At 42.6% G+C, this 286,444-nt stretch overlaps 10 protein-coding genes across 18 annotated transcripts; 3 read left to right on the top strand and 7 right to left on the bottom strand.

The window, feature by feature from the left end:
* Positions 1-1,841: 1,841 nt before the first annotated feature.
* SON (SON DNA and RNA binding protein) lies at positions 1,842-38,637 on the bottom strand (the record flags this gene model as incomplete). The annotated part of the gene is made up of 12 exons (XM_084288719.1): positions 1,842-3,665; positions 4,143-4,258; positions 4,341-4,409; positions 8,586-8,733; positions 16,324-16,440; positions 16,868-16,978; positions 21,338-21,526; positions 22,599-22,739; positions 23,398-23,558; positions 25,164-35,270; positions 37,723-37,889; positions 38,549-38,637. 12 exons carry the CDS (start codon positions 38,635-38,637, stop codon positions 3,507-3,509), a joined length of 11,574 nt encoding a protein of 3,857 aa, XP_084144845.1. The 3' UTR covers positions 1,842-3,506.
* A 3,134-nt stretch (positions 38,638-41,771) lies between these two features.
* On the top strand, positions 41,772-79,857 carry GART (phosphoribosylglycinamide formyltransferase, phosphoribosylglycinamide synthetase, phosphoribosylaminoimidazole synthetase). Of its 3 annotated transcripts, none has more exons than XM_084284924.1 (23): positions 41,779-41,843; positions 45,064-45,175; positions 50,255-50,403; positions 54,536-54,631; positions 55,350-55,524; positions 56,184-56,295; positions 57,551-57,619; positions 59,548-59,673; positions 60,617-60,704; positions 61,061-61,146; positions 61,727-61,895; positions 62,498-62,729; positions 64,915-65,009; positions 65,644-65,753; positions 66,348-66,546; positions 69,595-69,843; positions 70,182-70,334; positions 71,384-71,587; positions 71,915-72,046; positions 72,674-72,804; positions 74,225-74,366; positions 77,164-77,279; positions 78,437-79,857. In XM_084284924.1, the coding sequence occupies exons 2-23, from the start codon at positions 45,171-45,173 to the stop codon at positions 78,617-78,619; spliced, it is 3,021 nt and encodes a 1,006-aa protein (XP_084141050.1). In that variant the 5' UTR covers positions 41,779-41,843; positions 45,064-45,170; the 3' UTR covers positions 78,620-79,857. The 3 variants fall into 3 exon arrangements, with proteins under 3 accessions (XP_084141051.1, XP_084141050.1, XP_084141052.1); XM_084284926.1 differs by having other exon boundaries at positions 66,348-66,465; XM_084284925.1 differs by lacking the exon at positions 45,064-45,175 and having other exon boundaries at positions 41,772-41,843.
* A 2,585-nt stretch (positions 79,858-82,442) lies between these two features.
* On the bottom strand, positions 82,443-103,020 carry LOC311208604 (trifunctional purine biosynthetic protein adenosine-3-like; the record flags this gene model as incomplete). Its single annotated transcript, XM_084285438.1, has 21 exons — positions 82,443-82,715; positions 83,009-83,124; positions 84,195-84,336; positions 85,856-85,986; positions 86,325-86,468; positions 87,217-87,423; positions 88,736-88,888; positions 89,177-89,428; positions 90,000-90,198; positions 92,225-92,334; positions 93,053-93,147; positions 93,278-93,509; positions 94,849-95,017; positions 95,519-95,604; positions 97,003-97,090; positions 97,864-97,989; positions 98,818-98,877; positions 99,411-99,522; positions 101,153-101,327; positions 101,987-102,082; positions 102,876-103,020. 21 exons carry the CDS (start codon positions 103,018-103,020, stop codon positions 82,443-82,445), a joined length of 3,111 nt encoding a protein of 1,036 aa, XP_084141564.1.
* Positions 103,021-106,985: 3,965 nt separating this feature from the next.
* On the top strand, positions 106,986-110,623 carry DNAJC28 (DnaJ heat shock protein family (Hsp40) member C28). 3 transcript variants are annotated; one of them, XM_084306597.1, is made up of 3 exons: positions 106,986-107,057; positions 107,549-107,735; positions 109,184-110,623. In XM_084306597.1, exon 3 carries the CDS (start codon positions 109,237-109,239, stop codon positions 110,356-110,358), a length of 1,122 nt encoding a protein of 373 aa, XP_084162723.1. In that variant the 5' UTR covers positions 106,986-107,057; positions 107,549-107,735; positions 109,184-109,236; the 3' UTR covers positions 110,359-110,623. The 3 variants fall into 3 exon arrangements, with proteins under 3 accessions (XP_084162723.1, XP_084162722.1, XP_084162721.1); XM_084306596.1 differs by having other exon boundaries at positions 106,998-107,067; XM_084306595.1 differs by having other exon boundaries at positions 107,019-107,159.
* Positions 110,624-112,645: 2,022 nt separating this feature from the next.
* On the top strand, positions 112,646-124,453 carry TMEM50B (transmembrane protein 50B). Of its 3 annotated transcripts, none has more exons than XM_084306104.1 (7): positions 112,646-112,721; positions 116,718-116,893; positions 117,538-117,650; positions 118,632-118,699; positions 119,854-119,946; positions 120,608-120,665; positions 122,759-124,453. In XM_084306104.1, the coding sequence occupies exons 2-7, from the start codon at positions 116,795-116,797 to the stop codon at positions 122,802-122,804; spliced, it is 477 nt and encodes a 158-aa protein (XP_084162230.1). In that variant the 5' UTR covers positions 112,646-112,721; positions 116,718-116,794; the 3' UTR covers positions 122,805-124,453. The 3 variants fall into 3 exon arrangements, with proteins under 3 accessions (XP_084162230.1, XP_084162231.1, XP_084162232.1); XM_084306105.1 differs by lacking the exon at positions 112,646-112,721 and adding an exon at positions 112,933-113,186; XM_084306106.1 differs by lacking the exon at positions 112,646-112,721 and adding an exon at positions 114,290-114,309.
* Positions 124,454-125,745: 1,292 nt separating this feature from the next.
* IFNGR2 (interferon gamma receptor 2) lies at positions 125,746-137,442 on the bottom strand. Its single transcript, XM_084306103.1, has 7 exons — positions 137,206-137,442; positions 133,884-134,010; positions 133,260-133,435; positions 131,316-131,461; positions 129,786-129,939; positions 128,841-128,995; positions 125,746-126,684 (listed from the first exon to the last, which is right to left on the bottom strand). Exons 1-7 carry the CDS (start codon positions 137,288-137,290, stop codon positions 126,511-126,513), a joined length of 1,017 nt encoding a protein of 338 aa, XP_084162229.1. The 5' UTR covers positions 137,291-137,442; the 3' UTR covers positions 125,746-126,510.
* A 14,674-nt stretch (positions 137,443-152,116) lies between these two features.
* Positions 152,117-174,473, bottom strand: IFNAR1 (interferon alpha and beta receptor subunit 1). Its single transcript, XM_084287402.1, has 11 exons — positions 174,380-174,473; positions 166,439-166,559; positions 164,771-164,961; positions 164,017-164,171; positions 162,948-163,089; positions 161,871-161,985; positions 160,848-161,050; positions 159,517-159,671; positions 158,574-158,727; positions 156,256-156,410; positions 152,117-153,610 (listed from the first exon to the last, which is right to left on the bottom strand). Exons 1-11 carry the CDS (start codon positions 174,462-174,464, stop codon positions 153,386-153,388), a joined length of 1,701 nt encoding a protein of 566 aa, XP_084143528.1. The 5' UTR covers positions 174,465-174,473; the 3' UTR covers positions 152,117-153,385.
* Positions 174,474-185,644: 11,171 nt separating this feature from the next.
* Positions 185,645-195,986, bottom strand: IL10RB (interleukin 10 receptor subunit beta). Of its 2 annotated transcripts, none has more exons than XM_084306262.1 (7): positions 195,899-195,986; positions 194,275-194,398; positions 192,837-193,006; positions 190,812-190,978; positions 189,324-189,474; positions 188,577-188,734; positions 185,645-186,347 (listed from the first exon to the last, which is right to left on the bottom strand). In XM_084306262.1, exons 1-7 carry the CDS (start codon positions 195,912-195,914, stop codon positions 186,135-186,137), a joined length of 999 nt encoding a protein of 332 aa, XP_084162388.1. In that variant the 5' UTR covers positions 195,915-195,986; the 3' UTR covers positions 185,645-186,134. The 2 variants fall into 2 exon arrangements, with proteins under 2 accessions (XP_084162388.1, XP_084162387.1); XM_084306261.1 differs by lacking the exon at positions 195,899-195,986 and adding an exon at positions 195,504-195,629.
* Positions 195,987-196,973: 987 nt separating this feature from the next.
* On the bottom strand, positions 196,974-210,123 carry IFNAR2 (interferon alpha and beta receptor subunit 2). Of its 2 annotated transcripts, XM_084291767.1 has the most exons (10): positions 209,892-210,123; positions 209,559-209,706; positions 207,800-207,895; positions 204,653-204,700; positions 204,193-204,322; positions 203,856-204,016; positions 201,809-201,981; positions 200,388-200,550; positions 199,834-199,952; positions 196,974-198,105 (listed from the first exon to the last, which is right to left on the bottom strand). In XM_084291767.1, the coding sequence occupies exons 3-10, from the start codon at positions 207,840-207,842 to the stop codon at positions 197,422-197,424; spliced, it is 1,521 nt and encodes a 506-aa protein (XP_084147893.1). In that variant the 5' UTR covers positions 207,843-207,895; positions 209,559-209,706; positions 209,892-210,123; the 3' UTR covers positions 196,974-197,421. The 2 variants fall into 2 exon arrangements, with proteins under 2 accessions (XP_084147893.1, XP_084147894.1); XM_084291768.1 differs by lacking the exons at positions 209,559-209,706; positions 209,892-210,123 and adding an exon at positions 205,950-205,993 and having other exon boundaries at positions 207,800-207,824.
* Positions 210,124-280,083: 69,960 nt separating this feature from the next.
* On the bottom strand, positions 280,084-281,354 carry OLIG2 (oligodendrocyte transcription factor 2; the record flags this gene model as incomplete). Its single annotated transcript, XM_084302630.1, has 2 exons — positions 281,285-281,354; positions 280,084-281,017 (listed from the first exon to the last, which is right to left on the bottom strand). Exon 2 carries the CDS (start codon positions 280,978-280,980, stop codon positions 280,084-280,086), a length of 897 nt encoding a protein of 298 aa, XP_084158756.1. The 5' UTR covers positions 280,981-281,017; positions 281,285-281,354.
* Between the last annotated feature and the right edge of the window lie 5,090 nt (positions 281,355-286,444).

Consider the following 286,444-nt stretch of genomic DNA (forward strand, 5'->3'; position numbering starts at 1 on the left):
ACAAGTCAGTGAACATAATACAGTAAAACCCTGCTGTAGCTGCCTTTATGGGAAAACACTTGTAGTTACTCAAGCTGGTAACGATTTCAGTATTGCAGACTTCAGATTATCTGCTTCTAGGAAACGCTACAGTTACTGGTAATTGCAGTTGGTATTTTCACATCCAGCATGTCAGACTTCCGGAGATAAACTAACTGCAATTAATAGCTGGCAGTTATTAAATTCTACTCATTCCAGTATGAATTTGGGTTTGTTAAATAACAATCACATTCTAGGCTCTCAGAGAGAGAAATGTCGAAACATTTGCTAGTGGATACTTTTACCACTTGCTTTGCACCATTACCTGAAACTGTGGCTCCTCCTTGTAATGCAAACTCCATTGGTTCTAAGTCAGCTCTGCCTCCAATCTCAGAAGCACGGTGCTGTTGCTTGTAACTCTGTGGTTAAGTGTGCTGCCCTTGACATGTGCTTGGCTCCCTTTTATTTTTCCTGTAAGAGCTACAGTGTAACACTGCCCAGGCTGCTGTTCTTCCACTCCAAGTGTGTATTTTCAGTACATATCAGCATTATTCCAACACTGTTTTTTTAATTACTATTTAACCTGTCCAAATGGGCAAATTTTCATTACAAGTGTGACTTGTTTGAGAGATCAAGGCTGCAGCAGTTGACGAAGACTTTAGACAGTTTTTGCTCATCAAGAGACACTTTCAAATTTCCCAAGGCATAGGACCTTCTCCTTCCTACCTCTCCAGCCCAACCTATTTAAAATTAGTAGACTGCCAAGAATTTGTTCTGGTGGAAGCTCGCTACAAGTTCTCAGGCACCTGTTTCAAAATGCTCCTCACCCCAAGAAGGTCAGAAGCACTTTCAGTGAGATCACTCCTCAGGCAAGTTCCGCACCAAGAGGAAATCCAACAGGCAAACACTTCATGTCATCCCCTAGCAGGAGTCACAGGCTAGTCACCCTTGAGACAGCCAAAGCACTGCATAAATAAACAGGTCCCGAGAGAGTGTTTCCTAGTTGGTCTTTTTAATATACGACTACTTGTCTATTCCTGCATGCGAAGGACACTCAAAGCAAATTTACAAATTTAAGAGAAGCACATCTCTGCACTAGCTTTAAATTCATATATCATTCTAAACAGGAACGGAACTAAAACAGAAACCTCAAAGTCAAGAAGTATCGTAATTAAGGTACTACACACCTTAATTTCTTTTAAAGTCTTCCTGAAAAATCAAAGGTTAAATCTACATACAGTACCATGTCTTTAAGGCATGAAATCCAGAATTTGCCTAAACAGTTACTTTTTAAATGCTGTCTTCTATGGGACTGAATTCATCTGCTCCTCGTTGCTGTAAGATAACACGTATGTCTACATTGTACATGGAGAACACAGACCAAAAAAGAACAGAATTAACGAGTACAAGAGGTTATGTTCCAGGTTTGATACTGAACAGCTGTGAAACCAGTGCTTACAAGGACACCGTAAACCGAAGAGAACGACCAACATCGCTGATGTTCCAGCTGTATCAAAGCAGACATTTAACCAAAAGCCTTTTTAGAAGCTGCCTCCCACATCCTGAGTTAATTGCTTGGAGCCAGACATCAAAGAGCCAGACTTAGCTACGATGGCTACAACGCCCAGTTCTCCCACAGCAGGCCTTCCCGTTGCTGTACCATCCCTTTCAGCTTTTTAACACGCACCTTACAACTAGTTCAAGCAAATGAGGCAAGGAGATCTTCAAACAATTTTACACAGAGACTGAAGGTGAGAAGCCAAAGGGAAAAAAACTTTAATTAGAGACAACTACGTCCACAAAAAACTTAGGCATTTCTAGAGTGCTTTGATAGACTAATAAGGAGTTTTATTTCTTGGGTGCGTGGTAGAGAACCCAGTACCTCTTCTCTGCTGTATGCAAAATGAGACATTGGTACTTGTTCATTTAGGGCAAAGAAAGAGACCTCATTCAGTAACAGTTGAGAGAATACACACAAATAACTTACTTTGTGGAAGAAGAGCTACTAGTAATTCTTCACCTCCAAGATCCTACTGCCATCGCAAAGGTCATTCATTCACTTTAGGCCTGAGCACAGTCTTACTGCGTACAAATATATTTTGTTCCTGTCCCCGTTGAAGCTCTGGTCAGTAGATGTAATACACAAAGACCTCAAAGACTTTTCGGAAGTAAGCACCTGCACCACTACAATCCATACAGAAGTCCTGGCAGTCTGCTCCTAACACAGACACATCTGGCAAAACGTGTACAATGCCCTTGCCAATTCAAAGTGCACATAGCTAAAGAACTAATACTTCTTAAATTAAGAGGGGAAAAAAAATAAAAGGAGAAGCCTTCTACCTCCTTTCCCTTATCAAACTGCCAAAACTCTGGATCAGGTTGTCTCCTTGAGGGCAGAGTACCGTTACGGAAAATGTCAGCCCAAGGACGTAATTTGGTAAGAGTCTAAAGCAACTGAACATGACTAAAGAGATTCCGCAGCCCTAACAGCTGCCGCTACTCCTCGTAAAGGGCAATTTTATACTGTGCGTTTCTTCACAAAGCTCTTTTGGCATCGATTTTAATTACTGTTTACTGACCAGTGATTAAGATTATGAACTTGTGCTGCTTTATTGACCAAGTTGGGTACAACAATTTAAGCATCATTCTATCCCCTCCCTCCCCCCAATCCAGTTGTAGATTTGTTAGACTTTAAAATTCACATTAACCACAAATCCATACAATCAACATCAGGCAGTGTGTTAATTTTGTTTGGAATAGACAACTCCGTTATCTCCCTTCTCAGAACATGCAGGGAGAGTCGCTTTGAAATCGCCAAGTCTCATCGGTTTCCATTGCTGGACTTTCTGCCATCCCTTTTTTCAGCAAGTCTTTTGCCTAATCACGTGTGTCCTAGAGTATGGGCTGCATGGCCAGTTGCAGTGCACCACTGAGTTGAACCCCCAACCAAAACTCCAAGAGAAGCCGCAGCGTTAATTAACACTGTACAACAGGGCTACCACTGCTTGCGTTCTCACAGGGGTAACAGTACTGGCCCAGTATCTGTCCAGCAGTACACGCCAGCCTTGACTAGACTAAGGTAAGCTGCGTGGCCTTTTACCAGCTGTAGGCAAAAGTGCGAGAGTAGCTTTACCGAGACCAGGGAAAACTGCAGCATCGTACAAAACAGTATGAAAGTGTTAACATTCCATATTGAAGAGAAATTGCATGAGTTTTAAAACAAGGGTTTAGATTACTGATGCCTCCAGAGTCTGTCGTCTGATTTAGTCATTTAAGAAATAATTACATCACTAATGTAAACAATATAAACATACCAAAAACTAAGTATGATTTAAATACATTTTGATGGTACAAAAGAAAAACCTGAAGGTGTCTGTACAAGTTTTTACAACGTGGGAATTGCCAATGTATTTACAACATGACAGGGCAAATACCATTTTTGTGCAGAGTAAAATTATCTGAAATAATGTCAATATAAAAAACAATATCTAGCGGTGTGAGGCACTCCTAAACATGGTGGTATTAACCATGCTTTCCTTTGGTACAAGTCCCATCGCTTGGAGAGCCGCAGTTGCTGCTGTGGCTTTAGCATGCTTCTTATTAAGGCTGGCAAAAGTAGGCCTATATTCATTTCCATTGACTCTCACCTGTTTGAGAGAGAGGGAAAAGAGATGTGTTAGCAAGAGCCTCTTTGTTTCCCTTTCAGGGGCAGACAGAATTCCTTTTTAGTCTGTGAGCGTAATCATTTCCAAATGGTAATTATTAATAGAAGATAATCACATGAGAAAACAAAGACCACATTCTAAGATCAGACAGAAATAACTAAGCCTTGCTCACTATCTAAAACATCAAGACTTAAAACAACATCTGCAAATAAGAAGCGAGACTGTGACTCCACACAAGTGAATCATTTCACTAACAAGTGGAACGAGATCAGAGTTTCTCGATGGATTTACACTTTTACGTGCTTAAGAGATCTGACTTGGCCTTTACAGAAACTGGACTGAAAGTTTAGCACTGAGACATTGCCCAGCACGCACCAGCCTGGAATACACAAATACAAAGAAATTTAATACCACCTTTTAATAGAGTAACGAACAGCAAGCAAGGATATTCAAACGTACCTTGAAGATGAAGTGTTTGCGATGATCAGGCCCACTATCATCCACCAACACAAACTCAGGTGGTGACCATCTTCTTTTGTTACAGATCTCCATCAATGCAGAAACTGGATGTTTACCTTAAGGATAAAATAATGTGAAATTGCAGTGCTGCTACCAGAGCAATCATTTTGAATGAGTTTTTCAAGATAAGATTCTCACCTGAAAGATCCTTCATCACAATGTAATGTCCAGATCTCTTTTGTGCCTTCTCTCCCACAGCAACAAGCCCTAGAAAAAACATGATCAAGTTTATATTTATGATTCTCACCTTACAGTTTCTGTATTCTCCTAAGGAAAGCATTAACACACAGCAGTGGAGACAAAAACATGGTGACATCGTACGACTGTCTTCCCAGAAGTCTTTCAAACTTCCCTTTCATCCAGCACTTTCTTTTTATCTCCATACTACAGACAACGTCCTTCTCAAGTGCTCCCGTAAGATTCTTAGCAAGCCAACTAGCAGAAACTTTTGAGCAGTCTTAAGCAAGTCAGGAAACATCTGGTTTTCTGCACCCTCTTTGGAGAAACACTGAATGAGAGAAACTTCAAACCATTTTCTCATTCAGTATTTTTACCACTGTTGTGCAACCCAAAAGCCATCCACTACCTTAACAGTTTGCCCTTAACATGCCAAGCATGTGAAGTACATCAATTGACCAGTATCAACTGTACTTAGTATGTCCTTTTACTGTATCAAATAATAGCATCCTTATAACATGTGCTCTCTTTATTTAAGAGTATTCAAATTTATTTATTTTTTAATGGACAAGTTCAGAGCCCAGTTAGTGATTTCAATTGCATCTGAACATAAAATAGCAGAAAAGCATGCAACTGGGCCCAAAGGTAATAAACAGAGCACAAGTTTCAGTGGAAGCCACTGTGAAACGTAACAGCAGAACACTTTCCTTTTCAAAATCTTCAAGAGTAAAGGATAAAATATAACAATCGTCAAAAATGTACCAAATATCAATAACCACACCATACTCATGAAAAGACTCACGTTTCCTTCAATTCAGTTTGCCCTTACCTTAAGTAGCTGCAAATGAACAAAGTATCTGCCTGGTGGTTCAGAATTTCTCTGACTTCAATCCTTCAACGGTACTTTGTTTCTTACCTCAATTTTTGTTTCTGTTCCTTGCTTTGGTGAATAAAGACAGGGAGATACTGCATTTGTTTCCAGTTTCCTCCTGTTCCTTCAGCTTATTTTTGTTGGCTTTTTGTTTTTGCTTTAAAAGAAAATTCTCCCCTCCTTACTAGATTTTCATCCTAATATTCATGCAGCTCTTAAATATGGACTTTTCAAGTAGCATTAAATCCCCATAGATATCAAAATGAAAATTGTATTTTTTTTTGTTGTTTTTCATTAAAGAAGTTTATATCCAAAATAACCAAAGAGTTCCTCCGAACAAACAATTCTTACATCACTCGTGCATTAATACTGTGTCTCCCTCACTCCAAGTCCCTGGCACTCATCTTCCACATCTTGTCCCTGGCTGCTCAAGAGGGATTCTCAGAAAAGCTGCGACAGACTTTGATTAGCTCTGCTTTTCACTCAGAACTGGTGGAGCAAGTGTCTTTGTACAGAGACCAACAGCAGTGTTCAAGAAGGTTTTTAATTTCAATTCTACCAGAGGACCACAGATCTGAACCACTATCCAAGAAAGCAGGGTCTAATGGAAACCTATGACACAGGCAGACAACTTTTTGGTTCATGTCTTAGTGAAGCTTACTGAACATCTCTTCTGTAAACTGCTTGTTCCTGTATTTAGAAGTAGTATTTTATTTTGTGAATAAGTTCTAAAAATGTGAAGGTTTCTGTGTTTTTGTTTTCTTTTGGTTGTGTTTTTTTTCTTAATGACTGACAGACCCCATTTTAAGACCTCAGCCTGATTTTCAGTGATATACACGTGCTGAACGTTTTTTCTCTAAGCCTTCACTTCAACGGTCTTTAAACCTCCACAAAGAACTTAAGAAAATTTGACTTTTTTATACGTTTAAGCATTCAAGAACACTTGCGTATGAAGAAGCTTTTCAGCTACGTTTCTTGAATGTATCACCACTGCTCAATTCCTTCCTTGTAATGCATGAAGCATTGCTTCTTCATAATGCAAGTTGTCACCTTATAAATATATTTCTTAATTTTGAGCCAGGCGTATTCTTTATCAACACAGAACAGATTTTTGTGAGAATAACAGAAGACTCAGTATGATAATAACCAAATATAAAAAATAGGTAAAAATAAAGCAAAACCCATCCATCACTAAGCTTATCAGTATTTAAAGATGAATCCATCAAGTGCTAGGAGTTGATGTCTTTTAGCTCCACCTAATTTCTTCCTCATGTAATTGAGAAATAAGCTGTATGAAGGAGAGACAGCAAACTATCTGTGACAGCATGCCCAGCTCAAAGAGGACCTTATCCTGGCTTTGAACTTTGGGCTTGATCCTTGAAATTTCAATTTAAAATTCTGCAAGTGTTAAGGAAATTTGTATCTGAAACCACGTGGAAGATCCTGGGGCACACTTTTAGAACCAGAAATTTGAGCTGTAATGAAAGTGTGCATCCCAAGAATTATTTTATCAGTAGAAGGGTTCACAGGGTGCGCAGCAATAGCTTCCTCTTTCCTACGATGTGAGAAGAAGCAAGCAATATAACGTACAGAGCCAACTCTTCCCTCCTCACCACAAAAAGCCACCACTATGTAACGCAGGCTGCTTAAGAACAATCCTCAAATTTCTGGTTTCAATTTCTTCCCTCTGACTGATAAATAATCAAGCTAAATTGAAGGAACTCTTACCAGCGGTGAGAACTCTACAACACAGCATCTACAAAGACCACAGTAAATGAGTAACATGAACAAAGAGAACATTTTTCGAAGAATTTCCTGACAGTAACTGTCACCAGAGTATCTTTTTTTTTTTCCCCCTTTAAATGGAAAAGTTGCACAGAAGACAAACAACTGAAAAGCAAGTTTTATCATTGTTCATGTTAAACCAAGATGTCTGTATTATTGTGTTCTGTATTTTGAGACTGTTGCACTTCTCTGGTTGTGAAACCGTACTACGCTACTAGGTCTTCAGAATTCAGAAAGCAATGGATCTTTTCCTAGCTTGGGCAAGATTTCTCATGTTCTCCCTTAATATTCAAATTGTATAAATTAACACTTTAATGAGTTTGATCAACTGAGCAGTACTGAACTGTCTCTGTACTTAGAACTAACAGCATCTCTGCAAACAAGCTTCATATTTCCAGTTACATGCTTTGCTTTCTTCTTTAATTATGAGCATTGACAGAAGTTAGAAATAATTTTATAATTAAAAATATTTTATGCTTTAATTTTAGATGTTATCTATATAACATAATAAAAATCCCCACTCTGGGGTGCAATTTGTTTTTTTATTTTATTTTTAATATTGAAGAGGCTAGCAAATAAGAATGCTTTCCTGCAGTCAGTGCTAAGTTGTTTACTTTGATAACATGCATATTAGAATAATTAAATGATAAATCTTAACTGCTACAATTCTGTATCTTTTTACGTACAATGTTCAAAATTTGAATAGGTATTTCAGATGGAAAGTTTTCATCAACATCTCCTCTGAACACTGAAGTCTTGCTGGATATGCTGGCAAGATGGTCAACTGTATAAATCATGCTGCCACTTTAGGCAGCCTGTAAGTAAAAAGTTTGTTCTCTTGAATCAAATGAGACCAGTGCAACAGTTTTCTACCTGCGGCCACGGACTTTATGAAGAGGAAAGGATGCTAAGACAACATTTGAAAGCAAGCAGGGAAACATCACTGCAGTTGAGGAGACGTGGCTGTCACAGGATCAGGCTAGGAAATGGAGAAGCAGGTATATCAGATGGCTAAGAAAGCAAACCATCCATTTGGAAGACCTAAAAATCAGCGTGACGCTCCATTCACGTCAGGACTTCAGCTGAAAGGCAGCTGTAACTCAGCTCTGCAGCTCCCAGCTCTGTCCTTCACCACAATTTAAAGTTAAGCAGTCCTTACATCCTGCCCCATTCCTGCTTCAGCCACTTTCTCCAGACCAACCGCAGTGGTTTTTCCACAACTCATTTCTCTGTCTTGCCTTTTCCAAACATTAAACTGAGGCATATCCCTCGTTTAAGAGCTAAGAAACCCTTTTTAAAGTAGAAGGTGATAGTCAGGGGAAGCTGGACGAAGAAGAACACTTCTGGAAGTGTTCCCAGGCTTAAGGACAGGACCTATAAAATTAATCCAGGCCTTGAAACACTAGCATCAAGATCACCTACATCACCCTTTTCATTTTCTCCGTGGAAGTGAACCTAGAAAAAGCTTACTACTTCAAAAATTACTTTGCCTATCTTCAAAATATGCGTAAGAAGTTTATACTGCCATACAACATTTAAGAAGTGCTTACCTTTTCGATCGGTCTTAAAATCAACCATAATAGGTTCAACACTGCCTTCTTTGTTTTTTCCAAGCCCTTCTCCTTCTCTCCAGCCCATTTTTCTCATCAGTTGAGCTCCCATTCCTCCAGTTACAGGGGCTGCTCTTAAGAACTGATCCTATCCAGAAAAAGAAAAGTAAAACAAATCCTAAAGTTAGGACTGGGATTTTAAAACTTAAGTGGGAGCTTCCAAAAATGTTCCTAACAACCTTTCACAGACTCAATTCAGAAAAATACACCTTAGCTTTATTACAGCCGTATAAACCAGAATTCACGCAGACACACAATACACAAATCAATATTGCCAAAAAAGAACAACTTAAGAAAATCCTAGCACAATCCAAAAGTGGCAAGTGACCCATTTCCGACGTACGAACTTAACAAAATGATAACCGTTCAGTTTTAAACACACTACTCTGGTTCCAATGCGTCTCTTCGCATCTCGTGAATGGAGGCAGTGTTAACTGTTTAACTGGCAACAGTTGTGCCAAGTGTACCTATTTATTGAACAAAATACAAGCACATTTAGTAATGACATTCAAATCGTGTTTACGCGTACTTTAAACATAAAAAGTTTCCCCATTTTATTACACGGCAGTTGCACATTCAAGTTCTACACTGAAAATCCACATGAAACAGATACAGGCTTTTCTTTTCTCTCTTTTTTTAAAGGAACAAAAGGCGCTTAGCCACACAGTTTAGCAGCAGTAGTCGTCACATTCTTTCAAATCATCATTAACACAATAGCTGTTAACTGTCGAAAGCTTATAAACAGAAATTTTAAAAATCTGTTTTGATGTAAAGAACTTTAAAAACTCCTTAAATGTTTACGTACCTAGGCCTCGATGGCCGCAGTGTTGTGAATAGTAGGGCTGGCATTGACCGTGGCAAGAAGGCAGCTACAAGGATTTGACCCTGAAACAAGTTTCCATATAGAGGGGTGAAAGTTCACAGGTTATTCTGTGAACTATCATCTCTCTTCTGCCCCACCCACTGACCCAAGTAAGTAAGTCAATCATTTCCATCACGGCAAAAAATTGCTTGTCTTAAAATATACAAGTTTACACACTGGCACTGATAAGTCCATCAGTTATTTCTCATAGTAGGTTAGAGGATACAATGCCTAGTAGTTTTGTAGAAATTTTACTTACTATCAAAGCAAATTAGTAGAACCTTTTTTTGTTGTTGTTGTTTTTCTCCTCCTGAATTTTGAGTTGTGCTTGCAAAAGTAAGCATTTCCGAGATTTGGACAAAGACTGACAAGAGTTCCTTGGTTCCAATTTGGAAGTAAATAAAACCAGAAGTCTTACTTTTGCAGAGACCAAGGATCACGGATTTTTAAGGGGATTAACTTTTCAACATTTGCAACTGATGCACGCCAATAACGCATGTGTGTAATCCCCGCTATTCATGGTGTTAAGAAGATTAAAAAAAAAAATCCTGAAGGTTGTGGTAAGACTTCTCCAAATATTTACCTATTAACCAGTGAAGGAAATACCTATCAGTCATGCAACTGGATGCTGCATTTACTCACAGGGCGCTCTGATGGAAGAGCAGAGAGGTTAAACCCACCTCTCCAGTTTCACTTTTGTTTGGACTGGTGCAGATCATGCAGTGTGTGTGTGCAGAGACAATCACTTCCTCCATACAGACTGCCTCGATCTAGACACCTAGAATGGCTTTTACTTACTTCCATTTTCATTCTCCCCTCTCTTTTCCAGGAACCTCTCATAAGAAAAGGGCAACCATGCCGAGAATGATACAAACCCCAGTCAATGTCACCCTGGGTTCCGATTCCTCTTTTGTACCTGCTTTGCAATGATAGAATTTTCAATGTAAGCATCTGTTTCATTATCACCAGCGTGTATTCAGTTCACAAGTGAAAGAGTGACATTTCTTGACGAGGTCATTTGACTGTGACACAGCTTTCTAAGCACACCTGCAAACGTACCAGTTTGAGGGTCGGGGTAATGTATAAAGAAAAAGGGAAAAAATTGAGGCAGCGATATTCCAGGTTGAAAATTAACGCCCTGAGCTCCGATACAATAATTAACAGAATAAATTCCAGATATTGGAAATAAGGAGGTTTAAATTCCAAAATGCAGTTTATTAAAGAAAAAAAATCAAAATAAAAAGGCAAAACCACATCTGTTTTAGTATATGGATTCACAATCCTATGTGATAACTTGGGTAGTTTGTGCTTTTTCTTTTTAAATATTGTGCTGATTTTTTAACATGCACAGCATAAGCAAGACAACAAGGACTTAGAAATGATTAAGTTTTGTTTCATTACAGAACAGTTGTACTTGGGCATCACACTAAAATGCTAAACCAAGTAAGCCTAGCACCAATACGAAGAGAGCTGGAAGATGCCTACTTTGATTCAGATTATTAATGAAGCAAAGAAGGACGGCAGTAGGGAAAAATATTCTTCAAAAAAAATTTTAAGTAAGAAAACAAATACAAAACACTAATGTTGCCTGTAAAATTATGTTCTATGTGCCTCTTTTCTTTCTTGTAATTCAATACAAACAAATGTACTCCATGCTTTAACGGAGTATAAGTAAAAATTAGTGCTATGCTTCTAATGATATTTAAAAATTTTAAATATTAGAAATGATAACAAGAGTAAGGAAGCAAGATATAAGCATCTTTTCAGTTTTAAAAATGGTAAAAGGCTTCTTCTGTCCCACAAAGTGCTTAACAGCCAGGTACCCCTGCAGATCTGGTCCGTATCAAATTGAATAGTATTGAATACAACTAACCTCCGGTTTCTAAGTACTTGGTTTCTGTTGTCAGAATGAATTATTTAGAAAATAACTATAATATTTCTTTCTTTAATCCCAAATTGAGTAAAGCAGCACAAAAATTTGATGCCATCTTTCCTCTTGATCTCTGAATTCCATGAAGTCAGCCAATTAAAGCACATTTCCATTCTGCCAGCAGATGGAGACAACTAACATGCCAAATTCTCCTGTCACTAACTTTTCTTTAAAAAGCAGGCTACACAGTAAAACCTGATCAGTTAGGAGCTGTTTTTTTTTGTTTGTTTGTTGGTTTTTTTTTTTGTTTGTTTGTTTTTGTTTTGTTTTGTTTTGTTTTTTCCCCAGTAATTTTAACTAAAAATTATTCCCCTTTTTTAAGGCACTTTAGGGCAACAAATTAGGAGAGAAGGGGAGAAATCAGCATCACTAATCAAAAATAAACTACAAAATAAACTACAAATGCCAAAATTAGCATGTATGGGGCTTTAACAAAAAAAAATAAATCACACTTGAAAGATCATTTTGCTGCTTTTTGCTTAAAGACAATGTGAACTACACAGTCACCATTCTTTTACTGCAACAGCTATCTTTAGGGAAAAAAAAGATAATATACGGGATTAAATAAAACTATAAAATAGCAGCTGCAGTTTCCAAAATATTATTTGAGAGGTCTTGAAGCACATTATCAACGGACGTTCTTTGAAAATACCTGTTCCTTCTCACAAAGCTGATGTGGCATTAAAGCCCAGGTTCTGTCAGAAGGCAGGTTTCTTTCTTTTGAGCAATGATTTATTAAGCAAAGCACAACAAAGCCTTAAAGGCCAGCAGTTAGTTCCAGCTGTAGCTCAACGGGCTGTCTCCAGATTACTTTAAGAATGATTTCCAAGAACTTATGAGTGAAGTATTTTTGGTGAAACTTGCAAAGCAACCGAGTTTTCCATTATACAACCTGAGGCACTTTTAGCTGAAGCCACATTCTTTCCCCAGTACGAGAGGGGGAGCATCTTTCCAAAGGATCCCATCAAATGCCTTACAAAAACTACGCTCACAATCAGCTTCAGGATTTCTGTTCACAGCTTTTGCAGACAATCAATCGAAACCAAGCTGAGGATAGTTGAAAAAAAACATCTTGAGGACTGAGCAGAAGCCAGCCCGGTATAACCAATCAATATAACATGGCTGGTTTGCCTTGACACCTGGCTTTCATTTCCAAATAAAGCTCCTTGTGTGACACATACGGCAGTAAGAATACCGGTATTTTCATAGGTTGCCTTGCTAAAAGGTCAGCTTGGCAAGAGACATACCAGTCCTTGTGCAAGTAATAATCACAAGACTTACTTTTACCTCTATCATTAGCGTTTTATTCAGCTACTATGGCTAGATTGTGAAGAATGGAAGAAAAGATCCAATTTTTCAGAACTTATTGCACAAAAAACAGCATTTTAGAGGCCACTGTAAAATTGCTTGTCATGCTTTAGCACAACGAAATGAAACAAACCCCAAGCATTACTCTGTGCATGTAAAACGTTGCAAAAACCTTGTTTTGGAGAGCAAGTTCAGGCCATTGAATTAAGATGGTAAATCCAGAATCAAGTGGTGACTGTGCTAAAAGTCTGATTAAGCAGACCTCAAGAGAATTCGCTTGGAAAAAAATTTGACTGCTTCCACTGATTTGACATTTATTCAATCAATACTGTGTATTTGTGAGAAGAAATAAAAAAAGAAGCAACCTCCAGAACGAGTCCTATTTGTGAACTGATTACACCAGTGATGATAAACTGAAACAAACCACTTTTCAGAAGAAAAAGATATTATTGTTCGTAATTGTTGTAACCATAAAGAAGCCTAACAACATTATCATTCCTCTACGAATACTGCTCAGAACCCTACGCATAAACATCATGAATTAGTGTATTACTTTAAAAAAACACACCTTACTCCTAATTGGTATGTCACTCATTCAAATGTGTCACGGAACTGTTTCAGTAGCTAAGTCCCTCAAAACTTGGTTGAGATAAAACTGAAATTCCGAACATATTTTGGTGTGAGTACATATTACCTCTCCAGAGTCATTTTTAACGTTTAAAAAACAAAAAATGGCAAGCTGAAATCCAGGAAATGCAAAGTGACAAAAGCATTTATCACACAAGTTCTCTAAGTACCTTAGATCTTCTCCCCTCCTGGCACTGCTGTTCTGTTTCGTTACAGCTACCTGGATTGGTCATTACCTCTGTCGAGCACAACGTGTGTACTTGTCAGATGTTCTGTTTACCGATGTTCTCTTCACCTGATCACCAAATACCTAGCTGACACTGCCTCTGTTTCTGCTAACCAGTACACATCCACAAGTCCTCTTATGGCACGTGCTCTCTTATGGAAATCTCCTATGAAATCCTAATCGCCTGGAGTAAACTCCATCTTTAGTCAGAAAATTGCAGTAATTTACACATGCCACATATCCCAAAAAGTCCCATAGCCCTACTAGTAGATGAAAATTACAAATATATCTTTTAATGTCAAAAATATGTCCTTTCGTTTTGTCCTAAGAAAAGAAAAGTAAGTACAATTCTGATTTCAAGCACTGCATCGCGTAATTAACAGGAACTATGTTACAACTTCATGTGCCTAAATAAAACGTAACCTGTACTTTGCATTTCATGGTCGGTTCGTATTCGTGTCACTGAGAAAGATAACATGCATTCAGAACTCATTATCCCTAATTCTTTTTTTTTTTTCCCTCCTGTGAAGTCATATGGATACGACTCCACATTAAGTTCATCAAACCTGAGTTTTGGGAAGGCTTTCATGGGCCCCACCGTTCCTAAAACCAGGAAGACACTCGGTTAGCCCTAACGCATTTTGCAGAGGGCGCATGACTGTAACTACTTGTCATCCTATGAGTCTGGTGGCAATGTGTGTGCGAACATGAACCTGGAAAGAGCAGAAGAAGTCAAGCTGAGGAATGCCGAGCAGGAAAGAGGACTGCGTCCTTCTTATTATCTTCATAGAATGGGTTGGGTTGGAAGGGACCTCAAAGACCATCCGGTTCCAACCCCCTGCCATGGGCAGGGACACCTCCCACCAGACCAGGTTGCCCAAAGCCCCATCCAGCCTGGCCTCGAACACCTCCAGGGATGGGGCATCCACAGCTTCTCTGGGCAACCTGTGCCAGTGCCTCACCACCCTCTGAGTGAAATGATCTTCACCCAACAACTCTTCTTCTTTACAGTAGCAGCCTCCATTCTGACAAACTACACGACGCTTGCCAAGGAGGATGCCTACCGTAAACCACTACATTTTTACAGCTATGGGAAAGACGTAAGAGCTTCTGCCAACTCACTCTTATTTCTAGGTTCAACAAAACATTCCAATAAGCTTCTGCTCCTCACAGCAGTTATGCCCACAAGCCAGACACCAGACTCTTCTCTCATTTTCTCCTTATAAAGCTTTCTTTCAGTCGCACGACAGAGTACAGTTAAAAGACCAAGAAAAAACACATGACTTCTCCACTTAATTTTCCTTAGCGGACATTCCTGTTACTCCAAGGCACAGAAGACCACCAGCACAGAACCTCAGGGAAGGAAAAAGGGGATGAGAAGGAGGCTTGGGAAAGAGATGATCTGAGATGTTTCCTCTCCTTTGCCTTGGGATTCCACTCAAGGTATGCAGAAAGGCAGAACTCTCAGGAAGCTTGCTGATCTCTTTCGCAAGCCTCTTGGAGAAAAAGCTCTCCTCTCCTCACCAATACACCTCCCTGCTGAGTGTGCTTTACATTTCTAAGTTCCTCTGCCAGGGACAATTATTGTAATCACAGCTGTTCTGTCACAATCTCACAAGTTGATAATTTTTAAAATAAAGACTATTATCTACACTTGGTATTCATACCAAGAGCCCAAGATTCTCATCTAGCAAGTTGGACCTCTGTGTTGCCTGGCTCTCTGTATTGCTTGGCTATACAAAGTGGAAAAACAAGTTAGTGAATCTTGACGAAAATATTTCTATTTTTAGGCTGCCATAATTCTAGACTTCTGTGTTCACAGTTTACACCAAGTTTTGTGGAAAATTCTAGCTATGCCTCAAGTCTAACCTACCAGTTTTGAGGTTTGCCTTAACACCAAATTCTGGAAGGATAAACAGATCCAGCATATACTCAACTACATTGCTTGTGAAAATAACCACCGTAACTCATTATTCTTTTTCATCTGAAATACAGATATTGCTTGAATTCCTCAGTTCTACTTCTTGACAGAGAACCAGTTCAGCATTCGTTTTCAAAGATGAAGCATGACTTATTAAACTTATAAAACGCATGTATGTATGACGCATCACACCCCCAAAATAAGCCAGCAGTACTCTGTAGGAAGAGGTAACTATTGCACTGGAGGATAACGTTGAACTTATGAACCCAACTGCAACTCCTGTTTTAATACTCCCAATTTTTGACTCCCAGAAAACACTGGTGATACAAACAGAGGCAAAGCAGTCATCAGACAGAACCAAGCCAAACAGAATGGCCGTTTGGGACTTGGCTTGCTGAAGGTGATGCCAAAGTATCAATGACTTCAATGACATCAGGATCAAACCTTGCCTGATCTGCTTCAATCCCGTAAAAGTAGTGATGGACCTACCACTGCAGCCATACCAGTATCGTGAATGTCATTTCAGTGTAAGTATGTATGAACTGACTCAAGTATCAGACGCACATCTTACTGCGGTACTCTAGACGTTCGACTGAAATGTCATGATCAATGTCTTAACGCACAACAAAATGAACACAGCAGCAGCAAGTAGCTAAATCGATCAAAGACAAAGATTTAACTCAGTCTCTTGTAGTTGACACATGCATTACCATAGGTTTTTAAAGCACATTTCTGGCATGTTCCGATACTTTCGCTGATATTTAATATGTGATATTTAGACAAGTATGTCTGCATAACTTCTACCTTTCTAATCCATGCTTGGGGACCACTGTTGGTTAGCTCATCCGAAGACAGTATCTGTGCTCCTGTACTTCCCGTGAACTGGCCAGGTATGGAGTTTGATTGAGCCCAGGCATCAATCTACAAAACAAAAATCAATGTAAGACCAAAACAAAGACTTTGCACATTTTGTCACAACCATTTCCTATTGCTTCTCAATAGCTTTCATATGATTCTTCACTTGTGTTTAGTAGTATGTTCATTAACACTCATTTCTATGCAGAGACTTCAAAAAACTATCTTTTTATATTAACTCTAAAACCTGAACTCTGAGTCTAGTAAGTTTGTGGTTCAATATTAGCACTATAAAAGGCAAATTAAATACTTTTTTTTTTTTTTTAAGTATGTGCCCATAAGCTGAGCTTCCAAAAAATGTACCGAAGCTGTATATACATGTATGTACAAATAGGAAATGCAAGTGGTACGAAGAATAAACATTTACACTTTTTAACTCGATCAAAAATTTACACTTTTTAACTTGATTAGCTGATGAAAAAGTGCAACATACCTGTTCCTGTGCACGATTTAGCATGCACATGGCCTCTAAATCGAACGTGTTTTCATTAAGCCTTTTCTGAGCCAGTGCTCGATCATTCATGGCTGTAGTTATGTCCACACCCTAGGAAGAAAAAGACGTTTTTTAAAAATACGTCAAAAAATAGTAATATCCCATCTGATCTGGAAAAAGCTGTTGCAGAACAAATATCACAAGTACTACAGAGTTGTTTTACGCATCAAAGTTTTGGTTTGGCATATAAATAGGCAACGTTAAGAAAAAAAAATCCTGGGGCTACTTCTTATGTACATACGCTGAGTTTTCCTAAACAAATAGAAAATCTGAAGTTAAACTGTAACACCCTGATAATTTAGTATGATCTGCCCATAAAAAAATATCTGAAGATTTATTTAAAAATCTCTAAAGATTTATTTTCAGAGATCTGTTTTGGTCCCTGAAAGTTCTGTTTTTTAATACTTGGGTGTTAGAGTTCAATGGAATCTTATTAACCAACAGAATTAAACATAATTTTACCAAAAACAAAAAATAGGCAAAGGCCTTCATATAGAGCTGTTTACATGAGTACCCTATTAAGTCACACTAAAACTTCAAGCTATACTACAGCAAGAATCCCATGCATTCCATGAACTTGGCTTTAGTGCTTAATAAACAGCATTAAAAAAAAAAAAAACTGCATAGAAGTGAAACCAGACTCGTAGTTCACAATACTGACTGTTTTGGAAAGGATTATTTATATCTGTGCTGCTAAACCAGAATAAAATTTAATGAAAAAAATCAAACAACCTCCCACATAACCAAAATCATCTGGGTAAAAATATGGAGCAAAGAAGCTCAATTAAAACCTCTGCTCTGTGTGCACAGCAGCCAAGAAAAAAAAAAAAAAAACAAAAAAAAACACAACATTTGGGTATGTTAGAACATAGATTATGGCTGGTATACAGCTCTTATGTAAGTACCTGTGCTTCAAATGCTATCTCCTTTATGGATTGAAGGGATAAAAGCAACAATACCCAGAGACACGTGAAACTTAGTTGAACACATGCATGTGAAGGAGACTGAAAGTGTTGGAACTTTTTAAATCATGGAAGAAACCGAATAATCAAAACAGCAAATGGCACAGAGACAAAAATTAGGTGTTTTGTATTTGTTTTTTGTTGTTGTTGTTGTTGTTTGGTTTTGGTATTTTGTATTAGAACAGACTTATCTAGTATTAGTCAGCATCTCACAACCTCAGCCTCTCGCATTATACTAGAATAAAGGGCCAGTGGAAAAAAACGAAACCAATTTAAAACTGACTCTGCTGAAAGAAGAATACAGCTAACCCAGAAAATCCCTGCCACAAGAGACACATCAAGAATTTAGTAAATCCTGAAATAACAGTAACAGGCAGACAAAAAAAAGTCTACAATCACATGCAACATAGCAATCATTTTTGTATTCTGGCTATTAAATCTTAGTTTAAGATGGGGGAAGGTGATTTTTTGTTGTTGTTGTTGTTTTTTTACAGCTCAGGTCAAAAAGTATTTCCTCCATGAGTATCATTCCCTATCATGTTGCTAAAGCATCTGGCATTGACCAAGACAGACTCAAAATCCCATAAAGTCCAAAGAGTCTATGCAACTGACTTCAATGTTTATGTATTGTCCCAGATGACAAAAACACAGACTATAAACAAGGCATAAGAAGAATTAAAAGATTTTCTATCAATCACTCAACACGATACTTATGTCTGCAAAAGAACATTTGTTTGCAATATACACTGTCTTGTATTAACAAGTTCCCCCTTATACAGTTCAAATAATTCTTTAAAGTTTTGTTTGTGAAACTGGTTCAGGAGATAAATGAAAGTTATTCTACTCACCAAAAGCTTCAATCCAGCAATACACATAGGCATGCAAGTAGTCCACTGAAATCACATTGGGACCACTCACATACTTAAACATACATGTGTACTTTAGTGCTTTACCGGACTGGGGCCTATTAGTAGATACCCTGGTTAGTTAGAATTCCCATACACTTTCCCCACATGGTCAGTCACCATTTTGGAGACCAGCATGGCTTTGTATTATGTCAAGACACGCGATGGCAGCTTTGGATCTTGGAAAAAAAAAATCTCTGCTTGAAGTATGAAAAGTTGTTATTATTTAGTCAAGTAAAACAGTTTCAAGTTCAGCATGCTATTCTCTGTCAGAGTTTTGCCTTTCCAATCCTGAGTTTTCGTAACATTTTCCCCACACACACAAATACTGAATTCAAGCAGGAAGAAGCTGACAACAAAGACGAGCATTTTGTGACACACTTTGTTAGTCCACTGATACACTAAATGCATTTCCTGCATTTTAGATCAAGAGGGCTTCTCTGCATAATAGTCACCACTGTATATTCCAAACTTAAATCCAACATTTTATCTCTTTACTTTCAAGCTTTCAAACATAACTTGTTCCTTCTACGTTTCCCTGGCATCTACACGCATGCCGATACTTCAGATTAATAGAGGCTTGACTTTTTTCCTCCATCTTGTACCACCACAAACAACTGTTTTAATGAAGTTTTAGGGTGTTAATGTAATCTGTAATATTTTAGCAGGGCCGTCTTAGGCTGCGTACAACCGTAACTAATCCTGTGACTTGAACAAAAAGATAATAAAACCAATTATATGTTCGTTTTTAGTATCAACACAGACTTGAATCAGAATTGTGACAAGCACATACCAAAATTAGCAAGCAAGCAATACGAATGGAGGTAAATTGTATGTCAAACCTCCTGAAGATCGAAGCACGCTCCCTCACTACCCTTACTCCAGCAGCAAGGGAGCTTATCTGGCTTATTATGCTCAACAGAAGCAATCTCATCCACAAAGAGTCCCGTAACGTTTTTAAAAAAAGTAAGTCATAACATTAAGCAGAGAAGCACTCTGTTACCTTTCAAACTCCCTGGAGAAACGTACAGGGATCCTGCTCTTACAAGAATTTTCCTATAGTTCAAGATTAAGGACTGCCAAACACAATGGAATGGGTATGTTCTGCTGTCAGCTACTGACCCTCGAAATCACCCTTAACACAAACCACGTTAAGGTAAATGCAAATGAAAATATTTATTTACAAAATATATAAACAGACAAAATGGTTACAAGCATTTATAAGGATACACGTGACAGAAAGGTAAGCTATGTTGAATATATTTACTCCAATGCCATTTTTAAAGGCTTCTTATACATCATCAATACACAAACCATCAGTGCTTGTCTAGCCCCATTTGTCAAATGCCTCCTGTCTTTGGCAACCTGAATGTGGACATCTACACAGCTTGCCTGAACCAAGCTTATCATTAATTACTTGAAGACTTTTTACCACCTGGTAAAAACATGGCCAAGTATTAGCTTAAAACATTCCTACCCTATGGGCTTTTTTTAAAAAAAATACATACACTTGTAACTGGGAACAATATTCTGTACAAACATTTCAGAGCATTTGGCTCAGTAGTGGTTCTTGACACAGACCAGACAGCAGTTAATATCTACACTGAGACAACAGCGAATTTCAGTGCCTGACCCTCAAACTCCGTCTTTGAGGTGTACAATAAAAGTGTCTGTTGAATGTGTTAAATTCACAGATTTTGGTGCTGTGAAAAACACAGAAGAAAATACCAACTGTGCTTTGGGAAGTGAATTGTACAATCTTAGAAAATTATTGAAAAACAAAATGCACCAAGGTGAAAAATGATTTAATCAGAAATCAAAAGCAAGGCTTTCTTACTTATTTGCTTTGAAAGGCATGAGAGAACAAGTCTTTAGATGCAATAAAGTGACATCAACTTGGAAAAAAAAGAAATATCTTAAATAATTTACTTAATTACAAAAACCCCAACAAAATATCCTTTTGAAGACATCTCAAGGGGAAAAACATATTTTTTTTTCAGTTTATTATACATACAATTAAATTTTCCTTTAGAAGGCCATATGGAAGACAACTGTATAAGAAAACGTGACTATAAAGTTGAAAAAACGAGTAGATACATCCAATGAAACAGCAGTTTTAAAAACTACTTTCAGATCTATTTTTAATGGATTACATTCCGATTCAATGTTATTGCTCTAACATTGGTAGGACGATTTTACTTCTTACTCCTTTTATTAAAATCTCAACTTTGGGTAACAACCCTTCCGAGAAACTGGGTAAGAAACTTGCTTTTCAATCTTCAAGCAAAAGTTTCAATTCTATTGAGACAACAAAGTTGCTACTTGACAAAAGCACACAGTATGGGTACAGGATGCTTTCATCATTGCTCAAACGAACACGGTGAGCAAACTTGGAGACTGCAGCAGTTCAGCTAATTAGCTTATTAGAGTGCCAGATACTACCTATGCGCACGTTTTTTTTTCGCAGGCTGCAGTTTGGCACCAGACTGACCAGGTAATGGTTTCTTTTTTCTTAAAGTATACGCTTTCCTTCCCTTCCTTACCTCAATGGATGGTTTGGGGAAAACATCATCCTTGCTATCTTCTTTGCCTTTTTCAACTGGAACCCATTCTCCATAGACACTATCTGCTTCTTTTTTCCTATGCTGAGACCCAGATGAAACAGGAAATTCCTTCGACAGGCTGACCTGATTTTTTGGTTGTGGTGGTGGTGCTGGTTTTATGCTGGGAGTCTTAAAAAAAAAAAAAAAAAAGTTGGAAAAAGTTAGAACCTGAACAAACATAACACTTGCAACATGTCTTTGAGAAATAGCATACTGCATACACACTTGGTATTAGTACTTAGTTTTCACAAAACAGTCATCCTGCTTACTGATATCAAACTCAAAGCAAATTCTGGGAAGAAAAAAAAAGCATCTGCAATACCCAGATGATGATAAAAAGCTCTACATTATTATCTATACAGAAAGTAGTTTTCAACCTTTTCAGTTTCTAGTGTTTTTTAATAGCAACACGGGTATCTAAGCAAAATAAGCCTATGAGGCTGTTTTCCTTAGAAGGTTTCGCTAGTATCTTAATAGGCCACACAAAGCTCTGATAGGTTCCTCTGGCAAGAGGCAAACAGAGCCCACGCAAGCTGATAACGCTGGGTAAACTCCCACTATCAAAGGAACATGGATATGAACAGTAATTAAGCCGAGAACAAAGAAACAATGGCAAAAGGATGATGCTAAATGGGTCAAAGCTACGGAGAATAGGTACAGCAGCCCATGACCACTAAACAATCCTCTTCAGAGCCTAAATGGAACCCCAAGATTTCCTGAGTTTCATAGTACCGCTACTAATGGCATGATATAAAGCATAAATTTATTTCTACCACACATTTTACGTAAATATGTATCACTACTTATATTGCATACATCATAAAATGTATATATTTATACATATAAACATACATTTGCATTATTATTTTTATATTTTCACTTAGCATATTAATACTTTCACGGTACTTTATACTCTGAAAAATCAGGGCGAACTTTCATGGCCACAAAAAATCCTAAACATGCAGCTGAAAAATATACCTAGACATATTCTAACCCGTGCTTCAAAGCATATGAATGCCAGATGCATACGCAGAAGTCCCTCATTCTTTCCAACATGCTCATGTCCTGAAAATGTCACCACAAACTCTGACAAAGTCAAAAGCAGCCCTCAAAGAGCATCAGTCAAAAGGAAGGGCTTTAACAGGACATTCACACCCCCTCAACAACAAACAACATCATTGCAAATCACAGAAGTACTCACACTTAAATTGAAAAAAATAGGTTTGGGTTCATTGAGCTTAAATGGGTGATTATAGAAAGGACGTTCTTCCTCCTCTTCATCAGAAACATGAGGCTTATTCACTATCACATCATCTGTGCTTTGAGCAATCTTCTTGCATTTCTGGGAAAAAGAAAAAAAAAAAAAAGTCAGGGGAAATAACGTTTGTGAATAAGCCTGGACCTTTTAACAGAAATGGTCAACACTTTTACAAATAATATTTTGCTTCTCTAAAATAGGAGGTATAATCTGAGAAAATCCTGTAGGAATGTTATCAATATATGTACTTTGACTTCTTAAACACATTATCAAATACATACCTAAGTTTGCTAGACACTCATGCAGCAAACAGCATAGACAAACTGTTAAATCCAATCTGAAGAAAACTGTAAAACTAGCTAGTTTCAGAATGTGTGCCAAGGGCTGCAAGGTTGTCTGGCATCCCACAACTGAATAGGACTTAACTGTATAAAAAATTGCCTATAAACTCATTAAACTACTACACAGAAAAACCTAGGAATTAATAGTTACTAATACTGCCTCAATTCCGCTAGTAGTGCAGAAACCTAGCCAGAAGCAACAGCTCTAAAAGATCACAGATTTCTTCTGAAATATTTTGAGGTTGGCCAGGTGCACAACACATCCCCACATTATATTCAACAGCACTTTGACCTGGTAATACGTAACCACTATAGGCATACTGCAGCCCAGAGCAGTTTACCTAGCAGTCACAAAAAATAGCTTGCTTATTTTCAAGTTCAGCATTGTTGTTCTCACTTACCTCAGTGAGTTCCTTCAGTGTATCTCTTGACGACTTCTGACTGGCTTTGTCGTCCTTCTTTTGAGATAACATAGGCATCAGGCTTGGTGGTAAAGGAACACCAGACTTTGCACACATGGCAGCTGCATTAGCTTTGGCTATTTCCAGTAGCTGGGCCTTGTCTAAAAAAAAAATAATTTTTAAAAAAACAAGATTTTTTAAAAATCCTGATATTTTAGTAATAAATAAGCATTTCTAGCAAACTAAACAAAGTCTAAACAAAGAAAGTTAACCCCTCTGTGCATCAGAGAAACAGGGAATGAAAATAAAGTATATCTTGTTTGATCTGCCAGCTTGCAAATAAGTAAGTTGCCACTACCTCTGCAAACAAAGTTTAACAAAAATCCTGAAAGGGTAACATTCCTTTACTACTTAAGCAATAGAAATATATATGGGCTTGCTGCATAATCAGAGCATCAAGGTAGACTCTAAGGACACTTTATACAAAATGATGTTCTGTTCTAATACTTCTCTGGGGCATTCATGGTAACTTTTTTGAGACAGGAATAAAAAAATCCTACGTTCCACAAATGGAGCTTACTATACAAGAGCTCATCTCAAAATGAGATGTTTCTTTATGAAACTTATGATTTAAAGGAACTACAAGGCATCTCTTCCTCCAGTCGTAGAGAAGTGATGTAGGTTCGTTAGGATTTTTTCTTATTTTCAAGTCAGCTGTGTTTGGCAGTATTTTCAGAAGCAAGCTTAAGTTCCACTTCTCATTACATTTTGAACATTAACCTACCAAAACTCCAGCAGGAATAACTAACATGCATGCAACCACAGCAAGGAACACAGTCCATAGCCACATCAAAAAGCAAAGCATGGTTTCTCACACCATGTGAGAAACAAAGTTTAGGGCCATAAACCTGGTGCTTAGTGTGTTACTCGTTTCTATGTAGTGCAAGAAAAAGAACTGAAAAAAATCTTGGTCCAACATTGATCTCCATACTGTAAGACCTGCACCAATTGGTATCACACCCTAGCAGTCTGAGGCCTTGCTTGCAAATAAACCTCAACCTACAAAACCCCAGGGAACAGCCACTATTGACACAGCCTGAACTTAGTTCAGCCTGAACCTGAACTAAGCAAGCTAGAAACTAGCCAATTACATCAATATCAAGAAAAAAATTGCATTTCCAAGCCCATAAAAACGTGCAGCATAGCCCATCAATCCTCCATATCACGCATTTGGTTGACAGTTCAACAACCTCCCTCTTACTATAGCAATGCTTTTGAATATCAGATACAAAAGTGGAAAAGAGACAAGAAAGAGTAAAAGAAACACAAAAACAAGTTACAGCCAACAACAGAGCTAACTCCCCAGCTGGCATTTACTTTTGCATGTTCTTTCATTCCCAGTTTGCTCTCAAGAAAACTAGAAATTCTTAACTTTCTTAGAGACTACTTGGCCTTTACCAATAGTTGCAATGAACAGTGTTCCTCAAGACTGCGGCAGACTACCTTTGCATAAAAGCCTTGAAGTATATTTATATATATAAACTTTATACATGTATCGTTGCTTTAAATGCACTTGCATCCAAATGGGAAGTGCAGATTCAGGTTCAACATGAACGTTTTCTCAAAGTTACTGCTTAAATATAATGCACAAAATGACCTCGATAAATTCCTTATGAATGCTACAGAGATGTGTTAAAATATGACTGTGTAAACAAGCAAAGTACTGTCTAATTATGAAACCACTAAAAATAAACGTTATCACTTACCTAAGTCCGTAAGACGTTTAGGTGACCTGCTTGAAAATCTTTCTGATGACCTGGACCTACGGCGATCAGGTGATCTGCTGTAACCCCTTCTTCTCCCTGAAGACCTGGATCGTCGCAGTCGAATTGGTGACCTACTGGAACTCCGTCTCCTTCCTCTTGACCTCGATCGCCTTTGACGGATAGGTGTTCGACTCCTGCTCCGTAATCTGAGGGATATCCTACGATCCCTTGAATCTGATCTTCTCCTTCTTCTATCAGCAGATCTTGATCTATTTCTCTGAGATCTTTTGCGTCTGTCTCTAGATAAAGAACGCCGCCTTCTTGATGCTGACCTTGACCTACTCCTCCTTCTGTGCCTTGAACGCGACAACGAGCTAGATCTAGAGCGACGATTAGATTTTGATCTTGATGTTCTTCGCCGCGTTACAGACCTGGAGCGATTCCGTCTAGAGCGAGAGTCTGTATCGTATCTCTGGGATCTGCGCTGGGAAGACCTGGAGCGTCTGCTTCTGGATCTCCGTGAGGACTCTTTGTCTGCTGCTTTTTCAACAGATTTGGACAGACTCCTCTGCCGAGCAGTGGACCTGGAGCGTCTACGCCTAGATCTTCGTGAGGACTCTTTGTCTGCTGGTTTTTCAACAGATGTTGACCGACTCAGTGGCCGAGCAGTGGACCTGGAGCGTCTACGCCTGGATCGCCGTGATGATTCTTTGTCTGCTGCTTTTTCAACAGAAGTGGATCTACTTTTCTGGCGAGCAGCAGACCTGGAGCGTCTATGCCTAGACCTCCGTGAAGACTCTTTGTCTGCCGCTTTTTCAACAGATACAGATCGGCTCATTTGGCGAGTAGGAGAGCGCCTGCTCCTAGATCTTCGTGAAGACTCTTTGTCAGATATTTTTTCAACAGATTCAGACCTAGATTTCTCACGTTCAGAAGACTCAGAACGCCTGCCTTCAGACATAAAGGAGGAGTCCTGTCCCTCTGACTTCTCAAGAGGCATAGACTCCTGGTGTTTGTCTTCAGCTGCCAAAGACGACTCCATATCCTCACCTTCTTCACCAGCGGTAGACTCCTGGTCATCTGATGACGTGGAGTCTCTTCGTTCGGCTGCCAAGGAAGGCTCTGCATCATCTGCTTCTTCAGCAGTGGTAGACCTTGATTCACGTCCATCAGGGGATGTGGAACGTCTGTGTTCAGCTGTCAAGGAAGGCTCTGCATCATCTGCTTCTTCACCAGTGGTAGACCTTGAATCATGCTCATCTGAGGATGTGGAGTCTCTTCGTTCAGCTGCCAAGGAGGGTTCCGCATCCTCTACATCTTCACCAGTGGTAGATCTTGATTCATGTTCATCTGAGGATGTGGAGTGTCTACGCTCAGCTGTCAAGGAGGGCTCCCGGTCCTCTGCTTCTTCACCAGTGGTTGATCTTGACTCACGCCCATCAGGAGACACAGAACGTCTATGGTCACCTCCCGAAGAGGGCTCCAAATCCTCTGCTTCTTCCCCAGCGGTAGACCGTGACTCATGCTCATCCGAGGACACGGAGTCTCTACGTTCAGCTGTCAAGGAGGTCTCCCGATCTTCTCCTTCTTCAGCTGTGGTGGACCTCGACTCACGCTCATCAGAAGACGTGGAGTCTCTTCGTTCACCTGTCAAGGAGGGTTCCACGTCCTCTGCTTCTTCCCCAGCTGTAGACCTTGACTCGTGCTCATCAGAAGAAACAGAGGATCTGCGTTCTGTTGTCAATGGTTGTTCCGAATACTCTGCTTCTTCACCACCGCTAGACCTTGACTCATGCTCATCGGGGGATGTGGAGCGCCTACGTTCAGGTGTCAAAGAGGCCTCTCGATCTTCCATTTCCTCATCTATGAGGGATTTCTGGTCGTGGCCCTCAGGGGACACAGATCTCCTATGTTCAAAAGTCAAAGAGGACTCTAGAGCCTCTTCCTCCATGGGAGACTTCGGCTCATGGCTGTCATGATATGGGGATGCGGAATGTCTACATTCAGATGTTGAGGAGGGCTCGAGATCCCCTGTTTCTTCACCAGGCACAGATTTCACACTGTAGCCGTCAGGGGACAGGGAGCGTCCTCTTTCAGGCAGTATAGGCATTTCATCATCCATCTTTTCAACGGGGACAGATTTCAAGTCACTAACATCTGGGGACATGGAAGCTCTATCACTTAGCATTGAAGGTTCAAGTCCACCCGCTTTCTCAGTGGTGAGGGATCTCAACCTCTGGCCATCAGGGGATGCTGCGTGTTCTCTTTCAGGTGTTAGAGAAAAGTCCTGCACCTCTTCTTTTTGAACAGAGGTGAATCTTACCTCCTGGCTCTCAAAAGACAAAGTATGGTCATTTTCAGATGTTAAAGAAGAATCCCTATCCTCTGTTTTCTCAGCCTGAGTCAATCTTTGTTCATATCTTTCAGGGAACAGAGCATGATCATTTTCATATGTCAGAGAAGGTTCTTTATCCTCTGCTTTCTCAGGACTGGAATGCGGCTCCTGAGCTTCAGGAGACATGGTACATTCACCTTCAGACAGAGACAACTCCTGCACCTCTGTTTTTCCAACAACAGTAGATTGCAACTCCTGGCTATCAGAGGACATTGAACTTTCACTTTCAGATGTTTCAGAGTGTTCCCCCATTTCTTCTTTTTCAACATGGCTGGATCTTGAATCACGGCCTTCAGGAGATACGTCGTATTCATTTTCAGACAGCACAGAACAATCCTGCATTTCTGTTTTTTCAACAGCAGATGACAACTCCTGCCTTTCAGGGGATGCAACATATTCACTACCTGGTATTAGGGAAGCCTCCTGCACCACTGCTTTTTCAGCAAGGGTAGACTGTACTCCCTGGCCTTCAGGGAACGTGGGATATTCACTGTCAGATGTCAGAGAAGGTTCTTGCAGCTCTTTTTGAGCAGGGCTGGCAGCCATCTCACGGTGCTCAGGGGACAGAGCATATTCACTATCAGACAGCAGAGAATGCTCCTGCACCACTGGTTTTTCAGCAAGGGAAGACCGCAGTTGCTGATCTTCAGAGTACAAAGCATATTGATTGTCAGGTACTGCAGAAGGCTCCTGGACCTCCACCTTCTCAGGAGAGCTAGACCTCAATTCCTGGTGGTCCCAGGATACAGCACATTCATTTTCATGTGTCAAAGCAGGCTCTTGCACTTCAGTCTTTTCAAAAGCGTGCGACAGCAATTCCTGGCTCTCCACAGACACTGAACATCTTTCTTTAGCCAGATACAGTTCCCGCACCTCTGATTTTTCAGCAGGGGTTGATGTCAACTCTGGGCCATGCAGGCCCACTCTGTACTCAATTCCAGGTATCTGTGAAGCATCCTCTACCTCAGCTTTCTTGAAAGGGGTGTGTGTTAACTCATGAACACCAGAGGAAACAGAGTATCTACTTTCCAGTATCAGAGATGGCTCCTGCACCTGGGTTTCTTTAACAGAGGCAGATCTCAATGTGTGTCCATCAGAGGATGTAACGTACTTCAGTTCAGAGGGCAAAGATGACGTCTGTGCTTCTGCTTCTTCAGTTTGGGCAGCTCTCAAGTCATGACTATCGGGCAATGTGAAAAGCCCACCTTCAGATGTATGAGAAGGCACTGTGGCCTCCAGTTTTTCAGTAGGTGTGCTTACTGATCCCAAAGCATCAGTGGACTTTACGAATCCACTTTCCAGTGGAAAAGAAGGCTTCTGCGTCTCCAGTCTTTCAGCTGCAGTGCATGTCAGTTCACAGCCTTCAGGGGAAATAAAACACCCACGTGCAGGAGCCACTGACAGTTCTGAACCTTCTGTTTTCTCAAAGTAACTGTATTTTGACTCATGGCCATCATGACACACAGCAATTTCGCTTTTAGACATCACCAATGATTCTGTAACCTCAGTTTTTCCAGCAGACAGGTATCGTGATTCACTTACTTCAGAAGACCCAAAACAGCCAACTCCAAGTACTTGTGAAGATGCTGGACCATCTAAAATTTTCTCAGCAAATGAACTGGACTCACAAGCTTCAGAAGACTGGCAGCTTTGTCCTACAGTTGTCAAGACAACTTCCCGCATTTTTGCAGAAGATGAAGTTGAAATGCAGTCAGCTGTGATCTCAACAGGACCACACTCAGATGTCAGGGAAGCATCTGGAGCCCTTACTCTTCCATCAGGTGCCTCGAAGGATCCACTTTCAGACGTCAACGGAAGCTCCTCAGGTTGTGCAGCAAAGCTGGATGCTGATTCATGTCTGTGAGGAGTCTCCAAAGACCCGTTATCAGAAGCCAGAGAAGGCTGCCGCATCTGGTCCTTTGCGATTGGCAAGGAGGCTGACTCATGGGCATCAGGGAACTCAGAGCACTGAACAGTTTCAGGTGCTAAAAAAGGTCTTTGAACTTCTGTTTCAAAAGACGGTGACCTTGACTCAGTGCTGTCAGCCAACTGGGAAGATCCACTTTGAGGTACTTGCAAAAACTTCTGAAGCTCTGCTTTTTCAGCAGGGATGTGTCCCAATTCACGATCGCCAGGCACATCAGGAAGTACACTTCCAGACATCACAGATGACCCCTGAACCTCGATTTTTTTAGAGGACTCGCAATCATCAGAAGGTAAAGAGCATCCACTTTCAAGTGTCGGAAGAGGCTCTGGACCCTCTATTTCTTTGAGGGATGTAGATCTTGACTCATCTTCATGGGACATGGAAAGCTGAAATTCTGTTAAAGTTGTCGCTGTATTTTCAACAGATGAGGACGTTGATTTGGATGCTGAGGAAGCGAGTTCAGGTGGTGATGACGACTCCGGAGCTGCTGCTTTTTCAGTTAGCACGGATCCTAAGTCAGAGCCATAAGGTGCGGCTGATCCATTTTCAAGTCTTACAGAAAGCTCCGAAGACTCTGCGTTCTCAGCAGATGCGGATCTCATCTCCTGGTCATCTGGGGTTTTGGAGCTACCATGTTCGGACACCGCAGAAGGCTGCAAATCGGCTGTTTTTTCAGCAGAGGACAAGCTTGTCTCAAGACTATCAGAAGTTTTGGAGTATCTACTTTCTAACGATGGTGGCAGCTCTGGGCCATTTACTCCTTCAAGAGACAAAGCTGACACGGGACCATTAGAAGATTTGGAGTTGCCTTCACTTGTGAAAGGTTCAGGACCATGTACGTTGTCAAGACACGTGTTTGACTCTTGATGTTCAGAAGACTCTGCATGCTTGCTACTGCTCTTTGCTGACGATAACTTACTCTCTCTTTTTTCTACAGATTTGGATGTTGACTTCACGCTGTCAGAAGATTTGGAACGCTTTCGTTTGGATTTCTTTGAAGATTCTTTGCGCTTTTTTTCTACAGACCTAGACCTAGACTTGTAACGTTCAGAAGATTTTGAGCGACGACGCTTGGATTTTCGTGAGGACTCTTTCTTTTTTTCCACTGATTTGGATCTAGACTTGTAACGGTCAGAGGACTTGGAGCGCTGACGTTTAGATTTCCGTGACGACTGCTTTCGATCTCTTTTTTCTGCTGACCTGGATCTAGACTTGTAGCGGTCAGAAGACTTGGAGCGCTGACGTTTAGATCTTCTTACAGACGTCTTCCGACCCCTCTTCTCAACAGACCGAGACCTTGATTTTGAACGATCAGAGGAACCAGACCCTCTATGCCTGAACCTCCACGAGTACTCTTTGCCCCCTCTTTTTTCTGAAGACCTGGATCTAGATTTAGAACGGTCTGAGGACCTGGAACGCCTGCGCCGGGATCGCCAGGATGACAACCTGCTCCCTCTCTTTTCTACCGATGGTGATTTAGACCTGTAGCGGTCAGAAGACCGGGACCGTCTGCGGCCGGACCTTCGGGTCTTTTCCAGCGACCTGGACTTAGACCTGTAGCGGTCAGAAGACCTAGAACGTCTGCGGCCAGACCTTCGGGTCTTTTCCAGCGACCTGGACTTAGACCTGTAGCGGTCAGATGACCTGGAACGCCTGCGCCCGGACCTTCGGGTCTTTTCCACTGACCTGGACTTAGACCTATAGTGGTCAGAAGACCTGGAACGTCTGCGCCTGGACCTTCGGGAAGACAGCCTGCTCCCTCTCTTGTCCACTGACCTGGACTTAGACCTGTAGCGGTCAGAAGACCTGGAACGTCTGCGTCTGGATCTTCTGGAAGACAATCTGCTCCCTCTCTTTTCCACGGATCTGGATTTAGACCTGTAGTTGTCAGATGACCTGGAACGTCTGTGCCCAGATCTTCGGGTCTTTTCCAGGGACCTGGACTTAGACCTGTAGCGGTCAGACGACCTGGAACGTCTGCGCCTGGACCTCCGGGAAGACAATCTTCTCTCTCTCTTCTCCACAGACCGGGATCTAGATTTGGAATGCTTTTTTCTGGAATCTGAATAGTTTCTGCTCCTAGAACGCGCTCTTTTAGAGGTCAAACGCCTGGAAGTAGAACGCGACCTTGATTTTTTCTTCCGCTTCCTAGACCTGGACTGGGACTTGGAGCGACTCCTTTTTTGCTTCTTTGCATCATGTTTACTTTTTTCACTGCTTCTATGGCTGCTTTTCTCAACTTTCTGAAGCCTCATCAGGGTCTCCCTCATTCGTGCTGCCACATCAGGCTGCACATCAGATGTTTCTGAATCTCTCGCTTCCGATGCCTCTTCTGCTGCCGCTTCTTTGTCAGTCTCAGCTGGCAGAATTACTTCCGACTGACCTGCCTCTGCCCCAAGCACTGGAACTTCTGGAACAGTCTCAGGTACTGGAGCTGCTTCCAAATCCTTTGTGTCTGCCTCTGACCCTGCAACTGCTTCTGCATCTTTCAGCTCTACAACAGTCTCAGGAACAGGAGTTGCTTCCAAATCTTTTGTTTCTGCTACACAAGCCGGAGCTGCTTCCAACTGTCTTGTGTCCATGGATTCGGGAGTCCCTGCTGAATGTGAAGAACTAAAAGCTGTTTCTGAAGCTGACACAGATTCTGGAGTAATCTCTTGACCACTTACTGCTACAAAAGGTTCAGATGCTAGACTTTGCTCTGCATCTTTCTTCTCAACAAGCCTGTCATATTCCTGAGCCTGATGAGGAACTCTCGCATCCTCCATTTGTTGACACTGCCCCACTTCTGAATATTGTGCTTCTGCAGCCACTCCACATTCCAGCGTTGTTTCCAGATCTTTTGCATCCACGGTTATTGGAACTGCTTCAGAAGATTTCATTTCAGTAGCACTCAATGCTTCTGGAGCCTCTTCTGCAGCAGGTCTGGCTTCAAAAACTGCTTGCAGATGTTCCTGCTTTTCAGTGTGCAAGAATTCTGGAATAGCTTCTGAATGTTGTTTTGTTACAGTCAATGTTTCTGAAGCATCCTCTAAGATATTCATCACTGCAGCTTTTTGTGAAGTTTCCAGATCTTGGACATCCATGTGTACCTCAGGCTCTCTGACTGTTTCAGAACCTTCCACTTCTGCTGTTGTAGATTCTTTCATCCTTTCCAACAACCTCACTTCTCCAGCTTCTGATGCTGGCTCCAAATATTTTGCTGTCATTCCTTTCTCAGTTTCTGAAGCTTCTTCCACATCAATCATAGGTGATGCCTCAAGTTTTTTTGTGCCTGTCCTCCTTGTTGCAATTACATATTCTACAGTAGGTCCCTGAGTTCTCCCATCTGTTGAAATCATAGATTCTGAAGTTTCTTTCAAGTTTCTCAACTCTGTCACTGCTTCTGATGCCATACTTATTTCTGCTCTTGGCAAAGGCTCTAATACTGCTTCTGAATCACCTCTCTGCTCCTGCAAAGGTCCTGGAGTAGTTTTGGAATACTCTGCTGCTTTGATAGCCTTGTATTCTACCACTGTTTCAATTTCGCTTGGCTTTTGTCCAGTCCCATATTCTACAGTTGCTCCCAATTCTTGCATGTGTACAGGTTTCAAATTTGTTTCCGAAGTACTCATCGCTACTCTTTGCACAGGTTCTAGTACTACTTCTTTGCTCATTTTTGCTTTGTTTATATCTTCCACCTCAGGTATCAAATTTGTTCCCCGGTCTTGCATTAATGTCCTTGTTTCAGATCCCACAGCCATTTCCAGATTTTTCATCTGTATTAAGCCTGAAGTTTTGGAACTTGCTTCTGCACCTTTTACCTCTGCAACTGCCTCAACTTGTGTCAAGCTGCCCAAACCTCTTGCTTGTGTAATGGCAGAACTTGTAGCTCCTTCAGAGTCCTTCATCTCCCCTACAGCCACATGCATCATTTCTGTAACTGGTTCCTTTCTTACATGTGCAATCACTGATTCGGAAGTCCTCTCTGACCTTCCTTCTACAGCCAGACATCCTGAATTTGCTTCTAAGACTGTGCTGCCAGTTTTGGCTTCAGAATACACACTTCCTCCTAAGCCCCTTGCCCCTACAAGGGCCCCAGGCTGCACGACTGCTTCCAAAGTTTTCATCTTTGCTCTGCCCGCAGACTCCGGATCTCCTAAATCTTCTGAAGCTTTTGTAATTCCTATTTGCAAAGAGGGTGAAGTTGCTCCTAAAGTTTTTGATTCTACCACAGTCATTGGTCTTAAGACTCCTGCCGGACCTCTCATTTCTTCTTTCTGCAAAGACAGGGGAGTTGCTTCCAAACCTCTCATGTTTGATTCACTCTCAGAAGTTTTTGAAGTGTAAGTATTTTCCAGTTGCAGAGTAGCTTGACTTGTTTCTTTTGTTCTTGTCCCTGTCACAACTTCCATGGTTGCTCGTGGACCTTGAAAACCCTCCACCATCTGGATTTCTGGAACTGTTCGGGGAATGAGAGTCTGCACAGCGGCTACGGGTTCTGAAGTTGCTTGCAAACCTTTTGTCTCTGCAACCACATGCGCATCTGTCAAGCCTCTTGTTTCTGTGACGACTTTAGCTTGTAAGAACGCTGCTGCGGAATCAGGAGTTCCTTCACCTGCTGCTAGGAGCATTTTGGCACTTTTCATTTCCATCTGGGTCTTAAGAGAATGTTGCAAAGCTGCATCTGGGTCTGTTTTACTTTTCCTATCTCCCATCATACCTACAGGTTCCACAGCTGCTGCCAAGACACTCGAACTTTCCATGGAGCTGCACTGTGCCACTCTCAAGTTATCAGATAAAACTGGAGGATTCAGGACTGGTTCCAGAGTTCTACTTACACCCCCTAATGCAGTTGCTCCTGTAACTTTCACTTCTTCCATGGCCACAGACATGTGAGCTGCCTTCACAGTATCGAGATCTGCAGATTTAGGAATTGTTGTCACATCACTTGTCAAAGACACAGATCCTGAAGTCGTTTCCAGCTCTTTCACTCCTCCCTGTGCCATAGATTTTAGAGATGCTTCCGAATATTCCAGCACCTCCATGGCCTCAGATTCCAAAGCTTTCACTTCCCCAGGGCCTTGAGGTCTCAAAGCACTCTCTGTACCTTTTAGTGCTTCTGTCATCTCTGAAGGTAGAACTGCTTTCTGAAGTTCATATTTGTTGGCAACTCCAGATGGGATGCTAGACGAAGCATTGCTTCCAGTAACGAAAAAGTCACCCTTTTCATTCACATTAACAGCTACAGGATAAATATTTCCATAGGACTGTTTAATTTGTTCTTCTCTAGTGCAAATTTGAGCTTGAGTCATACTAGCATTTTGTTGGCTGCCTTCTAAATTAAACTGAGGATCTGTTGCACACAAAGTCCCCTTCTCACTTCCAAGATTTTCTGTAGATGGCTGAGAATCAGTTCTCAAATGGGAAACAAGTCCTAAAGCTTGTCTATCAAGCCCCTCATTTGCTTTTAAGCACAGTTCTTCTGGCTGCATCTGGACAGCCAGAGTTGCATCTCCAAGTCCTCCATGCTGTACAGCCAATGTGGAGCTTGATTTCTCTGGCACTGAGTGAGCAGCAGGCTGTACGTCTGCATGCTCTCCATGACGTGCACTCAACTTTGACTCCTTTGGCTGCTTTTTATGCTTTTTCTCTTTCTTCCTTTTCTTCTTCTTTTTCTTCTTCTTCTTGCTTTTGTGTTTTTTGTTCTTTTTTGATTTTTTCCTAGGAATTTCATCTTCACCTTCAGCAGTAGAGCTTCTTTTTGTAGACTGAGTACTACTGTTCACAGTATTTTTGTCTACATCTAGAAAAGAAAATATTTTCCTTGTAAATATTATTGAAACTACATTTAAAAAATCTTTTCAGGCTAGTAATCAAGTACATGGAAAAAAGGTACAAAAAAAAATTAAACTTAACACCCATGCCTTCTTCACTAAAGTACCACGCACAACTGGCATACACTCCCTCTTCTGCACTCTTACCTTTCATCTCAGTAATCACTGTAAGTGAAAATAAGTAATTCTGCTTTCAAACAGCTTAATTGTTTCTGGTCAGCAACACGCTCCTGCTGGGAACAGGACGCTTTCCAAGAAGTAGTTGGATAAATTTCCACCTACATACAACTCGGTGGTGCATTCTCCCAGGAGGCCGAAGACTTGTTTTGTGTTTTTAAAACTACATCAAGGTATAGATGGAAGTGAAAAACTCATTTTCCAGACAAATGATCTAAGTGGTGGCACGTTTAGCATACAAAATATGGCCAGCCCATTACCTTCTAGTATGCTTTGAAAAGTTTTACCACCGCAGCTCTTGAGCGAGCCCAATACTATGAGCCTGTTAGAATTGATCTAAGCATATTCACTAATTAAGTTCCTCGCTGACTGATCAAGTTCTTCAAGTGTCTCTGGGGAAGCAGCATCTACTTTCCTGATTCCAAAGGGGCTTTAAGACTTTGCAGGAGACTAGATGCTCAGACTGGACTGCAGTTACTGTGAGATGCTGCCAATATGCAAGCACCTAATGAAGTTTTTGCTTCAAACAGGAAACTAATAAATTTGGGTGACTGCAGAGGCAGCCAGCCGCTGATATGGAAATAAAGAGGAAAACTGGATTTCTATCACCTTTTATTTCTACACTTCATTTCCTTATGAATTTAAGCTGTGTTAGGTTCTTACCCTTCTTTGCATCTAGTCCCACGTTTTCATGAGAAAAAAAACTTTTCTTCTAGAGGTAAATTGCTGCAGCCTTTGTTAAATATGAGATATATATTAAAATCTGCATGTTATCTTAAGTGGTTACACTTATACTGGCCAGCGCAGCAATATGGGTTCTCCAATTATAATCTGGCTGTGACCACAAAGCATACTCTTTGAAGTAAACAATACAAAATCATTCAAAAACTGTGGGCAATTGTAGTATCGTTCACAGAGCAATAACATCCTATAAACACATCTCAGGCAGCTTTAAGAGCTCACATATTCCTACATAATATTTTTAACAAAAAATAGCACTTCCACCAACATTGCTGAAAGAGTTGCAAACAAAGTCAAATGAACTTTTCTGCATAGCAGTTTCAAATAATCCCTGTTGACTAACAGTAACGTTAACTCCTTTTACACATCAACAGTGCGAATGTTTGCCATAGGTTAAGTTTATCAACTTCTAGATTAACATTTCTCACATATTTACTACCATGTTAACTTGCCTCATTCTTTTACAGCAGAACAACAAAAATAGAAACAAACCAGATGCCAGCCTGAAGCGCTACTTGTATGGCATACCTGTAAAAGACTGTTGGAAATGCTCAAGGAAAACAAGCCGAAACACAAACAGAAAGCAGCAATGCCAAAACGTTGCAAATAACATCTTTGAAATATAAAATTTCTGTCAAAGTTTTCAATACTGCCTCTTAAAAAAAAAAAAAAATCCATCTGGAACTATACTTACCAAGAACATAGCAGCCACCTATAATCTAAATTTGAAAAATTAGAAGCCGAGTAATGACACCCTTCCATCTCAGTGACTGTCCCCATTTGGAAATTTTAGAGAAAAGACTAGTCCCATGAGAAGAGATACTCAAATTCAACTTTTTGGAAGAATAAATAAATTACTTTTATTGATGCTGTGAGATGGCTATGTAAAAATGCATTAACCTCTGGAAGACTGCAATCTAAGTAACTACGTTTTTAAGGTAAGTACATTATTAATTTCAAAACGACAGAGCATCTCACTCCGACAGAACAGTTAGTTATACAGTTCTGAATTTTAATAGATGATTTTGAGAAAAAATCTTATAAACCACACCAAAATAACACAACAGTCCTTCTATCCATATCAGTACCAGCTTTCTTAATAAGAACTGAATACCAAGACCCTGAAGCAGGTATATAAAGAATAAAGCACAAAACACTTCAGATGTATCAACAAATATTTTTTTTCTATGCAGATAGATATTATCTATACATTATATCATTATTGTAATGGACAGAGAAGATTTTTTCCCATATTAAATAATGATTTTATGTATTAACCAACGTCATTTTTTCAATTATGTCTTTCTCTGTCCATTTGTAGTTGTAAGTCACAGAAGACAAAAAAATACTTAATGAACGTTACAATAAGCACAACTTGTCAGATGAAGCTCAGTGGATTAATATGGAAAAGTATGTTTTTGCCTCTGTAAAAATGACTTGATGTTAAGAACTACGACAGCCTTCTTAAACAAGAACGTATTTGCCAAATGCGTTTTCATTTACCTGATTTGCACTGCAGTTCTGTATCAAGGGCTCCAGAGAGCACTTCCTCTATTTTCTGCACTATCTGATCATTCTGACGACTCCCAGCACCAGCAACAGTGTCATCTGAAGGGTTGGCTTGCTCAGCTGGGACTGTGTCACCATTGGGCTGGCCTTCTACCTTTCCACTAACCAAAAAAAATATCAACATAATACAAGCAATTTTGAGCCTTTTTGGACTTTTAATTCATGCGCGCTTATTACACTCAGCCCTTCAACGTAACATTTTAGCCTCCTGAAGAAGCCACGCTGTCAGCAAAACGCCGACTTTTCGGTTAACTTTCGCTTCATTGCGACAGAACGCCTCGTGCCAACTGAATACAAGGCAGCAAAAAAATACGACCAACGTATTGGTTGTATATCAAACGACCCAGCCCCCGGGGAGTTTAGGTATGAAGTGGAAAAGGGCTCCTCAACTCCCCACACAACCTCCTCTAGCAGATTTTTGTTTGCTTGGTGAGATAAGGCTGAAAAAAAATAAAAAATAAAATAAAATAAAATAAAAAATATATATATATAAAAAAAAATAGGTGAAGTTAAACGCAAGGAGAGGAGCGTTACGGGCCAGATGGGTGCTCGCCCTTTCCCCTCCTGCCCCCTGACGGCGAGGACAACGCTGGGAAGCCGTAAAGCCAAACCGGGTGCGCGTTCACCGGGGGACAACGCGCGCTCCCGCCTCCCCCCCCCCCCCCCCCCCGCCATGTTGAGGCGAAAACGGGCCCCGGGCCTCCCCCCTCCGGGCCTGAGGCGGCGCTAGGCCCGTGCCGCCCGGTGAGTGTCTCGTTACCCGCCGTGCTGCTGCTGCTGCTCCTCCTGCATCTCGCGGAACTTGTTAACCACGAAGGAGCGAAAGATCTGCTCGATGTTGGTCGCCATGACAGCCCCCCCCCCCTCACCCCCTCCCTCCTCCTCCTTCCTGCCCAGCCGCGAGGGCTCCTCCGCGCTCCCAGCAGCCACCGCGGCACAGGCCCGCGAGCCGCCCCGCGCGGCGGACGCCGCCTCCCCATTGGCTACGCGCTCCCCCCCCCCCCCACAACGCCGTGACGCAGCGCGCGCCGCTCTAGCGCTGCGCAACCATCGAGCCGCGGCCCCGGCCGCCTTCCGGGAAGGGGGGGGGGGAGGTGCGGGGGGGGCCGTCTCGTGTCTCGGCGGCGCCCGCCGCCCCCTCCCCCCCGCCGCCATGTTGTGTGCTCCCCTCCCCCCTCCCCCCTCCCCCCTTCACGGCGCCCTCCCGCGCCACCGGGACCCCCCCCTCCCTCCAGCGGGAGCACGCGCTGGGCCCCCCCCATCCCCTCCCGCAACCGCCGTAACGGCCCCAACCGCCAAACGCCAACGGCCCTGAAGGAGCGGGCAGCGCCTTCCCGCCCCCCCCCCCTCGCGTCGCGATGGCGGCCGAGCCGGGGGGCTGTGGGTGAGGGGGGGCGGCACTCACCTCGCCGGCGGCCCGAGCGGCTGCGGCTGCGGCGGGGCCATGGTGGGCTGAGGCGTGCGGCCGTGCGCGCCGCCGGGCTGCGGGCCCGCGGGGGTGGGCGGGAGCGATGCCATTGGTCTCCATGGAGCGGGGCCAAGCCCCTGCGCCGCCGCCGCCGCCGCCGGTGCCGCCGCCCCGTGGGTAGAGCGCAAGGCGGCAGCGCCGAGCTGAGGGCGGGGATGAGGGGGGCGTGGGGCGGGAGGGAGGGGACGGGGGGAGTGGGGGGGGGGGGGAGCTGGCCTCGCTGCGCCTCACGCCGGCTCCGCGGAGGGGGAGTTGGAACAAAGGAGGAGCGGGGAAGGGAGAAGGGAGAAGGGAGAAGGGGTGCCTGAGGCGCTGCCCGCACCGCCCTGCCGCCAGGGGGTTGGCTGCGGCGCTTCCCAGGCCGGCCGCCCTGCCCGCTGCCCCCCGAGCTGCTCTCCGCTATGTGCGCAGCCGAATCGCCCCGTGTAACGCAGCCGGCCCAAAACGCTCCCGGGTCCGCAAGCGCTGAAGGCTCCCAACTCCAAAAGGCCGCCTCTCCCCACATGGGCTTTCTTCCGCTGTCGTGAAGTAGTAACTTAGGGGCTTGATAACAGGGTTTTGCTTACCTGGAATGAAATAAAATTAAAATAAGATAAAATAAATATAAAATAAAATAAAATAAATACAAAAAAAAAATACAAAATAGATACAAAACAAAATAAAATACCTCAAAACCCATGCGTGGCTGTCAAATTGTCCCTACAATCTTTACCTGCGACATCAATGTGGTTCAATATCCACTTACAAACCCTTATAATAGCTCTACTGTTTCTTACAGCGTGTTGCTCAGAGGTGGTCGGCCCTAATCTCAACTTTGTTCAAGTAGCATTTTTGATCTTTGCATCGGTTTGCTTACTTTTATAACAGTTGATTTATTATAATACGAAGCAGTTGTATTGAAGAGGCGCTTTTCCAAGCAACAGCACCTTTCGTGCCGTGCCAACGTTTATATATTTTAGATACTACTTTAGAATACAGTATTTTAAATTTCTGGTATTAATATATCTGGTATTTAATAAGGTAAACAGTGAAAATATTTCACTTTACGTTTAGATTCCCATCATGTAAATGGTCCTGTCCAGACCAGGCATTATTTTAGCCCAACTCAAGCAGAGATGTTCTACATAGGAATAGTGCTGTTAGCGTTGTTATCTTGCCATAACAACACAGTTCTAAATATTTTCAGCACAATGTAACTCTAACTCGCTCCTTCCAAGCAATGCTGCCTGGTGTAATTTAGCCTATATTAGCGGCTTCTGACAGAAAAGCAGGGATCACAGGCAGGGATCACACCTCTCATGTGGGCTCAGAGGAATCCACACCATGAAGCTGCTCTCAGGAAAGGGACCCTTCTAAACTCAGTTAATTCATTCAAAGAAGCTTAACTACACTGAAAACCCTACCAGTGTAGGCCTCCATCCCTACAGGAAAACCATGAAGAAAGGTACAAAAAAGCCAGGGAACATTTTTATTGCATGTATCTTTATTGCATGTACCTTTCACTCTGGTTCTCTAAAAGTTAACACAAAGTACTAACTGCAAAAGCCATTATTGGCAGAAATGAGGATCCACAGCTCCATGGGAGTTACTATTCCTGCTCTCCCTTCCAAGATGTTTGTTCAAAAATAAATAAATAAATAATCAATCTTAGTTATACACCTTTATTCAATTAGGTGCCAAGTCATCTTCAGATGAATTAAGTTAACTATTTTACTTTGATCTTGTCAAGACCAGAGTGATGGCTTGTGACACATTTGTTGTTCAATCTGAGAACATGTTATTATGGGCACTGCTCATTTTAGAGTACTTATTCATGCAACCGTTCCTTTTAAAAAAAAAAAAATAAGGGCAAAGGTGCACTTAAATATGCAAACAATATTTATTAAACGAGTATTTCATAAGCTAATTTAAATGAACAGTGAGGATTTCACACAAATTCTTGGGGAAAGGGGAGGAACAAACATAAGGATCAAATTTGGTTTTGTTACAGGCAGTATTGTTGCACAATTTTTAATGCTAAATTGAACTAAATGTTGCCCAATGATCTTTGGTTTCATGAAGCAGCAACTTTAACAAAATAGACTGAAGGGTTGCTCGTATCCAGTACTTGAAGTTATAAGAGCACGTTCCAGCTCAGAGGATATAAAACCAAAATCAATCTTCGCGAAGTATCATTCAGCTAACTTACTAAACTATCTCCTGGGCACTCTGGTGCCACGCTATTTTCTAAATAAAACCCTAAGCACAATAATTGTTTAGAGGCACGGTTTTTCAGCTGGATCTATCGCCTGCCCGGCCCAGCTCAGCACATCCCCCGGGCAGCAACCCACTCAAGCCAAAAGTGGCAGCAAAGCCACAGCAACCCCACGATGAAGGTACTCCTAGATCGGAACAATTTACACGTAAAACCCCATTCCTGGGGCTCCAAGCCACAGCTTTTACTTGCCTTCCTCTCAGCAACCCCCCCGCCCCGGGCCACCCCACCCCCCCCCGCCATTTCGTGCGGCGCCTTGGGTACTGAAGTTTGGGGCGGAGCGGCGGAGGATGCCTTCCTCTTTCCTACAGTATCCCTGAAGGAATGCCAAATGTAAGTTTTTCCTCTTTCTGCAGAAGGCCGTCCTCTGGGGGTCACGCGTGTCGCTTGCTCCCAGTGCCGCCGCCGGCGGTGTTGGCCCCCCCGCAGCCCGGCTGAGGGGGGGTGGCGGAGAGCTGCGCGCTGCCCACGCGGTGAAATGGCGGAGCCCGGCTCCCTCCATCAACCACCAGCGGCCGCGTTGTAGCCCGGGCTTTTTTATTTATTTATTTATTTATTTACTTAAGCTGCGTAAACTCACTTCCTAAATTGGGAATTCACCTGCCTAAATTCACTTCTAGGGTGCTCGAGCTGTAACGTTTCTAAACGTGCTGCGATTTTAAGTGTTTTAAGGGCGCACGTGGCTGCTGTTCGTAGGTTTTTCCCGGCTCTGTTTGGCTTTGCGAAAGTGGCGAAATATTTGCTTTGAAGTAAATAATAAACTTCAAGCTTCTCTCGTTTTGGACTTTGGATGGCTTTGATTCTTTCTCTGCTGTTTGCAGAGCTGGGAGCTCACCAACTTTAATATTGGCTTTTAATTTTTTTTGTAATATCTTTAGTGGAAACTTGGCATTAACGCTCATGTTGGTCTGTTCTCCCACGTGCCTGGTGACGTTGTGCCAGGGGAGGTTTAGGTTGGATATTAGGAAGAATTTCTTTACCGAAAGGGTTGTGAGGCATTGGAATGGGCTGCCCAGGGAAGTGGTGGAGTCACCATCCCTGGAGGTGTTTAAAAGACGTTTAGATGTAGAGCTTAGGGATATGGTTTAGTGGAGGACTTGTTAGTGTTAGGTCAGAGGTTGGACTCAGTGATCTTGGAGGTCTCTTCCAACCTAGATGATTCTGACTTATTCTACTGTTTGTAAGTGAAATAGTAACACACAATGCATACTCTTTATTTCCAGGGTTCCTTCTGGCTATTAGCCAATGGATGCTGAAAGACATCGAGCACTCACAGCTCTTTGAATAGTCTGAATTGCCAGAAGTTAGTACTTGGGCTGGGGAATAACACTGTAAGCTTTTTCTTTTTAACAGTGAGATTTATGGTGATCTTTTGCCTAAAAAACACGGAATCCAGCTGTGCGGAGGATAACACCTATCTCTCACAGTCCCAGTGTGGGCCATGGAAGATCTGAGGCTTATTCTTGGTTCTCATGTGGGCAATAAGCATGGTCCTCTAGTTTCTGCAGGACTGAGAAACATAGATAACGATGACTTGTTTGTTTGTTTGTTTTTGTAAAGCTATCAGTTGCACTGCACAATGTTCCCAAGCGAGAGCCAGAAGTTAGTTGTAAATGAAAAACCACGAGCAAAAGAAACTTGTTTAAACTCAAAGCTATAATTAAAAATCAATTGCCACCTGATTCTAGAGGCCTCTGAACTCTATAAGTAGCACTTTATGGTATTGAAACCTGAGGAAATTAAAAATTACAGATCTATGGCAGCATCACTTTCGTTGAATAAGAGCCTCAGGCCACCCTAATCTAAGCTTGCAGCTCCACCATCATGTTTTGGCCATTCTGCCAGTTTAGGCACCATGCCAATTTGTTTCTGTACCTTGCATTGCATCAGCAGAACTGCCTGCATGCTCGGCATGGTGAATTTACTAAAGAAACATATCTATAGAAAAAAATAATAAAAAAAAAAACATGGTTCATCTTCCAACCCTGGTCTGATTCCCCAGTCTGACTCCCCTTGTGACTTGTAAGCAGGCTAGTGTAAGAAGTGGAAACGAGCAGTTAGGTGAGAAGATAAATTGTGGAGCAGTGTTTGCAACCAACCATGTTTTGGTTTCTTGAACAATCAAGGTGGTCTGAGAGTGCTGTTCCAGGACAGCTGGGCTGATTACCAGTCTGTGCAACAAAAAGGAGCTCTTTTCATCTGCTTCTGCTGCTCTGTGGTGATCACTTCATCTCTCAATGAGTTAGTTTAGCTGACTAAACTGGCATAAAATTATTTCCTTTTTGTTATTATTACTTTATTGAGTTGGTTATCGTTGTAGTGTTAGTTTTCCAGCATTATTTACTGGCTTCGTGATCCAACTGACTGCACACATTTGGCACTGGAGTGGGAGAGGGAACGAGAGGCTGGAGGTGGAGAAGAGAGTTGGACCAATGGCAGGCTGTACCAGCAAAGACCAGCGTAAGCCAGTTGTGAAACACCAGTGAGTGAACCTGTAGCCTGCACATTTCAAACTCTGTTTTCTTGTCCAAGCTTGAACATGGTCCAGAAGTTGGCAAAGGTTCTCTGAGATGGCCGACTGGGAGCTCTCATTGTGTGCACTGAGATCTTTGTGCACTCATGGCATTCACCTCATGTGTATCAAGATCTTTGTGCATTTGTGATGTGCAGTGTACTCTACTTTCTTATTAACAAAAGGCTTAGGCTGCTGGTTAATGTTAGTTCAGAAAGCAGGAAAGCCATGTTTAGCCTGAGAGGATTTAGGACCATGCTACCTGGCTGCTGGCCAGTTCAGGAACTGAGTAAAGGATGGCGGGTACATGGGGCGCAGTACAGCAGCAGCCCAGCTGTTGAAGCTGGGAGGAGGAACACCTAGGCTTTGGTTTATGCTCAAAGATATTCTTTCAATATTTTATCCTGTTATCATTCTATGAAAAAAAATGCATAAATTGTCCTGACTGCTAGGGCTGGAACCTAATACTGAACTCAGCAGAGCGGCAGCTGAAGTGCAGAACCTTTCAATTTTGTGTTATTCCTGTGTCCCACGGGTCTTTATTTCTTCTTGTTCTCTTGCCTAGCTTCAAGAGAAAGAGTGAACTTTCTCCTTTAGCACAAAGCTAAGTGGTAAGAGTTTTTTTCCAAGGCACTGGGAGGTGTGGGTTTGAGCCTGCTTAGTGATGCTAGGCTTGGATTCTCTGTATTTCCAGTAAGTGCTATCACTGCCAGGCCATGTTATAGCCAAAGCTCCAGGGAGGGTAGGAGTTAAGATGCTCTGGGCTTGGACCATATATTTAGTATAAAGAAAAGGTTTCCACAATCCCAGTGTAGCAAAGCTAAGGTATTGCAGCTTTTAAATAGGCAGTGGCTAAGGTTAAATGGTAGTCATGCAGTGATGCAATAGATAGCTGTTGCCTAAAAGGTGAGTCTTGCATTTATCCTGTCCTGCCTAGGCATGTTGTCCCATCCCTTCGTTTTTAGCGCCTCTGGTACTTGGCTGATTGCACTGTTAGTCAGTTCAGCCAGCAAAAATCTGTTTTGTTGTTTTGTTGCTCAGGTTAGTTTTGTGAAAGAACAGTTAATGGACTATGCTCAGGTGAGCATCAGCAGCAGTACAAGGAAAAGGAAAGCACATCTGGGTTCAAGACATCCCTTCCAGTGACAATGAGGTATCCTTATGGGTCCAGCTGTCTCATGAAATGCCACCCTCCGTGTTGGCTCTAGCCTAGCATTGCTCTGCATGCCAACCTTAATCTGGTGTTCTGTGATTTGCAGGTTTCCAAATACAAAGCCTGAGGCAAAGCTCCTGAGCCCATATTCATTTCACATACTTAAGTGACTTATTTTTCTCCCTGAGAGTCTTTTGTATCCAGACACCCTGAATCATTTCTCTAACAGTTACCTAATTATTACTGATTCAGAAAAACAATCCCATTGATTTCAGAGTAATCATGCATGTGAGTATTAATGCATGTGTAAACTTCTGCAGCAGTGTAAACCCCCTGGAGCAGCAGATACGTTTTTGTGAAGTGCTGGGACACTTTGGATGCTGCATGGTGCAAAATTTTAGATACACCTAAATGTTAATATTGTTACTTCATCCTCAGTTCCTATTTTGTTGGAACTAGGACTTTAAAAAGTATCTTTTAAGATTACATTTTTTTCTGACACCTTTCTTTTTCCACAAGTTTTCAAGATCTCACTTACTTGTTTACCACAGCAAAACGCTCTATACCCAGCTCTATCAGCCAAGGCACGGAGAAACCCAGCAGCGTTGGAGCTTAATTTACAGACACTGTCTGAAGCAGTAACCTGCCCCCAGTAATGCCCTTTAATTAATGTTTGTGCTATGTTGCATCCATGTTATTTTAGCTACACCTTTTCACTGCTTACAATTAGTTAGGGGTGAGGCAATGAGGCAATGATGGCTTATTCCAGACTCCACCTAGCTGAGATAAATATTTAGGTAACTTGCACCATGCACTTATGACGTGAAATTGAAACCTGGGCAGTAATAGCTTAAGGAGTTGATGTTTTCTTACACTTACAGAGTTATCTTTGTAAGCTTTGCATTAACACAGCCAGGGAGCTCCGTTTAACCCCCAAGGCTGCACACCAGATCTGTTCCAGGCTCATGCCCCTTCCCCATTAACAGCTCCTGAATTTGTAGCCTCGTTTCACTTCTGCCTGTATCTGAAAGCTCACTGTGCCTTTTGAAGGAGCCAGGTCGGAGAAAGCTGTCAGACATTGTTTTTGCCTTGCTCACTTTGTTTTCTTTGCTCCACAGGCCCTGACCTAGTGGAGGAGTTGCCCAGCTTCTTAATGAGCCTCAGCTTTGTGGAGGATAAAGGTCTCTAGGCTGATGCTCTTCCCTGCTGACTAGCTGCTGGCAACCTCAGGGATAGGCTCTGGAAATCAACTTGTCTTCACTGTATCCTCCTGTCCTCTCCTGTTGGGTACATGGAGTGATTAGCTTGCTTCTGCTTTCCTGTCTTATTTAGCCTAAGGACTTGGTAATGGACCTTTAACTGAAATACCATCTGTCTTTATTTTAAGACTTCTTTTATAGACAAACATATCTTCCTTCTTTACAAAAGCAGACAATGGTTGCTTAAGGTAATTATGTACCACTTTTTGGAATCTTTTTGGCTTCTGCCTCTTTATGAGAGGATTTAAGGATTTCACATACTTCCTCCATAAAAATTGTGCGGTAATCCTCACAGAAGAAATCAACTGCTTTGTGAGTGGCCTTTGGTTGTTTGACAATAAATAGTTGACTCCTGGATTAGTGCCAAAATTAAAAAGAAATGTTGCCTCTTGCAATTTTCATTTCGAATGCAAGATACTGCTGGGTGGCAGAGGGTCTACACCGCATCTTTTTAGTCAGTGTGAAAAAGAAAGGCTGTCACCACTACATTTGAGCCTTATAAGCTGGAATTGCCACCAGAAGAAGTTCTTGTCAAGCTACATCCCTACATACAAGTTGCTGTGATGATGTTTAAGGGATGCACAAACTAGTTGAGTTTCTGAAATCAAAACAAATGGTTAAACCACATTTTTTTCTGCCATATTGTTATAGAATGGTTAAATTTTATTTGAACATATGATACAGGGCTTGTTCTATTTAACTGTTCCCGTATAACATTTTATGCCATACTTTATTCATTTTGTTAACTAAACATGATACTTCTGGGGAAAAAAAAGTTGATTTGCTAAAATGATGAGTTACTTTAGCTGGTAACAGCATCACTGGGTCTTGAAGCCTATCCTTCAACTATTTTTACGCAGTAAGCTTGATGGAGCATGAATGTGCATCTTGCACCGTCTTTTTCAATACTGTTGACATGCATGGGACTATGCTAAGCATCTTTTTTTTTAAATGATCAGTGGATGTTTTGATCTAATTATTGAAAATTTTTCAACTGCAAGAAATAATTTGGGTGAGACAGAATTTATTGCGCCTGTTTAGGAGTGAAAGGATGGGCTGCTTCTGCTCTGCAAACTTTTTGCTCCTCATCTCTCGGCCGTTTGTGTGTGAGTTTCTGTTCTCCCCCCAGCTGACATGGCTGAACTTTCCTGTTCATTGGCTACCTGCACAATGTCGTCAGTGGGGCGGTAGTGTTGGGACGGGGGCACTACATTTTAAAACCAAAGGTTGCTTTTCTCCTTTCTCTTTGCACATCTGAACCCTCGAGCATTACTTTCCTCAAACCAACAGCACATAGGATAGAGTAAGTATGATCTCTGTTCCAGTTTGGATCTCTGCATTCACTTCTGATATACTTGTCAAAAAATGCAGTAATATGTATTTTTCAATTTATTATTGATAAAACTTGCCTTATTATTATTTAATGATGACTGTCTGTGGAAACGTGCTTGCTGGATTTAGTTAAGTGTAGGATATACCTATCTGCTACATGGTAAATGTTTACTCTTTTACAGAGCACTCTTTTGACCTAGGTTACTGTCTTTATCTAACACGTCCCTTCACTGTAGCCAGCCCCATACTCATTTTTTTTCCCTTGGGTTGTAATATCATACAGGTTTACCATACCTTCACACCCCAAATGTGTAGCATAGCTGATATTTTTACCCCAGTGTATTTTTCTTATTGTATGGGATCCATGAGGTTTATAATTAAAATGCCCCTACAGCTTTGCAGTCTGTGTATCTTGTCAAACATGGTTCAACAGAAAGCTATTGATCTCTTCCCACCTGAACCTACAATTAAATTTTAACTCCAGTATGTTTAGTTCATAGCGAACAACTCAGCATCCATCATCTGTCTCTTGTCCTTCTCTTTGTGTTTCTTTTTTCTTTATTTTGCCTAAAAGTATCATTCTCTGAACAAATCATGCCTTTGTTAACAGGTTAAAATACATTATCAAGGGGTTACCATCTAAAATGCGTGGGGGCTCTCCTTCTCTGAAGTAGGTTACAGAGGACTTGGATTTACAAACCAGGCTCCGTGTATGCCTTGCATGGTGCCCTCCAAGCAGAAGCATCTCCTGCAGAGTCCAGGCTCCCAGGACAGCTGGCTTTCTCTGGGGTCCCCAGAGCCATCTGGGCAGCTCTTGGGCAGGGGCCAGCAGCTTTATCCAAGTAGCAGCTGGCATCGGGGAGAGGCACATGCCCTGCCTTATCAGTTGGCTGAAAACCCGCTGTCTGTCGTGCCTCTGGTATGGCCGCTTTTCCCTTAGAAATCTGGTTTGGGTGGGTTTTATCCTCCCTGGCACTTAGGATGTATTCTGTGCTGGGATCCCTGCACACACTGGCAAGCGCTGGTCAAGGACCGGCTGCTCGACTGAAGAGGCCCAAGCAGCGACCAGGAGTTGTGCTACGTGTGCAGGGAGGCCGGGCACTGCGTTTAGCTAAAACTCTTATCTCGGCTGTGTCCCTGCCCCCGATGACTGCGAGGTGATTTGCACAGACCTCTTTGCTGGCCATGCCAAGTCCTTGAAACAAATCATGCCCATTTCCACGCAAAACTGCTTTTGTGTATCCTCATCACTTAAAATGCATGAAACTGCTCTAATATTTTCTTATTGAAAGCAATGAATGCTCCACTTGGGCACAGGACAGCTGCCCATCTATAGCTTTGCTCGCCCTCTGCTTCACTGAATAGCTTCACAAGGGACTGCTTGTCTTCTGTGAGTAAAACTCACCTTAAACAGTGCACCTGTGTACACAATTTATGTGTAGTTGGACTAATGTCACTAATGGACTACAGCTTATTCTTTGGATAGCTCAGGAGGTTAGCCTTTGCCTGTCCAGGACCTCCAAAGAAAGACATACGTACTTATTTTGTCTCTTTATTTACCATTTTCTGAATTCCAATGTTCTTCTCCAGAGTAAGTGAAGTCTTCTGTTCTGTAAAATTGTCGAGATGGCAATTTTCAGGTGACTTACACCCGTAAGTATGTAGAAAATACACACAGAAATAAGCACATCTTAAAAAGCAAAGGCCAACATTCAGCGCTCCTCAAAGACAGAATTGTAATGTCCACGTCAATGCGCTATATGGAAGCTGTGTTTGCACATGCACGTGATGACATCAGGAGGGTGAAACAGAGCATTCATTTCATTTTGGAGCAATTTGTCCTCAAACTATTGAAAAATCTAGGCTTTGCCTTGTAAAACCCTGACCAGCCTAAGGCTCCTTCAGTCCCAAGGGAATGTGCATTAAGACTCTGCTTCCCCGTTCTGTTACAAGTTGTTTTCCCTATCTCATTGCTCTTAACCTTAACTTCTAACAAAGTATTTAGACATTTTTTCTGATATTACTACCCAAAAGTCTCAAGTTGTCCCATTCAGCTCCCTAACGTTGCAAACAGCATTAAAACAATTAGTTCATCAGAGGGACTTTGCAGGCTTGGATTTGCCAGGAACGTGTGTAAGTTACAAATCACAGCCTGGTGGGTCATAAAGGTTTTTCTGTATCACAGGCTTCAGTACAGCTCAGAACAGTTGCCAGTCTGATCAAAGGAAAAACAGGATTGCCCTGTGGGTTGCTTCAGTGTTTGACATTTATTTTCTATCACACCTTATTAAGTCAGTTATCCATTTCCATGCACTTTTTTTTTTTCTTTAAACCAACAAAACCGTCATAGAAACATCATTGCCTGAAACAAAGTGGCATTCACCTCTGCTGAGAGCTGCCTTCCACCCTGCAGTTAAATCTGTGAAGCTCTCGCTTTCCTAACCTGGCTCTACTAATTCTGTGTTGCTTGTGTTCTGGTTTTGTGCAGGCTCATGGCTGATCGGGTGCTTGTCATCGGCAGTGGAGGGAGAGAGCATGCGCTGGCCTGGAAGCTGGCCCAGTCCCCACATGTAAAACAAGTGTTTGTTGCTCCAGGAAACGCAGGAACAGCTGACAATGGAAAAATTTCCAATTCAGGTAAAAAGAAAAATTACCAGGTTAAAATACGATAGCTGAACAAATAAATTGTTCCATTAATTGATCTAAAATCTGTTGGAGTGAAAGGCTTATAATAATTATTATTATTATTTGAAGCTTTGGATGCATGTGAAATCATACAGACGCAGTTAAGAAAAAAATATCTGAGCAAAGCCTTGTGCAACTACCACTCATTGAATTTTATCTCAGGTTTGTTAGTTAATTCATTGGACTTGGGTGGTAGAGAATACGGCTGAAACTCCTGCAAGTTCTTGCTTCCTGCCTAGCAGGAATGGGTAATGTTTTATCTTGGTGTGCAGTGCAGTTCAGCAGCTGTTTCAGCTGTGAACAGCTGTGCTTGCAGCAAATGCTGGCACTTCTAGGAGAGTGGCAGAGCAGACTGCTTTGGGTAGGAACCACTGCTTCATTCTCAGAAGTCCCATGGAAGCCGTACGATGCCTACAACCTTTCATAAGAAAACTTTCTCACCTAAAACAGTCAACCATAGAAAAACGTTCATTCCTTTGTCTTACTGATTCAAAGAAGTTAGGATTATTTTTGAACACTTCTGTTAGTACTGACTGCCTGTTTCAAGCTTCTCGCCTAAATGTGGTGAGCTCTGACAGATTGGCTCTAACTGAAACTGTTCATATTAATTAGTTTTCAAAACCCAGCTTAAGGTTTTTCAGATTGAGCATCCAAAAGTACATGCTGTGTTTAAACTGCACTGTTCTAAGGTGTTTGCCTGGAGGCACACAGTGAATCAGTACAAAAGCAGGGGTAATAACTCCGAAATGTCTGTCTTGTGTCCATTATATGCCAGATCCTGAAGTACTTCAAGCAACCAACTTAACTTTCTACTTGGTATGTGATAACATACAGAACTAAAATTAACATATTATACGTGTGAGCAAGAATTATATGCCTCCATTTTCTGCATTTATATGTACGAGTAAAATCTTTTTTTATTACGATTTCATGTGGAAACATGAATCCCGTCATTTTCTTGTACAGCAGATAATTACCAGACTTAATTCTGTTGGAATGCTTAATTACAGGAAGTTTAAATAACTTTGTTCATAATTTCTTTGAATATGCACAGTATCATAGGCAGCTTTTTTGTCCTGTTTGATCTCGGGGAGAGAGTCCAAGAAAGAGCATGACAGGAAAGTCATGTTCTTATATTTCCTTCTCATCCCAGAAGGTCAAACAGAAATCTTTATACTCATAATAAATTGAGTCAGTGCCAGCCTTTATGGCCTGCAGAATATTAATTTCAATATTCTTTTTTTTCAAATGATGTCTTTTTAAGAACTGCTGTGCTTTCCTCTCACCTTGTTATTGCATAAAATGCACTGCACCCTCAACAATATAAAATATTTGAGCATGTGTTCAAACCACCTCCTTTTAGTGCTTAAGCCACCTCCATGAAAGCAACCACATGTACTCAATCTCTTTTTTTCCAGACAGTGGCCTCACATGTGCTTTAGGAGAGAAATCCTCAGCCAGCTGGGAGGCAGAAAGAATCTAGAATTTGTGTTACAAAAACAGGTTGACTGTTTTTATTTATTTTGCAATTAAAAGGAAATAATTTGTTTTATCTACTCAGGCATTTGAGTCCTAGCACTGGGGCCTAGATTTTTACTGGGTGGAGAAAATGGAAAACAGATTTTCAGAAGTATGTAAGCCCTATTATGTTGTCTAAGCCTGGGCAGCAATGCCTGTGAAACTGTTACCATTATTTCTGTTTTTTTTGTGTCATCAAGATTTGGCTCTGAAAGTTCATCCTCCCCTATGGTTCATGAAATTTCCTTTAATCAGCATTGAAGTTCTGGTTCTCAGATGATTTCTGAAACATGTAAAGGTGAACTTAAAACTATAAATAAACTTTAATTATTAAAAACTTGCTCCTGTTGAAGCTACAAAAGTTTTCATGGTTAATTTCAGTCAGTAATCCTTTCTGACATTATAGATTATATTTAGCCACTCAACCTAAATCTGTTATATATTTGATTTATATTTAATTAGCAGGACAAATTTAGTGCCAGAAGAGTATAGAATAGCTCGCTGAATCCTGAGATACACATATGCATGTCTGCAAATGGACTTGAGCATCCTGACACCTCCTTCTACTGCACATTAGGTCTCCACCTAACAAATATTCTTAACTTTAAGCCCTGGCTTTGCAAATGTTGGTCCGAGTTCCTTCTGTTTGGTTTGAAATGCATGTCTAGCTGTCATTTTGAGAAGTAAAACAGTGCTACAAAGCTGTTCTGTTTCAGTCTACACCATGAGGAAAATGGCGTTTGGGGTTAGAGTTAAAATTACGTGCTAACAATGTGACTTACTCCATTCTGTTTGTTACAAGGACATTTCCACATAATGTATATCTTGTGCTGTGCTCACTGCACATATCTCTAGTAGATAAGGCCTGAGGCTCGTCAATTTTGAATGGAAATCACAGTTATCTTATTGGCTCTTCCCTTTCCCTGCTCCATTTCACGTGATTTGATGTCACAGGGAACAGGGATTGTCCGTCTGCAGTTGCCCACCAGAACTCCCATTGTCTTCCTCTGGGATCTGCTGTTCTTGAACTGCTTTCACAACACCCTCATGAGACTGAAAGACAATATTGACCTTTATGTTAATCAACACTTTAAAGCCAAGTGTGCTATGCTTTTGGTCTTGCTCTCTTGTGAGCTAGAAGTCAGTTGGCAGAAATTGCACACAGATATCAAAGGCCTTTGCTTTTTCTTACTTAGGCTGGTGTAACAAAGTAAATGAACTGTTGAATGGTTATCAGGAAAGTAATTTTTATCAATCTGTTCAATCTGTTTCACCCAAACAGGATAAATCTGTAATCAAAATGCAAATTTCAGATACTGCTTTTATGCCTTCTCCTCTGGAAAAGGGGAATTTACTCGTGCAGGGTGGCAGAAGCTAAGTAGGTACCAACACAGAATTATGTGGATGTGTCTAACAGAAGATGCTTTACAACTGCCTCTGCCTTCTCTGTCCGCTTCGCTGGAAACTAACTGGACGGGGACATAGCTCCTCTCATGCTTGCTGATATGGTCACTAGCATGACTTCACAAGCAAAACTGAGCAAAGTATTCCAGCTCCAAGGAAGATGTGCACTTTATTCTGTTTGTAGATTTGTACTCTGACGTGTTAGACTCCTCCCCATGAAGGCAGCCAGTCCACGCTGGGCTCTGCTTGCAGCATGTTCGCTCTCCGAGTTCACATTCCAGTCCCCTGCAGACCTTGGCTTTATTTATTCTTGATAAAAGCAGTGGAATTGCATTGCCTTTGCGTAAATCTTTTATCATGAGACTTGACATTACTGTCTTTCTTGTGAGCTTTTTCTTTTGTTTACACAGTCTTTGATACTGCAAGTATCATCACATTCGGTGCTTCTTTACAGAAACATAACTGTCCTAGAAACCTTACCCTTAAATCCTTACCCATAATTACAGTACCTTCCCATACTAAGTTCAGCTTAATGTAAGAAAAAGCACTCAGATTTCGTTTTGTTTCAGTAAGGTCACGGTTTAGTGTGACAGGTTTTAGCTGGCACTACAGAAAGACAGAAAAAGAACGCATTTGCAATGCTACCACCAGTGACTTGTTTCTGTCCCCTACGCCATCCTGGCATGAACATGTGCAAAGCTTCGTGGTCAGTCTAATCCAGGAAGAGACTGGCTGAACTATAGATAGATTGAGTTTTTTTTCTGGTGAGTTGTTTTTAACTTGGTTGTTTAGTGATGCTTCTTTTTCTGGTAAACAGGATGTTTTTGAGATGAGAATGGTTTACTGTATGATGGTGTAGGGGATCCTGAAACTTTTTCTCACCTTCATGAGCAACGTTATGTTTACAGTGCATGTCAAACTACAGCCTTTGCTTGGGGTCTTGGCGTTGTATTTTGTTACAGGGTGCATTCATATTTTTTGAAGATATATGCACCTGTAAGTCAGTTTATTTATATATTTGTGCATGCCTCTGTTCCATATTTACATTGACTTCCCATTCAAGAATGTGTGACTTATGAAAACTCTACTTTAGTGTTTAATGTGATAAAGAAGTGCCAAGAGTAACAAATGAAGTCTTACCACCCTTTGGTATCTTTGACAGCTGTTTCAATCAGCAATCATGCTGCACTTGCCCAGTTCTGCAGAGATCAGGAGATCAGGCTGGTTGTGGTTGGTCCAGAGGTTCCTCTTGCTGCTGGTAAGAGAAAGAAAACTAAAAATCATAGCTTTCTTATTTTAGAAAGAAAAGTAAATTTTAGTCCCCATCTTTTTCCTACCACTCAACAGTGTGGACACTCAACTGAGTGTCTTCAGTAAAAACACAAACAGATTACCTGTAGCAGTTTCCCTGAAATTCAGGGCTGTGCCATGACAAAAATGAAATTCAAAGAGTATTTTGTGAACAGTGTAATAGTTAAAATATCATTCACAGTTCTATTTCTTTCTAAGTTGTTGGATTTAATAAAAGAGGTATGAAAGTGTTTCTATAAAAGAATGTTGTCTAAGGATTTTGTTTTCCTATGGAATTTGCTTTTTTTTGGAAATAATAATCATTTGGGACTAGGTTTAAAAAAAAAAAACAAAAAACAACCTTCTAAACGTGTTGATAATTTGTTTTATGTTTTTACATGATCAAGAATTATCTGCATAAAAGTCTAATGTTAACTATTTGGCCAAAAGCTGTAATAAAACAAGGGAGGCTTATCATATCCTACCAAGTGCAAAGATCTCAGCCCCAAATATTGCAGGGTTACTTGCTCCTGGTTAGAGTGAAAAATACATCTAGGGCCAATCTGGTAAAATAGGCATGGCTTATCACTCCTATGTATTTGTTCCAACAAATTAGTAACTGGGACTGCATGACTACAAATCATCTGGTGATTTGAAAAAAAAATAATATGTGTTGTTATTTTCAGGAATCGTTGATGACTTGACAGCAGCTCAAGTGAGATGTTTTGGTCCAACAGCAAAGGCAGCTCAGCTGGAGTCCAGTAAGAGCTTTGCCAAAGCCTTCTTGGACCGTCATGAGATCCCAACCGCAAGATGGAAGTCTTTTACTGATCCAAAAGCAGCATGTAGCTTCATTAACAGGTAAAGCTACCTTCATAATTGATTTTTTGTGTTTTTTTTTAAAGCCATATACAGTGTGCTAGATATCCTAAACAATCAAATGATTACTAATGTGTCAATATTCTTAGCTGTAGTACAATATCCATAATGGTTTTAAAGGATAATCTGACATGACACTACTCTTTTAATGAAAACTAAGTTCAGTGTTCAGTTTACAGGAAAATGTGGTAGAAGTTTTTATTTTTTTTCAGATTGTCTGTTATGGAAACCCACCTTACAGTCTGATAGTCGTAGCATGGTCAGTCTTCTTTGTTCTTTTCTCCACAAGTATGGATTCTGCACTGGGAGCTTACTCAGCAAATAATGATCTAATTATCAGAATACTATCCAGTTTACCCAACATTGATACAATATTAAATTATTAGAAGAACAGCAGCCTTTTGGGTACACTAGTGAAATTCAACGGTGTGAAAAAAAAGAGGAAGCAGAAAGCTTCAGCGGACGTAGCATATCAAGAGAAGTCTAGATTTTATGTGTGTGTTACTCAATAACATAAAACTGTTGCCAGGAAAACTGATGAGTATTTTGATTTTTCAACTACTGGCATGTTCAGAATATTTACAAAATATGGTTGGAATATAGGGTGTTTACTTTTGGATCTCTCTTCTCTATCTTTAAAGTGCGAACTTCCCAGCTTTAGTTGTAAAAGCTAGTGGCCTGGCAGCTGGCAAAGGAGTAATTGTAGCTTCAAACAAGGAAGAAGCCTGCAAAGCTGTTAATGAAATCATGCAGGTGAGTGGAAATGTCATGCACTGATTAGAAGAGTTCTTACACAAAATGAGTTGTTAACCATGTCAAAGTGTCAGAAAAGCTCTTTTTTAATTCTATATAATAGGAATTTGACTAACAGAAGTCAAATATTTTAACCATTATTTGGACAGCTTTGAAGCTGTATCATATTATTGCTTGAGGCAGAGCACTCTTTCTCAGCATAGTTTATGTAGACTAAAACAAAATCCTTCCTACTGAAGACCTGCACTTATTTCAGCATGGTTTTCATTTTTTTTTGTTTGCTGCTTTTGAACCTCTGCTATAATGAAACGGGTACTGCAGTGCTCTAATATTAACACTGTGATTAAGCTGTATGTTGACAGGCAACATCAGCTTTAGGATTCCAGTCACACGGCACTTAAATGTGTAGTAAAATTCCAGTGGAATTATTTCAAATTAAGCATATATTTAGGTAAGATAGTCAACAAGTATATTAGGACCATCAAAATCTGAAGAGAACCAAGATGAAGCAGTTCCATCTGAACGGTTAGGAGCATAGAGCTGGAAAATAAGTTACACAGGTCAGGTCCTCAACTGGTGCCTGCAGCACAGCCTCTTACAATACAGCAATGCTGTGCTGATTTGTAGGAGATGTTATATGTCATACGTGTTGTATTTCAAGGGTCCGAAAATGGTCTACACTCATAATTTGTTGTGCATGTATGGTTATTGGACAAATCATAACATGTGGTCACCTCGTTCTGTCTTGAGCAAAAAAAAAAACAAACACAAAACTTTATCATGTGTTAAAGAGTCTTACAGACATATAAAATTTTCTTGTCAGTGTGCTGTTGTGGTTCTTAATTTAGTAAACATACAGTCAGTTCAAACTTTGCACTGGAATGTGAAAATATTGCCCCCGCCCCACACTTCAGTGCATTCTATATAATTTTACTATCTTATAAAGTAAAAGGTCAGATTACAGACTTGATGGTCATTGCTATAAGCCCTCAGTATCACAGGTGCAAACCTCAGCAGGTAGAGCACAAGGAATTACTCAGAAAGCCTAAGTATCACCTGCAATTTTTAAACATTCAAGATAGAATTTGCATTTGTTAAAAGATAATAAAAAGGAGGAACAATTATATTATTGTTGCTACTGACTTATCCAGGATGGAGAATGTATCTTTCCTGATGTATTTGCTTTTCTTGTTGCATTTTAACTATTATAAAATGACTGAAACACAGAACTGAAGAGATTCTCTTTTTAATATAGGATAAGGCTTTTGGCACAGCTGGGGAAACGGTTGTTGTTGAAGAACTTCTTGAAGGAGAAGAAGTTTCTGTAAGTGTGTTTCTCACTATAACCTTTAGATTATACTTTTTTCAAGTTATTTAGGAAACAACATGTAAGTACCGATAGGAGGGATGCATAAGATTTTATTACTTAAATTAGAAGCAGTTACCTGTTCATAAATGTAGTTTTATTAATTAAAGGCAGATGTGTTAAGAACCAAACTTCCTGCAGTCTGTTAAAATAATTCATATTATAAATAAAAATAGCTCAGGCAGTAATCAGTTGTTCCCCCATGGGGAAAAAATAAAAACATAAAAATTTTGAAAGTAACTGAGCATGCACATCTGTGTTATGATTTCCCTGGCATCAAAGACAGCGTAAGATCTCCTCCTTATTCCTACCACTTCACTACTATTTGTTGTTGATTCAGTTATACCAGTTACCTGTTCATGGAGCTATAAACTAACAACCTTTTTTTAAAGAGATCAACAACAACTTGCATATTTTCTGTGGTCTGGTTTATAGTCCAGTCCCATTTGAATCAATACAAGTAACAGGGTGGTGAAGCGTAGAGCAGGAGAAGGAAGAATGGTTGGGAGTAAGGGAGAATGGAGACTTTCAGCTCCACTAATAAAGGGGATATATTGAACTATATCATGAGGGATCAGTGACCTCCTTTGGAGCACAGGAAGAAGCAACTCAAGACAGGTGCAGGCAGGATACTCTTTAAGCAGTTTCATTGCCAGAGACACTGCAATGTGGAAGTGCACCCGGGGACAAAGGACCTGGAAACAAGGCTGTTGAATGTTTTGACAACGCTGATTTACTTTGCAGATGTAGAGAGAACATTTCCTTCATGATACAGCTCCTTCATTAAAAAATAAAATAAAATAAATCTGATTTAATTAGCAGAGTGTAAAGGAGAATTAGAGCCTAGGTTTTGAGGTGGCATGGGAACTTGACACTGGCATCGCCCGAAGTAGAACAGCCAAGTACCAGCTCAGGTTCCCGAGTCCCGGAGCTGCAATTGACTTGTACTGGATATTGTGAACATTCATCTTGGAGGTGGTGGTATTTATAAAGCAAGCGATCATCTCTAACTGTTTCTAGTCTTTGCATAATCAGGTTTCCCGTCCGATATGAAAAAATTAGACTTGCAACTTTTGGTCATCCTTATTCCTTCTTGGTTGGCTTGACCTCATTAGCAGATAAGGGGGTAAGGGTTTATCCAGATCTCCATTCTCTGGTGAAAAATGTGTGGTCCTTAGAATACCTGCAGATTTACAGTAATATAATACAATAAAAAAAGCATGCAATTTAAAGTTTTGTTTTGTTTTGCTTTTTCCTGAGTTGACTGATAGCAATAAAGTACTATTTGCCTTGCCCGTCAAAATAATTCACATTCCACAAATGACCGTAGCTTTTTATATATTCACAGTCTGACATTTTAAGGTTTTGAAGAGGAATCCTGGGTTGTCTTTTAATTAGCATTATAAAATGTTAAATATAAAAGTTGGACTAGATGATCTTAGAGGTTAGACTGGACTAGATTATCTTAAAGGTCTTTTCCAACCTGAATGATTCTGTTTTTATGAGTACTGCTATCAGTAATCCAAACAGTGAGCATCAATTATAAAAGATGTTAGCAGATATGTTATTATGAAGATACTGAGCCTAAATAGTGTGGTATGTAAGTAATTTACAAATAATGTAAAAGCAAATGGAGTTTTGTCAATTAGGAAAAGGAATTTTTGAAAGGGATGTAATATTTTCTTTCCAGAGCAGGGAAAAGGAGAGGGAGGGAGGAAGTAACTTCACTGTGAGTTTTTTTTTTTTTTTTTCAGCCTTTTCAGTATTTTTAGTACTCTTAAATGTCCATTTTTGTAACACTAAAAATAAAACAGATTTGCACTTTTTTGCACTTTAGGAAATTGTAATCATATACTTGTGTTTTAATTATTTTCCTTGTTTTCTAGTGCTTATGTTTCACAGATGGCGTCACAATTGCTCCCATGCCCCCAGCCCAGGACCACAAGAGATTAATGGATGGAGATGAAGGCCCTAACACTGGGGGAATGGGAGCTTATTCTCCAGCACCTCAGGTAAAAAATGTGAAAACATCTTGTTGTAACCATAGTACAGCTCTAATACTGAAAATATCTGTGAATTTTCAATTCTATCATGACTAACAGGATGTGGAGAGAGTGGGATCTTGTGGATGGAAAGTGTTGCCTAAAACGAACGTAGACAGTTAAAGCCTGTAACTTGATAAATTTGTTCCTCTAAAGAGAAGGATATTTCTACTGAATCACTTCTAATTATGAAGATGGAAGTTTTGTTATTTTTGTAACCTTGTTTGTTGTTTGTTTGTTTTTTTTAAGTTGGGATCAATAATCTTGAAGGCCTTTTCCAACCTAAATAATTTTATGATTCTAAGTGTAACAGAATAAACATCATTAGAACTACATGTTTAACCACATTTTTATTTTGCTCTGGGATAAGCTAATGATGAATCTTTGCTGTAGCTCAAGTTAGTTTTGTTTCTGTTCTGCAAACAGTCTATTTGTAAAAGGATTTAATTTGCTTTCTGTTCACCTATGTCATGGCCATTCCTTTTTCTTTTTTATTAAAGAAAAATCCTCTGTTCCTCTGTAAAGCTACTAATTTTGTTTCATTGAACAAAATGCAATCAGTGACCCCAGTATTTTCCAACAGTGATTTGTCTTCGGGAGCCCCTATCTGAATGCCAGTACGTCTGTGCAAATGGTTTGTTCTAGTGAAGCCAGTGGGACTAATTAATTGCACATGCAGATCTAGGTCTAGAGCCACATGTCTGAAGAAATGTAACCTGTTGTATTAATGCTGTAGTATTTATTCTGTGGAGAAAGGAAAAAAGTACTAGCTTTCCCTTGTTTGAAGCATGTGTTGGAATGTGCAGCAGCCCATTGAAGTGTTCTGCTTGACTCTCCAAAATGCTAGCCATAACAGTAGGAAAATCATGCATTCCCTTTTTACAAAGACTGTTTTCTAATCCTGTTTTATTAGATTTCTAAAGATATACTGCTGAAAATAAGAGATACCATTCTTCAGAAAACTGTTGATGGCATGAGGAAAGAAGGTGTCCCCTATTTTGGTATGCATAAAAGTTTGTTTGTTTTTTTTTAATTTTAAAGAGAAAGTTTTGTTTTGTCCTCTTTATGGGCCTAACTCACACTGTAGGTGAGGGAAGATAGCTTTGATTTATTTGAAAACTGTTTGGCATTAGTGGCTTGATTTAAAGTCCATTGAAAACAATTGATATCTTTTCATTAATGGTTGGTAATTGTCAAATGAGAAAGAGCAGAAAGAACAACAGTTGAAAAGAAGTGTTAACATTCTAGCTTTAAATGAACACTGAATGTGTTTTCCTGTTTAGCACTGCCATGAGTAGATTAAAAACAAATGACCTATGCAGTTGCTCAGATAGAGTTTTGTATATTTTTATTCTAGGTGTGCTTTATGCTGGGTTAATGCTTACCAAAGATGGACCTAAAGTTCTAGAGTTTAACTGCAGATTCGGTGACCCAGAATGTCAGGTGAGCATCGGTAAATGACAATTTATCAGTAGGGGAGAGTATTCTGATGCCATCTACCATTATTCTTAACTAACTTTCAGACGAATAATCTGCCAGTTGCTCTGAGACTTAAAATATTTGGTTTGTTTATTCGAGACAGAAAGTCTGTTATGAGCTTGTTCTATTCCAGATTTCAACACATTATATATACTCAAATGTGGGTGTTGCAAGGGTAAGCTTGAGTGGAACTCAGTGCTTTCCTATCTTTTCCAGAATGGAATGGGATTTTTTTTTTTTAACTTGAAGAAGCAAACACATCCTTTCCCCACTCCCTGACTCTTAATTTCTGTTCTTCAGAACGCAGTAAGGTTTTTAGGCCTCTGCCATTAGGAGAAAAGGTAGTTCTTTTACTCATAGAAACTATGTTTAAGGAAGAGAATTAAAGGTACATATGTGATGCACAACTTGTACATATGTGTGAAAATACCACAAAAAATAGTATTTTCATTTACTGATGCAGTATTATTTTGAAAAGCTCAGGGAAGAAAATGTAAAAATGTTACATTGTTTTCTTCAATTTCCTAAATCTCTATTTTTGTAGGTAATTCTTCCACTGTTGAAAAGTGATTTGTATGAAGTTATGCAAGCAGTTATCAATAAAAAGTTGTCTAGTTCCATGCCAGTTTGGTTTGAAGACAGTGCGGCTGTGACCGTGGTGATGGCTAGTGAAGGATATCCAGGAACCTATCCCAAGGGTTTGGAAATAACAGGTAAATACAGCAGGAGAAAGTGCAGAAGTCTGATTCCTCTCCTGTCCTCTCTCCAGCCTTTCATTTTGCCTGATGAAGGTGAATCAGTATAACCCAGATTCACAGAAACTTACGATCCTGTGATTATGGGTCAGGTCAGCAAGAGACAACTGAATTTTCACACATCAAAGATTATTGGTAACACAGCCATAGCATTTAGAAATCTCCACACTGTATTGTTAAGTTTTATAGCATTTCTTTAATATGTTTTACTGTTAAGTGCTTCTGGGGCGATTACTGATTCTTACAAGGTGTTGATACTGATACGTTTTGTAGTCTCTGTGTCAGTGAAGTATAAAATCTATCTGCAATTAAATGCTGTATGCAGATGTTTCAGCTAAATACCTTTTTCTGTCTCTGAGCATAGAAGCAGCAGACTCATCTATCAACAAAACATATTTTTTAAAAAAATATTCTTATTTCTCAGAATAATCACACTGAATTTGTTTGTGGTTTCTAGGCAGTCAGTAAGTGCTGAAAATTGATGTGTTTGTAATGTAATAGAGAAATGTTCTAATCAACTCATTTTCTTCTGCATTTATTTTATTAAACAACAAACACAGGACTTTCCAAGGCTAAAGAACTAGGACTGGAGGTGTTCCATGCAGGCACGGCCCTGAAGGATGGCAAAGTGGTGACCAGTGGAGGAAGAGTTCTTACAGTAACTGCTGTTAAAGAAGATCTAATGACAGCACTGCAAGAAGCCAACAAGGGAGTAGCAGCCATAAATTTCAAGGGTGCCATTTATAGGAAGGACATTGGTTATCGGGCTATAGCTTTCCTGAGTCAATCCAGGTAGATATCTGAAATACTTGAAATGGAAATAACTGATGTAAAAGGGACTTAAAGACATCACTAGTTTACATTAATAAGCTGATGTTGATTATGCGTAACTCTAGACAAGTTTTAACTGGCATCCCTGTGAGCAGTCTAAGCAGGACCAGCCAAGGAAGGAACAGGCTTTTTGTTAACTCTTTGATCCACACACTTAATTTCCCAAGTTGGGATTAAGCTGCAGTGGCGAGCACAAGTAACTTGTGCTGTCTGTGCTATGTCTGCTTTATGAAAGGTGAACTTCTGTTTCTTAGACCCTGAACCATAGCTTTTGCTCTAAATTTGTTGTTGAAAAGTCTAACGTTAGTATCATGAAATGGATGCATGAACGAAGTTTGAGCTATTTTACTGGTTCATTTTAGAGTCTCTAGGAACAGTAATACGGTCTTGAATCACCTACTTATTGAGATACGCATAATACTATAATAGCCTGCAAAAAAACAGGTAGAATGTATCATTCTTTTTTATTATTATTCTTTTTATTTTCACAGTATTTGGTTTAACGGTCTTGAGAGAGCATATTTTTTTAAAGCAGCATGTCCTACTGTGCCTCTGATGTTACTGAGAATTTCTTGCAAAATTTTTGACTCATTTTTACCTAATATAAAGCCTATCTGCCTGTTTATTCTCCAGTTAGCTCAAAACGTAACTTTTGATAGTAGCTTATTTTGTAGTCTTTGAAGCATACCAGTAAGTTTTTAATTTTTGCTAACAGTGTATACTGATTAGTTTATTGTAAAATTATAATCAATAAATTTACTAAATGAACAAGGGTGTTCCTACCTGGTCTTCTTTTTCAAGTACTGTGCATCTCTTGAGAAATTTATGTGAAGATAAGTAATTGGTATTTGTATTGACATTGTGTGAGAAGAGGATACTTTAATTAATAGTTCTCTAAAGCACTGAGTTCTTGGGCCAGGGCCACATTCAGGAAGGTTGATGGTTGGCCCTGTAAAGCTGGGGACGCCTTCTCTTGGCAGTTTGGCAGGACTAATGCAGTCCTATGCATTTCTCTCTGTGGAAATATCCAAAATATTTATTTAAGAAAAAAAAAAAAAAAAAAAACTCTCCTTTTAAACAATCAAAGTAAATACCATGCTTTTAAAAATAAGGTGAAATTATGTCAAGTATTGATTATTTTCAGACTGAAAGGGGCTGGCTCTGGTCACTTGTTATTGCAGGGTAAGATTTTTTGGAGTCTTATTCACACGCTGAACTGCTGCTGCTTGTAATTATTTTCCTCTTGCAAATTTTCGAGCAGTGATATAATGTGTGTGCAGCTACCTTTGTATTTCCTTGATAGCACAGCTCTTGTTTCATCGTACCTGTAATTAAAAGTCATTAATCTTGTGATCTCCAAAACAAAAAGGTCACTCTGTGAACAGGGGAACAGACAAATTGCATGAAAAAAAAAAAAAATTGGTTTTCTGGTGGTATCATTCAAGGTTATAAGGGGAGACAACTTTAAGCTGCAGTTGTTAAACTCTCAAAGTGTCACAGAGGAATATTGACTTACTTTGCTTTTGAAAAGCTATCTGAGGTGTTCTGATTTAGCACTGTTTTTTTGTATACATTTTGTTGTGACCATAGGAACAACACTACTGATGTGTCAGCATCCAGCCCAGGGATTCAAACCCTACAAAACCTGATCCATTTACATTGTTGTTGCTTTTTTTTTTTTTTTTTTTTTTTTTTTTTTTTTTTTTTTAAATCATTGCATATTACTGGATATCATATGGTATTTTTGCTCTGATACTGTCTTCAGTATACGTGGAAATATTTGAATACTGCTTACAGCAAACAATCTGTGGTGCAAATCCATGAAATTTTGTATCTTTGGTACGATACTCCCTGTCTTCAGGTATATGTGTGAGGTCAGGTTCCAAACAGGAAAAAGATTAACCTTTGAGTCATTGAGACTGCCTGACACGAATACTGCAATACTTAGAAATTATTTTATATGATCAAAGTTAATGTGCGTGTAGGAGAACATAGATGATACTTGAAAAACTTCATTGACAGCAGAATAAGATTCCGAATGGTTAATCTCCTTAGTGAAGCAATGGTATAAAGAAGTAATTAATATTTTAAAATGTGTTTGTGCATTTAGAAATCGATTGCCATAACAATTTTAACAATCTTTCAGAGGCCTGACTTACAAAAACAGTGGGGTAGACATCGCAGCAGGGAATACTTTGGTTCAGAAAATTAAACCCCTAGCTGCAGCCACGTCAAGGTCAGGTAAGAATTGTATCCTTTATTCCTGTTTCAGTCAGTTCATAGCAAAGAGCTTTATGAAAGAAAAATAGACATACACACACATGCAACAAGACGTTTCTTAGCAGTCATAGTATTTCCAGTCATATTTGTCTCTCTCTTAGTATTTAATCAAGCTGAATTTTAAGATGACCACACTTACCATATTCTAACCAATCTTAGCAACAAGGACTGTAAGCAGTAGTAACGACGAGAAAGGGGAATTCCATTGGGAAAATGCCTAGTTATCCTCTCCTAGAAAGCAGCAGGCTTCAAACTGTTCCCACAATTCCTTTTCTGTTTTTCAGAAAAATGCTAAATGCAAGGGCGATGTATATCAGTCTCAGTAATTATTGAATGTTCAGTTACAAAGTTTTGGATTTTTAGCTTTAAATAATAATGAAGTTAAAAACCAACAACAACAACAAAGCAAACTTAAGAGGATTAGGAGCTTCTGTGTCTCTGTGAAGAGGCTGTAAATGTCAGAGGAAAGTCTCCTGGTGACAACTCAAAGTCATGTTGAGAGATTACAGAGAGAATTAGCTAATGTGCTGGAGATCCTGGAGAAACCCATGAAAGTAAAAGTTTAGTATTTTCTCCTATTTCTTCTGTCTGGCAGGCTGCAATGCAGAGCTTGGAGGATTTGCTGGCCTCTTTGATTTGAAAGCAGCTGGTTACAAAGATCCTATCCTGGTATCTGGAACCGATGGTGTTGGCACAAAACTCAAGGTAATGTGAAAATCCATGTAAAGCAAGGAAAACAGTACAAAGGGGAAACTGCTTAATCACACCACTGTCCACGTTTTATCATAAAATATGAGTTATGTTTAGAAATACTTATTTGTATTTCTAAAAAGGGAATGAAAAATGCAATTGCCCTCCTACACGTAAAATAATTTAATATACGTATAACTTCCAGCATGTAAATAGCCTTATTTGAACAGATGCTTAAAATAGCTCATTTTTAGTATTAAGTGCATAGCCAGTACACCATTTCACTGAGGAAGAACCTCCATCCTCAAAAAGGTTACTCATGGGGAAAACATTCAATTATACGGTTGCTGTGGAGTAAATGCAAACTGCAATGAAACCCTTTCCAGTTCAGTCTCCTTCCGTGAAGTTTGTTTTGTACTTCCCGACTGATAAAGTAACAACTCCTAAAATAAAATTTTAGGAGAGGCTCATGGAAAGGATAATATCTGGAGCTGCTCCTCAGAAAGCCTCTAGAGGAACCGCATGCTTTTGATCCCCTTCCATTGCAGACTCTGCTTGTGTTTCAGTTTCTGTAAGCTAACAAACAGGTTCTCTCGCTGTGTTTTGCAGATTGCACAAGTGTGTAAGAAACATGACACTATAGGTCAAGACCTGGTTGCTATGTGTGTCAATGACATCCTGGCTCAAGGCGCAGAGCCCCTCTTCTTCCTTGACTATTTTGCCTGCGGTAAACTTGACGTTGAAGTGGCTCAGGGGGTCATTGCAGGAATAGCTGAAGCATGCAAAAAGGCAGGATGTGCTCTTTTGGGTATGAACACGCTTTTTCTTTAAAGGGTGTGAAAGGCCGTATGCAATCTCTTTATAATTGCTTTAATGTGGTTGTTTTCTGGCTTTATTAAAGAATCTCAGAGGTGTAGAAAAAAAAGGTTCACATGTCCCTGCTTTCAGAGAACATGATCTCTGCCCACTGGAAGGAGACGGTACTTTACAAATGTTGCCTTAGCTCAGGAAGTTGCATATAAATTTTCTTATTCCCATCTTTTCATTTAACTTTGCAACTATAACTGCTACCTAAAAAACCTAAGAACTAGTATTAAATGTCTTTTAATACTTCATGTTTTTCAAGTAGATTTTGAAAACATGCCAACTAGGTTTCTGGGTTTTTTATCCTTTATCCTAAAGGAAATCCTAAAGTTTTCCTTGAAACGAGATTTGTATGTGTTGCTGTGAATGCACATGTCCCTGTGTGTGTACACATTATCCTTTGAAACTCTTGGCTGATTTTAACCAAATCTGTCAGGAAGGGTAGAGATCTCCCAGGCATGTAATGTCCACAAGCCTCATAAAACTTGAAAACCAGAAAAATACCCTTATCGATGAAGGAAAAGCTTCAGTTGGAGCTCAGTTCTTAAGACACAGAAGTTCAGAAATAAGTAAATAAACCAGGTTTCATTAGTTACAGTAGTAGCAAAACTACTTGTCTGTTGCAGACATACTGAAGATTTATATTTGAAGCTCTTAAGACTCAAATTTGAGCATTTCCCTTTTCAGCCCTACAATAAAAGCACACAGTACGTTTTACTAACAAATTATATATGTATTCTGTTATACAGTAATCTAGTAATCTGTGAAAATAATACAAGATTTCAATTCATAAAAAAATAACAACTTTAAAACTGTTCAACTCTAAAAATATTTGTAGGTCAGTGAAAAAGACATTGTTTTGTTTACACCTTTAGTTTATAAAAGGAATACAGCGCAGGGTTAAATTTTAATGCAATGAAATTTTTAATCCCCAAAATATGTTTCCTTGTATAGTTTTCCCTTTTATAAAAAAACTACTTGGAGAATTATCCTAATTTTTCAAAAAAGGCTTTTGATTTGAGAATAAAAGTAACAGGTCAAGTTATCTTACTTTATGTACCACTTGATAACTGGTAATAATGTAACTGTCCCTTTTTTTTTGTTTTTGGCTCCTTTAAAAAAGTTGGCAACAAAAGTGTGTTCTGAGATTATCTTATTTTAAAGGAGTTTACATGCTTCGAACAAGGGGCTATTTATGTTCTGTTTTATATTTTTTTCTGCATGAGCTGTTTGCCAGTTTTATGTTTGTCTTAGTAGTCTCTCAGTTTATCAAATATAATCAATCCATTCATACTTCAGCATAAGTACATGTTAGGTGAAATCTTACGATGAAATTACTTACTGAAATTTGAAGATTTTACTTCCAGTTGGAAGACTTTAAAACTAGAAAGGGTGTTGTTCATTTGTAAATTAATACCATAAAATAATACCTCCAAAATTGTAAATGGGTTGGTGAATATCCTTTTTGTGCTAACATAAAAATAAGTAGGAAATCATAAAGAAAACAGTCGTTATTTGCTTCCCAAAATTTATGGCACTCTCAGAAGGAAGGGACAGAGTGGATGCAGTAACTGAATCCAAAGCAGAAACACTTTTCTGTGGCCTCGATCATTAAAATAAATTTCAGTTTGGGCTCCAGCTTAACACATTCATTTTAGTGTGCACACACCGAGCATGTCGATGTACAGTATCACCTCATAAAAGTCTTGTGTATAACGTTCCTGAATTCTTACCTTGTATTTCTGCACTAGCTGAATATTCAGCTCAAACACCTTAAGCTCATCACACCGCTAAATAGTGCAGTACTGAAGGACATATCTAAAAGTTTGGTTTTGCACAAATGTTATTAAATATGGTTTTAAACAAATATATCTAAGCAAGTGAAACTTCTCAGCATGTACTTTGATTTTAAAGTTGGTTTTAGCAGTGTAGAGTAGAAACCTGGAAAAGGTTCCAGAGAATCTAGCACTGAGCAGCAGTCAAACATTGAGCAGCCCTTTCAGTAAAGAAACTTCTCCTAATATCCAGCCTGAACCTTCCCTGGTGCAACTTGAGGTCATTTCCCGTCGCCTTATCACCAGGTGCTTGGGAGTATGAGGTAGTAGTGTGAAGATGGCTGTTCAGAGAACTTCGGAGTGAGCAGTGAATGCTCATTTCATGTATTAAACACAGCAATTTTGTCTTGTTAGACTGAATGAGATGTGACAGGCAGAACAGTGAAGACCAATAGCTTATACCTGAAGGGCACTAATGGAGCCAGTGTTGGTGCATGTAGAGAGAGGGAATGCTGTCTGAGCATTGTTACGCATTTTTATGCAAGCTTGGAAAATTACCTTTTCAAACTGCATTCTGAATGAGGTCAGCCAGACAAAACATGGCTTTCAGGACAAAACACAATGGTGTTCTCATAATCGGGATGAGTAGAATGACCTACACATTTTTTTCAGTGACATGGATAGCTAGGAAAGGCTCGCTGTTAGGGGTGTTCTCCCAAAAGAGTCTATAAACCTCAGATGTTTAGAGCCGTGGTGATAATGGTGTCCAGGTTGTGGGCAGGAGTGGCAGACAGAAGAGTAATATATGCAAAATCTTTGTGGAGGCAAGTGAAACTAATAGCTATATCACACCTTTGAGGTTCTTTAATGAGTTTCTTGTATCTTGTAAGTCTTTAATGGAGAATGTTAAACCTGGCAGAAATTTGGAGATAAGAAGCACTAGCCCACTAACCATGTGCTTTGATTTTAAAATGTGAATGCACGGCAATGTGATACTTTTCCTCAGAGTGAGGGAGGAAAGGCTCTTTCCCAGTTTGCTTGCTCAATTAGAAGGCCTGTGATAAATGTGTGTTTTTAATTACTTTTAATGTTTGTCTAACTAAAAAAATCTCCATCCGTTAATGCCTTATGAGTTTAAAACTTTAAAAAAAATGCATGTGCACTGGTCCAAGTGTTTTCCAATAGCCCCTTCACTTTTTTTTTTTTCATTCTCACAGGAGGAGAAACCGCTGAAATGCCAGGCATGTACCCCCCTGGAGAGTACGACCTAGCAGGCTTTGCCGTCGGTGCAGTAGAGCGAGGGCAGATGCTGCCCCAGCTGGAGAGAATTGCTGATGGGGACATGGTTATTGGAGTGGCTTCTTCTGGGGTTCACAGCAACGGGTACAGCCTTGTAAGGAAGATTGTTGAAAAGTCATCATTAGACTTCTCCTCTCCAGTTGGCGTCTCTGGTGATCAGACATTAGGTACTGTTTGTAACGCAGTTTCTTTGCTTGTACTTCTGAACAGGCAAATGCACACTATTGCTTTGCCTGTGCCTTTGCTTATAACTTTGCTAAAGCACTGGAAAAATTACTCGATTCTCAAAGATTTTCTCATCTTTTTTTTTTTTTCCACATATGCAGGAAAGAAATGAAGGGTGGGAGAGAAATAACTAATTGTATGCTAAAAGTGGTAGACATGGTGTAATGTAATGCTCACTACTATCCATCAAATTATTACTTCCAGTTTTCCACAATTTCATACTGATTAACATTTCTTTCTGCGCTTTAACTCGTCTTATTTCATCTTCTTTCATCTACAGGAGATCTCTTGTTAACCCCAACTAAGATCTACAGCAAGACTTTGCTGCCTGTCCTTCGCTCAGGCCACGTGAAAGCCTATGCCCACATCACTGGAGGAGGCTTGCTGGAAAACATCCCCCGAGTTCTGCCAGAGTCCTGTGGTGTCGTTTTAGGTGAGATAAAAAGAAAAGCTGTAGAAATATTTGCGTGTTAATACGGATCAATGTGGAAGCCTGTGTGCACGGGACTGTATCGACTGACTTGCACTGTCTAGAAATCAGTTTGCTTTCTCTTTGTTGTTATAGCCAGTCAAAACATGTTGTAGTCTTAGGACTTCTGTCTACTGAATTCGCTTCCTTGGATTGGCTTTCTTAAGGGCTCTATCCATACTTTAACAACTAAAACAAGTTTAAAAGCAACACAAAGTGAATTGTCACCATTTTCAATAATCTGCAAAATTACTGATAATTAAATGACATTCATGAAGCTTTGGATTGGCATTCAGGTATGGTTACTGGCTCAGGTGGATCTCCTGCTATTCAGCAGACTTAAATTAATCCTCACCACAGTCTCATCAGGTATGCTAGAAAGAGAAGCAAAGTATGAAAAGGTAAATGACTTATTATAGGTTATGCAGTGTTCAGGTGGGTTGTAGAATAAAATAAGGGAACTACAGTTGAGTTCTGTAGCCCAGAACTGTACATAAATCATCCTTCCACTTGTCACTAAATATAACATGAAGAAAGAAACCTACTGTCTTTGGAGTTCCATTACAGTAGCTAATCCAAAGCATTTCATGTGATGCTGTAAATCACCTTTACCTTGTTGGATCTGGAGAAGTGTGAGGCTTTTGCACCAGTTTTATGGCTGTTGTTCTTGTACGATAGTTTTTCTAGAAGCAGGGCTGTCACGTGGAGAAGAGGATTTTCCAAGTACTGCTTTGAGCATATTTTTAATTACTCATTAATGGTTTGCAGTGGAGCGATGTGATTAATTTCCTCCCTGAGTGACACTTTTTGCTATTCCGAAGCCTTACTCAGTAAGGAAGGAAAAAACATCCCGTTTCCCTGCATGAAAGCTGATATCACTCAAGCTAATGCTGTTGTGGGACTTAGTCTGCGCTTTACATCTGGATTTTGCCTTTCAGTACTCTAAATAATTTTAGTTTTTTGTACATAGGTAGTGGCTTCCTCTCTTCATTTGTATTTTCAAATCTCTTCAGATGCTCTTAGCTGGAAGATTCCTGAAATATTTTGTTGGCTCCATAAAGAAGGGAACCTCTCTGAGGAGGAAATGACTCGGACGTTTAATTGTGGGATCGGTGCCGTCTTGATCGTTCAGAAGGAGATGGCTCAGCAGGTCCTCAAGGACATCCAGAAACACGAGACAGCCTGGCTGATTGGAAGGGTTGTCTCCCTGCAAAAAGGTTACTAGATTTTTATTTTCCTTGAAAAAAAAATGAAGAACTAAATTACTTAGCTGGTGCATCTCCATGGAATTTCACTGAGATTCCATTCACTGAACTATTAATTGGGACCTCTCTGGCTTTAGTGCATGGGATATTAAAATGACAGTCCTCATGACTTCTGTCTTGGTCTATAGAACACGTGCTTAGCACTGTCAGATGTCACCAGCACTATAAATAAATACTGAGAAGTAAAGCAGTGCCACTAGTCTCTTTTCACTAGTACTTTTCTCCTCTCTGTTACTCCCTTTATTTATCTTTTTTTTTTTTTTCTTTCTGTGTGTTCAGGCTCTGCCCATGTTAAAGTCCACAATCTGCTTGAAGCCTTGCGAGCAAATAGGTCGCTGTCTGTGCACAGCCATATCCAAGGCAAAATCCAAACAAACAAAGTGAAGGTTGCTGTCCTTATCTCTGGAACAGGTGAGAGTTTATATTCTTTACTGCAGGGTAAAACAGACTATTGAAAAAGGAACTTCAACTCAGAATCAAAATCTCTTGAAGTCCTTGCAAGTCTCCACAGCAACTTTGCTAGGCTTCTGACAGGCTTTTAGTGCTCAGTCCCAGGCAGAATAGATTTTGCCCTAGGAGTATTTTCAATCAGAAATAGAATGATCTTTACCCTCTGCTGAAAACTGGCTATAAATTGCACGTATTCATTTTATCTACAAATTCCTGCATGTTTTAGGTTCAAACAACCAGTGCGTGTTGCACTATAGGGGCAGCACCTTTAATTTACACACAGATCAGTGTCCTGTTGCCCCCTAGTCACTTCCAGGGTTTCCAGCATTCTCACTTGGCAAGAAATAAACCATCATTCCAATTCCAGAAACTACAGTTTACATACTCAATTGCTAGTAAAAGCCCTGTAGACTCCAGGTGTCAAATTCATTTCCCAGTAAGGTCAACAAATAAAGGATTATTGTTAACTTCAGTATCTTTTGGATTGGGTCTCGCCCACACTGCTGCTTATTTAAAACCCCTGCTAGCTGTTAACTGTATTTATTCCCCAGGAATGGTTTGATATTCATTAATTATTTTTTCACTCAGGCACAAACCTGGAAGCCCTCATAAACAGCACAAAGAAGCCCACCAGTTTTGCACAAATAGTTCTTGTTGTTTCTAACAAAGCTGGTGTGGAAGGGTTAAGGAAAGCTGAAAGAGCTGGTATTCCTACAAAGGTAAGTATTTCTCATCTTTTTAAAATTAACCTTTGTTAGCTCTGACTACAGTAGAAGGGCACTGTGAAATAATTACTTTAACTGAGTAAGAGACGATTTCAAAAGTCTTAGTGCTTTATTTTCTGTTCTGTCATGAATTTCGTGCCCTTGGGCATATGACCTAACATGGGAAGCAAATTACTTCCTATTTTCTATTTCCTATTTGCTAGTAATCCTGATGGTGTTGGGCATGGTCATTGTCTTAAACCAGTGCAAATCTTCTACAGTCGAAACTTTGCCATTTATTTAAGTGTAGTGCATTTTCACTAAAGTAACAAGGTATTTTATCCAAACTTATATTTAGAATTAGATGCTAAACAGGCATGGTAGCTCACTGGAATGAAATTAAGAGGTCAGACTCAATGAGACCTTCCACTGACTCCCTTGGCATTGCTCCAGGCTCTTCAGGGCTCATTCAGAGCACACTGGGTTTCCTTTAAAGTTACTGGATCCATTGCTGCATGGCTTTGCCCTTTCTGTGGCCATGTGCATTAAGGATGTTAATCGATACTGTTCTGACTTAGCATTTTACAGTCACTTTACACTGATAACTGCAGGTGATATGGAAGATGTGGCCCCAAGGCACGCTTTACTGTTAACTGGAATCGTAGCAGGATCTGGTTGTTAGCACTGCTGTCTCCTGTTTGGGAGTACAAACAGATCACAAGTAAAGTATGTCTGTGATAGGCAGGTGAAGGACACACATATAATGAGGGGAAGAATATACTGGAGGGATGATGATCTCAGTGGTTAAGACGGAAAGTGAGTGGCAGAACAGAGGCACTGAGGTGTATAAGCTTTGCCACTTCTTACCTCGTAGCTTGTAGCAGAGTTCAGACCAGTGTTGATCTGGGCTCTATTTCTAGTGCCCCCTGCCACGTTTTCAGCTAGCCAGTTCTGCTTTTTCAAAACCACTTCGTGATATTTAAATGTGCTGACATGGTAAATCTTGGAGGGATTAACGGGTTACTTTTATTTAAAAGACAACAAATGCTTTAAGCTAAGTAGTACTTAAAACTAAGTTCTTAAAACTAATCATGTTTTAAGTTGAAATCATTCTAAGACTTTAGATTGTCTTAATGACCTATATTTGTAGTTTGTTCAACTGTGTCCAAATACTGGGCCTACAACCGTGGGCCTAGTAAAATAAAACTGTTTTTCTGCTCCGTACTAATAGGAATAAAGACTGGTTATTTGCCTGTTAGCTGTATGCGTTTTTCAAGTGCTCTTCTTGCTGTGTATGTGCACCCAACTGTAGCCATGTGTGGAGATCTACTTGTTTTTTGCTTATTGCTCCAGAGCACCATTTCATTCTGTTCTTAGGGCTTTTAGATTACATTAACCCCGGGCCCGTGTTTGTTCCCCTTTTGGGTTGTCACAGGTTATCGACCACAAACTGTACGAAAGTCGCACTGCATTTGACAGTGCAGTTGACAAAGTCCTGGAAGAATTCTCAGTTGAGCTGATCTGCCTTGCTGGGTTTATGCGAATACTGTCAGGTCCTTTTGTCAAGAAATGGGAAGGTAAGCACAGCATGTTTCTATATGCATTACAAATATTAACTTTATATATTATCCTCAGGAAAAAAAGAAAATGGAAAATACAGAAAGGGCCAATATTAATTCTGGGTTTGCAGGAAACTAGTCTTTTCCCATCTGGTAAGGAAAGGGTTGAAAGAAAGCCCCACAGAGGCTTGAGGAAGCCAAGTGCAAAAGCATCTCCTTGTGGTCTTTGATTTATTAGAAAATCTTTGTAAAGTAAGGCAGTAAAACTTCAGACCTCTGCAAACACGAGGCGTTCAGCCAAGCTGTTGCCTAAGCAGTAAGGGGTGGTGAGTGTTCAGCCGTCCTCTGACAGATGGGTATCTTTGGCTGCAGGTTAACCTGCAGAGCTAGGCAGCGATGTGCAGTCCCTGGTAATGAGCTCTTACCAACTTGGTGAGACATCCCGGGAGCTGTGTAAGTCTGGGGGCAGCTCTTGTTTGAGGTGTTCCCAGTGCCTCCGTTCTGGCCATCTTTTACGATCTTGCCAGTTCTTTGTTAAAGGCTGATAACACCTCTGTCAGTGGTCAGTCTCCCTCCCTGAGCTGTTACGTTCCTTTTCTTATCTCTTTGTTCCTTCTGAATCACACAGGGGCAGCTGCCTCTCTCACTCTCTGCTCTACGTTCATATGGTGACTTTTGTGTTACTCTGGGTGTGTCTATAGCACAGACCTTTTACACCTGAGCTACTCGTCAAACCCCTCTTTAAAATCAGTAGAGCAAAGGAGGCGTTCCTAGGAGGCAATTCATTTTGTGCTAAAGCTGTCGACTAACCTAAGTCAGATGAATTTTGTTTCTCTTCATTACGGGGTCCAGAAGACCTAGCAGTAAATGTCTGCGTTGTACACAGCTGCAGTTAGGAGAGAGAAATCCCTCACTAGATGAGATGTATGGTGACAGGGCACTTCCAGCTCTGATGATTGCCCTGTGCAGTGTGGGACTTGTATTACGCTTAGGACTAACCTGAGAGCAAAAGTTAAGACCCTTCAAGTACAGGATGTCTGCACTGGTTAGTTCATTTTTTTAAATATCCAGCACTGAACTGAGGTTGAAAACAGACACCTTCCTGAGCTCTGACCAAGAGTATCCATCAGGTAGGGCCTAGATATGAGCTCAGACACTCAGTTCAGCTTATGTCTGTGCCAGTTAACAGCAGTCTGTGTACAATTCAGAGCTTGCCCTGCCTATGCAGTGGCTCATCTAAGTTGTCTGGAACCAATCGATTCTTGTTGCTGCTGGAAAGCTGTTGCCTTTCCTTTCTCCAGCAGTTACAAGGACACAGACCTAAAGTTAGTTGTGAAACTCCTCTTGGTGCTTAGTGGCCCTGGAATGTTAGCTGTGAATTCTGACAGAAAGGGCAGATGTAAAGGAGTAAACAAACAGAAAACTGCTTTCCTACAGAGCAGGTTCTGATGGTACTGTAAGGAGAAACGGAGGAAACTCTGACAAAAGTGGAGAGAGTTATTTGCAGCTCACAGTCCTCAGTACTTTTTTGCTCAAGCAGGGAGATGCTGATGCATAAAACTGCATATTTCTGAGGTACAAAGCCAGATCAGTCAATACATTTGCCTCTAAGTTTTGCAGGTCAAAACCTGCGTGAGTTCTTGCAGTGGGAGTGCAGGTTTTGTATTGCACTGCCCGAAATGGCCTTCACTTCACATTACAGAATCATCCGAGTCTATTTCAGTACGCCGCTGCCTCCGCCAGCATGTGTCAGCTCAGCCTTCCTGCGTGGCATTTAGGAGGTGCTCAGTGAATCCTGATGACACGCAGCCCTCCTGAGCAGGAGGCATGGACAGGCAGCGGGGGCGCAGCACACTGCGCTATAAATAGCCCTGGTGGTCATTTTCTTTTTAATCTTGCGAGGGGTTGTACTGAAGCTAAGAGAAGATGCAGCGCTGCTAAGCACCTTTTGCCTGCCCTCTGGTCCGGCATTGGCAGGACAAGTTGTTATAGGCATATTAGGAGCAGGCAGGGAAAGCGTGCCAGAAGAAAGAAAGCGTTCTGGTGGTTTAACTGGGGCTTTGCTCTAGCAGTGAGACCCTGAGGTCATGGATAGCCACCGTCTCCTGCCGTACAGCTAGGCGGGAGCTAAGGCTGATGCTTTCTCTTTTCAGGAAAACTGAAAATCATTTTCAGGGCTCTGACAACAGCCCCACCTGGCTGAGCATTAAAGGTTACATTACCCATTTCGGGCTCTCCTGGCCAACTTTCCGCATGGAAAGTAGAAGTGGTAGACAGGTGCTTGTCCAAAGGGCACAGCGAAGGACTCCTCTTTGAGCAGCTGTTGTCTTTCATTAAACCTAAACAGGTGTGGGGGAAAAGGCCGGGCTAAAGACTCTTTGCCTCGTCACAGGAGGCTGTTACATCATTTGAACCCACGCCAAGTTTCTTGGGGGTATTGAGTTTGTAAGAAAGAGGATTGGGCTTGTGAGGAAAGAAGAGAAGAACAAGATGTAGAGGGAAAGGACAGTGTTTTGTTTTGTTAAAAAAAAAAAAATAAAAATATTAATTATTCACTGGAGAAGTATGTTTCAGCCATGGAGTTAATTGTACCTGATTGCTGTGTCTGATTTATTGAAAGGGCAAGGCATTCTGACATGCTTTGAGCTGGTTACCTGTCAGTAACATCAAAAATAGCACGTGCTATTTTTTATCAGTTAATGCTTAGAAAAATCTTTTTCACAGTGTACGTTGTTCCTCTGTTGATTATTGATACTTTGAACACTCTGATAAGTCTGAATGCTAAAAGGCAATGACCTCACTTACTCCTTTCTAGGAAAAATATTGAACATCCACCCATCCCTGCTGCCTTCTTTCAAGGGAGCAAATGCCCACAAATTGGTGTTAGAAGCTGGCGTCCGAGTCACAGGCTGTACAGTACACTTCGTAGCTGTAAGTACTTCCTTCCTCCACGCTTCATAATTCACAGGTCTTAAGATTTCTATCTCGGAGCTTGTTTAGAAAACCCTTACAGCATCACACTTGATTACCTTTTCTCCTTTGTTCATTCATGCTGTTATTAGGCAATGTAGTGCTTTAGTTTGTTGTCCCTGGAGAAGGAACTGGAGCTGAATACAGGAGTTAAAGCTTTACCTAAGTTAACTTCATTAAGTATTTCACTGCTGCCATTCCATCAGCTGCAGTGGGGTTACTAGTTCATATAATGCCTTGACTAACCCTAAGTTAGTACACAACATCATCTTCTTAGATTTTGTCATACAACCTTCCTTATTTGTTGCTTTCAAGAAAAAAAGAACAACGCAAATGGCACGGGAAGTCTAGATTTGTTAAGAAGTAATCCCATGTTTGAGTGAACAGATTAAAACTTCACAATTTATTTAAGTCCAAAACTATGAGAACAAAATCCCAAAGTTCTCTCAACAGGAAAGATGTACATGTTTATCAGTTTAGGGAGGTTTTTTCCATCTTTTTGAATTCTCAGGGTTGACAGTAACTATTCTCTGGTCCTCTAACGCATTCTTCAGATTATCCTTTGCTTTTCCACTGCTCCTGAAATCTGTTTTCCCATTTGCTTTCCCTTGGAAGATGAAAAACTGTTTTTTCCAGTCAGAAAAAATGCATTCCTTTCTGCAAAACATGACCGTTGCTTTCTGTGTGGCAACGTCCGGAGAAACAATAACTGAACAGCAGGGATCTGCCTCGTTAACATGCACAAGAAAGATCTGCTGGGTCCTCTAGTCCAGCTCTGTGCCAAAGCTGGCTAATTCACTTTTCTGAATTGAAATGTCGTAATTTTGTCCAATTTAGCCTATCATGTCCTCAGTTAACATGGCTTTTGTTTTCTGCAGCAGAAACGTTACTCAGCACCTCTTTTTCTTTGAAACCTATGCTTCTGATAGTTCCTCACAGGCCAGCGCGTGTGTGTCAGCATCTTTTCTGCATTCCTCACGTTAGCCTATTTTCACGTTTCCTGTAATAACGTAATGATAAACAGATCCCTGAGACAGCTGGATCGTGTTAATTGCTACACATCCATGCCCCTCTCTCTCCTCCTCCAACCATACAGACTCTGTCTGTTGCTTTTGCAGGAGGAGGTTGATGCTGGAGCAATCATTTTCCAGGAGGCAGTTCCTGTTAAGGTCGGTGACACAGTGGAGACCCTGTCTGAACGGGTGAAGGAGGCTGAGCACCGAGCCTTCCCAGCTGCCCTGCAGCTTGTTGCCAGCGGGGCTGTACAGGTGGGGGACGCTGGCAAGATCTGCTGGAAGTAAGAGCAGCAAGTCCATGGAGCTCCTTGGGTGGTACAGCTGAGGTGCATTAATTGATCAAAACAGAGGTCACAGTCTAATAACCTGCATTTACTTCACAAAGTGTTTTCTGCAAAGGATTTACCATTTCATGCGCTCAGTCAAGTGGCTAAAGATTCAAAGTAAAATCCAGAGAAAGCCACAAATGGTTATGTTACGACAGGGGGCTGTTCTCAGTAGTTCCAGCTGCAGCTCTATTACGTGCTTCCTATTTACGGTCACTTCCTTGGTCAACATTTCAGTTATCAATCACTTTCTTCACAAAAAAAAATAAATAAATATATATTTCTTGGTTAGAAACACCTAAACATCTGATCTGAGATTGACTTAAACATCACTTTCTCTCCAAACAGACCATACAGACTGTAACAGGGGATTCTCTTGTCACGTGTTGTAACGTGTCTGTAAGGATAAGTAACGGCAGGTGGTAAATTGGAAGTGATGGCCATAGGCAAAGACTCAACTCATAAAAATATATAGCCAAAATATATAGCCAAAACAAGAAAAATTGGCCTTACCCTTCCTGCAGATAACAAAGTGCACTTTTTTTTCCCATCTGGTTTCTGTTTCAATGTTGGTAGATTCTGCCTGGCCTAGATTCTGGATGTATCCAATAACTCCAAATACCAAACCTGCCGTCAGTCAGATCCTAGTAGAATTAAACTTCTGCTGACCACTTGCCTTCAGGGATTTCTATATGAATCCACACAGTCCACACATAAATTCTCCTCAGAGATTTGTTCAGAACCAAAAGGGTAAAGATTTTTTTTTTTTCCTGAACGAGCAGAAAGGGAATTAGGTACCAGATAAAAATGTTTTCTTTCTTGGCTAGTGAGACATTCTTCAATTCTGCTGAAGTTAAGTGCCTGTATTCTGGGAACAGTATTTTCACCTAGAATAATACTGATACAAACCCAGGAAATGTTACAACTCTGAAAACACCTGGTTTTCTTTTAACGTGTTGTTATAGCTGTGAAAACATGTCAGTGTATTTACAGAAATAATCATTTTTGTCCCATACAAACCAAGTCAAGTATCTGCAGCCAATTATGTGTATTTTAGAACTACCCCTTACTACAGAAAAAAATGGTTTCTGTTCTGTGCACTGATGTCCTTATGGTAATCTCAATTTGGATTTGAAATAAAGTCTAATAAAATTAAAGACTTAAATGTATCAAAATCTTTCCTTGGATTTCCTTTTCCAAGGGTGTAAGCTGAAGGAGTTTGTGAAAGAGAATCTACCTATGTCTGCAGTGCAACGACTGCAGATCAGTTTCTGAGGTAACAGACATGCAATCCTGCAAAAGTGAGTTATAATTCCGGAGCATGGTGACCTTACTGTTTCTGTGGCCAGATGGTCTGCGATGAAGAAGCGTGCTGACAAAATATTCCTGTCATCTTCTGTCACTGAGGATAAAGCTCAAGCGAATACAGTGGAAAATTACATGGTCAAATTTTAACGTACTTGTAAAAGGCAAAGAATAAAAGCTAAATCTTCATCACAGCATATTTTTCCGTACAAACCTACCTTTGCAGAAGAAAGTCGTCCCCACAGGCCAACTGTCTGCCAAGGCTTGCCGTCCGCTCTGACTCGAGGAGGTTGTCTAAGAGGCAGGGAGTGTCCAGCTCTGCCTGGGGTGAAGTCTGCACAAGTTCAGTACTAGCCATGACACAGCACATCTCTTAGAAGTCAAAAAGAAATCGTTCCCAAATGAATTCACACATTGATGTTACTTGTTCCACCAGTGGTGAAACCACAACTCGTGCAGCATTGATAAAAACTGCTTGATCCATGACAGGAGGGCCAAAAGCAGAGAACAAGGCAACCTCAAATCCAATACCCCAATCCATCACAGACATCTTGAGCAAGACTCTGGTCTTTTGCTGTCTAAGAACGCTGACAAATGGGATTTAAGCACCGATCTGCAGTTCTGCAAACCCATAAAAGGAAATTTAGTTGTGAACTGGCCCTTAGACTGCTAAAAAAAAAAAAAAGTCTGTAAAAAGAATAGATGAACGACCACACCCAGTCCCCGAGGGATGCCTTGAACACAGAGGAAGTTGTTCGATACTGCGGTGATAGCCTGGAGAACTGTGAGGGCACAATAGCAGGCATCCTATTCTCTTTTAACAGTTTATTAGTTAGGTTTGAAACATCAGTCATGCTTGGTATGCAAGCCAAATAGTATACAACATTAAGTGAATATACAACATCGAGTTACAACACGGTTGTAACAGACCAGGAGCAAAATAAGCAGCGTGTTTATCATAAATATTAACTATAAATACCAACCATTTGTTAATTTCTCCTTGTTACAGCTCTTCCTATTCCTCCTAGATCATGAAAATACACGTTCCTTGCTCCCGCTGTTGGAGCGCAAAAGCCAAATACAGATTTCTGTGCAGAAACTGCAGAGCTTGCAGGCAAGAAGCTGAATTCCCCTTCCTCCCCCTTCCCTCCTGCACTGAAACAGCGCTAGCTACACATTAAATAAGTAAATACTTTGGATGCTTTAAATGGAGCTGACTCATGCTCTCAAACAGCCTGACATGGCCGAGAGCCAGTTGTGCAGTATGTCCCTTACTCGTACAGTACAAGCAATTCCAAAAGAACATTTTTTTGTTTGTTTTTCACTGCATCTGATGGCCGTTAGTGATCCCTCCCCTGGAAGTTCAGCTCTGGCTACTTCTTTTCTATTTTTTTTCATGTAATTTCTTAGCTAGATTTCTTCCTCTCATTTACGTTACTTTGCATGCAAGTCATTATCCTGGCAGAGAGCTATAAAGCTTCCCACAGAAAAAGGTTTTATTTAACAGCAGTGATTCTTTGGGCCAAGCCAATCATGAAGTCAGCAGAAAGAAAAACTCAAGATTTTCCTGCCATGGCAAGTCAAGCTGAGGGTATCCTGCGGGTTTCACAGATGGAGGAAGAAAAATGTCTGAAAGCTGGTAACTATTTCTAGTCCCTCTGACCAATTTTCTGCCCCTCAAGATCTGAAAGTTTTAATATGAAATTCTGGGAATGTGTGTCTGCTCCCCCTTTCGAGGAACAGGGCAAAGTGCCTAGAGTTACATTCGGTGTGCACTGTTATTTTGTAGTGACAAATAATCCATGAAGGGCAGCTTGTTTCATTTTGCTTTGCCTTCAGAAAAGTCCCCTGCCTTGCTGGCGGTCAGCTCTTCTGCTGGCAGCTCACTAGATATCTCTGTTTGTTAAGAGGGCCCACAAAGGGGTTTTCCTTCGACACTCATTTCCCTGCCCACTTTGGCCTGCTTAAAGGCACAACACCAGCTCAAAGAGCCGGTAGCAGCAGTTTTGAAATTTGTCCATCCCCAGGAGTTAAAAAAAAAAAAAAAAAAGAGGGCTGGATTACTGAGGGTCACATGCTCAGCCCCAACACATCCAGCCTCCTCCATCCAAGGAGCTGGTCACCATGCTGTGGTTCCTTCATGAAGCTCTTCATGCTCCTCAACGCGATGGAGCCAACAAAAATTAAGCCCTCAGAAGAATTCCTTCCCCTCTGAAGCACTAGCCCACTTCCACAGCTCAAGCCCTCTCTTTGCACAGCAGATGAAAACCAGCAAAGAAATTTGAGATCTGAAATGAGTTTGGCTCCCACCGCCAGTTTTACAAAGGGCATAACTAAAGTGGCAAGCTAAGGGGAAAGAGATCGGGGCTCAGAATGGAAACTCACAGCAGCGCTACGCCTGCAGGCCAGGCCAAGCACGTCCAGGGAAGGAAGGAGGAAGGACAGGTGAGCCGAGAGCAAGCCGCCCATCAGCCTGCCTACACCACCTCATTTTCCTCTGGCTCCAGCACCACAGGAGAGGAGGCACAGTCACTCTTCTCCCCTTGAAGGCCCAGACTTTGTCCCTCTTGTTTCCAGCAGGTTTTACCGTCAGCTCCCAGCTGCACCGCTCCGCTGGCCACCAGCTGCAGGGCGATGGGGAAGGCCCGGCACTCGGCTTCCTGAACCCTCGCCGACAGCGTCTCCTCGGTGTCATCTGCCCTCACGGATACCGGCTCCTGGTGGATCACTGCTTTGGGGCAGGACTCCTCCTGCAACAGAGATTGAGGTCTTTTAGGAGAGGCTGGTGTCCGTGAGGGTACGGAAGATGTAAACAGGGCAAAAAAAGTCTCGCGAGATACCTCAGTAAGGCAGAGGGTCTCCCCAAACACACAGAGTAAAGCTGCCTTTCCAAATGCAAAACAACCCCCACACGTTGTACCTGGTAACGTTCCCAAGATCTGTGCACATTCTTGTTACCTCATCCTGCTGCTGCCTTCAGAAAGGGGAAAAAAGGCAAATTCCCTTTCACAACTTCCTCACTGTTAGGCAAGAGGACACTTACCAGGACAAAATGCACCGTGCAGCCCGTGACTTTGAACCCGGTTTGCAGGGATTGCTGATAGACATTTCCACCCTTGATTGCTGGGAAAAGCGATGGGGAAGCATTCAGAATTTTCCCTAGACATTGGTGTGAGAGGAGAAAAGAAAAAAATCAATTTGCAAGGAATTTCCTTCAAGTTGGATATGATCATCAGTACAAACCAGCAGTCAGGATGCAACAGGACATGTTCACATTTAAAAGCAAAAATGGATGTGGTTTTATGATCTCTTAAGAAATCTGGGGAAGTGCTGCTGTGATCTGAGGAAACACTACTCTTCCAGGAACACAAGAGATGGTGGGCAGGCTTTCCCAGGCAAGCATGTTTCAGCCGAGGCTGAGGACCTCATTTGCTGTTGCAGCTATGGCCAGAGAGAGTCACGAGTCTCTGCCCTCTCAGGTGACCAGCCCTCATGCTGCAGACGAGGTGCTTGGAAGCAGAGGGCTTCACACTGCAGCCTCACGCTGAGCCCCTGCACAGACGGAGGTCATTCTCACTGGAAACATGATTCCCTAAGAAGCCTGTCCACGTGCAACCTGCACGGTCAGTAATGTCTGAGCAAGGCCTCAGGAGCCAGTACGTGGTGCCAAGAGGAGGAGACAGGAGCACGCATTCCCTCCTCTGCTGGCCTGCATGTAAAGAAAACTCTGCCCCAGAGCAGAGCAGAGCCATCCTCACCGAGGGAGCTGCAGCAGCTGTGTCCAGCGCGCTGCACAGCAGTGCTAGGTGCAGCCCTGGGAGGGGGACACATTAAGAAATCACCTCCCCTCGCAGCTTTCTGTGAAACAACTGCAGGGAGCAAGTTCTCACAACTCCCCAGCTAACTCCTGGACAGACGACACAGAACCAAACTTCTGCCTGCACCACAGGCACTTCTCCTTCCCAGTAGGAAGGCAGACAGACCAACTCTGTAACACTGCTTTTGCCTCCTCTGTTACTTCTTGTGCCAGCACAGGGCACTTCGCTGTTAGTGCACAGAGTTGCTGGCTGGAAGGAATACAAATGATAGCCCTGCTGATTTACATCCAGTCCTCAGTGTCAGCAAGGCTGAGAGAGCTTTAACTGTAAGAGGAAGAAATGTGTCTGTAATGCTAGTACAACTAAGCATCTGTATTTTAGTTTCTCTTTTACAGAGCTGTAGTTTCTTACCTTTCCATTTCCTGAGGAAAGGACTGGACAGAATTCTCATAAATCCTGAGAGACATATCAGTTCGACAGCAAATTCTTCAAGAACTTGGTCAATTGTGCTGTCAAATTCGGAGCGACTCCCGTATAACTTATGATCAATCACCTGAAGCATTAAAATACATCAAAAGCTGTATCAAGGAAATAACTTCATGTGAATGAGAGTAGCTACTTGAGCAGCAAAGACAAAGCAGAACTGATTAATTCCAGAACACTCAAAGACTTAAAGAGTTATGAGCTTGCACATTATTCAGGATATCTGATTTTCCTGTTCATATCAACATTCCTGGGAACACCCCAATCACTTGTTAGTTAACACAGGTTGTTTCTCACAAAGTGCTTTCTACTACACGTAGAAAATCTGCACAAAGAGAAATAAAGAGTGAAAAAAGAAATTTGGGTAATATGGAGTAGAAGGAAATAAGGGTGAAGGAATAAGGAAATAAGGGGGAATCTTCAAAAGATATTGATCTCCGGAACGTCAGCATCATCACCAGTCAGTCTGTGGGTGCTTACTGAAAATCATGAATTTATCTAGAAAGACAACAAACCGACTGGACATCCCATGTAACGGGAGGAGTTAAGTCTTGTTTTAGTCCTACTCAGCCCCTTCTCCCTGATTCCCCACGTACGTGTTGATTCCTGACTGCTCACAAAGACATTCAAATAAGGGGCTGCAGAACCATCTTACTGTTATCTTTGAAAATATGAATGAATTTAACATAATGTAATTTTTTTTTTTTTTGCCAGTCTTTACACTGCCAGAAAAAGAAAAAAAAAAAAAGGGAATAAAAAAACAGTAACATGGATCCAATTCAGCTGTTAAGGAAGCTTGCTGAAAACTTCTTAATACATGAAGAGTCTCTAACAGCATTTATTCCCATCTGTGCATAGCTGTACACATACAATAACTTCTCTAAAACATTAAACATTAGAAAGAGGAGTTCCTGGTGGGCTGCATTTGAAATTGCAAATCATTCAGTGTTTTCAAAAGCCACCTTCTCTGCTTTGCCAAATACGATGGCATGCTGTTATTCTCTTTCTGTATCTCTGCTTTATGAAACAAACCAGTGAAAGTTTCCGTAACACTTTACTGACCAAAAGTAGAAGAGACTTGGATGGTGCTGCTGAAAGTGACCGAGCACACAGGATGGTCTTTCTATCAAGGGATGAGCCGAGGAGGCAACATGCTTCTGTGTTTTGCAGAGCCTGAAATCTTACTGACTTCTCTTAGAGCTGTAAGTTGCTTGGGCTACAATTTCAGACTGAAATTATCAAAGCATTTGCAAGAGTAAAACGTAAGCATACTAATTTCAGTGAGATCTAACACATCTCTAAATGTAGGCACGTGCTTATTTTAAGTCCCTTCCTAACTCTGGACTGTAACGCTCACTGAAGAGACAGGAGAGACACTCACAGCCTCCAGCGAGCACTGTGTTAGGCCCGTACAGCTTCCAGCCCTGTCTCTGCTGATACTTTTGACAGTTCTGTGCTACATCCACTCATTCACACAGAAGATCTAAACAGATGTGAAACACGAATTCTCACCAAGCATTACGTTACAGACCTACAGATGCAGTTAGTGTGAGCTGGTGCTAGAAGGGAAAGGAAACGGGTGCCTTTACCCTGGTGGGAATCCCAGCACGGGCTGCATTTCGTAGTTCCTCCACACCGGACTTGTTGGAGATGACGAGCACAACTTGAGCACAACTGCCTGGTTCTTTTGCATAGTTGATGAGAGCAGCAAGATTTGTGCCTCAAATGCAAAGAGAGCAAATATTTACAAAATAGATGAGCATCTACATCACTGAGAAGTGACTCTTAGCCCTATTTAATAAAAATATTTGTGTCAAGGACTGCACAAATGGAAGAGGAGAAAGCAATTTATGCAGTAAGAAAGCTCATTTGTTAAGCAGTACAAAACACCTGCTTGACTTTCAGTCAAAGCATAACCCTACTTTTAGAAGACTCCATAGAAAAAAAAAAAAAAAAAACAACAAACAACAAGTCAAGGCAGATGCATTTACATCAGGGCTGAATTCAGCCTCTCCTTTGTATGAGCATTTCTCTGTGTGATGATAAACGAAAGCTCACCTGTTCCAGAGACGAGAACAGCTACTTTAACTTTTTTCCTTCTGGGCTGGTGTTGACTCTCTACAACAGCATTATTCAGCAGGTGCTGGGGGCTGCTGAGCTGCAGAGCTTCAAGAAGATTCTTGACTTTGATGTGAGAACCGCCTCCAGATATGTGAGGAAAACAAAAGTACAATACTTCAGATCTTACTTTCCCATCTAAATGTATTTGGTATAGCTCATTAGTCATAAGTTTCAATTGACAAAACCTATCAGCAATGAACTTATGCTAACACTGACTGAAGTTAGTGTTAGTCACTTGCAGAAGGAAGACTTACTACCATGTGTGACTGCACACAGCTGTGGCCTATCCTCGGCCTTTATGTGGGATCCATGTGAGTTGGGAAGGGGCTGGAAAGGAGGTGTGTTGATTACCATGATTGTGATAAAATATAGTTGACTAAATAATGTTAAAGTCCTTACAGACAGCCATCAGAGGGATTTCCTCAAGCCTCAACCAGGTATCTAGGTAAGGCACCATTCAAGTAATGTCACTCTGAAAACAAGTCATTCACTTCTCATGGTATTTAATAGTGAAATCTAGATGTGAAGGCACCAAGTGGCCTCAAGCCTAGCAAAATGACAGGAGATAGATGTGAACTACCCAAAACTTGCAACAGAACAGTTCCTACAGAGCTGAGCACAACTTGTACCTCCCAGGAGATGCTCAGCGCTTCACAGAATCGCATTTACACAACTCTCCCTCTATCAAGTTAAAAATAAGTAGTGCACACCTAGGTGGAAACGTCTCTGAACGAGGATACAGGTGAATCTTTCAGTCAAAGCATGCTATTTAATTTTTGTGTCATTTCCACTAAGACACCTGCTAACAAGGTGTCTTACACCTGCTAACCTGTGTGACAAGGGGCAACAACTTCCCCGATCAGCCAAGCTTCCTCATGTCTCTGTACATCCTTGAGAACATGCTGGGCCAGCTCCTTCTGCACAACCAAGACTGCCCCGATCCCACAATTAAATGTCCAAGCCATCTCCTCCTCAGACAGGTTTCCCTCTTTGTAAAGCCAGCAGAAGATTTCAGGAATCTTCCAACTAAGTGCATCTGAAAAAGAAGATTGAAAATCGGGTATGGTCAGCACAAATGTTTGCTACCCATCTGCTGTTGCACACAATGGTATATTGTGAGAGCTGATAGACATATATTCCTGATATTTTAAGATCTTTTAGATATTTTAAGCTATTTTAGATATTTTAAGTGCCTGATAAGGACACTGATCCAACTTCCAGTCATGCTTATGGGTGCTGCTTAGGCAGAGGTTTCTTGACACCATTTGTGCAAGAAAAGGGATCTCTAGGCTTTCTGAGAACATGTAGGAAATGACGGCGCATTAAAACATACCCATCCTTGATCAGCCAGATCAAATGACTTACATCTCTTCTGTAAGAGATATAGGAGCCACGGAACAAAACATCTGGCTTTTTTGGGCTATATAAGCAGTTCCTAGTCTTCTGTTTCAAAGAAACGACGACTGGTATAAGCGTGCATACTTCTGTGTGTTAGCAGGCAGACTGGAACAAGGCTGATTAGTAGGAAGCATGGATGGGCTTTCACAGTGACCCTACTCATGCAGGCATGTCCTTAGCTTCTCTGTAGAAAGTCTGATGGTATAGACTCACCACTTTGGCTTCACTTTAGAAAACAGTCCCCTCGGATTGTTATCTTGTCCATGGTTCTAGCCACTCATAAGCAAGCTGGGCACCACTTTAGTAAGCTGAGTTTATTTCTCTTCTTTCTAATTTCATTCTAGAGAAGTACAAACTCCTTCCTTCTCCCCTTCCTATCACCTTAATATTTTTGGACTCTCATCAATATGTGTGGTTGTTGTTTTAATTTTGGTTTGGTGCTGTTGTTTTAACTTCCTAATACTCTTCCCAATTTTGGCTTCAATAGAAGAAGTTTTAACTTAGATGTCAAATTCTAATCTGTTGTGAAGAAGTTACTGCTGACCACAAAATTGCAGTAAGTGTTTGTCTCTGTCTGTGTACGCACTGTGGAGTAAGTCATGCAAATTAGTTATCTCAACAAGCTTCACTGTTTGGTTGAAATTATTAGTATAGAGAGAGATTTTGCAGAGCACACAATTTTCTCAAATCCCTGTTGTTCTAGACATAAGCTGCCTTCAAACTCTCCTTTAATTCCCCACTCCAACAAGAGGGTGGTGCTCATCAGTTGATGCCTACTCGAAATAGGAATGTTTTTGGCCATCTGTTTGGGAAGGTTGACTTTGGGTTGTTCAGCCTCCAGCTTTGTATACACAAAACATGTCTGAGGGTCTCTATAACTGAAGCTGAAAAGTCAAGTCTATGCTGTATATAAATTTTGTCAACCAGAAACAGTCATCTTTGATATTTACCCAGGACAACACTGACATGTTCTGGCAGGACTCTGGAGATGCCTTCCAGCAACCCTTCCTCAGCAATAAAGGCAAAAGCCTTCACGTGCCCCGAGCGAAGAACAGGCAGCAAAGACGGACTGTACAGTTTTGCTGGGGTCAACAATACATCTCCTGCAAACAAAAGTGTCAGTTCAATCAGATTGTTAAAAAATATATTAGGCATTTAGTGAGAATGCTTCTCTGAACAGGTTCCCTTCTGATCTTTGTGGCACACAGCCTTGGGAAATAGCAAACAGCACTGGTCCACTCTTCTAAAACTAGGGAAGCAAGAAATACATCTACCCCAAAGACTGCATAACCCTAATCCATCCTGAAATAAACAACTCGTGGCAGCACCTAGTTATGGAAATGTCTGGACGCAATTCATTTGGAGGTTTGCTTTTGAGAAAGATGTTGTACCTAGAGTCTTGTCACCACAGCTGCCAGGCGCTGGGGAGGAGTAGTGTAAAGAGGACATTAAGAGTATCTTCCTTATGATGCTAAAGCCACGGCCGTGGATCCCAGAAGAGGCCAGTCCAATGAACACATCCTCCTCATCAGCTCTCTGCAGCCCCAAAAGCATCTGCCCTCGCTCCACTGCACCAACCACAAAGCCAGCCAGGTCATACTCTCCAGAAGAATACATGCCAGTCACCTCAGCCATCTCCCTGCCTAAGTGGGGAGAAAAAAGCAGTCAGCTCTACTTGTAAACATGTTTTATTGATAACTTTAAATCTGTGGCATCTCCTAAAATAGACAATGTATCCAGGACAGTTCTAGAGACATACAGCCTAAGCAGCACATTCAGATGCATTTTAAAAATCCTTCTCAGTTTCTTAGCTCATGGCTTCAACAAAACAAAGCTTTATGGACTTACTGAAAGAAGAAGGCATTCTTGTATTTCATGCTTCTTATTTGATACGTTATGATGGAATATCAGAGAGGGAATGAAAACATGTAGCACTTCAAGAATGTAAGGCATGGGCAATTTTCCTCTCCTTTATACAAGGATAAAAAAGGGAGAGACAGGATCCAAATGCACAAATAGCAAAGATCATCCTTCTGTGCTGACCCATTTTAGAAATGAGAAAGAGTTTGTGCCCAAATGCTTGCCTTTTTATTTTCCCCCAAACAGAAACCAACTGTTCGAAGATCACTTAATTGTTCTGCCTACAAATTCTATTCACTAATAATAATTTTAACGTCAGGACCTTCAAATATCAAAGAAGAAGTGTGTTCATACCTAGGAAAGCACACCCTGCATTTCTGCATGCTTCAGCTATTCCTTCTTTGATCGTTTGAGTCACATCGACATCAAGTTTGCCACAGGCAAAATAGGTGAGGAAGAAGAGGGGCTCTGCTCCTTGAGCCAGGATGTCATTGACACACACAGCAACCAGGTCCTGCCCTATGGTGTCATGTCTCTTACACGCTTGTGCAACCTGCAAAACATGGGAGGGAGCAGCAGTGGTGACAACAGAGACGCAGAACTCAGACGTCAATCAGACAAATAAGCAGATATCCTTCTTCTTTACCCTGATAAGAATCACAACAGAAAACACCATGGAAGATACCTTCAAGAAAAATCAAGATCAAGAGAAACCATCTCATTTTCTCAAAGAGAAAAAAAAAATCCCCCCCCCCCTTTTTTTTTTTTTTAAGATTAATTCAAATTCTAACTTCAGCTACCCATAAATTGACATTTGGGGTTGTTTGTTTGCTTGCTTTTTGGAAAGCTATGTCAAATCCAGAATAAGGGGTGTCTGAAAGCAGTTACCAATTCCTGGGACATCCAACCTACAGAACAGCCTAGCAATTTCTGAAAAGAAGACCAGGTTGCTTAAACATTATTGTGTGTTTTGCTTCACTTTTGCCTACTAATTTCACTGGGCTACACAGCCAAACTGAAAGAATGTCATTAAGCAGTTTGCTTGTTCTTCTCCAAGCCCACAAGGAATGAGATTCTCCTCTCCCACCCTCCACAAGGAGTCTTTTCATCCCAGCTGTCTCATATCACAGACAACAACAAGGGCCTGGTCTATAGGTAGGTCTTCCAGAAAGGAACATCCTGTTTCCTTCAGGAAGGCTATTATTGGGTTTAAAATAAATAAATTATCAAGTTATTTGCACCCTACGAGTAATTCAGACATGATGGCTCCTACAAAGTAGTGCCATTTACACTATTTTAATATAAACAGAAGTTTCTGCACCACTAGGGATACACCAGAGCAGTTCTATTTGCACCAGCTACTGATGTAGAGGTGCTGTTCCAACTCACACAGTGCAATTTAGCTTTGTTAGTTACCACTTCAGGGTCTGAAACAGGACAAAGACTGCATATGTATGGATAAAGTTTCAAGGTAACTACCTTTTACTAACAAAGCTTTATCATTTTAGTTATACCAGTGCAGAAAAGCCCAGCCCTGAAGGACAGGCAATGGCAAAATGCAGATGAATGCTATCACTGGCTTCAAAGTGATAACACAGCAACACCCACGCAAAATTGGAGTTTGATTTACAAGCCTGACTTCTTTCACCCTCTGGTTGACTTAGAGGTGCTGTGGAAACCAGTCAGCTCACATCCTTTGTTGCATTATAACAACTCCTTTTCCCTGATCCAGTAACAATTCGTAGAGGCATTGGACAACTTGTTTTGGACAACTGAGGGTCTCAGAACAGTCTGGGAATGTCTCTCTGCCACGCTTATGGGCAAATACCCAGAAGAGCCAGCAGCAATTGCTTTTTCATGCTCAGAGGTGTTCAGCAATGTATGACTGCAAAAGGCTGCCTGGTTTATGCTCGGCCTCCTGCTGGTGCAGGAAGTCACACCACATCATCTCATTACTAAAGGTATAAACACCTACCTGAAAAAAATAACTTGCTTTAGCTGTGAAAGGCAGCTTCAGACCTCCACTCCTCTGATGGCTGAAAGCTGCCTTCTGATTCCCTATGTAAATATATTCCTGGTTCAACTGACACTGTGTTTTGGTATAATTAGCAGCATTTAGCTACTGGCTTCTCTCTCCCTTTTATGTTTATCTCCTCTATCCTTCTTTTCCTCCAGCACCCTGACAGAGGTAATAATGCTGCCTCTCTGCATACAATTTATTAAGCTCAGCTTGACAGTAATAATTTCAGTGTTTTTCTGTACCAGTTTCTCCCTGAATTGATCTTTATCAATGCCAATGGATCCTTTAATTTATAGCGGAAATTCTGGTTCTTAGTTCTTCAAGTGCATGGCTATATGTTCTGTTTTATTATCATTTCATCACAAAATATACAGATTCTCCAGATTCCCAGTGACACATGCCTTGCTCGAGTGATCACCTAAGAAGTCCAACTGACCACTGCAGTGGACTTGGGATGTACTTAAAAGGCTCAGAAGGGTGTAAATGATACAATGTCCTGTGGTGTTTAAACAGTCTTGGGAGATAACATGAGCTTTGCTGCAGTCAAGTTGCAAGTTACCTGCAGTTTAGATCCAAGGCCTTTAGTTTGAGATACCAAGATGGGATCATCATAACCAGATGCCTTTAAGTCGAAGAAACCAGTAAAGCTTCTTATTTCTGAATGACTGCCTGTGAAATAGAAATATGTAAAGGATCGTTGTAAAGTAAATAAAAAGACCCAACATACTCACCAAGAGAATATTGCAAATTACGGTTTCTTGGACAAGACAGCACTGTGTCCACTGACAAAACATGCACAGCTTTGTGAAGCAGGGACCCTGAAATCATATCTTTCATGGTGCTGTAAACAGATGGTTATTATTCTGTGTTTGTGACCTATGGATTGTGCATTAAAAAAAAGGATAAAAAATACTGAACTTTTAACAGTGCACTTTTTTCTTCATGTGGCTCCTTTTTCAAAGGGAAAAAAAATCAACAAATTGTTTTCCTCAACAGTCACTATTAAGAGTAAAGGACAAATAACAAGTGCAGGGATTGTTAGCCACATCCTAACAGCTGTTTGGATATTGTACTCATGTGTACATCTGGTGGGATAAGTTCTGCCCAGTGATGTACAAAACTATTCCATTAATCCAGGAGTTATTCTGTTCACTAGACCACCCTTGAAAAAGTGCACTCATTCCCATGTTAAGCCCACTATCTTTTAATTAAGACATAAGGAGGGATGAGGAAGAAATGAGAGTTTTCTTTCTTCATGGTGAGCCCAGCCCACTTTCTCTAACTCAGTTTCAATGCCAAGAGAAGATTTGTTCAACTTCTGGGATAAAAAATAAAAAAAGTTCTGGTTTCACTACTGAGGAAATTCAAAGATTGTTCCTGATCTTACCTGATCTGGTACCACTTACAATTGATCTTTTTGGCTGATGAAACAAAACATCATTGGTTACGGCTTTCACACATCTCTCTTTGTATATCAGACCCCTGCGGGGAGGAAACGACATGCTAGCAGCAATAGCGACATTTTCCTAGACCATCACTGATCACACAAACGATAACATCAGACAGAGCTTTGGACTGGCATCTATTTCTGCTCGTGCCTTTGCTTACATACAGAGACTGTTTGAGAAGCCGTATACCCCGGTGGCCAATGTCCTTCCTGTAAGTGGCACCCTTGAAACGAATGGCTGCTACTCCCCTGTTGGCTTCTCCCAGTGCCTTCATCAGATCCTCCTTAACAGCGGTAATGGAGAGGACTCTGCCGCCACTTGTAACCACTCTGCCATCCTTCAGCGTTGTGCCAGCGTGGAACACCTGCAGCCCTAACTCTTTGGCTTGAAGCAGCCCTGCAAAAGCAAAAGGAACTCTGAGTATTTTTAACCGCGTACCATGTTGGTAAAGCAGTGAAGATTGAAGTCCTTTCTTCAGTCAAGGGAGAAGAACGATGAAGCTTCCCACTTCACCTTTCCTCTGAGAAACAGCATTACCAGTCATTCCCTTCTGAGCCAGCCAGTAAGGACAGGGAACACACAGGAACAAAAATAAGGGATCCAGGTGCTATGGGAGAACATTCAACTACCTTCTGCCATGGCAAAACTGTGCTGAATATTGTAATTGCTGAGCTTTTCATGAAATGCATGAAATCATCCCACAATACACAATGATTGACTGCTTGGACTCCCTCTTCTCCCTGATATTAAACCATTCATGTTAGTGTTACCTTAGCACTCCCCCAGCCATTCTGCTGTGCCTACTCCACATAATTCCCTACCATACTTGGAATCTACTCTACAATCACTTGCAGGTGGCTGTCTGAGGGCTAAAACAAATGATTTATTTTGTTCTTTTAATGTGTTTCCATGCATTTTCCTCTCAGAGGGAAGCAAATTCCTTAGGGATTTTTGAGAGGATCATATTTTAAGAAGATAAGGGAAGAGGAGGAACTGCTGCCATCCCCTGGAAAAAGCAAAACAAAACACAGTTTTCCCCTTGCTATCAGCTAGATAGATTTTATAAATGAGTAAAAGGAACCATTTCACTTGCTGGAGGTACAGGGTGTTGCATCACCACAGCACTGCCCTGACAAGGTCAAAGCTGAGCCCCAGCTGGCCTTGCCGCAATGGAAACCTAACTCCTTCTCGTCGTGTCTTAAGGAATACTCCAGAATAAAGTGTTTGTTAGTTAAGCCATTAAAATGTGGGATTCAATGTGAAAAACAGAAAGGTGTGAATAAAGCCCCCACAACTCCAGGGCTTGGAGTACGATAATAAAATAATGGATTAAATTTCCTTGCTTTGACCATCTTTTTTTTTTTTTTTTTTTTTTGTGATCAACAAGCAGGGTGGTCACACTATCTCACATGGATGTACCATGGTTGTCCCAGAAAGATTTAACACCCTATCACCTTCTTATCGCAGCAGCCAGCTACAGACTGAGCTTTACAGAATGATGCCGTTTTAAACATTGAGGCCCTGTGCTACTTTGGACAGGAAGCATTTCAGCTAAACAATCTTACTGAAGAGTTATTTCTTCCACAAGGACAAGGAGTGATTGATGAAGGCAGATTCTGCAGAGTGTGAGGGGTGGGATGAAGGAAAGCAGTTCAGCTCTCTGGGAGAAGAAGTAAATGCAAGCTTTCTGAAGTGCTAGGCTGAAAGTAAATAGTGAACAAGCTTCTCAAGTTACCTGTTACTTCCATGCCTTTGTCATAGTCTCCTGGGTATCCTGGACTTGCCATGACCACACACACAGCTGTACTGTTTTCTGACCAGGCTGGCATGAAGCTGCAGAGTTTGCCATCAATTGTTGCTTGAATCACTTCATACAAATCATTTTTAAGCAGTGGAAGGATTACCTGCATAAAAATTTTCATGGTGATGGAAGTTCATTCTTATTTTGCTGGCTTACTGAGAATCACCTTAGGGAAAATTCAATTAACAGAATAAAACCTGTAGCTGCCAAACTGAAAATACTGGATTTCCCTATATCTCTAGATTTGGAACCCATTGGTGAGCACTAATTTGTAACATCTCTTTGCAACAGGCAGAAATTTGTAACATGATGTGAGATGATGGCACATGAATTTAGGCCCCTCCCAGTATGCTTCTACCCAGAAAAATAAAATTGAAGGAACAGCTCTTTAACTTAAATTCTTTAACTAGTAATTCACAGAAGCTGCCTAGATAAAATTTTAAATTACTTCATACATCACCTAAGACATTCTCTTTCTGATCTGCATGTTGAGGGAAGGAAGACATAAATCCAAATATTTTATGCATATTTCCCGAGAGGTAAGATATAACAGCCAGAGGCAAAAGAATGAAGCATATGTAAGCTTCCAGTATCTGTCACTCACCTGGCACTGAGGGTCACCAAACTGACATTTAAAGTTTAAAATTTTCACACCATCTTTGGTAAGCATTAACCCCGTCTGCAGCACACCTGCTCAGAAAAAAACACAATCAGGAAAATGAATTTAAATGTTCATTTTTCAAGAATTCTTTGAAATGCAACATACTGTTTATTTCTGCTAACTGTAAGAAATTAGGAGCAGGGATTCAGCAAGCAGTTTGACACAAGTCATAATAAATCCACAGTAAGCAGCAAAGCAGCTAGCAGCAATGTGATGAATATTGCATCACATTTTAGACTGAATACAATGGAAAGCAACCTCTCTGCATCAGAAAGGCAAGTTCTGCCTTCTGCTGCAGCCCTCTAATTGCAGGCATTCAGAGATCAGATGGAACTGACAGGATGAAAAAAAAAGCAAACAGTTCCCATAAAAGACCATTATGTAGACCTTGCAATTTTCTTACCATTGAGTGCGTTACTGTAATGCATAAATATAGAATGTAACTCTGTGTTCAGGCAAAAATGCCAAACCAAAATTCATAAGCACTGCTAATAAACAAAAACAAATGAATATTTACTGAAGTTGATACTCTGTGATTTCTATTGCAACACGCACATGAACATGGTGATCTAAAGTGGGCCTTTCATTGTCTAACTGGAAAACCAATCTCTAGAGAATAACAAGTGTTAAACATTAAACCCCACAAAGCATCAGGTCCTCCACCATCATCCTGAAAATGCTCAACATCCACTCATTTCTTACTGCAGCACTGTAAAATCGTACTGAGCATTACAAAAATGTTACCAAATAGCAGAGAATACATTGCGTCTCTCAAGACTGGGACACAACTCTTCGCACATGTGTTGATAGTCTTCCCTACCAAGAAATTGTTGTCATAAAGCGACAGCTGTGAGCATCTCCTTCCTTTTCTCAAAACATTCTTAAGACAAAGATAACTCACATTGCTGTATCCAGAAGTGAGCAGTATGACTGAACTTAAGTACATCTAATACCTCAACCTACAAAGAATCTGGTTGCAACTGTTTTAAAAACTGTTCTAATTTAATAAAAATACAGTATGTTTTATAGCTCAGTATTACTCAGATTGAGTGATTTCTAGCTAATGAGATTAATTTATTTTTAAAAGTAACAGTCATAGCAATCAAATGCAAGGGCCCACATAGTTTGCAAGCTTCCCACATTCTGACTGATGTTTTTGTTTTATAGCTAATAAGAAATACGTCTGTTAGTCTGCACTGAACAAAAAAAAAAAAAAGCAGGCATGAGAAATCTCCTGAAATGTCATCTGAAGAAAAGAAGAAAGTTCTTCTCTCCAAAGGACGAGCTACAAAACAAATCAATGAGGCTTAATACTGCGTGAAAAATTAACTTGTTTGCTTGTTTGTTTTTGACAAAATTGTTTGGGAATCCAAAAGCAATCCCCAATAATGAAACTAATCTTGATTTTCAGTTGAATGCTTACTCACCTACGTATGCTGCTCCTTCTTGCCTCATACTATCAACAACATGTTGAAGGATAGCATCGTTGATTTTCTCTAGAAGAACTTCTGGAACCTGATGATCAACATCAAACTGATTGAGACAGTGATGACACTTGCTGGACTAGCTCCTAGGACTTGGAAGGGCTGGGGTAAGTGAATGCCTCAGCTATGTTTCCCACAGTCCCACCCTCATCCAGTATGCTCCTTTCATTAGGGTGTTGCTGCCTAAAGGACAGATACACTGATGCTCTGTCTCCTGGGATTTTTTGTTTCTTTCTTTAAAGGGACAAGTTTAAGAAGGTTTGAGACACTGAAAACCTGGGCTGTATGCAGTAAGATTGTTTCTGTACTTCCAGAAAAACACACTAATAGTACACTCGAGCAGCATATATACAACAATGTAGTCAGCTTTAAGAATTAACAAAAATAAACCCATGGTTATGTTCAAGACAAAGACTCCAGGCAAGCAGGAAATTTTGCAGGGACATTTCAAGCGATGCTAATTGGAGCAGAGAAACACAAAGTTTATAAGCAATGGAAAAGGTAAATGCCAAATTTAGAAAGAAGGAAAAGGTAAACACCAAGTTTAGAGAGAAGGAAAAAATAAACACCAAGTTTAGGAATAATAGGAAAAGGTAAAAAAGAGTATTCCTCAGAACACTAGCTCACGAAATCCTAAAGAGCAGCTACTAAAGGTTGAGCCCTGTGTTACTCCTACACAAGCACAGCAACAATCAATTCCAGAAGAAATTCATCATATGCAACAGAAACAAAATTGGGCTCTAAAGGTGTATTAACCACAGGTGTGTGATCAGCCTTACTGCAGGCTGAGGAGGACGGCTATACCTGAGGAACCGGGCAGTAGGCTCCCATCCCTCCAGTGTTTGGGCCCTGGTCGCCATCCAATAATCGTTTGTGGGCCTGGGCTGGAGGCATTGAGGCAACAGTGACACCATCCGTGAAGCACAGGCACTGTTAAGAGAGGCACAGGGCACAGCAAACAGTGACAACATCCTGTCCTAAGGGAAGTTAACACTACTGGTCACAGAGATAAATTTGGGAATCTGCCAGGAATAGGTAGGAATCAAAGCTAAAAAGCAATGGGATCCATTTATTCTGCTCCAAGCTTACTAAGCTCTCTTATTTTCAAATGATCAGGAGAAATGATGGCCTTCATAAAAATTCCTTTCTGATGAACTAGATCTCGACCTATCAGGCAAGACTTAGACATATGCCTGCCTTAAGACACATAAATAGCCGTCCTCGGCTTGACAGAATTACTCCTATTTTGAGTATGTTTGAAGTTAAACATCTGTGCTTGCAAATCTGGGGCCTGAATGTGTGTGAGGCATTCTCAGCGCAGAACACAAATAATTTGTTTTCAGTTTTCGCCTGGCACATAATATACATGCTTAGGTTTTCTCCTGACTCTGAGAAATAACCCACAGTAAGAAAAGTGCTAAAGTCGACCCTAAGTATTAGCACAACATTAATAATGTAACAAGAATGGCCAAGACAAAGTTCATACAAACATGTTTTAGGTCACCTTAGGAAAAAAAGATCAATTTCCACCTAAAAAGATCGTCACAGTTGCAGGTTTATGGCTAATGTAAAAGAAAATTCCACTGACAGATTAGAATGATGTAAAATTACTTACCTTCCATAATTATTTATGTTAGTGTCAAATAAAACAAACAAGCCTACACAACTATTTGAAACAGTATGTTTTTGTGTTTATGCATAAAGCACAGCAATAAGGACAAGGAATAAAAGCACATAACCACGCCACTGATCACATACAGAAAGTTCTTCCCCTTGAAGAAGTTCTTCAATGACAACCACCTCTCCAAACATCCTGTCCTGCACAAAAACAAACAAAGAAAAAGTTGTCAGTCAGTAAACACAGCATCTACTGGCTACATCATCTATTTTCTGTTAACAGAAAAGACAATGGATATGAAAAATGCCAGCTTGGTTGAATTCTTGTATGCTGAGAAAAGCTAACAGAATCTCATTTGGAGGTAATTAAGAGACATTTAAATGCACCTTTTATCAGGCCCCAGGAGCCAAAGGAAAGTGGAAAACTTGGAGGGGCAGGAAGGTGGGACATAGTGTGGGAACGAGAGTCCAGTCACAAGCTCCCCAGAGCCCTGTTCAGTCCCCCCTGTCTGAGGGCAAACGTGAGAAACCCCTCAGGTACCCATAAGGGTGAGGAACAGGGGGAAAAGTCCCACAGTGATCAAATCTCACAGACATGCAGACTGAAAGCTTGCAGCCAACCCTAATTTCCAACCCTAATGCAGAAGCTGGATGGATTCAACCTGGGAGGTTCACCCTGTTCTTAGTGAACTAGGTGAATGATATTCCCACTGTTTAAGTAAAGATTTCTCCACCTGCATAATCTCTTGGACAGCTCTGCAGGCTTCCTCCTTGCTGGCTGCAATAGTCACTTCTTTTCTAGCCGCAGGGCCTCTCGCCCGTACAACTCGTGCAGGAAAGTCTGTGCTTTAAATAAAAGAAAAAGATTCAGTCATCCCTACTGCATCCAGTGAAAGGCACATTTTTAAGCTCAATTCTCCCTACATCCTTCCATTTTTCTAAATGGAATTTAGAGGAATTGAGGAATAATGCATCAGAAAAGCACATTTCCTGCTAGTCCATCCTGTCACGGATGTGAATGGGCTCTTATATCCCTCAGCACAGGACTGAGGACTGGAAATCCATGTGTTCTGTTGGTTCTGACACCAACTCAGTGTATACACTTGAACAAGTCACTTAACTTTAACACCTTGCAGTTTCTTCCTCTTTTCCCTAAATTGGGTTACTATTTGATTCCTGTCATAGGGCTGGAAAGATGAACTCACTGATGATTTATAGGCTCACAACACCACATTATAGTACATAAATCTACAAACCACTATGGAAGTTCTGATTAGGGTTGTAAGGTTAAGGCTGAGCTAGATCTTGCACATAAAGGATACATTAGCCCTAGTGGATTAACGCTGTATCCACAGAATTGGTTTGCTACTCTTAAAATAAATCTGGAGGAAAGGATAAAAATAAAAAGAAAAAAAAAGAAAAAGTATAACATATTTTAACTACACTTTATCTCTTCACCTCTCTCCAGGTTGTGGACAGTGAAATGACACTTCTGAAGAGCTGATTCATCACACTAGTCTATTTTCTGAAACATCTCATTCCTCTTTTCCACATTGTGATTTATATTTGGATAAATCACAAACCCAGATTTTTACAAGCAGCCAACGTAGGTTCACACAGAGCTCCTTTATTCCACAGCTCAATATGCTGACCTGAGATACAGTTTTTGTTTTTAAAGTCTTAGGCATACTTACAAACATACAAGTTGTTGTTCTGTTTTTCTGCATGACCATAATACAGACAATGCTGTTACAGCATTGAACAAAGTCAGTAAAAAGTTTTTTTGTTTTGTTTTGTTTTTGTTTTGTTTTTAATATACCACATGTAATATACAACAGCAAAGACAAGGAGTTTGTGAAACCAACACACGGACCAACGTGGGCCTCTGTAGCTGAACACAGCAGCTGCTGTGACACTGGACCTAAACAGCCACAGTGTGAAGTTATTCTCCCACAGGATGCCCTATGACTTCAGAGGCATTACTGCTCAAAGCGCTCGCAGAGATAACCAGTTGCATTTCCCTTACATGTAGAGAGAGATGTTGTGTGTCCCTGAAGAAATAGGAATATTGTCTTTAAGTTAGGAGTATTTGGCCAGCCCCTCCCAAATCACTCTATAGAGATGTAGCTGTTTTCTGTCTGTGTAGAAATGATTCCTGCCCTTACACAAAAATAGATTTAAACCATTTTCTCTGCCACATTCCTTTGTTTTAAATGGCTAAAGAGCATCCTGAAGAAGCCGATTAAAGGGAAGAAGACCTGTGATCTGTGAAGAGAAAAATCAACCTCTTAAAGTATCCTGCACCTTTGTCATCTGTCTTTTATCACAAAACTGATTCAAAAGTATTCAGTAGCTACTTGAAAAGCTTGACAGTTGAAAATAAAACACTAACTCACTAGTTCTAGGTAATTATCATGGGTGAAGACTAAGTGCACAGATAACTTGATAAAGGAGTTTCCAATATCCAAATATTTACCTAATAATAAACCTACAAGCTTCCTGGGGATTGGTAAAGGCTTTCCATCTTGCTGTTGGGATCCCATGTCGATCCAGAAACGCTTTGGCAAAGCTGGTGTTGGCTGCTAGCTGGGCTGCTTTTGCAGATGGTCCAAAACACCTAACTCCAGCTGCTCGCAAGTCATCGACAATCCCTAATTATCAAAAATAGCAAAAGAAGAAGAATAGCAAGTTGTGTCTTTGGAAACATCATTCTGACAAAATGAACGCTACATAGACGCTGCAGTAGTCTGTTAACACATTTCAATGTCTCAAACAGCAAATTAATCCTTAAAATAAGGTTCTGAATATCCAATGATCGTCTTCATTGTTTAGTTTTAAGAGGTCTTTAGCTCTTTTTATTAATGAGCCCAGTCACAGTTACCAACCCATGGCTACAGTTAGGACTGTTTGGTACTTCTGTTCACTATTTTAGACATGGAGATCTTACTGTACTACATTATAATAAATGTCAGTGGTGGCTTGGGCACTGTCGCATACAGCAGCAATGTTAGGACCATTGCAAGAAAACTCTTTATATAGCCAAAAGCAGAGGAAGACAAGAATACTTGTAACCATCACTGATTTGTGATCCTGCATGATTTCCCCTGCTGATTTCTAACATAAAAAGCAGCATACAGCTATCCAGCAAAATATTGCCAGGTGCCTTTAACCTACATCTACAAGATACTCCAAAATTTCTTCCACTTCAGTTCAATGAAGTCAGTCTGTGTATTATGATCCTAAGGAGATCGGTTTAAAGCAAGATGCAAGGAGCTGATTTTTATTGCCAAGATAATTTATTCCAGCTTACCAGCTGCCAAAAGAGCTTCTTGTCCAACTAACACAAGTCCAATATTATGATCTTTGCAGAACTGGGTAACAATAGTGTGATTGCTCACTAATACAGCTGAAAAGGAAAAGGATGTATAATTAAGCTATCCATACAAAGCCTAAATAAGAGATGGAAAGTGAGAGTATCAATGTTCCATCTCCCTTAGAGGTATGATTAAAATACTAAAAGAGACCACAGGCCATGAATGGCAAAGTAACACAAATCGTATAATAATAATAGAGTCCAGAATGAAAAGTGAACATTTCCAATTTGCACTGTTGTTTTTAATACACATTCGCTAACTTATTAACTGCATTCAGTATAAACTTTTAAAAGTTGCTTATCATAACAGACTAAAATATTTAAAAAATAAAACCTTCACTGCATAAGGAAACTCAGCCTTAAGATCTGAGCAAAGATCTAATAAATGCCAGTGAACAATAGAACTAAATTTAGCCAAGCAGCCTAGGCAGACACCAAAGCAGTTCCTATCCAGCAGGTAGTATCTCTGAGACTTCTGTTCCACTGCTAAGTTTGAATTAAATTGGTCGATGAATTCAATCATAATAGTAGGAGGAAAGAGATGAGGTACAGAAATACACAGGCTCGCACAAGCCTTGCTATTTTAAGAAGCTAGGCTAAAAATAGACACAACGTGATGCTTCATTAGGCAGTTCTAGTATCCAGAAACAAAACAAAACAAAACAAACAAAAAAAGGCGCCTTAAATAATTTGTAGTACCAGTAAAGGAAAAGAATAACTGTTATCTTCTATTGATTGAATATAAACGCGGTCAGTTTTGTTTCAATTTCCACACCTGTACTACTGATTGCGTGGCACAGTATTTGATTTTTCCCTCCCTTTTTACCTGAATTGGAAATTTTTCCATTGTCAGCTGTTCCTGCATTTCCTGGAGCAACAAACACTTGTTTTACATGTGGGGACTGGGCCAGCTTCCAGGCCAGCGCATGCTCTCTCCCTCCACTGCCGATGACAAGCACCCGATCAGCCATGAGCCTGTGCAAACCCAAAGTCATCAGGTATAGAGTTACCTGTTTATTTCATAAACCCATGTAAAAATAAGCAAAAAATGTATTAAAAAGATGGTAAGTAATATCAATCCACTTTGTATCAGAAAGGTATCTATAAGACATCAGAACAGAGTGACCGCACCAGTAGCATCACTGGATGGCTGTAGCATTCATATTTTGGTTTAAATAGTGACCACAATGAAATCACTGAGAGTTCTTCCACTTGTTTCAGCATAGTCAACATTTCCTCTGTTAAGTAGTCAGGCTGAAATAATCTTGTCATGACCTGGTCTCATCATGTCCTTCACACGACCACACAGGACAGAACAGAAAGCTTCATACACATGCTCTAGGTAACTTACCAGGTATTTCAAACTGAACACCCTGGTCAATCCAGGAACTTTCATGAGTGTAGTAAACATGTTCAGTAATAAACAGCAAAGACAGTTTTCAGAACAGATTTTATACTTTGACAATTGCTAAGAGGGTAACTTGAGCAGAACAGCATGCCCAATAAAAGAACAACTGCTAATTTCACTACCACACTGACATTTAAATCAGTTCCTCTGTAATATTTCTAGGCAAATTAGTTTTGATTTATTTCCGAAATATTATCATACCCACCACAGTTCACATCTGCAAACTTAATTTTTCTGCATGTGCTGAGTGTAGACAAATGTCAGAAAGAAAAACAATCTCAGCACCTGACCTTTAGGGAAGATGCTATTGGCATAAACCAGTCCTTACCCAGGAAATTGATAATAAATTGAAGTCACCATAAAACAACAGCTTTGCAGGCAATGTCATCAGTCTTTTCCCAGGAAATCATGACCATTGGTTTGAGTTCATTAAATAGCTTCCAAAGGCAAACAGAAGCTGTGTGCCACTGAGGTATAATATTTCAGAAAAGATGTTCACCGAACTGTGTGCAATACATCAACAACCATGTTCCTAGTTCCCGAGACAGTATTAAGATGCCCTAACCTAACATCAACAAAATGAAAATTAACTTTAGATATTTTCATAGTTATTAAATTGTCCAAGTACAATATAAGTTCTTCAGGTACCCTGTCCCAGGGAATTATCGACTGCTGGGGATTATCTAAGAGACTGTTAATCTTGTTTTTGGCAGAAAATCTAAGTTTTAGGTATTGCATTCTATGCATGTAAACACAGAGCATATCCTTAATACTCTATCAATTACCAGACCCACGTCCTTGCAACAGACTTTTCTTTTTTTTTCCCCTTAATACTGGGTAACTGCACAATATGTCAGCCTTTGTCTGTTGTTACTGCTTGACAAATAATTCTGGAGTCACAAGGAAGGTGCCGTGAGCTTAAAAGAAAAGGGTTACAACCTCTGTATCTATAACAAAGACATCAACATGATCTCTACAAAGTATCACTGGACATTATGGTTATTAGTAAAAAGCAAAGTGTCTTTAAAAGCAAAACTATTTTTCCTTACATATAATTTCACAATTCACCAAAGTTTTATTCGGCAGAATAAACTCAAATTCCTAACTAGAAACACAGTGAAACCAAGCAGTGCCTCTTATCCTGTGGGGAAAATGTACATTTCCATTTCACATCATAGTGAAGACATGAAAAATGTTTTTTTTGCAAAACAACTTGAATGCATGCTGGATGAAAAGAAAGCCGGTAAGACAGACACTCCTAGAAGAAAGGTTGTGGAGAGGGATGTCTCACTTGAATCATCTACCCTTACCGTATCAGACCCTGCAGTTTGTTCACACAAAAGGCTGAGGAGTCCTCCAGATGGATTTGAGTTCTTCTTTCTGCTCCTGCTTCAGGTCCAAATGACTTTTGACTCCTAAAGCCAGGGAGAGGCTGAAAGAAGCAGACAGACCTGCATGCTGCCCCGTCCCCCCTTATGCTGTCTGACAGTAGCCTGGCTGAATCGCCTTAATGCCACCTGCTCTTCGAAACAGACCTCCCCAAAGACTTCAGCAGTGTGGACTATTCTCCTCTCTTTCCATTTTTCTTTAGCTAATGACAAAAACAACTCCTCCCCACCAATCAGTCCTACAATGTTAATAGCATTCAACCCTTAAAAAAATGGTTACAACATGATATCAAAAAGCTGAGATCATTGCTCAGTTCCCATGTTGTTAATAGCAATACTATGTCCTCTAAGAAGTGATAAAATCTCAAAGACAACTTGTAAAAATAAAACATAGCTTTCATTGTCTACAGTTAAACAGAAATATTGCAGTTAAAAGCAGTGCACAACTCCCACAGATCTATTCTCTGCAATAACTTATATCATCAGATTTATATGTAAAGGTTATTTTAATATTTACCACATACTTGAATTGTTTTCCCCTTAATTACTACCCATTTTACCTTCAGAAGAAATTTAATAGAAGCATCATCAAAGGTAATATTTTATTCTCTGCCAATTTCTATGCCATTCTCTTCAACATCCTAATCCTTTCACAGTAGTATCTGAAGTCATTCAGTTAACACTTGACAAGCTTGCAATGCCACCACTCATTACTGAAAACAAAATCAAAGTATGCCAACATAACACTAACCAGTATCTTTGTGGCTTCAAGTCAGGTAAAGAGAAATAAAAAATGCATCAACAGAGAAACAAGCCATTTCTTTCACACCCCTAGACCAGATTTAAAAGCAAATCCACAACATTTGTTTAAAAATTCCATGCAATTTATGACTTGTGTACTGTTGGACAGATGCTGTACTTGAGCCTTCTGGTTTGTGGAGAGATGCATGCTACAGAAATCTTAAGCATCACGTAGCAAGTATTTGTAGACTTCCTTCCTCAGGTTTGCAGACTGTTTTACATGTTCTGTCTGTGACTAAACAGCAAGATGCCACGACTAGAGTCTTATTTCTTGTAAGATGAAAGAGGGATAAAATGTATTTCTCATTTGCAAGTTTTCGAAATTTGTTTTTATAAGACAGGATGTATGATGTGTTAAGTCAGAAACAGAATTCTTGCAGCCCTGAAACACCTCTCTCAAGAAAATTATCTAAACTTGTACTTGTTCCAGCTGGTCAATTTATGATACAATTATTTGTTCAAGTAATTTTCTTAGGTGGTGAACTGGATATGCAGCTGAGAAAGAAAACACACATGGAAACTTCTAATTTCAAAATCTGACTTTTAAAGAAAGCAAATTTGAAATAAAAAATGTAGAAAACTGATTTCTAACGAAAATAAAAGATAACCTCTCTGAAATAATGTGTTTCAGTGTTATTTATTCACCAAGATGGCATAGTGGCAAAGCTGTAAGAGGAAAAACAGAATATAATGCTGGAAGCTGTAAAATTAAGCAGACCACTCAATACTTTATTCTCTTCAAGCGTCAGTGACACCCCTTCACTGGCTGGATATGCGGTGTGCTCAACCATGTCCCATCAAGCACCACTAATTAAACACACAAGTTTATTTAATTATATACATATATATATATATATTGTTTTAATAATAGATGCTAGTGCTCAGAAAGAGGAAATAAAATTTGCCTTCTGCCTACTGGACCTTTACTACGTGCACCTGGATCCTCCCTTCCAGCCTATGGACCTCAATGGTTGTAGGACCTGGGGTTTTGCTAGTTGAAGCCCCACTAGCTGCCAAGTAAGAGGTAGCAACAAACCCACCAGACACCACAGCCCCTCCAGCCTCACAGCTGGCCGCACACAGCCTTTTCGGGCTGTGAACATCCCAAACACCAAACTGCGTTACAGGATGGAGTGTGCGCACTGTGGAAAACCATTCATTTACCAGGGGGGAAGGCTGTTTCACAAGCCTGGGAGAGAAAGCCTCGACAGAGACACTCTCTATAAAATTATAGGGATTCACTCAGGAGAACTAAGGCTGAAAAGGGGCTGAGACCTACAGGAGTTTGTGTAACACAACCCCACAAAAACCAAATCGGCAGCTCGGGGCGCGAGGCCGCCATTTTGTGGCTTTCGCACTGCGCATGGCGCCGCCAGGCAGCCGGCCGGCGGCCCTCGGGCTCCCCTCGCCGGTGAGCTCTGGTGAGGGCAGGCGGCCGGGGACACGTCCTTGGGCGAAGGGCAGAGGGGCTGCCGTCCCCTGGGCTTCCTCGGTGGTGCTTTGAAGCCCTCGGGTGCGCGGTGCTGTGAGGGGAGAAGCGGGGGAATGGCGGGCGGGGGGGTGAGACGGGACGCGCTGCGCTGTGGGGAGCCTCCGCCCGCCCGACACCGGGTGGAGGGGGGGGGTGGGGAAAGGAGCGGGGAAGGGGATAAGCCTCTGGGGGAAAAGGGAAAAAGGCTTTTGGGGAAAAGGGGGGCTGCTTTTGGGGCTCTGCTGTCAGTAGGGTGTGTGTGGAGAGAGCGGGATTTGGGCCCCCTGGGGGGGGGACCTTGTCCTTGTCACCCTGCCCAGCCCCGTGGGTCGCAGCACGGTTGCATCAGCTGGGGAATGAAAATCACCCCCTGGCCCTGTAACGGCGCAAGGAGAGAGCCGTGGTGCTAAATGGGGTGATCTCGTTGGCAGGGCGAAGGTGCTGGTGGTGAAGGTTCTGGAAGCGAAGCCCCCTCCTCCAGGCCCGTGCTGCTGTAGGACAGATCGGACGGTACGGCGGGTGCTTTGCCGGAGCGCTGGACGTGAAGCGACATCTGTGGTATTTTACCTCGTTCCTGTGCAAAGTGCACCCCGAGTTTAGGAGAGCGATGCTGCTTAGGTGTGTTTATAATGAGTACCGTCTGAATCAAAACAGTTCTGCTCATATGTTAAGGTCTTACTCGATCCTTTACAGCACTACTTGGTAATGGCCCATGACCCAAGATGTGTTTCCAGTTTCAATAGTTTTTTAAGCACAACTGGGGTAAAGTCAAATTACTGGATTTATGAGAAATGACGCTTCCAATCACTTTGAATTTCAAGTGTGTATTCACTGACATTCCATTTAAGTAGTAGGTATGTGGATTTTATGGCCGTATAGAACAATGATGATCTTTGCCAACCACCTACACAGAGAGAAAACAGTGTCATATATACCATGTTATGTCAGTAATATCCATTATAAAAACCAGGAGCTGATAATTTCATTCCTTACCTGTATCAAAACCAATTGGAAACATTCAAAGTAGATCCAGTCTTTCATCCAGTCCCACACTGATCTCCTTTCCCTTCCCTTTCCAGAAGGATTAGTGCAGAAAGGCAGTTTGTTGTACATAGAACACACAAACATTATTCATTACTTTAACTCAAGTTAACCTTGGTTTAATCCAATTTCCTCTTTGGAAAGGAAGTTACCAAATAATCTGTTGCAACCAGTAGTGAATCTGTAAAAGGAGACTCTTTAGCACAGTCAGCATATGTGGCCTTTGTCTTTGAACTTTTCATCAGTGAAGAGTAGTTAGCTGATTTCTGTAGGGTGTATCTTTCTACTTTTGATATTTTTTTTTATATGAAGACATACTGTCGTTTGCCAAAGGTGTTCTTTTGCTGTTTCCCAAAATTACTCAGAAGCACTGGTATTCCTGACAGAACGAGACATTGCCTGCTACTGATGTCTTCCAAGTTCCAGATACATAACCTTACGCAGCACAAAATAAGGAGGTTGGCTGCTAAGATGTGTGAGCCCTACTGGGATACAGTAGTTTATCTGAACATGGCTTTGGTTATTACTATAAAAAAAAAAAAAGCCAAGGGGGTAGTTTAATGAAATCTTTAAGAATGCACCCGATAGTAGATCATGGGGCATTATTATATGTGAAGAGAGTTCAGATGACAACTGGACGAAGCTGTGTAGAGGAAGGGGGAGATACTTGCTTCAGCAGAGTTACTGCTCAGCAAAGCACATTTCCAGTTTATGTTGCACTGAGTTTACAGGAAGGCAATAGAGCTTTGACCTTTTGGGAAGTAAGCAGTACAAAACAAACCTATGCTGCCAGGAGGAAGCTGTATTGTGCATTAATTTTCATTTACATTGTAATACTATTTCTGTAGTAATCAACAAGAAATTCAGAATTCTGTGTTAGTCTGCAAAAGAAAGTACATTGTAGACTGTTGTGAAATTTTGTAGGGATTTCTTTAATGTAACAAGTTAAAGATAAGAGTTTAACAAATGATGTAAGTTCTTTTAAAAGGCATATTTATTACAATTTTTAAAAAATGTGTTTATAGGTCACTGTTTATAATGTAGCTGCATCTGAAGAGCTAGGAAGTGGCTCTGTGTCATGCTGGCTAACACCACAGGGCATCATTTAACGTCACATCAAGCAATGATTCCAAGACTCCTGAAGCCCTTTCCCTATATGTGTGGCAGTCGAATGCTGTCTGGTTACAAACCGAAAAGCAATGTCAAGGACTCGTACAAAATTCTTGAGCTTGAGGAAGGATGCTCCCTTGATGATATCAGAAATTCGTATCGAAATCTTGCCAAAAAATACCATCCAGACAGCGGTTCCAGCACGGCAGATCCGGAAGCATTTATTAAAGTAGAAGACGCCTACAGAGTTGTGCTCAGCGATGTGGCAAACAAAAAGAAATCAAAGGAGAATAAGGAAGAGGAGGAGGAGGACCAGTTCAAAACAAAAGCACCGCAGCACAGACACTACCTGAGTTTTGAAGGCGTTGGTTTTGGAACACCAAGCCAAAGAGAAAAGCAGTACATGCAGTTTCGAGTGGACCGTGCTACCGAGCAGGTGTTGGAATACCGAAAGCAGAAACTTGAAAGCCAGTACGTCGCCACTGACCTCATGAGAGCCAAGGATGTGAGAGAGAGCAAGAAGGTGAAGATAACCCAGGCAGTTGAGCGGTTGGTTGAGGACCTCATCCAGGAATCGATGGCAAAAGGAGACTTCGACAACCTCAGCGGGAAAGGAAAACCTCTGCAGAAGTTTTCAGACTGTCCGCATATCGATCCTATGACTCACAACCTGAACAGAATCCTGATAGACAACGGGTACCAGCCAGAGTGGATCCTGATGCAGAAAGAAATACGGGAAACTATCGAGCAATTAAGGAAGGGTCTAGTGGCATCTCGAAGTAAGCTCGGGGAGCCGATGACGCCGTACAGGCAGAAGCAGTGGAATCGCATTTGTGAGCAATTTATGGAGGATATCAGGAAACTGAACAAGAGAATTGACAGCTTCAATTTAGTCGTTCCTATTCTGAGCAGGCAAATGGTGCACTTCAGTGCAGACAAAGAAATCCTTCGAGCACAAAAGACTTACGAAGCTTTGATGGAAAACAAAGAAGCTCCTGATTCAGACACAAAGGAAGAGGAACAGGAAAATGTTAAAAGGTTTGGGTGGAAGTCTTCTCTATTTAAGTGGTTAAACCTTACATTGAAATAAGGTAATATTAACTCATCTGTCTTGTCAAGATTCTGGATGCACTTTATCACTAAAACTTGTAGCCTTAGAGAAATTTCAGATACACTGAAAATGTAAAATCCGCCTGTCTACCTGGCTATCATTACACCAGTTAAAAGGAATTGGGCTGTCTGATGTTCAGTTGAGGGTGTTTAATGGATTTCTTTGTGACTACTGTTAAGGAACAAATAAACTCAGTTATCCTTCAGCTGATTTTACTTCTGATTAAATCAAAATCAATGCTCAACTTTTCGACTGTGGAATATAATTACTTTACAGTACTGTTATTGCTTCATAAAGTGAAACTAAGGCATAACAAAACACGTTAAGGACAAAGTAGAAGTAAAACTTACTGTTCCCTGTAGTTTGGCCTTTATCCTTCCTTACGTAAATGCTCACAGCTGATACATTGTTGACAGGTTTCATGTGTGTTTTTTTTTTTTCCTAATACATTAATTTCTTTAAGGTTACATTAAATGAGGATGGAGGGGGGGGTCTGGATGTAGATTTGGACTGTTCATTGTGCTGAAGTCTATTTTTGTATCTGGCTTTTAGCATACAAGGAAGTTTCAGTATCCTAGCAAATAAGGAAGAGTGGCCAAAACTATACTCAGCCACAAGGCTTCTTGGAATTGAGACGGGAATATTAATTTTTAAACATAATTGCTTGCACCATTTAAATATTTAAAATCTCACAGAATAAATAATGGTGGCATCAAAGAATTTATTGTGAAATGTTGCTGTCCTATTAAAGTTTTGGGGCAGCGGCTTGGAGGGTGTCAAAGTCTCCACAGTGACTGGTATTTATTTATGTTTAGTAACCTCTCTGCTCCCCACCTGGTCTGATTTTCCCGGAGGACTTTGCCCTTGAGAAGCTGTCACTGGATGTACAGGTATCTGTGTGGGCCCCTTTCTCCACTCCTGCCCCCGTGACTCAGACCGTCGCTGTCTCCACCTGCACAGTTGTGCTGTGCCTGTTGGTCGGGTGGGAAGGTGTCCCATGGGCGCTGGCACGCCACGGAGGGGAAATTTCCCTCAGAAGTTAAAGCTAGATAGTGATCACAACCACCACCCTTTGGCAGATGTCTCGGCACCAACGGAGTCTGGATTCATGCGTTTGCGTTTGGGTGGGTGACGCTGCGTGTGCTCCTTCTGGTCGTTGTGCTCTGCCTCTTCTAGGTGAGGTCCTCGTGTGCAGGCAGAACATTATTTGGTGGTAGAATGGATCAGTTGAAGTGTAATTACTAATAAATACACTTGCATATAATTTACTGGTAAATGCTCTTGCAGTGTTTTAGAAAGTAGGATTAATCTCGGCTTCCTTTAAGGTATATTTTCATAGGAATTCAGGTGGCAAAAGCAAAAAGTGCAGGCATCTGTTGTGTTAAAAGATCAGATTTTGATTCTCGTTATGTTCTACGGGAATGAGAACTGAATTGCTGTTTAAACTAATCTAGTGACAGATTAAGAAGAGTTAATTGCAAATCGAATTCATTGCATGAGTGTAAATGGAAACCCTGTTCCAATAAATCCAGCTCTGATGGAATCCGGTTTGGCTCACGATGGAGATGAGTATCAGCAGTTTAAATATTTAAGTTGCCATAATGGATGAGTCAGCGTGCTGGGTGATTTTTATGCTCCTTTTACAGCTCCTCGCTTTTAAATGGAGTGGATGCGACCTGACTCTCAGTGCTTTCAGTCAGCCTCGTGCTGCTGTCGGGAAAAATTGCCAGGCACAAAATCTTCTTCATCACTGCTTAGTGATTAAAAAGCATAGATTAAAACACTCCTCTAATTTTAATTTTTATTGGTCCCGGACGAGGGAAGGGGGGTATTTTTGCAGGGGGCTGTTTTTTCCCCGTTGCTCTGAGGTGACCGAGATGCTACGAGCCGCGTGTGGGGGGTGCTTCTGGAACAAGTGCCGCCTGCAGACCAGAAAGCCCCACGACGGCGGCCTTCAAAACTCATTTTTCTGCCTGACGCCGGATTGTTAACTTGAATTTGAGGTCTTAGCGCTGAGTTCAGAAGGAAATAAAGTGAATAAACTGCCGATTTCGGACACAAACGCGGTCTCCTCCCGGGCGGCACCGCGCTGCTCGCCCTGAGGCACGGCGCTGAGGCGAGGGGGGAGGGGCCGCCCCCCGCCCGCCGCTCAGCCCCGCCCCCTCCGCTCTCCCGCGTGGGCCGCGGCACCGCCCAATGGCCGCCTCCCCTTCCTCAGCCCGCCCCCGGCGGCGCGCGGCGCCGGCTTCCCATTGGCTGGCGGCCGCGTCGCTCAGCGCCTTCCCCTCGCGCTCCCGCCCCGCCTCCGGCAGCGGGCGGAAGAGCCCGGCGCGGCGCGGCGGGTACGTGCGGCCGTTGGGCGGGGGGGGGGGCGGCTGTGAGGGGCCGGGGGCGGCCGGAGCCCTCCTGAGGGGGCCGCGGGCTCGCAGCGCGCCCCGCCGGCCCTCTGAGGGGCTGGGCGGCCGGTACCGGCCGTACCGGAGCGCCCTGAGGGGAAACTGAAAGCGAAACTGCGCGGGGCTGCCCGGGGGGTGCCTGTGGGAGGCCGGGGGGCGGCCACAGGGTGCTCGGCCTGCCCCGGCCCTGCCCCGGGGCTGCGCTGTCCCCTCAGGGAGCGCGAGGCCCCGCGCTGTGGCACCGGGGGGCTCCTGGGCCCTGCTGTGCCGTGAGGCAGCCTCCTCGGGGCTCGCTTTCTGTGTTTCTTTCTGCGCTCCCCTGCCGCTGTGCTAACGTTTTGTCCAACGCCGTTGGCTGAGCGCGTTTCAGAGAGCGGCTGGTTCAACTTTCCGGGCTCAACTTCGCCTGTGGTATGTTGTCGCTCTGCTTCGTTCGCCTAAATAGCGTGCTGCTACTCCTAACTCTACTGCTACAACCTACCAAGCGTTGTTTCTATGGTTTATAACCGCCCTTGTCACGTTTCACTCACCAGCTCGTTCTTGCCAGTGTTCTCCTTGTGTTTCTGTTTATTGGACCTGAGAAATGCTTCTTGAGAGCCTGTCTGCCCGCAAGAGGGAAAGGGGAGGAGACAGATCATAGGAAGGGCACCAAAGGACAGCTAATGCAAGGGGCTCGCTTGTTTTCTTGCTGTGAAGTACGTGGAGGTAAAAGTTTAAACCCAGAGAGTGAGTTTTGTACCTTTACTCAGGTAAAAAAAGTCCAGCCCCTGTCTTTGAGAACTTGAAACCATCCTTCTGAAAATTCGTCAGGGTTCTGTCCATACAGAAGGGTATATTTGGGTTAAACCTTGTGTCTGTGCCACATTCACCTGTCATCTTCAGCCTTGCTGCTGTGATTTTGGTGGAGACTCAGCTTCACAGTGCCGCGGGCCTTTTGTGGCTGAGGTGCAGCTTATAGTTTCCTTCCTTCCTTCCTTCCCTGCTGCTGGTGTTGAGAAGCGTACACCGCAGACCGAGCTGTGTAGCAGCTCGCTGTTTGCTCAGCCACTTGTGAGCGGGTGGCCAACCTGTCGCACTGGGGCTGGCTCCGCACTCCCAGTCCCTTCCAGCACGTCTGCAGTGCTCTTTGCTTCCCCCTTGCCTCCGCCATGGGGAAGTTGTTGGCTGGACCTTGGGCTGGTTGAGTTGCCCCAGCACCCTGCTTCCTGACATCTGTTGTTCCGAGAAGCCCGCAGCCCTTACTCATCGTTCCCTCCGTCGGGTGCACGGTCGGTCAGGGATGGCCACGTCCTCTTGCAGAGTGCCCACGCTGCTGCACGAGGCTGGCATTCAGTAACTCAGGAAGAGGTGGCGTTATCACCAGCCGTGTATCTGCAAAGTCTGTACGCAGAGAATAGAATCGTAGGGAGCTATCTGAGAGAAATGCTTAATTATATTTACAGTTAAGTGGGGCTCTCTTGAATTACTAATATGAAAGACTCCGTTGCAGGATTGTGGACAGCATCAGTTAATGTTTAGATCGTACTATAAAAAGGTCAGTGGCGTTACCTCTTCTGCTCCCCATTGCTGCTGGCTGTACTCCTGCAGAAAGCTTTCTCTGTGAAATCGCAGCTTGTTTCTAGCACTAGACACGTGTAGAAATCATTCTGGGGTTTGTCTGTATCCTGTTGCAGGTTCTCCGTGCCGTGTATCTCCATGCTTGCCATTCCAGTGAAACAGGAAAATTGTGTAGTCGCTTACACATCTTTGCTGTGGAAAGGCTGCCAGCAGATAGTGTTTATCTCATCTAGTCACGCTATCTCGGGTGCTTCCCTTCTGAGCACAGTGAAAAGATTAAAGCAAAGTGCAGGTTTGGGAGCTGGTGTCAAGCACCAAAAATACAACATTGATAAAATAAGATGCTTTGGCAGAAGGCTGTCCTTAGAAAGTATTAAAAAAATAAATAATAATAATAATAATAAAAAAGAACCCTTTGTACTAGTCTCCCTAGCTCCACTAATTTTGTCGCTAATGCAGTTCTGAAAAGTCCATTTAATACCCAAGACAATTAGGTGTTGAGGAAGGTGTTGTCTCAGGCTTTTGAAGTGAGCAAAACGCCTCTGTTTTGTCCCCCAGTGTTTAAAAACCCTTAACATCGTTGCACAAACCTGCCTTTATGATTATCTGTGAAGTTTATCATCGCTGACTTTGTAAAGCTGAAGGGGTCTTAGGATAGATGCTAGCTGTATTTTCCGTGCGCAGGAGGATGGTTTCATGGTTTTAGCTGACAAAACAAACTCGCTAACCCCTTTAAGTCACAGAAGGCAATGATTGGTTTTGTTTCGTGTCAGCCTTTTCATCTGGAACATTTTGGTAGCGGTAAAAAGATTTTTTTCCTGCAGCTCTGTGAGAACGATCCAGGAAAAAACTGGGGGAAAATACGGCTTTGCTCACTCCGAAAGTGACAGAAAGTGTAATGACAAGCAAGACAACACCGTTGTTAGTGCTTGTATCTGTTCAGTGGAGGAAAGAACAGTGTGGCGCATTTGCCTAGGTGTTGTGGGCAGCCAGACCGCAGGGTGAGATCCGTGCAGCCCGCAGCGATGGGAGCCGTGAGCTGTACCCCACTGTGGGTGACCGACTGTGGGAGGAAGAGAGGATTACTGCGGGATGAGCTGGGGATTACTGCACAGCGAGGTAACGCTTCCTGGGACTGGCGAGGAACAAACGGAGTGAGTAGGGAACCCTTCGGAGAGGAGAAAAGAAGTTAGGGCTGTGGCAACAGTTGTAAATCTGTGTTAGGACAGCACGGCAATTCTGTGTGACAGCTGCAGAAAGAACAGGAATTTGAGAATTGCTAGGGGAAAGGGTGATCTAGGAGAATAACTGTAGGGTTGGGCCCAGGTATTTGACAGGTGTAAGGTAACTTTGGGACTGGTTGATTATAATGCTTCAAGGTAGCATCATAACCGTGGATGGATTTCTGGAAGTAGGTTCAGGGGGACAGACAAATTTTATATTTATTCATAGGAGGTGCCCTTTGTTTGTAGGATGGGCAAACTTAAACGTGGCTGTGAGCCACTGCTGAGCAGAAAACAGTAAATATTGCAGCTTCTGACACTCAGACTACATCCATTAACCGTCTCAGTGTGAGAACAGCGGTAGGGTAGCACAGAACCTGTTACAGCTGCTGTCTCACCACATCGTTTGAGGACGTCATCGTTTCAGTGGTTGCCTTATAACACTGCTCAACTTTGCTTTCTGTGTGTAAGTCTGACCGTGTTTATAATTCGGTGTGACTGATCCTCGTCTGCAAAGCACGATGTTCTTTGCTCTTAGTATTTAGTGGATTCACTGAGCTGATTTCTTTTCCCCTGTGGTAGAAAGGCACTGTATTATCTTTCTCGTTTGGAGACTGGGAGTATGTATCTTATCCAGCATTCCTTAGGCAGGCTCAAAGACCAAGTTTTGTTCTGCATATGAAGTCCTCTTGTGTGCATCTTACTCTGTTCTAACTTCCAACGCAGGAGAGGGTTACGGTTTAAGGGTGAAACTTAGATTGAAATATTTGCTTTTTTTGCACCTGCTTTTTTACTTGCTTTTGTTTTTGTGTTTCTATACATTTAAATAAACAGCATATTCCACTGAATTTCTCCTCTGTTTCAGACAGGATGCTTTGTGTGTGCAATGCTTACGTGTCTGGCTTGTGCAATGCTTAAGTGTTTGGCTTGTGTGCAGATTTTATTTTGTAATTCTGTTTGTGGGGTAGGTTGCTTCATTAAATGTAGCTCAATAAAGCACCCATAGAACATATGCAATATTTAATTCCTTCCAAAAACAAAACAAACAAAAAACAAACAAACAAAACAAAAGCAAACCTATTTTGAAGATGCTTCTGACAGTTTGTCAAACATCTCAAGATTTTGCTATTTAGCCTTAACTACATTGTTGGCTGTGTTTCAGGTACTTAGGACGCGGCTGTTGATGGAAGAATTCATGTAGAAGTCCAAGCTAAGCAAGGCAATCTAATCTTTGAGGACATGGCAGGGTTCTTAGATAATTTCCGGTGGCCAGAATGTGAGTGTATCGACTGGAGTGAAAGAAGAAACGCCGTTGCTTCAATAGTTGCAGGTGTATTGGTAAGTTATGAGCGCGTGGGTACTTGCCCCTCCTTGACGGATCATAAATGGGTTAAGAAATTTGGAAATATGGTACACAGTTGCATATTGTTTGTTTGTTTGTTTGTTTCAAATTTTGTGAAGTTTCACTTTTAACTGTACCCTAATGCGATATATTTCTTGGATGGTTTTTGATTAAGTGTAATTGTTAGCCAGCTTTTTTATGGATCACGCAAATTTGCATTTGTCTGACAGCAATAGACCAGTTCTGCTACCTCTCCTTCAAAAAAAGATTGAAGTTCCTAGCATGTTTTTGGCATAACTAGATATGTTTGAATACTTAAAAGATATAAAGTATGGATAAGGTATGTTTAGAATCTCGATTCTTGTTCTTAAGGAAGTACAGGGCATTTAGCCGTACACTGAGATGTAATTTGAATAGAAAACATGACAGATTTTCAAATGCTTCTGTGAGAATATCCTTGATAAGGTATATGCAGAACTTGCTTGTCAGATTTAGAGTCTGATGTGAAGCTAGTAACTTTCTAGAGCTGTGTATATGTGGTAAGGGAAAACTAAACCAGTAGTATGCCTGTACATTTGACATGTTTTGCCTGTCAGTCTCTACCCTTCTGGCCTCATAATACTGGTTATTTTATTTTAAGTTTTTCACAGGTTGGTGGATAATGATAGATGCTGCAGTAGTGTACCCTAAGCCAGAACAAATGAACCACGCGTTCCATACCTGTGGGGTGTTTTCAACACTAGCTTTTTTCATGTAAGTGTTTATAAAGGAAGTTCTTTATTTATAAAATAAATATGAGCTGTTAAACGCAGGTTTTACTAGCCCACGTGCGTATGGTAACACCAGCAATCTCTTGGTTATGAATTACTTATGAGTAATCTTGTACCTTTTTGCATGGCAGTGTTACAGCCTTTTTTTTTTTTTTTTTTTTTTTTTTTTTAAATCTGTGGCCTTTGTGTCTGTTTGTTCATTGTTCCTTCTGTTCCCCCCGCCTGTTTAAGGTAAATTACTTTTCTTATGTGCTCTGGCTGAATGTAAGAAAGCTGACCTTCCTTTACGCAAGTGGGTTCCTAGGTCAAAGTTCAGGTGTTTCTGCCCAATTGCATACCTGAATGTAAAACATTTGCATTTTTCCCTGCTTTTAATCAATTTCTACAGCTGTCTCTGTGGCCCAAAACTTCTTCAAATGGGCGAGGGCAGTGGTATTATTGTTATGAAGATGTAAATGTGGCAAGCTTGAGGGAGAAGTAGTATTTTTTACAGAATCATTCAATAGTGGAGAGAATATAAGATGGTTTTGGATGTTCAAGGCCTTCTTAACACTTGATATTTGGAAATTTTGTTTATTTTTTTTCCACAGCAGTGTAACTTGTTTTAAGAAAATATATTGTCCTTATGGGACATGTCTCACTTGAATATTTGTGGTATTTGTTGCCAAGTAGAGCAATTTAAAAGCAACTTGTATCACAAGCAAGAGACCGCTGTGTTACTGGCTATTATTATTCCTGAGATTTAGGGTAAAGGTTCTGCAAGAATGTGTGATTTTTCTTGAAATCCAGTTGGAATCCTTCCCTTAAGAGAGGTGTAGTAATGTGTGGCTGTACAGAATGCCAGTAATTTTCCAGGAATTTGTTGCATCTTAAAAAACCAAAACCCTCCAAAGCACTAGCTTTTTACTTAAGATTTTAATTGATTTTGTAGTAATCTGAAATGTATACACTTTGTTGTTCCTAGGATAAATGCTGTATCAAATGCTCAGGTGAGAGGAGACAGCTACAGTGACGGATGCTTAGGAAGAACAGGTAAATTAACTCTGAAGTCTTGCTGAATTGAAAGAATGATTATTGAGGGCTTTGTTGTTTTTAAGTGGTGGTTAAATAAATAATCAGAAGCTAAGGAGAGGAGAAAACTTCTGTGAAATTAATTTTTGTATAAAATTAACCCTTGAAGGTAAGTACTGTCTTTGTTAAGGAGGTGAGCTTGGGAAAATTTGACTTCTGTATAGCTTGAGCACCTAAACTTCTCTGCGTGTCCTGTGCAGCTGTTCCCAGAAATAAATTTCTGCCTTGTGGCAAGCTATGGGGCTTGAGTTCAGTATGAACTTCTTATTTTAGAATGCATTGCAGACATTATTTTCTTTGTGTGTCACCCATTGTGTGGTTTCTCTGGACCTGCTGTCCTCTCTCTATGTTCATCCATAATTCCCTTACGGTGTGAAATCCAGCATCTGCGTTCGTGTGATTTGCAGAATGCAATCTGGTAGAATTTACTGATTTTGAGCTAGTGTTTGATGCTTTCCTGCATTTCATTCTTCAGTCTGCTTGAGTGAATCTTTGCATATAAATATTTTTCCTTTCCCGTGAGCGAGCAGGTTGGTTATTTTCAATGGCTTCCCCCTCCGTTTTGAGCAGGTAATGTGTCAGTGCAGGACCCCCGTATTTCAATTCATATCCTGCCTTGACCTTTGCTTGAGGAGGAAGGCATGTCAGACAAAGGGACCTCTTGGGTCATTGAGTAAACCGGCAGATTTCAGCCCTCTGGAAATATTTTACTGAAGTAAGCACAGGAAGGGTTTGGTTTATTGATTTTTTTTTTTTAGTATTTTGTAATACTAAATTTGTAAATATTGTGTGTTTTTTACAGTTTTTGTATTGGAATGCCATCCTTACCTCAGAAAATCTATAACTTTGGCAAAGTACCTTGTAATTAGCCCACTCACAAGTTACTTTAAACATTGTTACAGGTGTTCCCTACAGATGAGGAGAAATTTCTGGTAATTGTGTCTTCTGTACTAAAGAGGACAAATTTTGGATTCTGTTGTCATTGATACTGGTTTTAACCCTTTCCATTTGGATCTTCAGCAGGACTGTGTCACACAATACGGTAGCAGCTTGGATCAGCTGTTGCAATGGATGGTACTCTGTGTGGTTCTCAGAGGTTTTACTGTTTCCTGCAGGTGCTCGTGTCTGGCTCTTCATTGGCTTTATGCTGATGTTTGGTTCGCTTATTGCTTCAATGTGGATTCTTTTTGGAGCATATGTTACACAGAGTAAGTTTCCTTCTTGGTTAGCTTTTTAGCAAAGAGATGGGTTTGGCTGCTGTTCTGGGATGATCATCAAATCTGACGCTTCAGTTTGGTAGCTATCTTGTGATGTAGTAGTTTGTTTAAGAGCTCTTTTTGACTTGTCTTTTTTTTTTGCTGTATAATAAGAATGTGAAAATCTTTTGGACCCTTCACAGTCCCTTACTGTATGGATATGAGAGATGCTTGAGGGAGTTGAAGTGAGGAACTACCACTATGAACCATTTTAAACAATCCAGGTATAGAAGGCTTGTGTATATAAAATATACACACTGGTAACTAATTGCGATTGTAATTCAAGAATTACTACCAAGTTGTATATAGGGGGAAAAAACAAACAAACAACAAACAAACAAACAAAATAACCAAACAGGCCCTTCATTGAAATCTAAAATCATTTTTAAAAATTACAGGTTGTCTTCTGGGGTTGAAGTTTATTTTACTTATGTAGAAAGTACTTTTGCTGTCAGCTGAAAGGCAGAAAATCCAGAGGAATGAAAGTGTGGTCTGTTCTTGCTAGAACAATGCCATCTAGTTTTGTAGCCAGAGAATAATACTGTGAATAGTGTTTTAGGTACTTCTTTCGGTACAAAAGAAGTTAATATTTCCTTTGTTACTTACTTCGCAGACACTAATGTTTACCCTGGACTAGCAGTGTTTTTCCAAAACGCATTGATATTTTTCAGGTAAGTTATCTGGGTGAGTTTCCCTCCTTCCAAAGGGGCATTGCACTCGCCTGCTTCCATATACACGGTTACCCCAGGAAAATTAATTGTAACTGAGGCTGACACCAGACTTGACCATCCACAATGTGGTGCGTGCTGCTCACTGTGCTGGGCTCCAGTATTTCAGTTCATTACCCAGCCTGACCTTTACTTGAGTAAGATGGCATGTAAGAGAGCTCTTGGGTCTCTGAGTAAGCTGAGACTGTACAGAGAACTGAGGTGGCGTTAGTCGTTCTATAAACTGACCAAACTATTTCTTAAAACCTTTATTTTTAAACTCTGCTACCTGTCTCTACCACTTCCTCCAGTGCTTAGAAACACTGCCCTATTTACTCCTCAGAGATGAAGAGAGTACTATTCAGAGAGGGTCTTCAATCCTCTTGTGCTCGTTAGTTCAGCTCTTTGTGATCTTACTGAATTTACAGCTCTAGAATGTGGATGACCAAGGATACAGATAGTATTCTGGGTGAGATGCTGTCAGTGTCTTTGGATAATGGCAATAATACTTACATCTCTACTACAAATACCTTGGCATGTATCCTGACAGCAATAGGTGAGACATCCTATTGCCTTTTTCCTGACTGTTTCGTAACAATGATTCGATGGTCTGATAACTGATACACTTAAATTTGTTTCTACTGGATGAACTTTCAGTTATGATGAGTGATGAAATTTTCTTCTATGACCATAATGGTGCGTTCTGTAATATTAAATCCGTTCATTTTATTTCTCTTAATGTCATTAAGTGCCTTATATGACACTTTGAAACTATGTGCACCTATACCAGCTCTGTTTATATGTATAATGCACTCTCTATTAATAGATGAATTTGATTAATTCAAGACAATAAAAGCATTAGTATAATTCTGAAGTTCAGTCACTGAAAAAGTTCCCAGAACCTCCTCTTTTGGAAGTTCTCACTCACTTAAATTACAATGCTAACAATTTTCCTTCTAGTACCATATCAAATGCTTTGCAGTGATCCGAATCAGGTGGCTCTGCTGTGTTGCCTTGTTGGGCAAATCAGTTCTGTTCTCACAGAAAAGAGCAGTGCCTAAATCTCTTCTGCAGTCTTGCACATAACTAAAGTGAGATGGATACCAGTGGGGATAGATTTTTGAGAACAGTTTCAATCCACTTGATATTGTCAATCTGATTTCAGTAGTTTGATAACTTACTTCTGAGGCTGTTTTTTGTTTCTGAAAGTGTCTTTCCCTAGTTTCTATTGTACTCCGTATCTCCATATACTATAGATTTCTTCTCTTTCATCTTTTAAAATTTGTTTCCTAGGTATAAATTGTGAGACAAACTACATTTAAAAAAAAAAATTAATTTTTTTAATCCCACTACTTATTTTAAGCAGTAACACTTGAGATTTTAATCTGCTGCTGTAGATTCCTTTCCTTGGACCAGATCAGGGTCAATCTGTGATGCTCTTCTCAATGTCCGTGCCCAAAGCTTTTGTTTTGATTGAAACACCCTCTTCCGTTAATGCTGGCTCATAATAGCTTTATTCCTTGAACTGTGTCTCCTTCAGGACTTTGCTTCAGCCCCGATTGTTATTCTGCTAGTTTTTTACTTATCTTAGTATGCTGTATTAATAGTTCTCTTCACTAGTTAATTGCCAAGGTGTCTAGCTTATTTTTTACTTCTTACTGTTGCCCTCTTTGTTGTTAGTATTTTTCATCTCCCCCATTATGATTCAGTATGGCAGTGCCCTGCTACCTAAGGGAAAAAGAAGTATAAGGAACAATAAGGAAATGCTGTTTGTTTTTGTTTAGACTTCTTTTGATTCAGAACAATATGCAGTTACATCCAGCCTTTTAAAAGGAATTGTACTGCAGGACTGGCTATTTTTAGTTGAGCAGTTGCTTCAGCTAGATCTCATGGTTTTAGTAATGCATAGTGAGTGAAATAGAAATAGAAGAAATAGATACAGACTTGAAGAAATATTGCAGTGTAAACGGTGTAAGAGTGTATGCTTACTATTAAGATGACCTTTCCCACCGTATGTATAACCTGTTTTTTTTTTTTTTTTTTTTTTTCCTCTTTAGTACACTGATCTACAAGTTTGGAAGAACAGAAGAGTTATGGGGATGAGAGCTCACGTCTAGCATTGTCTATTCCGTAGTTGCTATGTTGTACTCAGTATGTAGATACATCTACGTTTATTTGTTCTCGTTTTGCTTTCTAAATTGGACGAACTGAGACAAATTATGGTTTCTGTAATAAGCTCCCTCTTTTCATAGGACAGATTTGTGAATATGTACATATGACTGTATATATCTTAAAAAGGGATAGTCAGGCTTTCTTTCTGAAACCTTCAGGCTCATTTCTTCAAATACATGTTTCCATCAACTCTTAAGACTTGATCTTCCAAACCCTCACGTGTGAGAGACTTCGGTCAACCTACAAGTGAATAAGCAGGACAAAGCCTGTACCCTGTGAAAGGGGTTGTTATTTTTATGCGTACTTCAGCTATAGCTCATTTTTCAAGAGTAGACAGCAAGGGCTGCTGCTGAACCTGAAAGGGAGTAGTCAGCTCATGGAAGTGACCCAGCTAAGCCTGAATTTCGTGAGGGTAAATTCTCTTGTATGCTGAGATAAGGGTTGGTTTTTATATTTTTCTGAACAGTTATATAAAATTCTTAAGTAGCTATTTTTTTGTAAAAGGTTATGAATTTTTAAACGCGGCCCTATTTTAAGTAGGTTCTGCATGGCAAACCAGCTGTTCTTGACTGATTGCTGTAGCACAAATGAAATTTGGTAGCAGCATAGAATTATTTTCGTGCTGCTCAGTGTAATAGATAACAATTAGCATTTACTGTATTTACTGGAATTTAAAAACCCTGAAACTGATGCCAATCACACTTAAGGGATATAAATAATAAATGTGAGTCACACTAACATCTTTTAAAATTATTCTAGCATAGATTTTCTTCAGGGGATAGCTTTTTGCTGGTAAATGAACCGTTATCCTGCTGCCTATTACCTTAGGTGACAATAAAGGTGAGCGTTTCAAATGGGAATATACTGTATGTATTTATTGCTGACAATCTTTATGTCGAAATAATTGCCAGTGTTAGGGCTGCCACTTGCCCCAGTTAAAATATATCCCCTAAATCTCATGGGCACTTTATGGGAATGCATCCATTATTGCAATCCAGTTTCTTCTAGCTGGTGCACACAGACAGGGAGAACAGTGATGTTTTATAGCTTCGGGCTGATCTGATATATTCATCTTGCTGTTGGTGACTTCCTTGTAAGTTCTCTGTGTTTTTAAAGCATTCGAATCTACATTGTGTCTAAGAGCTTTTATAACTTTCCATGTATCAAGATTGCTGACCAAATGGCATTAAAACTTCAGAATGTAATTTATGTGCATGGTTACTGTATACTGTTAGTCATCTAATTGCTCCCTTGTGGGAATCTTTCCAGTGGACAGAATATGAAGCAAATAACTGCAGCTGAAATTGTGCTACTGGCTAGACTAACTTCTATCCTGATTTCATCATCCGGCAGTGAGTTACGAGATATTCACTGGTGTTCATCGTAGCTTTGTACAGAAGTTGTCTGTTTGGTTGTAATTCCAGAAAACTGCAATAAACTTTATCTTATGTTCTCCAGATAGCGAATTTCACAAGATAATTGTACAGAAGCAGCCCGTCACTGGCTCTAGTAGTGCTAACCTTTAAGCAAGTCTGACGCTTGCTTACACTTCATGATTAAAACCAAGGTTTTTGTTTTCAGTTCTGTCAGTTTTTTTGTTCAGTAGCCCAGGATATATATTTTTTTTTCCCCCCTAAGTGAGAAACAACTGCAGCCTGCCACAGTAACTTGCACAGGGCAACTTGAGGTAAGTGCTTAACTCCACAAGAACGTTTCCTTGTGCCTTAATGCAAGTTCCTAGTTAAGAAGGTTTTCTTAAGCATGCCAACAAGTGAAGAGCTTCTTTCTGAGGGTACCTGCATTTTCTACTAGCAGCTTGCTTTACTGCAACTAGTTCCTGAGTGTCTATCCCTTCTGATTTTAGGGAATTGGAATGGTCATGCTCTCTCTAGCTGCTGAGAGGTGAAAAGAGACAGCAGGGAAGAACTTTCTTCCCCTATCCTGAGCTATTGTGTAAGAATCATGCAGGCATTCATCAGACTAACTCCAGGTCCATGTTTACACTGCAGGTAGTTCAGCTGAGTCCACAACGAGCAGTGATTACTCAGTTTAGGTTTTCTGCCTCGACCAGCTGCAGTTGTGAAGCTACCCTTTGAGTTACCCCTAATAAAAGTCGTGTCCCCCCCCCCCACACACACTTTGGCCTATTTCTGTAAGAAATATTAAATAACCATCTCTAACAAAAGTTTAGTACGTAGTTTGTGTAGTAAAGTGTATTCAGCAAGTTGTGTTTTGTATTCACATAAGATGCCTTAATTGCCTTCTTATTTATGCCCTGCATTATGCATAGCGGTTGTTCCTCTGGGTCTTTATTTGCTCTCACCAGACTTGCAGCCAAGCCTCAGATAATCCCCTTGTTCTGGCCTGGTGTCTAATTACAAGGCATTAGGGTAGTTCTTCCAGGAAACAGACTGAGGAACCTTCTGCAAACTGGTGTTGGTTTTCGACACTCGTCTCTGTGTGTTCCCAGAAGGGGTGGGACAGCAGCCACCCAGATACCTACAGCTGTGGCAGTGACTGGCTCTGTGAACAGCTCCTGTTAAATGTTGAGTATCCTCCAGAAGTCACTTGTAACCAACCAAGCAAATTTATTTTATTTCATTTTTCTAAAAACAAGTTGTATTAAGAAGTTGGATGTCTTTGGATGTCTTTTGTGGGATAAAAACAATCTTTTTTTTTAGTATAGAAGTAGGTAATTTTGTCTCTGACCCTTATTAGACACCTCCTAAACCCCTGCAGGATTGTTATGTATGGCTTAAGTTGTGGTCCTGCTTCTGCTTTGAGGGCCTCAAAACAGAACCCTCAGTCACCCTGTGATACACAGGACTAGCCTGCTCATCAAACTAGTTTTTAGTGTCTAATCATTATTGATGCTTTTTTTTTTTTTTATAGATGCTGAGAAATGCGTATTTTAAAGCTTGTTTCCCTGTGAAGGGTGTGATCGGCTCACAGCAGGAACTGATTAATACTTCCCAGAAACATTAAGGCACAGATCCAAGGGCGAGGAGTGAACTATCATCCCTTGTCTTTCTCGTAGCAGTTCTTTGCCCAGGTTGGTGATAAAGATGGTAAAGTACAGTCAAGGTTCCTTTTAGCCTGCCCTTTCTGCCTGGAGGGAAGCAGCAGTCACAGCAGACTTCCTGTATTTAGAATGACTCAGGAAAGCATGGGGGGGTGGATACAATATACTTTAAGTGGCAACACAGACTTCACAAATAAGAACAAGACAAAAACCCCGGTAGAAGTAATTCATGGTGCAATTACTCTCTCCCTAACACATTCCAGGTTAGGGTAGGGCCTATCCTAAAGTGCCATTACTTCTCAGTACTTTGCTTCAAGGGGGGGAGAAATGATGATACAGCCATAACCGTCTGTCTGAAAGCAATTTAGTGTTCACTTCCCTTCAGCTTCCACCTTTTCAGTCTCTTTGGCAGACAGAACGTTGTAGCACAGCAGGAAATGTTTTAAAAAAGGCTCAGGTTCCTTACTATTCTCAGGAAGCAAAAGTCTCGCTCAGGCTTTGCCTATGGCCACGTGGTCAGGGCTCCTTGTCTGTCCTGCACGGAGCTGCACAGCGCCCCTTGCAAGCAGGAGCCTCTGCGGCGACTGGGAACAGGCGTTCTCGCTGCGGTACCACTTAAGTTACTTCACTTTCACCGGAGCTGCTGTGTGAACGAGTGTCATCAGCCAAAGTGTCACCATACGCTTTGCTTCCTTCTTCAAAATACAAGACAGATAAAGAATCGGGCAGAGCTTCCTCGGTGTAGTTCTCCAATGCTTCTAAATGAGGCATGCTAGGGTCCCTCAAATACTGAAAAAAAAAAAGAAACAACAGTTTAGGGATTTATCCACATTACAGGTAGCTGGAAGTTACAGAGACGGAGCAAGTGCTACCAGCTACAGGCAAGTTGTTGCAGACCAGAATTCAAAGGCAGCTGCTAACTGCGTGTTTTATTCTGGATTTCCTTTAGGTTATGTTGAATAAGAAGGAAGTCAAAACTGCATCATTTCCCAACAAAATAAGGCAAACAGCCATGTAAGCAAGTTAAAGTAGCCCCTCACCTCATCAATTTTGATAAACTTATCTGTGGCTAATATTCTTGTCAGTTTAAGCAAATTCCTACTAGTTAAGAACAAAGCACAAAAGAAAAGATTTTTTAATTACACTGCTGGGGTCAACTGCAGGAACCTACCAACTAATGGCTCGTCTGAAGCACTGACAGGGCAAATGAGAGAAGATCCTGCTTTGTTCAGCGTGAAACAAGGCAGATCTGTACCTTTTATCATTACCAGAAATCTCTAGTGTCATTTCTCTCTTGCAGTTAATTTTGGAGGGAAGGGGGCAGAGGGGATGTCAAAGCAAAAAGTAAATCATCAGCTTTACAGTGAATTTATGTAATTTTTAATCATGGAAAGGTTAGGAAAAAAAATGGAGTCCAGTGAAAAGATTTTGTTCCTCGTTACCCCCATAGACTCTCCTTATTACTAAATCGCTCTTGTGTTTTGAGAGGAAGTAGAGCCACCTACCACCTCACATACTGAGACAGCAGCCTGCTATTGGTTAAAAAATAACCTTCTCATTCTCAAAAGACTGATGTAGCGTATGGTATTACACAAAAGCTTGTTTCATACTGTAGGAGTTGCCATAATCTGGCTGAGACAGGACCACAGCTCAAATCACTGGACAAAATTAACCCTGGTTTCAATTTAGGGCACTGCTTTCTCTGTAATCATGGCAAGGATAATAAGCATCAGGATTATTTTTTCAGATGTATTAAAAATAAATTTCTTATATGGGAACCTCCTATACATATATTTTAACAAATTCAAGACATAAAGGAACCTTGATTTTGCCTTCCTATGTAAAGTAGTTTCTGTGGTAGAACTGCTCCCTGCAAGTCTGATGCTGAAAGCTTGGATACTTCTGTAAAATAAACGTGATTTTTCTGAAAGCCTGTAAAAGTGCATATGAAACTGCCCAAAAATAATTAGTATTCTGTACTAAAGGAAAGTGTTTTAAGAGGAGAAGCCCCAGGCTGGTTGATTCCTTTTAGAAATACACATTTAGGAAATTGCTTGCTTGTCATGCAAAAAGCTTTGCTTTGCATGATGTGCAATATAGCTGTCTTCACAGAGCCCCCATCAAATGCAGGGAGGGAGAAAATGATTTGCTCTGCAGAAGTCCAGATTCATATACCCATTTTTCTATAAAAATCTGTAAAAACAGCTCTGCAATCAAAGAACAAACATTGTACAATGGACTGCTGTGGCACAGAGATACACACAAGCAAATACAAACACAGAAGAGCAAGAACTTTAAGCACAGTTCTTGATTTAAAAGAGTATTTCATATTTAAAAAAAAGGGGAAGATGATCAGGACTGAAACAACCTTGTTTAGTACCGAAATGCGTGAGCTGTAATGAGAAAGAAGTCCTGGGATATTTTTTTAGCTGAGTATTGCATAAAACTACAGAAAAAAAAAAAAAAAAAAAAGCCAAGAACACTTCCCCAGGCAGCCTTTAGTCTTCAAGTCAGTCCTTGCTATTGAATTGATCAGTGTCCACTCCTGTATTTAATTTCTAATCAGAGACCTAGGTCTTACGTACGTTCTACAGCACACAAAAGCTTTCTGACTAAAGTGAGCAACTGATTCAGATGAGGTGAATTAGGTCAGCAAAGAAAAGGGTGGACAAGGTGTAGACAAGGAAGAGAGCCTTAGTCCAGTTTTTTAACACGATTACACCAGTACTTGTATCTTAGTACAGAAAAGAAAATAATGCAGATGAGTAGAAGAGGAACAAAGTGGGAGATCACACTAGAGCGAACAGTTTATACTTAAATCAGCAATTGCTTATATCTGTTTCTGCTCTGCAACAACTAACTTCGTTCATGCTTGCTCCAAGACCATCCCTGTCTTTTGCAGGAGGGGTTGGGAGGGGGAAGAGAAATAAAATGTCTACACGTACCTCTTCAATGTGTGACGGGATTTTTAAAGGTGGCTGACACAAATACTTGATTGTTTTGTGGTGTCTCGATAGAAAAAACAAACCAATTATCATGAGAATTAAAACAAGGCCAACCAACGTAAATGTTATTACAATATACACAGCTCTGGTCGTCTCTGAAAAAGAAAACAAGGTTGGTTCTTACTTGTACAACATCACACCTAAAGCAACACACAGCAAGCTGAAATTTAGCATCCCCGGCAATCAAACTATGATTTCCTAGGTTAAGGTCACAGCCCTGCTATGGATACACTCCAAACACCTTATTAGCTTCCTCTGTGGTTCCAGAAATCACCAGCTTCCTCCCCTCACCCACGCAGCCCAAGGGACCAGAAACCCCATGAGCAGGTTTCACCTACACGTGTACCTGTGCTTTTAAAGCACGCTGAGGTTCTGCGAAGTCTGGATGTTGGACATCACACAGAAGGATTCATGAGAGGGACAAATGCTGTTACCTTGCAGATGCCTCCTCTTTCCCTTGCCCGATTTTATATTTTGTACCCAAAAAATGTCGAAGAAAGATGGTCAAAGAGGAGGGGGATGTTCCTGTCCTGCAGGAGGCAGTGGCTGAGGGTGAGGATCTGCATGAGTAACACCATCTCCTTCATCAACAGTGTCCTCTAATGACCAAGTAGTTGTGTTTTCTTTTTACGTATATTTTATGTGGCCATAACAGCTTTTGTAAAAGAAAAGGACAAGGGGAAGAGTATAACAAAGACCCTCAACTAGGGACTGAAAAATTCCTCATTGATTTGCCATTAATGACAACTGTGAACTACCATCAGTGGTGCCCTCTTAACATACCTGCCAAATACGGGTACGTGACTGACCAACTTACACCAGCTAAGGCTCACGTCCTACACCCATCCCCATCAAATAAGAAAAGTAACGAAAGCAGACTTGTACCATTCATTGGAGTTCTGTAACACTCCGGGATTCTCTGCAGTCCAGGGATCTGCTCATGTAAATACTTCAACAGTTCTATTTCAATCGTAAAACAATAAAGTGTCATTTGCTTCAGATTTTCGATTTTGAACAGTGCATTGTTCACCCACATCTCCTGTTTAAAAGATAAAAGAAAAATAGAGGTGTTACTATAAAAATTGGCCTTCAATGCAATTCTCCTCCCCATATTTAAGTTTATCATTCAAAAAACATTTTTTTTTCATAATTCATCTTTCCTTCACATTTCAAGAGAATGAGGGAAATATATTTCAACTTTCCTACTTCACCATGTTTGAAATTTTATTATTTTTTAAATGAAATGAAGCCTGACCATGTAAAACCATCTACACGGGCATGAACAGCAAAGGCACGGAAACTGATGTGAAGTCTCGCTTTATCCACAAAATGCTGCTGGATGCTTTCACGCAGCTTCTGTGACACCTCCGGCAGTGAATATAACATAAGGAAGGGGGAAGGAAAAGCAAGCCATGAGAAACGTCTCCAGCACTGGAGGAAGCTGGCAGAAGCGCACTTCAGTGCAGAGCTTCAGCCACGTCAGCTCCTTCTAGTGCCATGAAAAACAGCTGATGGACAGCACAAAACCTCCAAGGCCAATCTTTTGTGGATTTTTAACCTACGAGGGGCTGGAAGAAGGACCTCAGTGAAGCCTAAATTATCATACGAGAGTTACATCTTATCTGAACATCAAACACAAAAGTATTTTATACATGTCAGAAAAAATACATGCTTGTGCAAGGGAGGAAGGAAGTGGAGGCGTTTCAGATTTGGCAAGGCCTTTGATGCACAAGGCTTGAAAAATGTTTTCTGCTTCTGCTTTTCAAGCATTAGACTTGAGAATGTCATTTTTTTTTTTAATTCTTCTTCCTTTATTTTTATTTAAAAGAAAAAAAAGGCAGCAGCACAGGCACGCAATGAAATATATCAAACCCTCTTCAGTCTCAGTCTGAACAGGGACAGCTCATCCCACCTGTGTCCACCATCTTTCTCATAAATCTATCTTTCTCTGCCCTAGGAGGAAAGGCAGCACCAGGCCAAGGCAGCCTGATACTGAAGCCACCAGCACAAGCAAGCCCAGCACAGGAAAGGAGCAAGTATTCGCTAGCTTTTTCCAAAATGCCTAAGTAAACTTTGGAATCTAAATGCCATTTTTAAGCCACCTTCGACACTTTGTGGATCTCTTATTTGAACAGCAATGCAGTTTAACCTGATTTCATACAGAGGAAACAAACAAAAAAAAAAACACACAGACGTTTCCTGAAAGTTTTGTTAACACATTCAGTGCAATGCTAAATGACCAGAATAACTCATTTTCAAGCCACCAAGTGGCGGCCTTTGCTATTAGAGGAAAAAAAAAAACAAACAAACCACATTTGGTTTCTTCCTCCATTTCTGCCGTTTTGCCAAGAGATGCTGACTTACCTCGTCGTCACAGAGGCATTAAGAACAAAATAAATTAGACGGAATTCTTACTTCTTTAGTAGCAGTCGTTGCGTTCTCCCAGTAGGACACTTTATACTGGACAGTACCTTCTTCAGATTCAAAAGGGGGTGAGACACTAATGAGCAGTGAGTCAGAGCTTACGATCACGCTGTTCACTTTAGGGGGCCCTATGGTAGCTGAAAACAAGCAGAGAGAGAGCAGTGAACTTCTGGGATGCCGAACAGCTCATCATAGCATGTCCAGCTTGACCTAGAGCCTCTTATACTCAGCAAATACAGCAGGTATCAGCAGCTTTCTCCTCAAGAAAGGGAACGTCTTCTCATCTACTTAATGCGTTTAAGAAATCTTGTATTGCAAACGCAACATAGAAAATACTTGAAAGCATAAGTGAAATTAGATAATAAATTTTTTAGGTAACTTTCCCTGGAAATTAAGTAAATCTTCACTAGTATGGATCTGAATCTACCTTTAGTTAATGATGATACAGCTTTTTATTTGTTTTTCTTCAAACAGCCAGTTAAACCACATATTCCATGTTCTTTAAAAACACATTGTTTGGAGGGGTTAACAGGTTGGAAGTTGAGGTACTCTGGGTCTAAATCATGAAAATACTTTACAAAGCATTGTCATTCCTAAGACAAGAGGCTTGTGCAATCACAGACTACGTATGGTCACTAGTCATTTATCCTTTGTTTCTCCTTCATTAGTTAAGTTTATCAGCATTTGTAAAGCACTCTAGGATCTCAAAATAAAACACTAGTGCATATATTAAAATAATTGGCTGCTTGCAGACTAGAGGGGGGAAACTACTAATAAAAATGAATCCTTGCATGGAATTATTGCTTGTTTCACTTCAAAAAAAACATCAGAACCTGCTCTATTCACTATTACTTTGGAGAAGATTGGCCTCCATGATCTTTATATTGGTACAGACATTTCAGTTTCTTTCTACTTCCTGTTTCTGTAGAACTGCAAACGCCTCGGTGCGTGTTCTCACTAATTCCCTTTGCTGCTGTCTCAAGCGGGACCGATCCAAACGGTACAGGCACAGAACGGCCCCCAGTCTGGGTGTCTGGCAACTGATCCCACGGCTGGTCACACACCAACGATCAGATAACATCCCTCCTACCCCCCAAGGACCAGACACACAAGCATCTCCCCAGACTAAGCCCCCCCTTTGTCCTGTATTCCCATCAGCCTTCCTAACTCCCCAGAGATACCACTCTCCCCCTACACAAACAATCAGCTGTACTCTTCAGTCAGGACTCAGGCAGCTCCCCACCCCCGTGCTCTTCATTACCAGGGAAAGCATCAGGCTCTTCCCAATATGGAGCACCATTACTCATCACAGCCTACAGGAAAATGCAACCTAAAAGACTGTTCTGCACCTTCGTTAATATTTCGGAGGCTTTTTTAAACTCAACATTTATCTTCTCTGAATCCTGAAAGCAATCACAGCAAGGCAAGGCCTTTGTTCTTACAAAGAACAACGATATGCTTGTTCACACATTTAATAGGCTTTCAAGTGTGCCCTTGACCCTCCTGAACTGTAGCCATGGCAGCTGAGGCTTGTTAGAAAAGAGATCTGTTCAACAGAAACAGGTAGTTTGCACTGAGGCTGCCACAAATCCAGGGCGTGCATGTGTGCATGTGCCAGTGCTGAGTGAGAACGTAAGAAGATGGAAAACTCTCTAACATAATGCAGGTCATAACTCTTGTAAGGCTTGGCCATGCAAGGAAACTCATCAGGTTTCTCTCTCAATACCTGCTGAAGGAATGCACTGCTAACACCACTGCAGAGGAACTGATGGGCATCAAATTCCTTGTCATATACTGAGATTCTCTGAAGTCATTGCTAACTGAACACCTACAGTTCTCTCACTTAGCTCCTGTATATCACAGAGTGATAACATCCCAGAACAGATGACACAAGTCTCCTTTGAGAGACCTACTGAAATCATAAATGCCACTTACTGTCTCTCTCCGCCACAAAGGGATCCGCTTCCACCCAGTCAGAAGTCATTTGCCCCAGCTCAGACCTCACACGCAAAACAAACGTCCAGAGACGCTCATTCCGTGACAGGGGGAAACTGCACTCAGTCCGGGCGATGCGGGTGCAGTTCATCTCATCCCACTGGTTAAAGGCCCCCCTGCAACACAAACCAGAGGATGAATACAGAACGGTGCAACTAGCGGAGCTCTGAAATACACTCCCACACACCTGGAAGACTTTAGTAACAAAAGGATATGTAACGAAACTACTGCTTTCACAAGCGTTTATCCTACAGCCCTTTCAGCACCTGCACCCCTTCAGTATCAGAAGAACTACAATTAGTGAGGGAGAATGACATGGGAAACCACGCAGCTTTGCTGGGTGCTCTTCAGGTATCCAATCTTTACTCAATTTAGTGGAAATGTCAGAGGCTAAGAGATTCTCAGACTTCAGAAGATGCTTTCAGATACACGTAAAACACCTGTAATAAACAACTCATTCGTTCATTCCTACGCTTATTCATTTTTAGCAGCTTTTTAAAAACTAAGGGTGTTGCTGGATTAGAGCAAAATCAGTTTGGTTGGTGTTTGGAACGATTTACTTACGTTTTAAAATGGACTGTATACAACACCACGCCTCTCTCTACTTTAACAGGAGACCACCTCAGCGTGTTATGGAAGTTATAGGAATAAACCTTCACATCCTTGGGTGCTGGTAAGCGTGGAGAAGAGTCTAAAACATGAAAAGAAATAAAGATAATTACTAAAACATTCAAGTACACTTAACTAACTTTTCGTCTCCAAGTTCCATCACTGCATGTTACATTTTAGCTGCTTTGCAGGCAAAACCACTTCTTCTCATTCCATTTCTAAGTGCAGTGGTACATTTAAGTCCCTGGTATCCACAAAGCACTGAATTGCAACTGATTTGTTCCATACAGAATATAGCACAGGAAGCCTCAAGTCCAATACAAAAGAAATAACCCTATCCAACTCCCCCCGGAAACTATAATTTCAGGTCCACAGTCACTTGTCATCGCTATTTCAGTTCTCCCTCAACCCTACTGTGTTACCAACTCAGACCACATTTTTCTGGATCATCTGCCTCTTGCTAGCTTGGTTGAAAACGTCAAGGTCGCTTCAATGAAGCTTTCCAGCAAACTTTTCCAGTGGAAGAAGAAAACGTTTCTTCCCCAACTTAAATATTCATGATTACAGGTTAGGGTTATAGGGTTAGGGTTGCACCCATTCTATTTGGGAGCCTGAAGCGCTGCCAGTTTTGAAACAGGTGTCACACCACAGATAAGGACAGAAACCTCTGTTAGAGGTGCACCTTCCACTAGCAGGAACACATCCAGCCAAATTTGGTCGCGTTGTATGCTCCGGGGACTGATGTAAGACCTCAGGTGCTTTCAGGCAGCTTGTCAGGAAGTGAACGACACAGAAGTTGAAAGCAAATGGCAGTCCTCCAGCACAGGGAGCGGGCACCCCAATGCCACCCCAAGCAGGGAGGAGGAAGCAGCTGTCTGCTTGGCACTGCCAAAGGCCAGGCATGGAGCCGGGGCTGTAAAAAAGGCACATGGAGAGAGGCAATAGCTGGCCTATCTGCAAAGCCAAGCCACTGAAAGGCAAAGGGAGCGGTGATAAGGAGCTGGGAGAGCCCAAAGATGTCAAGATTACCCAGCACGTAGGCCAAGTTGAGGAAGAGATGAAAACACGGTTAGCAAGCGTCTTTTACAACCAGAAAAACCTCACTCCGTGAGTTTTTTTTCCAGAACTGCTGTGGCTCAGGTGGGAAGGGGCACGTGGGGTCTGCAGCCACCAGCCCAGGCAGCCCCGAAACCCCTCAGGAGGGAGACGAGCACCTTCATGGCCTGCCTTTCCTCGAGGGAAGAAGGCTCTCCTTCCACGCCTGGCTAGTATCAGTCCACATAACGATCACCTACTCCACAAGGCACATTGAGCCTACAGGTCCAAAGCTCAAAGATGGCCATGACGTGGCACGATAGCCCAACGTGGTAAGGCTTCCTTTCATTGCTGTTGCTCTCCAGACAATATTCTCCTAAGATATAGTTCGTTTATTTATACACAAATATCTGAAGATCAAGCACTCATGGGAAATTCTGGCCCATCCTTCCGCAGGAATATTGGAATAGCCTTGAATTTTTATTTTCACATCTGATTTTGTCACTGCTGCTGACAGTGCTACCTTTGAGAAGAGGCCTAACACCAGCATCTTAACATCCTTCACACACAGGACAGAAACCATACAAATCTTCATAAAGTTGTGCATTAAGCCCCAAGTCCCAAATATGAAAAAAATGGTTACACTCTCCACGTTTTAATTGGGTATTTTCCTAGTTTCTTAGCCGCATCTTTCGTGTAGCGCTCTTAAGTAAACACACATTACATGACATTGCAGAGGCACCGTTCAGCTTTGTAAGCTTGAGATTCTTTAAGGTTACAGATAGAAATGCTACCTAAGCTATTAATCTTGTGTATTTTAACAGCTACTTGGAAACTTTCATTCAAAAAAAGTTTTCACTTTCTAGCCACAGAGATTCTGTCGCTGCTGGTCTGGCATGTGGCAAGGTATCTCACACCATCAGTAATCTGCACTGTCAGACATCCGATACAAGCTAATTTTACAAAATTCAAGAAGGTTGCCAGATCAAAATACAAGTATTAGAATTTTTCTCTCCCTCTAAAAAAAAATAAAATAGAGTAATGAAGGATGAGGGCAGATGGTTCATTTTCTCTGCTATCAGGACTGCACCCTCGTTACCTTACCTTAGATTAGCACTCAGAAATGTAAATTCCTGAACTCTTTAAGGATCATTAGTTTGTACTACCAAGGCAGCAGAGCACACACTTCAGCAGAAAGCACCTACGTATGCAAGCGTCCTGGAAACACGCCCCAAACACAAGCCACCTCATCCAGGGATGGGCAGAAGCGCCCTGTCCTCCTTCCTCCCTGCCCCACAGAGCAGCTGCTTTCAAAGCACCTGCCAAACAAGCCTCAGCCTCTTTCCTCCTGATACCCACACTTCTCGACGCTTCAAGCCACAAGTCAAAACTTTCACATAGCCGAGCGTGAAGCCACAGGTTACGGTGAGTGAAACCAGGCCAGCCTGGCCTAGCTGCTGGTTTCACAGCCTCTGTGCCTGCTCCCGAGTGACTTCTGGACCCTGCATCAGCCTCGGGATGCACCATTTTGGCAAAGAAGGAAGTAGCTTTTTTTTTTTCTTTTTCTGCTGGACTTCAGCTGTCGTAGCTTACTGAACTGGCTCCTCACGCTGCCAGAAAGGCAGCAAAGCCTGTGAAAAAATGACTAACAGAAGCGTATGGCCAAACGGGGATGGCCGGCAGCAGCTGGCCACTGCTTCTGGTCGGATTTCAAGGCACAGCTCCCCTTTCTCCACAGGGAGAAAGACGCCCCAGCAGGACGGGGAGGAGGCCCTGAGCTGGCCAAACACCACAGCAGCTCCCTGGGAAGCCATCAGCAAACAGGGGAGAGCAGCAGCGGGCGCGGAGGGGGCAGGGTAGCGGAGCAATGACCCCGCAGTGCACCCACACAGCTTGGCCAGGGCTGACACAGCTGCTCCTGCCTGCTTGCGGGGATCCGTCCCAAGGGCAGAAGCATGCTGGCTCCTCAGCTATATCGCTCAGGCTCTGCTTGGAGAGGGGAAGCCTCCCACGTTGGCTGAGCCCAACAGCACCCCTGAGACTTGGGGTCCCAGATAGGACTCGTGGGGTCCCAGATGGGGCTCGTGGGGTCCCGTGGCAGCCAGCACAGCGGTGCAGCACGGCGAGCAGCCCACCAAATGCCGCAGCGCTTGCACCAACCCTCCCCCGAGCCCACCCCGCGGCACCGCGGCTCCCCCCCGGAGCCCCCTCCCGGCCCGCCCCGGCGCCCTGCCCCACGCACCTTCACCCGCAGCCCGGGCCGGGCCGAGGAGGAGGAGGATGAGGAGAAGGAGGAAGAAGGAGAGGAGCAGCGCCCGCCACGGCATGGCCCGGCCCCGGGCTAGCGTCGCGCCGGCCCCGCTCGCCCCTCGGCGGCAGCGCGGCCCCGGAGGAGCGGGGCCGGCCGCGGAGAACCCGGGGGGAACCGGGGCTGAGCCGGGCCGCAGCCACCGCCACCGCCCCGGCCCCGCTCCTCCTCCTCCGCCTCCTCCTCCTCCGCCCCCGGCGAGGCGGGTCCCGGCCGCGGCCACGCCTGGGGCGGCCCCGGGCTGGGTGCCTGCAGCCTGGGCTCCCTGCTGGCCTCCCTGCTTCCTCCCTGCCTTCCTTACATCCTCCCTCCCTCCCTTCTATCCTCCCTCCCATCTTCCCTCCCTCCCATCCATCCATCCATCCATCCATCCATCCATCCATCCATCCATCCATCCATCCATCCATCCATCCATCCATCCATCCATCCATCCATCCATCCTCCCTCCCTTCCTTCTTTCCCTTCCTTCCTCCTTCCTTCCTTCTTCCCTCCCTCCCTCTCCTCTCCCTCCCTCCCTTCATCCCTTCTTTCCTTCCTTCCCTCCTTCCTCCCTTTCCTCTCTCCCTCCTTCTCTCCTTCACCCAGCGCCCTCGTGCCCGCCGCGGCGGCTCGCAGCCCTGACCACATGCGGTACGGGCGCCCTCAGAGCCCCGCGTGCCTGCCTACGGCGTGCGGTCGACGTGAGAAAATCTCGCACGAAGCGGTTAAAGTTCCTCGGCTTTCTCCGTCTCTTTCTGGCATAAACACTGACGCGTGGTTAAGTCTAACCGCAGGCCTTTAGCCGATGTTATTGATTACGGTGTCGCGACTCAAAAACCAGGAGGCAGCGGTCCCCCCAGACGGCTGCTGTTCTACCAGAACCATGGTTATTTGTAAATCATTCACCAGGTAGGTAGGGATCCAGTGTCTTCAAGACCCTCAGCACTGCACTTCAGCTTAAAAGCACAAGAAAGTGGCGGAGTACTCCTTGCATCCCCTGAACAAAGCCAATACCCTCTCTTTTACACGTTTCAAAGAGGAAAAAATGTTTTGTTAGTGCCAGATTGAGAACTGTGACCAGCAGTTTGCCAACAGAGGAAACCACACAGAGTTAGGACGCTTGCAACTTCCTTCGTTCTCAGAAGGTATTGATAAAAGTGGCGTTTGGCTGCCTAAAGGCAGCGAGGTTGACACCACAGGCATCCTATTTCCAGCAAAAGGTAAATGGGTGAGAGCAGCAAGGCAGTAGATAAGGCTGAGCAGCTTTGGTTTCCAAGTAAGCTTGGATGAATCACTTCGTTCTTCGCATGTCAGTTCTTCCTCAATCGAAAAAGATTCCTGCCTTTCCCTTTCTCATGCATGGCCTGCTCACAGTGCAAGTTTTCGAGGCAAAGGTCCTGCTGTTTCATGGTACAGTTGTAAAAGGGGCCAGAATCTCAGCTGAAGGCTTTTAACACCGACAGGAATGCTAATGGCTAGACACAAGTATAAACAGAGGAGGAGGAGAAGATGGGGGGACAAAAAAAAAAAAAAAAAAAAAAAAAAGCCAAAAGCACTTTTCTGAACATGCCTGACCTGCTTTTGAACCCTTCTGGGAAGAGTGACTCACCTCTCAGTTGAGCGCTGCTGTTCTTCTGAAACCCTCCGCTCCACAAGCTTCGCTTTTGGGATTTCCCCAGTGAGCAGCCCGTGCAAAGAAGCAGATCCTTTATTAATAATGTCTGAAGCCAGTGAAGGAATTTTGGTCACACAGCATTAGTGTGACTCACAGTTCGTTTCTGGGCGTGTGGAGCCAAGTGGGTAATTGGCCGCTTGTGGCTCCGAAACCTAAAGGGCAAAGTGGCTGGGCAGAGCATGTCCAGAAGGCACAGTAATTTTGGTGGCATGTCTAGGTCATGCATTAAAGAAATTTTGATTCAGAGAGGAAGGTCGCATATATTGAAAAGCACTTCAAAATGTGAATTGTGAAGTGGGGTTTCCCTCCACCCTTGCACTGAAGACCTGTATTTACTGTAACTGTTGGAGGAATCCCATAACCAAGCGTGTGTTTTCCCTTTGCCAAACCAGACAGGCAACTTTACAAGCTTTGGACTTTGTTCCAGCTGATCTTTCTGCTACCTTGAACTTCCTTTTAAGTCAAAGCCCAAGGAAATTACTCTCTTACAGTCTAAATGGTTGTTAGGAGGGGCATCAAGATGACTGGTCATGCTTCATGGAAGAAAGGTTAACAAAACGTGTGATTTTCACCATCAGTGGTAGCTTAAGTAGAGCTGAACAGAGAGAGGAGCGAATTGAGAAGAAACATTGATTTAATGAAGATGGAGGAAAGAGAGAATTTGAATCAATGCAATGTCTGATTTTTTCAATGAGCTCCAGAAGAAAGAGAAAAAGAAAAAAAAAGAGAGAGAGAAAAAATAAACACAAGAAATCTGTAGAATTTACAAGAGTTCAGAGATAATTACGTATGTTGCTTTCTTTTCTTTGATTTTAGAGAGCAAAAAACAAAGTTAGTACCATATCAGAAAGCAAGGTATAAATTCATTTTTCTTGCTCACTTCCTTTCCTCAACAAAGGTATCAACATAAGAAAGCGACAGTAGAAGGAAGTACACTCCAGAAGAGAAATAGCTCCGAAATATGCCTGCCAGTTACAAGCTCTTAAAAAAAAAAAAAAGTCACTGAGAAGTCTTATATGTAGAAAACAAAACAAAACACAATAATTATGGCACATAATGGCAATAAATTGACATAATAATTACTTATGAGAAGTACTTTGGGGTATATTTCACCAATGCAAACAATTTTCTACCTTAAAATCTCAGTCTTGCTGGTTATTATGCATGGATGTTTGGGTCCACCCTTGTGAAGCTGAAACCAACGCACCAATGAAGATAGCTAAGCAATATCAAGGCAATTACTTTCCTGCAGCTAAATTACCAGCACAGAATCTTGAAAAAAATGGAATCCACAAATGATAAGAAATTTTGCAAAAAGTAACATGTTTCACCTTTACATTTGAAATACAGAGAGGAAATGCAGTGATTCTAAGATCCAGGGACACCTCATGCATCAGATAGTGAGTAGTAGTAGGTGGGCAGTTTTGAGACCACAGAAATATAAGAGGAAAATCAGCCACCTTCTCTGTATCCCTCCATTCACCCTCTTCTAAGCACATAATGCAAACAACCAGGGCTGACTCAGTCAGGAAACCAGGCAGAAAAAGAAAATTTTTTAAATCCCTTCTTGGAAGGGAAATGTAATTAAGTTGTTTGACTTTGTCCTGACATAAATATATATATAAATCTTGTAGGAAAACCGTGCTGGATGGTGGTCAGTTTGGATGTAAAGCTTCAGAGTCTCAGCCTGCAAAATCTACTTACTTGTGGGAGAAAGCTGGAATGATCTGGCCTCTCATCTGCAATCTGGGTCCTAAGGGTATTTAAGCATTTAAATGTGCATTTACAGTTCAGAAAAGAAAAGTATTTGTTCTTTTAGAAGTTCAGCTCCCAGTGGGAGTAACAAAAATATTGTGGTCCCCAGCATCTGACAGACTCAGCCTTCTGCAGCTCCCTTCTGTTCACAAGGGTTTGGTGACGGGAAGCATCACTGCACAACAAACAGCTAAAGGCATCCGGCTCTAGCACCTCATGCTCTTATTCCCAACCTGCAAAGGCACAGGTGTTGCCATCTAATACGGCCAACTTCAAAAGTTAAAAACAAATCATAAATTAAAAAAATTCTCTTAATATCTTGATATTGGGGGTAACGATTGTATTGCGTTTTTGTTGGGTGTGATGGGATATTCAGACATCCCATTCTGTCTTTGGTTGTCTGAGAGAGCAAATGAGCATCGTATCTATTCACAAATGCATGGAAAGAGGTGATTTGGGGTGGTGCTGTGGAGCTGATAAGCATCTATTTATTCTCTTTCTCTTGTCCCTTGATGCAGCCGCCTAAGCCTTGGCCCCTCGTAAGTAGGGTCGAGATAAGGACCATGATGAGGTACGCACACGAGCACAGCTTTCCAAAGCCAGCAACTTAAGTAGCCTGAGTTCCCACCAACTCTTTTCTGAGCTTGATATTCTTCACCATCTCTCAGAAATCAGCCATTCTGTCAGTAAGGTAGTTACATGCTAGTTTGGGAATTCCTTAGCTCAATACTGCCATTGAGAAAGGCTCTGCCTCTGACTGGAGGGAATTCCCACAGCAGCACGCAATCAGAAATGCCTGACCCATGGGAAACGAGGCTTAAAGATCATTAAAGATCGTTAACGTGTTCAGTACACTTCTCTAAGCTCTTTTGAGATAATTTAAAATCAAAAATAGATTTAAGGCAGGCATATCACACCAGGAAGCCAGTTCTTGAGTTCCTTGGTTGTATTTTAGCCAGTTCTTGAGTTTTCATTGGAAAGTTGACTCTGTCATACTTTGTGTTTTGATTTTTATAGCACACGAAAGTGTTGGTTTTAATTAACATTCACTATCAGGCAAAAGGTAGGAAACATTTTTGTCTGTTTAGTACTTAATAAGATGTATTACAGTGCAAGTTTGGCCCTGCTAAACTCTCTGCAGGTTGTCTTCTCCCTCTCAGGGGCATAGCAGCAAGTTGGATGTACACGAGGCTCAGATTATACTGTTTGTGCCGGTGCAAAGGAAGAAGAAGAGATCAGGAAGAAAGGCAGAAACACCTCCTGCCCTTGATCTGGTTTGCATTTTCTGAATTAGACCATTATTTAGGATATCTACTGGTGAACTGAGCAACTAGAATAGACTTTCCTACAGCACAATGTATTTGAGCCTGTTCTGGCATGTGTACATGTATTTCAGGATGCTGCGGTGCTTAAATTAAAAAAAAAAAAAAAAGTTTTAGTGATTCATTTACAGTAACTCTCTGATGAAATAAAGCCTCCTAGAAACAGAGAGGAAGTATAATGAGTGATGGCATGCTTGCTTCAAGCAGCTTTCATAACCGGCAAAAACAGAGATGTGATTGTATAGACCGATAACGCGCGCTATGGATAAGCTCGTCTACCTGAGCGTTATTTCCAAGACACAGCATGTCTTGATATCTGAAAAGCGAGCATTAATTTAAGATGCTTGGATGTGTTGTGGATGTTAAATAGTTGCAATAACAAAAAGGTCATGGTGGCAGGAGGACAAAAGACAACTTCCTCAAATACTGACATTTAGCTACAGCATTGCTTGGAAGATACTGGTTTTGGTGTGGGAATTTCCAAGGGTCAGGGGTGGGAGGTTAAAACAGATGAATGCTCTAGGTCATTCTTATTTGAGAAGGGGACTTGAGGAACATTAGCTGATGAAATATTAAGTATTATTTCAGGTACTGGAAGGCTTGCAGCACCGGGAAATGACTTTAAAAGCACCTCTAGTAAACACGAGCATTCCACAACAGTGGTGTGTAAATAGCTCCCCTTTCTTCTTTGAGCTGACACCTAAGATAAGCATCCACTTTGTGGTAAGTGCAGGCAGCACCCACGTTAAAGTGACTGGGAGAGGATCCCTGGCTTCCCACCAGAAGAAAAGCCAGGCCAGCTGCCGGGCTGTTGCACTTTAAAGAGGCACCTATTTTGAATGAATGTTGCCAACACCTCTTGGGTTCTTGATGAACAAAATCCTAATTAGACTTTGGGGCTCTGTCTTGGCTCCCTCAAAACTTTTGTTTTAAGCAGCTTTCCACTGAGACATCCTGCTTCAGGCACAGAGTAGGAGGGTTGAGTGCACCTCGTCTTGATGCTATGACACAGCATGCCTGAAGCGAGAGGGGGATCAAAAGGAGAGCTTTCACGTTTTTAGCCATTCAGAAGACAACATATGGATTCACTCAGTCTGGATGATTATGTTCTGGCACCACCTTAAGATTCAGTTGAAATTTGATCTCAAGTAATTAGTTCTAAGGAAAAATAAAAAAAATAATAAAAATAATTTAAAAAAAAAGGAAGAAAAGGAATATCTCCTGGCCGTCTCCCACCCAAATAACAGAATTAACCGTTACCAGGAAGGAAGATATCATAAATATATGAAGGTGGAAACAAGCTGCTCAAAACATTTCCTCCTGCAGGATAATTAAAGCCCTAAGTCTGCTGACCGCCATGGCATTGTTTTGCTTTCCTTATAGGATTTCAGTCATCTTTGGCCTTGTATTATGCAACAGGAAGCTGTCTGCTTTTGTCAGTTTATTTTTTATTTTTTCCTGCCAGTTTGCTGAGCCATGAGGGCTCTGACAAAAGTAGCTCTGGCACAAGAGAAAGGGTGAAACTGCATTCCTGAGAACTGTGACAGCCAGCAGGAAGGTAGGCTTAGGGTGCTGCAAAAATGCAACCCATGCTTAAATCCTGTTGAGAAAGTGAGTCATTCACAGGACAAGTCTAGGTAGGCCTAGCAAACAAAACAAAACAAAACAAAACAGAATAAAACAAAACACTCATAGTCGAATAGAGCTAAACAGAGTAGACAACAAAAAGTAAAAGAAGCTGCCAAAGGACTTTATGATTACTTCTTACAGAAAAATGAGAGCTTGTCCAGATTCCAAAATGCAACACAAAGTTCAGGGAAAAGAAACAAGGATTGGAGATCGGGATAACTGAACCTCTGTCTGTGGGCATCAACTGTTTTGCTTTGTAGGTTTCTCTGAAAAATGAGAATTGAATGATTGTGTTTATCTGAGCCTTCCTGCATCCAAGTTATGAGGTCCAAGCTAAGATGCAAGCAAAGAATTTGGTTTAGCAACTTGGCAGAAGATCTGGAAGCAAAGACAGAGACCCAGTTTTTCACTTGGAGCCCCTTATGAGATCTCGGTACCAAAATGATGTGGGCCTTACGGGGGCTGGCAGACATGTGGGAAGACAAAAGTCATCTGAAGTGCAGAGAGTTCAAGCCTCAGTCTCTCAGGGCGTATTCCCAAAGAGATGAGTCAGCTCTACAGCTGGCACACTGAGGAGTGGTAGTGGAGTGCAACAAAGTCCAGGACTTTCAGGATAACCTTGAGTTTGCCATATTCTGAGGCACGAAATACTTGTGAGCCGGTCATTCCATTCAGCTGTTCCTCTTTTGCCTGCACTGAGCACTTTCTGTGATCCCAGTTTTACCAATGACTCTGTGCATTCATGGAAAAACAATGAGAGAGAATTGAATCTGAGTTAGGAACAGTTCGGGACCACTATAAAGCAAAGGTTCGTCTGATACAACACTTAAATGTGATGTCAAAATATGCAGCTTGCAGGCTGAGAGATGTGAATCAATCCCTTTACTGAAAGGGACATTACGGATGCTGGAACAACAATTTCAAAATATGTGGATAAAAGCATTTTGGTCCCTGAAATCTAAAATAAGCCTCTGTTTCAGGAAATAGCCAGGGAATAGTGACCATGATACTTCTTTCTCTGAAGGTGAATGGTCGTGGAATTGGTCACTATCAGGCCGAGCAATAGTACTTGTGAAAATCTCCTCCACTGGGACATTGAATAAGGTCCCTGAAAAAGAAATAGGCAAGATATGTTTAGAAATAGTAACACCTTAAGTTAGTTTTAGACAGCATAACTACCTACCTGTTTGTCCAATGTTTTAGTCTGCCAACTGTGATCAGAGGTTTACTGCAATAGCCTTTGGGGATGGTAACCTGGGGACTCTAGAGAAGAACAGGCGACAAAAGCCAGGAAAACTATATTGATTTGTGTTCTTTAGGCTAATCCCAAAAGTTCTCTGGAGTTGAGGGCTGCAATGCAAATATAGCTGATTTTTTTTTTTGATTCATTAACAAAAGCTCTGCTTAAATCTCAGAAACCTTGGTCTGAGAAAGTTTTTGCAAATAAGAAGACACATAGTATGGGCAGAAAATGGTTCTCCTCCTAGAGGTGTAGTCAAGATCTTAAAAGTTTTCTGGGAAAACCTTGGTTGAATGAAACACTTCTTTCCAAGTGCAATATGTTTTTCTTGTTATTGTTGTTGTTATTTTCTACAAACTGTAAACCCTCAGCACTTAAAAACAAAAATTTGTTGCCAAGAACACCTCTGAAGGACGGCTGGTATGGCAATTGACCCAGAAGGCAAGCTGAAGGCACTGGGGAAACCCAAATTTCTGCCAAAGATGCATCCAGACCTCTTGCACCTGATTTAGATTTTGTATAGCTTTTCTGCTCTGTAAAGAGATCGCTCCTCTGCTTAGGGGAAGGGCACTGGATTATGCATAGGCGATAGCATTCTTTTATGGCCTTTGACACACAGATACATGGAGCGTTGCCAGAGCCTTTGATGACGTGTGAGGAGGCAGGAAATCACTGCGTAGATCAGCACAGCCCAGATCCCTGAGGACTGTCTCCTTTAATCACTGTAGGCAGAAGGATAACGGAGTAAAGGTGAGAGGACTATCAGAGATTTCAGGCTGCTTCTAGGATATGTGAATATTTTTATTTTATTTTTTTCTGATGAAAAATATTCTGTGGTGCTCTTTTCTAGGGAGAGCACCGCAAACCCTTAGTCTTGCCTGTTAGTTTCTACCACTTGCACTCAGCCTTCAGCTGAAGAGCGAGGCTGGCAATACCAACATGTGCTCTGTGTTTTGTGTCAAAGCAGTAAGGGTAATGGTGGTGGCTCTGCAGGAGAGGAGACCCTTCTGCTACCAGAAACATGCCTACAGACAGCCGAGGTTTGAGATCAGTATAGCGCAGAAGAATCAGTCTAAAGACAAAGCGGGGGACGAGGGAAAACTGGTCTTACCAGAGAAGTGAATAAGTTTTTAGGAGGTCAACAAGGGCCTTACAAAAAGCAGAAAAAGTCCCAACAATGCAGTTTGCTAGGAAGGCAGGAGTAGAAGTTTGCTATGACTCAGCCAAGAAATTCAGAAGAACTGAGAGGGAGGGGCTGCTGCTCCTCTCATAAACACAGAGGGCAACCAGGGTAAAAAATAACCCAGCCAGGCTGGCTGCTTAATATGCAGGCTGCTCAGTGCAAATCTACATCTAGATGTGTGTACCTAGGTGTGCTTGAAGGAGAATTTAGATTGCATCCCCTTTACGGGATTACTACATTAATGCTAGTACAAGTTTAAAAAAATAAAAACCTGAAGTGTCCCAGTTCTGCAGACTGAGCTACAGGGACAAAACCTAGCAGTTTTCTGGGGTGTCATTCACAGGAGCAGGGCCTGTAAACTCAGAGGGGAAATTAACTCCAGAAAGATTTGCTAGCGGAAAACATGCTCAGGGTGAAGGCAGCTAGACTGATAGACATTTGCATATTCACATATCCCACACACACTTACTGAGTGAGAGGCTGATGATGTAAGAAAAATCTTTTTGAGCCTCACATTGAAATTTTATTATTATTATTATTATTATTATTTTTAATTGAGGTAGCATCAGTCCCATAAGGGAAAGATATAAAACTGCGGACATCATCTGTGTTTTTCAGCTTTCCAGCTATGAACTTTCTTGTGTTTTACTTCAATGTGATGCTTTTTCCTCCTCCTTTCCTTTACAAAGCCTAGAAAGGTGCACAAGAACACAGAGCTGGGACCAGGCCTATTGACAGCGTGAATGGCTTGAGGGTACCACCTCCAATCCCACAAGGGCAGTTCACTGATCTTTTTTTTTTCTGACAAGTTTTTGCATACATTTTATGTACAGTGTAAAAGATGCTTTGGCTTAAAAGTGCCAACAGACACCTTTCTTGGGATAGCAAGCAAGATTTTGGGCTAGGTCAAGGCTAGACCTTCTCCAAAACTGTGTATGTGACATACTATGTATATGATGTAGTATGTCTATGACATACTATGTATATGACAACCCCACTCAAACATTTACATGCTTGGGAGCTTAGTATATGTTTATAATATTCAAATCAAATTAATCACTGTCTCTGTGTAGAGGTATGTGGAAGGAGAGTGTCTGCTCCTTTAAGATTATCTGGTCAAGGAGCTTTTTTGATGCAACGGGATAATGATAAAAGGAGGAATACATAAACAAGATACAGGTACAACAAAAGCAGCACTGGGAACCCAATCCTCTCATCCCACTGACTGATAAGGGCGTATGAGTTTATTCCACCAAGGTTAGCTGATCTGCAGACCATGGGAAGACTAAGGGAAGGAGGACGGAAACCAGAAGCAAAACACACAGACCCACACCTGATCACCGCAGTCTATCCTATCATCTTATCAGATCTTTTCTTAACTCTCTCTGTGCATATTCTCACCCTCTGTCTCTCTTTCACAGAGACATCTCTTGACACACAGCTGCACTGTTTAACAGGGACTGGCCCCTGGGCTCAGGCTGAATGCCAGAATCCAACGTTACAGGATTTGGCTTTTCATAGACTTCCACAGAACTGGATCGAGAAGTATGGTTATTGACATGACTGCAATCCCCACTTTCCCTGGGGCCCAGCTAAACAAAACGAAACCAGCTTTATGAGGTGTGACCGCACGCAATAAAAAAACAGCCCCAACTATGGGTGCTTTCTAAACAAAGATGTAGAAGAGAAAAATCTAATGAGATGATGGATTTAAGAAAAAAAAACAAAAACAAAAACAAAACAAAACAAAACAAACACTTAGCCACTTGTGTGGCTAAAGTTACCCTTTTATTTAATAGTGTACTTTTTCCACAAGCTCTCGGTGTTCATTTTACCTTTACTCAGTAGAAAAATGAGATCTGCTTTCTTTCAAATATTTAACTTGAAAGGTTTAGGTGGTTTATATTTCAGAAATGGCTTTATTTGGACCTAATATTTTAAACCAATGTTTCAGTTCATTATTACATAGCTTCATGATTAGAAGCTTTAAGCACTCAAAACCTCTCCATCCTCTTCTGCATGACAACACACAATGTAGGATTACAGCCTAAGGAAATCTCTACAGATATAACTTGATTTAGGAGGGTACAGATACAATTTTACAGCCATGAGAAAACACACAGTTGCCAAGGTACGATAATATCCCCAAGCAAATGACTAATAACGTCCATCGACCTTCCTGTCCCATGCTCTACAATTCAATAATTCACATTGCTGCAGGTAAAGCAACTGTAGAGTGGCATGCTCGGCTCCTGTAACTATGCCAAGGTTTGCTTAGCTTTTGATCATTAACTATTTAACCAGCAAACGTATTTTAGAAACAGAGAACTCTGCCATTTCCTTGATTGAGGAGAAGGGTAAAAAAGACAAATTGACAAAGCTGCCAGTGAACCACACACAAAACCTAATACAGTATTACTGAGGATACAGAAATTTAATTTCCTTTGTCATACACCTTGTTGCACACTGTAAATCATTCCACAAACACACCTGACAGCTTCTTTTGGAAATGAACCGTCGTTAATTTTGTGTGTGTGTGTTACTACAACATGTTACAGTGCTGAAAGTGACAGTGCTGGAGCAAAAGGGCTGAGCCATGTTTATAAGTATCAGCTAATATGCATATTTACCAGTCTAACCTGATTAAAATAGAAACAGGAATCCTGTGCTAGATTGAATGCATTTTGGACATTCGTTCCAAGAAAATTAACACTGAAATCCTCAGTGGATAGCCTCAAAGAAACAATGCTGAAGGAACTGCGGTGCCAGTGTACAAACTGGGAACACCAGTCTGCACAGCCACATAAAGCCCAAATAATTGACAAACAGCCACGTTTGTCATTATACATGAAATAATAATTTTAAATAATTTTAAATTTTATTAAAAATTAATTTTAAGTATCAATATTTTAAAGTGCTTTAAATCAACACAGCTTTGCATCACTACACAGTCAGTTCTGTGTATATTTGAACTATGGCAAGGATATGAGGATAAGGTTCTTATTGCAGGAAAAGACTGGCTCGATGGTGTGGGACATTTTAATTTCAAGTTGTAATCAATCTGCTTTTAAAGCCCTATTTAATGAGTTGGGCGGAGGAGGGAATGTTTTTAACAAAACTGTCTGAATATTTCCCCTGCCTGTGTCCCATCTCAGACCTCAGGTGTCAGTTTGCTGTTGTAAAACCAGCAGAGGGAGCTCAAAACATTAGGTACCAACATTGCTTACAGCAAGGGAAGCCAGGAAAAAAAAAAAAAGTCTTGATTTCTTGCAGTTGGATAATAAAACCTGCCAAGTTTAGTAATTAAACAATGCTCGATGAAGGAAAGGGAATACATTTACAGGAACCTAAGCAAAGCCGCACGGACACCATTTTCTTTTTGAATATGTTTTCCACTTGCTGATTTGCAAGGTGCCAATTACATTTAATACTAATTACCAGATTACTTTCAGGACACCTGAAACTACACACACACGAAAAAGAAAATTAAATACAGAGCTTTTTTTTTTTTTTTTTTTCCTACTTTGTTGTCTCTGTACATGGCTAAGCAGAAATTTATTTGATTCTTAGCCATTCCCAGTCACAAGACCAAATGCATTGCTTACATGGTGGTAGCTTTCACTAGCACGATTTGACGATTACTAGCAGATGCTTTGATGGTCTTTGGGACCATCAATTCAACATCACAAAAAATAAGATGTCACAGTTTATATGTTTCTACATTACAAAGAGTTTCCTAGTGTTAGTTGCCTCCTGTGCAAAGAAAACATGACAAAAGTTGCTGCTTGGTGGTATCAAGATCTTTTAGATCCTTTTGTGAAATCAAGACCCTTGGACAATATGAGTTCTTCTAGGTATTAAGTCGTTACAGAATACTTCCCAAGAAACTAAATAAAATCATCTGCCCTGACTGACGTCTTTTTTTTTTTTTTTTTAAAAAAAAAAAAGGTGCAACAACAGTTTTAAGGGATCTGGCCCAACCCTCCTGGCTCAAGTAGGACCACAAGAAGCAGGTTACCCAGGACCACGTCCAGATGTGTTTTGAAGATCTCCAAGCAGGAAGACCCCACCAGCCCTCCAGGCAACCCGTGCCCCATCACCCGCACAGTAGAGAAGTGCTTCCTGATAACAGCCTCCTGTGCTTCAGTCTGTGCACCAGCCAAGTGCTAGTGGCATTACATAGGCAATTATCATTCAGTAATGATTCACAACGACAATCCAATATCCCCCAAAAATACCACTGAACTGACTGTACCGGCTATTTTTTTTCCTTACAACATCAACTTTATGATTCTGAAATTGGATCAAAAGAAAATCCTAATAACAAAAACCATTCCAAAAGCAGAAATCATGGGAAAGTCACTGCAACTGTGACTAAGTATGCAAAAAATCATTACCAGATGCTCGCTTCCTTTCCTTCCTTTCAAGTAAAAATCCCATGACAGGAAACTTCTGCTTCCCAAGCCTAAAAGCAGATTATATTCCACATAACCAAGGTTGATAGTGTGTGGGATAAGTGCTTCTGGTCTGAAAACCACTATTTGCTTAACTTGCTTATGAGTTTTATGCTCAATACCAACAAATCCTACTCACAACATCCAGCTGAAGTAGTCAGTTTTTAATATTTTATTTCTACTGAACAAATTCAGTGGGAATGGTCAAATAATTCCTCCTCAATTTCTTCCAAACCAAGTAATAAGTATTTGTTCTCTCTTTAGAGATATTTTGAACTAGGAGTAAGGAAAAGCACTTTGAGAAACTTATAAAGACTTCAGAAATTGAGAAAAAGATATTTAAACAAAGTTCCTTTATGCATTTCTAACAAACCAATCTTAGAAGGTAGACTGCAAAAGTTCTGTCAACTTATTTTTCTAGATACACTTCAAACATCTGAATGAGATTGCACCTTAAAAAGGAACTTAATTTTCCTGCATAAGCATTAGATACTGTACAAACAAAATGAGCATTTCCAGATAAAAGTTTTGTATTTACTGCATCTAGCAACAACATGAGGTTTTCTGTAACTCATCTTAGAAATAAACTTTTTTTTTTTTTTAAAAAGCATGTATGTATACATGCATACATTCATGCTCAGTTCATTTGGTTCTACAATCTGAAAAAAAGGTGGATTGCTTGCAAATGAGGTTTTCTGCCTATTCAGTAGCATTCACTCTAGGATTTCTTGCCACTAGTTGAAGCCTGACAGTGACAGCCTTCACGTTAAACAGCTGTTTTCCAGAGTGCTGAAACTTGGAGGCAAACAATGCCTGGTGGCACTGGAAGCAGTTCACAACTATCAAAACAACGCTCTGCAGTTGGTTACTGAAATACATGTATCAGATAAAGCATTTTCCTTAGAGGAGCAGGGAGGAAAAGAAACAACCAAAAAATACTTCAGAAAAAAATGTTTAGAATAGCCTTACTTTTGAAAAATCCCCTAAAGGAAGGTATTTCCTCAAGCTCTAGTGGAGACATATATCACAATTAAGAAAAACAATCTGAAATTGGGGTTGTCCAGGGTGTGCGTGCGTGCGCAAATGTGGGAAGCCCAGCTACAATATAAAGCAGTAAGAGGAACAGCTGCATAAACAAGTTGCCTTCTCACAGTGGAACAGCAAACTTATTTCAAAGCAAAACTACCTTGAGTAGACTGCACAAATAGACAACTTCATACTGTCTTTCATCTAATATTTCACAACAATCCGCAGACTGGAGCTTTTTACCAAGCCCCTGATGACTGGGATGCTCACATGCTGTCAATTTAAACCCCGATTCAGAAAATGAATTAGCATTCCTTTCTGACTGGCCTAGTGCACGCAACATTCCCACCTAAGCTCTAATCAAGTTTACATATGATATTTTTCACATAGTACTTTTTAGGAAGGACAATAACTGGAGAGTCATGGGAATTTCTATGTGATGTAGCTGAAATCTCAATATTTTGAAAATATATGGAGCCAAGAAAAGCTTAAGAAAGTGTTTAAAGAAGTAAATGTGCAAAATTTATTATGTTCTTCCATGAACACAGTAACAAAGTTTATAAAATTAGGTCACATTTGAAAATAAACATTTGAACATCAACAATTACATGTTAGACAACAAGCAACATAAAAACAACTTACTCTAAATCAATTTCTTCGTAAGAAATTAACTATTTTAAAAATCAGTTCAAAAGAAAAGTGGCACACCAAAGTGAAACAACATTGCAGCATCTTTGTATTTTGTACAAGGAAATGTTTGTTGATACAATGAGACTGAATTGAAAAAAAAACTTTGAATGACAAGCATCCTCACTGTGCTGTTAGAAGACGTCCTAAATTCAGCTTGGATAATTCTAATTACAGAAATAAGTTCCTTTGTTAAAGGAGATTCCCATTGGCAAATCCAATTCAAATAGAAGTGTTTTACGCTTCTGGTTGTCTAATCATGAGAGAGAAGAAAAAAGAATATTCTTCTTAATGTGTCTTATCATTAAAGCATTTTTCAAAGTATTATTTAAAGTATTCATTAGTTTCTTCCTGCAGCATATATCTGGCTTGGACGCTTGTCATCCTAAATGCAGAACAATACAGTTTGACTATACATCTATTTACAAAGAGCTTCCACTGTGAAATTTCTCTTTCCAGTGGAGTAAGCCTCTTTCCTAACTCTTCTCCTCCCCAAACTTGCCCAGGTTACCAAGTGATGTAGGAGAAGAGCACCCTGATGCAGGGACACAGCTTAATGAACACAAAGGCAGGCAGCGGAAGTATCTGATAGCCGTGGCCACGAAAGTTTACATGGATGCTCAGAGGAGCTGCCTCACTGAGACTGGTTTCTCTGCATCCTTTGCTCTGGACCTGCTGAACCAAAAACCACTGCCCCCAAAGGGCTGGAAGAGAACATCACACTTCTTACAATTGTATCTGGCATCAGTTTTCTTCTGCCTGTGTAAACACTAGGACTCAATACTGTAATTTAAGTATTCTTTCAAAGTACACACTGGCACTCAAAGCCTGCTTGTGGAACACAGCAGGCTTTCACTGAGGTTATTAGGTTCAAGAATATGAAGTGGACAGATTTGTTCCTCTTTATTCAGGTGGTATTCCTTTTATCACAGGATGAATATTCAGTCAAAATGGTGTAAGATAACAGAAGTCAAATGTGTTTTAACTTCAGTCAGCTTGCAGCAGAGAATGTGACTTTCCACTAACCCAGTGGAAATTTGGAAGCTTCAGCACAAATATCCCAAAGCCATACTGTCTTCATTAGTCCAAGACTTTCATAATAAAAAAAAGTTTAAGTGTTTATTACACTACTAGTCCCGCATTTCAATTTTACTTCCTTAAAAGTTATATTATTTCCTTTTCTAGCATTCCTTCTGACCCTTTGCTCCCTGAGGTATCATCATCATTAGAGTAATTCCCTGAATCTCGACTGCTCTGTTTAGAGTGTTTGTAGTCTTTGAAATCATTTTGATTTACTTCTTCTATGATGCTTTCAATGACATAACAACTTTCTATTGGCTCTTCCGCAGTGGGCAGATACGGGCTGCCAAAGAGCTGTCCTCCAAATCCCTGCAAAAAGAGAAGAGAGATGAATATTCATGCCTAACACCTAAATAATGACTCCATTTAACACCATAGTTGTACAAATCTAGTTTATCACATTCAATAGCATCATAAGGTTTTCTACCTATTATACGCTGTTTCCCTAAGTTCACAAATGAAAAATGACAATGAAGTTTAGCTGCATTTACATAATCAAATACTAAAGAATGATTACAGTAAAAGAGTTGAGGTTAAGATGCTGTTTGCAGCTGTCAATCACCTATATAATTGCAATATTTCTTTGACTCTAGCCTTATGAGGAAATAAAGGAAAACCCTAATTCAGAACATTTTCAGAGATCATGTCATAGCATGTGGATGACAGATGTGTGTTCGCAAAGCCTACGAGTGATTATTAGTTATTAAGCAAAGTTTGAATGAAGAAAGAGAAAGCAAGCTGCAACAGCATGATACCAACCCCTTATACAGCTCTCAACAGCATGTTGCTGTCCTTCCTACGTGCCTTAACTCTAAAAAGCAGTTGTTTAAATCAAACCCATTAGAAAAGTTCTCAGTCAAATATACATCATATCAACCATGTTACCAGCATTCTACCAAACAGAAGAGCTAAAATGTTGCCTTACAAACTAATGAAATTCAGATTTGCCCTTGGAAATTATGAGACTGGTTTACAATTTTAACTTTTACTCAGAAAGCTCTGTACGCTACATATCCTAAGAGCATCAGTGAGAAGGAGAAACACATTAGGAAGGCTACACACTGCTCAGGTCTACATTTTGGGAGACACTGAAGAAAGCACGGTGATGAGCAGCTCTTGCTGCATTTCAGAACATACCCGCATTGACACGATGCTCTGTTCATTCCAGAAGTGGATCACTGAATACTATGCCAAGCAAAGCCAGAAGTTGCACAACATCTGCCTTTGAGACTTGAATCATCTAGATTGCTAGGTCAGGGCATGGTAGAAGTGTTTGCAAAGATTGGACTTTCGTTTTCATGTCCTGAATTTTAAAGAGCAGGCAATAATGACTGTTCTTTGACCACATGGATTCTCAGACCATAAAAGTACGTGGAGGACATGTCAGAAAAGCAACGTGGCTTTCACAGAATACAAGAGGCTGGAAGGGCACTCCCAACTCTTTCCAGCTTCTTGAGATGGAGATGGTTTCTGTTTGTTTTAGTGACGTTTCATGCAATTCTCTTCCACAAACATGACCCATATAACCATTCTCATATCCACAAAGGCTGTCCACATAGGAGATCTGCAGATCCCCCTGCCTGAAGATACTTTTGTTTTGAACCTGGCTCCTACTAAATAACTTATTTACTGAGAGGGTTGTGAGGCATTGGAATGGGCTGCCCAGGGAAGTGGTGGAGTCACCATCCCTGGAGGTCTTTAAAAGATGTTGAACTTAGCGATATGGTTTAGTGGAGGACTTGTTAGTATTAGGTCAGAGGTTGGACTCGATGATCTTGAGGTCTCTTCCAACCTAGACAATTCAGTGATTCTGCGATAAATCTATTTGATGTCCTCTTTCTAATAATGAAAGAGCCAGAAAATTATTTATCAATCCCTATTCATAGAATCTTAGAACTGTTTGGGCTGGAAGGGACCTTTAAAAATCATCTAGTCCACCCTTCCTGTCATGGGCAGGGACACCTCCCACTGGATCAGGTTGTCCAAAGCCCCATCCAGCCTGGCCTTGAACACTTCGAGGGATGGGGCATCCACAGCTTCTCTGGGCAACCTGTGCCAGTGCTTCACTGCCCTCATCATAAAAATTTCTTCCCAGTGTAAATCTATCCCCTTTCAGTTTAAAACCACTGCCCCTTGTCCTGTCACTACAAACCTTGGTAAAAAGTTTTTCTCAACTCTCTCAGCCTCTCTTCACACTAGAGGTGCTCCAGCCTTCCCATCACTTTCAGGGCCCTCCTCTGGACCCACTCTCACAGGTCCACATCCTTGTGGTACTGAAGCTCCAGACCTGGGTGCAGCACTCCAGGTGGGGTCCCATGAGAGCAAAGCAGAGAGGATGAATCCCCTCCATCCACTGACTGGCCACACTTCTTTTTAAGCAGCCCAGGATTTTAAGCCTGGCTTTCTGGGCTGCAAGTGCAAATTGCCAGCTCATACCCAGTTTTTCCACCCAGCTGTATCCCCATGTCCTTAGCCCTGCTTTGCAGGGCTGCAGTCAATCAATTCCCCTCTTCAGGCTACTCATGCTTGCCTTCCAAGGAAGCCTTCAGAGAAACTACTGAGGTCTAATGCAACGATGGAGAAAGACAATCCAGAAGCAATAAAAATCAAGTGCTATGCAGCAAGAAAATAATAGCAAGCTCTTAATTGAAAGGAAGCAAGTAAGACACAGTACTCATTTTATGCCATGAACCAACAGGGAGAAGGCAAAAAAGGCTAGAGCCAGATAACATGGTGGGAAAACTATTCTGGTCTCAAATTGCAGGGCAAAAGTACATACACATACAGGGTAAATACATGCACTGGAATAAAAAAAGTTAGCAACTCTGTGCAAATAAACAATTAAAATGTTCACTAATTGAAACTTTTGAACTGAAACTTTTTCTATAACATTTTACACTTCTTTCCTAAAAGTATGTCTGCTTAATGAATGAGAAAAATCAATCTTGTCTCACCTCTATGTTCAGAGGAGGCGTGCATGATGGAAAGAACACATACTTGATTTTATTATAGGCTTGATACAGGAAAAAAATGATCAGTACAGCCACAACCAAGACAGCAATCAGGGCAGTTACAAACGTTGCTAAAATGATCAGAGGTAACATTTTATCTAAAAAAGTGGATGTGAAAAAAAAGCAAAAACAAACATTCAGTCTAGGTATTCATAAACCACACAGATTAAAACAGATGACCCCCCTCCCCCAAATCTGCTGCAGTATTTATCATAAAATAGCACATTCCTTCACTGCTATACCCAGGCACGATGGTCATTAGGAAAACAATGTAATTCTATATCTCACATAATTTTATTAGAAGCACAACCTAAGAGATTTCAAACACAAGAACACGTACATTTGCATATAGGATCAGAACCAAGATCCGATTATTCCCTCCCTCTTTGACAACAGGACAGAAAGGCTGTGCAGACAGATAACCCTGAAGGACCTGATATATGTAAATCTATTACCACCCTATTGCCTGTGTGCAGGTTCTAGCCTCAAAGAATATAATATGTGACTGACAGAGATACGGGGGTAAGAATTCCCATAGCTCATGGAAAGAGAATGGGCAATTAGAACTGTGAAGTTGGCCCTCCTTTCCTTAGCCAGGAAATGACTAGACTGGCCAGACTTGCAGGGTCTTCAGGGGCACAAAAGCACTCCAATTGTTTCTTGGACAGGAAAGGAACTCCAACGCTAAGATTCAGATGACTACAGCCCAGCCAGTAGGGAGAAAAAGGATCCTCTACCAAGCAACTCATCTACATGTATTCCTCTTCGATGCTTACCTAGGAAGAAATCAATCCCAAGGACGTTCCAACTATTTTCTACACCAGTAGTGTAGACAGTAGCTCAGCACAAGTTTTTATGCTGTCAGTATAGAAAGGTGAGATGAATTGCACCTCCGTGCTCAAACACAGTCCTGTATTGCTGCGTCAGCCCAGGAACTATGGAAAGCCTTCTAACAGGCTAGGCTCAGTTCTAAGATTTAAGGTTAGGACCTCTGGGGATGAAGTATACAAAGGCAGAATCCACCTTTTGATAGCAGAATATTCTCGTCAAAGGAACCCTTTATCTGAATTGGTATAAGCTAGTCAGTGTGTAAATTAAAGAGTTTTGCAAGCTTCCTTCTCACTGTCTCTGTTCTAGTTGGCAACACACACTCTGGCTCAAACAAGCTGAAGGGAGCTTGAACACACTAAAATAGGAGATACCAGGAGGTGCTTTACAAATAAGCAAGAAGAGACAATCAGTTCTTTTCAATCTCTATTCCCTGTTAGTAAAAGTGATCAAAGGAAAAAAGAATTCCACGCTGCAATATAAGAACATTGGGAAATACAGGGCATGATCTGTGAGACTGTCTCTCTCAGTAGAGAGTCTCGACTATACTGCTTAGTGCTAAATAGAATACTAATAAAAGAAGGGGGAAGAGTAATACCTAACCAGCAAAATAGTCAAAGAATTTGCCTTGTGAAGCTTAAAAAATAAGATTTAATTCTTCTTAGGCTTGATAAAGACAAAAACCCAAGGACTACAAATACTAATAAAACACAGGAGCTTATGATGTGAGAAAGTAATAACACAATTATTAAACTTTCTTAGCTTTAAGTCAGTTTGGATATTTATTAATTTTTCTAGTGTTAAAGGCTCTTAATGGAAAATAACTGGCCAAATTAAATTCAACAGATTATCATACCCTAGTGTTTGGAGTGAGTGTAATCCATCTTCAAACCCTTTTTCATTTTGCACAAATGCTTTTATCTATGACAACTCAGTGTCTTCATCTATAATTTGTCCCCTCACACTTCAGCACAGGATTCTTTTTTATTCAATTAATTCATAGAATAATTAAGACAATTTCAAGAATAAAGTATTCTTGAAAAATGTAGTATTCAGTGATCTCCCTTCTAAACATATATAGGAAGTGACTGAAATTAAAGCTTGCCTATTAACAAGTCATTGTACTGGATGAAGTTTAATTTGCAGTCATTATAGTTATTAATGTGAGAATTTCTAAACTGAGGTATGTTGTGGAATAAAAAATGCAATTTTGTTCAGGTCAGACCAGAAGCCACATTAGCATAGCTAATGGGAGAGAACACAGAGCAGCAGAGTGACAAACTGCTGATATGATCTCTGGTCAAATGGGTGCTAACTTGGTAAGGCCATTAAGTCACATTGCAAGTATTTCCTACTTAATGAGATCTGCAAAGGCTTACGAACTGTTAACAATTTTGATTCCACGGGCATAACAAGTCCCAAGCAATTCCTACCTCCAGGTGTTTTGATGCATTCCTCATTGCTGAAGGGACTGCTTTTGTTGTAAGCTTCTGAAAATGCTTTTACTTTTACACAGTACTGTGTTGAAGGTGTAAGATCAGAGATTGTCGCTATTGTCTGTTTTATCTCTTTCACTTTTATTTCCTCCTGAAAAAGAAAATTTGGAGGAGTAAGACACACAAACATTACAGGTGCCACTCAAATAGAACAGAGTTCTGGTTTCTGCTGAAGAAGTTGGACACCCTTTTGCATTTGGATTGAATAAAATAGAAGAAACTAAAAAACTCTAAAGCAAGAATAGTCAGCAAACATTTATTGACAAAAGCAAACTATTTTTACCAGACTGAAATTTTACAGCTTAGAAGTGATATGTTGTGTGCAAAAATTAAATTCTTCCAGCTGCAGTTTTTCCTGTCTTGTTCTGCAAGTCTACAGATACACGTTTACTGGTTATGGTAGCAATGTTTTGCTATAAGAAACATTTAAAGAATATAGAAAGATGTATTAAAACTGGAGCTAAAAGCATGCAAGACTTCATTGTTTTCTGATACGTATGGCAATAATACTGCAAATACAGTGGGAAAGGAATTTAAGGGGCAGAAAGCTACATTAAGACAACACACAAGTCACATTGAAAGACACCTCTATTAAAAAAAATGAGTCATCTGGCAGCTTTATAAAACTCTGTGTAATTCTACAGAATCATTGCACGTGCGGCTATGTGAATGAAGAAAATTATGAAAATCTCCTCAATTTGTAATGAAAATAGTCTTAGCTAATTTTTTATAGACTCTTTCAGAAAAATAAACTGTTTGTATGATTGATACACTGTACATGTACCTTTTCTGAAAATAAGCTTCTTGAGGAGAACTTAAATGTAGTATTTATATCATAACAAATTTCATATGCTGTTTTAAGTACTTAATGAGTTCATACCTCATTATCTGATGAATTCTTCCAATACACAATCAGGTAAGATAAGTAATAACGCTCCCTCATGACTTTGTTTTCATCTCCTCCTGGAGGAGAAATCTGGACATGCAGCAAAACATCACTGATGTCCACTCTTATACCAGGAGGGCCAATTTCATCTAAAGACACACACAAAAAAAGTCAAAACCAAGACATATACAAATAAACATACTGACTGAAATATTGCAATTTAAACCTGTGACTTTTTAAAAACCATGTATTTAAAAAACTGACTTGACTAACAACTATATTTAGAAGCAGGTCCTGTGAAATATTTCAGTTATTTTTTCTTTGAAAGTTCATGTTTTGTTTTTGCAAGCTTCAGTGACACGAAATAAGCAGGCAATAGGATTCACTCCATGCCAATCAAAGCGAAACTACAGAATGCTTCTTAATTTGATCAGGATGTGGGCCCTCTTTTTCACTTATAGCCTCTTCCACTTACTTTGAGTTAAAATTGAGATGCTTTTAAGTGTTTGGTTTCATTTGTATAATTGTCACTTATTTAATTACAAAAAGCTTTGAGAAGGGTAACCTGACCTATGGAATAGCTACTGATTCTATCTTTAATATGGAGGGAAATGGAATATTACACTCGGCATGTCAAACATTTCTTCACCTCAATAATTGATAACTTTTTGTGAAGTCAAATATTTTAGTAAGCTCACATTTCTAGCAAAACATAAAATATGCAAAACAGATTACAAACACTAATTTCACATTGGAAAGCATTACATATTTTGACTTGGATGTCATAATGATTTAAGACATTGCTTTTTCATTAAGTTCTTCAGAGTTGAACCTCAGTTTTTGCGTAATCCTGTCCTCCTGAATTTTGTGCTGAAGCAGTAATAGAGAGCAAGGAGGAGATGAGGGCAGATGCACAAGGAAACAGAGGTGCTGGTTTCCAACCTTATCTGTCTTTGAGACCAATTCTAGGTATCTCAGAAAAATAACACCAATGGCAGAAGTCAGATAAGGAATATTTGCAGTATAATCTCACAAAATTATTAATGCAATAGACGAGATTATAAAATGCCATATAATGCTTTGAGTTTCAATTTTGTAAGACAAGTGATATGATTTTAAATATAGGGATATAAAACAACTGTGCTGAGTAGAGAAGACCAAGGAAAAACTCCAGTGTAACTTGAAGAGGCCAGGGCTCCCAGCAGAGTTTCTGTAGGGGAACTATGTATTCAGTTTCATTAATCCAGGAAGTGTCTTTGTGCAAATACTAGCATTAAGTTCAAGTTGGTTAGGAAATGAAAATATTTAAGAAAACATCTCCTTACTTGTACTTAGAGGATCTATTTTTACTTCTTTAGACAAGCACGATTTATTATATTCACTCATGGCCTGCACACGGAGATAATAAAATGCAGAAATAACGGTGATGATAGACGTGAAATTGCATTTTGTGTTTGTGATGTTTTCACATCTGGGTACACTGAGCCACTTCCCAGAGTGATCATCATGAAGTTGCTTTTCAAAACCACTGCAAGAGATATTATAATGTTTTTATACAGGGTCCACAAATTCCAAAGCAGCACATTCACATTTAGAATACTACATACAAAAAATTAAGAGGCCTATTCTTGCAAAAGTAAACCATCTATTTTCCATTAATTACTGAAACAATGAAGCCAATTGGATCAGGAAATTCAAACCAGTGTCTGAATCAATCCTAACTAGAAAAGAAAACTGCATTTGATTTTAAAGTTTTAAAAATTCAAACTAAGATTTTTCAAACAGCTCTATTAAGTTGATTATTTTTTATGTCATGCTAAGGGAATTCCAGAAAAATGCTACTTGTTATGAGGTATCTCTCATAATTTAGATGCTGGTCACAATAATTGTGCTACAACTAGACATGAAGATATAGATTTATAGACATGCCGATTTTCTTTTTAATGTTGGAATCAGACCAGAAATAATCAACTATGTTGACAATTGAAACCTTGAAAAACAGCATTTTGCTGTTTCTAGTTATCTAATTTCTTCAAATTTAAAGACACAAAGAAACGCAAACTTCATATTTTATAATTCTACTTAGCTTGTATATAGTCCATTCCATGAAGTATTTAACACCCTTAAAACAAGCCTAGTATTCTGACATTATACAATATGATGTTATTTGCAATCCTTTCAAAGCCATGCTAAGACCAGATGATTTATCCACTGTTATACTGCATATCTTAAGCCATGTTTGTGAAGTATTTCAATTTAGCTTCCAGTAAGTGTTTGCAAAATACAATAGATAACATTTAGAACTACATAATTAGTTTATACAGAGATACAGAAACTGTTTAACTCACAGGAGATACTGTACGGTATAGTTCACATGTTGTTTATATGGATTATTCCAATGCAGACGAAATTGCATGTTCAAAGCAGAAACTTTCAGATTTGCTGGACAAAATAAGTAATTTACTGCATAAAATGGAAAAAAAAAAAAAAAGGAAGGAAATCCAGAGTTACTAAAAAGCCTTACAGCAATTTCTCACTGAGTGTTCAGTTCAGCAATTCACACTGGCCAGTTATCACATAAATGATGGCACACATACAGTAAGTAAGAAAAAAAAAAATCAAAATTGCCTGTTTTCATTATAAAGATGGCAAATTAATACACTGTATATATCACGGAATTTAAGTCTTTAATATTACAAGCACCAGTTAAAAAGCAGTGTCGGTAAAATTAAGTACAGATGCATTGAGATTAGTGTAAACAAAATGGTCCAGCAATGACTTGCCTAGAAAAATTGTGTAAAATACATACAAGCAAGCATGAAGTAGTTTTGATGTACCATCCAATCTAGCATTTGACTTTCTCAATTCCCACACTATATTTTCCCCTAAAATAAATATTTAAAAATACTTAGACACTTGAACAACGTGAAAAAGAATTTAAATTCAGACAGGTAAAACAAGACATTAGTTGTAAGCAAAACTGCCACCTAGCCATTCTTCAGAATCTGCAAGAATAAAGTCACCAAGGCTTGCATGAAAGAGGTTTTCTTAAGCTTGGCTCAAGTATGTGTATGTTCATTTACTGCCAAATATACAAGAGTCTTTTGTTCTGCCTACACACACTTCCTTCTGATTTAAATCGAAAAATATCCGGTTTTCCAATATAGAGAAAGTAGTTTTTGCAGTACAAATTAATGGACAGAATTTGCCTCAGTGAAAGCCTTTTTGTACTGTTAAAACTATAGTAGTGATAGGTGACGTTATATTGATTTAAAACAGAAAAACTAAGTAATTGTCAAGATTGCTTTTATACCAAAAGAAGTAGGAACCTGGCATCTCTGTGCATTTTTGTTGTGTTAAAACAATATACTTTCCAAAAGTTTAAATAAATAATCAATTTAAAATTAAATAGTTTCACGTTATACCTTTACGGGTAGTTTTTACACAATGAATGGGACTGAATAAGCCTTCTTGATAGTAAAGAGTTGCTTGGACTTTTAAACAATAGGTTGTCTCAGGTGCAAGACCACTGATGGTATCCACAGGAAAAATATTTTGACTTCTGACCTGTCAGAAAGAATTGTGGACAGCATATGAGCAGCATCTTCCAGATTAGCTGATTTTTAAAGTATCTTTTCCTCCAGGTTTCAGCCCATTTATATAATATTATTTATATTATATAAATATACCCTAAAAACAAAACAAAACAACAACAACAAAAAAAACTAAAGTAGGGAACAAAGGATAATATATGGGCTGATTTGTGCTAAAGGGAAGTTTCAAACTTAGCCATGAGACTGAGATACTCCTTTACATATGAAACTGGGTGTCCAGTTGTAGGGTTGCAGCACTGCTGTACATAAAGCAGAACTTACCACACATTCAGGTGCATACTCTGAAGACAAAATAGTGCATTTGTATTTCTCAATTAATTGAGAATTTACAATTCTAGAATTTACAAATTCTAAAAATTCTGTAAGAATTCTAAAAAAAACCTGTAAATTCTAAATTCTAGAATTTAGAATTCTAAGACCTCGTAAGAATCCTTAAACTCTCCTGACATACAATATGAAAACAAAGAACTTCATGACACAGAACTGCACTATGATAGTCAAGCTCCACATATCTACACCCCATTGTAAATGCTTCTTCCCACTACCCTGAACTCTTTCCCTTCCCTGTTGTTCTTAGCTGATGGTAGCTGCTGCTCCAACTTATCTGAGATGGTTTCACTTGGTTCCTCATGCATTAGGCTCCAGCATTTAACAGAAATACAAAGCTTGTATCACAAAATATCCAACAGTCCTCTACTTGAAAACAAAACAAAACACAAACCAACCAAAAAAAACACCCTCAACTTCCCAACTGCATAGCAACAATTATACTGAGTTACAGAATTAAACAGTTACATAGTTAAACAGTTCAATTTTAGATCATTAAGCAATTAAAGTACATCTTTGGCAGTTGAGATCAAAAATCAAAATGTAACCATACCTCTGCATCAGATGAATTTTCCCAGATAACCAGATTATATTTAAAACTTGACAGATTCCACATTTTTCGGTCCTGATTTGATTCTGGAGGAGAAACTTGAATTTTAATGACACCATTTATGGACTGCAAACGTATTTCTGGGGGACCAATCTGAGCTGAAAATATGAAAGAAAAAGAAGTAAGCAAGAATGTTTAAAGAAATACTACCCAAAAAGTAACTTACGTTAATAAACCCACAGTAATGGCATATAGTATCTTATTTTAGCTTGGACAGGTACACCCTTTGCTGGGTAAAAAAAACCAACAGGTGGATGACTGAGCCCAGAGAGCATTGGTGAATAGAGTTTAATGACAGATCCTGCACTTTGGCCAATCCAACTCAACTAATACAACAGAGGGAAGGCAACTATCATCCTATACCATAATGAAAAATCAGGGGGTCGGTAGAAGACTTCCAGAGAAGTCTACTATATGGAGATCTTTTTTTTTTTTTTTTTTTTTTTTTTAAAGAAGTCTAGAGAAGTAGCCATAGAGAACTCTGTCACAAGAACAGCATCACTTTCAATACCTTTTCCTTTCCAGAAAGGAAAGAATAATAGCATTCTATCACCTGCAAATACCTTGTATTACTTTTAGATTGAGAAAGTGACTAGTTCATGTTATGAGCAATGGAAACCACATGCATTTTTTCCCCAGTAATGTGAAAAAGGACATGTAACTAAAAAAAATGTTGCAGTAAATATGGAGCTCATACCTATAAGAAATGGAATCATTTCAAAAACACTAGACCATGGTGATTTGTCTTCCTTTCGCTCAGCCCTTACGCGCACAAGATGCTCATCACTGTATTCAGTTATCGCTGAAGAAAAGTCACATTCTGTGTCAGTGACGTTTTGACAACCAGGCAACTCCTTCCATTCCGTTTCACTTGTCTTAGGATCAAACCTGCAAGGTGAGTTAAAAATATCACACACACAAGAACAACTTACAATACAATCTAAGTCATCAGTTCCTCCTAAGTCATCCTTTTCTTCTTAATGCTAGTAAGAGTCAGGTTGCTTAGCATTTAACACCAATTACACTGGTGTTAGGGATCTCTATTTCATCAGCCTTGAGTTTATATTACCATTTATTAATGAAATTAGTTTATCCTTATTACTCAAGAGTATCAGAATTTGTAGACTGGTAGTTAACATTTGCTTTATTCACTGTGTAAACACAGCATCTAAGAACAGTATCAAAGAATTGTCAAAATCCAAAATTATACCCTTAATACATTACCCTAGTTTGGTAAGGATTTTATAAAACTGTTGGAAGAAATTTAAAAGTCTTAATGGCAATAAATGCTTAAGAAAACATAAAAGAACCAAAGAAAATAATTCTAATGTAAGCAAGGGGTGTAGATTAGGGGAAAAAGAAAAAGCAGAAAAATGGAGTTTGACAATAAATGTTGGACAAAAAAGCTTTCCAGAAGCTTTATTTCTTGCAAGTTAACAGACAGCAATACCTGTTTTAGCAAACAGGAATTGCATACAAGTATTACAAACAATCTCACCAAAAAACAAAACAAAAAAAAAAGTGCAGACTTGAAGTAGTAATTGTTTGTCCTCAACACTTACCTTACAGATTTATTTTAAAACTTAAGTGGTCTGAATTTTCAACGTATCTGTTTGTCATTTACATATTGAAAGACAGCTTTTTTAAATCCACAAAATTTTACATTAATAAATCCAAAAATAAAAGAACTTCTTAAGCTATTTTATCTTAGAAGTGTTTTTAAATATTTGTCTGTCAGGATAGTACCACAAAATACCAAACACATATGTCTATGCTTATATAAGCATGCATAAGTATTGGTATATGAAAAAAAAAAAAAAAAAAAAGAAAACCAAGCTAACATTTAAGAACAAAGATTGATTCATCTAGTCATTAAAATTTGCAGATGAGAAATCTAGATTCATAAATACATTGACAGATTATTCAATATCTACACTGAAAATTTTCTTGAGATCTGTGCACGTGTGTGTGGGTGTCTTTTGACACAATCTAGCTCAAATAAAAACAAAACAAAAACAAGAGTAGAGTCACAAAATCTAAAAACTACACTTCCAAGTGTACCAGTTTATCTTCTCAGTACCTCAGTGATTCTTGGAGAATTATTACTAAATGAGGTCTGCGTTTATAAAGCATCACCACCAGTGAACAATGTAATTTTACGTATAAGATAGAAACATGAAGGACAATACTAGGATTCTGCTTCAGTTCAAGACTTAGTCTTCCTGCTTCTACTTTCTGAATTTCAAAGTCTCTAGAAGTTTTAGACAGCAGCATTTAGAAGCATAGTCATAAATCAATAAATTATTTTCTCTTCTACACAAATAAGCGTCAGATACTTCTGGCTCTGAATAAAGCTACTACTTACCACTGATATTCGGCTGAAAATGTGACATTGGTATCATTCCCCGTGTAGTTCCACCTTAGAGTGAAGTTTGTATTTACAACATAGACCTGAATATCCTGAGGACTCTTCAAATCGGTTTGGCCTATAAGAAAGTAGCAGACATATATAAGGACTGGGATAAATATTTTTTTACGTAAACTGAGAAACCACTTTTGTTAAAAAAAAAAAAAAAAAAAAAGTAGAGAGTTATGAAATATCAATAAACATTTCACTGAGTTTAAAAAACAAACCAAAATGAAAACAAAAACCTACCACAACACGCTATGCAAATGACATTCAACATACAGCCTAGGAGCTGCGCATCAAGCAGCTTCTTCGCTCATCTGACCATACAAGCTCTCTCCTCCTTGTTTAAGGTCCTCCTCCCACTTCCCGTTTAAAAGCACGTACAGATGTAGCATTCAGCGCCTGTAGTTCACGGCCACAGGCTGATTATATGCAGTCGGAAGGCCTTTAACCAGCATTTTGTTGGCTGGATTCGACATCTGGATCTCAGCTGCAAACTGCTAGGGATTAACCCGCTGCTGTCATCTCACGGCTGTGGGACAGGTAGAGCTTTCCAGCCTCGTTTTATGTCATGTATTACTGTCACAAATTCAGTGTACAGCCTTGAACGTAAATCCCGTTCAGGATCTTGTACCTCACTCAGGGTAATCGTGTCTTTGGCATGATTAAAGACCTAAGGAGGCACATAAAAGACCTAAGGAGGGCAGGGTTCAAGTCTCAGGATGCAGATACGAATGACCAAAACATCAAGGGAAAGAGGAGACCTGACTTCTGAAAGGCAGACTGCCAACAAGAGGGAAGGACACATGCTGGAACCACCTGCAGGATAGCTCTCTCCTTCTGTATTTTTCCACCTTTCAAAAAAAAAAAAAGTGATTAATAAAGCCCTGTTTCATTACTGCCTTATAGTTACCATTAACTCTGAGATATGCAGAGTGTCCTAGGTGCTCCCCTTAGGGCACAATTCAGCTATCGAACCAGTAATAATGCTGCAGGGGAAGGAATTATTCTGGTATTTAGGCAAACTGAACATTATCTGTCTACTTTCAAGGTATGTTTTCCTTTGACACCAGTCCATGGCACTACTTCAAAACAGTGAGGCTACAATGTTATAACAGGGACAACGTTTGGTCTGAAAGTTTTCTAGTAACACTATCCTAAACCAGACTCTGGCTTACAGAGCAGATGCAAGCAGGGTGGAAAAGAAAAAAAGTCATTCATACACTCAGTCTCTGTGTAAATAATTATTGGTAAATTATCTTAATAGACGGTATGAGAGAAAAACATCTTTTGAGAGCATCATTTAACTGCCGAGGTCTGAACAGCTTCCAGTAGCAGGCACTAAGCCAGTTTCTGTAGTTCTCCAGCAAAACGCACAAAAAAAAACAAAAACAAAAACAAAAACAAAAACAAAAAAAGAGCCTGCCGTGGCAGGGCTAAACAGAAGGCTTTACAGCAGGAGACGCCCGAGGTAGATTCTTTACAGGGAGCCCTGAGCACACTGTAGAAGGCAGCGTTGGGTAACATCGTATTAGTTGAGACTCACCGTGCACCTCCAAGAGCTCCAGCACCAGTAAAAAAAAAAGTGATGATGCATTACGATAATTAGTTTCATTTTCAAATCCTTATCTTACATGTTGTACGCGGCTTTACAGTAAGAGTTATTAAAGCTTTTCCATGGGGGTCGGAGAGGAAAAAGGAAGTCTGGTAGCAGGATTGTTTTGAGATTCTTGTTCTGAACAGTTACCCTATTGCCCCAAGTTTTTGAAAGCTGGTGTCAGACTTCAACGTTTTAAGCTAGGCAAGCTTTTTCTACAGCTAGTGAATACCACAGCCAATAATCATATCCTGTCTCTGGATACAAACAACACTGCAGAAGTGCAGCTCTGGGCTCTGACATTTGCTGTCGCTTTTCCAAATGAATCTGTAAAACTTCACGGCACTTGGTATGAACTCAAGCACTCAAATTAAAATTGGGAAACGTCATGAAATACAGATTTCAGCTAATTATTTAAACCGATGTTTCAGAAGGTTTTTTTTTTTTTTGTCCCCTCCCACCCACTGAACCTCCCCCGAAAGGCTTCAGTCAGATGGCACTTATGAAGGCGTTGTAGGACTTTTCCATCCCAGGCATACCCCAGAAAAGGAGCCAACAGCATGACTCTGAAAACCACACGAAACCTTATAGCCATCAATACACTACTTCACTATTCTTGTAAAGCCATCGGTAAGAAAACTGTGTGCTTCTTTCTCCCCCCGTACCTTTGATTTTAACTACTAATTGCGGGGGGCACAGTGGAAGGCAGAAGGGAAGAGTTGTTGGAAACTGCTACTTACAGTTCAACGGGGTCGTGCCTGCACCCACACACTTGGCCTTCATAGAAATCTAAGTAGTATTTTTTTTATTTATTTATTTTTTTTAACTCTATCTAAACATGGAACATAAGAGCATCACACACATTCAACAGTTTTGCAGAAGCTTAAAATCTCCCCCTATACTAAAAAGTATCAAAATCATCTCTTTCAACAGCAGCAAAATGGATAAGGAAGCTCACCGAGAAGAGGAGGTTAGTTTACTTATGAATATAATTTTTCCCCCCCCCATAGGTTTTATTGCAAGATAAAGTTCAAATACTTTTCCAACCACAACACAGTGGTTTTGCAGTGAAGGCTGCTATCAGGAAAGCATAAAGCTTTTTGGGAAATGAACCGATAGCTACCACAAAAGGTGCCAAGCTACCAGCAACACTTCCCTTGTTTGGTGTGGGAATTGAGGCTTTCTGAGGCCTATCTGGACAAGGAAATTACTCCGAATTCTGCTGCAACCCTTTTTGATGGTTGGACAGTGAATTCAGAAGGTCTTTATCCCACAGCAATTTTAGTAACAGGCCCAGAAGGTTGTCACGAGTCTCAGATGTGACTGCCTCTTTTCTCGGAGAACTTCCTCTTGCCGGTTTGAACACCGTGGACTCCAGCCTGATGTTCACCCTTTCGCAATCCTCCTTACAAACTGCTGGAACCAGGCATCCAGAGCTGTCTTCCCTGGCACACGACAGCCTTTAGAGACCGTTAATAAACAGAAACATGCCATTCAGAGACCTGTAAAATGACCTAAAAATCCATTACAGAGTTAGAAGTAACTTGTACCAGTTCCCCACAGAAAATCGTACGGCTTTAATTTTTCAGAAAGCCGTTCAGTGGTGTTGAACATAACACTGTACAAGCGTGAGCATTTGCGGCCAGTGCTCAGCAGTTTTCAAGAAGGGGAAAAGATGGTGAAGAGGACAACCCCAGGTACAGAATAGCTCTATCCTGGGAGGGGTAAGACACTCTTCGGCCTTCAAAGCAGCAAACTTTGCCATCCCTGCAATGCAAAGCTGGAAAGCACCAGCACCAGCAACTCCACTTTACTCAGGAGAATGAAAGTGCCGCTTCACTGAACGCTGGGGCTGCGGAATTCCCTCCCGCAGTGCTGTCAGCACCGAGCTCTCGCCTGGTTCGTGAGCTGAGTCAGACAGAAAGTCTCGGCGCTACCGACTGCCGGAAGGTTGGGCCGTCAGCTGGCACCACGTGTTTGCTTTTGTTGTTTCCTGCTCTGCTTCTAGCTGCTGCAAACACCAGACTAGATGGCCTTTTGGCTTCATCTGATGTGAAATATAGATGAAAAAAAACCTAAAACACCACAACGCCTGTTGTAGATCTACCCTGAGCAGGATTAGGTACTTTCCTCCTTGCCCTGGCAGGAAAGACAGATTGTTGCTTTATAAAGACCCAATCCTCACAGACAATCTTCATAACTCAAACAACCCTCACGAGGATATCAAATTTGATAATTTAAATAATTATTTATTGAATTGTTCTGCTTTCATTTGTTCACTCCATCTTCTGCTGGAGATAAAAGGAAGGATACAATCAGAGATCTAACTTCAGATTTATACTCTAAGAAACCTCTTTGGTTGACTTTAATAAAAGGTAACAATAATCGAGTCACATTTTAACAGTTCCTAATCATTCCTTCATCCGATACAAGCACAGGAACTGAGCTGGAAGAAACCTTTCAACGTCACCTACAGCTCACGCTGGAGAAAGCTGGTGGCTGTTCTGTGTACATCAGAGGTTTATGTAGTGAAGCTTTGTGGCTGCCACCAATGCATGGCCTCTTTTTACAGGCCTCCGATCTCCTGAAATGTTTCCCTATCCCTGTTATTAGGGATTACAGAAAGCTTTCTGTGAATTGGAAGTAAAAAACCTCCCAAATCAGATTTCTTAGTAGTTTCTGTTGGAGATCTTGATCTTTACAGACCAGACCAAGTTTCTGTATGACAAAGATGCTTGCTTAGCTGTCATTTATAGTCCTGCAAAACCAGGAGTGTAACAGCAATCTCCTCTACACACATCTAGCTCATGTCTATGGATACTAAAGCACACTATTCTTTTATAATCTTATAGTGCATCTCTTTATTCTCTCTAAGCATCAGACTCTTACGTATTTGAAGCTAGATTAAAGACGAATGACAAAGAGAAACCTAAATGACAGCTACGGTTCTTTTCATTTTACTTTTTCGGTCAAATTTCCTAGCTTTCCGAATGACTTTCATTCTTCTCTTCTGCATTCTCTCCAAATGGCTGTGCTCCCCTGGAACACTGTAATTCAGAAAGTCACAACACTCTGGCAGAAATTTATAAATGGAGCCCGGCTTACAAGAAACATGACCTAACCTTCCCATTCTAATTGACACGACTCTGCCCCAACACTTCTTGGGTTTTCTCCAGCACGGCAACTAAACTTCTAGACAAAAGCTCAAGGCACTGTAACACCATAGATCTTTATTTAATTATTTTTTTTTGGGGGGGGGTGGGGCTGTAGAACTGATATAACTGATATTTAGACCATCATTTGTCACTTTCTGCTTGGCTAAGAACAAAGCCCCTGCACAAGTCCTTTCTCGGTGCCAGCAGGCCTTTTTCCGGGACCTTTCTCCAGCTTGTTGGGACACCGCTCAGTTCCACTCCGGCTGCTTCAAGCAATCGCAAGCTCCTCCCACTCAGCTAAAGGCAGTTTTGATAAGCTTATGCTCTTCTACCACAGACTGTTAGCAAGCATCCATGTAACGTGACGTTGACAGCAAACTGTAACGCGTCTTAGCAAGGTGGAAAATCATACTGTAGTAGTTTAAGCATACTGGAGAAAATAATGTATGTTACGAGATCAGTACACGGTATAGATTCAAAAGCAATACTGAACCAAAATTGTATGCAATCAGAACTCTTCTATCCACACACCTTTCATTCTAAAATAGCAGAAATTCAGGTTGATTTAACGTTTGCTCTCGATAACACGGACATGGCTCGTTGTTCCACACCCATCCCTTCACAAAGTAACCCCTACTTCCAGTGTTTTGTGTTTGCTTACCTAAACCAATCACCTACCCCCCAATAAACAATAATCCTAGAATGCAGGAGTAAGCTTGGTAATATTGCCTTCCCAGAGAGGTTTCATGGTTTTGCAAGAAACCAGATATGCAAAGCAACATTTATTCCAGCATTACTGATTCAGCTGACTGATTCAATCACAAAGACAAGAAGCACGCACCGCTGCCCAAGCTTCCAGTTCCTCATCAACCAAACCACTTTAAATCCCCATCTCAGGGACAATAAATCAAAAAAGCAGCATCAAAAAAATACCCTTTAAAAATCTACTAATTGTTTTTCAATGTATTTTAATTTTCTGGTGTTTTCCGTGAATAATCCACACGAATACATTAAATACTGCCTTCTAGCTCATGGCTGATACAGATGAAGAGAGAGAATTTGTCGAAGATAGCAAGGCTCACAATCCACTGCTGTGATCTACAGATACTCCCATGGAGAGATTTACAATGTCAACAAATTTAGTTGCTTTTTCCTCAAGCAGCAAAAACCTATCTTATAAACTTACTGTGAACCTTTAAAACTGTTTCAAAACTAGAAGTTGTCAGATCAAAAGTTATTTAAAATAATACACCATTTCACTCAAAGGGAAGTGGTTTTTTTTTTGGTCTCCTATTTGAATTACAAAGAGAAGTATAGCATGAAAGTATACATATGATTACATCTCCTAAACAGTCCTTCATAACTGTTTTAATGCTGTATTCTAGCAGGCTTCACAACAGAGGAGATAAGAGATGAATTATTTTTCCTCTGAAAAAAAAAAACAAAAACAAAAACAAAAAAAACCAACCAAACAAACAAAAAAACCCCTGTTTAAGATGTAAAAATCATATCAAGCCTGTACTTAAACTGAAGTTTTTGAATAACTTCCCCAAGCCCAACAGTCTGACACAGATAACCTTGACGTACAGTTGTTTAAGGCAAGATCTCAATGATAATCCTTCCATTGCTTAGTAAACACGTTTTAAAGTTGTGGAGAAAAATATTCAATTACCTTTCTTATACACACTTAAAAATATTTTGCCTGCATATTTCAATTAAATTTAAGTTTTGATTCCAAATGGCACTTGATAGAAGACATTAAAAAAAGTAATAATCCTTTTCCATGTAGAAATCCTTTTCCCTTATCTGTAAAGAATTTAACTTGAACGCATATTACAACTGTACCAGCTTACACAGGTATGCATGAAGTTACAATAAGCCAGAAGGATTTCCAAGATTTCTGTAACCCATGTGTTTTAGATTTCTAGCATAATTTAAATAGTAGGAGTCACAGAAAAGCTCAGGTTTATCATGATAGAAACAGAGACTAGACAAGAGCGTCTAAGACTAACGTAGATAGTGAGCAACTAATCAGAATCAAACTTTGCATAACAAATCGAAAGGAAGACTCAAGTTCATCTCTAAAATCAAGATTTGTGGCTAGCTTATTTTACTAGTATACATTTAAAATTAATTCACGTTACTTCACATAAAGCATAACAATGCTGGTATTGAGGACAACATTGCAAGACATTAGACTGACACAAAAACAAGATATGAAAGGGAAAAAAACGTATAGCACAACTGCCTATCATCCTTCCCCTGCCGTACTTTAATAAACTAAAATAAACGTGAGTGCCTGACCACCCTCTCGGTGAAGAACCTTTTCCTAATATCCAACCCGAACCTCCCCTGACAAAAAGCCATCCAGCAAGAGAACAAAAAAAAATAGTCCATTAGGCAGAAACGATGGAAAATTTAGCTCAGCCTTTCAGCATGGGAAGAAAAGGAGGCCTCTAATGGGTGAGGATGAAAAAACATGTAAAGCCACAACCAAACACATGGCAAAGACGACCCAGCTGTGCAGACCCAGGGCTGTCCCCAGAGCTTTTAGAAGGGGGACCGCTGGTTTTGACAGGGCAGAAAGGGACAGGTCACTAACAGAGCAGCTACTTCTGCGCCTCCAAGCGGTGTACGGCACGTTCATTATCTCCTGTGAGGCTTGTAGGCTAACGCAAGCAGCCGCAGGTATCACGGCGCTTCCAGTTCGCGGTCGGAATTTGGGGGCGATGCCCACAGAACGGAGCTACAGATCCAACGAGCGAAAAAAAAACAAAGAGCAGAGCTCCCAGGGCTGCTTCTCTGCCCGGGCCCTACCACGAACACACAGCGTGGACCCCAAAATCCACCCTGTGCTCCTCCGGGTGTGCCAGACGCGAGGCACACAGCCCCACAGGGGGCACAGCGCGCGGGCGGCGCCCTCCAACACCCCCCCCACTTCAACCCACCGCACTTCACAACGCCCAGCACCGGGGCAGGAAGGCAAAATACCTGCCGTGCCCGACACCCCTCTCTCAAAACAGCTGCCCAAACACCCATCACCACCGCGTCCCCCCACAACCCGGTCGCCACCGAGCCCGGCGGCGGCGGAGCCCCCCCCTCATGGCGGCCGCCGCCGCCCTCATGGCGGCGGCCGGGGCTAACCTGCGCAGCGGCGGGGGGCAGCGGCCAGCAGGCAGCACCACAGCGGCAGCAGCAGAGCCCGGGCCCGGCAGCCCGCTGCCTCCATCCCTCTCCGTTACCGGAAGGCTCCCGGGGCCGCGCATGCGGGCATAACGGGGCGGAGAGGGGCGGGGAGGAGGCTGGCGGCTGCGGGTGGCTCGCAGCCGGCGTTTGGGGGCTGGTGGTAGGGCTCCGATTCCTGTCTGGGTACTGCAGCTGCTGTGTCCGCCTGATAAGGGTCCTGACCCTAATCATTCACCGCGCTCTGCCCGTGTGGTGCGGGGAGTGTTATCCCAGCCCGGCCCCACAGGGTCGGTAGAGCCCTTCAGGCAGCTCGCAAGGGGGCTTTGAGCTCTCTTTAATCAGCAGTAATGGGGTTTTGGGGTGGGAGGTGTCCCTGCCCGTGGCAGGGGGCTGGAACTGGTCTTTAAGGTCTTTTCCAACCCAAACCACTCTGTGGTAAGATTCAAGGCAGGGCACTTGGCTGGGAAGGGAGAAGCCTGACCCTGAGTGTGAGGATGTGATAGTGTTGAGTGCACGCACTGCAGACCCGAGAGGAGCTTAGACCCAGCTTAGACCCAGCTCGCTGCTTTTGCAGACAAAAAGGTCACACTCCATCATTACAGAGATTCTCTTTTTCTGTTTCATGTTTTTTTATGAGACTGCCCTGCTGCAGTGACTGGGGAGGTAGAAGCGAGGGTTTTCCTTTTAACTTCCTGTACACTCAAAGCAACAAATACCTAAGCAGTCACAGCAGTGCATTTGAAGATAAGGATTTGAAACTTCAGTAAGCTAAGGTCTGTGTCCTCTCCATCCTAAGCTCTTTAAACATTGCATTATTTGTTGCTTATGGAGATGACGATGCTTCAAGCCATTCTTCTGCATAAAAATGTTCCTGGTTACTGTTGATGCCTTTTCTAATATGAGATGCTGCATATACTCTGAGGATGCCCACTAAGCCTAAGGTCTCCAGTGACACAGATAAAGCTAGGCATAAATGTAGCTTTGTTTCTTTTGGCCCATAGCTTTTAAGAAATGCTTGAGGATTGTTGCAGGGCAAGATATAAAAATCAACAAAATTTACCTTGTTTTGGGATATAAGTATAGGGAGCCTTCTCAAATCCATGAGGCAGTTGAATCGCCTGTACCATCTGAGATGGCAAAAATTGATCCAGACAGATTATTTCTGTGGTTTGCATCATCTTCTTTTATGTGATAACCTTCCCACGTTTTGCTTTTCCAGGCTGGTCATCAACAGGTAACCACAATGCCAGTTTTGCTTGTTCATCTGCTGCAACTGCTGTTATTTACCTGACATTAAGAATCCTTTTTTTTTTTTTTTTTTTTTTTTTTTTTTAATTACTATAAAAGTCCTTTTAAAAGAGATTTGAGCCATAAGAATCATATTCTTAGGGACCAGAGAACACTACTGTGCACCCTTCTGATCAGTCACTGAAGACATACGCCAGTCACACAACCCCAAAAGATGTGAGTGCTGGTGTAGTGTTACATTGAAGACAGTCATTAAACGTGCTTCAGAGAACTGCCTATATCTCAGTCATATTCTACTTCCAAGTGTTCCCAAAAAGGTGAATGAAGGTGAGATCCTATGAAATCAACATTGTCAGAAATACCAAAATTAAGTTCATAATAAAAATCCAGTACCTATTTTATCTAACTGTGCTTATGAAATCCAGATGCTATTGATTCTTGTCAATGAATGAATGTAAAACCAATTTGTAAAAAAATGACCAACTCAGTGATGTAAAAGGTACACACCTATCTTATCAAAAAGACTGATGATTAAGAAGAGGCTAATACCATTACAGTGAGGTTATATAAGAGGCTGTGAACAACCATGTCCTTTGAAACACACAGTGTATAATGTTACCTAGAGTGCTACAAGTGCCTGTGCCTAGCACAATTTCTTTAAGGAAAAAATAACTGATGGAGTGTTTAAACCATCAGTGTAAAGTTAGTTTCAGGCTTCTATTATTAATTTATTTCCATCAATAGCTATGCAATGCAACAAATACATAATGCAGAAGTGTATTTATTATGTAGCAGAACTGAGCAAATAACAGATTTTTTAGGCTGTGAGTACCACTCAGTGGGGGCCATCACAATCACGATATGATGTAGTCAATAGGCCATCGGTGAGGAGAAGCAGTATTGTGATGAAAGCACCAAAGTAGGACACGATCTGTCAGATATCTTCAGCTTCACCACAACTTCCTGTGTAGGTTTGTGTAAACAGGTGTTCTTTAAGACAAAGGCTATTATTTATCCTTTTTTATGAAGCTGTAAAAAAAGTATACTAGTACTGCTGAAATACCTTTGAAGTCTGAACAAGAGGATTTCAAAGCAATGTTGAACATAGCTGTAGTACTGCCAGTACTTTTTCATAAACGGAATGAAAGGGTGATGATTTTTTATTAGCTTGTAAATATAAAAATGCCTTTTTCAGGACACAAGGCTTCCCATTGGCAGCCAATTTTATCATAGAATATAATTTTCTGTTAGTCCATTGTTAGTAATTCTCTGGTAATTTTCTAATAGTGATATTTTCTGGCCACAGTCCTAACAACAACTAGGGCTCTCTGAATTAGGGAGCTAAATGTCATGTTGTTATGTCCACAGTGCTCGTGGCTGACACCCACCAGGCTTCTTCACGTTGCACATCACTGATGCTGTGCTCCTCCAGCTGCGGAAGGCACCTCCTGTCTTTCAGTGTCAGACTGAGCCTATACCCCAGCTCTTCCCTACCATGAGATGAGTTTTATTGCGCAGAAACAGCAGACTTCTCCCCAAGGGTTGCGCCTCCTTTTCTGGGAAGTACATGAGTTCAGTGTTTCCTGAAGTGTCTGTCACTTTTTCTGACGCACACGCTCTTATAGGAGGAGTCATGCAGACACCTATGTTCTTTTGTGCCTGCCGCCTGCTGCTGCACAGATACGAGCAACACCTGCAGGTGGCTGCTGGCAGAGTGCTTCACACAGCCTCTAACAGCTTCCTGAGCACCCAAATGCCCTTGAAACCAAGGTAGGGAACAGGCTGTGGGTGCTGGTGGCAGCGCTTTCCACAGGATGAGAGGAAGATGTTGGACAAGTGAAATTTTTGGTTTCCGAGAGTGTGTGACTGCCAGCTCTTGGCTAGTGCAATCACAAAGTGTGAAAAGCTAAGAGATACGCCTAGTACATTTTTTTCTTCGGTCTTAGTGGGAGGAAAACCATGCCCTTTAAAATTATGAGTTGGCTGCAGGAATTACCCAACATGCATTCTTGCAAGATGTGGAGTATGCTGATACAAAAATGCTGAGGCTGGTTTAAAACATCTATAAGGCAGAACTGATAATTATAAAGCCTGCTCAGTGATGAAAGCCTTACAGACACAAAACCAAAAACAATCAATCAAACAAACAAAAAACCCAAACATTTCCTTCTGCACTTCAAGAGAGGGCAGCTACTGAGAGAAGTAACATGTTATACTCTAGCCTGTGGAAGATAAATGCATGGATATAACATGATTTTTAGGAAGATGTATTGCTTGCAGGTCATTTCTGACCTTGAGCCAGATTTATCCTATGATGATTTGTTATCTCGTGTGCAGTTTATAGGAAAATATTTTTTATGGCAAATTACTTATCTAAGTCACATTTCACAATAACCATTGTGCAGTCTAGACCATGAAATGAACTACAACTAGCTTCCTAGTTTCTTACTGCCAGAAAAGTTGAATAAGCTGATATAAAAACGACAAAATTTACAGTTTATGTTCTGCTAAGTTTGAATGCAACTTCCTCACTGGTATTATAGAAGAAAGAAACAGACATTGGTGTTGATAAAATCTGTTATAAGAGAAGCTCTATCACCAGCAGACAGGCAACCAAACAGAAGGGAAGACAATGTGCACTCCTGTGGTCACCAAAGTCAATCCTAAAACACATGTGTCACGGAGGAAGCTAAGCCAGGCAGGCTCCACCGAATTTATTTCAGTTGGCTGACAGACAAAGGAGAAATCATTTGCTTGTTTCTTCTCATGTCAGCTCTGGAACAGGATAAAAGAAGCAAATACAGTATTTCATCTTGCTTTAAAAGTATAGAAAGATAGGTTCAGGAAGGAAGGACCTTAGGAAGTCCAGCTCTTTATTGTACAGCCTGAAGGCAGCACCAGTTGTAACTATCTCCTTCCTAATGGGCATTTGTTTTTAGAGTGAGATTTTCTGCCACTTTGGCAGTATCCCCCATTCTTTTTCTATTCTCATCGTTAGAAAACTTTTCCTGATGTCTGTCTTGTTACAGGCTTGTAAGTGCTTTCATGTCAGTCATGGACATAGCAAAGAAACGATTTATTCCTGTTTTCAAAAGTCCTCCATACATTTGAAAACTATCATTATGTCACCACCAGACTTCTTTTTGTCAGGCCGCATAATACCAGTTCTTTTCATCCACCTTCATGGAGCATGGTTTTTGGTCCTCCTGACTTTTCCCAGTACTGGATATAGCTCTTATTAATGCTACATAGTGGGAAGGATTGATTTACATGTTTTGAGGACTGTACTGTGGTTTGTGCAGTCTGTGTGGTATTTGCCTCATTCACAACAGTGAAAAGTTGACTCATTTATAGCCTGACCCACTACAAACCCTGCATTTCTCTCCTTTCACCTAAGCTAATTTTCCTTGTCTGTGGTAAGATGTGGAAAATCTTACTGAAGTCAGAATATATCCTACTGCTTCTGCCTTGTGTAGAAGCTCACTGAGGCACACTGAAACTAATTAAATATTTTTTAAAAAACTTTTTGTTAATACATTCATATTCTGCAGCTGATTAATAGCTTCTCTACATAGTTTGGAAGCTGAAAATATTACAGGTGAAGTATATAGTCAGCAAGACGGCCTGTTTCCTTCCCAGCATGGTGTTTACACATTTGGGCCCTATTTCTACATTTTTTTGGGCAAAGTGTGGTTGGATTGCTGTGGTCACATGAAACCCTTGATCGCTCGATAAAAGTAGACTTTTTGCCCCCTTCCAAATAGAGTGGCATGGGCTATAGCAAGTCTATTGTTTCGAATTTTTCCACAAGTATTCTGTCAAGAAATGCAAGTTTTATCTATGTGACGCAAATTCTTCCATCACGTGTTACAAGCAATTTGCTTTTGAGAGTATGCTGTCATTTAGACCAGAGTATTTCACATCAGGAAAAGCTACATAACAGCAGCTGAAGTTTTCTAAAATATTTCCATATCCCTTCTCATTCTAATTCACACTTCAGTCTGACCAACTGGTGCAAAGATACAGCGATCGGACGCTTTCTGATTCTGTTTTCTTCATCTTTGCAGGTTTGTACCCTAGTGGGGATTTTTCCCTGACTTTTGCAGGTACTGTCCAGGACGCGGTTATAGTTTGAGATGAGAACTGATCGGCTACCTTAAGCCTTCCAGATAGAGCCTGTCCTCTACCTTGCAATCCCAACCTCTTTTCCTCCTGCAGCTACTTAATTGGTAAGGTATTCCTCCATGTGGTCCTGGTGGCCAGTCAAAAGCTTCAGCCCCAAGCAGAGGAAGAGATGAGTCCTCTAGGGTAAGGGTTCAGGGGGATATTTCCTGCATTAGCATTTTATTCTCACACTCACGAAGTTCTAGAAAAACACTGACGTTCAGCTCTTTCCCTTCTCTTCTGACCCTCCTCACACATTAAGATCTACAAGGACAAAGAAGTTTTGGAGTCAGATATGATACTGCATATCACAAATGCCTTTAGCCACAAGACAGCTGAATAATTTCAGCACACAAGATAACTCAGGTGAATAAAACACAGGTATCTGGTCAGAGCAGTGCAATAGGATTTGGACAGAGGGGTCATCATTTGCACCAACCAGGCACCAGAAGGTGGAAAGACTGCTGTCAAGCTGTCTTTTTACAGCCTTGGAAAACCTATCAAGTGTCTTCACAATGCCTAACTATGATATATCTACAGTTTTCATCTTTATAGATAACACTTTGTAATGATCAGCAAGTTGTTCTTGATTAGGGTGAGTTTCAGAGCCTCGTTATATCACCAGTCACATCAGCATGTCTGAAAATCTAACCCACACATGGTTCTGGTTGTGATTTATGCGTGATTTACATAGTCTTTGTAGCTACGTTACTCACACAGATCTGTAAAGGAAGGCCCTGCTCTGAGAACCCTGCAGCCTATTTTTAAAAAGTGAAATGTAAACGCTAGGAGCTGCAAGGGAGTAGGAATGAGAGACAACGAGAGTGTCATGATGTCGAAGGCAACAGGAAAATGGAAGAGCAAATGGAACGAGCAATTCCCAGTATATTGTATGCAGACAAAACTGTGGATTATTTGCAGTACTTTCTGTGAAATAAAAATAGCTATTTTCACCTTTCTTTCCCATGGTGGTACAACAGCAAGGGAAGGAGCCTTGATTTGTACAGATAGTCCATGCTCCTTGATAGCAAGATTACTAGAAAGTTCATTTTGCCTACTAACATTGGTTATTTCCTGACCCACCTCAAAAAATATGATTAATTTGATACCACAGATTCTTATACAGTGTTTTTTATTAAGAGAGTGAAGATCAGCTTTTAAAATGATTGTTTCCCTGAGGAGGTACCAGGTGCCTTGTACCACCTGGGATAGCTGTGGGGCCACCCGGTCCCCAGTACCTGTTGGATTCATCCCCGTTCAGTAACACCCTGTCTTCTCCAGACGCTCACATACACTGTCATTATTCTGTTTCAGGCAGCAGCCTTCTTGCAAATGGGTCATTTGGGTCGAAACAGAGGGGATTATTTTTCTAGTGCAGTCTGTCGCTCCACCCTGTGGCCCTAAAGTTTCTTCAGTTCTTATAATTGGCCTAGCAGTATACTGGGGAGGCTCTGGTGGGCAGAGGTGGTCATCTTCATCTAAGCCATCATTACTTGAATTACCCCAAATATTATCACCCCATTCCTCATGTGATACAATTAGCTTTTGGATTTAAACTATATCAGGGGATCTGGGGGCTTGCATTAACATCATCTCAACGTTTTCCCATAACTTTTGTTCCTTCAAGTGAGCTTCTCAAAATTGTCTTTGCAGTTCTATTTTTATTGATAGTTGCAGGACAGTAGATTCGTGTTCCTTTATTTCATTCTTCAAATCTTGCATTTTACTCGTTGTTTCTCCTTTTTCTTGACATGCGGCTTCCAGGCATGTCCCCAGCATTTTACAGATTACACCTTTATCTTTCCCATCCTTACTCAAACCTCTAAAAGTGTAGCTGCTTTTCTACAGCTTCCCAGGAACACCACTTCTTATGGGCCCTTTCCCCTGGGAAGGTGGGATTGGGGTGAATACTGAGCTTTTGTAAATCCTTGGTGATACTGCTTGCCGTCCTGCTGGTTATGCCAATTAGATTTTACACAACTTTACTGTAGCACCAAGTACAGATTTATTATATACCTTTATAGCAAAGAACAAGGATAGATTATATGATTTTAACAGCACTTTAATACATCTAAGTATTAGTTAATTAACACAATGCTCTAAAGAAATTTGCTACAGTAGCTTAGTTAAAGATTTGTGAATGTCTAGGTTCACCCAAGACTTACTGCAGGGCCCTGGGTGGTTTCTACCTCCAGTTGAGGGCCTCCAAAATACGCCCTAGACTGAATTACTCACCCCACTCCTCAGCATTTGTGGGCGTGGGAGGTTGCTCCCCAAAAGGCTGAGCCCCAAGGGGCACTTCCCCTCAGAGGCGTCCCAGCTCAGGGGGAGATCAAGGGTTGCTGTGGTCCCTGGAGAGCTCCAGGAGGTCTTGCTTGGGATCAGTATTCGTACGATTGTGAGGCCTTTTGGTCAGTAATTTTCCAGGATTTAGGTCTTTTGCCAATTAGTTTGGGAATCAGGTTGTGCAATCCCCTCCTCCTTAGCTGCGATGTGAGGCATTCTGTAGATAACAGAGGAATGATGTCGTGATGGCTTTCCCTTCCATATTTATTAGAAAAAAGTGATTCATATTTATTAAATAAAGCGACTGCCAAGCTCAGATTCCTCACCAGGTTGTTTCCTGGAATGAGCTCTGCCTGGTGCTTCATTGTTAATGAGCCGTCTGATTCAAGGAGCAATCCCATTGAGGCTCACAAGCCTGAGCAAGACTTAAGCCACGTCCAGGAGCAGAGCATACCCACCACACCGTACAAGAGCAGAGTGTGCCTGCCACATGAAGCCCTGTTTTTTCTGTGTGAAGGAGGAGGGCTCTCACCTACAAATGCATTCCTGTCAGGGCTCATTTTCAAACAGGAAGACTCCTGGAGCAAACGAAGCTACAGGTCGGTCTGAAGAAAATATATCTGGGTCACTTTTAGGAGCTCTTAAGAAAGCTCTGAATTACTCTAGAGTGGCACTGCTGCATCTGGCCTTAGCCATGCCCTGCCTTGGTGCCAGTCCCTACTACCTTACGCAGAAAGAAGGAGCACAAGATGTCTGAGAGGTATTCGGATGGGCTAACCCTGCCTAGGAGGAGAAAGTAGTCTAGGTTTCATCTGGAGTCAGCAAGGAAGGAGAAACTCTTCCAGAGAAGGGTCTCAACTGGTTGCCTGTCAAACAAGGTATTGATGTAGGGGAGCCTGGGGGATTGGCCTCGAGGCAAGAGTTAGTTTCCAAATACATCACCCCTGGTCACTTAGCCCTTTTGTCTAACTGCGACTGATTTACTGGGCCTTAGCTCATTAAATAAATAAATAAAAAGCATTGGAAAAAAAAAAAAAAAAACTGAAATCCCCCAGAAAAGCTGCTTAGCAAAGTGTGAGTAAAAGCTGGAGAAATTAATGGCTTGGCTTGGCTTCAGTCAGGTTAGTAAGAAATGAGGCGAACAAATATGTCAGAGGTGAGAAGTCAGAAGTGAAAAATGAGCCGGGCTTTCCCTTTCCATAGCGCTGTGAGTTCTCCACATCCTTGTTGCACTGCTCTGTGTTTGTTCTTTGTACTGTGTGGCTGAAATTTCACACAAAGTTCCTTTTATGCGTACTGGAAGAACTTATTTTGTCCACGGCAGGTTCCTTGCACTGTTGTGGATGATGCCTGCTGGAGGTGAGCACTCATGAACACCTGCACCGCAGGTGAACATTTCAGAAATACAGATTGTCACAGTCTTTTTGGTCATAAACCCTGTTCAAGCCCTGTGTCAGAAGAGCCAAACTTAGCAAGGAAACTAGGAGTCATCCAAGAAATACAGTGCCTGGTTCAGCAAGCTAAATCTATCTTCTATCTTTCATTAAATGTAGTTTCCCTTGTTCTTCTCTCAATGCACTGAACATCCTTGTTGAGATTTTTCAGGTATTGTACACTTTAGCTACAGGCCTTCCCCTTCTCTTGCTGGCTCTATTATTACACACAACATCTGCCTGCTTGCTTAGGGGACTTCTGTCTCTCCCATCACTGCAGTATCTGCATACCTTGATATTCGTGGAAGAGATGAGGCAATGATAGAACAAGGACAGTGCAACTGGGTGACTGAAGCGGAGGCGAGAAGCCAGGAATGAAACATTAATCACAGTCCTCCAAAAGGTCAACTCATTAACACTCCTTCACGTTTCCTTTATAAACAGCCACACAAACTGTGCTTTACAACAGTGCACAGACAGGACTGTTGGATGCTTCTATGAGTGAAGGGAGAGCAGACAAGCAAGCAGACGTGACTGTCAGCTGGTGCCCTGATTATGAGGTTAGCTCTGGAGGAAATTAGACTTCAGGCACAAGACAATCTAATCAGAATTTCACAGGATGTCTCTCCACCCATTCAGGATAGTCTTTACAAAACATACTCTGCATCAGCACCTTCATTTCTGCTCTTCGTGGCATACAAGCTCCTTGTACGACCACATGCTCCTTATTAAAAAGTTACACAAGGCTATCAAGACAAAGCCTGCCTTTCTTCACATTTGAACAGGCTGAAAGAGGAACAGCCTTTCCCTCTCCTCTCTTGTGACACCACAACAACTGGTATCAGCAAAGACACGAGGGGAAACACTTCCTCTTTTTAGATGGGGAAAGCCAAACCCTCAAGATTTCAGGCTATGTTCCTATGCAGATTCTTCCTGCTTTAATCTAAGAAGACCGTATCTCTGAATAACCAAGGTTTTTATTTTTAGATTGGGTTTTACCAGCGGGTCTGTGATTAGGTGGCACAGCACATGGGACAGCCCTATCTGTGCCCTCATCAAAACCTTTGAACCCATTGATTGACTTTAGCCACTGCTGAGAGACAGTAACTTTGTGTTCTTCCATGAAAATTAGCAGTCAGATAGTCAAAAGAGGCTCCCCTAAAAACCAGGAAAAGATAGCGAAATTTCAACTCTCTTCTGACATCAGCTGGCCAGCGAACTAGCACATGCATCAGTCATAGGAGCTGTGCTATGTGATAGCTTAGCAACTTACTGAAGAAGTTGCTACCATGAAAAGAGGGATAAGGAACACACAGCTACATTTTTGTGGTGGAGAGGGCTAGCACTCACAGAATAGCTTTGGTGTGAGGTGAACAAGAACATCAGTGAACCAAGATGTTTTAAAAAACACAGCAAAAATGATTTCCCATATCCCAAATGGTTCATTAAAATAAAGTATGATGAAAACTAAGGAGTGCAGAAAAAGCTAGTGCAGATTATGTATAGCTGGCTGGTACAAGGAATCAATATCTGTTCTCCTCCTGTTTTCTTCCTGCAACAGTTCCTAAGATGTCAATATTTATGCATTAAATAACAGACCTCAAAGCTATAGCCCAAAATGTTGTGATTTCCATATCATATTACACTTTACACACAATTTCATTTGTAACAAGTCACTTTTTCTGCCAATTTAATTTTTCACTGTCATTTTCATGTAATAATATATACAGTAAATTGCATCACTCAAAGCGTCACACTTCATGCCCTGCTGTTGGTGTGGACATAACCTTGACACAAAGCAGCAGATCAATAAAGGTGAGAGTGCATTATGTAATGTGTAACATCCACCTGGGTTTACTTTTAACTCCCACTTCAGCTGCAAAGTTTTCCACAGACTTCAGTGGACTCTGGATTAGGCAGGCAAAGTTTAGTAAGAAGCTGCAGGGCAGAAGCTCAGGGGACTGAATGATACCTGAAGAGAGGGCTACCTGGCAGCGTACTGGTATGTTCCCATTATCCTTAGCAATGACATAAATAACATTTGCAACTCAAAACGCTGAATATTCCTGTTTGTTTTATTATGTTGGTACACAACTTACCGTGCTTGACTTTATAATCTTGCATGAAGTTAAAAAAAAACAATAGAAAGATTACACCACTAAGGATATATTAAGAAATATACGCAACTTCTCATTAAAAAAATAAGTCCAATCAACTCTTTCTTTGGAAAATATAATCTTCTTTTACAAACCTTTTACAGTATGCCATTTTTGATTAGCTTTCACAATAAATAGTCCATCAGTTACATTAGCTAGTATCATGTATCTGATACATGCTTTTAATTTAATGTCATAATGTAGTCCTAGGTATTGCTACAACTGAACAGTGAGCCACTAAAAACAGTGGCAAAAATACATATAATTTAACTCCTCATCTATAGTGAAGTTTCTTGCACCTTAAAAATTAATGATTGTATTCAGAGCTTCACGTATGAATTTCAGGTGTCTTAAGAACGCAGCAATAAGATAAACTTCAACAGCCTTTGCTTTTCTTTCAACCTGACTGAAGTATGAGGAGCGTATTTAGTTCCTTTCTGAAGCTGGTAATATATTTGAATCAGAAACTTCTTGTTCAGAGTCCTGATGGTGCTCTGTTGTTTTGCTGGCCTCATCCACAGTCTCATCACTTGGAGTTTTAGATTCCTCTGAAACGACGGTTAGCTTGTCATAAAAATGATGCTCCTCTTGGGGAAGCGGAGAAAAAAACTGCGAACCGCTAGGAGGCTTGCTCAAAAACTGTGAAGGAAAGAGGAAATGAGAAGTAAGCTGTGCCAGCCATCCCCATCCCATTTACTTAGAAATCTTTTACCTTGCTTTCCCACATGATCAAGCTTTCTCAGTCCTCAGAAGTCACAGTGGTGACAACATATTAACCTCTTTGCTCATTTCAGTGTCCTGTGCAAGACTTGGGAGCAAGTCAAAAATGTCTTTATTTGGAAGAACATACTGTGGGATCAGCAATTTCTTTGGAACATAACCTTTCTTAAAAAAATCTACTTAGGTTTTTGTTTGTAAAGAAAAACTAAAGACAGCGAACTCACTGTAGGTGAAGTAGTTCACAGAGAGATTTGCAGAATAGCTCCAAGAGATGTGAATCATCCCTACCAGATCAGACAGCTGCTAGCTGAGACATCGAAGAGAGATGCTTTAAATGTCAACATAAAACATGACTGTTTAAACAAGTAAAGGACATGGAGGGAGATTTGCAGAGCTACACAGTTCTGTGAGAAAGATGACTTAATTTTGGTACTGAAATATCACAGCTTCCTCCCACTCCATGTTCTATTGATAAGATGGAATCAGCCTCCAGAATCACAGTCCTAACAGGATGTCACGACTGTATTTTGAATGCCAACACAAGGATAGCACACCTACTCGACACAGTAATAACATGTCAACCACTGATTTTGGCAGCTCATGGGGCAGTTCAATTTATTGGTAGCAGCTAGATGAGTAAAACTTCATTTTGTTTCTGTGACCTGAACCTTGTCACCTATGCTTTTAATGCATTTTACATATAATGAACTGCTTTAGCAGGAGTCCTGTTCACTATAATTAAACAAACAAAAAAACCTACGCTAATATGGTTACTAGAAGACTTTTTTTCTGGCAAGCTCTGATTTGAAACGTTGTGTCAGTAACCTGCACTCTCAAGTGTTTGTGCAGTTAAGCCACCGCCTTTGATAAGTGTCATTATACTTAAGTATGACTGACCTTTATTAACCAGTATCAGCCACTTGCACAAAATGAAGATTGCTCACAGGTTTCGCACAAGAAAAGGAGAAAATGAAGTTTGACCTTATCCTGCAGAGATCAGAGGAATTCTGCCTTCACAGCAGCAGAGCCCCAGGTTCAGCAAGTTACTGTGTGCTGAATGTGTGCTTAACTTGATGTGCAAGATGATTGCTAAGGCAGCTGCAAAGCCTTAGTGTGCTAATAATCCCTGAACAAGTCAAAATGGAAGACTGAAGAGAAACTGTAGGAAATTTAGAAGAGTGTCAGTTAGCAACTTTAGCGTATGTAACATTCTGTATAGCCTTGTTTCTTGGAAGAGATTGTGACACAGCATTTAAGTTGCTAAAGGGGTAACAAGGTCAGTGGTATTCCCCCAAAGTAATGGTTAATGTTCATTGGTCTTATTGATCGATTACTTCTTGAATTTTCAGATTTCAGTAAACTCTTTGCTCAAGTTGAGTTTTAGTACATACATGAAGGAACTTTGTTTCAAAACAGATGTACAATTTTAAGTGCAAAATGAGACAGTGGAGACCGATCACAGTTGCTCACTATCTAAGAAGAGGAAATAGAGGTTAACACCTGTTATTCTCTCACTTGAAAATGCAAGAAAACATCCTGTTTCTAAGCCATATAAAGCTTCACACTGAGAATTATGCAATTTCTTTAGGAATAAAAGTCTGTGCCAAGTGTTTAAATTGGTCAGCTTTTAAGTATTTTGGATCATTCTGTATTTTACAGTTTATTATACTGTTCGGTATACTTCAAAAGGCAGTCTGATTGCAACACTCTACTTCTGTCTACGCAGTGACAGAACTTGATGAAAAAAACTGGTAAAATTCATGCAAAATTTAAAACCTTACAATGTGAGAAATTAAACATTAGACAAACTAATTTCTACCACCTTGCTCACATTGAGAAGTACCTTTGTCAGTTATTTCCCCACCAAAGTTCAGGACTTCATCATTTACACCTATTCGAATGATTCTCAGAAGTTCTACCATACACAACTATACAAAAGCAGGTAACAGAAGGGGTTCTTCTAACCCACCTACCAATAACCACCTTTCCTCTTTATAGTCTAAAAGGCCCTCAGATGGCTAACAATCGGGTGCAGATGAAAGAATGCAAAATAAAAGACATTTGAAAGGTTTGGCCACAGAGAAGCTTTGAAAAGCAGACAGTTCTACTGAAGATGCTGATTTTAATTGTATAAGGTAGAATACAAACCTCTTTCAAGTGTTGTGGGAAAACATATGAAGGGCAGAAGACATGTTTGGTGAATCGATATAGATACAAGAAGCAAAAGAAACAGACAGGAACAAGTATTATAAAAGCCAGCATTGATCCTAAAAGAAGAGTCACAATTATCCACACAGGAGTTACACCTGCAAAGACAGAAGAAAAAATATTAGAACTGTGATTAATTTCTGTACATACTCTTTACAAATTATCACTTTTGGGGAAAGTGAATAAAAATTATTTTAATAATTGTCTTCATTATTGATTAATGACTGTTGCGTATTACAGAGAAAAAGTCTCGTGGCCTAGCCTCACAACAGGCACTGGAAATACATGTATGTAATATGAAGTCCAATTCCTTTCTCAGCTACAAGCATGTGGAACAAAAGCTTCCATACAATAGTGAGTAAAACTCACATTAAAGGAAATTCAGAAACACTGAGTGATCAGTGAAGAGCCTGGGCTCCTTTTAGCTCTTATCTTCAGAGTATGAGCAACACAGAGACCTCCACAGAGGAATGATTGTGACCAGTGCCCAACTGGTTGTAGCTTTCACTTAGTTTCTAACCCCTCAGTTCCAAAGGTGCACATGTATTAACCAACAAACAGTACTAAAATAAGAAATACCAATTTTTGGAAGGTTTACACATTACACTGATTTTCATTTTGGACACCTTTTGACATTGCCTAACTCAGTACCACGTTTATAACAATTCTTATGCTCCAGATTATTACCGTTGTGGGTGGTCTGCTCACAAAGCTCTTGACTCAATTCCCCCGTTTTGTTCCACTCAGGAATAACTGCTTGCACTTGAATACAGTATACTGTCCATGGCTCCAACTGAGATAATATTTCTGAGTTATGCTTAGTATCTATGTGAATTACCTAATAAAAGAGAAGAATACAAAAAAAAGAAAAGGAAAGCTTAGTGAATAGGCTAAATAATTAAAATGAATTTTAGTATGATAAACCCTAACAGCTTATAGCTGCAGTGTGAATCAAGCTTTTCAAGGCAGACTGAAATGCCCTACCAATACCAAATAACTGCTAATTCTACACTGATTTCACCTGTGGTCAGTGTGCGAGACCACTCATACCACTGACTTCGGGTGTTTCTAGCTGCATCAGTAAAGTTACAGGTTAGAGATGTCACTAATGAGATGCTTGCAGAGAGAAACAAGCGCCTCACCAAAGGAGGCATCCTCTTTAGAGAAACAACCTATGAAGCTACGTAGCCTACCCTTTTGCCTCTTTGATCATGATGGGAAATTTCCCAGACTCATTCTGAAGCATTACAAGCACAGTTTCTAACTGAAGTTCTCACTTTCCGTGGTACATTTCTTAAGTTTGCATCCCATATGCAGCAATACCTTTGTTTCTTGTAACTTTGGAATTGAAAAGCAGTAGGGGATTGGGGAATTGAAGGTCCCTTGTTTTCCGGAATTGAATGGCAAGAAATTTTGCAGGGTAACAAATACAAACCAGAACTGTATGTAGTGGAGCCCTGTTAGATACAAATAGTACTGATGTACACAGCTCTAACTGTTCTGTGACTAATAGCTTCCAGTAAAGCAACTCCTCCTTTTCTGTAATACAGCTTATGACCTTAAATAATTAATACATTATTTCATGATCTTTCACCATGCATTCTGTACGGAGAGGTCTTTCGAGCTGAGTAACACATCTGTCTGTGGAGAAGGCTGTCTGTCAGACAAAGAAGGCAAATTACAACTCACAGAAAGTGATGAGGTAAAAGGTGAAGGGCAGCAACCACAGTAACAGCAGGCTGCTGCCACAGTGGTATTCAAAGCTCAGAGTTCCACAAAGAGCACCAATTCTCGAATGACATGAGACTTGAATCTAAATCAGCTTATCTCCATATTCACATGACTGATGCATCTAAGCTTACCTGTGGTTATTAGGTGTGAAGTACACAGCTTTGGTGGGGATCACTGCATCACTAACTGAGGGAATAAACTCTCATAATGAAGCACTTCTTTCTACTTACGGAAAGAGCAAATTATATCCATGCTACTGTTCAGCTACACAACTACCTGCTGTTTTGCTCCAAATCCAAGTAGTAACGACTAGGCTTTATTACACTGTAAATAGTAGGGATACATTTTTATTTCAACACTGTTAGTTTTTGAAACTTCATCACTTCACCAAGAAAACAATGTCTCAATTTCAGAGAGTCACAACACCCAGGAATCAGAAGTTACCTCTGTATTTCTGCCCTTCTTCCAGTACAGCAATCTGTAGTGCCACGAGCCATAATATTGCCTTAAGGACCACCTGTCATGTTCGCGTTCAGCAACAGGGCCTGTGAAATCCACGTGCAGAGACCCCGACTCAGACTTCACTTTTACATCAGGTGGCCCAATGATTGCTACATAGGACAATGGTGGAAGAGATGAAAGGAGCAGAATTCAGTTTCATGTTGTTTCCAAGTTGAGTTTTCATACAACCTATGACAACTCATGCTTTAAATCATTTCATATATTAGAATAAAGTAATTTCCTGCCATGGGTCAGGCAAAAATAAAGCATTTCTTCATTGAACTGGTCTTCAAAGGGATTTGTTTTTGCAAGTTATGTATCCCATATACCCAATTAACACAGTTCTCTTTCGCCAGCTGTGGGTACCCCTGGGGGAGGAAGGACTGTTTCTATAAGTTATGTCTCACTTCTCCTCCTGAGCCAAGCTGCTGCAACATCTGTCTAGGAAAGGAAGAGCTCAATATACGGATCATTTTGCATTCCTTGACAAATGTGTGTTTAATTAAAACAATGTATTTTTCTGAAACATAAATTAATGTAGTGCTCAAGAATATGTTTTTGAACTTGTGAAATATGATGTGAGGAGGTTCTTGGTTACTCTTGTTTTCTTAGGCTATCCCTACAATGCAGCGTGGAATTTTTTAAAGCAAAAAAAACAACACTGCAACACCAGAAATTATAACACTACAAGGAATATCAGACATTTTTATCATGATCCCTTGCTCAGATCAGCTATGACAACATGAAAACCTCCGTGCCTTCCTCGGAGGTTTGGCCAATTGGCCAGTACTCCCAGATCTTTCTTTCCAAGTAGTTTTATAACCACACTTTTCCAGTTCAAAAATAAACTGCCTTTCAAAAGCCAAGCTTGTTCTGAAGCCTATGCTCTCTTTCAAATGAATGTCAGATTACAACTGTTAATGATTTATACATTTGATCTCTGGTCTGTAAACCCATCTGTATTTTTTTATTGTATTTTACTTTCTTTGGATGTAATTTACACTTGTAACGTTTGATATATCTACTTTTTTTCTGTGCTATGTTCCAGAGCTTCTGTTCTAGGCAGATTAAATTATATCAATATTACACTTCCAGCGAGAGAACCAATAAAAGCATTTTGAAAAACAAGGCTGTAAATGGCAATATTACAGTCTGAAATCCAAGGAAGAAAATGGTGAAATTCAAACAAACGAAGGCTGAGCAAGTGAGAAAGGATCTTAAGCAGTGCTTCTCAAAGACAAAGTGTTACAAAAGCTTCCGGCATGGTTTTGTAATAACAGCTGTGAGGAGAAAAAAGCCTTGGGTAAAATCAGTCTACAAGAATTTGATTTTGCTCATGAACACAGTAAAAACATAAAAAATAAAGAATACTCATTGGTAAAAACCACTCCCTCATTCCCATGCTCAGATGAAAGCAGCATGTAACAGCTCTGCATTCTAATATGAGGCAATATTTAAACAACTGTTCACAAAAGGCTGTAAAGCTTCACTAAGAATGGCAATATTATGCAATGAAGATTAGTTCTTGACTGACAACTAAACTTCTGCTGGGAGTTTTATCCCTTAATTTTTATTATTAAGAAACCTTTTTGCCTGGCACAGCAACGATGATGAAAGTAATTGAACTTTTTTTGATATGCAGGAAGTCTGAATCTTTGAAGAAAATCTCTTCCTGGCTAAAAAATGTAAACAATCCCTTATACTAAGCGAAAAAAATACCATTTTTTAAGAGCCTCTTTACTGAGGTTTCAGGTACCAGTACTAACATTTAGGTGTAATAGTGAATCTGCTGTGCTTTCTGACAGCAACTGCTGCCTTCACAAAATAACAGTGTTGCAATGAAGATTTTATAGTTCAGCTTAAGTACATTTAAAATGATCTTTATGCTACAGATTTTCTTCTGTTGCAAATTGTGAAGGTGCATCAATAGCAGACAATATTTTCACGGAAGATTAGAAAAAGGCTTACTGTCATCCATTGGCCTAAATGTGATGACTGCCCAGTTTGAATGTTTATCTTCTGACTCCGCTCTGACCCGTAACTCGTAGTCTCCATAAAAAGACAGAGAAGAGACGTCGCACTCTGTGACACTCAAATTTGTCCTCAAATTTTTAAATTTGTCTTTAGGCAAATTGACGCTATGTGGAAAAGGAAAAACAAACAAACACACACATAAATAATGTGTACATTATAAAATTGACAAATTATCTTTCCTCTCAATGAACTAGAAAAGTGACATGCCTTAGTGGCGTTTCTTAAAATGCAGTTATGACTCGTGAACAAGTTACAAATGTGTACAGATAGATTAAGCATTTTCTGTGTATTGATAAATTAGTGATAAATTTGGAGATTAAGATTATGACTCAGTAAACAGATACCCTTTTCTTGACAGTGGTTAAAAAACTTGATTCAACAGACGGTAGATATTAAACAAGACTGCAAATATTAGACAATATCACTGTGCATGGCTTTGCTTTGTTCAGATCCTTTGGACATGCACTCAAGGAAAAGCTAGGGAAAACAGAGCCCAAGAGCTGAACCATTTAATAAAAGATGACATTATTTGTTTTGCTTCACAAGTCCAGCTGGGAACGTAGCAGTCAACAGGTAACTGCTACCAGAACTCAAAAATCTTTTGACCAAGATGGCCTGGGCCCTGACTTGGGGGATTTCTTCTCTGCCTGCACTGCTTGAGGGTGCCATCTACCCAACTTTATCTCCCATCCTGCCTTTGCAATAGAATTCAGCCATTAGCAGGAGAAATTTGGCCCAAGACAAGGCTTTCTTGTCAAGCACTGCGGTATGCCGCAGACACACTTGTGGCAGGAAAGACCATCTCAGAAGGACACAGTGGAAAAAACAGTTCAAAACTAAGTCACCAAACCTGACAAAAGGAGACCTCAGAAAACATGTCCTGAGCTTAGAGGCATTCGGCTGAAGAGCCATGGCCTGCAGATTGTCAGGCGTTTCTATGAAGGACACAAACAAGCAGCCCGCACCAGTGGCAAAGCACAAAATGCTGCTGGGAGGTGAAAGACCAGATAAGGTCCTGATTCAATAGCCAATAGTCCTGCTTAACATGTGATGGCTACATGGCAGAGAAAAACAAAACCAGCCAACATTAAAATATGTTTCCAGTTCAAAAAAAGTATGTAGAAAACTTTTGGGTGTGAAATGTATAGCTAAGTAACAGGCAGAGGTATTTTCTTAGAAGATATGCCTCTCACATGCTAAAGGAAAAGGACAGCTACCTATCTTGCAATCAGAGAGGGAAGAAATCAATCACCTGCAGCTGGAAAATATGAATTTATGAATTTCTGTGACAGCTACAGATAGGTACTTAAAAGAAATGCAAAAAAAAAAAAGTGTAAAAAAAAAAAAAAAAAGACAACTCCACCAGACTTACCTCTTAGACTGGACAGTATAACTTAAACGGCCTTTCTGAAACCTAGGTGGATCCCACATTAAAATGCTCTGAAGATTAACTGAATTAATCCTTGCGTTTTGGGGTTTGGGCACTGTTCCAGAAACTGTTAGGGCAATCAACAACAAACAAAAATCTTAGTATGCGTTCCTCCAGTGACTTCTCAGTCATCCAAAACATAAACACCGCCTTCTTTTCCTTCAGGCCTCAGCCTTTTTTTTTTTTTTTTTAATTTATTTTTAAATAGACTTTAATACAGGCTAGACACATCCCAACAATCATGCAACAAAAGCTTACACAACAAAACCAAATTAGCTAGCCCCAACGACTTCCAGTAAGTACTGCCTTATGACACCACAGCTTATTATGAATGAGTTGCTCGTTGCTGACTAAGACTTCGTGCCGATCGGGCTACGTGCACGAGCTTTCACTGAGACTGGCAAGGCACAATTTTTCTAAGTAGTGCTCTGGTAGTACTATGGCAAAACACTGATGTGTGGATTGCATATATATGCATTTTTTTCCTGAAGAGGACCACGGTCTTTCTATGTAGGACTGGGCATAAGATTAAAAGAATTATAAAAATCTTCGCTATATCATTGCTACATGGATTAGTATTGACATTTAAAACGCTTTACTCGTTCTGTTTAATGACCACCCTCTTAAAAAGGAGAGATAAGCGCGAAGTGCCCTTGAAGATGAGAGGTCTATTAAATATATAACACCAATAAACGTGTCGGTAACCAGCACTCGTTATAAGCGATGGAAACAAGGTGATTTTGCTTTAGTGAAACTGAATAAAGGAAGTCCTAAAACAGCACAGCTAGCCAGTCCACTACCACGATTAAGCCCTTTTAACGCTACTGCTGACACCGAAGCCAAAGCAGAAGGGACTTCGCCCCGCTTCTGCAACACACCTGACCAAGGCAAACACGCCCCAGCGGGCCAGACCATTGCTCAGAGCACACAGGAGCAAGCCCTGACGCGGCACACCGTGTGAAAACACACAAATCCCCCAAATAACCCGGTAACGCGGGGTCGTGCGGGGCGCAGAGCCCGAGCCTCCTGCCTCCTCTCCCACCCGCGGATCCCCGGCGGCGCTTTGCGGGACCCCCCCCCATTAAAGGTCCGGGGCGGGGAGGAGCCCAAATCCCCAGCCGAAACCGCGGCTCCGTCCCCACCCCGCGACAACCGGAGCCCCCCGGACTCACCGCAGAGCAGGAGGCAGGCGCTGAGGGCGCCCCGCAGGGCGGCGGCCATTTCGGCTGCCACCCTCCCTCCGTCCCTCCGTCAGGCGCTGAGGCGCCGCCGCGCCATGGCAGCGGGGGCGGCCCCGGCTCTCTTCCTGAGGGCGGGCCGGGCACCGCTCGTCACGCCTTCCCCTCAGGAGAGCAGGCAGCCCCTCACGGCGCTGAAAAGCCCTTTTTTATTGTAAAATCAATGAGTTTCGGCGACTCCTCGGCTCTAGGGAGCGTAGTGGGGACGCAGCGGGGCAGCTGAGGAAAGGGGAGGCAGGTGGGGCGGTGCGGTGGGGAAATAAATATTGGTTAACAGGCGTCAGAGGAAGCAGGGCGGCAAACCTCGCTGCCAGCAACAGGAATGTTACCTGAGGAAAGGTTCATCTTTTGAGTTCAGGGCCAGGCCTGCAGAGATGCCCGTGCCACTTCCACCATAACATTCAGCATCCCAATCGGAACAGTTTTCCCAGCTGAAAATGCCAGTTCTTTGTGAAGGCTTAGCACGTTTGTTTCTGGCCCCTTGATCCCCTCCTGTTACTAACTAAACAGGGATACAACACAGTTTGCTGCTTTTCCTCAGGTAGACAAGGGTCCTCTGCCTTCAGTTACCTATGAGCAGTTCCACTGGCTTCTACCATTGTGGAGAGGTTTATACCAATTGTGCCTTAGGAAACAGCAGTGTATTACAGGGTCTCTGTGAGTAGAAGTTTCATCCAACTAATTCTATACATCTACAAATACTTTAATTAAGATCCAGCTTGCCACATATTTGCACCTTCTAGTTCTTAAAAGTAGCACAGCAGAGTGTACTACAACATTTTAGAAGTTACTCTCAGCTATCCTGACCAAAGGAATGCCTGCCAGCCATATCAGCCAGGAACTGCTATGCTAGTAGGCAGAAAAGTAGTATATATGTGGACCAAAACAAGGCAAAAAGAGCTGTTTGGCTACAAGATACCTAAAACCCTTCCCCCAGTAAACAGGCTAACTCATGTAGCTTTTCAAAGGCTAAAAAAACAACCAACCCCCTCCCCCCCCAAAAAAAAAAACAAAACACAAACAACAAACCAAACCAAAAAAAAACACAGTAAAAATTCTTAGGTTTATGAAAAGTTTTCTTTTTATGAAGGATAAAATAACTTTACTGTCCAGTAACCTTTAAACATCATAAAAAATATTTTAAAAAATAGTATTCAATTATAAGAGACAGACACGTTTAATGCCTTGAATCACAGTAACAAGAACTCTCTTGCAAGCTACTGAGTATTCTTACCTTGTCTTCCTGCACCTCCATGATTTCATTTATCGACCTTCTCTGCACAACTTTGAAATCAGTTTACTGACTGGAACGTAGCACTACCCTGATGCCTGCAATCCACCCAGCAGAACAGGCTTCAGAGTAACCCATCAACAAAGCTTAGGAATAGTAGCAGAGTCCTTGGGAAAAAAAAAAAAAAAAAAAAAAAAGAAAACACAACAAAAAACAAAGAACAAAACAAAACAAAAAAAAAAAAACACACACAAGACAACCAAACGGGGTTTGATTAAGAGATCAGCCATTCACATCTCCCTGTACTATAAACTAACTCCTCACTTGAGTTTATAGAAGATATTTACCATGTAACAGCTAAAAGGTATAATTTACCAGCAAATTGCAAAACAAAGTAACTACTCCCTTTTTCTGCTACATCCAAATTGTTTTTGATACCACCTGAACCACACGCTGATATCACAGAAATATTTGTTAAAATGAGTCCTGTATATTTTCAGTACTTCAGCATATACTTTCAGAATGTTAAAACAAAGAGATCAGATCTGTATGTTCAGTCCAGAAAGAAAAAAGTTGGACAGTATCTATTTGTATGTTATAAAACAATAGTGGTCCTCAGATTCATCTTCTTAGGTATTCAGTTTTTGGGTCTGTATCTGAATCTGATGAGTCACTTTCATTGGAAGAACTAGATGAATCTTTCCATTCCTGAGAGTTGTTAAGACAGTGTGGTTTCTGCACACTTTCTGTATCATCAGGGAGCTGTGATTCAAAATCATGTCTATGTTGCCAGTCAACTGTATCACCCTGGGAAGACAGAAGAGCTGTAGAATTGTCCATGGTGTCTTCAGAGATTCCCAGAAGCACACTTTTCAAGTTTATGGTAAAGCAATCATTGTTCCTTGACCTAGAAGAATAGGTACAGTTCTCCTCAGGGAAAGGCTGAAGTAACTTGCAGCCTGGGTCTTGATCTTTTTCAATGTCCATCTCATTCTCTTCAAAAACTTCTGGGTCATCATCCAGATGTTCACTTGCCTGGCTGCTACCGTCATCACATGTGCTACTTGTAGAGCACCGCACAAATACACCTGTCGTGTCTGAGGAATGAGGTGTTCTTACGATATTACGCCTTGTGTAGTCATGATTACTTAGGTCATCACTGCCACTGTCATCGCTGTCACTGTCATCACTGACACTAGATCCCACTGCCTTTTTTTTAATCTCTTTATATATGATCTCTACAGATTCTGTTTTTTCAGTTTCAAATGTACAAGGTGAATAGCCTATCGTCCCCCCGATGAATACCTAAAAGAACAAAAAGAATTAGGAAAAAAAAATCAAAACAAAAGACCAGCCAAATCTGCACACATAGAAATGTTTTTTTCTTTTTGTTGTTATTGTTTACATCCAATTCCCTTATTTGGGTAGATTATGACAGCCCGGTCACAAGAGGTAATCTCTAAGAATCTATGCCAACTACAGATTCTGACAGAGAACTCAAACACAAATATCCTTTTTTTTTTTCCCCAGTGAGTTTTCCACTCTCAAACATTCCTCAACAGACACCAATTCCTGTTTATAACAGAATACAGTAATAATTATTACTGAGACTGCAGAAGTTAGACAGACATGAACCTACCCAAAGAAGTGGTCCCAAAATCTGCAACTAACAAGTAGGATACTTTTCAGGCAGTGAGGTATCTGCAGATGACTGTATTCTAATCTATGATGCTAGATACATATGAACTTGAAAGCTGGTGACCCACAAGGTATATCTGATTTTAGTCAAGAGCATGTCTCCTGTGATTGAGAAGCTACCACTGACGTCACAACTCAGACTCAGTTTTCTTGAGAAACAACATGCTTCAAGACTGCTTTTCTGGAACACCACCACGCAACAAGACTGCTTCCTCAAAGCATATTTTCAACAGCTGCTCAGATTTGGCTGTCTGACCAGGCTGCTAAACTTCTACTTTTAGCATTTCTCTTATGTTCTCCTTGCCTCCTTTTGTGGGCAATAATCATGAAGAGCAGCTTTAGAAGAAGTGTTTTAGAGCAGTAACCTTGACTCTTCTACAGAGAGAAGGCTTAAATAACTGGTCCATCTTTTGGGGAAAATGAGACCAAACCCCCCAACTCTAGACCATTTTAATGTACCATTGCAGGCACAATGTGCCCAAATAAACTGGGACTTAAGTTCCTTTTTGTCTTTTTAGCTTGGTTTCCTAAGGAAATGTGATAAGGAGAAAACCTTGAAGGCAAATTTAAGGATTTTTTTTTTCCAGTTGTAGAATCTCGCAAATGCCCTTGAACACATCCAGCATCCAGGGAGCTGGCTAAGCAATCCTGAAATCTTCAGGGAGTTATCTACTTACTGGAGTAATAAAAGATTGAATCAATTATAGGGCAAATTGGATTTGTTCCTAGTGAGTAGGATGCTGTAGAGTGAAGTAACACAGGCAAAATGCACCAGAAACTGCTTTACAAAGGAGCAGTGGATACCAAGTTTTCAAAGCGTATTTCTTGGTGAATAACATTTTTCATCCTTGTGCATTTTACCTAAAAACTGGAGTAGGTTTTTCGTTCTGGAGTTATTGCCCTGGCTCAGATATAGAGGAAGAAGTGTCTGCTGCAGGAAGGATTTACATGTATTAGGTAATTTTCAAAGGGCAAGGGGTAAATTGTCCTATGCTGGGTGCTTCACTGTAGAACCTGGTCTGCTTCTGTGAAGCATGAAGAGTTCATTTAAGGTTACTGTGTGTGCATCTCTCCCCTTCAATGCTGCCTGTCCCCTCCAACTTGCCTCTAGAGTAGAAACAAATGGTTTTCAAAGAGACTGAATATTTGTTCTACAGAATGGATAAGATTTATTAGATTTGTTTTTAATTGTCAAGATTATCTTTGACACAATCAAGCTGCAAATAGAAACATTCTGAGCACTTAAATAACTGGTACCTAATGTACATAAATAGAAATTTCATATTGTAAGCTTCCTGCTTCCAACCAGGAAGGTTAAGTATAAAAATTACATACCAAGGTATGAGGAAGTGATTTTTTCTGAAGAATATAGCCTCCCCAATGCATACACTTCAGGACAATACCTAACACCAGTGAAAAACATATAGCACCTGCAAATGAAGCACTGTAATAACCTGCAAGTGAAAAGACAAACAAGCAATCATGAATGAAGTTTTCAATCATCACATTTCATCTTTCAAATTCAGAACAGCTACTTTGAATATCAGAATAATTTTGGATAGAAGGGACCTCTACAGGTTATCTGGTTCAAGGTCAAAATGAGACCAAATCTCAAGTTAGATTCAGGAATTAAAAAAGAAGTTACACCATCTTTGATATCTATTTATGTAGTTGGTGCAGATTTGCGTGGTTCACAGGGTCAACAGTAAATTTGTAGCCCCAAAGTGGATGCATTTTTATATTTCCCTTATGAATCCCCATAATGTTTGTCACTTGGAAGGAACTTGCTCTCTTCGTACTTTGAGAATTAACCTGCAAATCTTCCTACATAAAAATAAAACACTGGCACAATCAAGACAGACAACCCGTTCCTGCACTATAACAGTTACCTTGTTGAGCTACAGAGCCTGTAGTTGCACATTTCCAGACTGATGGGACGGAAAGTTTGTTCAGAGATGCGGAGACCGTAACGGACACACAGTAGTTTGTATTTGGATACAGTTCTCCAATGACAGTACTAAAAGTTTCTTTAGTGGTTGTCTCACTTGGCGTCTACCATGAAAGACAATGTTTTAGAAAGTTAACTATTTGCCTAAAAAGAGAATCCAAGCCACCAATAAAACCTGGCTATTTCAGAGAGATACCGCTGTAGGACATGAAACTGGATACACTGTTACAGTAACTCAGCATTTTATCTAGACAATCACTTCATCTCTAGTTCTAGCTGATACTAAGATGCCTAATCATTGCCTAAAAACTTCCAATGCATGGAGTATACACTTAGGCAACTCATTCCAGTGCTTTGCCAGCCTCACTATTAATGTCTTTCTTGATGCTTCACCTGAGGAATGCACAACTGCCAATTTCACTTCACTCTTTTTGGTCACAGCCACAGTGGATGTGCTGTTTCCTCTGTTTCTCCAGTAAATGTTTGCACACAGAGACTGTGGCCTCTAACTGTACTTTGCTTGTTTACACTAAGCCATCCCCTATTATTCCAGCATTTCCTCATGAGTCACGGCTCAGGTTTGCTCCCACAGTCCTCACTCTTCCTTTCTGGATCCTGCCACTCTTCCTCTGCAGCCTGGCCCATGTCTTTTCTGAACTGGAGCAAGGTAGGTGTGCTTTCCAAGTATTGGGAAGGTGAGAAATATGCCCTTTTTTTCCCCCTCTTCCTCCCCCTCAGACAAAATGAGTCATGGTTAGCTTGTAATAATCCAGAATGCTCTCATCCTTTCTGGCAAAACTGCTGCCTGTGTAGCTGTTAACATCCTGCTTATTATGCAGGCAGTTATTCCTAAGTGATATACCCTGCATTGGTCCTTACTGAATGAGCTCCTATTATTTTATTTCTCTGTTTTTGTGAAGCTCATTTTAAGTTCTAATCATGCCTATCTACCTCTCTATTGCAGTATACAATAAAACGAAGAAAAAACAGTTTCTGAAACTACCTGTTCTGGATCTAACTAGATATACTTTTTCAGTTTGTCAGAGAACTATTAAACTGTTTGCTGAACATATTTCCAGATCAGCCGTGCAGAGGAAACTACAACTGCTGGTAGTTTCTGCTGAAGTCTTTCTCCCTTGGCTTCACAGAAAGCCAGTGCCCCACGCTTTATTTCAAGTAAGGATACGGGACAACTAACACTCCTCTTCTACGCCTGCTTATCTGCAGTAAAAGGAAGTCATGGTTCTATTTTCTTCTAAGTATCTTCTATTCATACATTCTGCAAGTCTGCTGACCACTAGAGCCATTTTATGCTTGCTATTTGTGCATTAGACAAGAAATACAGAAATAAAAGTTCTTTACCGTATGCTCTCTGTCAGGTGTTTTCAGTGTTATATAATAATCAATCTCTTGATATATATCAATTAAAGACACTGGCTTCTCATTATTCCTTAAGTGAGGGGTTGGCAGCTTTACGGTGACATTTATGCAGTTTAGACAAGAACTGATATTAACTTCTGGTGGTCCCAGGAATGCTATTAAAAAAAAAAAAAAAAGGAAAAAAAACATACACTATGTACAGCTGACTAATCAAATTCCGGAGTGTGTCACTGATACAGACCCACAAGGCCTTGCAACATTTAAGTTTTGTGGGAAAAGATAGCTTGGCAACACGGCTAGACTATGAAAACAACAAGCAGCAATTAGTAGGGGAGGGAAGAAGACATGACAGAGAAAGAAAGGTCGCTTCAGCTCCACAGAGAAATGCACTTTTTTTTTTTTTTTTTTAATCTATTTGAGAGGAAAGCTGAGGTTAATGTTTAGGAAAAGCTGACTACTTTCTTGCTCAACATTTTTTAGTCACTGGAAGGAAGGAATCCCTGTAGAAATTTGGTGGTGTGTGGTCCTGCACATACTTATACCAGGTGCAAGGAAGGCCACAGGTCCAACTCTTGGAAGCTGAACGCTCTACTGACAACAGCTGAAACAATTACATTCTGTAAGACTGCCTTTGAGTTCAAAGTAACCTCTTAAATTTCGTTCCTCAGAACACATTTGAGGAGATCTGCACACTGCCCTCCAAAACTACACATCCAGCAAGGCTAGATTTGATTCAGTATGGAAGTTCCTCTAAGATCTTCTTTCCTCCAACATAGGAAAGAAGTAAGTTTGTTCTCATACCACTTCTCAACACTATCTCTGTAAGACTCAATTTGTGTACAACACAATATGGGAAAAAAAAAAGAAAAAAGATAGTTTGGATTTCAGTTTTGTTTTGCCCAGAAACATGTACATTTTGGTCAACGCGGAGACTACATTGCTAGCAAAATTCAGAAAAAGCAATACATTTTTGCCAATTATTTCTGTTCCTGAAAGAATGGAATGGGGTAGGGAAAAAAAAGTTTAATACTTGAACAAACACAAGCTTTTACCCACCCCCACATGGGAGAACACATTTCAGACCAGTTACAAACTTACTCCTTTCCCATCATTTGGTTTAAGTTAGAAATAAGTATTAAATTTGGTTCTAGTTAAATGTGGTTGTTCTCTTGGCTCTTTCTTATATTAAGCCTCTGGGCCTTTGCTTAAATCCAACTGCCAAAAGAAGTGAGATTCCATGGAGCTATTAGACTGTAAACATCAACTGTATCCAGCAGGGAAACATCTCAGAATATTGTTTCTTTCCTGCCCAAGTATTGTAAAAAGAGGCACTACAGTGTGAAGACGGAAGGCTTCATCCAAGTCCTGAGCCATGAAAACCATGGCTTCACTTGAATGCTTATAGTATGAACCACAGAGCTACTAGCAAAACATCCAGTTTCAGTTTCCAAGTTGCCAGTGACAGGCAGTCAATCAGCGCACTTGGTAATTCGCTCTAGCTTCAGCTCCCAGTCAGAGCAGGCTGTTAGGTTTTTGTTGTTGTTCTGTTTCTCCCCCCAAGACTCAAGAGCCTGCCATTGTATTAAGTAGTGGTCAACGCATCTTCTGATCCTCTTTATTAACCTAACTGCTGAAACACTAAGGACCTCTGTCTCTGAGGAATGTTCTCAAATCCTTCAGTTATTTTTAGTTAAAAAAACAAACATATATCATCAGTAACTTCAGTCTCAGCATCACTTTAATTATTGAGCTCTCAAAAACAGAAGTTGCTCAGTCTGTGTTAGTTCCAAATGAAATGCTAAGCACAGGTAAGGGCGATGCTGCCTCTGGCATTAGATGTCACTGCTAAGCATTTTCTTTCAGAAGCAAGGAAAAGACTAGGTTGATGAAACAACAGGTAAATCGCTCTTCCCCTACACCTAAAACTGCCAGCCAGGTTAGTTTGTAATGCTGTACTGCAAAGCTAGCAGAGCATCATTTATGCATAACTAGGAATAAAAACTAAAATGAACAAATGCAGTGAACTTACTGTCAATACGTGGCTCAAAATGAAGTTGAGAAGAATTGAATTCTTTTGTTCCTACAAAGCTCTGAACCAATACATGATACATAGATGTATTTTGAAAATCCTCTGTTAGGTTACAGGAGAGGTGTTCAATATATGAACAGTTTTGTGCAATCATCCAGTTACTGTAAATCAAAATATATAGTAATTACAAGTCTAAAATAATCTATTTGGATTCTTCAGTATAAGAAAACATCTTCGGGGAGTGGAAAAACAGGCAATGAAGAAAACCTCATGCCGAGTATTTTGAACTCCTAAACATTAAAAGAAAAATTTGTGTCTTATATGAAGTGAGACTTGCCTGTGGTGAGAGTACAGTACACGATAGTGGGCTGTCACATTTGGGTCAGTTCCTGCCTTCCAGGACAAAACGTGCTCGAAGTTGAAAGATTCCATTGTTAGGTTGAAAGGTGGCCCTTCTGGAAACCTTTCTAGAAAAGGAAGGGAGAAAAAAAAACACCATAACAACAACCCATTAACATCATCAATATGAATGGCAAACCAATTTGAGATAGCAACAACTCTAATCAATAATCCTGATTAGAGAAAAACAAAATTAGCCCCCAGATAAAGCAACCATAGAACAGAATAGAGTTCAGCATAACAGAAGACACAACGCAAAGGACTGCCCTCCCATATTTTATTTCTAAGAAGTTCTTTCTTCAAGAAGCATAAAATTGTAAAATGATGCCTGGTAAGAACATGCAAGTCTCCTGAACTGTATTAGGAAAAGCATTTGAAAGACAATAGAAACTTCTTACCAGGCATGCTGCTGCAACAAGCTGCACACAGAATACAGATGATGTACGCTGGAAAATGAAACCACATAATAGTGAATTTGCACGTCTGCAACATCTGATTATTAGTTTCCTATTGGCAATATTAATTCACAACAGTCAGAGACAATTCTAAGTGTTCCCTCAGCTGAAGTGTTCATGCGGTCCCTTGACTCAACTTTGTATGCTACGGGGTTCTCTCTTTCACATCTTCCTTTTCAATTTCCTCCTTTTCCCAGAGTACAGGATTCTCCAATCAGTATCATTACCTCAAGGCTCCTAGGAGCTAATTCTTTGATAACTACCCTGTGGTTCAGGCTCACATTGATCCGTGCCAAAAGAGCTTCAAGATTCAGTTCAAATAAACCTATTTAAGATGTTCTTATTCCACACTTAGAGGATCCTGACTGTATTGTAGGTAGCTTACTCTCTAGTAAATACCACTGTACATTAGGACAAGAATCTTACAACTTAACTGGAATAAAATAGCTACCACTGCTTGAAAAACATTACTGAATCATCTTCAGTAATGAAGGCCATATGTCCTTCTTTGCTAAATGTGGGGAATCCTCAGTGCTGCAGTACTGGCATACAATGCACTGTTTTCAGTCATTTAACTCCTCTGATTTCCTTTCTAGTTCAGTTGCCCCTCCTTCAGTTTTGGTTTAACCCTGGCAGGCAGCTCATTAGCATCCAGCCGCTCGCTCACTCTCTCCAGGTGAGATGGGGGAGAGAATCAGAAAGGTAAAAGTGTGAGAACTCATGGATTGAGATAACATCAGTTTGCCAGGTAAAGCAAAAGCCGCACAAAAAAAACCAAAGCGAAACAGGGAATTCATTCCCTACTTCCCATGGGCACGCAGACATTCAGACACCTCCAGGAAAGAGGTGCTCATCGCGCCTAATGGTTTCTTGGGAATACAAAGGCCATCACCCCAGATGTGCCCCCCTTTTTCCTTCTTTCCCCCAGTTTTATCGCTGAGCCTCATGCCTGTGGTGTGGGACATCCCTTTGGGTGGTCCGGGCCAGCTGTCCTGGCTGTGTGCCCCCCCAGCTCCTGGTGCACCCCCAGCCTGGTTGCTGGCAGGGCAGCATGAGAAGCAAATAAATCCTTGTCTCTGTGTAAGAGCTGCTCTGCAGCAACTAAAACATCACCACTACTGTCATCAAAAATCCAAACCGAAGCGTCACACAAATCTCTTTGAAGAAAATTAACTCTATCCCAGCCAAAACCATGGCACCTTCCCAAACTTAGGTTTGTGTCCTGTTTCTGTAACGTTACCCTGTGGGTGTTTCTAGCTCTTTCTACACCATTCTGTTCTCTGCCTGGAAAAGAAGAGACAAAAAAAAAACAACAGATACTGCAACACTTTTACTTTTCTCACAAGACATGGTTAAAACTGTACTCGACCTGTCAGTTGGGCCTACTGTCTGAGCAATCTCTTGAACCTTCTGGCAAACCCCGACATCCTAGAGACCACCACATCTTCTCATATAACCTCTGTGCGGGACTGTCCTCTCATACAGATTCTAGTTATATCCAGAGGCCAACCCAGTCTTGCATCGTTTGTATCTTTTCAGCGTGGCACTCGGAGACATTCTTGAAATGATTGTTCTGACTCTTCTAACTCTTTTTCAAGATACTTTAGCTCTCTTCTGCTTTCCTGTTTTAATTTCCTGTTTTCATTTTGAAGTCATTTCGGGGCCTATCCTCTTAGGACAAGACGCTCACTCTCATACGCCGTGTCCAAGAAAGTCATCAGTTAAATTTCAAACAACCATGTTTTTTTCCCATGCTTTAAAGGAACTCCCTGGAAATATCTGCAAAATTACTTCAGCATTTTTCCCTTGAATTCTTCAACATGATCTCGTTTGTTTTGACACCTAAGCTCCTATCCAACAACATGACAATGCCCAAAACACCACCAGCCCGCTACTTCTGTTGAACTGTTAATTACTACTGCCTTAACATCTTATCTTGCAAGTATTAAAATATGCTCTCTATATCCATTCTGAAACTAGATGCAAAGAGATTAAGCAACTCACTGAAGTTGCACATGCAGCAAATATATATATTCTCAGAAGAGAGAAGACTTCTCTCTCTAGCTTCATTTTACCATACAGACCACAAACACCTCTTATATGACTTATTTTGCACATGATCTTCTACATTACTCACTACTGAATAATAAATACCCCCTTAGAGAAGTGCCATTAAAACTAGAACTGCTTTCTTGCAATACAGCAACAGATCACCTACATATAAAAAATAACCAAGGGGTATGAATAACAAAGCAATACCTTAATGGTTATTATTCTTCACCTGAACACAAGCTCAGATTTGTAATCACACTGTCTTTAGCACATTGATGATACTGCTGCTACGTCAGTGTCAGTGTACAGGCTCTAGTAATGACACTTCCATACAGCAAGCTCTTTGGATTAGTAGATGCAATCTTTTGAGATCCTTTCTTATCCTAGCCACCTCATGTGTGTCAGGTGTCTTGCTGAAGAAATTCTCTGTATTTTTAATTTCCTTTCCCCTCTCAAATCTAGTTCATCTAGAGTTCAAATTGCTTTAGTAACTTTGTTTCAACAAGCACAAACTCTGCTGGCATAAGAGATACAAACAGAAAAAAAAAGTTACACAAAATAACTGCAGTAAACTTAAGGCTGCAGAAACAAAGGTAAAAAAGTAAAATGAAGAAGGAATCTTCATCATCATCTTGTCCTTTTCACAGAATTAAACAATTCTATCAGAACAGTTTCCCACTACAATTAGAGTCCAGCCAACAAACTACGTTTGCAGTGTTTACTAACCCAGAAACTGAAGAGTCCTGAAAAAAGTTAGGACAAGAAATGACAAAGTATCCAACTAAGTTCACCGGATTTTTAGAGCATACTGTTTCAAAGTTTTTTTTTTTGTTTTGTTTTGTTTTTAATGGAGAAATCTGGTTTATTTTTAGAATAGAGTATATAGAATAAAATACCCTACAATATTGATTCTGTGAGTTATTCTAGGGAGAGCTCTACAATAACTTAATGGTATCTTAATTCAGTGACTTGGAAGGACTGCTAGTGAAAAATCACCAGAACTACCTCTCCTACAGTGTAAAAGCACAAGCAACTTACCAAATGGGTAAAAATGCAGTGGTCCACCCATCAGTGTTTCCATAGTGATTCAGAAATACAGCTTACTGATTGCAAAATAAACATTTTGCTTCCATACTGCAAATACATTAAAAACAATCACATTCAGCAAATCATATTGGTGAATGACTTGTATATAAAATGAGATATATGTATAAATAATTATTTTAACCTCTTCAGTGCATTGGGGGAGAGGCATGCACACAGTTGCTACTATCATCCTAGGCGATGATGCTCAAAACAGACAATTTTATGACAATAGTACTTCCCTCCCCAGTCCCTTGTGGTAAGTGCTCTTACCATTTTAAATAAATACCTAAAGCACTGTATGACTATTAGTATTGATTTTGCATGAAGACAGCATTAGAAAATTCTAAGCCATTGATTCCAATTTATAAAATACAGTTAAGATAAAGATCACTTGCCTTTATTTGAAACATTACAAGAACTCATCACTGTCAAAAAAATGTTTCCAGAAAGAAGGTAGATAGAGAGGTTAGAACAAAAACCACAATGATTAAATTCGACCACAATGATTAACAAACCTTAATAACTTCCTTCGAATTTAGAGTTTTTAATGCATTAGGCAATATTTTAATAGGCCTTTTCTAGGTGTTGTTATTTTACTCTACTACCCTCACCATATTCACATTTGCAGGACTTGGTTTTTGATTTAAAGGCAAAGTACTAAGGTACAACTGTGAATCTACAGATAGCTGAGAATGGGTATAAGTCTTTGGAAAGAACCTTCTTCTCCAACTTTAACACAATAAATTGTTTTTGAATTTAAACTGATTTTTTAAACCGATTTTCTCCGCAAAACAAACAGCTTAAAATTAAAAACTGTACTGAATCATAATATGGCCAAACTCAACACAGTATTTTAAATGTATCTGATTTATTTGAGATGTAACTCCTTCTCTGCTCAAAGCTTCAGCATGACTAGAGGAAGTCACTGAATTAAGTGTTAAGAACCCATATCTGTGCAACTGATAATCACAATTGCAAAGCAATGAACTCTTCAAGAGATGAAGAGAACGTTCTTTCTCACTTCGTTTTTTTAATTCATTAAAGTATGAAGAATATTTCAGATATAAAATGTTTGTTTTCCTTTTCAATCCAAATTAAGAATGAAGCAGAAGAAGCTATGACTTACTAGTTACACAATCTTTAAGTAAAGTTCATCACTTATAAGAGCAAGCTAGAAGGTGATTGAGTCACCAATAATCTATCAAGCCCATTTAGCTTTGACACTAGTGAATGGCACAGAAAAAAATAACGATTTGACATTCAGATCAAGTTTACAAATTACACAAGTCCAAAAAAAAATAAATCAACTTTCTACTTTCAGCAAGAACACCAGATTCGTCCAGAAGTCAACGCAGAAGACAACAGTACTATCACAGTCACTTGAAAGAACACTTACACCTGCAAGATCTGTTTTTTGATATTTCTTATGTATTCTGCGGTTCGGCAGCTTAGAATATGTAAGACAGATGTGACCAAACATGTTTCTCTTTGAGTTTGCACAGTCATCTAAACCTACACGTCCCTTACAAGTTTATCAATGACGGCGGACATTTAAGGGGAAACCCATTCCTGTCAGGACTCTAGCTAGCTTTTCTCACTCTTCTGCCTCAGAGCCTCACCAGCCCTTGGAGGGAAGCCACGGAAATGCCCTGTGAGCCCAGCCCCACTCACCTCACCTCACCTCACCTCACTCAGCAAACAGCCTACCCACCTGGTCACTCAGCTGGGTACCCCCTGCGTGCTGCCCGCAGCCTCCAGCGCTTCCACAAGCCCGCTTGGCGCTGCCACCTCACCTGCAGCAGCAGCAGCAGCAGCTTGTCCTTAGCTTGCGGTCAGGCCGGGTGGTTTTGAGGTGGACGCTTCCAATTTGGGAAAGAATAATAAATAAATAAATAAATAAATAAATAAATAATTTGGGAAGTCTCCAATAAATTGGAAACCCCCTCACTCACCCCCTCCTACCCCCGCGTTACCCTCCCCGCGTCTCCCCACACGGCTGACCCTGCCCTGCCCTGCCCTGCCCTGCCGGGGGGGGCGACGTTACCTGGGGGCGCCCCCCGGCCGCGGGCGCCATCCCCGCGGGGCTCCCCGCAGCCCCCGGGCCGGCTCGGCGAGGGCGCAGCGCGAAATGGCGGCGGCCCCGGCGCTGGGCGAGCGCCTGGAAACGCCCCCTCACGGCTGGCCCGCCCCTTCCCGGCCGGATTAACGGGCCGGGGGTGCCGCCGTTATGGCGGTTGGGACGGCTGAGGGGGGTCCTGCCCGCCTCGGGGCCGGGGGTCCCGTCCCGCTCCGCCACCCGTGGCCAGTTCCCCTGGGCGGCCTCAGGCACCGCTTGCCGGGCACTCGAGGGCTCGGCTCGTTTCGGTTTCTATTCATGAATGTTTCATCCGGCTCTGCGATTTTTTTTTTTTTTTTTTTTTTTTTTTGTTCCTTCTCTTTGATTATTACCAGTTTTTGAAATCATGAAGTAAACCTGCATGGAGAGCCGCAACGGCTCCCGCTGGTTCCCTTTTTCACTCATGACCTCAGTGCGCTGCTGCTGCTGCTGAGCGCTTCATAGATATCTATCTGCCTCAGCAGATGCGGCCTCCTCCGCACCAGTGTGTTCTCATAGCTAAAACTGAAGTGAGGTGGCATTAAATATAGCCCTCATCAAGCTATTTACTAAAAAAAAAAAATCTTGGTACTTACCTGAGAGGGGTGAGAAAGCATTGCCAGTTAGCAGCCACGTCCCTCCACGCCTACAGCGTTGCCAGCTAAACCTCCCAGGCCGCTCGCTGAGCTCTGGGTATTTGCTGGTGGAGACATGCGATTTGGGGTGTTGTTTGGTGGCTGGTGTGGGGTCATGCTGCACTTTAAACTACACTAGGCAAAGCAAACCTGAGGTTTACCGTAACCACCCTTCAGGCTTCTACAAGGCTTCCACAGTTTCTGGCTAGATACCTACACTGCTTTAACACACAGACAGCTTAAAAGTGGTCAAGATAGTTCTTCCCTGTTTTACTGCGTGAAGCAATAACACTGAGATCTAAGATTCTGAATAAAATCTCAAAAAAGGCTGAACTCGCTGTATGTCTGTGCATGCGTTTGTCTCATGGGGCAAGTGGTATGTGTGGCACCATTACTTCTTTTGTGATTTCTATTTCTGAAGGGTTCTTGGCGATGCCCAAGTATTCAAAGTACAAAAATTCTAGTTCTAAACTAACTTTTTAAAGGACAGGATGTTTACCTGGAAGCAGAATCTGGAAAGAAAAGTGGACAGAATCTGAATCTTAATAATATCATTATGTGGTTCGCTCAGCTCCTGCTTCTCCAAACATAAAGATCTTCTAAACTCTTTATTTTTATTCTGTTCTTATTTCACTTATTTCTACCATACATTTTTTTCTTTAAACAACAACAACAACAAACCTCCATGATTTGCCTGTGACCTTTTTTCTTTAATTTTTTTTTCTTTTTTTTTTTCAGCATTGTATTTAGTGAACTCTCTTTCTAATTCTCTGCCATTTTTGCAGAAGTTCTCTGAAACTGTTCTTTCCTGCACATGAGATGAATTTACTCTCTTGGTTTCTCAGCCCTTTATGGTGAAGACTCTGATATTTATCTGCACTTTTTTGCCTCTTTACACCTCCCTTTCCCTTTTTTCCTATCATTCATTGTCCTTTCCGCTTTTTAACTATAAGCATATAGACTTTAAGATATAAATATAGTTCAAAGAGAGTTCTTCACCTTTCTCACCAGCCTTCCTCATTATCCCCAGTGATAATGCTTGGTCATCAAGTGAATCTTCTGTCTGGCCTAGGCACAGGAAGGATGAAGCAATCCTCAAGACACTGCCTCCAGTGAAGAGAAAGTTGTGATGAGAAAAATGCTTAAGTGAGCAATAGTAGAAGGGGAAAGAGTTTGGTGGCTTTGCCTCATGCAGCACTCAGCTACTTTGTTTTGGACACTTCAGATGCAGGGACTCATTCATCTGCACACATAGCTATGCTATAATGAGATAGCCAGCAAAAAAAGATACCATGTTATGGGAGATTTTGTTTTCCAACATTTGTAGGGGTAAAGAGAGAAGAATTTTCCCTGGAGGAGTAGTGTTGACCCTAGTGCACTCAGCAATTTTGCCTTCTTTACAGTATCAGCAGGTGTTGAGGGGAAAAATGGAATGTAAGATTGTTCCAGTTTAGGGCAATAGAAGCCCTAAAGGCAAGACCCCATGTAGCAGAATAGCTGGAATCTAGCTCAAGTGGTAAAACATGGGGAGAGGTGATACTGCTGAGCCTCTGCTGAGGACACCAGCCTGAAAAAGCCCTTGGAAAGCATTTCCAAGGAAACTTTTTGAAAATGGCGTGTAGCAGATCCAGTGCAACAGGTTCACTGTTTGCTAGTGGCTCCGTGGCACTCCCAGCATGTCTAGTTAGGGCTGATTATACAGGCAGGGGTTCATTCAGTATAAAAATGCTGGGAATTAATGAAAACTAGTATAAAGTGATGTGAACCTGCTTTTGATTTGCTTTATTTACTGTCAACATTAGTACTGGTGAACCTGGTTTAGTGGTTTTGCTAGGGAGAACACTGCTACACAGCTTCCAGGATGCCTTTATATAACTTTCCGTGGTTATTTACACCTGACACATCTATTTATATTAAATTGTATTTCTGTTTTTGCTAATATCATTTTGTTATGAGCCCAAGTGTGCAGATTGTTCTGAAACCTTGGTGGATCCAAAACTAGGAGAGACCACCCCGTTTAAAAATAATAGTAATCGTGTACAGCCCAATGAAAATTTATCTATGTTTGTGTTTTGCCATCTAGGATAAGAAATAAGCAAAAATCATGCAAGACTTGAGAAGTAATTTTTAAGTCTTTCCTGGCTAACAAAATCGGAATGTGATCTTTTTTGGCCTGAAGGTGATGCTGTTTCTCCAGGAAAAGTGTTGGAAAAGACTGAGTATTTCAGAAGTCTTAGAAAGTACTTCCACTAAAATTAGGTATGCAGCTGTTTATGCTCATAGTTTTCATGTTCATATAATTCTACAGATCTGCTTCATGAACGCTTTGGAAGACTGAGATTTCCCTTAGCAGAAGTAAAAGGTACTTTATTAGACCTTCCAGCATACGATGGACAAACACACTTATAATAAGACCTTGTCGTTGTTTTTGTTGTTGTTCATACCCATCTGTAAGCAGTCTTCTCGAGTTGATCACATGCTTTGACATGCGTCACGTGCTTTTCATATGTGTTGGTGGGAGAGAGGTGTGGTTTCTGTGTACATCTCTGGAAAAGATACTTATGCTTATTTGTTTTGAAAGATTTTTCTGTGCAAGAAGAGAGGCAGTAGGTTTCCGGTATTACTTCAGAACCTTGAAAATGACTCATTTCAGTCAGCTCTTACCACTTCTGTGTTTTGACTCAGATTGTCATATACAGACAAATTTCTGAATTTTGGCCCTCTCATAGGGCCAGGTAAGGGGCAAATGTGCCGCTTTGTAGGCTTGGCACACTGGTCAGATCTTTCTCCTTTTTACTGGAGTATCTTTTATTTCTGCAAAGATTGCTTCAGACCCAATTCCAGTCTTGAATGTCTCCAGGACATTTCTGGTGGGGTGAGCCACGAGAACCTTACAGGCACAAAGGCTGCAGGAATATAACAGAGCTCCTGCATGCTGCTGCCGTATAGAATAAATAAAATCTGCAGGCGTGTCAAGATGTGTGAAACAACGATATATTAATCTTGTGGCATTTCACCTACGCAGGGAAAAGTTCTGTTTCATGCCTGCAAAAAATGGATTGCCCATTAGGTCTTCTTGCCTAAGCCTGTGGTGTATATGTAGCTTTACACCTGTGGTGCATAGGTCCTTGCTGTACAGGTTCTGCTTTCTCTGCCTCATGTGCCTTGCACTGCATCCTGCCTGCTTTGTGTTGTGAGTCATTTAGGTAATGAGCTCTCTTTAGGTAAAGGTAGCTTTTATTGGACATGCAGATATAAAAAGTGACTACTGCTGATTTGTGATCCTTAGCTGGGATTTCTAGATGTGTCTGTAGCAGAAATGACAAATACTCTCTCTCAACATTATTTATTTTAGAGAACCTGAAAACTTTTCTCTTGAAACTGCTGCCTTAAATAACCTTGATCATTGTCTCAGGGGGAATGGCAGATGCCAGATTTAATTTTTGCATACCACGATCAGCAAAATTTAATTTGATCTCTACATCATTGATGTAGAGAATCACAAGTGGGAACATTATGTTGTACTTCCCTCCTTAGACAAGGGAAACGTGGAAGAGGAATGGTGACTCCCTGCTGTCTAGTAAATACTTTTCACCTCAGAATCTGCCCTGTGCTCTTTGTCTGGATCAAAAGGAGGAAACAAAGATTGAAATCTGTTTCTCCGCTTTACAGGGAGTTCTGTGTGCTCTCTAAAATATGGCTTGTATTTGAAAACAGAGAATAGGATAACTTTCATTTCTGGTTGGCTAATCAGTATTGTAAACTTCCACCTAGGCTGTGTTAGCAACAGTATGGGTACATTTCAGTGTAACTCTAAATGACAGATAAGAAGAGAAAAGACAGTGCTAGGTAACACTTTTCTGTGTCCCCATGCTCTATCTACAGGCTTCTGCTGTGTTAAATGAAGCCTTAAATGAGACCCTGCACAGTGGCATTGCAGAAGGGAAGGGAAGCAGTGGGGAGAGGAACAGGGGCACTCACCATCCTCCTGTGTCTGCTCATGTGTGCACAGTACCTGGCAGCACCGAGGTGCCAGCCCATCCTAAATCAGCCAGGGAGCAGTGCCTGCGGTGCTGGGTCCTGGCTGCAGCTGTGGCAGCCGGTGTGATGCTCTTATGAAAAACGGAGTGCTTTGAAATACATCTCATACCTGCTGGGAGACGTCGGCTGAAGGCGTAGGCAGGGATTAAAAAGAAAGTCGGAAACAAATACAGCAAAGTATAGTTCATTCAGGATTAATTCTAGGATAGTTACGGGGGGTGCTAGAGGAGTAGGACCATGCATATACTGCCCAGATGGGGGGAAGGAAACGGTGCTTGCCCTGGCACGATGGCAGTCCGCTGTTATACTTCTAGACAGGACACTTAGCATGGTTGGGAAGATGTGGACACATCTCAGTGTTAATTGTACATTTCAGGAGTACTGTGCCTCCCTGCCTAAAGATCGTGATCTCTGAAGTGCAAGCCTTGGAATAAAGTCAGTTGCCACTTTTTCCTCTGTGTGATGACAGGTGAATTTTTCACATCTCACTGCATATTTTTGCAAGTTACTTTAAGCATGTAGTACAAAATAAATCCTGATCTACTTTTACTAATAACACTGCTAGTAGTGATCATGTGAAGGTATTTTATTGTGCATTTTAAATATAAACAACATGTGGAAAATTACATTTTAAAACATGTGAATTGGAAGATAAATTGCTGAGAATTCATTCGTCTGGCTAATATTACCACCAAATTGTCACCTTTATTAAAATGACTGTGGTAGGTTTTGGTACCCAGGTGTATCACATCACTGAGGCAGGACAGGATTCGGTTTTGCACTCACGGTGAGTTTGGTACCTGGCCCGTAGTTTCACTGCCTGTAGTGCAATAACTAGAGCTATGTGGGTATGAGTGGTTAAACCAAGTTCTGTGTGAATTCATGCCACCTCCGTGAAGTCAATTAACCCAGTAGGGTCTGCAGTGGGGTGGTGCAGAATTTGGTCTCTGGTGATTTACATTCATTAAAAACTTGAAGTGTGTTACGGCACAAATATCACTGAACTAGAAGACCATCAAGTGCTTTCTGAGGATTTGAAAAACTTCAAGAAACATTTTTTTTCCCCCAAAATACTCAGTCATTGATTAGTGCCTGGTAGGGGTAGCGAGCTGCAGAAACTGCACAGCCCTGCAGCATATGATAACATATTATTCCCAGTGTGGGACCATTAGTTTCACAGTTCTCTCAGATAAAAATAAACATAGAAACATGTAATGAGTGCTGCTGAAAGCAGAGCGTGTATCAGCTGGGATTTCACAGTCTGCAGGTTTTAAATTCAGCGGTGTCCCCAAGGGTTAATCAGTATTGATGGCAATTATTCTTGGTCCACACATCAAATGAAATGAACATTATCTTTTTCCCTTTTTGCTTTGTCTCCTGGCTAAGTAACATAGATGTAACATAGAATTATCGAAATAATAAAAAGATCGTGTTAGAGCTGCAGCAGGCCGGCAGAGCAGCTGCATTTATTTTGTCCCAGTAGCAGTCGCCGTTGCCTTAGTCCTCAGGGAGAAGGGCGATGTGTAGGAGCTCTGCTTGGTGCAGAAGAACGAAGAATCGCTACCACCTCCATTTGAGAAACACGTTAAGACTGTGTCTCAGTAAACTTTAGCCTCCGGAGAGCAGGGGATCCCCGGGAAAGTTTTTGGTAGGCACCGAATCTAGCAGGCAATGCATGCACAACACGGAATGCTTGCTAAATAGGGGTGATGAAACAGATGTTACTGCAGCCACGCAGGCATTACACACAGCCTTGGCCTTTCTTGCACAGATTGGTGCAGTGAAAGAAGTGAGATTGTTAAATCCCTACACAAATTGATGTGGGTAAAGGGCCTGAAAGTGATAGAGAAAGAACGTTAAACCTTCCGTTGTCCAGACGTGGGATTTTCAGCACGCATAAACAGTCAGGATCTGGATGTTTTCTTTGCAAATGACTGGCCTACCTGTTAACCTGGTGCAAAGATTTCCCCTCTCCCCACAGGTTTTAACCCACATCTTTTAAGTTTTGAAGTGGGTGAGTGTTCACTTTTGCCCCACAGAAGGGGTTGAGTAGATGAGAAAAGGGAAAGCGAGTCAGTTTGCTGGACACCAGTAATCCTAAAACCCCATGTGTCTGAGCTTAAATCTTGTTCTGGGATGTGTTTGAATGTGTTGGCACCCTCAAAAAGCTGCAGGCTCCCTTCTGTCATGTTCCTAAACTTCAGGGCTGGTGGGAAGAGCTGGAGAAGCGTGCGTTTCCCCTCTGGCTCTGCCTGCTTCAGAGGCTTTTGAAGGAAGTCGGTGGTCTGATGTTCTTTACTGCAGCTCAGCAGACCATTTGTTCAAAACAACTGAAGACTTTGCCAACACTTTTAAGATCTGTAACCTCCCGTACTTGTGGAAAGCAGCAAAAATAGCATCTTGGCAAGAGATGGTATGAATCCCTTCCCCTTGCCTTTTTTTTTTTTATTATTATTTTTTTATTCTTCCTAGTGTGACCTCTCCCTTGAGGAGCAGTTTGCTCCAGTGAACACACAGATCTGTCTGTCTGTTTGGCACTGCAATAGCATAGAGAGATGCCCAGGAATGTTGATTTTTTCTTTATTTTTTGGCAAATTATAGGCTAAATAATATTGTTTAGTCTATCTAGTATTTTTTTCTCTGGGGGAAATAATGTGTAGTTTTACCAAAAAATAACAATAGGAAACACTTATTGTAAAGCTCCAGCCTATTCTTTTTGTAATTTGGAACACCTTATAATAAAGGTACTGGATTTGTGCTAAGGATGTGTTGTTAATTGTCATTAGACCTCTGCTTTTGATTAATGCTGCTAATTAGTTTTTGTCCTTGACTTTTTCCAATTAAGGCGTAGATGCCTTGGTGCTAAACACCTGGGCATATTATCTAATTAGATGAAAGAAACCTGTACTCTCTTTGTAGGTAATTATTTTAACTTTCAGTAGTAGTTTTGGGCTAAACAGAGGTGGTTCTCTCGTTGAATGATGGTGTAGGAAACTTCAGGATAGCAGAAAAATGTTGCAGAGTGAGCAACGTGCTGGGTGTGAGCCATTTCCTGCTGCTAAGTTTCTTGCTGTGTGCATGTGAGAAACAAGCACCCTTCTAATTCTGGCAGGCCCTAGGGCTCTGAAAGGAGGAAACAGCAAAATAAAAAGCAAGGCAAGGAAATACAGGATCCTGTAACCCTATTTCTGTTTGTCTTTTTTTTAGGGGCAAAAAACTTGCATTGCTCTCAGAGGGAGTAGCTGGCTGAATGCATTGAAGTGCCTGCTACAGTCTGGCTGACATAGGTATTTGAAAACTCTCCTCGTTCTTCTGACTGACAGCTGGAAGAAGCAGCCCCTTGTGCAATGGGCTCCAAGGAGACCTCAGGGAAAGGAAAAGGATCAGCTTTTGGGAACTTTGGGATCCTCTGCCACACTGAGGGAGCCGCTCAAGCTCCCCCTGACCTCCTTCCTGAGGGAGTTGCTGGAGCCCACCCGAGTGTGAAAGTAACATCTTCATGGGACATCCAGCAAGCATGAGTGCTCTTTTACATGGATCCAGTGGTGGTCAACACAAATCCCTCTATGGGTCTGGGCTCCCCCACTCTACAGTCAGCAGCTTGCCAAGAGGATAGAAGTGAGAGCTGGCTGCGGAGTAACCAGGGTGCTCCTGAGCAGCTTGCACAGACACCTACTCAGGAAAGCACCTCCTGTGTGTAGACAGGCTGCAGAGTTAACCGGCAGTTCCCCAGCTATAAGGCAGTTCACAGAGAACAAAATCCCCTAGAAAAATCTTCATTCTAAAAAGAAAAACAAACAAGTATCCTGCTGGGCGTTGGGGGGTCTATGGCTCGGGAGAAGCAGATGTGTATCAAGTCTCTGCTGAACTGCAGGTACACAGGAAGCCAGCAGGAGCTAATGGTGTGTTTAGCCCTTTAGCAAGAGTACCTTTAATTGTGGTCTTTCTTCATGCAATCCATTGAGCTACTGGGAACATCCATGAAGTTGCAGCATACACTCTGTAACAGAGTGCTACGCGATTAAATGTTGATTTGTATACAGCATGTATTCCAAAGTGATAGTTTTAGAACCAGTTGGAGTTACGAAGCATTCATATTAAGTTACACACAATTTATTTATTTGAGTGCAGTTGAGGAATTACAGAAACATATTTTCCTAGCTGGTTTGGCAATATAAATTTGAATGGCAAAAGCAGCAATTCCTTCAAAGCACTTTGAATTCCTTGCGTGGAAGCCCCCATAAAAGTGCAAAGTATTATCATGTTAATAACGCATTGTAGTGGAATGTCATGATTCTGCATATAAAATCAGAAAAGTATCATTTTCCTTGTTTGCATAAACAACTCACTTTGCACTTCTAAATAATGGATGGAAATCCAGAAAGGATTAAAATAAATAAAGGAGCAGATCATTTTCAAAGGCTAATGTTTTATAGTTCCTGGAATTTCAAAAGAACGAACTAACCACGTTTGTTAAACTTTATTTTAGAGAAACCTTAGCATCTATTTGCTTTGAAAATATTTTTTTACCATAATCTACATTTACACTTGCAAACATGGTGCCAGATCCCACAAAGCAGCCTGTTCTGATAATCCTTTTTAAAGCTGTCCAAATCATCCATGTGTTACACTCGATGAAAAGTTGTAAAGGGGTTCCCAGAAGTTTCAGGGACAACTAGTGTGTTTTTTTGGTATTTCTTTAATTTTGTATAGTAAAGATCAGCCCGGTGTCATGTCCTTGGGCTTGGAGACCTTCTGTCTATTCCTTTTAAGTGCTGATCTGTACTTACATGTGCTTCGATTTTCTTCTCTATGACATGAAAATAATCACACTGACTTTGAAAAATCAGTTTTCTTTCTTTAACTCTGCTTGATCCCAGTTATGAATTCCTAAATAAATAAATAAATTCCTAAAATGAATACATTTTACATGTATTCTACCTCGTGAGGTCTGCTCTAAAGTGTGAAATTGAATAGAAATCAGTTAACATCACTAGAACTTCTTTGGGATAAAAGCATTTCTCAATGTTTACTCATGAATTACCCCATAAAGTCTCAGAAAATATATACTGTAATTTAGTTTTTTGTTTAAACCATTTCTTCTTTTTTAATCTTCTCTACATCCATAACATGAGTAAGTGGTTCACAAAAGTAAAGTCTCCTGTGTTGCTCAAAACAAAGAAACTTTATTTTGTAGTATTTATTTATTTTTGGATCATTGAAAATATTAGCATATATTGTGAAAACATAGTTTCAGAATAATGCATGCCACACATTTTTTTCAGAGAATGGATCTGATATAGTCTTCCTACTTGTAATACTTCAGAGAATCCAAGAGAAAAAGCTTTGTTGTTGTTGTTGTGAAAATGTTAATTTCAATGGCTGCATTTTATTTCCATGCCTCTTTTTTTTTTTTTTTTTTTTTTTTTTTTTTTTCCTGGTATGAAATTGTTTTTTCTTTATTGGATGAAAATATGCCTTAATTAAAAAGATAAGGGAAGGAATAGTTTTCATCTTATTATTTCTTGTTGTGTTATAACTACTTGAACACTGCTTTCCCAAACCAAAGTCCATGATTTCTTCAAAATGGTCACTGATTTGAACTTGGAGGTTTGGTTACACTTGATAAATTTTGCATTTTCCATTGACAAATATAATAGTTCTGTGTCAGCTTTAATCCACTGAATTTATGAGGCGTTTGATGCAATTGATCTCAAATGCTCAATGACAAATCTCACATATCTGGGATTTAAGAATAGGACAACCAGCAGCAATCTTACCCAAAGTATTGATTTCAAGATTTTGGTTTAGTGAGTTAACAATGGCATGTAAGAGGGTCACTGCTTGGGATAATTCATGTGTATGATTCATTAAATCAAATAAGTTTGATGTAACATATATATAATATTTATATTTTCTGAGTTTGTTTTTCTCTTTGGTTTTCCTTCACATCAACTGTTTCCAGTGGGATATACCCAAATTGCTGATGCAAATCATGGCTAAAAGCTTTACGTCATCTTAGAGTAATCCCTGTATACCCTTTGCTAAATTCTGCCTTCAGTTTGCCTGTGGTGAAGCCTGTATTTCCAGTGCTATTCCTTCCTCGCACCAAGTTGTATGATGTGAATTAGAAGTACTCATGTCATCATCTCAAGTGAAAGAACAGCTTATTAAGGGACTTACTTCAATTTTGGAGTTATGCTGTCAGGTGGAAATGAAATAATGTTTTCCTTGTTTGTGCTACAAATGATTTGATTGAAACAATACATATATATTTTTTTTTTCTCTCAAAGATAACCACACTTCACTTTTTCAGGCTATTTGTTCACTAAGTACATTTCTCTGGAAAATAGACAGGTGATGTTGAATCTTGTTCCTAGCCAGCTCTGAGGTGGAACGGAAGCTTTTCATTGTGAAAAGGTCACTTAGGAGAAAACTCCACTGTGTTTAGTCCAAAACAGATTTCAACGGGTCCTGTCCAGAAGCATGGAAGAGCTTAGCAATCACAAAATGAAGTGGCAGCTTCTTCTTTCTCAAACAGACAGGAACACAGAGGGATGCGCAGGAGATGAGGCCCTGATGAGCACCGAGGCACTTCCAAGCAGGTGGTGACATAACCATGTGGGGAGCACCTGTCCTGGCTGTTTCTGGAGGGAAAGGTATCTTTAGACTCATGAAAAGAAGGAGGAAGAGGAGCAGTTGTGCCATGCAAATGATGCAAATTGAATATGCCTGTTGGGTCAGTTGGGATATGGCAAGTGGCACTACTATAACGCATATGGGCCTCTTTATACAGTGTCAGTAAACATGTCCCGTGAGCCTCACAGCCTGTCTTCATGCACTGACCCCAGGCACACGTGAATGTTCCTACAAGCTTTTGCAAGCACCCTCAGTGCAGAGAAGCAGGGAAAACCCAAAGCTTTGGTTGCTTGTGTGTCCTTGAAGCAGGGCTACACCGGTAAATCAGAGAGAACTGATGATCGCACAGGTGGGAAAATTGTTGTTGATGTCTCAGGGTGACTCAACAAGTGTGATGTGATCTGCCCCAGACTTGGTGTTCAACCTAGGGGTTGGAAGAGCAGCAGAACAAGCTGCTGTCTTCCGGTCAGTTCAGCAGGTTAGTGCTGACAGCCTAAGCTGGCATTAGGGACTGTGAGAAAGTCTGTGAACACACAGAGGAGGGAAAATCCTGGGGCTCTTTGTCTAAGATGTATAAAATGTGTACCCTGATAATTCATTCAAACCTAGAGATGACTGGCTAGTTGCATGGACTTAGGGAAAAAGTTGAAAACAGGCAAGGATCTACAAAACCAGAGAGAGATTTACTGAACCATTTTATTTTAAACTTGCTGTCTGACAGAAGAAGTTTAACAACACTTTTGATTCCAGTATTTTTCATGTTCTGATAAGCAGCGACTCAGCTTGATCTGCCCTCCTGCCCTGTAAAGCCATTTGTGATTTTGTGGACCTTAAAATTGTGTAGTGACAATACTGAAGAGAGAAGGTAACTTCAGTTAGCCCAGTTCTTCCTGAAGTTTGGAGTGAGTAGTTGAAGCAATGCTGCTTCAGTGCTGACTACGGGCAGCTCCTGGAGTTTGCAGGGCCTGTGAGATTTGCACAGTGCTTAGAAGATGCCTGCTATATGTGTCTAGGATGTGCAGTTTTCTAACGTGCTGTTTCCTGTGCTTCTGAAAAATCCTTTCCAAACTTTGTACATTTGCTGCTATGCAAGGACTCTCTCGATGGAGTTTTCCACCAGTTAGAGTGCATATCTTGTGAATCTGTTGCACAAGCAATGCACAAGCAGTCCTGGAGGATTCCCTTTGCTACCAGGCACAGGACTGTCTCTGTCCATGATCTTTTTGTTGTTTGCAATGCATTATTCCAGTTGGATTATACCTCCTCCACTACTTCTGCTCGGGTTTGCTTCAGCTGCAGATAGACTTTCACCTTTGTCCTATCGACTAAAGCCGACCAACCACACGATCAATGACTGACAATGACATAAAAAGTATATTCTGTTAAGTTGTTTGGGCTACCAGCCATGGAAATGTTAGCACGCTGCACCTTCATTACCATACACAAGGGAATTAAATGTATATTTCCAAGGGGGAGTAAGCAGAAGTTTGTGCACAAATCCCCAGGAACAATGCAGTGGGATTTGTGCAGCCCTCTGAAACCATCCCCCTTAGTGTATGTGAGAGCATTAACTCGTCATGGATGAATGTGTTATTGACTCTGAGTAAACAGCTCTTTCTAAAGACTCTACAAAGTGTTATTGGCCAATAATACACAGCAAATAGACAAAGAATTACACTGTGACGGTTAGAACAAAAGAGAGAAGGAGAGGGATACAGATAATGAATCATTAATGATCGGGAGTTGTGTGTTGCTTTATGAGAGTTGCCTGAGGGAGGTAAGCGGGAGGGCTCGAACTCCACCATGTGGCGTGGACATCAGGCTGGCTGCAGGGAAGGCTAAAATGTGGTTTCTTTTCCATGGAAGTGGGGCTCCATTCTGATATGGCCAGACCCAGGGTGATCCATCCACGGCTTCCAACCATGGTCCTATGCTATGAACTGATTTGAAACGCAAGGGCAATAACAAAGATCTGAGGAGAAGAAAGGGTCTCAGAAATAATATGTATTCTCCTTTCATCAATCTTTCAAAAAATATTTTGGCTGATCACAAACTACCATAATGTGTTTGGCCTCCAAGTACTGGGCTAGGCTTGCTTAGATCAGTATCTTCACACTGCCCTGCTATCTGATCATACGTAGTGTAAAAGAGAGTTCTACTCAGCTGTAACAGAGAAGAATAGAGAATATCCTTCATCTTTAAAATTATATTGAAAAAAAAAATAGAAGCTGATTATTTTTTTACCTAGTATATCAAAAAGTTCCTGATTTGCTTCAACAGAAATTCCCAGGCATTCAAAGACTGCTGATACCTTCTCAAATGTGAAGATCAGCTCATAACCAATGATGTGACTTCCTTAGCAAAACAAGAGTTCAGTGAACTGACTAGCCATTTATGACTTTGCAATTTACTATAACTGAGCCATCCATGAGAAACAGAAATCCCGTAATTATAGGCACTTGTCCATTGCTCAGATTAATTCAACAATGACAGCAACTAGTATGCCTACTCTCAGTTTTGCTTTGGCTGTGTGGATGCAAGCTTCTCATACTGCTAAGCAGAGCCCATAGGAAAAGAGGTGCTCTGACAATTATTGTGCTGCGAACAAAGGGTTCCCGCTGCTTCTGAAGGTGCCATGTCAAACGCAACCAGACGTGGTGGGGAGAAATTGTTTCCACCGAGACAGGCATATGGCACTGGAAGGGCAGCAACACATGGTAGGGTGGAGATGGAGAATCGGACTTGCTATCTAAATTGTGTGTAAGTTAACTTGCAGATAGCCCTGTGCTGCACAGCCAGCGAGAGCTTCGATGGCTGAATATCCAGGATAACCCAAATCCCATCTGCAATGTATTTAGGATAATTTTTAAAAAAGTGAGAGGAGGGAACACAGGGAAAAGTGGGGTCCTCAGTCTCTGTATTTCTTCAGATTACATAGCTAGACAGATGTTTATACATCAAAAAAAAAAAAAAAAAAAAAAAAAGATCAAATTGTCATATATGTGAACCAATGCTGGTCTTTGAGCTACAGTTGTTCCTGGGCAGTAGATCCGACAGGTGGATTCAGCAAAGCCCCGTGTAACTCCCAACAGGTCCCGTGCACAGGTTTTATTATTTACAATTTCAACCTGTGTACAGCTCTAAGAATTTAGATCTAACTGGTTTGAGCCATATGTGCCATCATTTAAAGGGTAAAAATACAGCATTTTTGTTTTCTGGGAATTCAGAGGTGTGAGGGATATTTTTTTTCAGGCTCTCCTCAAAACAATTTAGCTTTTGGTTTGAGGAAAAGAATAAGGAAAAGATTAAGAAAGCGAGTGCATGGGTTTGAAAGGTAACAGGTGTTGAAACGGAGGCACTATCTCGGCCATGTCTGATAACCAGAAACATTTACTGTTATGGAAGGGGCACACGGGGACTCGCTAACGGTTCTTTAGCCTGGTGGGAAGAGCTGCTGAGGAGGAACCATGTATGGGCTGCAAAATGAAGAGGAAATTGTTAATAGGTCCAGCGAGGGAGCGTCAAGAACACAATCCCTTTGCATCCGTTCCCTTTGCCCCTCCCCACCTGCCTTTGAGCGCTTCCGAATTAACTTCATAGCTCCTAACTTCTGATAAAACCACGAAAATAGATGGCACGAGGCCCTGCGGGTGACCTCCTCCGAGCAGCTGAGGAGAGGCCACTGCAGCTGCAGGCGCTCGGGGCTGGTGTGCGGGGCCAAGGCAGCAGCGTGCTGCTTCCCCTCCGTGCCCTGAGCGGGAATGTCCTTGGCCTTCGGGGTCGCCACCTCTCCTGCGGTGTCAGCAGCGTGATGTGGAGGAGCAGCAGGGAGAGCAGAGGACGAGTGACATCCCCCCGAGCCGCCGTGCTGAGTCCAGGGCTTTTCCTGGCTCCGCGCTTGGCGAGGCCTCTGCAGCGCGCCTCGGCCGGAGGCGGTTGAGTTGTGGCGTTGGTTAATTAAGGCTGGCTGCCTAGGAAGGCCCATCTGTTCCCAGGTAAATTGTGCTGCTATTTTTCCCTTTGGCAGGCGGACAAAAACCTCCCGTCAGTTCGTCCAAAGGATGGACGGGCGGTCTCATGTGCCGGTCCGCATTCCTCCTCTTGCTTTCCCGGAGCCACAGCGGCCAACACGGAGTCACGCTGAGCGTGCCATGTGTTGGTATAAAAGGCGGGGTAACACCCTCCCCGCGGCGGCATGCTGAACGCCTGCAAAACATCCGCTCCTCTTGCTCCGCTTCTGGCAGCTCTGTGTCCTCTGCTTGCTCTGATGTCTCCTCCGGCGGCAGCTATGCGGACACCTCCTCGCTATAACTCTCTCTCCCATCTGCCGTAGGTGTCTGGTAATCCTCCGTTTAGTGCTGCACTGGAGGGGAAATGTAATGGTCTGCGAGTGTTACAGTGAGCATTGCACATCACAGGTATTCACACACAGTTCGTTGTTGCCACAAGAATGATGTGTTTGGCTTATCAGCCTCCACCCCGGTGTGCAAAGAGCCACCCTTTCCAACATTTCAGAGCCCAGGCACTGAGGAACGATAGAGGCAGGTGAACAACTTGCCCCAAATCTGCGGCGTCTTCCCAAGGCCTAGAGAAAAGGCCGGGCTCCCAGCCGCCTGTACTGTTGCTGCGCTCACAGGATGGGGACATTGGAGGAGATCTTAATCACCACGGGCATCTGAGCCTTTGTCAGCTGCCCTTCCAGAGAGCTGCCAGGAGGCCACAATAAGCCCACAATTATCCCTCACAGCCCACTTCTCCCATCCCAGCTATGACTGCTGTGAGCAGCAGTCACTCCTCAAGAAGAGGGACTTTATGGGGGCACAGCATGAGGATTTGGTGATACTAAAGGACATCTTCGATGCAACAAGCCCTTACTTAAAATCTGACTTTATGATATGTACTCGGACATTTGGGCCTGTTCCAGCAGTAATTAAACCAAAATAATAAAAGGGAACCAAGAAGAGCAACCAAAGTCATACAGGAGTTGCTTGGGGGGGGGGGGGGTGGGACTGGCTGCATTTCTGTCCTCCAGTGCAAGGTGGGAGTGCTGGGGGAGATGGTTGCACCATGGTTAGTTGTCTTGTACTAGGGGAACACAGCTTCCCTTCCCTTTTTTCCTTTTTCTTTTTTCTTTTCTTTTTTTTTTTCCTTTTTTTTTTCCTTTTTTTTCTTTTTTTTTTCCCTTCCCTTCCCTTCCCTTCCCTTCCCTTCCCTTCCCTTCCCTTCCCTTCCCTTCCCTTCCCTTCCCTTCCCTTCCCTTCCCTTCCCTTCCCTTCCCTTCCCTTCCCTTCCCTTCCCTTCCCTTCCCTTCCCTTCCCTTCCCTTCCCTTCCCTTCCCTTCCCTTCCCTTCCCTTCCCTTCCCTTCCCTTCCCTTCCCTTCCCTTCCCTTCCCTTCCCTTCCCTTCCCTTCCCTTCCCTTCCCTTCCCTTCCCTTCCCTTCCCTTCTTTCTTCTCTTCTTTCTTCTCTTCTTTCTTCTTTCTTCCTCATTCTTCCTTCTTCCTTCTTTCTTTTTTTTTTCTTTCTTTTATCTCTTTTCTCTTTTCTTTCTTTCTTTTCCTTTTCCTTTTCCTTTTCCTTTTCCTTTTTCTTTTTCTTTTTCTTTTTCTTTTTCTTTTTCTTTTTCTTTTTCTTTTTCTTTTTCTTTTTCTTTTTCTTTTTCTTTTTCTTTTTCTTTTTCTTTTTCTTTTTCTTTTTCTTTTCTTTTTTTCTTTTTTCTTTTTTCTTTTTTCTTTTTTCTTTTTTCTTTTTTCTTTTTTTTTTCCTTTTCAAGTAATTTTTATTCTGAATAACAGGTAGGATAACATGTGAGGCAATACTCCAGGAACACATTTGGAAGAACTTTGCTAGTGCTCCTAAGTACAGAACACAGTAAACAGAGGAAAATGTAGCACACATATTGTATGAAGGGAAAAATATAATGTAATGTGCTTATACAGCTAACAGAACAAAATATCTCTGTTCTGAAAATTTAAGCAGTGCTGAGAAGAGACCAGCCCTATAAGGGTAATGCTTCCCAAAACTTCTGGGACTGTGCTCTGACTGGGACAGGTCTTGTTGCATCTGCAGTTAGAAACTCATCATCTCATGGTAAGTCAGACGAGCTCTGTCTCTGGGCAGAGCTCTTCCCACAAAGCTGAAATACAGCTGTATTTCTGCTGTTGTGGTGAGCAGACTGTGTGTGGTGAGATGAAATCTGGCTGGTCTGTGCTTCATCTTTGTGGTTAAACTAAGTCCCAGTGCAAGGGGTTGCACGGGTTCTAATGCTTCTGACTTCCCTTGGCTGCTCACCCTGTGATTTCAGCTGCGTCAGCTTTTAAAACACAGCTAATGAGTTGTAAACCATTTGTTTCTACAAAACATCCAGCAGCCTTCTAGAAAGCCTGTAGAAACGTACCGATATCCAGTGGTTTTATTAGCATGTATCCTCTACTTCCTCACTGGAGGAGAGCTCATTGCTTTTCCCTGTCTTGTGCAGCACCTTGTGTGGGGAGGTGCTGCTCAGCTCCCGACAAAAGCTCTGCAATGGGGAGCCCTTTTGGCAGGTGCAGGAATGGGATAAATCTGACCTGAGCCCTGGACAGGCTCCTTGCCTGAGTGGAGCACTAGGAAAGGTCTGAGCAGATCCGTTTGATGTCACTAATGAGAAGAGATGAACCACTGAGAACAGACCAACAAGCTAGTGCAGTTGTGTAACACAGAACTGCACAAACCCCAAACCTTGGTGTGCTGCCCTCCTGAGGTGCTGGGTTGTACAGGTTCTTCCTACAGATTGGGTGATGGCAGCTCTGTGGTCTTGCTAGGTGGCAGATGAGGTGGCTGATTCTCTGACAGGAGTGGTTAAATTGTGTGCTGCTAAGGCAGTCAACAAAATAACCAGCTGTCACGTTGTGCTCTTTGTGAGGGAAGTTTTGCTTTTGCGAGCTACATCCGTGGTGCCAGCATCTTCACCTTTCCCCTGCAGAGCCAGTCATGGGCTTAGGTTCTGCAGGATCCTGCTCTTTTCGCTGCTGTGGAAGATAAAATGCTTTAATTTAAACACCCCCCATCCGATACACAGCATGCCGAAGATTAATGAGCAAAACAAGTATGAAACTGAGACAGAGGGCTAATAAAGCAAAGCATTGCTAGTCTAGTTAGGGAAAGATCTTATATCTGAAATGCATTTGCTCAAAAAAGGAACAATTGGTTATTTTACTTTATTTTTTGCAGAAGAAAGACTTAGGGGGAGCACAGCTTTAGGGCTAATGTAGATGACCGTTTTCTGTGACTTCTTTCCTCTTCCCTCTGAATACGTTGGAAATGAAAGACAACAATTCTGTCGGAGGTGTTCAGATCACACTGGCAACAATCAGCACATGTTTTGAATGAATAAAATAAGGACATTCTTGCCAAGTAGTTTCACAAATGTTCAAATATAGTCAAACAAAGACTTAATCTGGGCTCAAAGACACGTATCTCAGCAGATGTGTGTAAACTAAGTCAAATCCCCTGGGAACGGTACTTAGGAGTTATTCTTAGGCATTGGAAGGACAAGGATGGTCCATCTGTGAATTTATTACAGAAGATGAGAAGCATCATATGAAAGTCATTGCTGGACTGGAGGACAGCATGGTTGATTTTTCAGGCAGCTTAGAGGTCATTCCTAAAATCTATGTTTAATTAGAACAGAATCCCTAAAAATCAGAACTGAAAATAATGTGTGAAGACTTCAGTTTAATGAGGTGTGGCTGGTTAGTAGGAAGACAGGTAATTTTGCTACTCTATTCAGTGGGGCCAGGATTTTGCAGAGTGTTTGAAGTGATAGAGAAGTTTTTACTGGTTCTTTTGACATTTTCTCTCTTGTCAGAATAAAACTCTTGAATTGCCAGGAGCATAAATGTTTAAGGAATTTGTAATTAAAATAGTATGAGAGGTTTCTGGTGCAAAGGTACTCATTCTGTGGCAGCTTGTTACAGTGATACATGATCAAGAAAGCCAAACAGAAACAGTGAATTCTTAAAATGCATAATGCAGCCCTTTCACTTAAACCTCCAGAAGAACATCACTCCATGATGACTTCAAGCCTCTTTTCCCACAACTGAGCTTATCAAGATAGATGGGCTCTGCCATATGCAGAATTCAAAGCTGTAGGACTGGTCTCGGGGGGGAGCAGATACCAAAGTTCATGCTTTTCTGGTAGCTCCTATGTAAAATGATGGAGTGGATTGCAGCTGGATCAACGTGACCCAGGTAAAGCATACTGTCCTTCACAGAGGAATGCCACAATCCATGAAGGTCTTACAGACCAAAATTCAACACCTTAATTTTAATCTGGGTGCTCAGCTGTTAGCAGGTACAAATCTGAAGGCATTGGGATCACTTCTGGAGAAATTTATCCTATACTGTAAACAAGCCTTTTCTTCAGTCTGCAAGCAAACAAGCTTCATTTTGGGAGAAGGAAGAAGCTATGAAATTCTTTACATATATCAGAGAAGTTCTGCACAGCATGTAAATGTGACATGTAACATAACTGATTGCAAAGAGAAAGTGAAAACAGTTTTGTCCATATAATGCCACTAAGTTCCTTTGGAGGTTAAACCACTTCTAAGAACAATCTAGGTACAGATCTGGTCAAAGCAATGAAAACAAGAGATTCATCCTAAACAAGCCAGCCAGACAACCATTGCCACCCACAAATATTGGCAAGTGAATTGCATACAGATTGCTAACCAAAGGAAGACAGCAAGGCTGGAGTGAAACTCAGAGTGTGACTGGTTCGAATAAAAAATGCCAGAAAGAATGCAATCTGAGGTCAGAAGGCATTTGGTGTGTGAAAATCAGACCCCCAGAAAGCTTTGTATGTTGCAAAAACATGTTGCAAACAGCTGCACAAACTGCAAAGAGGCACTCCTAGCTGTTGGCAAGGGGCTGGAAGCATCAGCAGAGCACACACAACATGAGCAACAGCTCCGAATGTACAGGTGGATTGTCCACTGGAAGAGTGAATGAGAAAATACCAAGGGATGAATGAACTGCCAGTCTGAGCAAACAGGCTCATGGCTCATTTGAAGTCAGACTTTGGTGCCTAGATGCTCATCGGTGTGAGTGTATGGAATTTGGCTTGTGCTGATGAGCTTGTTCTCACAAGAGTGCAGAAACTGACTGTGAACTGCCAAGACATCATGTTACCATACTCGGTCTGGTCCATTCCCTGGGTAGGCAGAAAAGAAGCAGTGAATCTAAATTTATGTATTTATCTGACACCTCCAAACTACCGAGATGATTTTTGAGACACGTTCATCTGTGTATTTGCTTCTAGGAAATATCTTCATAGATTATTTCATATTATTCAATTTCCATCCTCAAAATTTACACCGGGTTATTTCACATTTCTTCACTCCTTAATTGCTAAAGAGCAACGATTTCCAGAAATTCCAGCTTTTGCATGCACTCATTCAGCTTGAGGCTTTTTTGCTGTATGTGGAATTTGAATCTGAAAGCAAGAAGCTGTCGGATGTTGAAAACAGAGATGGTGAGAGGGAAGCGGTAAGTTACTATGCGCCCTCTGCAAACAGGCTGTCTTTGAGTTCATTGGAAATATTCAGCATTTCCCACTGTCTTTCCTTGGATCTGGAGAAACTTAACAGCTTTGGAAGTGAAAGCTCCAAAAAAGCTCTGTTAGCTTCTGTACTGTGGCTACTCTTTCTGTCCTTGCTGTGGTTTCAGGCCATGATTTCTTCTTCCCCAACAAAAGAATCCTAGCAGAAAGAACTCCTTTCCCCAGTCTTTTTCTTCACTGGAGTTTAAGGTTAAAGGGAAGAGAGGTTGAAGGTGATCTTCCATGTTTGTGATCAGTGGTTGAATTTAATTTATTAAGGTCTTTAATTTACCTGTTAACATATATAACTTACTTTCTTCTTCACAGAATCTCTTTGCAATTTTGTCATGAGACACAGCTCACTGCTTTGGTACTTACCATTCTCATCAAAGTGTCCACTGGCTAGAGACAAGTCTGTAGAGGGCAGGCAGCCTGTGCCATCCAAAAACTTGGAGACAAGTTCCCCCTCTAATCTCCCAAATGTAGTCTTAAATGATCAGGGCACCTAACCTTGGAGTTGCCCAAAAGTCTGCTTAGAAATGTCTAGCACTGCTCTGATCCTGATGATGCTGTCCCCAAATCTCTGTGCTCAACTTGACATGTTGAGCTGAGACTCGTGAATCAGTCACTCCATGCCAAGCTTGCGTTGTAGCCACTGTCCAGCTGATTTCCTGAAAGCACACTGAGTATTTTCCTTGCAGATGCTGTTATGCTAATAGCAAGAAATTTAGTTTAGCTTCCCCTTGTGCCCAAGGGAATTTGAACCTGTGCCTTCCATCACTGTAATGAATGCTCTTAGGACTACACTGTAAGGCTGCCCAAGCTTCCAAGTCTAGGGCTAGAAAAGCAAAAAGAAAAGTGAGTGTTAATATACTTTGTTAAAGAGAAGGTGGCAACTGTTTAAATGTGTGTTCTGGCAGAAACAAATATCTGTTTCATTTTTGTGACAAATACTCAGTGCATGAACATCCTAAATATGGCTTTCTAAAAATAATAATCCGGTAACTTGGGGTCCCATGTTAAAAACATCTTCTGTACCTTCAAACAGATCAGACTTAGGCATTTTAGGGAGGAAAATAAATAATACAAACTATTTAAAGATGAAGTAAAGCAGGGAGCGCTATCCTAGTTTTTCCTGTCCCAAAGGCTGTAGCTACACCTAGAAAGCTATTCACTCCCCTGCCAATGGACCAGTGACTATGTTGTAATGGCAGAACAGCCTGTCCACAAAGAAGACTGCAGGACGTGGTAGCTCCTGGTGGCTCGAAAACTGACTTGGCCTTTAAAAGAGGTGTGCCCATGTCCCTTTTACTTGCAGAGGGAATTGTCTCAGGCTATCCCAGGTAGGGAAGGAGTGTTCTGGATAAGGGGCCATCACTGCCATTCTTTATCTGAGGGCATGCTCTAATTCAGGCAGCTCTAACGCTGGGAGGTATGTCAGGGCTGTGGACCCCAGCCTGGGTGGCTGTCTTCCCTCTGGACGGGCAGCGGGTGCCTCTCAACATGCTCATGTCTTAGGTCCGTCCTTAGTGTGTCCTACTGGCTGACTTCAGAGCAGCAAGCAGGATTCCTCGTCACAACTCTGTCCACAATGTGTTTAGAGCCTTGATTGCTGTTTGCATTCTTGTTGACAACCTACTTAATTGCTTCTGCAGTGCGGGGACATTTACCTCGGATGTCTGTTATGCTGAAGACTTGAGGGAAGCCCTGTCACCGTTTGTGCTTTCGTTGTTGTTGTTTTCAGGTAAAAACACTACAAATTACTACTTGCAAACTCGTATTGATGAAGATTATTTTTTGATTTCTCTGTTCAAGGGATTCCTGTGTTGCCTGTGTTCCCATCTGCAGAGCAGCACTGGTGACTTATGTTTAATAAAAAGAGGTTTTAATTCAATACCCTTCGCAGCCCTTCCACAGCCTCTCTCCTTTCCCCTTGCTTTTCAGCCCGGCTCTCCCGGTGGGGAGAGGCCGCTCGCTGACTCCATTTCACCCTCTCCCCGGGCTCCCCGAGGCACCGGGTGCCCCGTGGTGCCACGGCCGGCACAAGTCGACGTCCGAAGCCCCTCGACGGAGCGAGTGCAGGGCCAGGCCTGGTGGCGGCCCGTCCAGCAGGCTGCAAGGGGCCAGGCATAAACAGAGGCAGCTGGTGACACAGCATGGTGTGGCGGGCCCACGAAGCCTGGCAGATGCGGCTTCAGCTGTTACCGGGGGCCGAGCACCAGCCCCCGAGCCTGGGTCAGATGAAGGAGCCGCCGTGACGGTGACAGGGCGGTGTCAAGCTGCCACTCTCCGCCTGAAGCCTGCCATGGCGCAGCGGCAGCAGAGCCCCAGCCCCCCGGTTCCGCAGGCCAGGGGACAAAAAGATCACGTTTATCAAGGACTGAGCTTTCGCACTGAGCTCGGCAGTTGTGGTAGAGTTCTGCTTTTGGACTTTAGGACTTTACTCAAAGCTGCTTAAAAAAAAAATAAAAAAAATCCGCCGCTAAATTACTGCATGTAAAGCCTGGCTTCTTGTTACTGATAGGAGTTTTGTGATACAACAGGAATCGGACTGACCTACTATTCCCAGCACCTCACCTTCTCCTCTTACACCCCCGTTTTATTCCTTTCTTGAAAAGTGGTGGGCTGCAAGACCATAAAACCATGTTACAGAGAGCTGTGAGAGCTCGGGAAAGCCTGCTGCAATTTTGGGCGGTGGCAGAAGTGCTCTGCGGCTCTGTGAAGCTCCTATCTCACTTGGCGGTAGCCTGCAGAAGCAAAACTGAGTTAAAATGCTCTGTGGCTGTCGGTGTCGTTACTGCAAAATTGAGATTTGTTATGAAATAATGTTTATTTATTATTTTGTGACATAGAGGATATATAGATTATATAGAGGATATATAGATATAGATAGATTACCCACGCAGATTTTTTTTAGTTGCTTATTGCTGTATATAAACACCACACTGAAAGACATTAAACTTGGAATTAGAGAATCAGTCTTTTTATTTCATCATTTTAAAACTTTCTCCTGTGGAAGTTAATCAAGAAGCTTAAAAAACAACCCTAGTAGTTTCTTTTTGACACTTCATGTGCACATAAGGTAGAGCACAGTGATTATGCTCAGGCACAAATATACATTTATTTCTCCACTAAACAAAATAATTATAATGTTTCTAAAAATAAAATCTCTTTCTTTTCTTTTGTCAGGATAATCTTTAGCTGAGTAAACAGAACCACAAAAGGAAAATAAAGAGAAATCCCCGGCAAGGCATCAAGAAAAAGCATTGTGATAGGCCAGCTTTAGGTCTGCAACTTAAAAGGCAATGTCTTCAGCTGCCCTGCATTCAGGGCACTGCGGTTCTGTTTGCCAAGGGATCAGGGGTAGGCGTTTGTGGATCAGTATCAATTGAAGCCTGAAGCAGCATTGCTCCATTGCTGGTATGGGTGTCTATAGAAACTGATGTAAAAAGAAAAAGAGAAAAAGGAGAATAAAGTATGATGTTCAAAGACTATCTGGTAAGAGATGTTCTTGTTCAGTCCTGATCTTTGCTGAAAACGTGGGCTTGTGTGAGCTGGGGAAATACAAACTCTGACTGTACAACATGGTCTGTCACAGGGATTGCTTGCTTCTTAATCCTAGGCACACAAAATTAAGCCCTGAATTTGTGTGTATTTTGATGCCTAAATAAAAGCTGTCATTATGTAATGCTCCTTTTTACCTCAGCACATCTGGAAATCAGGTGAATGTTTTGTATCACTGGGACAGTTCATTGTTACCTAGCTGCTGTTTTAGACTACCACATGTACTGGAATTGTGATTTAAGAGCATCTCCCTCCTATACAGATATACCTATACACAGATGTTCCTATATACCAGGCTGCCTAGGGCTTTGCTCAGGCAGGTCCTGAAAAACAAGGAAGGGCCCTCTACAACCTCACAGCTTGGTGGCTTAGCCCAGCAGAAGATGGCCAAAGGCAGGAGGAAGGAGTAGTAAGGAGTGTACGGAGAACACTGAAGTCTGCAGGCAGCACCTGGAGGAGGTCTGGAGTGGGGAGCAGTGGCTTAGGAAAAGGAGTCTGAAGGAGGGAATTGTCTGGCAGGGTGTGCTGACAAGGGAGGGCTACTCCTGAGGGAGCAATTGCCTCACTGTTGCTTCAACACCCATTCTGTGGGAGAATTCCCTTGTTTGCTGAGCTTCAGAGTCCCCTCTGGACCTGGAGTCAGAAAAAAACCCTGAGACTATGCACAGGGTGGGGCTGGTGGGGAGAAATTGATCCCTGTGGGTGGAGGGGGCAGGGGGTGTTAGGCGATCCTGACTGCAGAGCATTCGGTACTGATCCCAAAACACAGTACAGCAACAGCATATCAGATAGCAGAGTTGAGTGTAGGTTAAATCGGATTTTTTCTATCATCAAAATATACTGTCTGGCTTGTACAAATGTAGTTCAGAAATAGCCTAGTTTTTTACAATACCTGTGTGATTTGAAAATGAATAAATCTCATGACACTTTCACAGTATATCTGGAAATATTTTACCAGCCGGTACAGAAAAATTATTTTACAACTAATGACATAGATGTGCTGTGCACAGAAAAAACTTATGAATTTTGCCCTTTTTTATTCTCTTTGGCATTATTTACTGATGTCATTTACCTGCTTTTTAAGGACTTTTGTAAGATTATCTGCTCTTAAGGCCACTGCTCTTGAGACCAGGGAACTGTTCTGCAATGTGGGGACAGCCTAGAGGTCTGTGGACACCAAGGGTTTCCCACCAGCTACTCCTCCAAGATTGAAGACTGCATTTGCTCAAAACAAAATGCCTGGCAGCAGCAGTTTATGCAGAAATGCTGGAGATGTCAAAAACATAGCAGGTCAATTTGTCCACTCCCCATCGTAGCCGCGTCCCTCCGGGATGCCTTTCTTCTCCCGCTTTGTCCTGTCTAGTCCGAGCAAGTGACGGGACTTCTGCTGTGGGATTTACTCTGTAGATTAATGAGCTGCAAAACTTCACATATGTTTAAATGATTGTACTTGCTCCCCCCTGTTTATACCTCCGTTGTCAATAAGGTGGCAGGAAGGCCAGCGCGAATCCATTTATCAAGCCGTCTCGCCTGCGAGATGCGGCCGGGCTCAGCACCTGACATGATAATAAACACCGCAGCTTTAGCACCTGATGTTAGCGCAAGGTGCCTTTCCTCTCCAAACATCTGGTCCCCTGGTAAATTGTTCCACTCGCCGCGCCGCTGCTCCCCGGGTTATTGCCGAGCCCGGGCCGGTGCGTGCTGCTCCGGGTCTGTTCTCAAGTTGTCGCGGCGCGCCGGCCGTATGATGACAATTAGAGGCAGTTAGTGCGCAGATGAGGCTCGCGAGTGGCAGGTGGCGGGAACGGGGCTCAATTAACTAACATGCACAAAATCCTTTGCTAATGAGGCTGGGCCACCCCAGACGAGCAGGAAAGCATGTGTCGCTGACAGCAACAGAGGATTTGAAACTGAGAGGGAGAGAAACCGGTCAACAGGTATCATCGGCGGGCAGATAATCCTTTATCTCACTGCATGTGGATTAAGGCATAGGTTTAAGGCTGCACGCTGAAAGCCAGTGAGTGAGGCCACTACTTGCTGTAAACTGGGAAAAAAATAATTTCCCCATCTTTAAATCTCCCGGTCTTTTCTTTTCCCCATGTCTTCCTCACTATCCTGCTCTTTCGTGATAGCTGGGCAATGACTAAATCATTGTATAAAATTAAATCATATCAAATTGTATAAAATAATATCAATTGTATAAATTGTATAAAACAATATCAATCGTATAAAATTAAATCATATCAAAGTAAATCATTTTAAAACAATCTAAAAGCTGTTTGGGACACACTACTTAAACCCCTGGCCATTTTAGATGGCACAACATATTACTCCTTGTCTTTCTGTGTTAAGCAGCACTTTAGAAGATATAATCACAGATAACCCCATCAAGTAATTTTGTTTTTAGCAGGTCATAAGGCAACATTTTTCTTTGGACTAAAACTCCCTGTAGGAGCTGTTGATGTGAACGTGAAGCCACTTCTAATCCTAGCCTCCAAATACTGCCTCCTCCTGTTTGTTTTATAGTGGTTTGAAAAGGGATCAACAGCTGTGAATATTTTTGAGTGTGTCGTATACAATATCTAAAATTCTGCTAAGCTCCTGTTTTCCACAGAAAACCCTGTTTCCCTGGTGGTGACTTGTTTTCAGAGTATCTCAGTAATATGCATGTGCATGAAACTGAGAACACACAGACATTACAGATTCAGTGTGCCAGAAGAAGTCCCAGCATAGTACAGCACATAATATGCAAGGTAGGTCCTTATGAATTGATGCTGGTCGATTACTGTAAATTTATTTCAATGGCATTTTACATTTAGAAGGAAAGCAACCACAACAGTTTCTTAGCTACTATGACAGAAATGAAACACATATTTATACCCCTCACCCAAGCCTGATCCTTAAAATCCTATTCCTAAATTAAGAAAATTGTTAAGAGAAGTGGCAGGGATAAGGCAACTGTCTATGGCTGGAGCCCATGCTTTGTGCTGGTTTGGGCACTGCAAAGCACTTGGATCAGTGTTGAGCCACCCCCCAAACCTCTGCATGCTCTGCACCTCCAAGTAATGAGGTGAAGCACAATCCAGACTGTGGATGTCCCTGTAGTCCTTCCGAGGCTCTTGATAATATTGCAGTACATAGGGGGCTGTACCTGTTTCTCTAACTGCATGTTTTCAAATGACATAGCATCATTACACTTGAAGAAACAAGAACTCTCCTTACGCTGTCTCACTGAAGCAAGTTAAAAAGGAAAAATGCCCTCCTATGCTTGATGTCATAACAAGATATATAAATAAGTTTTTCCTCATGACTTTAGGGGATTCTGCTCTCTGGAATACCTTTGGCTCAAAAAGCCCTTAAACACTTTTGGTTGTGTGAAGGCTTCATAGGGACATTAACGTCAGTGTCCTGGATGGGCTTTAAAGTAAGCAGCTTGCCCTTGCAAACTGGGGAGGGGAGAGGAGACTGAAAAGGTTAATTTTTTTGCTTCCTACCCCAAAGCAGTGTTTGCTGTTTCTGTGGGTTTCAGACAGCTGCTGCCTTCTGCTGCACCGGACCCACTTCTGTATGGGGGGAGATGCTTGGTTGTGTCTGTATGTGAATGTGTGCCTAGTTGAAACAAAGTGCTGGACACCTGCAGATCCCACGAGCATTAAATGACGTACAAGTATGCAGCTCTTGTAAATTATTACTTATTATGAGGAAATGAAAGAGAGTGAAATACTTTTAAAAACTTCTCATATTTTGAGGACAAAAAAGGTGTGTCATTTTAAATCTACCTGTAGGATCTGTTATGTAAAGATCATCAGAAACTTTTTTTTTTCCCCCCTGGAAAATGAAATGATAGAAAACAATTTTGAAATACAAACCTAGTTCAAGACTCCCTGAGTTATGGGTAATCCTGATACAAAGTAATGACTTTGCCCAATCTTCACGAAAAAAATGGTACTTCTCAATCGATGTGTCCTATCTTAGCTTTCATCTTTGAAGACCAAAGGGAGTGTTTTGTTTCAGTATAAGCTTAATAAAATAACTGTAGGAAAAGACTCAAAGACAGGCATTGTTGACCGCTGCTTTTGAGGAGCCTACAAAGCAGAGAGATGGACTCTGAAAGAGAAAACCTCCCCATGGAAAAGTTACGCGACATTTGTATGTAGTATGGCACTCATAAGGTGGAGTCCTCTCAAAGGAAGTGGGCAATAAAGAGCAGATGATTGCAGTGTAACACACTGTAACACGCCGTACCAGATACTGAAATGTTTACGTGTGTGCTTAATTTCATCCCAAGCATTTCAGGGTTTGCAAATCACCCCTGCAAGGGTTTAGCTGCACACTGTCCGTTTGTGCATACAGAAGAGTGCCTATGTCCCATAGATCACTTTGTAATTCTTAGGGCCCTTAATATCCTACAGTATAACCAAGGGGGATAAAACAAGAATAGTCGGAAGCCGTACCCCTGCCTCTGTTGGATAGGATCTGTTTCTTTTCTGACATCCTAAGCTTGAACTACGGAACCTTTTCTGGAGGTCAGCATCTTCTTTGCAACACAGATTCAATGTCCTTAGTGGGTGGCATATGTGCAATGGGCCATGAGAAATGTTCATAGTGCTGAGATTAAAATAACCTCCCAGGCTAGAAGAAATATAATTCTAATTTATAACCTAACTGTGGAAATTATTAACCCATTCCTCACTCCACTCTCATAGATTTTATTTCTATTCTTCCTCCAATGCACTCTGTTAGAGTATTAAACAGAACAAGGCCACACACAATTTAAGAAGAAAATCAGGGGTTTGGTTAAAAATACTTTTTGAAGGGGAACTGAAATTATTATTTCTACTGTAGAGACATTTGCACCTGGATGCGTCACAGCATGCTTTAGAAAAGGAGAAGGAAGGGGAGAAGTGTGTTTAGTCAGTATGATGGGCTAACAGTGGCAGAAATCAGTGTTAAAATCTACTGGATAATACTTCATGAGATTTTAAGGGTAACAGTCTTGTAGATTCTAAAGAATAGAGGTGGGTTTTAAGAAGCAGGTGCTCAGTGTGCATAAGTTATTATAGATACATTGTTTGTAGTGGATCTTTGCTGATTTACTTCAGTTCTGAATAAGAAGTCAGAATGCTTGAAAGCTATTTGGCATAAAGAGAAAAACAGTGGATGGGAGGGCTAATGTATTGTCATGAAGAATTAGAATAAAAAGCTGTGTGAGAGGGCAGTGTGAAGTAAACACAGCAAAAGGGAATCCAGAAGCATTTATGACAGATTACATCTAAGAGGAAGGCAATTCTGAGAGTGTGACATTATTTATTTTTTCCTTGTGAGAACTCAGATGCAGATTTTCCATTTTGTACTTTAATCTTACAGAAATACTTTCTAGGCAAGGCACCAAGAACTCAGCTTTTCCATCTTCAGGGCCATCTCCCAATATATGCATTGGGCACTGGCTTTCCACGTGGAAAAAGTCATCTGCATTCTGTGAGAGACAAAATGTTGTACACAAATACAGATCTAAGTAGTAAAAGATTAGGATTTAACCATCCCTTTCACATTGCTTTCTTTCCTTTGGAGAATTGAATGCCACCTTGGGAAAACTGATGGTAAAGCCTTTGCTTTTGGAGATCTTGATTGTAGGTGAGTAGTGGGCAAAGAGAGGTACATGTAAGATGCTTACACATAGCTCATACATACACTCTTAAAAAAAAAAAAAAAAAAAAAAGCTTCTTCCATACAACGGGAAAACCAATTCACAGAAAGTTTAGGTTCAACTGCACTTCTTGCCTGTGAAAGAGCTGTCAAATTATCTTGGTTGGAAGCTGCACCGAGGTATTGTCCTTAATTGCTCTGATAATGCTCCGTTTTGACAGCTACAATACCTGGTTCAACATGGCTGCTAACAAAAAAGTCAACCATTAAGTATGTTTTCTTAAACAGTGACTGATCAGTTGTTATCTTTCAGCATCTCCAGCTAATTAGACATCACGAGTCAAAGTTAATTTGGTGGAAAACATTTCTCGACTTAATGACATTTATGGGCAATTAGGCACGTTGCAGAAAGGAATACACATTTACATTTCAGCCTATTTCCAGCGCTTAACAAGAACCCACCTCTTTCTCCACTGGAGATTTCTGGTTCTCTGAGGAATATGTTCGATGCAGACACCACAGGTCCTCTTGTTTTTCTGGAAACCAGCAACTGTTTGCACAAAACGAGCTACCACTCAATAATGAGGCATAGACAGAGGTAAAATTAGGCATAATAAAAGCCTTTACACTCTTTAGACTCCTGTCTCATCATGGCAAGAACTATGCCTAACTCTAGGGTAGTAAAAACTGAAAGATGGATATTGAGTTGATATATTACATTTCTTCCATCAAGTACTTCTGAGAGATGTTTGTACTCTTAAAGTCTTTACAGGCTTGACAGAGAATTTGAAAAGGTAATACACGAGTTTTCACCTGTCCCCATAGCTGGCCTTTTCTTGCCAAAATCCTTTTTTCTTTAGTCAAGCTTCCCTTTGCAGAGGCTAAATGATCCTTTGATCCTTTTTCCCCTATGTGCTTATGCTTTTTTTTTTTTTTTTTTTTTTTTTTTAAGTTTTTGGAGAGGAAGCCAGAATCCAATTTGGTCCTTTTAAATTGCTGTGGGCTGAGGGATCTGGGGAGGAAAATGAGTAGTCCTTGCTAATGACAGGTGGGTACAAGCACCCATGTGCGCCCCATTCCCTTTGGACACGGATGTGGCAGGATTTGGGAAGAGCTGCCTGGCTGGCACCTGCTGGCATTGGCAGAGGGATGGGTTCTTCCTCCCTCAACTCAGCAGAAAGTTCTCTGTTGAAACTGTTGCCTGCTTCTTATTTTGACAAACCTTGCAAAAATGTGGTGTGCATGAGTATTTCCAGTGTCACATAAAGCAGAAGTTGGTCAATGGCTCCAAAGGTCATGTGGGCTGACAAAGCCTTGTTACGATATCCCCTCTCCATAGGACGTTTAGGCTAAAAAGTACTGGAAATGAAAGGCAGGCTGAGCATGCAGCTATATCCTTCTGGTTTGCACCACTTGTACAAACCATCCCTGTAGGTCTTTAAAAGACGTTTAGATGCTGAACTTTGTGATATGGTTTAGTGGAGGACTGTTAGTGTTAGGTCAGAGGTTGGACTCGATGATCTTGAGGTCTCTTCCAACCTAGAAATTCTGTGATTCTGTGAAATCGGTTGTTCTGGGCTTAGCCCTGAGAGCTGAGGCCACAACCACAGCCTAAGACAGGATAGCCAAAGCCTAAAATACCTGTACTTGATTACAGGGAGCTGGAAGCATCCACAAAACTGGTGTGGGCAGATGTCAAAGCACATTCTTCTACACCTTCTAAGAGCTCTTTGCAGTGCCAGGCAAGTAACACCTGCAGGGAGCGAATTGAGGTGTTCTGGAGCTTGTGCAGCAGGATTAGGTCTGGGCCACTTTTTGCTTGTGGCAAAATCACGCTGCTTTTAGAGTGCACATTGACCAAGCATGAATACTTAGGGTGTATGGCATCTATAGCCAAATAGTGCAGTTATCTGACTTGGTGTCATTACCTGGAAAATCAATTTATTTTTAAGAAGATACCTGCGAGGGCAAGAAAATGGCAGACCCAGCGGGCGAGGGGCAGGTCGCAGCCGGGTGCTGGGGTGCTGTCGGTGGCCCTGAAAGCAGAGAATTAGGAGCAGAGGAGGGCATCTGCGGTCCAAGCCGCCCCGCTCTGTTTGCTCAGCTCACTCTACAATTCAACGCCTGTCAATAAGTCGCCTGGCATTTGTTAAGACATGAAAGTAGCGCGCTTCGCGCGGCCGGGCTTTATTTCCAGGAGCTCTGTATTACAACTGGAAATGCCACCGGCAATTAACGACGCAGCCCCTCCGCGTTATCCATCCCTCCGGGGCGCGGCATTGATTTCTCCTCCCAATTAACGCCACAAGCTCCCCCTTCAGCCCGCCCGGGCCTGGGCCCCTGGCAGGGGGCAGCGAGGAGCCCCCGGGGCCGGGCTGGAGGGGACCAGCAAGCGGCGCTGCCGCTCGGGGGACCCGGGGAGCCGCCGGCGAGGCCGTCCCGGAGCCCCCCGGTTCCCCCCGAGGCTCTCCCGGAGGCTCCCCCAGGCGCCGGAGGCGCTGCCAGGCCCCGGTGCTGCCCGGGGAGGCGCTTTCAGTCCCTCCTAACTCCTCACACACCCTGCCTGAGCCGTGCTGCAGGCGCCCTCTTGGGTAGCCACGGCTGAAAATGCGTGTCCCCGGTTGTTTGGTTCCTTGTCAAGCACTGTCCCGCGATGGATAGGGCTGAAGCCTCTCAGATCTCTCCCCTCACACAGTCCTTTTCGTGCTTCCACATCCCAGGAGCTCAGATATCCCCTTGGATAACAGAGGGGTTCCCGGGGCACTGCCCCACGCCGAGGACTGTTGTGCCCCTCTGTCCTCCTGCCGACACAGCTCTGCCTCCCCTCTTCCCTTCTGTCTCCCTCTTTTTCACCATTTGCTTTCTAGCCGACCCCCTGCACCCTGTTCCTCTCCACTCCTTGCTCTGTAGGCATTGCCCGCGATGCACAAGGTAAAAGCCCCACCACAAAGGGAACCCTTATTAACCCAAAGCAGGGCTGGACTGGGCCCTGCAACCACTACATATGCTCTGAGCAACCTGTCTGCTGCTCCCACACATCTCAGAGGCCTGTCTGATACCAGCATCACCGAGAGAGAGAAGCCACGGAGAAAATGCTTTTGTGTGTCCTCGTGCTATTTCAACCTCAAGGCATCACCCTATTGGGGGTCAAAGAGAATAAACACCCCACTTCAGAGATCGAACTTGTTGCTTAATGCTGTCTTCTCTGTACGCTATCACGAAAGAAGGGAAAAAGCCCTTTCCTGCCAGCGCCTTTCTAACAGGTCACAGCACAGATTAGAAAAATAGTTATTGCAGGTAAAGCATTGGATGGATATTCACAGTCTCACACAAAATTCTGGCTCTGATACAGCCTTTCCACCTGATCCTGGGTGAGGCATTGAATCCTGCGCTCTTTTTGCCTCTGTTTTCCATGTGTGAAACAGAAGCACGAGCACTGCTTTCACACAGCCAGTGTAAGCATAATTTCTATTGGGTTCGGGCAGTGCCCGTATCCACCTGGAACAGGGCTTGGATAACTCTGTGGGTGTATTCCTTATTTGCTGGCTTCTTGTGATTTTTGTTGTAGACAGGAGCCAGGATGATGGGCTTGTTTTCCAATCCTGGGTAGCTTTGAAAAGACCCACACACCAGGCATGAGAGCTGCTTCTTTGGTTTTGCAGCAGGAGGGCAAGGAAGGTTTTCCTGCAGAGCTCTGGCCATGGCGGCAGCGAGTGTCAGGAAAGCAAACTGGACAAAGGGAAGGTAGAAATTCGTTCTGGGGGTAGTTCTGATTTGTCACTGGCAGTGAAAAAGTTAAAACTCATAGGGTTATTCATGAATTCCGCTTTTTAAAAACATGTCCCATTAAAATGCAGATTTAGTCTTCCATTTGCAAAGAACATAGTTATTTCAAATTCTGTATGGGAATCCTTTTTGTATTTGTATCTTTTGGGTAGAAAGTCCAGCTGCCTCTTGTGAGATTGCACATATCTCTTCAGATGTCAACAAATCATTGAAAAGTGTCAGAAAGGGGGAAATGAAAGATAATTATTCAAACCATGGAGAGCTACTTTGAAAGTGAATAGAATCTGTCAGATAGTCTTTTGAGAACAGCAGTTGGCTGCTTGTATTGGATATATTAAATGGACATATCTAGAGGCAAGGAGTGCTGTTTTAGATTCGGATCAGTTTAAGTTGGATTATTTTTCTGGTGGAGGTGGCTGAAACCAGCAGAAATTATTGAGGGGAAATTAGTGGGGAAGGAGCTATATATGGATCTACTGTGACATATTAAAAGAAATAGTAAGCTCTGTAAATAAAATGCCCGTTCTTTCAGGGAAAGAAATAGAAGCTTTACATATTTGTCTATTACGTTTTAAAACTACAATAGGATTAAAGACGGGGAGGATTTGACAAAAATGGAAGTAAATAAGCTGGTTGCTGTGTAAAAGGGCATATTTCTGAAAGAACCACATCACAAAGAGCTTGGGGAAGTCACCATTATATCCGACTATTAGAATATTACTGAGAATTTTCTTAGACTGACACTCCTTGCCCAGCCAGGGGAACAGCCTGGCGGTGCTGGCCCCCTGGTGCTGCCAAACTCGGCCCTACAAGTTACTTCTTGCAGTTAAGTTGGGGTGTCCCACATCTGAAGTCTGCCATCAGACCAGAAATTTGTCTTTTTTTGTTGAAAAGCAATATTTTACAAGGCACAGAATGCAGCCCAGTAAAAGGCTTTAAAAAAACACTGCTGTAAATGCATGCTCCTATATCTCCCAGCACACTTTTTAGGGGTTTTACCATAATTCTTCAGAAATGGCAAACATCTTACAAGTTTTCTGGAATATCAGTGAGCACAGTGGTGCAGGTAAATGAATGAGAGGCCACGTGCAGAAGCTCTGTGATTTAACTGCATCGATCCAACTACTGTACGTGGTTGCAACTGCTGTATGTAAAGGAGACCTGGAGCAAATAAAAAAGAGCAGAAAGGTACTGAAGGTGAATGAAAAATATGTGCAGGTGGCAAGCTGCAACCAACACCTTTCAAGTTTGTTTCTTTCAAGGCTTTCCCTCCTGCTTCCTTCCCCCCCCCCCCTTTTTTTTTCTTTTTCCTCAGAGCTGCCTGTGTTATACTGTTATACTTTTCCTGACCCTGTATCAACTGGTTCTAGGTTGTATGTAAACAGCAGAAAAACCTATAGCAGCATTAATTTATCATTTGTAGCACATAATCCTCTGGAGAGGAAGACAGACCGTGAAGCAGGAGCGTCTGCTCTGAGCTGGGAATGGCTGGTGCTCCTGGTTTTGTTTCCTTTCCAGCTGTTTGTCCTTCTCTCAGGCAGCACAGAAGGATTTTACCCCTGTCATGAAGGCTCAGAGGGAGTGCTGGTTCTGGCACCTCATACAGGCAGCACTTATTTCTGCTGTCTGCTCGAAGATGGATGCTCCCTGGTTCAGCTTTCCTTTCTACCTTCTTGCAGCAGTCTAGCTTGCCGCTTTTGCCTCTTAAATCTGGTTATAATTGGCACACCTGGAAACCTTTCCTATGTACCTGTGCTTTATCACAGAATAGTTTGGGTTGGAAGGGAACTTAAAGACCACACAGTTCCTGCCTTGGGCAGGGACACCTCCCACCAGACCAGGCTGCCCAAAGTCCCATCCAGCCTGGTCTTGAACACTTCCAGGGATGAGGCATTCACAGCTTCTCTGGGCAGCCCGTGCCAGTGCCTCACTGCCCTGACAGTAGAGAACTAAAAAACAAGCACAACGCATCCTGTTGCTTACTGGCTATTAAAAAATTCCTCCTGCCATAAGCCAACCCACCAGGTTAGGTCACGAAGCCTGACAGATGTGAGCTAGGACATTACTGTGTCAGGATCTAGGTGCTCCAGATCATCTCATGGAAGATCTAGGTTTTCAACATAGCAATGTTTTCTGCAAGCTTTGAGCATAAGTCAAAAAAGGGAGATGTTATTTTAAAGTTTTCTTGAGACACCTTTATTTGAACTGAATTTCCTAGATTGTCCAACAACAGCAAATTTAACATTTTATTAGATTACATTCAGTGTAATCTAATCCTGACCAGCACATCTGTTTCCAAAAAGCACAGGTAAAAGGACATTTTTGCAACACCCATTCCACTCGCAGATAATGCCCTAGCAAAAAGCTGAGATCCTGGTCTCAGCTCCTCCTAAAGCCAGAAAGACCAATGATGGGGACTGGGTCCATGCCACTGCAGATGCTAAGAGCAGCCCTTGGAGAACCTGAAAACTCCCTTGCACCTTGAGTGCAAGCAGACTGGTAATTTTGGTTCAAGTCCTTCTCTTTTAATACTTTCCTTTCTCTGACCCACACGTGTAACAGAGAATTTTTCTTCCAGCTTCCAATACACAGCACCACATGCACACAGACCTAGCACAGCTTTTGCAATAGGATTATTGGTTTTTTTTTGGTCTGAGTTACAGCCACCTTCTTTCAATATTGTGACTTTATTATTTCTAGCAAAGGAACTTTGCGGGGGAGCAGGAACAGACCCCAGAGTCCTCAATATCATCTTTGTTTTCATCTTCTCCTTACCAGCAGGAAATATAGAATCATTGGAGAGTTACTTCTAGAAAATTGGGAGCAACTTAGGTATGCTTTCACTTGAATTTCTGTTACGGTGATCAGAAGGACTTTCTCAGAGATCTGGGCAACCTCATCAACTTCTCAGAAATCCTTTTTAAGGAGGAATGCAAGCTCAAGGTGACCTGACTAGGTTTTGGAGTGGATGAATACCCATTGCACCCCTCTCTGGGCTGGGTGCCTTCCTCTTGTTTCCTTTCCAGAAGAGCCTGGGACAATGACACCCAACCCTGGAGAGCAGAGAACATCTTCACAAGGGAATCCTCTCCCCCAGCTTCCTCTCACGTGTCTGGGAAATGTGTTTGGGGCACCCAACCCTTGGACAACTGAAACCAGGTGTGATGAATCCCACTACTTTTACTCAAACACTAAACAGCTGGAATTGCAGTTGGGGTAGGAGGTAGCTTCTTCCCACCTGCTCATTATGGTTACGAGAAAGGCAAATTTTATGGGAAAGACAAATTTTTACCCCCTTTCTCTGCTTCATTCGTTCATATGCAGATGGCGTGCCAGCAGCTGGCTAAATCAGCACACAGCGCACATCTTCCCCTGTGCTGGAGAACCACTGCATGCTTTGCCCCCTTTCTGCAGCTGGAAGCTGGTGGCAATAAAGCTGGGGAAGGGGAAGGCATTTCACTTATTTATTTATTTTTCTTTTTCATTCTTATTTGTTTTATTCATTTTTCTGATTCCATTGCCTAAAACCAGAATTGAACTTCCCTGCAAAGTCACGGCTGATTTTCCCTTTTGGTTATCTCAGTGTTAATCCACCGTGGTAAAGGGGAGTTACTGCAGATTTAGGGTAACGTACAGGAGAGGAGAATCAGGGCTTGGATCAAACCAGTGTTGCTGTTCAGAGGGATTAAAACGAGAGAGAGGAAGAGAGAAAAGGAAGAGCTCAAATGAAAGAAGTTTGAGAGAAACAAAAAAATGTTGTCATTGGGGAGCTATGCACTTTCTCCAGGGAGTTTTGCTACCAGATAATCTTTGAGATGGTGAAACAAGGTATTTAAATCTCTGCTTAAATACAGGAAAAGGAAGAAGAAAGTAAAGAGCCGCCAAAAGGAAAAGGTGCCTTTTTTCTGGCAGAACAATCTACCTCTTATGTAAAAAAAAAAAAATAAAAAAATAAATTTGCTGTATCCTACTGATAATTATGCCTTCAGCAAAGGGTCTTTTAAATTCAAATGTCTTTTTCAGCACTTGGCCTCGAATAATCTCTTCCTTTCAACCTGACGATGTTGGTGGGTTTTGTGCATGCAGATATATATATTTAAAATTAGCGTGCTTGGGATTTATGTGAATATTTATTAAATATTCACATATAGGATATGTGAATATCCTAATAGGATAAATATTCACAACAGGATTTTTCGGGGTGCTTGTACTGGCCCCCAGGAAGTTTGCAGGATTTTTTTCTGCCAGGTGTTGTGTGGCTGAGAGGCCCGGGTCTGGAAATCTACGTGGGTAACAGAAGTACCATGCCAAAAATGCGGCAACGTTTAATGATTTGTGTTGGGGAAGTTTAATCCTTTGGGTGCGAGGTTTATAATTCCACAGCGGATTAGCAGCCCTGGCCATTGAGCACTCTAGGTTGGGGACCGATTTTTTTTTTTATCTAACCTGGATTTGGGCCTGCAAACTGTATTTTCATATGAAAAGATAAAGTTCAGATATTCAGGTGTTCAAGCTAAGTGTGCTATAATATAAAGGCATTTTATGCCTAAGGAAAAAAAAAAATTGTGGGTCAAAAGGTTTTCTGGTGGGTTGAAAACAGAGGTTTAAATTGGTCCCAAATGTGATTACAAATATCCAAGATAAAAGTGGTCAAGATAGTTTGCTACTGATTTTTTTTTTTTTTTTTTGGTCACTGTGATTATAATTTTGATGCTATGAATTATCTGAGGAAAAAAAAAATAATAAAATAAACCCTGCTTAACCTGCAGAAGGAGAGTGCTTTTTCAGACAGGTGCTCTCACTGTTTTAAAGAAGAGCCATTTCACCCCTAGCACCATGCCCTCTTTCCCTTATGGAAATACCAAATTTATCAAAGTTTTTACAGCGAAGTAATTCCCCAGCAAAGGTTCCTCTCTGTTTCTCTCCTCTCCTGCGATTCTTGCCTCTTAATGCCTATAAACCTGCGGATCTGATCCTGCCCTGATGACGGGAATAAAGCTCAGCTCTTGTGCAGCGTGGAGGGGAGATGCATGCGTGCTAGCACGCCTCGCTACAATGATATCCTTTAGTCTGCCTGCCCATCAAAGCACCTCCCAGGCAAGCAGACATTCAGCTTAATAAAATGGGAGTTAGGCTGGTGTTAATCATTCAGGTTACCACGAAGCATTCCCACAAAGTCTGTAAATATTCACACATGGGCCGCATTGTCTCTTTAAAAGGATTAGTCTCTTTAATTAGATCTATCATTCCCTTTTTCCGAGGTTTCTTTAAAAGATACAGTAGTACGAGCACTGTACCAGCAAAGATAAATTGCCTCCTTTGAGAGAGTGACATTTCCCCCATTGAGATGGGCCCTTTTCTGGGGTTGTTGTTTTGCCCCATGAAGCAGCCATTCAGGTAGCGCAGCGCTGAGAGCGCCTTGTTAGAGCTCAGAAACTATTTGTGAGGCCGCGGCAGACTTGGACTTTCCAACTGGCACCGAGGAGAAAGAGCCGCTTGTTCCCCCGCTATCGGGGAAAAAAGGGCTGGTGCAGGTGGTGCTCCATCAGTAAGACGCTGTTGGAAGAAAAGCTTGCAGGTGCTGGTGCTGCGAATGGGCGCGCACTTCCTGGGCCCAGAGCGAGCTACAGAGGACTGCCAACCCCACACAGAACCGCACTGTTGCCTTACGAGTGAATAAAAAAAGATGTTTCAATGCTGTCGTCGGATCTGGGTGGTTTGCCACCGAGGACAAAAAGTCTCCTGTAAAATTTGATTTAAATAGTCCTATCTCACTTGCGCTCTGGGTGACCAGATTCAATTGTGCTGGTGTCCCCTGTGCAGTATGATATCATAGCTTCAGAGGAAGGCTTTATTTGGAGGTCACATTAGTTTGTCCTGTGGATGTAATCATTTTTTGTGCCATGGACAATGTTTTACTGTGGAGATATGGGCCAGATGGCTCAGCCACTTGCAGTCCAGCGTTAAACAGGCTCTTTATTGTCCGTGAATAAACAGAACCTATTGTCTGTCCCTCATGAAACTCTAGTGTCCATCACTGTTTAAAGATGAAGTATTAAATTTTCATGGCTTTAGGGAAGAATATGTAAAACAACAAGTAAAAGGGGTGTGGGCTTCCAAAACATATCCTCATTGTCCGTCTTTTTTTTTTTCTCCCCTTTGCAAATGCCCAGGAGGTATTTCCATGCCTTGCCATTGTTCCACGTTGCTAAGCGCTCGGGTCCCGCTTGTCCTCTCCCCCCTGCACTGGGAGCATCTTCCACTGGGGTGCCCCCATAGCAGGGGCTGCGGAGCACCCCCGGGGGGTTTCTGCCCGCAGCCCCATACAAGGATGCTGTGGCTGGGTGGGGAGGTTGATCCCAAGCCCATCTCTGGTTATTTGCTGCTTTATATCCCCAAAGGTTCCCCCTTCGCCATGACTCTCGTAAGCTGGTAACGCACAGAGTGCTGGCCAGCAAGTGAGTAGGAAAAATTGATCTCCCTCAAGACCAAAGAGGTCAAATTCGGGTGTTCCCCCAGGTTTTTCCCCCAGGCCCTGCACAGCAATTCGGGTTTGCTTTTTTTCCCCCCACCCCCTAAAGAAAAAATGCATTTTCTGTTTAAACTCAACCCGTCCACAGCTTCCTATATCGCAATGTCAGAAGTATTTCTTTCCTCTCTCTAATTGCAACCAAAGCCAACCTTGACTGGCAAGGAGAAAGTCCCTGACAGGTTTGGGTTCAGTCCAGACCTTCTCAGAGAGTCTGTCAGCCAACTGTTTGACAGTATGCAAATGTATGCAAATGGGGGGACACTGGATGAACACCTGCAGAAAGTGTCCATCCCCACTCCCGCTATGCTCTACCTCCTCTGCACGTGGGGCTTTGAAATGCTGCTTCGTCTCCCTCTGTCAGTTTATTATGCGTTTGTCAGCAGAACGTGGGGCTGGTGGAAACTGCACTCTTTGTCCTGACGGGCGGCAGAGCCCCATGTGGACCGGCGAGTGCCAGGAATGGCGCGATGGCTTCTGTCCAGCCCTTGTGAATCCTTCTTTCTGTCTTTAGGACCTTCGCTTCAGCATCCGAACCCTTTCGGGGTTGCCTGTGTCAAGGAAGGCCTTCTGTTTTCCTGGGAGTAAAGGCATCATATTGGTGGAGTCTCAGCAGAACAAAAAAAAGCTCTTTCTCGCCAGCAGCTGGAGTGTGGGGCTGCGAGGGGTTGTGCATGCACGGCATGAAAACCTGCCTCTGACTCACGCCGGTTAGGGAGGAAGGAAGGAGAGGCACCTTGAATAAAGCAGTGTCAGGTGCCAAAGGGACACGCTGGCTGCTGCAGCCACCAGGAATAGGTGTGGGGCTCCCCGTGGAGCAGCCCCTCAAGGTCTGCAGGGTCCCTGCATGGGGGCTACATGTGCAAGGTGGAAAATGGGTGTTTTTTTTTTTTTTTTTTTTTTTTCCCCTAAGCTGATGATTTTTAAATAGAGAGAAGGACTGCAAATTTGGGAAAGTTTGGGACCCTCAGCATTGCCACATTCCTGTTACAGGCTGGGCTCACTCTAGTCATGAGCTGAGTCTTGGCTGCCTTGGGCAGAAGGGGTGGAGGCCTGAAGCCAGGCCCTGAATGTCGAAATCGCTATTTTTGGAGAATCTGCTGGGTGGATCAAAGATACATTTCTCAAGCCAACATCTAGTCAAATTGTACGTGGGAGGGTGAGAGCTACCCAGTCCTGTGGGGCAGCTTTAGTTTTCGAATGCTAAAAATCTGAATAGGTTGCTTTTCCTTGTGGGGCCTGAGGACTGGATGGACTTGCTGCTGAGCCTGGGCCACAACCCCAAACACCTCCAATAGATATAGGGGAGCTTCCAGACTGGCTTGCAGATGTATTACCCCAATCCATGGCCTCAATTAAAAATCCTAACCCCTATGCCAATGCTGGGCCTCTCCTGTGAATCTAACTTCACCAAATGAAGCCACATAACTGCAAAGTCATAACCCACAGGGGCTGCCTTGTGAAAACCTGTGGCTAGACAATATGGTGTACACCATGAGCCTAACTAACTTTACACAATAGTAATGGTTAAATTAGGATTCCTGGGGCTGCTTGTGGAGAGCTGGGCAGGTAGAGGTAAGATTTGCATGTTGCTCAGTCACTTGCATGAGGAAAAGCCAAGCCATATTGGACTTGATACCCGTGCAGTGAAATGTAGGTGAATAGTCCAGAACAAAAGGCAGCATAGAGCCACCACAACCAGTGCTGGTGCTCAGCTCCAAGGGTCTTTGGACTGCCAAAATACCCCTCAGATTTGTTATCACAGTGTAAGCCTACACTGCATGGATGTTAGTTAAACCTGGCCATAAAGCACTCAGTCACTTTTCCTAGGGCTTTTTCCTTGGCTGGGGGTAAGAGAAAGCGAGAAACAGGCTGTTCTGCATGGGTATAGATGGGCAGCAAGCAGGGTGCCCACCAGGGCTCCCCTGGCACCAGGTTTTTCATCTGCCTGCCTGGAACAGCATGCTCAGAGGGACCCACTCTACTTCTCACTGCACCGTATTGAAATTAGTCCACGCTTTCTCTGGAGGGAAGAAAATAAGTGCTCCTGCTTTCTGGCTCTTTTTTCTTCTTACACTTTGGAGCCCAAGGTAGCTGCATTTAGCAGCTTTAATGTCCTTTCATTGCTGCTGCTTGCAGGGTTGTGGTCACTCAGGCAGCAGTAACTTTGAAAAAATGACCCGTCTACACCCAAACAATAACAGAATCCCCCTTTTTATGTTGGCAACGCCCCCTGCTTTCTGTTCGCTTCAGGACTCCCCACGTAGACGCAACTGTTTGACCAGCCTTCTTCTGAACAACTTAATTAAGCAAAAGAAAAAGTGTCAGTTTCTGCCAACCCCGCAGAAACAGAACTGTGGGGGTAAAAAGGGTATGCGGCCTTAACCCGCATTCCTGAGCGGGCTAACGAAGGGAGACCCTCACGGCGCTGCCAGGCACATCCTGTCGTGGCACGCTGGCTATCGCACTGATATCAGAGTCCTGGTCACCCACATCCCATGGGTGCTGTGGTCCCCTCAAACTGAGGGGTGCTTGCCTGGGTGTTTGAGCAGGTTTTTTCCTCCTGGGGACAGATGTGGGTTTGGCAAACCAAACTGCTCAGCCCTATGCCACAGGCTCCCTCTTTTCTCCGCACCCGTGCTGAGAGTCTGGTGGCTGTGCGTTGCACAAGTAGGTCTGCTGCTGCTGCAAAACCTCCCCTCCGCAAGCTAACAAAATACCAGACGAGGATAGCACAAAATTTATTTTGCTTCAGAGACTGGATCTGCTCCACGAGCATCAGAGCATCCTCTTCTTATGCTGGCAGGATGCCCCTTGACCAGCCAGCTGCTCTCTGTCCAAGGAAAGGGATGAGGCTCTCACCACAAGGGCTTTGAGGGCCTGAGCTTTCATTGCGGGCTCCAAGGGAAAAAAAGTTGCTCTTAACCAAGGAGGGAACTATGGAGCAGAACTGTCTCCCTGAGTTATGTTCTTCCTTTCTGTCTTTGTCTCCATTAAAAGAGCATAAATTCATTTTAGGCTACAGTTCGGCAAAGGTCGGGGGCTGATCTGACTTTGCACAGCGTGCTTACCGCCTCCGAAATCAATGAGCCGGCTGTTCACCCTGCACAAGCAGAGCGCGCATGTGGGTCTTTGAAGGACCATGGCTTTATTCGGAAGAGAGTTAGGCTTGCATTGTTTCTTTTCAGATAAACACCGCGTTTTGCTCGCACAGTGCCCTACACTCTCCCACCCCAGCCACCTCTTTTCTTCAATCATAGCTGGCAGGCAGGAACCTGTGTACTTCTGAGCAGTCATCTAGTCCTCGAAACAGGCTGGTAATTTTTAAATAATAAAAATTAACAAAGTAAATCAAGTCCCCAAGCCCTTAAATGCTTTGCTATATTTTCTTGGGTGCTTCCAGTCCTGATAACCTGTCATTTAAGAAGAAAGGAAGCCAGCTGTCAGAAGTTAAATTCCTAAAGCAGCGTGATCTCTTGGAATGAAGGGCTTTTACCCTTTATTGACTTTTTGAGATTTGAACAGATATGGCAAGTGCTGGGATGTGCTCTCCCAGGTCAGACCATAACTGCGAGGACAAGGCACCGCTGCGGATGCGTGATGGTAAAAGCACAGACTCTAGGGCTGTGGCAACACATGGCAAATAAAACTGACTTTGAGGTGCAAGCGAACACTGTTTTTACTTGATTACAAACACTGTGAATTGGAAGAGCAGCTTTCTTGTGAGCGGTGCCAACTTTCTGCACTTTTGTGAGGCCGAAGCAAAGAGGCACTGGCTCACCAGCCACAAATTCGCCCTGAACGCAAAACGACAGCCCGCCTGATAGTACAGGGGGAGAAGTGAAAAACTTTTCCTGCTACCTCTGGCTGCTTCATTCTTTCAACACAGCGGCACAGGACCCGCAGCCTTTATGGTGATTAATATCTGGGAAGCTTCTTAACAAGGCCTGGCTTGATAGGTGGCTCTTGTTGGGCGAAATTTATGGCCTGGTACTTCCTCAGGAAGACTTCCCACGTTGAATTGTTGAACATTACTGACCCTGATGCCCAACACGAGGGGGTGGGGATTTACACAGATGTCTGGTAACTGTGGAAGGTGCAAAAATCCAGAAGAACAACCTGCATTACATCCATGGGAGGCGGCTGGTTAGCAGAGGTCAGGGGGAGGCCCAAGCCAGTGTGTGAGCCGCAGTGTTTTGGTGCAGTTTGTTTTTTGATTAGTGCAGTTCATGACCGGGCCATCCCACCTGAATAACAATCAGCGTGATTCACAGCAGGCCGGGAGAGGGCAGGGACGCCCGCCGCGCTGCGCATATGGAGCCAAGCCCTGGGAAGCGCAGAACCTCCCAAAACCCAGATGGTTCGGGTTGACGGCTCTGGCGAGGCACCAGGAATAACCCATTACGATATGAAATCATCAAGACCTCGACCCCCCCTGCCAGCTCCCGGGCCCCCTCCTGCCTCCCTCGGACTGTATTTACAGAAACAAAGCCATATGGGGAAGTGAGCGCGGCCGCGGATTAATGAACATGCATGAAATGGAGATTCGCCGCTGCTTAATGATGCAGTCATTAAAAACTAGTGTCTGTGTGTGCCTTTTTTTGTTGTTGTTGGATTTTTTTTTTTTTATCTGACATTATATTTGCCTTTTCTTCATAAAGGAAAAGGCGGCGGCCTCCTGTCACTGCGAGCAGATGGGAGGGCACGGCTGGGCCGTCAGTGACAGGAGGTGGTGAGCATCCGTCCTCCCGTGCAAGCAGAGGTAAAACATTTAAGCAGCGGCACAGGGAGCTGGTCCCTGAACCCCTGTTGCTGCCATTGCTGCTTGCCATGGAAAATCTCCAGCCTGGATGATGGGGGGACGTGGATGGCATCACCGGTGTCCCAGCCGTCAGGAGGTGCGGAGTCCTTGGGCCGGACGCTGGTGCCCTGGGGCGGTCGAGCTGTAGGAGTGCCTTCACAGGAGCCTGCAGAAAGGATTTGGTTTGCTGCCAGCAGCCACGGAGACCCAGCAGCGAGCGGACAGAGAGAAGGCTTTTGGCCAGGCAGCTTCAGAAAGATGTGTAGTCCCGGGGAGCAGGAGGGCTGAGGTTTAATAAAATAAGTAGCTCCAAGAGAGAGGGAAGTTTTAGCTGAAAGGGTGAAACGGGAGAAAAGGAAATGCTGATCGAAGTAAGACTGGAAAACCACCAGCTCAAACACCTCCTCTTCTTCCTTCCCCCCCACCTCTTCTCTAATTTTTGCTTTCCCTTCCTGAAGGGCACTGCTTGCATCCCCCATGCCATCGTTGCTCTACACTTTTGACTAGCACTGTCCCTCAGGGTAAAGTGTAACATAGAGTTGGGATTCAGTCTATCACTATTTAAAAAATATTTCTCTCCCTCCCACCCCCCTGAAACAATCAGATTTGTAATCCCAAGTTTCCAAACATGCAAGAGGAGAGACTCTGGGCCAAAGAATCAGAAGAAATCATTTACACAAATAACTTGTACAGTGTCCTTTGAACATCATGCTCTCAGTCTTTTGAGTCTCATGAGTATTCATAGTATTTTTTCAAATAATTTGAAAGTGATTTCTTAATGAAGGCTAAAATATCCCTTTTAAACTTCTAAGTGCCGTTGTTTCTCTTTGATCACATCCATACATTCCATATTCCAGCGCCCTTCTCTCTACTGCATATTCATGTTCTCAGGATAATTTAAAGGCATACTTGCATGTTTGACAGTGATAAATAAAACTCATCCATCATATAGCAGAACCTCTGGGGAAAATTAAATATCCCTAGATTCAGCGCTGTTACTGTCTGCATGATTATGAACCTGATCCAAAGCTCGTTGAACCACTGGAAATATTTAATGAGCTAGCAGAATATTTATTCTGGGTTAAAAACAGAGAAAACCCATACAACTTATTTTTGGTGGTTTGGGGTGTTGCAAAGCCTTTCTCCTTACTGCTGCTCTTCTAACCAAACGTTGTGATTTCTTTTGGGGACAACCTCAGTCCTTCTTTGGAAGAAAATGGAGAATCAGGTCTGTGCTCTAGCTCAGTGTACTGTCCTTTCTACTGTGAAAGGTAGGAATCCTATTTGATTGCAGGATATGAACATTTCTTCTTCGCAGCCCCTTTCCAGCAGCTTGAACCTGTGACAGCAGCTCACGCCACCTCATGAAACTGCAGACTGAAGGGAGGGCAGCTGCCTTTGGAAAGCCACAGCTGATTTTGGAGATGCTGCCACTCAAAAATGTGCCTATCAGAGACTATTTTCTACCTGCCCTCTGTGTCCTAGGGGCTATGGTGGTACCAATCCTTGCCAGAGCTCTCTGACGCACCAAAGCAGCATTGTGTTCATATTACAGAAGGAGAAACAAAAATGCCCTCAGGGTAACTGGGATGAGGACACAGGCTTGCCCCAGCTTCAGTTCTCCCTCACAGACAGGTCAACATGAAATCAGGGGTGATATAAGAGGGATTCTTGTGCTTGCCTTGGCATGGGCTGGATGTCTGTGAAGTGCAGAGCCCTGCCTGGCTGCTCTGCCCTGAACCTAGTGAGCTGCTCACTGTCAGGGTTTATTTGGGGAGGAGGGGGGCACTGGCTTGGGATGGGGAAGATTTTATAAGGCTGTTTTTCTAGCCACCAGCAGGAGACAAGAGGCCTTGAAATGCAGTTGGTGACACAAGGGTGTGATGCAGAGATGCTTTTATCTCAAATCCTGACCTTCCTCACAACCCGTTCTGGCCACAGACCCATGGGGACCAAAGGAAATAGGAGGCTGCCCAGGTGAGGGGCTGAGGTGAAGCCAGGCCAGCAGCCCTGGGGAAGATGGGCATGGGGCAGGATTTATCTCACTCCTTCCTCCCAGGTCTCCTGTGTCTCCTCATCCATCCCAAAACAGATGTTTTGGAAAGACAGGTGCCTCTGCACCACCTGTAAGTGCAAAGCAAACAAACAAAACAGAACAGCTGGTTTGGGCAAGGCATTTATTTTTTGTACAGTTAAAAGCAGGTGTGATGATCAGCCTTCATGATCATCTGGGGGAATATGATATATGGGAAGGAGACCTGGTGGCTGCAAAGGACCAACACAGCGGGGTCAGTCTGCAGGGAGCTGATGCGAGATGCAGGGCACCAGGCGCTGGCAACTCCTTTAACTGCACATTTCCAAGCCATCAGCCAGGGGGCAGGTACCAGCGAAAGTATAAATCACAACAAAATATAAATCACGGCAAGGCTAGCAGGAAATTTACAGCTGACCAGTGAAAAATGAAACGGCCTGACCTTTCGCTTGGGGCGACAATGGCTGTGCCGACGATGGCCCCGCCACCCTCCAGGCCGCTGGAGAGCCAGTTGCTATAGCTGTGACATTCCCCCCGCAGTTGCCTGAGAAACGTGCCCAAGCCCCTCACCGACACCTCCTGCTTTCAGCATCCCCCTCTGGCACTTGAGATGTTTTATGTGCCGATCCCAGTGTCCGAAGGCGCAGGCGGAGGTTAAGACCTTGTCCTGTATTCTGTACTGCTTAGCAGGATCCCTCTTCAATGCTCTCACCCCGAGCAGGAGATGCTCATGTTTAGTGACCTGTCACACGACTACTTCAGCCTTTTGTTCTGGGAAATTGGCCTTCCTCTGTTTGATGTGAGAGGATTTGGACTGCGGCATTACAGCCATCAGCCTGCCAAGGTTAAGGGAGCAAGGAGGGAAAGCTGTTTCTCCAGCAGCAGCAGCAGGTCCGAGATGTCTCACCTCCTTTGAAATGACTTGTTCTCATCCCGGCAGGCAGCTGTGCCGCTCATGGTGGGCGGCGGGTGCCCGGGGAGGAGGCAGCCTGCACCCTTGTCTTCATGAGTGTATGGCAAACCTCCACCCCAAGAGTTACTGCCTTGGTGTCTGAAAATGAAAAGGAAAAAAGCTGTCATTCATCAGACAGAGCAGCAGACTCTGTTCTTCCCCTACTTCAGTGTGCCCTTCCTAAATTTTAGCTGGAAGGCTGAAGGGAGGAGGATGGAGGGTTTTTAGGTCTTCTCTCCTAGAGAGCTCAACTTAAAGATGTCAAGGCTGCAGCCTGGGTCTCAAAGCAATGAGCTGTGTGGTGGGGAGGCAGCCTTTCCTCCCTCCTTGTCCCCACTGAGGTTTACCTCAGCCTTCCCACACCAGGGAGGCTGCTGTACCCCTCACAATAAACCTAGCATGTGGAGAGAGGCCGTGCAGCACGGACAGGGTCTCCTCTGCCTGCCTGGTGTGGGAGATGGGTGGCTGCCCTCTGCGTGGCTTTGCCTTCTCCTGCGATGGCCTGGACCTCACCAGCATCAGGTCCGTCCTTGATGTGACTGCTGTGCCAGGACCACTGCGATTTGGCTTCTCCCCTGAGGGATGAGGCTGCTTTCTCACCAGGGGGTGATGGACACAAGCAGTTCTTTCCCCACAGCTGGCTGAGAACCAAAATGGACGTTTCTGAAACACTTTCTCCCTGACTGTCCAATTAATCCTATTTCCTTTTACAACCAATGGTTGATTTGTCAGACTGTGGAGGTTTTCCCTAGCAGCATTGCCAACTCTGGCTTGGAATCTCCCCTGGGTTTACAGAGGGGCTCTGTGGGTGGGAGTGCGGAGGAGCAGGGAGCTGGGTGGCCTGAGCTCTGAGACACAGGCAAGGGTGCTGAGCAGGGCTTATGAAAGCATCTGCCTGAAGATTCGTCGCTCATGAGGTTGGCTGGGGCCTGGATGAGCTACCAAGCTGCTGCTTCTCTCACTGTGAGCTTCACCAAGAACCAGTGCTTTAGGTTTGGGAGTTAGCTCATTGCTTGTGACAACTTCACTGAGCACGACTCAGTGGCTTCAAATCCTTTTTCTCTGGCTTCTTTCTGCCAAAGGTGCTCCTGATGCTTTATGCTAACACCATCCAACTTCAAAGAGCTGTTGCTATTCCAGTTGCTTTCTCCTGTGTTCAATACCTGTCTGAACCACGTACAAAGCAACAGGGCAAGAAATGCATGCAAAGCTGTCACGGCTTCATTAGGTGGCTTTATAAAAGAAACCAGATGAATCTAGACAGTGGTGCCCTGGCATGGGACCCCTCCGAGGAGGGAAGAAGGGGAAGTGTGTGTAGCATCAGGTGTCACGCTCGGCCCTGCCTCTTGCAACACCTCTGTGGGCAGATGAAAACTGAAAACCAGTAGGTCAGGACAGCAGCTTTTTGTTGCTATCTGATTACAGCCTTTCTGTTCTTGTTGACCCTTTGCTGTGGGTTTTTTTGTTGTTGTTGTTGTGGTGTTGATTTTTTTTTCACTTGAAAGAATTAAAAAGTACAGCTTCCATGAATAAATATAACTCTTAGCTCCATCTTATTAACTAAAAGCAATTTAGGGATAAATACAGTGAATGTTAACAAAAAGCAAAGAATAGAAAATTGTTTAAGTGGCCAAAGAAACTTTATCCCATTGTGATGCAAGCCAAGCTATGCCAGCTATATGTAAATGTATGCAGTAGTCTCTGTGCATGTGTCCACTTTGAAGTTGCCATCTGAATTTAATTCTGCCTTTGTGATTAAATCAGGCCATTACGTTTAATCTCACTTAATAGTAAGAAACGCTCTTTGTTGTTTTCTATAGGCAACATATTCTGCCCCTAACATATACAGCTTGGCATTCACACTTTACTATTAATCCCCGATGGCTGATAATTGCTTCATCTCCAAGTTCTCTGTCCAATTCACAAGGGAACTGATTGCAACTATTCTTCCCCTATACATTAATGCACTGTTTTGGTCTTACTTCTTTGGCTCAGTGAACCCTATCAAGCTGTCCACATTTTCTGGGCATGTGGGCGTATTGTAAGTTGTTAAATTAAATTCTGCGCTGACCCCCTAAACACCAGAATCTATTAGCACTGCAAGTTAGCTGATTGACAAGTGGGGCTACTTTTCCTCTCAAAAACCTGACATAAAAAAAAAACACACACAGGCTAAATAAGGCTGAATATTTTGTTTCAAGTGAAAGTTGGAGGTCTTCTGCCTGCTGTCTTTCTACTTACAATTTCATTACTGCAGCAGCATCAATTGCGTTATTACCGTGGTATTGTTTCATTGATCATACATATGTCAGTTGTGCAGTTTCTCTGGAAAAAGACCAAGTGTCTAGGACATGTCTTTAGTTTGCTTGAATCTTGAAGCCCACACCGATTTTTTTATTTTTATTTTTTAAAGTATATTCAGTTTGGAGAGCTGGTTCTTTTTCCTTCCTAGAAGATGGCCCTAATTCATAATTACTGAATTAGGCTCAAGGAATCTCAGACTGTCACTATTTTGCCAGAAATGTAAATAAACTCAGTGCAGATTCCTGCAGGGACAGCAATTGAAAGAGACACTCCGGCTCCCTAGAGACAAATACCAGCAGTTTTTAAATGTGTTATTTTAATACCCTGTTTGTTTTTCCTTTCCTTTCCCAGAAGACTGCATTTAAACTGGTCCTTTATTTATTTATTTATTTATAAACCATAGAAGAAATGGACAGATATAGTGAAAAATGCAAATACTGTCTTACTTATTCCTGCTATTTTCAATGTTAAGATATAGTCACTTCCTTAGCCACTGAGCAGGGACTATGACTACACATTATTAGATGAGTTTCTGTCACAAGTTATTCACATTTCTAAGTGTTGCAGTGGTATATGACATTTCCTCACTGTGGTTAGTTTTTATTGCATTCACTGTCTTAATATCCACCTTCTTAACTTGCCATGTGAATTTTTTGAAGTGCTGATCTGATCATGCTGTGGTCCTGAGAGGGAAGAGGTGAGGCAGGGAATGGATGAGGGAAGAAATGTCTGCCTTCATGTGAGCAAGGAGAAAATCCAAAATGTAATGGCACTGACATTTTTTTAAAAGCTCACAGGTATGGAGAGGCTCAAAACCCATCATGCAGAAAAACCCATCATGCTCAAAACCCAACTGCAGAAGTTAACTGCTAAATGATGTAAATTTAGAGGAAAGGGCCACAGATTGTCATTTGTAGGCACAGAATCATAAAAACTGAGGTGGGAAAGGACCTCTGGAGGTCTGTAGTTCATCCTCTTGCTCTAAGCAGGGCTTACTTTAAGGATAGATAGATCCAAGTTTTGTCAAATTTGGTGCACTGCTTCTTGTCCTTTTGCTGCATGTCTCTTAGATGAGACTGTCTCTGTCTTTTCTATAATCTCAATTTGAGCTATAGGAGACGGTTATCAGACTGCCATCAGACTCTCCTCAGGCTTTCCTTCTTCACACTAAAAAAATCCAGTTCCCCATCCCATTGGGATTAATTTTCTCTCTGGCCCTATAGAAGCACCCACAGGCACTGAATGTGGCTCTATCAGTCACAACAGAGTTAAACAGCAACAATACTCAGGTGACATGCAGCCCTGCCTCTCGTACATTGTACGTAGTCACCCTGCCACAGCTGAGATATCCTCAATGAGCTCCTCCATGGAGGAAGGGCAAAAGCTGTCACTGAATCTGAGCAAAATGGAGGTTATAGTGAATGGCAGACAAAAACAGGGAGAAAATTTTGCTACTCCAGTGAAATTTCCTTAGGTCTTATATATGCATTCACTGATGAATGGTTGGGGAGCCTCCCTGGTCTTCTCACAAATACATATGCTACCCTACATGCAAGGCAGGCTTTTTATGATGGGCTGTCTATGAGATATTGTCCTGACCTGGCAGGTGTCAGATCTATCCTTCCATGCTCTGGGCTGATCCACGAGAGTGTGCGGTACATCAAACTGGGATGCCATCAGCTGATGGTGACTGATGGCTCAATTGGTTTCTCTGCATCTCTTGTACCAAGCACAAGGCCTTGCCCTATATTTTCACAATAGTCCAGCTAAGAATATAAAAAAGATAGCTTACTGCTTCACCACAAATTCTGCAAGTGATGGTCCCTTGTATGCACATACCTTTTCCATGCAGGCAACAGAACTTTCTCCAAGTCCAGGCTGAAACCATGCTATCAATTCTCTGTAGTGCTTAGGTTTGCCTCAGACCTTCTCTGTGACAAGGGAAAAAATAGGCTTTTTAGCTTGCCTGTACCAGTAGCCATACAAAAGAATAGGTACTTGCAGAAGATACTCCACCAGGAGGCCCTGTGGAGTTTTCAGCAGAAATTGCCTCAAGGAGTTGACCGAGGGAACTATTGTTGGAAGGTATTGTAAAATCACTGAGAGAAACCAGAAGGTTATTTTTATCATATTAACATTCAAGTCACTTTAAAAACACCACTAAGGGTCCCAGACAATCAGAAGTCAGATGCTATTGCACAAATACATCAGGCTTTGAGAGTTACCTGGGGTTACAAATCTGCTTGCACTGTTCTGTGGTCTCTCTATAATCATTTCCTAATGGAGATGATGTAAAAGTAGAAACAAAACCAAAACAGTAGATGTTAACATAAAAATGAAGTTGTTCAATATGACAATTTTGTAATCTCCTTCTTTAAGTTTAAAACTCTTGAGCTCAGAAGACACTGGGCATCATCTTTTCATTTATTTCCTTGTTTCTTCTTTATGTATAGGCCTTCAGTTCAGATTTAAACACTTTATTTGCCTCACATACATTTTTCTTCCCATTTTGTTGTTTGTTCAGTGTGGCTACAGTGAGACGGATGTCAACTGATCAGAGCGAAATCAACGTGATTTATTAGCCACTTTTAGAAAGGACAAAGCCAGTGTGACCAGAGGACCATAAATTTTTGTTTACATCAAGCACGAACAGAAGAGGTTTTTTTTTTTTATTATTTTTATTTTTATTGAATGTAGATGCCGCTCTAAAAGTTGTGGCTTGTGTGTCTGCGATAGTCTCCCAGAAACTCCTACGATTCTGGCAGTGCAGACCAAACTACGCAGCGTATTGCCATAAACGGGAGCACACATATGCTGTGGGGCTGAATAATTTATTCAGAGTGAACCTTCACAGTGATTTTCAATAGTTCTCTCCAAAGCAGTGTCTCCAAAACATTGCACAGATGCTCTTTATTTTTATCCTGTTTCAGCCATGTCTTTTGATGGTAGTTACGTGACTCCTGTGAGGCACTATAATTAATTAATTTACATTGCAAGGTTGCCTCACCAGCTTCAACAAAAGTCACTCTATTTCCTTTTTAAAACAACTGTGTCCTGCTGCCCACTACAGTCTTGCTCCAGGCAAGTAAATGGCTGCATGGTCAGAGAGACTGCTCTTAAAGCAGGAGCCTGATTCAGCAGGAATAAGGGATTTTGTCATGGTGGGTTCCAAGGAACACTCTAAGGAAAATTGGTAAAGAATTTGTAGGGATGGTGTGGCTCAAGAAACAGAAAATAAAAATGCCTTACAGGTGACTCATTCTGCAGTGAACCCTTTGGAACTGCCACAGCCCCAGAATGTTGAATGCTGTTTTGTAAATCAATTATCTAAATTAGCTACCTATTCATCCATCCATCCATCCATCCATCCATCCATCCATCCATCCATCCATCCATCCATTCATCCATCCAAGCAATTACATAACTTTACTGCCATTTCCTCAGACCTGTGCCACAGCATCAGATGTGCTTGCATTCCTTCATATCAGACAGAGCATCAGAGCTAACCTTGGGAAGACTGGCTTGAGCTTCAAATTGTTTGTTCGTTGTTTCCATTAGAAATAACCCAGGTTAAACATCCACAATAAGTAGTGTGGGTGCTGGTGATTAGGAAGATACTCATAGAAAAGTGATGTAGAGGTTTATTTTGAAAACAACAACATAAAGTTGTTCCAAGTGCTTTTAGTTCTGACCAGATCAAAAGCTCTTATAATGACGTATGTACCTGGTAGCAAAACCAGCAGCAACAGCAGTCCCAGGTAAACTAAAAAGAGATCTTTTTTATTCTCCCTGTGTTTAAAGACTAATTTTATTCCTGAACTTCTCCCAGGCTGCTCAACATCTTCTTTGGATTTGCTCTTAACATGAAGGGGGGTTGCTGACATTGTCATGTCCACTCTTCCATCCACGCTCTTTGAGCAGCAGCTGACTGAAACATTGAGGTTTGTTACCTGGTGTGCTGTGCCCCTGCCTTTAGGAGGCAAAGGCAATGCTAATTTTCATAGAATCATAGAATCATAGAATATCCTGAGTTGGAAGGGACCCTTAAGGATCATCAAGTCCAACTCTTGACACCGCACAGGTCTACCCAAAAGTTCAGACCATGTGCCTAAGTGCACAGTCCAATCTCTTCTTAAATTCAGACAGGCTCGGTGCAGTGACCACTTCCCTGGGGAGCCTGTTCCAGTGTGCAACCACCCTCTCTGTGAAGAACCCCCTCCTGACGTCCAGCCTAAATTTCCCCTGCCTCAGCTTAACCCCGTTCCCGCGGGTCCTGTCACTAGTGTTAATGGAGAAAAGGTCTCCTGCCTCTCGACACCCCCTTACGAGGAAGTTGTAGACTGTGATGAGGTCTCCCCTCAGCCTCCTCTTCTCCAGGCTGAACAGGCCCAGTGACCTCAGCCGTTCCTCGTACGTCTTCCCCTCAAGGCCTTTCACCATCTTCGTAGCCCTCCTCTGGACACTTTCCAACAGTTTCATGTCCTTTTTATACTGTGGTGCCCAGAACTGCACACAGTACTTGAGGTGAGGCCGCACCAGCGCAGAGTAGAGCGGGACAATCACCTCCCTTGACCTACTAGCGATGCCGTGCTTGATGCACCCCAGTACACGGTTGGCCCTCCTGGCTGCCAGGGCACACTGCTGGCTTATATTCAACTTGCTGTCTACCACGACCCCCAGATCCCTCTCTTCTAGGCTGCTCTCCAGCGTCTCATCGCCCAGTCTGTACGTGCAGCCAGGGTTTCCCCGTCCCAGGTGCAGGACCCGGCACTTGCTCTTATTGAACTTCATGCGGTTGGTGATCGCCCAGCTCTCCAACCTGTCCAGATCCCTCTGTAAGGCCTTTACGCCCTCATTTGAGTCCACAACTCCTCCAAGTTTGGTGTCATCAGCAAACTTGCTCAAAATACCCTCTATTCCTACATCCAGATCGTTTATAAAAATATTGAAAAGTACCGGCCCTAAAATGGAGCCTTGAGGAACCCCACTGGTGACCGCCCGCCAGCCTGACGCAGCCCCATTTACCATAACCCTTTGGGCCCTGCCCGTTAGCCAATTGCTCACCCATCGTATGATGTTTTTATTTAGCTGTATGGTGGACATTTTGTCCAGTAGGATCCTATGGGAAACCGTGTCAAAAGCCTTGCTGAAGTCCAAAAAAATCACATCAGCTGGTTTCCCTTGGTCCACCATACGGGTGATCTTATCATAAAAGGAAATCAGGTTAGTTAGGCAGGACCTACCCTTCACAAACCCATGCTGGCTGGGACCAATGACTGCTTTGTCCCCCAGGTGCGCCTCAATAAGTCCGAGAACCAACTTCTCCATGATTTTACCAGGCACTGACGTGAGACTGACAGGCCTGTAATTGCTAGGGTCTTCTTTCTGACCTTCTTGAAAATTGGCACAACATTTGCCAGCTTCCAGTCTACCGGGACCTCTCCAAATTCCCAGGATCGTTGAAAAATAATTGAAAGAGGTTCCGCGATGACGTCCGCCAGCTCTTTCAGCACCCGGGGATGAATCCCATCCGGACCCATGGACTTGTAGGGATCCAGGTAGAGTAGCAAATCCCGCACACGTTCAGGGTCAGTTGGGAGTTTGTCATCCCCACCGTCCCGGCCCTCCAGCTCAGGGCACCCTGGGTCCCGAAGCCCATCATCGGCATTGAAGACAGATCGGCATTTTGTCTCAGATCTAGGTGTGTGCTGATTATCATGTTGGAAATAACTTCCTGAAGGGCTGCAGAAATGTGCCATGCGTGATGTGGGTAAGTGGAAGGGATACCTAGCTGTATACCACATGTCCCTGTTAATTCACGAAAGAAAGAAACCTGGTGATATTTTTCTTAATTTGTTTGAATGCCACAGAGAGATCTTAAATTGAGCAAAGAAGTCTGCTAACAGATATGCAGCCAGCTGTAAATGCCAGTGCATCGGCCCTGTTCTCCAGGCAGAGAAGCATGTGGCTCACAGTGGGATGTTATGAGCCCCAAGCTGAAACACAAGGCTTGCTAGAGGCTGCTTAAAAATGGGCCCGAATGTCTATGCCTGCCCAGAGACAGAGGTGGGTACAAGAAAAGTCGAACCCCTTCCTCTCCTGCGGTAATATACCAGGCCTTGTTCACTCTAAAATCTTCCTCGGAGGCCTCTGGCAGTCATCCTGAGCCAGGAGCCTTCTGCTTGTCAAAAATAGTGTGTCAACACCCGAGTCCCATTCACGTGAGTCTGTTGGAAAAGAATTGTGAGGTTGTGGGGAAATTTGCTCACATTTAAGTTTTTGCTATCAGGGCTTCTAGTTATCTGGTGCCAAGCCATGGGAGAAATGGAGGTCAGCTCTGTCAAAGCCAAGTTTTGCAGCCTGGCCCACAGGGCTCGTGCTTCCATGGATGTAGCATGAGATGGAGCACACCATAAAATTTTCTTTCTCTTGAAAAGCCATAGTACTCCTGGCACAAAGGCAACTTGCATTTACAACAGTTCCAGGGACAAAAAAGGAAAAACTCTTCCAAGACACATCACTGCTTTTCTTATTGACAAACATTTGCAACATTTTCCTAGTAAAACCTGTTGACAATTCTGTCGAAGTAAGACCTGGGACAAGTAGTGTCTGTCAACACAAAGCTGCTGTGAGGTGCCCTGAGTGGGAGCTACCTCTCATTTTATGTCCAAAAGCTGTGATTCTTTGGAGCCTTTTGCCCCTACTGCAGCAAAAGCCTCAAGATGGGCTCCAAAAACTTTTATTCCTAGAAGTGCTGTGCTGCGTGCACAACTCTGAGCACACGTGGGGCTTTCTGAGCACCCAGTGCTGCCCTGCCTGTACCGATGGTGCCCAGTGGCATCCTTCTACTTGAGCAGCTCGAGCTGCCCAGCCTACACCTTGCACCCCGCCACCACCCAAGTCTTACAACAACCATCTGGGCTAGTCTTCCGGCGTGCTCTGTCTGCTGAGAGCCGCAGCTCCCTGCAGGGCGCCTGCAAGCCGGCAGAAATCTGGCTTTGGCTCTGAGTCACATTAATGATCACCTGCCAGAGTAAGAGTGCCAGTCCTGCCACTGACCGCAGGAGCCAGAATGACACGTGGATAGCTTGGGGGGTGGGATGGGTGTGGGCTTTTTGTGTGTGTGTTGCTTATTTTTTAAAATTTATTTATTTTTTACTATCCCTTTATTTCCCTCCATCTCCCTTTCCTACTCTCACCCTCGCGGGGCTGCGGGCCCTTTAAACCCGGCGCGCCTTCCCGGCTCCGGCGCTGACCAATGGGAGCGTAGGCGCGGCGGGGAGCGAGCGCCCATTGGCTACGACGCGTTCGGAGGGGCCGCGGCGAGCTCGCTCAGGGACAACAGGTCTACCCGCTCCCCCCATCAGGTGCTTCCACAGCTCGGTGCCGGGTTTGTTGACAGCGGCGCCTGTCCCTAGGACACCGCCAAACCCGTGCAGAAATTAAGCAATAAATTAATTAAGAAATTAATTAAGAAATTAATTAAGAAATTAATTAATTTTATAATAATAAAGCTAGATAGTAGACTGTAGAAAACCCGAGGAGAATCTTCTCTCGGGACTGAAGGTCCCAGGGATGCTTGTTCCCCAAACATGCTGCCCATCGCACTGCCAGCTTCCCTCTGCCAAGAGGGGGAATGCACTTGAGGTTCCTCCTTCTCCTTCTCCTTCTCCTTCTCCTTCTCCTTCTCCTTCTCCTTCTCCTTCTCCTTCTCCTTCTCCTTCTCCTTCTCCTTCTCCTTCTCCTTCTCCTTCTCCTTCTCCTTCTCCTTCTCCTTCTCCTTCTCCTTCTCCTTCTCCTTCTCCTTCTCCTCCTATTCAAAAAAAATTACAAGAGCACATACACTGCTCAGTATATTGTACCAAGCACAAAGCTGAAAAGTTACTGCATAGACTTCTGCTCCATCACATTTATTATTTTTTTTTCCTAGAAGAGTATTTTTCATCCCTGAAGAAGTGCATTAAAATCCAACAGGCCTGAGTTATTGTTGCAAGAGTTCAGTCCTGGCTGCTGTCTTCCCTCCCCCCTTCTTTGCTTTTCCCAGATCCCCCAGAAGAAAGGGAAGAATGAATGAGAGAAAGAGAAACCCTCAGAAAGAAAGCAGGGGTCTCCTCTCAGACTCTCACACTTGCAGCCGAGCTCCTGGCACGCTTATAGGCATGGCACACAGCCTCTGCTGTCGGCACAGACTTGGCAAACCTGTTCCAGGGCTGGCCTGAGTCATTGTTTTCAAGTCACCTTCTTGATTACAGCAAAAAAAGGCGTTTTTGGTGGGTGACTGAGTTGGCCACCATACTAGACAGAAGGCAGGAGGAGGAAAAACAGGAAAGAAGCTGGCAAATTAGTGCTGCAAGGCGAGGGACACCCAGGGGAGGAAGCGATAGCGTCTAAGGTGGCCAACCCCCAGGATTGTCTGTCTGTGTGCTCCTAGAGGGGGTCCTGGCACCCTGCAGACCTGCCCAGGGTCCCTCCCCCCTTGCCCTGGGAGCCTCAATGGGGCACAGGGGCAGCACGGGTACCTGGGCTGGGGAGGAGGGCGGTCGCTTTATTTTTGCAGCCAGGAGTGGTGTGCAAGACTGGTGTCTTGCAAGTGGTGTGCAAGTGGTGGCAGTGAGTTGATGGGCACACCTGTGCAGCAAAAGGGGGCTGGAGCTCATCCTGGCTGCATGGAGTCTTGGGGTGAACTTGTTTTCCAGTGCTGCTGTTGGAAATTCTTCTTTTTCCTTCTTTTTCATATTCTTCTTTCCTTCTTTTTTTTTATATTAATACTCTGTTTACTGTATGCAGGCAGATAGGCATGATAAGTGTGCAGAGGATGGGTCGAAAACAATTTCTAATTAAAACACATTTGCTGTCTCTGTTAAAATGTGACCACTTGAAAGACAAACTCAAACCTCAGTTGCAAATAATTACATCAAATGAATATTTATACTTTGCTGCAGGCACCATTCTTGGGATGTTTTAGGAAAAAATGTGCAAAAATAATAGAAGTATATCACCTGGTAACTGTTGACTATACTTTGTTAACATGGGGCTCCTCGGTGTAAAATGTACAGTAATCCATAGTTTAACTCCATAAAAATAAATCTGAAAAAAAAAATTGAGAGGTTTTGTTTCTTTGTCAAGCAGCTTGCATTAAGCAATCAAATGCTCACTTTAACTACGTTACATGATGGACATTGAAGATGCATGCAAAATAATATCTCGTCTTTCACAAAACCAAGTACTTCCAGTGAGCTGTGAAATCACACGCGCTAGTATGTAAAATCCATTTCAAAGCCTTGGCTCCCCTCACAAGAGAAATATTCTTGGAGGCTTTCTCGAGTCAGCAGCCTAAGCCAAGCGCTATAGAGGCTTACACTGATACAATAAAAAAGGACAATTTGCTTGGAAGTCTGTGGCTAATTTATCGCACAATGCCCGATGTCATGGTCAGCTTTGTCGCAGAAAGTTGGCAGTCCCGCTCAGCGTCTCCGCTGGCCCGAAAAGCCGCGAGTGTTTCTGGCCGAAGCTGCTTCTCCTGTTGGATGTCCCAGGCGGCTCAGACAAGCCCTTTCACAGCGACACACGGCCAAGAGTGGGCACAGAAACGAGGGGAGAAACAAAGGTGGCTCTGAAGTCATTTCCCTGCGCTGGATCCAGCCATCCGGTTGCGCTCCTTCCCCATTGAAGGGGCAGAAAGCGGCCGGAAGAGCGGGGCTGGGAGAGAACAAACCAGCCGGGAGGGAGCCGGGACGGGGCGGCCCTCGCCAGGCTGCCATTCTCCGCGCAGAGAAAGGGATGAATGATTAATTGTAGGGGTCCAGAAGGTGATGGATGCGGCGGGACGGCGCCCAGTGCCGCGAGCACCTGCAGCACCGGGATGCAAGGCCGCTCGCGCCTCGGCCGCGCAGCAGGGTGCCGTTCCTGCCTCACCCGGCTGGTTTTCGGCTGGCACCAGCACCCTGGTGCCACTGCCATGCCTGCTTTCTTTGTGTAGGAAGCAAAGACCCCCAGGGTGGGGGGAAGGGGAAGGTGGCTGCAGGATTCTGTCTTGAAACTGTCTTTGCACAGCCTGGCAGCAGGCATAGGAGGCCTCACACATGTAGGGCTTGACAGTGAGGCTAACAGAGTAACCCAAAGGGAGCTGGGCATGCAGGTCTCACCATGGGTAAAGTCAGGCTGGGTGCTGGACACCCTTAGGTGCCCTTGGAAATCCCAGCCTAGGGTGCCTCTGGAGTCAGCAAAGTGCAGAAAAACCTGCTGAACTCCAACGTGAGCTCGATGAGGAGTAAGTGCTGGGCTACACTTTGGCATTCCTGAATTAGGATAAAATTGTCATAATTTCTCTGTTTTTGGCAGCAAGCTAGTAAGCTCAAAAAATATGATTTCTGCTGGTCCTCTAAAGCACGTGTTTTTAGGAAAGGCTTGGTGGTTTGAGTGTTGGAGCCAGGCAAGAAGCAGTGAGGAGAGCAGCTCCCAGTGCCTCAGCTCCTGAGTAAAGCAGCACAGTATGAAGCCACAAGCCAGCCCCACGCTTCATATCCTTCACCCCCTGAGCACCAGGATGGACCAACACCACCACCACAGCTCCAGCCAGTGTGGGCTGGGTGTCTGTGGACAGGGGGAGATGAGACATATTTTGGTGCCGACAGCCCCATGGTCCCATCCTGGGGTCCATCCTTCAGCAGCTGATCTTGTCAGCATTTTTCTCTCACGGTTTTCTTCTTGTAGGTCATCATAGTTCAGACCCATAGGACCCTGAGAAACTTTGTAAAATAGGATTTGGCTCTAGGCCTTGAATACTGAGGGGAATGAAGCACAAATTCCCCCCCACACCTAGGCCTGTGCCCCATCCACAATTACTCGGTGGTGAGGGGAAGTGAAGTCCCTTTGGGGCTCCCATGGGGCAGCAATGTGGAGGAGGACAGACACCTGAGCCTCTGCCTTGGAAAACAAGTGGCAAAACAACCCCTGCTCCTGTTGTACAAGGGAGATTTGGCAGGGTAGGAAGAACAAGAGCACCAAATATCAGGAACAACCAGCCTCACATTGCTGTGGTTGATGCTGTCACGGTTTCCTTTCTTAATTTCCCTCCTTCTCTTTCCATGAACAAAATGCCAGTGCTCACAGAGGTGTACCGTCCTCACAGCGAGCCCAGGGTGCTTTTGAATACAAAGGATGCTGGTGTGATGGGAGAGGGACCGGTCTGACTGTGCCTGGACAAACCTGACTGCAACAAGCACATCCTGCCAAAGCAGTCTTTTGGGGCAGCAAGCATGAAGTACAAGTCCATCAGTAAAAACTTATTTCTTTGCAAATAAAGCTATGCAAAGCAGATTTCATTCACAAACATGCAAGAATCTTCAAGTGGTCACCTCAGAAAATGGGATTAAAATCACACAGTCTTTTTGAAGAAGAAGTAAGCCTGCTACGTGCATGTTTTTCGACGGCATGGCGGGCTCGGCTGCGACAGATGCTGTATGCTAATGCCGTGATGTGAGAGATGCACGATGCAGGGCAGCAGGAGATGCTTCTGCGTGGCCGGGTGCAACAGCACAGTCCCCTGCCCCACTGCCCCCGGGCAGCCTGGCCCCGCAGCCGCCCGCCGGCAGAGCCCCGCGCCCAGGGCCGGCGCAGGCACTTGTTTAAGCATCGTGGGCGCCCTTGCCGCTCGCTTATTCCAGATGGTTGACGTGCTGGGCGAACAATAGCGGGGACAGCATGGCAGGGCGCTCGGCGGAAACCTCCCCCTGCATACAGAGCAGCGCGGGGCTGGTGATGGGCAGCCCTGTGCGGGGCTGAGGCTGTTCCCATACGGATGAATTACCTCCCTGCCGCTCGGGGGGGGGGGAGACGTTCAGCCAAGGGACGGTCCCAGGACAGGAGGCGGTGGGGATTAGCTCGCGCAGGCCTTTGTGAGGACAAACAGACCAGTTTTGTTTCCTCCAGCAGCAAACCTGGAAGAAGTATGTTTTGGACTTCTGATGGAGGTGTCTGGAGAATTAGGCATTCTGCGTGTGCGTGTGAGTGTGCGTGTGTGTGAGCTGAGAACAAAACCGCTAATAAAAAGCCTCTAACTTTTCATCCGCTGCCTTTTCGTGCTGGCACACGTGGCACCCTAGGGCAGCTCTTTGCTAGCGCTGTTCCTAATCTAGTCTGTTTACTGACTGCTGATTTGAAAGCGCCAAAGTAGCATTAAAATTATCCGTGTCCAGACCTTCCCTTGGCTCCCTCTGTGCTCAGTTACCTGGTCCATGGTGTCTTTGTGACCCTGCATCTTCCTGACCCAACCTGACCCGTGACTGTGCACAGGGAGCAGAGGCAGGTGAGGGGAGTGAGGTGAACTCTCACCAGCAGCCTTAGAGCCAGGACATTTGCTCCACATCACTTTTTGTCACTGCCTGGAGTAGCGGCCCTGCTCTGAGGCCACCACCGAAGACTTGTGGAGGAACAAGAGTAGAAAAGCTTTGCTGGCTGGCTCATCCTCATGACCACGCCACCGACCAGCGGTGGAAGGGTGAACATGGAAAGCAAAGTGCAGCTGATGAAATCCCTGTGCTCTCTAGGCGCTGCGGTGGTGCTGGTCCCAGCGTAGAAATGCCCAGGGTTCCCATGAAGTGTGGCTCCTCACCTGGGACCTTACAGAGCACATTGGGACTTTGGGGCTGCTGGTTTGGAAAGATCCGGTGGGAGTGAGGGGGAGATCTATGCTGCACCAAAAATACTCCAAATGCTGAAACTTTCATCCTCTTTAAGAAAAACGCACGCCTGGGGCTTGTTTCTACCTTCTCTAAGCTGTCGTGTTTGGACTACTGATGGGCAAAGAGGCCATAAATTCCCACCAGCTGCCCTACCTGGTTGCCCCGTGCTCTCTTACTGGCATGACAAGAGGGCTGATGGCACTCCTGCTCCCCACCTCCTGGCTGCTGGGACCTGGCTGGGCCCGACTTGCCTTCAGCTGGAGTGTCCTGCAAATGGAGCCACAGAGAGCAAAGCTGCAGAGGCACTTGGAGCTGGATGCAGGGCTGGGTTGTGGCAGGCTGGCAGCCAAATTGCACTGCTGGGGTGTTTCAGTGGGGGTCTGCTGTCTGTGCAGACAGTGTGGCAGAGGCAAAGGCTTTTTTCCTGAAGCATTGCATGGTATCTGCAGATCTGATGCTCAGAGTACATGGAAAAGCTGCTCTCCCTGAGCATTTTTCTTTTTCTTTTTAATTTTAGGTCACCTTCAAACAACCTCGTGCCCTGCGTACAGTCGATGTCGCTGGGGCCGGGAAGGAGAAAAGGAGCAAAGCCAGCCTCAGAGCACTACGGGTGCACGTCTGCAAAGCAATTGTGCTGCTTTTGGCAGTTGCAGGTGACAACCCTACCAAGCGCCCAGGAGCAGATGAGAAGTTTATGGGCTGTTAATAAACTGTAACCAATCGGTGAATGCTGCCGGGTTGTGTTCAAGCTGTTTGGGGCCACAGGTCCTTGGGAGAGCTTGCACTTGCTCTGCCTTTATTTCAACGTAGCAGAAACATTAAAGCATGTGGCAGACTCTTGATGTTTGTTACAGTGAATAGACATATGTCCCTCACACTAGCATGTAGAATATCTAATTAAGTTACACAATGATAGCTTATACCCAGGGGCAGTCGCAAACAAGACGCTGTCACACTCTTAAGAACACAAACAAAATGAAAATTGCCTCTTTATACATTATAATGAATATGTTTTCAATACATTAAAAGTTCATTTACTAACAGGCTCAATATGACCGAGCAGATTTCTGCTAATATCATTTCGTTTTTCCGAAGGATCAGTTTGTATGGTTAGGATTAGGGGCAGGTTTGTTAATGAAGCTACTGAGCGTTTTTCCCCAATGGACTTGAAAGAAGAAATGAAATCTTAACCGTGCGTTTACTGTGTTGTCTCACACAAATCCCGCTCTCCAGAACCCCACCTCCACGGGGCTTCTCCCTTCGGCAGGATGCACGTGCTGTGGATCTGTGCTTGGCTTTCCCCATCTCCCCTTGTCTTTACTGGAGTTTTGCATCGCTGCATGCAAGAGACAGTCACCCTCAGGCTGGATGGCTTCTGGGGTTATTTCCCCATCTAGCCTGGTGGTGCCAGATGACAAAATATGGAAGGGCTTGAGTAACACCCAGGGTGTAAGTGTTCAGGTTTTCCCATCAGCATCTCAGATGGGTGATCCATCCTTCCTTCCTTCCTTCCTTCCTTCCTTCCTTCCTTCCTTCCTGCCTTCCTTCCTTCCTTCCTTTTCCTCTTCCCACCAGAGAACTCCATTCCTGTTAAAGGATTTTTACACTCGTTCTATGTTGGAATAATTAAATAATAAATAATTAAATTAAAATAAATTAAATTAATAAATAAATTTGTAAGCATTGTGTGGGGAAAGTCTCCAGGTGGGGAGGGAGGTGTGGTATGGGCTGATTTCTGCAGACCTTGCCTGGTTTAGGTGTCACTAAGCCATTCCCACTGTGTCTGTGACATACATGCATGACACACACATGCTCAGGTAAAGCCCATCACTTCCATTTCTACCCTCAGCATAAAGGAGATGGGAAACCTGTTCCTCCCTGAGAGGTTTCTTCCCTTCCTTCACCTCCTTCTAGTCAGACACTTAAATAAGGGCTGGCTTTCAGAGGACACCTGCTGAAGGCTAACTTGAGCTCAGCTTCAGGTGGCTTGGGCTAGCTGTCCTGGAAAGCGAGGTCCCCAGAGCATGTCTGCCCTGTGCACTGACACAGAGCCCTTGGAGTTTTATTTTGCCCTGCAACCCATTTTTTCGAAGGGGTCAAAGGAAGGGACAAAAGAGCAAAAGAGGAAATGTCCCTTCCACCTCACCTGAGCTGCACAGCAGAGCTGGGTTTTTCCTCCAAGGCTGGGGGAAAGGAGCGGAAGGTGTGCAGAGAGAAACTTGCTGGGATCTTCAGCACAGTCCCGAACGAAGTGTAGGGCCTGGGAGAGAATCACTGTAACTGCTTTTGGAAACAGCCTGTAGGGTTTCTGTGCCCGTGGCTAATGCATCTCCTCGCCCTGTTACCTTAGGGCACAGCAAGCCAGGTTCTGCCCGACTCCCAGAGAAAGAGCAAAGCAAGCCCCCAGCCAGAAACCCCGCTAATTTCTGACTTCAAGGGATTTTGCTTATAAAACTGACTAGAATTGTGTCTGCTTTTGTTAAAAAAAAGGAACTGTTTTTTTTTTTTTTTTTTCTTCTTCTTTTTCAGCAGACAAAGACGTGTATAAATGTGTGTCTTATACATATATGTATATGTCTTTCTGAAAATAGCATTTAACAAATGCCTTCTGCATCTGCAGGATTCTCCAACAATCCTGACACTGTGATCAATCTGCAGCCTGGTGATGCTTGGTGACAGTGATTGATTGATTTTCCCTGCTAATAGGATCAACATTGGGAATATATTAAAGTAAAAGGCACACTTCTGACTTTGAGGGAACACCCCGTGTATTGGGCCTGGTCCAATTGTATTGGTTTTGGCAGCAGGATACAATGATTGATGACAGGCAGGGTGTGGAGGGCTGCCTGCGAGAGGAGCCCGGTTCCCTTAGCGGTCCCTCCATGTGCATGACACTGGTTTCCTGCTGGGACGGGGACACGCATAAGAAGGGACAATGGAGCAGGGTGGCCCGTCCAGATAACCTCTTCTAATGCATATGGTGAGATCTGACCTGCCAGTTCAAGAGGAGAAGGCAAAAAGCTGATGGGAAATTAATTCTCAGGAGTTTGTCAAGACATCTCCAACAAGTGAAGATAAATGGCAGAACAAAACTTCTAAAGATAATCCCAAGAATAGGGATGAATGAAAAAGGGGAAACACTATTTTGCATTTACATCCATCTCTGAGGGGAAAAGGCTCGGGGTAAGCGCTGTGCTTTCGGAGGATCCCGACCCTGTCTGTAGCCCTGTGCTGCCTGTAGCTCCCAAGGCGTTCGAGCACCGTGGGGTTTTGGGGCCGTGCACGTGGTGGGCAGCCCACACAGTCACCTCTTTCTTTCTTTTCCTCAAGTGGATGGACTGGGAGCTTGCAAAAAACTTTTGGGTCCAGCCACACTGCTGCTGAAATCAATGTTGAGCATCTTGACAAATGTGGGAGATGCCAACAATGCATCGAAAATCTGGCTTTCAGCTGCGTGTTCAAAGATCCCTGAGTGTTCAGAAGTAGTCTGGGTAACAGTGAGTCATGGGGCATGAGGTCCCCATCCCACCTGAGGTCCTCATCCCTCCCAGAGGTGGAAACCCCACTGACAAGGGGGAATTGGAGCTGCAGGACAGTGCTTGCGGCTACAATAGGGATGTCTTCGGCCTGCTGGCATTACCAGAGGCTGTTGGCTCCTGTCACATTGGTGTGTGTGGGAGCACACCAGCACCCACCACTTCTTCTGTGAGGGGTCTGCAGACCACCAGGGTGCACAGGCCATCAGCCTTTCACCTGTGGAAGAATAAAAAGCAGCCCTGGCCCCTGGACAGCAAGGAAAGGGCATCCCAGGCCTGTGCCACAGCCCTGCCTTGCCCTGCCACTTCTCCCTCTGATATCCCGTGTCCAGTGCCTGGCCCTGGCATGGGAAGGCTGCAGGGATGTCCAGAGGGGATGAGACTGGGGAAGAAATGGGGATTTCTGTCTCCAGTTTAAACTATAACTAATTGTGTGTAATCTGTGCTTGTGTGTCTTGCTGTGCCAGTGTCCCCAGCCCTGGTTTGTGTGAGCAAGGGGTGAGGTGTGTGGATGAAAACTAAGTGCTGCTTTCCATGAAAAGCTGCTGGAGGGGATTTGGATGCTCTCTGCAAGCATTTATCCTAAGGAAGAGGGAAGGGAGCCCAAAAACCTGCCTGCAGCCCTGAAAGGTCCCAGCTCAAGGGCAAAACGGGCAAGGAGCAAGGACAGTGCTGCGGGTGCCTGGCTGCTAAGAGGGCTCCCCCCGGGCAGTGCCAGTCTGTCATGGGGCATTGGGGTGTAAATGTGGGGGAACTGCCCCTTCCCTTCCCCTGGGCTTCCCCAAAACACTGTGTTTTCCCCCTAAAATGTGCTGCGGCCTCTGGCTGTCCCTCTCTCCGTTTTCTGCAAGGTGCCTGGGGTGGGCAGTGAGGAGGGGAAGGGGGAAAAGAGCAGGAGAAAGCAAAAGAAATCGCCCCCGTTCCCCTGCCCGCTGCCTCCATCCCACCTCCCCCGGTGCCTTCCCCGTCCTCTGGGGTCCCCGCTGCTTCCCAGCCAGGGTTTGGGGAGGGTGATGGGGGGGCTGCCGGCTCCTGGCCCCGCTGGAGGCGCAGGTGACCCCCGCCGGTGATCGCGGAGCATATGGGCTCTGCCCCCTCCCCGAAACCCTATACGGCCGGAGCCGCGGCTTAATCTGCCGGCAACGCGATCGGGGGAGCCCTGCGGGGCACTCGGTGCTGCGGGGGAGCATATGGGGAATGAGGCCGGCTGGGGGGGGGGGGGATTTGGGATGGGGGGGTCGCTGGGGGCCCGGCTGAGAGCCTAATTTCATTTGCAGGTAGCCCAGGAGGAGGGGGAGCGGAGGGCACAGCTGGCGGCTCGCCCCCGGGGCTGGGGCCGTCGGGGGTCTCTTTGTCGTTTATTTGGGGGGTATAAGCGGCCCTAAAACCGGCTGGCAGAGGAGGGGGCGGCGGGCAGGAGACTTTTTTTGGGAATGGCAAGCCGGGGTGCCCGTGCTCCCCCTCGCCGGGGCGGTGCTGCCGTCGGGGCTCCCCGGGGCCACCTGTTGGTGCTGGGCAGGGTTTATTTTTTTTTTGGGGGGGGTGGGGGAGAGGCAGACGAGCAGGATTTCCCGGCTTCTGGCCGCTGCCGACTTTTGCATCTGTCAGGGTGCTAATTATTGCCTTTAATGGAGACAAAGAGCGGCTCCTAATGATGCTCCCTCTAATTCTCACCTGCTCCTGCCCTCCTTCCGCAGCAGCGCTCCCTCGCCGGAGCCCTGCTAATTGGGAGAGCTGCTCCGCTTAGCGCGGACAGGGGGTGCCCAGGGCCCAAACCCGGGGGGCTGCAGCTCAGAGACCGCCTAAGCCACGGAGCGAAGCCGCTCCGTGACCCGCTTCGCTTTCCACGCGTTCACAAATCCCCCCCCCAAATCCGGATTCGCGCTCGTTCCGCGCCCGCAAAATTCCCCCTCGCCGGGGGATGCCCAGCGAGGTGGGGGCACCCGGGATCCCCCCCGTGACCCTGCAGGAGCAGGAAAGCCACAAGATGAGGGTGAGATGTCCCCTGCCCACATTTCTGCCCGCAGCACCGTCGGAGCGCACACGGGGGTGGGTTACTGCCGACCTCGGGGAGGGGGGTGGGAAAAAAAACCAGCAGCCCCTCCGCTCATATTTTTCCTCTCCGTGGGTTTTTGGTCGGATGGGTTTGGAAGAAGGTCAAGTGCGTAGAGGGAGCAGACGAGAAGCGCGTCGCGAAATTGAATGTTTCCTCTTTCCCCTCCCCGAATTAATTTTTAGCTCCTGCCAAGGTGCTGGCGAAATAATAATAAATAAATAAAATAAATCAAAATTTGGAACTCGGTGGCCCTCGCTTGGTTCCCTGCCACCCTTAACTCCGCGAGGAACGAGCGAGACGGATCGGTTTCGGGCAGCCCGCGGAGCGCAGCAGCAGGGAACGGAGGGACCCCAAACCTCCCCGTCCCCATCCCGCATCTCGGCCGGGGGTCCCGCCGCGCATCCTCCCGACCTGCCTCCGGACACCAACGAGGAGAAAGATGCCACTGACTTAAAACGCCTTTTTTTGTTTGTTTGTTTGTTTTTTATTTAAAATCTCAACAATGGATCGCTTTTTTTTTTTTTTTTTTTTTTTTTTTCCTGCAACCAAACGAGTAATAAATATTATTTAGCAACTTTTTTTTTTCTCTTTTCTTTTTCTTTTTTTTTTTTTTTTCTTACAAAAATAAACAGATGATAAAATCTCTGCGAGGGGGGCAGTGATAAGAAAAAGTTGTTACTTTCGGAAAGAAGCCCAAGCTCTCAGTATTGCAACACGGGCGGCGTGAGGGGGAGTTCCTACACGGGGAGAGCGTTAAGGAGTCCCAACTTTGTTAAGGGCGGCGGGAACGAAAACCGTGTTACACGAGGAAAAATAAAATTAAAAATAAAAAAGGGGGAAAAAAAAAAAGACGGGAAACGATAAAAATAAAACAAAACACAAACAAACAACGAAGCAAACCAACGAAATCAGCGCAGACCAACCCCTTATTCATTCATAAGGCTTTACACAGTACAAGTGCACGGACGGAAAGCTCGGGCTGCCGGCGAGGGGTGTATGTACAGAGCCCGAAGGAGAGACGAACCCGAAAAAAAGCAGGGCTGGGGGGGTGCCGAGGGGGGGGCCGAGCCACCTCCCCGGCCAAACTCGCAGCCGGGGCTCCGGGGACCGCCGGCGCCGGGCAGGATGCGGCCCGGGGGGCGCTGCCGGGGGGGGTGGCGAGCAAACGAGAGGAGGGGCGACGAGGGGCGACCCCCCCCGGGTTCGCTTCCTCGGTGTGCGGCCGGCCCGGGACCGCTTCTCCCTCCTCCCCGGGTCCCGGCAAGGAAAGGGGGCGCGGGTGTCGGGACGGGGGGGTCCTCCCGGAGAGGGGGGGGGGGTCCCCGTTGTAGGTCCTGGGCGCTCCGGGGCGGCCCCCCTCATTTGGTGTCGGTGGCCAGTCTGGGCAGGCTGGCGGCCCCCATGCCGGAGACGTGGTGGTGCGGGGGGGCCGACACCTGGCACATGCTGCAGGGGCACGGCATCCCCCCCCAGTGCTGGAAGCCGCTGCCCAGGGGGGCGGCGGCGGCGGCGGCGGCGGCGGCGGCGGCCGAGGGCGACTTGAGGAGCCCGTGGGGGGGTCGGATGGAGCTGACGGCCGAGAGGCCGGAGCCGGGCAGGGAGGCGCTGGAGACGGCGGCGGGGGGCAGGATGGGGTGGTGCACGGGGTGCGAGGCGGGGTGGCCCGGGTGGCCGGGCAGCGGGGCCGAGTGGGCGCCCATGCCGCCGGGGCAGGCGGCGGGGTGGAAGCCGGCGTGGTGGCCGCCGTAGATCTCGCTGACCAGGCGCTTCATCTCCTCCAGCGAGTTGGTGAGCATGAGGATGTAGTTGCGGGCCAGCAGCAGCGTGGCGATCTTGGAGAGCTTGCGCACCGACGGCCCGTGCGCGTAGGGCATCACCTCCCGCAGCCCGTCCATGGCGATGTTGAGGTCGTGCATCCTCTTGCGCTCGCGGCTGTTGATCTTCAGGCGCAGCTGCTGCAGCTCCGGCTCCGTCATCTGCTTCTTGTCCTTCTTGGAGGAGGAGGACGACGACGAGGACGACGAGGAAGACGAGGACTTGAAGCCCAGCTTGTCCACCACCACCACCCCGGCGGCGCTCATGGCGCTGCGCAGCTCGGCGCTCAGCTCCGGCGGCGAGTCGCTCTGCGTGGAGCTGGACACGGTGCCGCCCGTGAAGCCCCCGCCGCCGCCCCCTTTATTCCTGCCCGGGAGGAAGAGCTCATCGGGCTCCGGCGACGAAGGGCGGCTGGAGACCAGGCTGGCGTCCGAGTCCATGGCCCGGCAGGCGGGACGGCGGCGCTCACCGGGCTGCCTGCGGGAGGGGAGAGAGCCGGGGGGGCGGCCCCGAGTCAGCGCCCGCCGCTCCCCGGCACCGGGACGCCCCCCCCGGGCTCCGGAGGAGGCTGGGGACGGTGCCCCGGGCGGGGCCGGCCGCGCTGCCCGCCCCCCCGAGCCTCCTCCCGCGGGGTGCCCTCGGGGGGGCGCCTCGCTTCTCGTCCCGTCCCGTCCCTTCGCATCCCATCCCGTCGCATCCCATCCCGTCCCGTCCCGTCCCGTCGCATCCCTCCGGTGCCCTTACCGTGGCCGTGGGGAGCGGCGCGCCGGGACGGGCCAGCACGGCAGCAGCGCGCACCTTGCGGCGCGGCGGCGGCGGCTTTATAGCCGCGCCGGGGAGGAACAATGTCACCGGGCGGGGGGGGGCTGCGCCAATCGGCGGCGGCTGGGGGGGGCCGGGGGGGGACCGCCTGATGTCACCGGGGCCGGTCCCGACCGATGGGGCGGGCGGCGGGGAGAGGGGCGGGGGGGGGGGAAGCGGGGACGGGGGGGCACCGGGGGACCGGGGGACCGGGGGGGACGCGGGGCCGGCAGCGGCGGGGGGAGCCCCTCGGGGGGAGGGGGGGGGCACGGAGGGAGGGGGGGAGGGACTTTTGCGGGCTCGATAGCGAAAGGCGACAATGACAGCGCCGCCAACAGCTGTTGGGGGGGACCGGGGGGGGGGCCGGGGGACGGCACCGAGCAGCAAACCCCGGCCCCGAGCAAAGCCCGGCCCCAACCCGCGTCTCACGCCGGGCTGCGCGGCTCCCCGACGGCCCGTCGGTATTTGCCGGTGCCCCGCCGCTTCCCGTGCCGTGCCGTGCCGTGCCGTGCCCTCGGGGCACGCTTCCCCTATCGGCTCCCCGTTTTTTCCCTTTTTCCCTCCGCCCCCCCAGCCCCAACCCCGGCCATCCCCGAGGTTTCGGGGCTCTCCCCATCCCGCAGCGCCCCGGGGGAAGCGGGCACCGGAGCGAGGAGCGCAACGAGCCCCGAGCAGCCCCGAGCAGCCCCTCCAGCGAGAGGCAAGCAGGAGAAGGGGAGGGGGGGAAAGAAAAGGAAGAAAAGGCACCGCCAACAAAACGGCCGCAGCATCCCTCCCGGCTCCCCGCTCGCCCCCAGCCGCATTTGGGGCCGCCGCTTCCTCCCGCCGGGGTAAATCCCCCCCCTCCCCTCCCCCCCTCCGCCCCCTCCGCCTTTGTTGCATTATTTTTACACCCGTGTGTTTCCCAGCTGGCTCGGCAGAGCCCCAACCATCCGTTAAATATGTATTTAAAACGTTAAGAAGTGAAGCGTGGAAATGTGTTCCCCAACGGTTGCGGGGCTGATCCGTAACAGGTCAATTAGGAAAATCTGGCCCAGCCGCAGCCGGGACGGCCGCCGCCGCCCCCCCGGCGTGTGCCCCGCTGCTGCCGCCCGGCCCCCGGCGGGGATGGAGGGGGGGGCCCCGGGATGCCCCCCGGGACTCGCCCCAATTTGGGGCTGCGGAGCCGGGAACGGGGGGACAGGGCGGGGGGCGAGCCCCGGAGGTGGGCGCAGGGGGCTCGGGGACGCCCCGTCGGCGGTGCGGGGTGTCCCCGGCCGCTGAGCCGGCTGGGGGCTCCCCCAAATAGCATCCTGCTCGCCCGGCCGGGGCTGCAGCAGCGGCGGCATCCTGCCCGCAAGGCTGCTCGCCACGGGCGGCTGAGACGGGCGAGACAGGTGCCGGGGGGCTGCGGAGCCCTCCGTACTTTCCCTTTCCCTTTCCCTTTCCCTTTCCCTTTCCCTTTCCCTTTCCTTTTTTTCTTTCCTTTTTCCTCTTCCCTTTCCTTTTTCCCTTTCCTTTTTCCCTTTCCCTTTTCCCTACATTACCCCCCAAGTCCGTAGGGCTCGGTATCGCAGCGCAGCCCCCGGGGACTCCCAGGACCCCTTCCCTTCTCCCTTTCCTTTCACAATAAACCCACAATAAACCCTACGAGCGCACATATTTTATTATTTTTATCTTTCAAATCGCGGCCGTAGGCAGGCGAGGCGCGAACGAAGGCAATCAGGGCACATGATGAAGCGATAACTTAATAGAAACCAGCCTGTTGCTTTCGTGCCGACAATCTCTCGGCGTGTGGGTGAGCCCGCTGCCTTGCCTTCATCCCCCCCAGCCCCTGCAAGGTTCCCCTTGATTGCCCGCAAGCTCCCTGCTTAAACGAGGTGAGGTACGGGGTGAGAAGTGGGGCAGGGAATTCCCCCCTACCCCACCTTTTATTTATTTATTATTATTATTTTTTTCTTCTTTCTGTATGTTTCAGCCATCTCCCCAAATGTATTTCGGGTGCGTTTCTCTACTTCCAAGCGATGACCAGCCTGCAGGCGTCCCACCTGCCAAACCAACCTCTTGGGTACCTGTGATCTTAGGGGAAGGGACCCGAGCTCATTGAGTGGGGCAGTCGGTTTTGTTCTCTTGGGGTTCCTTTTTTTTTTCTTTTTTTTTTTTTTTTTTTTTTTTCTTCAGGGCGAGGTTTGTTTTTGTTAACACTTGCTCGATTGAAATGTTTGAGACACATGCGCTCTGCCAAAAACCCAGCATGTCTTCCCATTCAATCAGAGGCTGCAAAAGCTTCTAATCTTTACAGGAGTCACCCAGAGGGAAGGCTCAGAAATACCAGAGCTGATGTTTGCGATACTTTCCGGATTACAAACACGCAGGAAATAGGCCATCGCCTGTTCTCATACAGCTGCAAAACAAAACAAAACAAACGAGACAAAACCAAACCAAACAAAACCAAACAAAACTTATAGAGCCTTGTCACTTATGAACCTGCTGTAAACTGCAACAGAATAATTAGCTTGCTGGTTCAGTTTCACTGCAAGCCCCAGGCTGGATGCTGTGTGCCTTGCATCTCCGTGTGCCTTGCATCTCAGCCTCGGTCGTCCCTCCTCTCAAGTGCGGCCACGTATTCGAAGAGGACAAGCCCCACACCAGTGAGATTAACGGGGACTGACTCTCTCTGACCTTAATATGTTGTCAAAAACACCTGCTCCAGGATCCTTTTAACTTTGCTCCGCAGGTGTAAGGCATGTTAGGATTCCACCCGTCATTCATTGTGTTTAAGGCAAGACTTTTCGTTTTTTTTTTTATTATTTTTTTTTTTTTATTTTTTATTTTATTGTATTTTATTTTTTTACAGGATATGATCCATTTAGTGCCTTGCTCAATGAAAAAAATTTAAGAACGCAGTTTAAGATGCACACCGTTGTCTTATTGCCCCCCAAAAGGCAATTCCTAGAGTTTACAAGGCAGTGTGATGGCTATTTCGTTTTAACACCTCCTAGGTGTTACCAACGTTTTCACTTCTTTTTGGCAACGCAGCTTGCTGCTGGTGAAGGAGGAGAGGGAGCACAGTGCCAGGCAGAAGTGGTGCCTGGGCTGGGAGGCATCCAGCGGCAGGAGCAGGTGCTGTGGGAGCGTGCAGGCTCTTCTCAGCATCAGGGTCACGCTGGGGCTCTCTCCATGCCAGTACTGAGTAAGAAAAATCCTTTTTGTGTGTCTGGGGGAGCATTTCCAGCCTGTGGAGGAGTGGAGCCTCTGCAGAAATGTCCCCTCCCCAAACAGTGGTGCCCAAATGTCCCCAAGCAAGCAAACTAAAGCTAAAATCATCTTCTAAAGCATCAGAGCCAAGGAAGCAGAGGTGGAGAGGAGGTCACCGATGCCTGCTGCAGTTTGCCCGGCTACACTTGGTTTTCCACCGTGCAGGGGGTCTGAAGCCCTCAGGAGCTTGTCTGGGGGGGTATTTCCTGCACCAATCAAGCTGGACACTGATGAGATTAGGAAATCAGCCCCGAGCTCAAGGCAGTGCTCTCCTCTGACCATCCTCCGTCACTGGGTGCCCACAGCAGTGCCTGAGGGTGGAAAAGATGTAGGTGTGTTATTATAGAGACAGGGCCAAGGAAAATCCTGGCACAAATGGCTGTGTCTCCTCCTCAATAAGCGGAGCATCCTTGTCAGGGCTGAATTTAGTCTAGAAAATCACATATTACTCTTTTATTTTTGCAGGAAGTTCCCACATGGTGCAGCGTGGGCATTTAGTTCTAATTTTGAATTTCTTGGGCAGTATTCCTGCATTTTTATTTTATTTGATTTTATTCTTTACATTTCGCCATTTGTCTCTGTGTGGCACTGTTATGCTGCCCTTTGCTTCCTTTCCATTTTCCATGTCATTATTTTGATGTAGCACTCCTTAAAAACGAGAGACCTGGCTGAAAGAACACGAAATCTTGGGTATGGTTTGCTTCCCACCTGAACACCTATGGGAAGCAAAATTGTACCCACAAAGGTGATGTCTTTGTCCTGTCCCCACCCTCTGTTCAGGAGAAAAATGCTGTAGAAACCCTGGCAAGGGCTATGCTAGTGAGGTTAATGCATCCGTCTCACCAAGCCACGGGGATTTTGTTGATGTGTGCTGGCAGTGGAGATGATTCCCCATCCCAAGGTGCCCGTGCCCTGCAGAGGGGCTGTGTGACCCTTTCAACGCACAGCAAACCTTCTTGTGGTGGCAACATCTGCCAGCCTCGGCAGCAGAAATCCACACCAGAAAATTTGTCAAGGCTTCTCCTTCATCTGCGGGGAGTTTTGGGGGGCTGCAGCCTTCTTGTGTTGTACCGGGACTTGAATTGGTGGAGGAACAGCTGAACTCTGGGTTCAGCAGGAACATATGAAAGCCCCGACCCTGTCCGGCAGCATCTCTCGCAGCCCATGCATGGTGTCAAAGGTTGCTGCAAGCGTCCCCCGTGCTCCCCGGGTGGCATTGTGCAGGAGAACGGCTCCAGCAGATGGCCCAAAACGCACCTCGGCCAAGCGAAGAGGGACCGCGTGTGGTGAACCATAGACGTCTCATTAGCAAACAGGGAAGAAAAAAAAAAAAAGCAAGGATGAGAAAAAAAAAGAGATAAAAAGAATACACAAAGACATTTACATATTTACATTGTTTCTCCCTCATTTTAGATTCTCCTTTAGCTGAAGTGTCAGTGTGCTTGCTTTTCTCCTTCTGTTTGTATGTTTACTTGTGCTAAATAGATTATGATAATCAGGCACATAAATGCATGCAACTGTTATTATGGCATTTTAATCACAGAGTTTTTCACTGGAAGCCTTCATTAGAATTCTCATAATCTCACTTGTTAGTGTAACAAACAGCAATAAATGCCAAGGAACTTGGATTAAGTCAGAGACATTCAGACATTAAAGGAGGAATATGGAAATGCTGTCAAATCTCCGCATTATTTATTGAAATGTCACACAAACAGTTCAGGACTTTACATATCTTACTCATTATAAGAACAGGGCATGCGGCCACCTGAAGATAGCAGTTATAGGTTTTTAGGGAGTACCACAACCATATGTCTCTTATACTTTCTCTCCAACTTTGCTGGACTAGCTGGCTGCCCAGACTCTTCC

Source organism: Netta rufina (assembly GCF_964035555.1).
Source record: "Netta rufina genome assembly, chromosome: 1".
Lineage (NCBI taxonomy): Eukaryota > Metazoa > Chordata > Aves > Anseriformes > Anatidae > Netta > Netta rufina.

Coding starts and splice junctions, on each gene's coding strand:
- DNAJC28 (XM_084306597.1), top strand. CDS start 109,237: ATGCTGGCTAACACCACAGGGCATCATTTAACGTCACATCAAGCAATG.
- IFNAR1 (XM_084287402.1), bottom strand. CDS start 174,464: ATGGAGGCAGCGGGCTGCCGGGCCCGGGCTCTGCTGCTGCCGCTGTGG. Junction 166,560..174,379: donor TGCCCCCCGCCGCTGCGCAG/GTTAGCCCCGGC, acceptor ACTTTCTTATAG/GCCAAACCGATTTGAAGAGT. Junction 164,172..164,770: donor AATGATTCCATTTCTTATAG/GTATGAGCTCCA, acceptor TCATATTTTCAG/CTCAGATTGGTCCCCCAGAA.
- IL10RB (XM_084306261.1), bottom strand. CDS start 195,552: ATGGCCGCCGCCCTGCGGGGCGCCCTCAGCGCCTGCCTCCTGCTCTGC. Junction 190,979..192,836: donor ATTTAGGCCAATGGATGACA/GTAAGCCTTTTT, acceptor TGTCCTATGTAG/CAATCATTGGGCCACCTGAT. Junction 189,475..190,811: donor AGAAGGGCAGAAATACAGAG/GTAACTTCTGAT, acceptor CTCTTTTATTAG/GTAATTCACATAGATACTAA.
- GART (XM_084284924.1), top strand. Junction 65,754..66,347: donor GTGTTGGCACAAAACTCAAG/GTAATGTGAAAA, acceptor TGTGTTTTGCAG/ATTGCACAAGTGTGTAAGAA. Junction 72,047..72,673: donor TGTCCTTATCTCTGGAACAG/GTGAGAGTTTAT, acceptor TTTTTCACTCAG/GCACAAACCTGGAAGCCCTC.
- TMEM50B (XM_084306104.1), top strand. CDS start 116,795: ATGGCAGGGTTCTTAGATAATTTCCGGTGGCCAGAATGTGAGTGTATC. Junction 116,894..117,537: donor CAATAGTTGCAGGTGTATTG/GTAAGTTATGAG, acceptor TTTTATTTTAAG/TTTTTCACAGGTTGGTGGAT. Junction 119,947..120,607: donor TGGAGCATATGTTACACAGA/GTAAGTTTCCTT, acceptor CTTACTTCGCAG/ACACTAATGTTTACCCTGGA.
- IFNGR2 (XM_084306103.1), bottom strand. CDS start 137,290: ATGCCGTGGCGGGCGCTGCTCCTCTCCTTCTTCCTCCTTCTCCTCATC. Junction 131,462..133,259: donor CTTTGTGGCGGAGAGAGACA/GTAAGTGGCATT, acceptor GCTTGTTTTCAG/CTACCATAGGGCCCCCTAAA. Junction 126,685..128,840: donor TCCCGTCACACATTGAAGAG/GTACGTGTAGAC, acceptor TTTTTTTTTCAG/TATTTGAGGGACCCTAGCAT.
- IFNAR2 (XM_084291767.1), bottom strand. CDS start 207,842: ATGGAAACACTGATGGGTGGACCACTGCATTTTTACCCATTTG. Junction 200,551..201,808: donor CACCTGACAGAGAGCATACG/GTAAAGAACTTT, acceptor CTTTCATGGTAG/ACGCCAAGTGAGACAACCAC. Junction 198,106..199,833: donor AATCACTTCCTCATACCTTG/GTATGTAATTTT, acceptor TTGTTCTTTTAG/GTATTCATCGGGGGGACGAT.